General features: G+C 36.4%; 5 protein-coding genes and 8 long non-coding RNA genes across 13 annotated transcripts; 8 read left to right on the forward strand and 5 right to left on the reverse strand.

Moving 5' to 3' along the window:
• The first annotated feature begins 24942 nt into the window (after positions 1-24942).
• On the forward strand, positions 24943-26147 carry LOC123311537 (uncharacterized protein K02A2.6-like). Its single transcript, XM_044895568.1, has one exon. The coding sequence runs from the start codon at positions 24943-24945 to the stop codon at positions 25963-25965; it is 1023 nt and encodes a 340-aa protein (XP_044751503.1). The 3' UTR covers positions 25966-26147.
• Positions 26148-51577: 25430 nt separating this feature from the next.
• Positions 51578-230370, reverse strand: LOC123311814 (ATPase family AAA domain-containing protein 3A homolog). The gene is made up of 9 exons (XM_044895918.1): positions 230061-230370; positions 229736-230003; positions 229477-229683; positions 172701-172889; positions 169773-170004; positions 119425-119548; positions 52402-52693; positions 52144-52342; positions 51578-52087 (listed from the first exon to the last, which is right to left on the reverse strand). Exons 1-9 carry the CDS (start codon positions 230257-230259, stop codon positions 51953-51955), a joined length of 1845 nt encoding a protein of 614 aa, XP_044751853.1. The 5' UTR covers positions 230260-230370; the 3' UTR covers positions 51578-51952.
• On the forward strand, positions 83994-85333 carry LOC123311840. The gene is made up of 3 exons (XR_006537533.1): positions 83994-84047; positions 84874-85008; positions 85070-85333. It is a non-coding gene; the product is annotated as an uncharacterized LOC123311840 (long non-coding RNA).
• On the forward strand, positions 124664-124907 carry LOC123311827. The gene is made up of 2 exons (XR_006537519.1): positions 124664-124725; positions 124782-124907. It is a non-coding gene; the product is annotated as an uncharacterized LOC123311827 (long non-coding RNA).
• On the forward strand, positions 143397-145216 carry LOC123311821. The gene is made up of 2 exons (XM_044895930.1): positions 143397-144603; positions 144666-145216. The coding sequence occupies exon 1, from the start codon at positions 143445-143447 to the stop codon at positions 144381-144383; it is 939 nt and encodes a 312-aa protein (XP_044751865.1). The 5' UTR covers positions 143397-143444; the 3' UTR covers positions 144384-144603; positions 144666-145216.
• On the forward strand, positions 145914-147617 carry LOC123311819. The gene is made up of 2 exons (XM_044895927.1): positions 145914-147504; positions 147566-147617. Exon 1 carries the CDS (start codon positions 146133-146135, stop codon positions 147282-147284), a length of 1152 nt encoding a protein of 383 aa, XP_044751862.1. The 5' UTR covers positions 145914-146132; the 3' UTR covers positions 147285-147504; positions 147566-147617.
• On the reverse strand, positions 183267-183728 carry LOC123311829. The gene is made up of 2 exons (XR_006537522.1): positions 183521-183728; positions 183267-183343 (listed from the first exon to the last, which is right to left on the reverse strand). It is a non-coding gene; the product is annotated as an uncharacterized LOC123311829 (long non-coding RNA).
• LOC123311832 lies at positions 183739-184200 on the forward strand. Its single transcript, XR_006537526.1, has 2 exons — positions 183739-183946; positions 184124-184200. It is a non-coding gene; the product is annotated as an uncharacterized LOC123311832 (long non-coding RNA).
• Positions 189987-190212, reverse strand: LOC123311843. Its single transcript, XR_006537536.1, has 2 exons — positions 190109-190212; positions 189987-190053 (listed from the first exon to the last, which is right to left on the reverse strand). It is a non-coding gene; the product is annotated as an uncharacterized LOC123311843 (long non-coding RNA).
• Positions 192825-193050, reverse strand: LOC123311837. Its single transcript, XR_006537530.1, has 2 exons — positions 192947-193050; positions 192825-192891 (listed from the first exon to the last, which is right to left on the reverse strand). It is a non-coding gene; the product is annotated as an uncharacterized LOC123311837 (long non-coding RNA).
• LOC123311838 lies at positions 195663-195888 on the reverse strand. The gene is made up of 2 exons (XR_006537531.1): positions 195785-195888; positions 195663-195729 (listed from the first exon to the last, which is right to left on the reverse strand). It is a non-coding gene; the product is annotated as an uncharacterized LOC123311838 (long non-coding RNA).
• LOC123311842 lies at positions 198515-198740 on the forward strand. The gene is made up of 2 exons (XR_006537535.1): positions 198515-198618; positions 198674-198740. It is a non-coding gene; the product is annotated as an uncharacterized LOC123311842 (long non-coding RNA).
• On the forward strand, positions 202121-203586 carry LOC123311822. Its single transcript, XM_044895931.1, has 2 exons — positions 202121-202812; positions 202942-203586. The coding sequence occupies exons 1-2, from the start codon at positions 202540-202542 to the stop codon at positions 203359-203361; spliced, it is 693 nt and encodes a 230-aa protein (XP_044751866.1). The 5' UTR covers positions 202121-202539; the 3' UTR covers positions 203362-203586.
• Positions 230371-235088: the final 4718 nt, after the last annotated feature.

Here is a 235088-nt window from a genome sequence, read left to right on the forward strand (position 1 = left end):
AAAAAAGCAATACTTCATTGACATTTGACTGTTTAGAATATGAAAATTAATGAATACCATGGAGCATGGAGTGTAAAGCAGATACACCCGAATGCAAATATTGACACCAAAAATTCAGAGTAGTTGGTCCTTCATAGGCCAATTTCTTTTAGACTCCGTTCGAAAGTTGCGGAGAAAGACATTTTACATTAGGTCTATGTTTGTCCACTTTTTTCATCCCCCCAGGCCCCCAGATTGTAAAAAACTAGGCAAAATGGATCAGATCGTATTAACAATGTCCACTTTTGTATACCCGGAGAACCACAGAATTCGATCATAGTGTTGAGTTGGTACCACTAACGGCGGTTTTCAATAAACCTATCTATCCATTTTTTACTGAAGATAGAAAAACCATCTGATTTCATTTCTATGATCTATCTGTAGATATATTTTAGAATGGTTACCAATGGTTACTAATCATCAGTAAGTGAAACGATGGATAGATAGGTTTTTTGAAAAAGGTCGTAAATGAAAGCCTTGAGAAGTTGGCAACTCCAGAAACGAATTTTGAAACCATAAAGCAAAAGAAAGTTCGTTTGTCCATCTTTTTTGTGTTTGCCTAGGCACCATTTAAGAATTATGAAGAAAGGAATTTATATCTTTCATTTTCGGAGCAGCACGCCCAAATTGCAGAAATGTATTTTAAACGTTGAAATTGATCAATTGTCCAAGGTTAGTCCACTTTCGACCATAAAATTATTTTAATTGTCCACAAAAACAACCGTAAAAATCAAACGTCGACCATCGTAGGTGCACTTTTTTTTTTACCTCAGCGAGAATATTTTGGAACGATTCAACATCATGTTGGTCTACGACGGTCGTCCACGTTTTTTCAATTTGTCATTGTTGAAGGGATATTGGAAAATAAGTTATTTCAGTGCCTTTTCTTGATCAAACAACACAAAATTTTTAGTTTTGAAATTCGAATTTTGTGTTACCAACTTCCAAAACTTTTAATGATTGATTTTTTTTGGTTCTGTGGATGGAAAAATGAAAAATGAAATATGTAAATCGGTGGACTATTGTTGGATAAATGGTCTATACCATTCGAAACAATTTTTTTGCAATTTGATGATCACGATCAGAGATTGCTCAAAAAAATTTATTTTTTCTAATTTTGAGATATAAAAGGACACTTTTCAAAACTCACTGACGTTTTAAAACGTTTTACTTTTCGCAACCAGTTACGCAAAGTAAAATATTTCGCAACTGATGATGAAACGATACTTGCTTTCATAGTATAAGTGAAAAATTGAATAATTTCCGTCAATAGACGATTTTGGGAATCTGCGGGAGACGCTTTTGAAGACGTTTTTGGTACATTTAATTTCAAATAATAGCAACATCCTATTCAAAATTAGAAAAAATGTTGTGTGAAACACGTTGGAAAACACTATTTTTCGTATTTCGCGTTCTCTACGCTCATTTCGAAAAATAATGCTTTTCCTAACTGGTTGCACAAATAACTATTTATTATGATGCATACATTGCCATGAAGAGAACTTTCATTTCAAAACTGAAAAATATTCAATGACCATTGCAATTCATCTCTGGGAAAAAAACACTTTGTCTTTATTGGATGTGATTTTCTGGAAAGGGAATGAAGGTCATCTTTTCTTTAAATCATGTCTTTAATACGATGCCATTTATTTCTCATCCAAATCAGTATTACACTTAGGCACTGTTTGTTTTATTTGATTAAATTTTATTTTTGACTGTGCATGAAAGTTAAATGCATCAACCAATTTAATATTCCAAGGAAATGAGCAGTAAACAACACGGTAACACATTAGAGTTTTCGAATTTGTGTGGATTAAGTCTATCGTGCAGCTATACCCGCATGGACATAGGAAAATCTATTGTTCATTGCTGGACGTCCAGCAATAACACGCTCTGTCCATTAATTGACGCATGGATGAATGGTTCGGTCCAGCTAAAAACGCAACGATATAATATATATTTATGGCGAAGGGTGTATTGCTGGACCAATATTTTCTGGCAAATATCCGTTCTTTGCTGGACATCGTTTTTATATGTCTTCGCGTGAAATTCTGGACAAGTTGCATGAATTCTTGCCAGAGTCAACTCGTTAAAAAAAAATTTCTTTATAGTGCATGCTACAAATCTGTGATATGCATATTGTTAAATTCGATGCCTTTTCTATTTCGATAGTTCTTTTTTCACTTATTTGTTGAAGTTTGTTTCAAATAGGCTCTATTTAACCAAAAGTTCGAAGAAATCTTAGTCAACATGGAAACATGGAAATTTCGTTTTGTCCACGAAAATGCTTGGGAAAGCTCATCTCTCAATTCCTCAAAAAGTTGTTGTTATTTTACTTGTATTTTGTCGAAATTTTTTGTGAAAAATAATCGTCGTGTGTACAGGCTGTAATCGATCATTTTTTGAATCTGAATAATTTTCACCTCTTTTAATGTACAGGGTGGGCAAAATTCGTTATCTACTGAAGGGAGCTCGAGAACTAGAGTAGCTAGAAGAAAACCGACGACACTTTTTTCTCCACTAATCCAAAACTGAAAACAGATCCAGCCTAACGTTTATAGATTTTGAGTTATGAACGAAAATTGAGAAATTGTCATTTTCAATGAAGCTGAATAACTCGCTTATTTGAACTCGTATTCGAAATCCGTTTTAACATTCTACAGGCACTTTTTTATGAGGAATTCGAATATGATATTATTAAATTTTTTGATCCAGTCAATTTGGAGATACGACAGGGATTTTTGACTTTTCAAATGTAAACTATAGTTAAAAGTTCTTTCGTCTTGCTGCAATTTTTTTGTTGATTTCAAAAATGTATGATATGTCGCTATTCACATGAATATAACATAAGAAAAAAAATTTAATACTTTTTCCTGCTTTTCGATTCACTGTTGATTTTTCAGTAGGCTGGCGTAACCATAGCGACCGTTGAAAATGCATTATGGTTCGTGAACTCCACATAATTCTATGTTAACTCAACCTTCTGTGATAGGAATCACTAACTGCCGAATAATTATTTCTTTTATATATCGATATCGAGATCGATATCCTTTAAAAGAGAGTTAAAGATTTTCGTTTGATTATTGAAGGAGAAAATTTATTCAATTATCGTTTTTCTATTCATGAAAGAGACTTAGAAAGTCAGTAATATAAATCAAATACGATAGTTAACTATAATTATAATTTTCACAGAAGTAAGATGATGAAAAATAGGTACTTCTGTCAACGGTAGTGTTCGAATTGCGAACCATTGTTAGATATGCATGCCAAACATCGCGAGAACAAACGATGACGAATTAATAATCGAAATATTTATTCAGCAATCCGTGATTCCAATCATAATGGCTCAGGTTCACAAAAGATAATGCATATTCAACGGTTGTTGGGGTAAGCCAGCCTACTTATAATTCAACAGTGAATCAAAAAGCAGGAAAAACATTGAATTTTTTTCTCGTGTAACATTCATGGAAAATGCGACATATGATACATTTTTGAAATCAGCAGAAAAATTGCAGCAAGATGAAAGAACTTTCAACTATAGTTTACTTTTGTAAAATCAAAAATTCTCGTCGTATCTCGAAAATGACTGGATCTAAAAATTAAATAATATCATATTCGGATTCCTCATATAAAAAAGTGCCTGTAGAATGTGACAACGGATTTCGAATATGAGTTCAAACAAGCGTGCTAGTCAGCTTCATTGAAATTGACAATTTCTCAATTTTCGTTCATAACTCAAAATCTTTGAACATTAGGCTGGAGCTGTTTTCAGATTAGAATTGTCAGGATAAAAGAGAATGTGCCGTCCGTTTTCTTCTAGCTGCTTTAGTTCTCGAGATCCCTTCAGTAGATAACGAATTTTGCCCAACCTGTACTTTCTGCTCGTACCTGTGCGCTTAGACATAAACTAGATTTAAAAATTTTTTTACTTCCCCTCAAGAGATATGGAAAATAAGTTATTTCTGTGAATTTTCCTGATCAGGAAACCAAAATTGCGGAAAAGTATTTCAAATAAATTAGATAGTACTATCGTATGCAGAGGAGGATTTAGATATTCGACACCCAGGGGCAAACAAATCCAGATTTTTCGCGACATTGTTTCGAGTTATCTTCAGCTCCTTCCTTTTTCCCCACTCATTTTGTTTCTTCAAGATTATTCATCTATGAAGTTTTTCTGCTGTTCGATGTACCTCTTTCAATGAATACTTGACTCAATAGTTTTTCTTTTCATTGTTATTATTTGTTTCTTGTATTATTATCAACATTCTGAAAACTATGGATAACATTTGGTTTTACTTATAAATTTTCCCGAATTGGTGATTTATATACATATTTTGATATGCTTTTGCCGAAACTATGGCAGATATAAAAAAAAATAGTTTTCCAATGTTCAAAACATTTTCTATGAAAAAAACTCATCCTCCGAAACATTGCTACCAATATTTCGAATTGTAATTCAGCGATGTATATGGAATTGAATACGGGTGTTGTGAGTTTCACGCTTACACTTGATAGGCCTCATTCACAAACAAATTTCTGATCTATAATTGTAATGAAAATTTTTTGATCATCACTTCTGTTGCGAGTTAGTACCTGATAGGTCATAGGTACTCCTCAATTTTCATGATTCTAAAGTTACACTTCTGTTTAAACTTCCTAAAATGTCCTGTTTTCATTGCTCAATCAAAATCTCAATATATAAAACAAAGTCGCTATTCTGTGGGTTACACCATTTATAACTCAAGATTGGATGAAGTGTTTGTTATGAAAGATGATTTGTTGGATTCTTCTACGGGATTAATATAATATACATTAAAACACAATCATTAAAAATTCGATTGAATGAAAATAAAGGAAATAATTATCCCTCTTGCGAATAACGCCAGTAGGTGACGCTACGTTAAATAGCGTTTTCGTGAAAGTATTATATTGGATATTAATTATTAAGATAGGAGCTTGTTTGACAGTTGGTGAAAACGGGCGTCAGACTTTTTCATAGCAAATATCCTACTCATTAGAGAACTGCTCTTGTTTTTTCAATATCTCCGATAGTTTTACAGAGTCCACATCCCTTTATTCAACCGAATTATTTATAACTGTTGTTATTTTTCAGTCCTGGTTGATTTTCCTCAAGAATAATATGATCAAGAATCGGATAACACCTTGATCATCATTTTCTGAGCCCGAAATCTTCAATTAGAGAAAATAGAACTTGAGTTGTAGGCTTATGGTATGGAAATGGGTAATAGATGAGAGCGTAATTTCGATTACATTTTGCGGCGCTCATACGCTAAAATTATTGATGATACGAAAAAATATGTAGGAGTATATTGTTGTGAATCTACTCTAGTTTAATTTTTCATATAATTGTTATCATCGTCAAATGAGTCAAAAAAACGAGATATTTAAAAAAAATTGATTTTTGCTGTCATTTCGTCAAAATGGCGGCCAAAGCGAGAAGGATGGGAAGTTGATATTCGGAGAAAGCATATCACAATATACAGGGTGTCCCAAAACTAGTGAATCAAACGTCACACCACGATAGAGTAGATCAAATACTATCGAATGACACCAATATTAGTTGAGCGAAAATATACCGTTTCCAAAAAAACCTAACCTGAAATTGCCGATTTTCGGACTAATTTTCTAGTCACAAGGCCAATTTGTGATTAGGGACAGCATTTTTCGCCCATATTATTACCCCAATAGAGGGGGTTTATTCAGAGTAATAAAAATTATGTAGAAAAAACAAGAGTTTTAATTTACATTTATTTAGGTTTTCGATTAACTCCTTGAAATAATTTTAATTAGGTATAATGAAACAATAATCTAGGATTAATATAATTTAAAATCGCTATCTTTTTTCCCAAACTGGCCCTGTGATTGAAAAAAATTTTGTTCGAAAATCGGCGGTATTTTCATAAACTTCTGATTATTTTGGAAACGGTACATTTTCGCTGAACTAATATTGGTATCATTCGATAGAGTTTGGTCTACTCTATAGTGGTGTGACGGTTGATTCACTAGTTTTGGGACACTCTGTACAAAATCGCCAATTTCCAAAACTTTCGACTAATATTCCCGGGTAACCATCTCAACGCTCAATTTCAAGATCAAGCACCTAACGCCTTTTTAGAATAATTTGATTTGACACACATTTTGTGACTTACCCAAATTTCTTTCGTTTCTCTTTTGAAATAAATCATCGAATCAAAATTGATTATCTGATATTTTATTGTTGGGACATAAACTCATAATAATAATTTTTTTTTTCAATTTTCAGTTCGAATTGCTAGTAAATCTTATTGTTCAGTTTCAATCATAACTCTTTGTTCGTGAAAGCATGCTCATTAAAAATATCAATCAATGTTTTTTAATAAATGTATCTTTCAACTAATAATGAAACCACTAATACCATGGAGAAGTTTTTATTAAAGAGCACATGAAAAAGGACATATAGAACAAAAAATGCTTTTTTGATTATGAAAAATAAAAAGGGATAGAAAGCTGAAGATTTCCTCGAACTAGATAGTTTAAATAGATCTCCTTTTTTTAATACTATTGTAAATGAATGTTTTCACAGCTGACGGAGACCTTGAACTCAACACTTCATTCGTTTCTATTACATAAGAACATTCTCTTAGACTAGGATATGATCCTTCTTGCAGGTGACGAGCAACTGTTTCTTCTAACACTTCCTGTTCTTCTATGCTGTATCTTTCTTTCTTTGCTGAAATAATGTGTAGTTGATCATGATCTACTGTATAAAGTTATTACTCATCTTTTCTGCAAACCTCAAATTCTGTGATCAATAATTGTATCATTGAAATAGGAATCTTTGGAAACTGCAATGCAACATTCGAAAGAAAGATTTTTGACAAGTGATTTAGGAATTAAATGTTGAATATGATTGACGGATTCGAAATTATCCGAGTTATGTGTACATTTATATTTATGTTAATATCTTTGAATACTTCTATGTTCATGTTCGGTTGTTGAGAATCGTGCGTTAATTGAAGAAAAATCATGCATTAGTAGGGGTTGTTAATGGACGATTTCGTGTACGTTGAGATGACTTGATCGGCGGAAAATAAATATAAGTTGAGATTCGTGTTTTCTTTGGGGTAATTGAACTGCATGAGTATTGGTCATATTATACAATGACTTGAATTTTTGTGGAGAAAATCTCCATTTCAATATAATATTATTATTGACACATTGAAGAAAATATACTCACGTTTCAAGTTTTCACGCATCATCTTATTTTTCTTCTGGTCTGCTTTGATTTTCTGAATAATTAAATGAGGCGTACGCCTATTCATCGCAACTCTGTTTTTGTAGTAAAACTCCTGTACTTTAGATTTCGAGATTTCCTCATTGTGATCTATTTCAGGACTGAAGGTCTCTTGAAGAAGTTGTATTTCTCTTTTACTCCATGGTACACGTCTAGATTTTTTACCTAAAATCAGGTTTATTTCCGCTTGGGAGAGATTTTCTTCTTCGTTTTCTGAGTCACTGCAACTGGATAGTTCATAGTTAGATTCCTCTTCAACATTCGACGTTGTACGTTCTGAATTTGAAAGTCTGTTATTTTCTGCCATATTTTCTGAATTACAAGACGTCGACGGTAAATGATGGGGATATGATTACTTTCGGCGAACCAAATTTCAAACTTAATTGTACTTCTTTAAGACTACTGAGATCATCCGATTTACACAAGAGTTCATTATTCCCAGTCATTCTTTCAGTCCTTCGAATCACATAAGAATTATTTTTCTTAACGCGAAATAATGTATACATTTTGCAGCTTTCACTCCCTTCGACGACGAAATCAAACTGAATTCACATTCAAGGAAATGAACAGCAAACAACATGGCAATACAGCAAAATGTTATGATTTGGGTGGGGGAAAACTATCGTCCAGCTATACACGCCTAGACATATAATAATATGCTGTTCATTGCTGGACGTCCAGCAATAACACGCTCTGTCGTATATATATATATATATATATGTATATATATATATATATATATATATATGTATATATATATATATATATATATATATATATATATATATATATGTATATATATATATATATATGAACCCGTACTTCGTTGTTACCTCCGTTAAGTTCATTGGGCGACCTGACCTCCGGGTGAAGGAGTTTTTTAATTGGAATAATTTTTGCTTATATATGTAGAGGGGAAGGTAAATAACAGGGGTACCTAAAGAGGGGAAAAGATTTTCATTGAAAAATTTTTCTTTAAACGAATCAGACCTTACTACCTCCGCATATATTTCTTATTAGTAGTGCGCTCTCACCTCCCGCAACGTTGTCAGATTTCAGGAGGACAGAAAGTAGGGCAGCTTGAATTCTACTCATATACAGCTGCTCTTCCGATTCATTCACACATACTGAAACCTGTAAATAGTTCGAGAACGATACTGATATTAATAAACTTCATACGCTAATAATTGATTGATAAGGATTCGGAGTAAATGAATTTGGACAGAAATTATTATCTTTTCTTCATGAATATCAACAGTTTTGAATAAGTATGCTATGTCTACGATACTTCGTCCGATAGGGGAGTTTAATACCGTATAGGTCCTAAAATGAATGATACATGACAATGAAATTTTTCGTTACATATGAGATTAATTCCAAAGACAATTTTACCGAATTCGTTCTGGTATGAAATAGTTATCTAAATTTTGGGCATTATATTCACGACATGAGGAACTCCATTGAAATGTTTTTCCCGAATGAATCAACAAAGATATACGTTTTACTTTCAGCTTCTATACTTCATTCACTTTCATTTTAGCACAGGATTGGCCATGGAAATTGAATACCTTTCACTCTGTATGGTACGAAAATGTTGGGTTAAGACGCTTGTCAAAACATTTTTGAGTTTTGAATAAATGCTACGTAGTCCGTTCTACGTGAGACTCTCAGTAATTACGTATTTCATCACAATGTCAAATCACTTCGGAAAATATTGCGTCGAAAATATGTAACGAACATAATTGACATTTATACAAACTGATTGAAGACATACCAAATCTATTTATTTACATGGAAAATAAAAGTAATCAGTAGCTTGAGGAGAGTTACTGTTGTTTATTTTCTTTGGCTGAAGGCTGAAGACGTTACATCAGTTGTAGAATTCAAAAAAATCAACCCGAAGATGAAATGCATTTGATGCAGTGTTAGCATTGAATTGAATTCTCATAGGTGGTAGGGAATGGGTATCTCTTGAAGAAATGAACGGATAATTACGAGAATGTTGAATTCCTCAACAAAAATCATCTTGCGTGAATGGTAGTCAAAATAATTAAAAGAAGTTTGAAGCAACAGGAGCTTCACCTTCAAACAAAACAACTGCCTAGTATTCATGTCTGTTTATTTTCAATACATTGATATAATAATAATAATTATACAGGGTGTGGCGTAATGAATGGATAATATGGAGCCTGCGGGTAGAGTACTCTATGGCGGTTCAAATAAATATATTTTACGTTTGGCAAAAGTGCCTTGGTTTTCGAGATATTGGGGATTTTCGATGAATCACCCCAAATAATAATAATAACTGGATATTGACATTTTTCATCATGGCGGTTCAAAAGAAACTCCTTGATTTAATGGCATTTCTTAATTGCTCGAGGAGTCTTTTGAAATTTTTCAGTACACAGGGTGTTTCACAAGTAAACGGACAAACGAAAACCGTGAATAGAGGGCATTGAGCTTAGTTCAAAAACACCTCATATGTGTGTCTAAGGCATTCCGTTTCCGATATAGAGAGGAGTTTATTCAAATTTCCCTAATTTTTGTTCGGCCATAACTCCAAATATATTAGTTGGATTCGGCTGAAAATTCATTATCCGCTTAAACTTCTAAGTTTCAATAAAACAGAACATTAAAAGTTGACGAACACAGGACCGGACTCATTGAGGATATATTCAAATTTAAACTCATGCAAAACACTCGGTTTGTAGTTTTTCTCGTCATAATTTTGAATTTTTCAGGTATCTTCATTGATTTTCTCAAAATCAATGAAACTTTGGTATGCCTTTTCAGATTATTTCTAATGAATAATTGTTTGATCGTGAAATGTCTGGAAAAACCAGCGCTGCATATTGACTTTTACTTCACATTAATTAATGGGATGAATATGATCGCCAATCAACTGAGGAAATCTAAAAATGGAATTGGAAATGTTCAACTGAATTTTTTCGTTCTCAATATATGTCTTGCATTTGTTTTTGATATTTATAGCATATCTGGTTATTCAGATAAGTCATTAACAGTGATAATAAGCTTTATTATTGATAATGAACAAAAATAGAAAAAACTACGCTATCATGATCATGAAAATAATAATTATAATTCGATATCTTCCGAATGAATCGCTTTTTATGGACAACGTGGAACTGAAGTAATTTTTCGAACTGATTTTCACCTATCGATTGAAATTTATTTTGGGAGGATTTTGCATCTCTTCATAAACTTTTTAGGGTTTTCACTCCCAATCTCTGAAACAAAATCAATTAAAAATGAAATCAACGATTTGCTCTTGCGTAAATTCTTGCACTAATTTGTCAGGAGCAAATTAACTAGAAAAAATTGTTGCCTGACAATGAACTCAAAATAAATAACGTTGAAATTATAATTCTTCGTAACGTTTCGGAGTCTATATCAGACTCCTTCATCAGACGGAAAAATCTACTTTTGAAAATCTTCTGAATTGTCTCTGTTTCTGTGTGTTGACAATTAATGTCAGACAAAAAGCGACAATTCAGAAGATTTTCAAAAGTAGATTTTTCCGTCTGATGAAGGAGTCTGATATAGACTCCGAAACGTTACGAAGAATTATAATTTCAACGTTATTTATTTTGAGTTCATTGTCAGGCAACAATTTTTTCTAGTTAATTTGCTCCTGACAAATTAGTGCAAGAATTTACGCAGGAGCAAATCGTTGATTTCATTTTTAATTGATTTTGTTTCAGAGAATGGGAGTGAAAACCCTAAAAAGTTTATGAAGAGATGATTTTCACCTCATTTGGTCTTTTAGTGAAGGTAATGATTGGCACTTCGAATAAGTGTGATAAATGCACTTTCGAATTCTTCACTGATTCCGTTATAGTCATTATTGGATCTATGGAAATCTATGGATTGTTCTGGTCTTATTACAATTTGTTATTGAAACATTGATGATATTCATGCATCAGCAAAAGTATTCACCAGTATTTCAGGTCATTTCATTAGAAGAGTAGGACCCCAACATTGGACTGCTAGATCTCCAGATCTGACACCCCGCGATTTCTTTCTTTGCTTTTATTCACACAACTAGTTGTCCATAGAAAAATAGATTCATTCTGAATATCAAGTTTTAAATTTTAGTTTCAAGATAGCGTAGTTTTTCCATCCATATTTGGATATTATCAATTTTGAAACATTTTATCCTTGTGAAAGAGTATTTTGAAGACCGAATATGGTATAATTGTTGAACACATTCAACAGAATATTCTTCGAAAAAAAATCAATTAAGGATTTCTAAATACATTTTCATGAAGTGCTCTATTCCTTAGAGGCGTCTGACCAAAACAATTATTTCTAGAACATGATCAACAGGTGGGGCAACCCAAAGATCAATTCATTTTGAGACAATAATAATGCAGATAACAAAAAAGTTGAAATTATGATTAAAAAACTACATACACGGTGTTTTTATGAGTTTGAAGTTAAGTAAAGCCTCACTGAGCCCGGTCCAGATTTTTGTCGAATTTTAATGCTCTGTTTCAATGAAATTAACAACTCAAGGCTAATTATAAATTTTCAGTCGACTTGATCAGAATTTCAGGAGTTATAGCCAAACGGAAATTCGAGAAATTTCAAAAAACCCCGAAGAAACTTATATATAGGGTGCCCCAAAACTATTGAATCAAACGTCACACCACGATAGAGTAGATCAAATACTATCGAATGACACCAACATTAGTTGAGCGAAAATGTACCGTTTCTAAAAAAACCTAACCTAACGTTGCCGATTTTCGAACTATTTTTTCAGTCACAAGGCCAATTTGTTATTAAGGATAGCGTTTTTCTCCCATATTATCACCCCTGTTTATTCTGAGTATTAAAAATCATGTAGAAAAAACAATTGTTTTAATTTACATTTACTTAGGTTATGGTTATCGATTAACTACTTAAAATAATTTCAATTAGGGGAGATGAAACAATAATATTACTTCAATATAATTTAAAATCGATATCCTTTTTCACAAACTGGCCCTGTTATTAAGAAAAATAGTTCGAAAATCGGCAACTTTATGTATTTTAATAAAATTCTGATTATTTTGGAAACTGTACATTTTCGTCGAACTAATGTTGGTGTCATTCGATAATATTTGGTTTACTCTATCGTGGTGTGACGTTTGATTCACTTGTTTTGGAACACCTTGTATATGGTATGATTCTGAACTCAGCTCAATGCCCTCTATTCACGGTTTTCATTTGTCTGTTTACTCGTGAAACACCCTGTATACTTCTTGTACTCTGAAAATTTTAAAACGAATGCCCTCACCGTCATATGAAAATTCAAATTCTTCTTGTTGTAAGAACCGTTCATCCTTTCACCCAACGCCGACCCTAGTTACATGGCCCGTTGAAAACGAAATCGGCATCTGTTTACTGCAAAACACGTGTTAACGCTGATATAAGGGTTCAAAATTTTCTACCTGATTCGGGCTTTTTAGGAACGAATTGCTCAAGATGCCGAGTTCGAATAACATTTCGTTTTGCGTGTTATATTGGATAAAATTGAATTTATTGCATGGATGATTCGAGAATTATTGATGTCCAGAATGCTCCAGAATGATGAAAATTTTCAGATTTCATTGAAATTCTTGCGAAAATTATCTCGTATATTTTCAAGTTGAGATTTTAATTCATTCAGAACTTTGAAGTTCGGCAAATAATGATGTAAATGATATAGATAACAGTCAATCACATTTTCTTCAGCGCAGTTGTTGTTTTGAAGAAAAAGCAGTAGATTCTCGCAAAATCCGAAACTCTACATGAATAGGCCCAGTTGTTCAGTTCGGGATTAAAGTTTATCCTAAATTGATTTTGACATTTCAGTTCAGTTCTGTCAGGTTAATCTAGGATCATCTTAAATCTCGGCCTTATCCTGAACTGAACAACCAGGCCTTATAGTAATAGCAACGTAGCATTAATTAACTCGGTATATTATTGGAATAATATTAAATTTTTATAGCGGAGAATAGTGGTTTTCAGCCTCGGTATTCACGAATTTCATTTTATTATGTTTTTTTTTTCATGTGAATCGGCCCGAAACCTTGGATCCCTTACAGATATCCTGTATATAGATACATTTTATCTATGTACCTATTCATTTTGGATAGTAGAAGTTTAATCAATATGTGTTATTTTCGAAGACCAAAACAAAAATTTTAATTGCACCTGATTTGTTAATTATAAGAATCATCATTTATTTTGAATAATAAAACTTCATGCGAAAATACTTAAATTAACTTTTGTCTTTCTCCTTTCATCATGCGTCCATCATAGTGTCCGCTGTTCATCATAGCTTTTGGGAATTACCAATCAATCATATGTATCCGAGTATGTATCTATATTATTACCTTCATTTTGTAGATTCATCATGTCTTGACAAAAATATGGTTGCAATTTCAAAATATGTTGACTCGAGGCCTTCAAAAGACTCCAATTTTGTTTATTTTTTCCCTTACATCCTGTATGATCTATCGAAAAATGCAAATCTGTTTTGGATAATTCTTCATGAAATCTTACTTGTTTCGATATAATTTGTAATTTTCTTTATGATACATCACTAAAAAATTTAAATAAATAAATAAATAAATAAATAAATAATGTGCTTTATTTCAGGTAAAGTGTACACATGACATTGAACACTTGAAGTGAAACAGGGTCATTTTCTGCTTTATAGTCTGTGTTCCATAAAGTCTTCCACACAGTAGGGTTCGATTTCAAGTAGGAGTTTGAAGATGAATTTCTTGAACTGTTGTAGAGTCCATTCTCCTCTTAGTTTGTGAGCTAGGTTGATGCATTTAACTTTCATGCACAGTCAAAAATAAAATTTAATCAAATAAAACAAACAGTGCCTAAGTGTAATACTGATTTGGATGAGAAATAAATGGCATCGTATTAAAGACATGATTTAAAGAAAAGATGACCTTCATTCCCTTTCCAGAAAATCACATCCAATAAAGACAAAGTGTTTTTTTCCCAGAGATGAATTGCAATGGTCATTGAATATTTTTCAGTTTTGAAATGAAAGTTCTCTTCATGGCAATGTATGCATCATAATAAATAGTTATTTGTGCAACCAGTTAGGAAAAGCATTATTTTTCGAAATGAGCGTAGAGAACGCGAAATACGAAAAATAGTGTTTTCCAACGTGTTTCACACAACATTTTTTCTAATTTTGAATAGGATGTTGCTATTATTTGAAATTAAATGTACCAAAAACGTCTTCAAAAGCGTCTCCCGCAGATTCCCAAAATCGTCTATTGACGGAAATTATTCAATTTTTCACTTATACTATGAAAGCAAGTATCGTTTCATCATCAGTTGCGAAATATTTTACTTTGCGTAACTGGTTGCGAAAAGTAAAACGTTTTAAAACGTCAGTGAGTTTTGAAAAGTGTCCTTTTATATCTCAAAATTAGAAAAAATAAATTTTTTTGAGCAATCTCTGATCGTGATCATCAAATTGCAAAAAAATTGTTTCGAATGGTATAGACCATTTATCCAACAATAGTCCACCGATTTACATATTTCATTTTTCATTTTTCCATCCACAGAACCAAAAAAAATCAATCATTAAAAGTTTTGGAAGTTGGTAACACAAAATTCGAATTTCAAAACTAAAAATTTTGTGTTGTTTGATCAAGAAAAGGCACTGAAATAACTTATTTTCCAATATCCCTTCAACAATGACAAATTGAAAAAACGTGGACGACCGTCGTAGACCAACATGATCCTGAATTTATCGTTCCAAAATATTCTCGCTGAGGTAAAAAAAAAAGTGCACCTACGATGGTCGACGTTTGATTTTTACGGTTGTTTTTGTGGACAATTAAAATAATTTTATGGTCGAAAGTGGACTAACCTTGGACAATTGATCAATTTCAACGTTTAAAATACATTTCTGCAATTTGGGCGTGCTGCTCCGAAAATGAAAGATATAAATTCCTTTCTTCATAATTCTTAAATGGTGCCTAGGCAAACACAAAAAAGATGGACAAACGAACTTTCTTTTGCTTTATGGTTTCAAAATTCGTTTCTGGAGTTGCCAACTTCTCAAGGCTTTCATTTACGACCTTTTTCAAAAAACCTATCTATCCATCGTTTCACTTACTGATGATTAGTAACCATTGGTAACCATTCTAAAATATATCTACAGATAGATCATAGAAATGAAATCAGATGGTTTTTCTATCTTCAGTAAAAAATGGATAGATAGGTTTATTGATAACCGCCGTTAGTGGTACCAACTCAACACTATGATCGAATTCTGTGGTTCTCCGGGTATACAAAAGTGGACATTGTTAATACGATCTGATCCATTTTGCCTAGTTTTTTACAATCTGGGGGCCTGGGGGGATGAAAAAAGTGGACAAACATAGACCTAATGTAAAATGTCTATCTCCGCAACTTTCGAACGGAGTCTAAAAGAAATTGGCCTATGAAGGACCAACTACTCTGAATTTTTGGTGTCAATATTTGCATTCGGGTGTATCTGCTTTACACTCCATGCTCCATGGTATTCATTAATTTTCATATTCTAAACAGTCAAATGTCAATGAAGTATTGCTTTTTTATGACTCTCCTGGTTTCCTGGATCAATTGATAAATTGCTGTTTCTGTACTTTTATCCTGCATGAAACAATGTTGGTTATCATTAAATATTCGGAATATTGTGGACCTTAACTTGATGAATGCAAATTTTGTCATGATAAGTAAGGCTTCAGGTTAGCATTGTTTTTTCCTCAAGTGGTCTTCAAAACTAAAAGGAACTATTGGGGGGAAGTAAGGAAGGTTTAAAAAGATCTTCATATCTGAGCCCATATGTTAGAAATCAAGTTATTACTTTCACAATGTTATGGAGATTATGACAATTTATTAATGTCATATGCTACAGGATACACTCCCAATTACAGGAAAACAAAAGAAAAAAAAATGGGGAATACAGTTACATATTGAAATGGTACACAAAGTAATATAATACACAACAAATAAACACAAAATTCAGGTGTGCACATATATTCACCCTATCCGTAGTGGATACGGTACCGAACCTAGAGAGCAAGAGATTATTGTCATAGCCTATGATGAGGAAGAGGTATGCAGAAGGATATACAAATGATTCAATTCCTCCCAATGTATTGATGGAAACTTTCGATATGGTTTCAACTGATAATTCGCTTAAAGATCCACCTATATCAGAAACTGAAGAAAAATTTTCACCAAACGCTGAATATGAGACGGATCACTCCAAAGTTCCGAATCATAGTGTTTGTGAATCAACCACATCTGATGTCTTGAGTAATGCTCGTCAAAGGCGGAGTTGTGGAAGACCAAGCAATCTTCAAAATTATACAACATAAAAGGAAAGAAAGAAATGTTAGGAATCAAGTTATTCACTTCACGATGTTATGGGAATAATGATAATTTATTAATGTCATCAGTTATTGTACAAGGTGCGGCATGGAGGGCGGACGTTTTTCAGATGGGCATAACTTTCCCCCACTGAGGACGAGATAAGTGGGAAAGGTGCCGTTAGACTCGTGTGTTCCTAGCATTTATGAAAATCCACACATGAAAATCCACAACACTTACACGAAAGACCGCTGCACAGCTCAAAAGTTACGGTTTGGTGCGCTGTATCGCAAACTCACATCATTGGCCCTTACTTCTTCGAAGACGTTAATGGTCGTGCTGTTACCGTGAACTCAGAGCGGTACGTCGAAATGATCAACAACTTCTTTATCCCCGAATTACGACGGCAACGTGTTCCAATCCGACGTGTGTGGTTCCAACAGGATGGGGCGACCGCCCACACAGCCAGAGCGCCTCCAGCACTGCATCACCGATTTCGGCCACCACATGCCTGATGTGATTTTCCACACTTGACTGTCTCAAATGCTATTTCCTTGAGAATCTGATTCCGTCAATAAATGTGTTTTTGAGTAAAAATTAACGCTTTTATTATTTTTTTAAAACCATCCATCCTCCGTGCCGCACCCTGTATAAATAAATAATCATAACACCATAGCTACGAGCAGAAAAAGCATTTGAAGATGTTAAAGAATTATGCAGATGTAATCACGTTGCTTATAATCTATAAGGAATGCTCAAAAAAACCGTATACGCGACGAATTATAGCAGGAAATTTTGACAAACTACAGAAAACATAGCACAGGTGCCCAGAAAAATAAAAAGATGTCCCAAGAATATTTTCTATACTCACGGAGAAAACGCATTTTTCATGTTGACTAAAGTCTTCTTAAACTTTTGGTTCATCATCATTCTTCGAATAAATTTCAATAAACATATCTAAAAGAAGCATAAATATACCCTTGGAGTATGAAAGACATTGAATTACTCAATATGTATATTCGTTGATAAAAATGTAGGTCACAGATGTGGAGCATCTACAGTGAAATGAATTTTTATTCTCGGATCGCTAATTTCCCTCATTTTGCAAATAAGGAGGTGCATCTGGCAACAATGCATGTAACTTGTCCAGCAAGTCACGTTAAGACATATAAAAACGACGTCCAGCAAAGAACGGATAGTCATCAGAAAATATCGGTCCAGCAATACACCTTACGGCGTAAATATATATACATATATATATATATAGCGGACGATAGCTGTCGTTATGGCTGTGCGACACATGAAACTATCCATAGTTATCCATATATATATATATATATATATATATATATATATATATATATATATATATATATATATATATATATATATATATATATATATATATATATATATATATATATATATATATATATATATATATATGGATAACTATGGATAGTTTCATGTGTCGCACAGCCATATATATATATATATATATATATATATATATATATACACCTTGCGTGCACTTTGGGGAACTGAAAAGTTTATACGGTATATACCGGTATATACTTTTATGGATATAATGGTTATTTCGAGGAACAGACGAAAATCGCTGAAACTTGTAATATTCCTGTATTTGAAGTATATAATATCAATGAATGTCTAACTAAATGAAATATTGCAACTGAAAGTTCAAAAAGTGTGTTTAACAGATTTCAGTATACCAATTTTTAGGCGAGTATTATAGTAAAATGGATTATTATCCATCGAAATCATCTTTTGAAATTCAGTAAAAAGCCTGATGTTCAATTCTAATCACGGAGGCTGTTGGGTATATTATTCCCTAGTAGATTTGTCCTGAAATTCCTCTGCATGGGGTTGTTTCAATATCCAGAGAGTTATTTCAAGTGCACCGAATTATTGTTTAAGTAGTTTTTTGTTTTAAATTTTTTTCTGAAGGTTCTTGCTTTCAATTGTGTTGCCGACCAAAAAGTTAATTAGTAGGTATATTACATAACAAGAGTTGAAAGGAGCATATTAGTTGCCATACAACTCGAGTACTATACTCTTTCTACGAACGCATTCATTCTCATGAAACTAAGAATTCCATTAATTGAATATATCTTTAATCAATCAATTGAATAACTACAAAACATCATACAACTATAATAAGTACCTATAGTTTAGTTCACATTTCAATTGTAATAATTATTATTAATTGATACTGTGCAATTATTGATAACAAGAGAGGGCGAGTTGGTTGTCTGATTTTTTGTATTTACAAAAATAATATCATTGTTTTCACTTGTATTAGGCACATGTAATTTTTGATGAGGTGGCAGTCATGTTTTTCATAGAATTGTCTACATAACTCTAGGACACTGCTGATGACCGCCAACCGCTGTCTCTTCAATGCTATCATATCGCTACCAGCATCTACTAAAATTGTGGCAGAAGAACGCCTAACTGAAGCAATGGCCTTTGTGGCTTGGGATTCTCTAAGCACAGATATTCTGCCACTTGTTTTGGCATGTTACATGGCAGAGTCTGAACATGCTGTCCTGCAGGACGTAGATCTAGTTTTTACAAACCGGATGAAAGGACTCGGAAACGGCAAATGAACTTTGCGTTTTGGTTTTTGAATCTTCAAATATGAATTATCAGACATTTTTCCGTAACCTGCACGTCTTAAGGCTTCAAGTTGTGTAACACCTGCTTTCTACAAGCAACACTTATACCGATAATTAAAACTACCTGGAATCAAAAAGTATCAATATTTGCCTGTTTATTTACTATATATATACTATATAATCCGTGTGTATCTACCTTCGTAAGCAAATATCTGCTATCTGGAGCGTTTTAGAGAAAGACATATGATTTTCTTTTTAGTAAAGCCAACAATTTAGGATAAGTCGCAATATTAATGTTACCATGGTTTATGTTGATTGTTGACCTTAGCATTGAATAACTTGAAGAAAACTGACGATAGCTTCATTGTTTTGAACAGATCAAAATATGCTACCATACCATTTTCCGAAAATGAATTGATTTCGTGTTTCTGCTTCCAATCCATGAGTTTTTGATAAACTGTTTCCTATCTTTCACAGGATTTTCCGGGTAATAAATTAATTGAAGCATTTTTCGCCTTCTCCACTACATCGGGTGGTGTGCACAATTCAACTTCGCTGCTACTGGACATTTTTGACAACAATTTCGTCATCTTCAAAGGATCTTGTCAAATCCAAAAACTGGTAACAATTTGAGATACAATTACTGTTTAGTTTGTGACACCCTGTGCGCGGTTTGTACATTGCATGTGAACGCCTTTATATTATAAACATGTGTAATATGACTTCTGTGCGGAAGATAACGCATATTGAATTAATTGCGCTGTACGACATCGAATGTAACACATTAGATTAAGCCAAGAGATTGTAATTACGAATATATATTTTAAAACCAAGAAATTTCAATTATCTGTATATCCAACGGCGCAAACAGTTTTGGTGACCCTGACGTGATTTGAAATCAGTGGAAAAACATCGAAATTCAAGAATAACGACAGATTTCTGGAGGATCCACCTTGGGAAATCGCGAGCCACATTGCTGCAATTCATCGTTTCCGAAGCAGAGGGAAGTGCATTGTTTATTCCTTTGTAATTTTTCCTTCACATGATTCAGTTTGCGTAATTCATTACATTCTATTTTTCAACTAACAACTAACTCAAATTATTGACCGATTTAATTCAAATACTATATCATTTCAGGTGAAGTTGACCTCTGAAAACTGCATAACAGTTATTTGAAAATCCAGTAACGGTTAATCTCGATTAATAACCATTTGAAGTCGCTTCGTTGCTGCAGAACCGTTTTCGTTATCAGCCCAGCTGCGTTATCAGGAATAACCGTAACGTATTCATTGTTTTGATTATTTGATTCCGTTGTTTTTTTGTTCCATCATTATTTGAGTGAAACGTTTTCTGCGTCGACAAGATGAGTGATTTAAAGGACTTAATAAAACAAAGAGGCAGTTTAAGAGCACGTATAACACTTTTTGAAAAATATTTAACGCCTTTAATGAATCGCAAGGATTTATCAGATTTGATTTTAAATGAGGTCAATATCAGATTGAATAAAATGCGTGAATTGTCGTGTAGTTTTGAAGATATTCAATCAAAAATAGAACTGTTGGATGAAGATATATCTAAACAAATGGAAGAGCGTGAAATCACTGAGAATATTTGTTTTAAGTTAATGGCTCAAGCTCAATCACTATTAGATTCTTTTCAAAATAATGCTATCGATGAATCTTCATCTAACATAAGTAATAAGTCGAATAATTACAATAGTCTTAAATTACCACCTTTGAAAATTCCACCCTTTAATGGTGATCAAAACAAATGGATATCATTTAGAGATACATTTACGTCATTAATTCACGATAATAACAGTATTGACAATGTCAGTAAATTCCATTATCTCTTATCCTTCTTAGAAGGTTCAGCATCGTCTATACTCAGTTCTATTACAGTATCACATGATAATTATGCTGTTGCTTGGGATTTACTGAGCCAACGTTATAACAATAAACGTCTTCTTATTAATGAACACTTAAGGTGTCTCTTTGCTATTGAACCACTACAGCGAGAAACTGACAGTGGATTGCGGTATATTATGGATTCATTAAATAAAAATTTGAGTGCTTTAAAGTCTTTGGGAGAACCTACTGATCAGTGGGATACTATAATCATTTATTTTGCATCTTCAAGGTTAGACACCGTAACCTCGAGAAAATGGGAGGAGTTTAGGAGTGATATAGACTCAGTTACTTTAGAAGAATTTTATTCATTTCTTCGTCAGAGATCTGTTGTCTTAGAAACTATGAATGCTTGTAAATCTGTTAAGAACAATGAGAAACGTCATAGCTTACCAAAAATAAATAACAAATCCTTCATTGCGTCCTCACATGATCTTTCACCTTCTAAAGGGTGTCTTATATGTAAACTAGAACATAAAATTCATGAGTGCTCTAAATTTAAATCATTGCCTATAGAAGAGCGAATCGCTAAAATCTCTTCATTAAAACTGTGCACTAACTGTCTTCGAGGCGGCCACCAATCCTATCAATGTAAGTTGGGCGGTTGTAGAATATGCCATCGAAGACATAATACATTGTTACATAAGCAATTACCTTTACAACAATCAATACAACAAATAAAAAATGAACAATCTGCAGTTAATACTAATAACAATAGTTTAAATACAAGTGAAAATTCGAATTTTTCAAATCCTGCAGTCGAGTCCACGGTAGCAAGCTCATCTGGCACTTCTATTGCTATGTCTGCTGTCTCCACCAATCAAGCTCTTCTTTCCACGGCGTTGGTCAGGGTGACAAACAAGGACAAAACATCTATTCTCAGGGCTTTGCTGGACTGCGGCAGTCAATCATCTTTTATTAGCTATAAGGCTCAACAAAATTTAGGTATCTACAAAATAAAAAAATATCATCAATATATTTCTGGTTTGGGAAATATGCTACTAAATGTCAATGAACATTGCAACATAAATATACAATCGCTTCACAACAACTTTAATATGAACATAAATTGCTTTATTCTACCTAAAATTACTGATAATGTGCCCCATTGTACTTTGCGTATCGAGAATCTAGGAGTCCCTAGCTCTTTGCACCTAGCCGATCCAGGGTTTCATCAACCTTCAGTAATAGATTTACTGTTAGGTGCTGATATCTTTTGGGATCTGCTTAAGCCAAATAGGCTTATCCTGGGACATCAAGGTCCTATATTACAGGAAACCTACCTGGGTTGGATAGTAGCTGGCCCCATGAGGGGGAATACTCACGATAAAGACAAAAATACTAAAATATATTGCCACTTCTCAAAGGAAATAAGTAAACAATTAGCAAAATTTTGGGAACTGGAGGAAATTCCTAGAGATAATAAAAATCTCAAAAACAACTACTGCGAGAACTTATTCAGTCGAACTACTCATCGTGAACATGATGGTAGATTTTGTGTTCGAATACCACTAAAAGAGAGCTCATCAGTTCTAGGTGATTCATATAAAATTGCCGAAAAAAGGTTAATGCAATTGGAAGAAAAATTTAAGCGCAAACCTGTTTTCAAAGAGGAGTATCGTAAATTTATTAGAGAATATGAACAATTGGGACACATGACTGAAATTCCTAAACCTATATTTGGTTGCTACCTTCCACATCATGCAGTATTGAAGGAAACTAGTGAAACAACAAAACTACGAGTTGTTTTTGATGCTTCTGCAAAAACCTCTACGGGTATATCGTTGAACGATATACAATATATCGGACCAGTAGTACAAAACGACTTGTTCTCAATTTTACTGAGGTATAGACAGCACAAGTTTGTGGTGTCAGCTGATGTGGAAAAAATGTACCGTCAGATCCTCGTTGAGCCCGAGCAACGAATACTACAATTAATTTTGTGGCACGATGATCCGACCCAGACCATTAGGGTATTTCGTTTGAATACAGTAACCTATGGTACTGCATCAGCACCATTTTTGAGTACGAGATGTCTTCACCAACTTGGATTGGATTGTAGTGATGAAGTAGTCTCAAAATGTATAAAGGACGATTTTTACATCGATGATTTACTTTCTGGTACTGATGACCCAGCTGAGTTGATCCATATAGTTCAATCAATCACTGAAATTTTAAGATCGGCTGGTCTTCCGTTACGAAGGTGGCGTACAAACTGCCCATCTATCTTTCAATTCCAGTCAAATATCTCTACACCTAAGGACTTAGATGTTTCTTCACCATCCAGTGTCTTGGGATTGAAATGGGATCCATTAAATGACATTCTGCAATTTTCAGTTGAAAACATCAACTTAAACAAAAATGTAACTAAACGTACTATTTTGTCCAATTCTGCTAAACTCTTTGATCCATTGGGTTTGCTAAGCCCTTGTACTATCGTGCCGAAGATAATACTACAAAAATTATGGCAATCCAAACTGGGATGGGACGACCCAGTAGATGATAAATTAGAATCAGAGTGGCGGAATTTTACAATTAATTTGAACACAGTATCAAAGGTCGGAATTGGTAGACATATACTCATCAATCAGCCCGTTATTATAGAATTACATTCATTCTCAGATGCTTCACAGGCAGCATATGCTGCAGCTATTTACCTCAGGTCGATAGATAGCTCAGGCAACATTTTCGTCAAATTAGTCTGCGCCAAAACCAGAGTCGCTCCAGTAAAACCTACGACAATACCACGCCTTGAGCTGTGCGGGGCATTACTGTCAGCACGACTGAGCTCAAAGGTTGCGAAATCACTCCGTTGTGATATAACTTCTTCCTATCATTGGACTGATTCAACGATTGTTTTAGGTTGGTTGTCCTCTGAAGCTTGTAACTTGCAACCCTTTGTCGCCAACCGTGTCAGTGAAGTACAAGAATTGACTGCATCTGGTACTTGGAGGCATGTGCCAGGCGATAAAAATCCAGCGGATATGGCCTCTAGAGGTGTAAATCCTAAGTGTATGCAGTCAGCTACACTTTGGTGGGAAGGTCCACCATTTTTATTTGAGGATCCTTGTAGCTGGCCTCAAACAATGAACACAAAAAATATTCTCGATTTACCCGAGAAGAAAACTACTGCTAAATGTTTACACGCTACGACTACACTCAATTCTACTATTCATGTTAACTCTTTGATAAACTTCGATAAATATTCAAGATTTTCAACTTTACAGAGGTCTGTAGCCTACGTTTTACGTTTCATCTCAAATTCGCGCAATAAAGTCGATAAATTTTCAAGTTCATTGTCCACTGTTGAGTTACATTCTTCACTCCAATTGTTGATAAAACTGCACCAGAGAGATTGCTTCTTAAATGAAATCAGAATTTTAAGTAATAAGCAGAACTTACCCTCTTATTCTCGTATGTTGTCGCTCAGTCCGTTCCTTGATGAGAATGGCATACTTCGTGTTGGTGGCCGCATACAGAAGTCGAAGGTTAGCTATGATAGAAAACATCCTGCTTTGTTAGATATAAATCATAACTTCACAAAATTGCTATTTCCTATCATCACATCAAACTTATGCATTGTGGACCTCAGCTTTTGTTGAGTGATTTAAGAAATGAATTTTGGCCTTTAAGAGGTAGAATCTTAGCTAGAAGCACCATAAATAATTGCAAGATATGTAGAATAATGAAAGCTAAATGTTTAAATCCACTAATGGGCAACTTACCTGCTTCTAGAGTCATCCCAAGTTCTCCATTTCAGGTTAGCGGTGTCGATTTTGGCGGTCCATTTTACATCACAGACCGAAAGGGTCGCGGTTGCAAAATAACAAAATGTTATTTATGTCTATTTGTATGTTTTGCCACTAAGGCTTTACATTTAGAGGTAGCAAGCGACCTTACGTCTGATGTTTTCATTTTATGCTTGCGACGGTTTATATCTCGAAGAGGAAAGCCTCTTCAATTGTTATGTGATAATGGCACAAATTTTGTCGGCGCAGGCAACGAAATCGCGAGATTCTTAAAAACAAATAACGAAGAAATCTCAGGTTTTGCAGCAAATGAGGGCATTAATTTCAAGTTTTCACCAGCATACTCCCCTCACTTCGGTGGGCTTTGGGAAGCGGGCATTAAATCCGCCAAATACCATATCACTAGAATCTTAGGAGACAAACATTTGACATTTGAAGAACTAACAACATTATTTACGCAAATTGAAGCAATCCTTAATTCCAGACCATTGACCCCACTTTCTTCTGATCCTACAGACCTTAATCCTTTAACTCCAGCACATTTCCTCATAGGCAGGCCACTCACTTCATTGCCAGTAGAAAATCTCTTACAAGCAAATCCTAACAGGCTCAGCAGATTTCAGAACCTCGAGAGCATGCGTCAACATTTTTGGCATCGTTGGAAGAATGAATATCTCAGCGAATTACAACAAAGGTCCAAATGGCGCATCAAGCAAGAAGGGCTAAAGGAAGGCGATCTGGTTGTCATCAAGGAAGCCAACGTTCCTCCTTTGAAATGGCGTATGGCCCGAGTTTCGAAGTTGTTTCCCGGATCGGATGGAGTTTCAAGAGTGGCTGAGCTTTACACATCCAAGGGTATCATCCGAAGAGCTGTGCACAATCTTTGCTCCCTGCCGGTACCACCAACAGCGGAAGTTCCTCGAAGTCCAAAGGGATTCGAGGGGGGGGAAGATGTTTAGTTTGTGACACCCTGTGCGCGGTTTGTACATTGCATGTGAACGCCTTTATATTATAAACATGTGTAATATGACTTCTGTGCGGAAGATAACGCATATTGAATTAATTGCGCTGTACGACATCGAATGTAACACATTAGATTAAGCCAAGAGATTGTAATTACGAATATATATTTTAAAACCAAGAAATTTCAATTATCTGTATATCCAACGGCGCAAACAATTACGAAACGTCAAAATATTATGGATGCTATTCGCTTCCGTGATAACTACTTTGAACCAATCTTATTGGCTATTCGCCGTGCGATTCAATTCACAGATTTCGCCGTACGTTGCACAGTGCTTAAAATAAGCAGTTACATAGTTGGTGATATAATAGAATTTCCCCAAAGGTGTAGATTAAAGTTTATTCTGTATATACCGGTATATACTATCATGGATGTAATGGTACCTAAAAATGGTCGTTTTTTTCAATTTTGTGAAAAGTTTATGGATATAATGATAATAATTGTTTTTCCAATTTTTTTTAGGCTTCCAGACTTTGAAAAATTTCACTATTGAGGATCTTAGATTTTCCCTGGATTTCATGTAGATCTGAAAAGTTTGAAAAATTTCTTGAAGGGCTCTGCTGTATTGTTTTTCAGTGGATCGCGATTTTCTCTAACCTTGTTATCGCTGTCTCGAGATTCTTGAACTTGTTACTTTTACAAGGGATAACCTCGACCTCTAAGTGAAAGCAGTGAACCGAATTTTTCTCTGCTGTTTCTTGATATAACTTCCGAATTTGAAATGAATATCATGTTAATTTTTTAAAGTATCGAATTTAAAACATTGACAGGTTTAAATTATCGGCCCTCCATTTTTATACTGAAGGAAGGCAGTTGTTTCTATCGGTGTTTCGTGATGTCACTCTCGTATGTGAAATGAATCTCAGTTTTTTTGAGCTATCAAATTTTTTACATTAGACAGGTGTCAACGCGCGGCCGCCCCAAAGTTGATACTGTAAAGAGAAGTTCTTTCTGCTTGGATTTCTTGAATCACTGTCGAATTTGAAATTAATGTTATGTTCATCTTCCGAGATATCGAATCTTTTGCATTGACAGATGTCAACAATCATGAATGCGACGAACAGGTTCAGGGGTTTCTAGATATAACTTCTGAATTCGAAATTAAACACATGGATCCCATTGTACAGAAAATTATGATTGAAGTCATTCAGGAAGGCAAACTATGTAACCGAGATATCATATTTTTCATTTGTTTTGTGAAAATAAATGGAATTGAAATGTTCAGATATTGGATACTGGTTTATCCGTACCATAAAAAGGAGGTCGGTTCGTCCATTATTGAAAAAGGTATATAATAATGTCGTTATACGTAAATCTGAAAGCCATATATTCAGTCGTCTCGTCATTATTTCTTAGAAACCTCGGAAATTCCGTGAAAAATGCCAAAAACTTAAACAAACTTAGTTTTTAGTTAAGGTTCTATTATTTTAAAAAAGCAATCATTATTTGTGCATCCAGCATCCAGCTGGCAAAAGCATTCGCTTCGCTCTTTGCTCAAGTTTTAAAAAGATGTCACTTTATATGTCAAAATTAGAAAAAATATAACAGTATTTTGTATCATGATGAAATCCTTTTAACTTTTACTGTTCGATCGACATACTTCTTGCTCAAAACAAACATTAATCAACGAGTATGTATCAACAAACTCTGCGTAAACACTGTAAACGGGAAATCTGGAACTCGAGATATCCCCAAGTAACCCCGGATCACAGGGTTTATGGTCACACAGATGAGAACCCTACCGCATCGGAAGACGTAGATGCTGATTTCTTATGAACTCTAGTGATATCAAATTTTACAATAAATTATCATTGAATTAATTCAGAAATGCAGAATATACAGGGCGATTCATTGAGGAATGCGCATTGGAACAGAGTAAATAGCACCGTGGTCCCTGGTTTTTCTAAATAACCTAATTTTATAGGTCCATCGTCCTTTCTTATTTATTGATTTTCCCCATTCATTTAATTAATCATAACTTATGGACCACCATAAATATTTTCCTAATATTTGGTCCGTAACTTCTTTGTCCACAGTTGAGTCTACAAAATAATAACGTCTTATTCCAGGTTCGACTGTAAAGAAATTAATGAGTAGATTTCGAGTCGAAACAGAACCATATATATCACAATTTCGAAATTTTATTAACGCAATTGGAAAGATCAGGAAAAAATGAGTAGACTAGAAAAAACAAGCACTACAAAGGTCTTTCGATTTCCGCATGTAACCTTTTTAACTTGAATCAGATTAAATGTTCATTGATGGGATAGCAGGAAATTGAAAAACGATCGGATTGTCTTCTCCAAATTGTCCTTTCAGAGTTTTTTAATGAAAACATCAACTATTCTTTATTCTCCGAAATACTGGATCCCAATTTTATTGAAAAACTAATGGAAGTAAGTCTATGATAATAATAAATTGTTCCCAAATACTGACTCCCTGACTCGTTTTTACCAAGGTTGGGATCCAGGAACTAGGAGAATATAAATATGTTGATATTCTAGCGGAAATAGATCCATAATTAAATAATTTTTTTGAAGTTTTGTGCTACCCAATTTTTTAAACACATTTCGAGATAAAGTTGTATGTGGAAACAACACATACGCTCAGTTTTACTTGGGTACTTATTTTTTTGGTATCTATGAATTTATAAATGAAATTACAACGAATTGTTATTTCAGCTGTGCATTGTAACCTCAGTTTCCTAACAGCCTTCTAAGGTGATTTTTTCATGAAACTTCGAATAATGACTGATAGAATTTGACAGCAGTTTTCGGATCTATATATGTTGCATCTTTCCAACCACTTTTTTTCCAGAACTTCCAAACGCACCTTACAGTTCAAGCACATTCTCGATTGAAAAAAGCGTTGCGTGTTGCTTCAAAGAATATGATGAAATGAGCCGTCATGGATGTATGTGAACTTTTTTGATTTTCTAAAACTTGTTTTTTTGTGAAATGTGCTATCGATTTTTGTTCCCAAGACATTTAAAAAAATATTCTCATGTCTTATACAGACAACGCATCAATAATCTTATTAAAATAAAACGGTTCAATCTCGCGAGTAGATTTGTTTTTAAATGACTAAATCACCATTGTTTCTTCTTTCAGATTTTGAACTACAAAGCAGAGTTTCAAATTTGTGAATGATCTCAATATGCGATTGAGATTATATTTACTGCAGTAATAAGTTAATGCAAAGGTTTCTGTCCGATAAAACATGATTTCTGGATAGCAGCGGCAACATTGAGAATTTTACAGCTGCGTAGTGTGTATCGATCGCATGGTCGATTGAAGCACGTGTTCAAATATTTTCCAGATGGCATGGAATGTTTTCATGCAGCCGACAAAAGTACAGGCTGTCCCAAATTCGTTGACCAATGATGGGCTCTCGAAAACTAGCCTAGCATTCGCCTTTACTAGAAGAGCCACAAATGGCACGTTTCCGAGTTCTTTTCAATAGAAATGAGTAATATCAGAACAAATTGACACTTTGACGCTTTCGAAAAGTTCACACTGTCTAGATTCTACTGTAGTTTCCGAATTTTAAAGGATGATTCTATTCGATGTGCATAGAATTTGATGCAAAAAAATCAAAGTATCGAATTCGAAGCACAGATAACTCCAATTATTGTCAAAGTGTAGAATTTGTTTAGTTCATTTCATTATCATTAATATCATTCAAAAATGATAATGAATATAGCGCTGTTCTACCGGAAGAACCGAAATTTCGTAAATTATTTTTCAACCCAATGAACAATTTTCTGCTGGTGTGATTCCTTTCGGGATGCTTTTCGAAATATAAATTCTGTGCAATTTTTATCATTCAGAAATGAAGTACCATTCATAGTTTTCGAAAAAATTCCTTCATTTTTCAATTTCTTTCCGCACCTTATTGATATCTATGAAATTAAAGTCATGTGTTTTAGTTACGTTCAGACGAAAACAGTAAACAAATATACAGGGTGTCCCACGACGGTGAAGGTATATTCCCTATATTGCAAAAATCGAGAGTAGAAGAGAATTGTAGTTTTGGGGTTTCAAATTAACTATGACTCTGTTTGTCCCTCTATAGTGACATCGGTTTTCAAGCAATTATATATGTTTATTGTATATTCATTTGTTCCTCTGGAGGGACAGTTCATAAAAAAAAACAAGAGATGTCAGATTTATAAATCGAATAAACTCTTCTCCTGAAATCTGGCTTCATATAAATGGCGGAATAATTTTGAACACATTTTTTCAATAAGGTCATAAGGTGCAAGTGGTGCAGCTCTTTCTGATATTATGGTTACCATGAGGCTTTTGTTGTCAGTCACGTGACATCATATTCAAAATCAATAAGAGGACAAAATGTTCATTTTAGCATTTCTATGTTGCTTCTGAGTACACGATTTTAACAATCCAGTACGTGCGGTCTAAAACGAACGAATTTAAAAACTACAGGTAGATATTTTCTGAAAATTTTAAGGTTCTCACTCCCAATCTCTAGAACAAAATCAATTAAAAAATTGAAATAACCGTAAATTCTTGCACTCATTTGTCAGGAGCTAATTATGCAAAAAACATTGTTGCCTGACAATGATCTGAAAAAAGGAACTTTAAAATTATAATTATGTATAAGAGCAAATCCGATATTTCGATTTTTTTTTTCATTTTGTTTCGGAGATTTTGAGTGAAAACCCTAAAAAGTTTCAGAAAATGGAGAATCGTTCCAGATTCAAATTTCAATCGATATCTACAGGTAGATACTTGAATATACTTAGTTCAAGAAGATTATGACAAACGTTTGAAACGAGCATTTACCAAATTATTAAAATTTAGAGCCATCCTGCATTATTAGAACAGTCCTAAATTTTCGCGGTGATGAGTAAAACAAGACAATATTTCAACAATTATTCATATGGAAAACGTAGTCAAAAATACTTCAAAGTTATACCGGGTGGCCCAACCCAGACGCGGCGCTCATTTTGAGGGAGTAAATAAAGATATTTTGAAAATCTTTTCGTGTGGTGTGTATAGGGTGTTCAAAAGCACAATTTAAAATTATTGTCATATACAGGGATATATACAAGGTCTTTGAAAACAAAGATATAGACCAAAGTTGCACTTCTTTTAATGTGACACTCTGTATTTGAACTCAAAAATGAAATGGCAAGCTCAAATTATGATAATTCTCTTCAGATCCCTTTGTACCTTAGAAGGACCATTTACAAGATAATGCGAAAATAGTTTATTTGTTTTGAATTAAAAATCGAAAATTGTTCAGAAACTATCACGTTCAGACGTAGTAACATTTTATGAAAATAGTTTCGAAATTAATTTTTACGTTCAACGAGATATACAGGGTGTTTCATGAGTCGTTGGTCATAGCTCAATGGTGAATGCAGGTCATCCAGGCCTTTCAGAAAACTTGCATGTTTTGTATCCTAAGGCTATTAGTTTCGAAGATACGGGGTGATTCATGAACATTGGCCTAAATTTGCGATAGCCATAACTCTGGAATGCAGGGTCCAATTTCGATCAAACATTATGGGTTTGTTCACTTCAGAAAGCTCTTCCAAACGGTTTATGGAATATTAATATTTTCAGGGCAGTACTCAGAATATCATGATTTTTCATTCAAGCTCCGAAATCTATATTTTTCACATCCCTTACAGAAATTTAGTTATTACCATGAAAAACTACATAACCCATTCTAAGGAATTCAGTTTTCACTTTGCATGGCACACTTGTCACAAGGGAATAGGAATAGGTCGAATTCATATTTTATATAATTTTTTCGAAATGCGGTCCTGTTTTTATTCCTTCGGTGATAATTTTCATTGTCCTTTGCCGAGATTCTGAATTATTTTAAATTCTGTTCAAATCTTCTTCATTTCAAACCCTACTGAGTGTGCGTGAAAAAGTGACAGACACTTCTAACTTCACGGGAGCATTTGCTGCAGAGGATAGAAGAAGCCTGTGCAGAAGTTAAACAAAATCCCGATATGATAATGAGAGCAATGAATAATCTGATTTCAAAAGCTAGGAAATGTGTCGAGATGGAAGAACTCCATTTTAAACATCTCTTATGATAGTACATTTTTCATTGTTGAAGAATAAATTTTATGTGTTTTATGAAGCAAATATACTTACGGATTATATTTTCCAAGATGGTTTACATCATTTGTATGTAAATTCAATATGTAATTTCAAAAAAATTTACAGCTCGACCTTGCATACTTTTAAACACTTTTTTACGAACACTCAGTATGTGCTGGGTGTTTAAAATGAAAAAGGAATTGAACAGAATTTGAAATAATTCAGAATCACGGCAAAAGACAATAAATACTATTAGACGGAATCAAAACAGGACCGCGTTTCGAAAAAATGACATAAAATATGAATTCGTACGGCTCCTATTCCCTTGTAACAAGTGTGCCATACAAAGTGAAAATTGGATTTCTTAGAATAAATTATGTAGTTTTTCAGGGCAATAACGAAATTCCTGTGAGGTATGTAAAAAATATAGATTTTGGGGCTTGAATGAAAATTCACGATATTCTGAGTACTGCCCTGAAAATATTGATATTTCATGCGCCGTTTGAAAGAGCATTCTGAAATGAACAAACCCATAAAATTTGATCAAAATCGGATCTTGCCGTCCAGAGTTATGGATATCGCAAATTTAGGCCAATATTCATGAATCACCCCGTATCTCCGAAACTAATAGCCTTAGAATACAAAAAAAGCAAGTTTTCTGAAAGACCTAGATGACCTGCATTTACCATTAGGCTATGGCCAACGACTCATGAAACGCCCTGTAGAAATACCGGATGTGGGTGTGCCATTTGAAATAAAAAAGTTTTCGACGATTATTTGTAGTTGATGTTTGAGAATTAATTATGATCACTCTGTATATTCCAGAGTAGCAATTTTCTTTTATATGTAGGGGTAGCTAACTTGTCTACTCGAAAATATTCTGTCTGTATCGCTGGCTTAACTAGTTTCTTCATTAATTGTTATTAAAAAAAATTCCATATTTTCGATTTTTCGCCATTATCTCGTAAAGGGTGCTTCTAAGGTAAAATATATGAAGAAACTCATAATTACTTGAGCTTACCATTCCATTTTTGAGGTCAAATATAGGGTGTTACATTTAAAAAAGGGCTACTTTGGTCTATATCTTTGTTTTCGAACACCCTGTAATTATGACAATAATTTTAAATTGCGCTTTGGGACATCCTACACACACCACATGAAAGAATTTTCAAAATATCTTCATTTACTTCCTCAAAATGAAGGCCACGTCTGTGTTGGGCTACCCGGTATAGAAGTGCCTGTAGTTCTCAAATTAATCGTTTTAGATCACGAAATGTTATAGTTTTATGGAATCGTTTTCTGGGAAGCAACATAGAAATTCCAAAGCTCATTGGGTAACATGAAATCAAGAACTGCTTTAATTCACAACACCAATATTACAATATGTAATTCTCTACTACTATCGAGTTCCTAGATATTCCCTGTCTTATTCGTCGTGGACACCTAGTGTAGATATACCTATTTTCGATATCCGCAATTTTTTCCAATTCAAAGATGTCAATCCCAGTATGTAATTGCATTCAAAAAATTGATACATCGAATTTGGGACAGCCTGTACGGAATAGAGTAGGTTTTTATTGCCGTTTTTTATATATTCGGGCGGAATACGATGTTTCTCTCGATTTTCACTATCATCGATAAGGAATGAAATGATGGTTTCTACAATCTCATACCGAGCTCGAGTCACACGAACACTCACACCTGGATGAAAGCGTTGAATAATTGGATATCCAATTCGAAATTTTAAAAATAGCTTTTTTCCACTAACAGAGAAGTACCTATGGAACCATTACCTCTGGTTTCAAGTTCGATGAACGAGCTTATTTTCGAACCCCTTTCAGTCGTTCCGAACTAATGAACGTGTTTTAAAACAATTTCCGAAATCGATAAATTTGCGGAAAACCTGCAAAGAAGTCTAAAGTATTCCTTTATGCAATTTTTCAACGTACCTACACGATGTTCGTTATGGGTACCGGTAGATACAATCTTAAAACACTCTTCACCTAATAATATATTCCAATTTCCGATATTTGCAAAACAAACGTCCAAAAAATTCCTACCCAAATGGTCAAATTTAGATATGTCTTCGTAAATTCCAAAAAATTCATCGAGAATATCGAGAAACCCAACTTAAAAATGTCAGCATGCATTTTGATTACTTTTCTGAAAAAATTTAATTAACCATTGCGGAACAGCCTGTATAACCCAAGAATATGAATATTTCGATATGACCCAACCTGTATATTTATGAATTAATATTCATGTATTTTTACGTTGAATGTAATCATAATTCAATTCTGCTTTTGATATGATTTCTCACAGCATGAAACAAATATGCATTTTGTGAAGACCCAATTCAATTCCTTCAGTATCCAAATCTAGAGAATCCCTAGGAAAAATAAGGCATTTGAATATCTTCTTCAGATGACCACCTGCGAACTTTCTCTTGAATAAAAACAGCCGCAATCTTGACGCATGTGTTTTTGTTTTACGACATAACTGCGCTTGCTTTGAAAAGCCGCTTCCAACGTTGCGCGATGTAGACCGTTGGGTGTAGGGAGCTGTTTAAAATCTATGCCAAGGAACTCGATGGTTTTCATAAATGAAGAGATGTATCAAATAAAGAAAATCGTGAATAATTCGAAAATTACTAATTATATGGAACTCACTGCAAAAGGACGAATTGGGCCCTAATTGATGGCCTATTGAAGTTGAAAATTTCAAACATTTTCGCTAACTTCATGTTGCATCAAAAATATGGCTAGGCCATTCTTCGAAAACGTAGAAGCGCCATATGCAAGAATTACGCAGGAGCAAAACGTTGATTTCATTTTTAATTGATTTTGTTTCAGAGATTGGGAGTGAAAACCCTAAAAAGTTTATGAAGAAATGCACAAATTCAGTCGGTCCTATTGCCAACTCCGGTTATTTTGATGCTACGAATTCGGTTAAATGGGCAAGCTAGTAGCATTTAATGGCCTCTCGATGCCAAAAAAAAAAAATTGTCAGTCACGTTATCGAAATATTACATAAAATGATATTTTCTTGAATGGAACACCCTTCATTTCGATTCGTAATAACATTCTCAACAACAAAGCTCCTATCACCTTTTCACCTAAAGTTGAACATGAGCGACTTACCTATGTGGAAATATTAATTTCATTCACTAGTACAAAAACTTTCTTTGTTCGGGCGAAAAGATGAATAAAACCTCCTGATTTTCCAAAATACCGGAAAAATATTGTTATTGGTATAAGTACCAAAATTGGGTCTTTATCTTTGAACAATTATGAGATTTATTAGTCGAAACAAAGACATTTTTGATTTAGTGAATAAAATGAATAATTTCACATAAGTCGCTCATTTTCAACTTCAACAGGAGGAAATGTGATAAGAGCTTTGTTGTTGAGAATGTTATTACGAATCGAATTGCATGACAAAATATAGGGTGTTCCATTGAAAAAAAAATTGTCGAGAAGGCCATTAAAAATGCTACTCAATTGCCAATTTATCCGAATTCGTAGCATCAATATTAACGGTGTAACGACTCAGTTTGGAACACCCTGTATAATATTTCAAAAATACATAATCGTCAATTTATACTAAATATGCCAACACCAGTTTTATATGAATATGGATTCATTGAAAAAGCAGTCTATATTGCAGGATATGGTTCATACCGTCATAGAACACCCTGTAAAAGTTCGGAACTGAATAAAATTCCTACTTAAAGTCGGAATTATTTTTGAAATATTATGTGGCTCTCTTCTACGCCTCCGTAGAATACATATTTGCATTCGTGAAACAATTATTTTCCAACTTATGAAATCGTCAAACTGCTGTAGAGTAGCACGAAAAACTTATCGTTTCGAAGAAATAGAAGGGTTTTTTTTCGATCGGATACAGATTTTGTAATGACAAATCTTATATCTCACAGTTTTCTCAGAAAAGAGCTTACTGCTTTGTGCTCGCAACATCGAATTATTCTCACAGAGTGCTCAGTAATTATTGCGAAAAATCGGTGCTCTGTGCTTGAGACTCGGAAGCACTTTTTTTCAATGCTCCACATAGCTCTGAATCCTAATATTTTCTTTTGTTCTAGATTTATAATAGAAAATTGGAAAAACATATATGATATTCCATTTTGAAGTTAATTATACGTTTTATCTTTCCGTTACGAACGATTGCCATGAAATTCTGAAATCCTTCAATACTAGCGTAATTTGATGAGATTATGCCTTTTTTATTGAAATCGTCTCCTCCTAGATTTCAAGAAAAAACTTTCAATTTTTTCAATTGTAAAATCAATAGTAATACTTTTTTGTATTCAACATTCGACTTATTAATATTATTATTATATATTACTATGGGATTCAAAAGTTATATCAAAAACGGTTGTAGAAAAAACTTCCACTTATCCGCATTCAATTGGGGGTCGAAGGTTGACATCTGTCAATTCTAAATTCCAAAATGTCTAAATTCCGAATTCAAAAGTTTTATCAATGAACCTCAACAGACAAACTTTCCGTTCACTGTATTCACTTGGGGGCCGATTGTTGACACCTGTCAATGCGAAACATTCGATAACTCAAAAAATAAATCATTTAAAATTCCGAGGATATAGGTATATCAAGAAACCGCAACAGGAAAAACTGCATTCAGTTGGTACTCCATGTCTCAAAAAATTACTTTCAACTTCAGAAGTTATATTAAGAGACTCTAGCAAAGAAACTTTCGTTGACCCATTCACTAGCAGACCAAAAATTCTGAATTGACACCTGTAAATGCTTAAAATTTGATATAACATATTTTCTGCTGTGTCGAATTATCAACTTTGAAAAATATCTGCTCCGAAACCTCTCAAGTCCTAAGTAAATGCGGCGAACAGAGGAGTGAAAAAAAAAACAGGTTTTTTCATATAACTTTAGAATTTGAAGTGGGTCCTCCTTACAGCTTTCGCACTATCAAATGTTCAACTATGACAGGTGTTGCTTATTATAACTCGAATTTGCGGTTGATTTTATGGAAACTTTTTCAGATATCGAAATTTGACAAATCTCAATAGTTTACTCCCTAGAGGTGTAAGTGAATGTGTTAAAAAATTTCCTTGTTTTGTTTTTTTATGTACGAAAATTTGTATTGAATACCCATCTCCATTTTCACCACTGTCCTTTAATGTAAGCTTTTTCAAAAGTTCAAAAGTTCAATTCGAAACATTATTACAACAATGCCGATAATTTATATAATTTTAATAGTTAATATCCATTGTTCCTCGAAATGACCTCTAGGTGCAATTTCTTTAGTTCCTCAAACTACCCGTTTTGTACTTGAAAGTTCCCCAAACTGCACGCTAGAAGAAGTTCCTCAAACTGACCTGAGCATACACGATAGTTCCCCGAAGTACACGCTATTGTTCCCCGAACTGACCGCGACGCATACATATATATATATATATATATATATATATATATATATATATATATATATATATATATATATATATATATATATATATATATATATATATATATATATATATATATATATATATATATATATATATATATATATATATATATATATATATATATAGCGGACGATAGCTGTCGTTATAGCTGTGCGACACATGAAACTATCCAGCACATCACCGCGGGGGATGTCAGAAGTTCGCAGGCACGGAGTACAAAAATAGACATGATGCTGTTGCCAAGATTCTTCACCAAGAATTGGCACTAAAACACCAACTTCTAAGTTCGAAAAAGGTTCCTTATTACAATTACCATCCGGATGCTGTGTTGGAAAATGAACATCACAAGCTCTACTGGGATCGCACGGTTCTGACAGACCGGAAAATAACCCACAATAGACCAGACCTCATATTGCTCAATAAGGATGAGGACAGAGCACTATTCATCGATGTGGCGATTCCAAATAATAACAATCTTCTAGATAGCCACACTGAAAAAATTTCAAAATACAGAGATCTCGAGGAACAAACCAGAAGACAGTGGAAGCTGAAAGATATCAAGACCATCCCTATTGTAATTTCATCTACAGGTCTGATACCGAAGAAACTACTGGAGAACTTGAGGAGACTTCAGTTGGACGAAAATATCTATAGAGTCATGCAGAAGGCGGTACTGCTCGGAACGGCGAGAACTGTACGCAAGTACATGGGGAATGCAGAGGAACACCGTCTGCGCCGACAGGAAGTACGGGTGGAGTAGGAATGCAACCTACAGCAGGGAGGCGAGGAGCGACCCGGTCCCGACCACCACCACGAGCCCGAAAACCTGGAAAGGGCTCCAACAGAGCTTAATCCATTTGATATCTGAGATATCTGGGATAAGTGAATTTTCCTCTGGAGAGGAGTGTGAAAGCCGCAAGGCTAAAGTCAATAATAATAATAATTATTTTAACATCAAAACAGTACATGTCACGTCAGAAAATACATATTTTTCAAATTTCATTTTGGAAAAATTCTTCCAGAGAGTATATGGTATTTTTAAGTAGTATATTTTTCAAAATATTTTTGAATTTCTTTTCGTTAAGCTGCTTTATGGCATCAGGAAGTTTATTGTAAATCGAACTTGACGCCATCCGTAAAAGTTGTTATCCAAGAGGAGCTGCTCTTGACTTGTGTGATGACCCACCTGAAGCACCCTCAACCAACAACCAAGAGGAAAGACCGAGAACAAGTAAGTTGGAGCGGAAATTCATAAAGAATCTTCTCATGTATAGTGGAATACCTCCTGAAAATAGACCTAGGATACCTAAGTTCAGAGGTTCAAAGAATTTGATGAAGAAAGTTGACGACCTTAATAGGATATTGGACCAAAAAATCAACCGTGACCAAACTATTGAAGAACTCGCGGATTGTGTCTATGCGGCTGCCTTAACTGTGTGCGCTGAGATGGGTGTGGAGATCCAGGAGGTGCAAAAGAGCAAGGAAAGTCGGGGACCACCACCTTGGAAAGATCGTCTGGAAAGAAAAATAAACGAGATGAGAAAGAAGATTGGTATTTTACAAACTTACCTGAGCGCTGAGTCACCATCTGCGCGTATTTTAAAATTAACTCACCGGATCGCGTCGGATGCTGGAGTCAAGGCCAGAGATGAAAACTTCAAGCAGCAGATGATACTCGTTTCCGAAAATCTAAAACAAAAATTAAAAATATTAGGTAATCGAATAAGACGCTATAATGAAAGGGTTAAAAGGTATAAAAATAACAAATTATACTACCAAAACCAGCAAAAATTTTTCAGAAGCTTAGAGGAGGGACCAACTGAAGTAGGAGAGCCACCAGGGGAAGAAGCCATGCATCTTTTCTGGAAGGGAATGTGGGAGGTAGAGAAGACGTACGATAGCCAAGCTTCATGGATCAAGGAGGCGGAAAAGGAATCTTCCAGATATTCCAGTGAAAATGTAGAAATCACCGTTGAGGATATAAAATCGGTACTCAGAAAAACTAACAATTGGTCAGCTCCGGGAGTGGATGGAGTACGGAATTACTGGTGGAAACACTTCACAGCTACTCACCAACATTTAGTTAAACTCTTCCAGCAAACCTTGAAAGATCCTACAATAATACCCCATTATTTCACGCAAGGAACTACTATTATGATACCAAAAGGGGAAATAACCCAAGACCCAGAAAAATACAGACCGATCACCTGCCTTTCCACGGTCTATAAATTACTTACAGGAGTTTTAACAAGACACAATTTGCGACACGTTAACAAAAATAACATACTTGCTAAGGAACTTGCCTTTGATTCTGTGCCGCACACCTGGCTGATTAAAGTTCTAGAGATATACGGGGTCCCTGAAATACCTGATGAGCACTTGGCGTACGAACCTGGTCGTCAACACTAAAAACCAGCACTACAAAACAGGAACAATAAATATAAAAAGTGGCATATTTCAGGGGGACACTCTAAAGCCATATTTTGGCGATTAAGCGTCTTAATCGATGTCTTAAAGCGTCTTTAAGCGTGATGTCATTAATTTTGTTGTCGCAAAAATAGAATATCGCTGATGGTTGAGTCATCTGTCGTTGTCATTAGACAGCGAATCGAATTGTGAATTTTTCAATTTCTGTTCTTTGGCTATTATTTGAAAATTATTTATTTATTCTAAATGATAATGCAGAAACTGCATTATTGGCAATAAAAACACTCTTCCCTAGTAGGAATTCGAATCAAATTCGATATAAACAACATATTCTCTGTCCGCTTAAGACGACACAGGTCAGAGACAAGATGACTCTATGACATAGGCGCTCTCCACAGACCGCCAGGTTTCGCTTAAAGCGTCTTAAAGACTGACGTCATGACTTATTCGCTCGAATAGCACCGCGTAAAGACGCTTCACGCGTCTTTATCGCGAAAATATGGCTTTAGCCCCCTCTGGTTCTGCCTGGCGATGAACCTCCTCAGTCAGCTCATAAACAGACAGAAATATGGATATATTGTGGAGAGATCTCGGAACATCAAAATAAGCCACCAAATGTATATCGATGATGTTAAATTATATGCTAATGAAGAAAAAATGAAAAAACTTTTAAAAATAGTCGCGACCTTCACGAAGACCATAGGGATTGAAATTGGGGTGGATAAGTGCGCGGTGGTTCACGTAGGAAGGGGGCAAATACGGGATGGCGAGGGATCCGCAGTCATGGAGGACGTAACAATACCTAGGCTCAGCGCGCAAGGTCATTATAAATACCTAGGAATACAACAAGCCTTGGACATAAAGATGGCCGAAATGAAGAACATTTTTCGGGAAAAATACTTCTCGAGAGTAAAAAAAATACATCAATAAAAAGGAGTCACTAACTTACCTTAGGGCTCGATACCTATACCCAGAAACGGAAGGCAAACTCGTTACCATCCAAGATCAGGTGGTCCCAACGAGATCCTACATAAAAAACATAACGGCAAGAAACATACCAACTGATAGATGCCGTAGATGCTTGCAGGCGCCGGAATCTATACAACACGTCGTGTCCTCGTGTTCCGTCTTGGCGCCGACAGACTACATGGAGAGACATAATGCCATGGCTAGGATTTTCCATCGTGCCATTGCCGAAGAAACTGGATTGGTGAAAAGAACAAAAAAGCCATATGAGTATCGTCCGAGCACAGTTTTGGAAAACGACGCTTATAAACTTTATTGGAATATGGTCATAACAACGGACAAACCAATACCGCATAATAGGCCCGATATAGTGCTTTTCGACAAGGGGCAAAGATCTGCAAAAATCATGGATGTCACGGTTTCAGCTGATGATAATATATCAAAAGCATTCACGGAGAAGCTTACGAAGTATCAAGACCTTGCCTTCGAATTGAAGAACACTTACGCTCTCAGGTCGGTGGTGATACTCCCACTCATAATTTCCACCAATGGACTGGTCGAGGCACACTTGGAGGATTACACTGTCATGCTGGGTCTACAAAAAGAATTAATAAGTACTGCACAGAAACAGGTTATTCTTGCAACCACAAGGATAGTGCGAAAGTTCCTTACTACCTCCTGAGTGCACCTTGTCCGAAAACGGACCGGTGTACTCGGTGAACCGTTATGTTTTTTATGTAGGATCTCGTTGGGACCACCTGATCTTGGATGGTAACGAGTTTGCCTTCCGTTTCTGGGTATAGGTATCGAGCCCTAAGGTAAGTTAGTGACTCCTTTTTATTGATGTATTTTTTTTACTCTCGAGAAGTATTTTTCCCGAAAAATGTTCTTGATTTCGGCCATCTTTATGTCCAAGGCTTGTTGTATTCCTAGGTATTTATAATGACCTTGCGCGCTGAGCCTAGGTATTGTTACGTCCTCCATGACTGCGGATCCCTCGCCATCCCGTATTTGCCCCCTTCCTACGTGAACCACCGCGCACTTATCCACCCCAATTTCAATCCCTATGGTCTTCGTGAAGGTCGCGACTATTTTTAAAAGTTTTTTCATTTTTTCTTCATTAGCATATAATTAACATCATCGATATACATTTGGTGGCTTATTTTGATGTTCCGAGATCTCTCCACAATATATCCATATTTCTGTCTGTTTATGAGCTGACTGAGAATGTTCATCGCCAGGCAGAACCACTTTTTATATTTATTGTTCCTGTTTTGTAGTGCTGGTTTTTAGTGTTGACGACCAGTTTCGTACGCCAAGTCTTCATCAGGTATTTCAGGGACCCCGTATATCTCTAGAACTTTAATCAGCCAGGTGTGCGGCACAGAATCAAAGGCCTTTTTGTAGTCCACCCAGGCTACTGATATACTCCTTTGTTTCTTTTTTACCTGTTTAGCGATGACATAATCTGTTATTAGAAACTCCTTACATCCTCGGATGTCCCCACGACATCCACTCTGTTCCTTAGCAAGTATGTTATTTTTGTTAACGTGTCGCAAATTGTGTCTTGTTAAAACTCCTGTAAGTAATTTATAGACCGTGGAAAGGCAGGTGATCGGTCTGTATTTTTCTGGGTCTTGGGTTATTTCCCCTTTTGGTATCATAATAGTAGTTCCTTGCGTGAAATAATGGGGTATTATTGTAGGATCTTTCAAGGTTTGCTGGAAGAGTTCAACTAAATGTTGGTGAGTAGCTGTGAAGTGTTTCCACCAGTAATTCCGTACTCCATCCACTCCCGGAGCTGACCAATTGTTAGTTTTTCTGAGCACCGATTTTATATCCTCAACGGTGATTTCTACACTTTCACTGGAATATCTGGAAGATTCCTTTTCCGCCTCCTTGATCTATGAAGCTTGGCTATCGTACGTCTTCTCTACCTCCCACATTCCCTTCCAGAAAAGATGCATGGCTTCTTCCCCTGGTGGCTCTCCTACTTCAGATGGTCCCTCCTCCAAGCTTCTGAAAAATTTTTGCTGGTTTTGGTAGTATAATTTGTTATTTTTATACCTTTTAACCCTTTCATTATAGCGTCTTATTCGATTACCTAATATTTTTAATTTTTGTTTTAGATTTTCGGAAACGAGTATCATCTGCTGCTTGAAGTTTTCATCTCTGGCCTTGACTCCAGCATCCGACGCGATCCGGTGAGTTAATTTTAAAATACGCGCAGATGGTGACTCAGCGCTCAGGTAAGTTTGTAAAATACCAATCTTCTTTCTCATCTCGTTTATTTTTCTTTCCAGACGATCTTTCCAAGGTGGTGGTCCCCGACTTTCCTTGCTCTTTTGCAGCGCCTGGATCTCCACACCCATCTCAGCGCACACAGTTAAGGCAGCCGCATAGACACAATCCGCGAGTTCTTCAATAGTTTGGTCACGGTTGATTTTTTGGTCCAATATCCTATTAAGGTCGTCAACTTTCTTCATCAAATTCTTTGAACCTCTCAACTTAGGTATCCTAGGTCTATTTTCAGGAGGTATTCCACTATACATGAGAAGATACTTTATGAATTTCCGCTCCAACTTACTTGTTTTCGGTCTTTCCTCTTGGTTGTTGGTTGAGGGTGCTTCAGGTGGGTCATCACACAAGTCAAGAGCAGCTCCTCTTGGATAACAACTTTTACGGATGGCGTCAAGTTTGATTTACAATAAACTTCCTGATGCCATAAAGCAGCTTAACGAAAAGAAATTCAAAAATAATTTGAAAAATATGCTACTTAAAAATACCATATACTCTCTGGAAGAATTTTTCCAAAATGAAATTTGAAAAATATGTATTTTCTGACGTGACATGTACTGTTTTGATGTTAAAATAATTATTATTATTATTGACTTTAGCCTTGCGGCTTTCACACTCCTCTCCAGAGGAAAATTCACTTATCCCAGATATCTCAGATATCAAATGGATTAAGCTCTGTTGGAGCCCTTTCCAGGTTTTCGGGCTCGTGGTGGTGGTCGGGACCGGGTCGCTCCTCGCCTCCCTGCTGTAGGTTGGATTCCTACTCCACCCGTACTTCCTGTCGGCGCAGACGGTGTTCCTCTGCATTCCCCATGTACTTGCGTACAGTTCTCGCCGTTCCGAGCAATACCGCCTTCTGCATGACTCTATAGATATTTTCGTCCAACCGAAGTCTCCTCAAGTTCTCCAGTAGTTTCTTCGGTATCAGGCCTGTAGATGAAATTACAATAGGGATGGTCTTGATATCTTTCAGCTTCCACTGTCTTCTGGTTTGTTCCTCGAGATCTCTGTATTTTGAAATTTTTTCAGTGTGGCTATCTAGAAGATTGTTATTATTTGGAATCGCCACATCGATGAATAGTGCTCTGTCCTCATCCTTATTGAGCAATATGAGGTCTGGTCTATTGTGGGTTATTTTCCGGTCTGTCAGAACCGTGCGATCCCATTAGAGCTTGTGCTGTTCATTTTCCAACACAGCATCCGGATGGTAATTGTTATAAGGAACCTTTTTCGAACTTAGAAGTTGGTGTTTTAGTGCCAATTCTTGGTGAAGAATCTTGGCAACAGCATCATGTCTATTTTTGTACTCCGTGCCCGCGAACTTCTGACATCCCCCGCGGTGATGTGCTGGATAGTTTCATGTGTCGCACAGCTATAACGACAGCTATCGTCCGCCACTGAGGCATCCTTGGCGATATATTTCATGTAATTTCTTGTTGGAATCACCTGATCCTGGATGGCAAGCATGAAGCCCTCTGTCTCAGGAAACAACCTTCCGGAAGTCAACCAGTAGTTCGACGCAGATATGTCGACGTAATCATGGTTGACCTCGTTCTGGTGCCTTCCATGCAAAGGTTTGCCAATCAGTTTTTGCATTTTACTTTCTGCAGAGCGTTCGACGGAAGTGATCCTTTTGTAGCTTTAAAGGTGTAGAACTATCAGCAACACAAACTACTCGATGGAGTTCTGACGAAGCAGCCTTGCTCAGGAAATATTTTCGAAGTCCTTCAATTTCCTGGGACATACGATTGGACAAATCAACAATTTCTCTACCCCCAAGATGTCGTGGCAGCTCTGTCCGTTCTATTGAGCTTTTGGGGTGATGTTTATTGTGTTTAGTCAGCATCGTCCATATTTTTCTCTGTAAGGCTGCTAAATCGGTGGTCGTCCAAGAGATGATACCGAATGAATAGCTCAGCGCCGAGCAAGCGTAGGTGTTAATCGCTTTTATGAGATTCTTGCTGTTAAGACCAGTTCTCATTATCCTTCTCAATCTTCGGGTGAACTCCACCGTTAATTCTTTCTCCATCTGGGTTTGATTGATTTTTCTTGCCTGTTTTATGCCTAGATACTTGTATGTGTCTCCTTCCTTCAATGCTTCAATTTCTGCACCTTCCTTGAGTTTGAACGTACCATATTCTATTTGCCCTCTCGTTATGTCCAGCAGTCGACATTTTTCTAATCCAAACTTCATTTTGATGTCTTCAGAAAATCCTTCCACCATTTTCAGCATCTGTTGCATTTGTTTTTTGGTAGATGCGAAGAGTTTCAAATCGTCCATGTAAAGTAGATGATTCAGTTTCATCATAGTTCTACTGCCGCTCTTGATAGAAAATCCGTAGTCCGTAGAATTCAATCTATGAGACAAGGGATTCAGGGCCATGCCGAACCACAGAGGGCTCAGCGAGTCTCCTTGGAAAATTCCGCGTCTTATTGGAATAGGTCCTGTTGTAATGGAGCAATCTGCTGCTTTCATTTGAAGACTAGTACGCCAGGTTGACATGGCGTTTTTCAGGAACTCAACAATATTGGTATCCACCTTGAAAATCTTCAAGATCGTCAAGAGCCATTCGTGGGGTATAGAATCGAATGCTTTTTTGTAGTCTATGTACGCAGCGTAAATATTCCTCCGCTTGGAGAACGCTTGATTGCAGATAACTGAATCAATTATTAGCTGTTCTTTGCACCCTCGGCTGTCTTTGGTGCATCCTTTCTGTTGCATGGCGATGATGTTATTCCTTTCGCAATGGTTGTGAATTCGATTTGAAATGCACGATGTGATTAATTTGTACATCGTTGGAAGACATGTGATTGGTCGGTATTTGGATGGGTCTTCTGTATTCCTTTGGTCTTTAGGTAACAGGTACGTTGTGCCATGTGTAAGGAATATTGGCATTCTTTCAGGATTTTCAATGACATCATTTATTGCGGAGGTCAATTTGTCATGCATGAATCAAAGTTTCTTGATCCAGAAGTTCTGTAATCCATCAGGCCCAGGTGCTTCCCAGTTGTGTAGTCCTCTGATAGCTGATTTTACTTCTTCAATTGTGATCTTGTCATGCTGCATCGGCTCATATTTTATAGCTTCAGATTTTTCATCTTCAATCCATCCGGTATCTCCATTGAACTGAGGTTTCGTTGATAATTGTTCGGTCCAGAATTGTTCTATGGCTTCCTTTGGTGGTAACTTTCCATTATCTACATCAGACGATGTGAGTGACCGGTAGAAAGTATCTTCCGACTTTTCGAATGAATTATTGTCTCTTTTTCGGCTATAATTGCTTTTATTATTATCATTATTATTTGTGTGAACTTCTGCTCTTCCAGCAGCCATCTCACTCTATTGGAGAGCAAATTAGCATACGAGTGTCTGTCAGGTCTGATGTCATTACAAGTCTGGGTCAGTATCTTATATCTTATCTTAATATATATATAATTCTTCTGTTCGTGGCTTTGTCACACAACTCCTCCTAAACGGCTGGGCCGATTTTGATGAAATTTTTTGTGTATATTCCAGTGAACTCGAGGATGGTTTAGAATCACAATTTAGTCCACTGGAAAATATTTTTCTTGGAAATTTTATACTTTAAAGGGGAAAATTTTATATTTTTGTTAATTAATTCGAAAACTACTGGACCGATTTCAGAAATTTTTTCACTCTCAGAATGCTTCATCATTCCCGAGTGGCATATGCTATATTTTTCACTGAAAAAAATTCAGACATCTACAAAAATTCCAAAAATGTACGAAAATTTGCAATTTTCAAGCTATTGTTGCGTACGCTGCGAAAACCTGATGACTTACATTGATACAATGTATGACAAAAATGTGGCTCTTCAACAGTTCTACAAAAAAGTCCGCGAGAGCATATGTCTATCTCTCAAGGTTAACTGAAAAAAACCCTTTAAATGTAATAAAATTTTTACCAAAATATTGCCTTATTTCAGAGGAGGTTTTTATGAATACGGTATCGATCCTGATTCAAATAAATAAGCTATTCATCACAATTATTTAATAAAGACGTCAGTGAGAAACCGGCTACAGACTAGGGCTCGGAATTTTCGGGATGAGTCAATTCGAATATTCGTTTCATGCTTTTTTCGAATATTCGAATTTTTCGAATTATTCAAATTATTCTAATATTATTCGAATTTAGTAGAGCCCTCTACACAAATACCCGCTTCCCGTACGGAAAGATATCAGTTTTTTTTTTTGTCTAATATCGCATCGCATTGATTTCCTATTTTATTGGAAAAAAGTGGAGAGATAGAGGACCTAATTTAATATTTGGGGTGTTTTATCCTTTTTTCATGAAGCTGTTTAGCTGTGAGGTGTACGTGATAATAGTTCTCTTTAGGGCAGTCCAACGATCTGTCACGGTTAGCTGATTGCCTGCTGAGCCTTGTGGACCGACGTAAACAAACCGATTTCTAAGTCTTCACAGAGGCTTGGAATCAATACCATCGCAGATATTTTATTGATTTTCAAACGATATAGGCATATTTTAGTTGTTTTGTGTGGTAGATTACGAGTGTGAATTCCTGTTATCCTTTGTTTTGCGACCTGCACGTCCCCAGCGGCCATATTTAATTGTTTTGTTGGAGTGGCCTATTGTGCCCCAATGTTAACTGGTACAAATTGAAGGTTTTTCCATACTTCGGCATTTCTTCTTCAAACGAATCTTGGGTCTGTTCTGAAATCTGCATTCGTTTTATTGCTCTTTGTTTGCACATTTCACTAAATACAAACGTGCGTCGCCGTCGGGCTAGGGGCAATAAAAATGTGTCATTGCAAAGAGGGTTTTTGCCGGAACTCAGCCAAATTGCCGATATTTGGACATAAATATGTTATACTCTGTTCAAATATAAGAGAATGCAAACAAACAAACCAAATCGGTTTATTTTGCTTAAACCTGATATTATGTCTTTTCTTACAGTACCTACGTTATATTCACCGAAAAATGCCACGTCTTCGTGGAAGATCCAGAAATATTGAGTCTTTTCATGTAAATAAAAATGTACATACCTTTTTCAATGTAATTAAATTATTTGTATATTTTGTATCTACTTTAATTTCGCCTAATATATCTCCTACTTGAAAAAATACCAATGGTTAGTTAATACAGCTTTATGTATCTCTGAGGCGAAACAAAGTTCGCCGGGCCAGCTAGTATTCCTATAAGAGTTTTCCGTTACTTGTTCCAAATCCACAGCTATAAAATGAACACGCATTAACAGGATATTCTCCTCTTCAGTCCATCGTGTTCTTCCATCCCGTCGTCGAGTTTTCATAGCGGGCCGTGCAACGGCTTCGATGATTTCGCTGGCCTTTGATGAGCGTCAGAAAACACCCGGCGAGATTGTTGTCGTCTATTAGGAAATCTCATGTTGTACTCCCGTCAAGCTTTTGAGCTGCCATCACAAAAACCGTACACAAAAATAATATCTGCATATTCTTTGTTAGAAAACTGCATGTTTAACAGAAGGACTAAACCAGCAGAGCAATTGTCAAACAGTAAGTGTTCTGTCACCAGGTGACATGCATCTCATTTATTTCTAGGCTTACCGTAATTTATGAAATTTAATTGGTTGCATACAGAAATATAAATCAAAGTCCAAAAACTCGGAGACGAAGCCTCATCGGCCAAAATTTTTTTTTACGTTTAATCAAGAATAACAGTCTCTTTATGTCCCTTAATTTTTCGCCTCGAGTTTTGAATCACCCTGTAGATAAAGACATCGACACATGGAGAGAGAGTTATCGAAATATGACAATTACAATTATATTACAGTTATCTTCTTGGGCTAAAGTTTGAATACGTTACATCAGTTGTATATTTCAAAAATATTAACCCGAAGATGAAATGCATATGATGCAGTGGTTGGGAATGGGTGTCTCCCGAAGGAATTAACAGATAATTACAAGAATGCTAAATTCTTCATCAATTTAAGTAAAAGGAAGTTTCAAGTCAAGATCAAAGGATAATGAAAAGAAAGAAATAATATTTTGACCAGCATCTTATCTAATACAGTATTATTGCGAGCAGTTATTGAGAGGATTCATTTTGAAGGCAGCAAAAAATAGTTAGAGCATTATTAGATTCTGGTTCACAAAGATCTTATATTTTATCTAGAAGTGCAGAAGAAGTAAAATTGACAATGAAACTATATTACAGGAAGTTTTTGCAGGGAAGCAATCTCAACCAGAAACTCATACATAAGTTATTCGAAGTTACAATAAAAAATATTGATAACACACATGAATTTAAACTCAATATATTGAATCAAGATGAAATCTGCAATTATATATCTCGTTTTATTGATTCATCTAGTATAAAATATTTGAAGCAAAGAAATATTGTGATTCACGATAGTAATATGTCAAATGCTCCAAATGAAATCGAACTATTACTAGGAGAAGATATATTTGGTCATTTATTAACTGGCAGAAAACATCACCTTGATGGTGGCCTTTTAGCGATCGAAACATATTTGGGGTGGACATTTATTGGACAGTACGACACAAAAAAACGGAATGGATTTACGAACTGTCAATACCAAACTTATGGGACTTAGAATTACTTGGTATAAAAGATTCAGTACAAGTAAAATCAAATGAAATTCTAGAAGAGCAAGCTTATTTGATTCATTTCTATGATGCAATTACTATAAATGACGAAAAAAGATGTGAAATTAAATTACCTTGCTAGCAAGATCACTTAAATATTTTAAAAAATTAATGGAAACAACAATTCCGAAGGAATTGTTTCCATTAATTTTTCATTCTTCCTATGTGTCCGGTTAGCGCTTGAACTGGAGTGTTGTACACTGTACAGTTCTCCTTTTTGTATTAAATATTTTAGATAATAAGGAAATGGCACTTAGTAGATTAGAGTCTAATACAAAAAGATTGCTGAGTTTAAAAAAATATGATGATTATTCAAGGGTATTCGATGAATGGGAAGAATTGGGAATTATTGAGAAAGTGACAGACGAGAAAGAAATGTGACAAGAAAATTCACTTCAATATTTTTCGCAACATGTAGTCATTAAAGAATCAAATGCAACCACTAAAATTCGCCCAGTTTTCCATGCATCAGCTAGAGACAAAGGGGGAATTCATTAATGGTTGCTTGGGAAAGCTTCCGAATTTTCTGGAATTAATCCCATCATTGCTTTTGAAATTTCGCATAAATGCAATTGGCATAGTTTCTGATATAGAAAAAACGTTTTTAAAGATAAGTATATGCCCAGAAGATAGAGATTTTTCAAGATTCTGGTGGAGAAACTATTCAGAAAAGGAAACTAAAATATACAAGCATTGCAGAGTAGTGTTTGGTGTCAAGTGCAGTCCATTCATTTTGCCAGCTACGATTAGTTATCATGCATTTGGATAATGTTGCAGTACAGTTGAAAGAGATGGCGGAAAAACTGAAAAATTCATTCTACGTAGATAACTGCGTCACAAGTGTAACGAATGAATCAGAATGCGCAAAATTTATCAAAGAAGCAACATTTATCATGCTGTCCGCAAAGTTCAACTTACGAGGATGAATACACAATTCACAAAAATCTAAGGAAATGTCTGATCAAGTGAACATTGTTGGAGTACTAGGACTATTTTGGAATGTACAGAAAGATACATTATTTTGTAATATCCATAGCATACCTGATTCTCAAATTGTATTGACTAAACGAAGTTTGTTATCAGTGGCACAATAAATCTTTGATTCAATTGGTTTCTTGTGTCCTTTAATATTGATCCCAAATTATTATTATAGGAAACTTGTCAACTTAAGGTTAGCTGGGATCAAGAATTGCCATCTGAAATATCTAAAAAATTTCAATACTGAGACAACTAGATTTATTAGTTCATTATAAAATTCCAAAGACACTTTGTAGAAATTCACATTTAGAAAATTCTTCAAACTAGACCATCCACGTATTTTGCGACGCTAGTAAATCAGCAATGCAAGTTGCATATTTCTGAGAACTATTATTAATGGAGTGATTTCAGTCAGAATTATTGAAAATACGGTACATCATTTTTGATTATTAATGTTGAAATATATTTTTTGGAGAGATGTCAATATATAAAATAAGTCACTTTGAGAAAACTAATAGTTGTTCAATTCCAAGTTTTCAAAAGGTAAATAAGTATATAGAGATATATCAGGTACAATAACCTGCTGACAAGTTTCTATAAAATTATGTAAATGTTCACATTCTGTAACTTTAAATTCCCGAATTTCGGAAAGGAAATGTATCTCGGAATTGAAATGGCACTATCAAACAAAACAATGAATGTGTACTGCAAAAAAATATATTTGAAAAGTGGAATATTTACGTCACATAGGAAGACCGTGCAATTCATGATTATAATAACATTCAAAACTTATTCAAAATATTCCATACGTACAAACATTCGAATAGTCTCTCTCATGAAGAATACAAAAAGCTGGAGAAACAGCTATAACAATAACAAATGCTTTTTCTACCAGTAATGTTTAAAAGGTTGAACATATCGGATTACTCAACGATCAGTATACATTTATACAAATCTTCTGATCATATTTTAGTGACTAGTTTCTGGTTCTCATTTAAACGAAATCAATCAAGTCTCTTTTCAAATACATAAGAAATTTTGTTTTTGTTTTTCTGCAATACCACACTAGATATGTTTCAGCTATCTCTTTCAACTTGAATCCTCTCGTTCTTCTTATTTTCTTTTGGAACCACAGTTACATATGAATCCTCTTTCTCGGACTGATATATACTTTTGGATTCCTTCCTCTCTTGTTCAGATTGCCATTTTACCTGAATATAACAAAGAATTTAAATATTATGAAAATAGGAGCACGTAGAGAACTGACCTTCTGTCTGTGTTGTTTCACACTATATTCGCATTTCTCAATTACCATTTTTTCTGTCAAAATTCCGTCTTCTGAAGAATAAGCAGCCGCTTGCCATGCAACACCAAGTTTCGCGATTTCTCTACCAGACATACCTTCCGTCATTTCGGCCATTTTGCTGCATAACGCACTGTAGTCGAAATTGTCGAGTTTCAATCTTCTGAAAAATTAACGTGGTCATGACAGTTGATAGCTGTCAATTTTAAATGGAAAAATTACCTTTTACCCTCAGCTGCTGGTTGCAGCACGAATTTTTCGAAATAAAGTCTCATCAATCTTTCACGTTCCTCCAAACCAGGTAAGTCAAACTCTATCATTTCATCCAAACGATCATTAACAGCCCAATCGAACTGTTCTGGAGTATTGGATGCCAGTACCAACATAAATTTCTGACTCTGCTCGCCAGTCCTATACAAAAATGCATTGAGCGTGGCTCTGAGATCTTCGGAAATGTTTTCAGATGATCTTTTTCGGAGGAAGGCATCAGCTTCATCAACAAAAAGTAAAAGTCCTAAAAAATAATACATTTTTTACTTCTATTGAACTTGACAATCAATCAATATTTAACAATTATGCGAGTTTCAGCGAATGAAATCTCTATTCGGATATATTATATAGGGGTGTCCAACATGTCGATCCCTAACCAGTTTCATAATCCAATTTAACACGTTGACTGTCCCATGCATCACATATGATGCATAAAGATTTTCGCCAGGAGTCCATGAGTCGTATGTGATTCATTGATTCATTTAACGTTCAAGATAAATATGGTTACTTTTCATGAACGCTGCAGTGTGGTCGGTTAATATGGGCTGAACGTCTTGTAGAAATATGTATTGATAACCTCAATCATAATTAATCATACATGATTCAAGAAACGTCAGATCTGTTTATTGTTTCAATGGCACAATTTTTATTTTGTTTTTATGATATGTTGAAATCAGAATATTACAATATTTTTATATTTTGTATGTGTTTACTCGAAGGCGCCGACAGCCCTATACAAACACACCATCGACAACCAGCATTCTTTTGACTTCAGCAGAACAGAAATATTAGAAAAAGAAAAAAATCAAAAACCAAAAAAATTCTTCGAAATTATTCATATTAAACAAGATGTCAATTCCATCAATGACAGAACGGACATAAGCAATCTGAGTTGCATATATTCGACAATCATTGATAAGGCCAAAAAGACGAAAATAATTTTGAGTCCAACATAAGTAAAGAAGAAGAAAAGACAGGAACATAACCTCATCTAATTTGTTCCGATGAATCATAATTTTACTGTTTGTTTTTGTCATTTCATTGTCATGTAATTTTTACAGATTTGAAAACGGCCACAGCCCGAAACGTAATACATATATGTATCGATTTAAATGTTTTTTATCAACCCTTCAAAATCGAGTGAACACATACAAAGTGAACAAACTCGAGGCGAAAAATTGAGGACATATAGAGACTGCTATTCTTGATTAAACGTAAAAAAAATTTTTTGCCTATGAGGCTTCGTTTCCGAGTTTTTGGACATTAATGTTTGTGTATGCAACCAATTAAATTCCATAAATTACAGTAAGCCTAGAAATAAATGAGATTAATGTCACCTGGTGACAGAACACTTATTGTTTGCCAAAAGTTGCTTTGCTGGTTTAGTTCTTCTGTTAAACATGCAGTTTTCTAACGAAGAATATGCAGATATTATTTTTGGGTACGGTTTTCGTGATGGCAACGCATTAAAAGCTTGTCGGGAGTACAACATGAGATTTCCTAATATACGACGGAATAATTTCCGGATTATCGAGTACTAATGCACTACTCTACTAATGTAGATTATCTAGTACTAATGTACTAGACGCATTGCTGCCCGTCTAATGTGTCCCAAAGTTTTGCTTGGAGAATCTTGAAAACCGAAGTTTTACATCCATTTCATAAACAAAAAGTACACAATTTGCACCCAGGATATCACATTCACAGACTCGTCTTTTGTCAATGGCTTCTTCAGCAGCATGAACAAAATGAAAATTTCTTAAGGAAGACTCTTTGGTTGGACGAAGCTACTTTTATTCGAGATGGCATAAATAACTTCCATAATGAACATGTATGGTATCTAGAAAATTCTCACGCTTTTTCAAAGTTGAGGTTTTCAACAAAGATTCTCCATTCATGTATGAGACGAAGTCTTTAACGGAAAATTACTACCAATCCAAGTCCTGCCTGATCATTTGAAAACCGATGCGTACTTGCAGTTTTTGGAAAACAGTCTCGATAAATTGCTAAAAGATTTTCCTGTGGATTTGGTATACAATCGTATGTGGTAACAGCACGATGGAGCACGAAATGTTGTCGCCTGGTTAAACCAAAATTTCGATGGTAGATGGATTGGTCGGCGTGGTCAGGTGCTATGGCCAGCGGGATCCCCTGATTTGAATCCTTTGGATTATTTTGTATAGGGACATTTGAAACAACCAGTTTACGCAGTGGAAATTAATGATAAAGAACAATTAATGGAACGAATTATTAATGCAGTCGAATCCACTCGGAATAGGCAAAACATGCAATTCGTGTACAATTCCCTTATTCTGCGTTGCCAAGCATGTATCGATGCTAATGGTGGCATTTTCGAACATTTGATTCAATTTCTTTATCAGCTATTAATGTTTAAAATTGATGACATGCAGAAATTTTGAACACTTATATCTCGGAAACAAGGCAATATCCAACTTTTTTTCATCAAGAATAGCAGCCTGTATACGTTCCTCAATTTTTCGCCTCGAGTTCTGTATCGCCCTGTATATTGCATATTGATTCGCTATCTCTTTATTGGCCGATCTCTTTATTGTTCATAATGACTGATTCGCGTATAAAAAAGTGTAAGCTCACAAGAGGCATTTGCATTTCCGAAATGACTACATTGAAAAGTTTGGCCATTGACGCGAAAATTGATAAAACCAAACATTCGCTCTTTAAAATTCGTTACGGACAAATTGATATTATAAGAGACGATTTCAACAAACAGCATCATAGCATTATTACTAGTTATTCATCGGACATGGCGGCGGAGGAACTAATAAGGTCTGAATTTCAGAATAATTTTTTTCTGGTGAAAACCATTTTTTCCGAACTTTTTGATTTCGGAAAAATCGGCTTGTAACTCGAGTCTATTTTCAGGTTCACAAGCTCCTAATATTAGGCTCCCAGAAATTAATATCGGTAAGTTCAGTGAAGATTTTACTAAATTTCCTACATTTCTGGACTTACTTGACGCGCTTGTTCATAATTATCATACCTTATCAGAAATAGAAAGGTTCAATTATTTGATATCCCCCTTTATCTTTGGTGCGCACGCTTCCTATGATTAGGGAAAACTATAAGATCGCGTATGATTCGATAGTGCAGCGTTATTCTAAGAAACGCTTGCGAGCCCAGGCTCATTAGAAAATTTACCAAAGATAAAGCGAATTCATTGTGTCAACTACTTGACACTTTAAATGAACATTTAGCCGAATTGAAACATAAGAAATTTTCAGTTGACGAATGGGACTTCATTTTGGTTCAGATATTATTAATTAAAACGTTTGGATAATCCTTTGGTAACCAGATTCGAGCTCGAACATGGATCGAATGTTGCTTGTGTAAAGAATCGCATCACCCTTCCGCATGCCCTGATTTTTTGAGGAAAACCCCAAAAGAGCTCCATTCCTTTTGCAAGGATTCTCGGCTTTGTTTTAACTGTTTAAGCTCCGTCTCACACTTCTACATCTTGGTTTTAACCTAAAGTCATCTACTGATTCTTCTGCTGATTCTACGACCAACCCCGCGGGTACACCCTCTTATACTATAGTTTCTGCCGCCGAGGTTGTGAAAAGGTCTACCGGCATTTTGTTAGCTACCGCGTTAGTATGTACAGGTGTGTGTGATAGTCATGTAGGCCAGGCGCCGTAGACAAAAAAAGTGCCATAAAACCGCAAAAATTGCAGGAAGCTGAATTTTTGGTATATTGTTAGGACATATTTATGTAAGTAGTATTATATCAATTTTGCAACTTCGAAATACACTTTTTGACCTTAGATTGTTGCAAATTTAATAAACTTTCAAAAAGGAGAGAGTGATTTTTCGAGAAAAACTAACTTTTCACAAGTTATAAGCAGAAAACTGAAACAAGTTTCGAGGATTTTTGGCAACCAAAAATTTTCCTAGTGTATTTCGAAGTTACAAAATTGGTTTAATACTACTCACATATCTCCTAAAAACATACCAAAAATTCAGCTTCCTGCAATTTTTTCGGACCCAAAAATACCTGGCGCCTGGTCTAATGGGAATTTTCGTACCCTGCGGGCCTTGATAGATAGCGGGTCAATGATGTCCTTTATTTCGAGGCGGGCCTCTACTCTGCTGAGTCTACCGAAACATAAAGATTCAAAGTTTAAATTCTTTGGTGACAAGTTCACATCTCGGATGTCTTACTCTTTCCATACGTCCCTTAAATCAAGTAGAACCAATTTTGACTACCGATGCTTTTAATTTGGATAAATTAAGTGATGAACTGCCGCGGAATAGTTTCTTTAAATGCTTTTCGACATTTATTACACTTGAAATTAACTGATTCGCATTTTTTCGAGCCTGGTAATATCGACTTATTGTTAGGCGCTGATATTTTCTCCAAAATTATTCTTGGAGAGGTTATTCAAGGGGGTTCAGACGGGCTTGACGCTATCAACATGACCTTTAGTTGCATTGTAATGGGTGAAATAACACCACAGCTAAACCCCTCGCTTTCAACTTTATTCGCACTCGCTCGTGATCAGACATTAAACCAAGATTTACACAGGCTGTGGAAATTGGAGAGTGTGCCTAAATCCTTCGGGAGTTCATGTTGTGGGGAAGACATGTATGAAAACATGTACAGGGTGACTCAAAATCGCGACGACGAGGGAAGATATTGCCTCGCTCGGGTCTTCCTACATTTCCTGGGAGTAGAGACATAGCCATTTCGCGTTTCATAAAATAAGAAAATCCCATAACGCGACATCCCAACTGTATGCACTCTATCGAGACTTTATGCGCGATTATTTGGACTCCGGTCATGTGGAAGGAACTGGATGTGACAGTATTCCCGCACAATCTTATTATTTACCGCATCATGGTGTTGTAAAGTGTGAAGGCACTGACAGAAAAATTAGTATTCAATGCCTCTAGTAAATGTCCTGTTCCCACGCAGTCATCATTGAATGACCACCTCTTCATCGGTTGAAAACTACAGAACGACATCCTGTCCATCCTCTTGCGCTTCAGAGTACATGAGTATGTCATTTGTGCCGACATAATACAGATGTATCGGATGATTTGGAAAAGCTCTGAGCACCGGGATTATCAAAGAATTATTTGGAGATTTTCCCGAGAGGAAAACATTCAAGATTTCAGATTGCGCACTGTTACTTACGGTTTATCAAGCGCCCCTTTTTTGGCACTTCGCACCGAGATACATGCGTGGTCAGATTCCCAAATTGTTTTATGCTGGATTCAAGGCAAGTCGCATAGATGGTCCGTTTTTGTGGACAATAGAGTTGCACTGATCAATCAATCTAAAATTCTTCTCGCTAGGTGGTCTTATATCGATACTAAACATAATCCTACAGGCGCCGGATCGAGAGGGTTGCTGCCATCTGACTCAGACTAAATTGTGGTTCAACGGACCACCAGATCTTCGTTCAAAAACAGAGTTGTCTAACGACCCTTTCTCGCCCTACTCAAAACAAATTTCCGATGAAGAGGACAAAGACGAACCTTCATCTCTCCTAGTTACGCAGCAGCCAAATAAATAGATTTACAGCCTTACTGAAAAGTTTTCGTCGATCTCAAAAGTTATTCGCATAGTGTGCTTCATTTTACGTTTTAAGCACAATTTGAGTCACTCTAAATCCCAGAGAAAATTTGGTTGGCTGTCTTCCTCGGAATTAACTGATTAACATTAGTCAGGAGCACTCAAGGTGTCGAAATTTATAAAGAGATTCGGTCAAAAATGTTCACCAAACCCGTTCGGCGCCTTAATACGTTTATCGATGAATCAGGAATTTTACGAGTTGTAGGTAGACTCGGACATTCGTCGCTCTCTTTTGACGCCAAACATCCTATGCTCTTGCCTTGTAAAAGGCCTCTTACCACTCTAATAATACGGCATTGACATGTGAAATATCTTCATGCGGGTCAGAGAACGCTGATGTTTTTGCTCGTTCAACGGTTTTGGATTCTATCCGCAAAGAGAGCAATTTATTCTTGCATTTCTAAATGTACTCAATGTTTTAGATCGAGTCCCGCCCTTGTCAACCTGCAGTGACGGATCTCTCAAGTTCCGAATCTCCCATTTGAAAGCATTTTCGCACGTCGGAGTGGACTACGCTGGTCCCTATTCGGTCTCTATGAGTAGACATAGCGGAGTTTAAGACCACGGAAGCATGTATATGTTTGTAAGTATGTTGTAGAACTAAAGCTGTTCATTTAGAGTTAGCCTCGGATTTATCTTCCACTATATTTCTAGCAGCCTTACAACGATTTATCGCTAGACGAGGTCGTTGTAATCACATATACAGCGATTGCGGCTCTAACTTTGTGCCGCCTACCGCGAAAATATTCAGTGGCATTTTGATCCACCTTCGGCTCCTCACATGGGCGGACTTTGGGAGGCTGGGGTGAAGTCAGTGAAGACGCATTTGAAACGGGTATTAGGAGAACACATCCTTTCCTATGAAGAGTTTACCACCGTTCTTTGTTTGATCGAGTCCATTTTGAACTCTCGCTCCCATTGTTCGATATCATCCGATCTTGAGGATGTAGACGCCTTAACGCCAGGGCATTACTTGACCTGTACCTGATATGACATGATCAATAGCTTGAGTCAGTCGTTGGTAACTATTGCAACGGTTGCAGCAAGAGTTCTGGACCCGTTGGTCCAAAGAATATCTCCACACCTTGCAACAGCGTTCCAAGTGGTCGAAAAGTACCGATACACCCAAACTTGATACGGTCGTTCTGATAAAGGATGATAACAATCCTCCGTGTCGCTGGTCCGTAGGCCGAATAATTAGATTCTTCCCAGGCACTGACAATGTGCCTCGTGTTGCATCTGTTAAAACCACCAAGGGTGTAGTGAATAGACCCCTAGTAAAACTGTGTCCTTTACCGTCCTCGTAAGGCGGTAACCAATTCTCACACTTATTTTATGTCACAATTATATGTGTGTGTTTGCGAGTATTTGTTTTCTCTTCCTCCGCTCTCCTTTTTTTAAATTTTTTTACAATTTCATTCCGGCGCGAGGAGGAAGTTGTGTCCGCAGCACGCAATTGCGTACACCTGTAATGTGGGTTGCTGAAATATAGAAGTCTTCCTGAAATTTGGTGATGCGCCCTTTTATGTGATGAGAATGATAACCGCTTTTTCGGCTCATAAAAAGTAGCGGCATAGGAATTATACACATATAATATTCAATCCGCATCGAGAACACGCAACGTTGATTATAATTCGAATTTTTCGTATTCCCCATTGACCTTTAGTGAAAAGTTCTTTTACATCCCTGTATATTGCTTTGTTGTTTTTGGTGGCGCCTTCCCGACAAAGTCGACACATGAAAAACTTGATTGACCGCGCCGACACACATGCTCTTTCCTGGAGTTAATTATTCATTTCGTCATTTTGCTGGCTTCGTTGAAAATACGAGTATATTGTTGTATACAAAAAAATCCCATTATTGTTACTAAAAATAACATTGCTGAATAAGCAATATTAAAATAATATAAAAGAGACTTCCTCAAACTGCGACGCAGTTCCGCCCAGACCGTCATACAGAACGTTAGTTCCGCCCAGACCGTCATACAGAACGTTAGTTCCGCCCAGACTGTCGTATAGAACGTTAGTTCCGCATAAGTAATCATACCACACGTATAGTAGCTCTATGTTCTGTTTTAACTAAATAAGTACCAGTTAAGTGTAAAAGTGACCTGTAACCATAACCAGTAAATAAATCAAGTAAAGTTAAGTGCACAGTTTCAATTCCAACGACCATTCGACGAGTTTTGGTGTCTTCTCTAAAAAGCCACCTGGTGTCAGAAGAACCTTTTTAAAAACCCAAAAGTTCGCAGCAGGAATACGACACGAATTTTTGGTGTCAGAAGTGGGATGAATCAAAAAGAAAGTCTGTCGTATAGAACGTTAGTTCCGCATAAGTAATCATACCACACGTATAGTAGCTCTATGTTCTGTTTTAACTAAATAAGTACCAGTTAAGTGTAAAAGTGACCTGTAACCATAACCAGTAAATAAATCAAGTAAAGTTAAGTGCACAGTTTCAATTCCAACGACCATTCGACGAGTTTTGGTGTCTTCTCTAAAAAGCCACCTGGTGTCAGAAGAACCTTTTTAAAAACCCAGAAGTTCGCAGCAGGAATACGACACGAATATTTGGTGTTAGAAGTGGGATAGTCAAAAAGAAAGTTGATCAGGGATTAACCACAAAGTTGATCACCCAGAGGTACCCAACAACCCCAAGAGGGACAACAAAACAAAAACAACCCCAGAGGGACAAGAAATAATCAGCCCACAAAGGGACAACAAGGGATCGCCGGTAGGGATCACCTCAACGCAACAAGGGGTCACCAGAAAAAGGGACCACCACAATTCAACAAGGGATCGCCAGAAAGGGATCACCAAAGAATCAATCCAAGGGTAACCTAGAGCCAGAGCCAAAGCCAGAGCCAGAGGGATCAACACCAATCAACCAGAACTTCCGGACGCAAAGTCAGAGGAGCACCTCGACGGAAGGCCCCACCCAAGCACCGCAACCAAAAGTGAGTCAAATTTTTGAAACTTTGTAAAGTATATAAAAACTGCACAAAATGTCTTTCAAAGGAGAAAAACCAGGCACCGCGAATGATAATCTAAGTGACGACGAACCATTTGAAGAATTACCATTAACTGTTCTATTCAAATTCATAAAAACATTCAATGGCGACCGGACGGAACTCAACACTTTTATAACAAATGTAAATTCAGCATTTTCATTGGCTCAACCAAATCAAATTCCAAGTCTTTTTCTATTCGTAGTATCACAATTATCCACAAATATCATAAATGAAATCGATATTGATGAAATAAGTGATTGGACAACCCTAAAAACCAAATTGAAAACGTATTACAGTCAAACAAAGCATGTCGCACAAAGCCATGAGGAACTAGAAACACTTCGTCAATATTCGAATGAGGGAATTACCGATTTCTTCAAAAGAGTCGAAAAAATCAAAAATGAATGTATCCAAGCTGAATATCTATCTTCCGAACCAGACGAATTTACCGCGATTAAGAAATCAATTCAAAGAACTGCATTGAGAAGATTTATCATTCATTGCAAACCGGAAATATCTCAAATGTTAAGAGCTCGAGATATCGACAATTTGAACGAAGCTTATAATATGGCCCTTCAAGAAGAAAAAATTCTCAATTATACAAAAAATAAATCGAATAGTTCAACCGGACTTTACTGTTCTTATTGTAAAATGAAAAACCATAACACACAAAATTGTCGCAAAAAACCAAGGTCTAATAATTCCAACCATCAATCGAGTCGAAACTCTTATCGTAACAACAACAATTCTCAGCCAGGAACCTCCAATAATACTCATAATGCAAATTCCAATCATAATCCTAATCAATTCAGCCCAAATTTCAAGAGAATCTTTTGTACGTATTGTAAAATACCTGGACACGTTTATGAAAACTGTAGAAAGAGACAAAATCGAAATAATTATACTCAAAATCCCAAAGTCAATAAAGTAGAAAAGGATTCTTTAAACTCGAAAGGTCAAACTCTGTCGAATGTCCCAGAGTTGGACCATGGCCAGTATATGGAGGCATTCGAATAAATCATTACGGAGCAGAACTGCAAATAATTTCATTCATTTCTAATAGACAGTGGAGCAGCAATGTCTTTAGTGAAACACGATTCATTAATTCCTAATATCACAAAATTAAATCGTGAAAATGTTGTTTCATTCAACGGAATAAATCCAAACCAACCAATTTTATCCTTAGGCACAGTCGACCTCGAACTTAAATTCGAAAATTTCACTTTTCCCATAATGACTCAAGTAGTTGTAAGTCATGAAGTTCGTTTTGAAAATTATGATGGAATTTTAGGTGTTGACTTTTTACAGAAAAACAACGCAGTACTTGATTATAATAAGAAAGCTTTAATCATCAATGACATAATTATTCCCTTTGAAAACAAGAGTCCTCAGAAAATAATCTTACAACCACGCAGTGAAACGATCGTTGAAGTTAACCTAATTAATAATTTATCTGAAGGTGTGATTAAAAACCGCGAAATCGACGATGGTATACTCATTCCGAACGCACTCGTGAAGAACAATAAACAAAAGGCTTATCTACCCATTCTGAATCTGAGAGACAGTACCGTAACGATTGACGCTGACAAATTGAAATTCGAATTAGAAGAAATAATTCCTGATGTAATGATTAATTTCACCGAGCAAATGACTTCGAATGAAAGGAAGCACTTGTTATTTGAAAACCTACGTACCGATCATTTGAATTCAGAAGAAAAACAATCCTTATTGCAAATTTGTAATCATTATTCAGACTTATTCCATCTACCTGGAGATTTTCTTACCTCAACAAAAACTTTGAAACATAAAATTCCTACGACAACTCAAGTTCCAATTTCCACAAAAATTTATAGATATCCCAAAATTCACGAAGAAGAAGTGAAAACGGAAATAAATAAAATGCTTGAACAAGACATAATTCAAAATTCACATTCAGCCTACTCCAGCCCAGTTTGGGTTGTACCCAAAAAAGCAGACGCTTCAGGAATCAAAAAGTGGAGATTAGTGATAGATTATCGGAAACTCAATGAAATAACTGTTGGAGATAATTATCCATTACCCAATATTGAAACAATATTGGATCAGTTAGGAAACTCAATTTATTTTTCAACATTAGATCTAGCCTCAGGTTTTCATCAAATCGAAATGGACGAAAAAGATAAAGAAAAAACTGCATTCAGTACTTCTTCAGGACATTTTGAATTCAACAGAATGCCATTTGGATTAAAATCAGCGCCCAATACTTTTGCACGACTAATGAATATTGTTCTATCGGGACTCCAAGGAATTGTTTGTTTTTGTTATTTAGATGACATTGTTGTATATGGCTCTTCTTTACAAGACCATAACGAAAAATTAAGGAAAGTATTTGATCAATTGAGAATACATAATTTGAAACTGCAACCAGACAAATGTGAATTCTTGAAAAAAGAAATTACTTATCTTGGTCATATCATAACGGATAAAGGTGTAAAACCAGACCCAAAAAAAGTCGAAGCTATTAAGAATTTAAAGGAACCAACCAACGCAAAAATGATTAAAAGTTTCTTAGGATTTGTTGGATATTATCGAAAATTCATTAAAGATTTTTCAGCAATTGCGAAACCTCTTACATCATTATTGAGGAAAGATCAAAAATTTGATTGGGGAGAATCACAACAGAAAGCTTTTTCTGAACTGAAGAACATAATAACAACCGATTCATTATTAATTTACCCAGATTTTTCTAAACCATTTATTTTAACAACAGACGCATCAAATGAAGCTATAGGCTCAGTTCTTTCGCAAGGAAAACATGGAAAAGATTTACCAATTGCCTATTATTCAAGAACATTATCAAATACGGAAAAAAATTATTCAACCACTGAAAAAGAACTATTAGCAATCGTTGACTCTTGCAAACATTTCAGACCATATTTATTTGGAACCAGTAATATTCAAATCTATACGGACCATAAACCTTTAATTTATCTAAAAAATTGTTCGGATCCTTCAGGACGATTAGCACGATGGCAAATATTATTAATGGATTACAATTTCGAAATAAAATACAAAAAGGGTAAAGAAAATAAAAACGCCGACTTTTTAAGTAGAATTCCAGATTATAATGTGAACTCTATTGAGGAGAGGTGTGATGAAACAGAAAATTTCACATTCAATGATTTTAAACGTTTTCATCAGATGAACTTGAATATTCCAGAACCGAAAATGATAAAGAAACCTCTAAATAGAATTCGTAATTTAGTAATTCCATTTTCAACAGACAAATCAGAAAGAAATGAATACTCCGATTACGTGTACAAACATTTTTCGAATATAATTCCTCAAAATAATCGAATTGCAGAAGTAAGTCTCAAAAAACTACCTGAACAAATAATCTATGTGATATTTATCATAGATGACGTCACAGAATCCACAACATACGAAACATTATTTGAAACCCTATATAACTTGAAAGCCTTATTAAAATTCAACAATTGTTCTAAGTTTGTAATAACTGATATTCCCAAGAATAATGACTTGATCAGAAAAGATACTTTCAACAGCCTTCTATTCTACTTATTCCGTGATTTCAAATATAACATATTAGAAGAAGATAGAATGCCAATAACAGACAAAAATATGATCAAACAAATATTATTTGACTATCATGATTCACCATTATCAGGACATCAAGGATTTGAAAGAACGTATCATAAAATCAAGGAAAATTTTTATTGGGATAATATGAAAGAAGATATAAGAAATTATATCAGAAATTGTCAAACATGTCAATTATCGAAAACCGATTTTAGAAATAATAAAAGCCCAATGCAAATAACGACAACCTCATCAAAATTTTGTGAACAAATTGCAATGGACATAGTTGGTCCTCTACCAGTAACTCAAAACGGCAACAGATTTATTCTCACTCTTCAAGATGATTTAACGAAATATATTCAATTATATGCAATGTCTAATCATGATGCAAAAAACGTAGCAATTCACTTTTTAAAATTCTGTACTAATTTTGGCTTCCCAGAAAAAATATTATCAGATCAAGGAGTTGAATTCACATCCAAGACATTGAAAGAATTGAATAGAATGCTAGGGATTGAACACAAATTAACCACCCCATATCACCCACAAACAAACGGATCACTTGAGAGAACTCATTTAACGTTAAAAGATTATTTGAGATGTTACGTAAACAAGGATCAAAATAATTGGGATGAATTTCTTAACTTAGCAGCATATTCCTATAACACGAACATACATAAAAGCACAGGAGTAACACCCTATGAATTAGTATTTGGACAAAAATCAAGAATACCTAACTCCATTCGAAAACCTTCTGAAAAACCTCATTACTCAGATTTAGCGAATTCAATTGCGAAAAAATTGAAAATTGCCAGAGATGCAGCAAAGGAAAACATAATAAAGTCGAAAGAAAAATCAAAAACTTATTATGACAGAACGCATAATCGTACGTACACATTCAATAAAAGTGATCTAGTAATAATTCAAGATTCCAGAGCAAAACAAACCAGTCAAAAATTATCCAAACATTTCAAAGGACCTTTCAAAATAATTCAAATTCATGATAATGAAACCGCCACTATTGAAATCGATAAAAACAAATTAAAAACTTATCACTTCAATCAACTGAAACCCTTTAATATATTTTCAGAAGACGAAAATTCCCAAAATGGACATAATCAAGATATTACCATTAACGACCCTTCTATTGATGACCCAGGGCCTAGCAACCGAATATAAAGTAACTCCAATTCCTTCATCCTCAGGAATCATATTTCATAACTTAGGCTTAGCAAAAATATCTAATGAACATTCCACTCTTTTATCCTATATTAATCTTACACATATAGAGGAGAAAGTACAAGTAATTAAAGATTTCTATTCAATAACACTCAGTACGTGTCACATCGCAATTAACGATCAATTGGCTAATGAATGTTTTAATCAAATGAAATATATTCAAAAAAAGTTGGAAACTATTCAAAAATCATTCAATATAATTACTCATAAAATCAATGTTATATCTAGAAGAAAACGAAGAGGATTAATGAATGCCGTTGGCACGGGAATTAAATGGTTATTTGGAAACCCAGACAGTGACGATGCACAATTTTATTCTGATTCCATAAACTCGTTAATTAATAATGAAAAACAAACCGAAGTTTTAATGCAACAGCAAGTTAATGTTATTTCCGATACCATAACTAATTTCAATAATTCACTCACTAGAATGAATGAAAATATTAATATTCTAAATAAAAATTTGAAAAGTTTCAATAAATTTCAACAAGATATGATAACTATTAAAAACAGTTTTGAAGTTGAAATAGGATTATCCAACCACATTATTTTACTTATCGAGATGACAGATGAGTTAACTAATCAGTTGAATGAATATGTGAATGATATTTCTCTTATTTCAAATAATATCATCAGTTACAATATTTTACCACCAGAAACTCTTTATTCCGAATTGCATAAAATTTCTACGAAGCAAGACCTCCCATTGCCATTGAGCGTTGAAAATATTTTCATCTTTTACAAATTGCTAGAAATGAAATCATTCATTAACAAAGGATTATTAGTATTATCGTTCAATGTTCCGATTGTTACTAAAGGAAAATATGAAATTTATGAAATATTATCAGCACCAGTACCTCATCATGAAGATCCAATGTTATTTTCATATATTGAACCAAGTACACCTTATATCGTGATTTCGAAAGAAAAAACCAATTACTTTAATTTGAATACTTTAGATAAATGTTTCGAAACACTTCCAAATAATTATTTGTGCAGACATTTATATACTATGAGGAAGACAAACAACAATAATCAATGTGAAATAATATTATTTAATGAAAGAGTTGATGTAATTCCGAAAACTTGCAAAATCCATAATTTCATTGCAGAACTAGAAATTTGGCATAAATTAAGAAATAATCAATGGTTTTATAGTTTATCTTATCCAACACAACTATCAATTGTGTGCGATGATAAATCCACAAGAGTTGAACAAATCTCTCAAATAGGCTTATTTGAATTAAATCCAAAGTATAAAGCATTTACAAAAACAGTAATTCTAGAAGTTCAAGGACAAATTGGCATAAGTGAACTGATGAATATTTTGCCATTCACAGATATTAATGAAGACGATTGTTGTAAAAACTTAAAGAAAAATCTCACACTAGAAGCAGTGAAACTAGAACCATTAAAATTGAGCAATTTAGATCTTAGAGAATTGAAATATGCCAAACATAAATTATCAGAATTCGATGAACAACTACAGAACCAATTGAATAAACCATTTATAATTAAACACACGAATTGGTTCACAACCATATTGTTGATAATTGCTTTTATAATAATTTCAATTATAATTTACAAATGTTTGAAATGCTTCAAATTCATCGACTTATTCAGAAAATGTTGCAAATAAGATAGCAGCAATGAAAGATGCCTTCCTTGTCTCCAAATATTTAATAATTGTAGTCAAAAACCCACTCATGAATTCAGTGTTTCATTTAAAAACGATAAATTTGAATCAACTGAATCCGATTTAAATGATGAGAGTCAATCACTAAAATCATTAAGAAGATCACAAAGACTCAAGAACATAAAAATATCAAGAAATTAATTCAGTACTTGACTCTATGAATATTTTGTATTGTATAAATTCAATCTTCATTATTTACAAATTTTTGTTAAATTAAGAAAGCACAAAAATTTTAAATACCCCCAGAGGTGTTGTATACAAAAAAATCCCATTATTGTTACTAAAAATAACATTGCTGAATAAGCAATATTAAAATAATATAAAAGAGACTTCCTCAAACTGCGAAGCAGTTCCGCCCAGACCGTCATACAGAACGTTAGTTCCGCCCAGACCGTCATACAGAACGTTAGTTCCGCCCAGACTGTCGTATAGAACGTTAGTTCCGCATAAGTAATCATACCACACGTATAGTAGCTCTATGTTCTGTTTTAACTAAATAAGAACCAGTTAAGTGTAAAAGTGACCTGTAACCATAACCAGTAAATAAATCAAGTAAAGTTAAGTGCACAGTTTCAATTCCAACGACCATTCGACGAGTTTTGGTGTCTTCTCTAAAAAGCCACCTGGTGTCAGAAGAACCTTTTTAAAAACCCAAAAGTTCGCAGCAGGAATACGACAATATATTATATTGCTTTGTATCTGGAGTGAATTTTGAAATACGATTTTTTCGGATATAAAGTGGAATAAAGCTTAACTTGATTCCCGAATATAGTGGGAAATCAAATAGCAATTTTGCGGAGAGCTGTATATACCGGGTGTCCCAGAGCTTTTAGGCCAGCAGATATCTCAGTTACCTGCGGAAAAAAAAATTGAAAAAAATACTTGTCGTAGGAGACCATACGCTCTTTCATGCAGCATAGCAAAATCCACCCCCTGACAAACAACCCCTGAGGAACAACCCCTAACTTTTGTTTTTCAAATGGCACCCCCATGTTTGTTTGGCTTCAACTGACAGCTCTTTTTAATTCTCAATCAATGATATATCATAATATGTAGTTGTAAAGATAGTCACTCGATAAAATTGAATTCGTTAGTGGGTACTGTTAATTGGACTGATCGAATTAGTCCACATTGTAGAGACAAGAAAAAGTGGATGTTGAAAAAAAAGAGTCAATAAAATGTTAGAACTTTTTGTGCTTTGTTTTATTCCTACGGTATCTGGATGACAAATTGGTATCAGTCGTGATATTGTTGTTGTATATCAAAATGCCTTTTACCTTCACTCCCAACGAATACGTTGATATGCTGTTAATTTTTGGTGAATGCCGAAAGAATAAACGTGCTGCGGAGAGGCTGTATGAGCAGCGCTTTCCTGATCGTCGACAACCAGGTCGCAATACGTTTTCGTATGTAGAAAATACCATGCAATTGAAAAACAGTTATGTACCTATGATTATTCATTTTTTTCTAGTTTTCTGCTCTGTTTTTTTGTTTCAGATATTATTTTGAAATGGAAAGAGGATAAAGAAATTTTCATGTCAATGGAAAGGAAGCCCTTCAGTATTGAAAGCTTATTCTGTAAACAAATTTGACATCACTACACTACTCGCGGGGAGACAGGGTTTTTTTACTGAGGTTTTTCCCTAAGCTCTTGTATCATACTCCAAATTGTATGGTACCCCGTTACACTAACCTTTGCTGAAACTCATACATATGCTATATTGTTTGATAACTAAAATGTATTGCTGGCATTCAAAAGAATATATATATATATATATATATATATATATATATATATATATATATATATATATATATATATATATATATATATATACCATGCGAAGAGGATCATTTCCCGGAAAAACAGATCAAGCACATCCTACTCCTGTGCGAACTGAGGAAAATTGCATAAATGTGTTGGCCTACGCCGAAGCACATCCTCATATTTCGGTTCGTGCATTGGCGGTGGAGGTTGGGATCAGTAAGTCGTCTGTGCAACGAACAGTACAGATATCATCCCTTTAAAATACATTTACACCAAGGACTCAGACCTACAGATTTCGAAAGACGACTGGCATTTATTGCTCACATGCAAGTGTTCATCCACGACAATCCCAACTTCCTCAATCAAATCTTGTGGAGTGACGAATCCCGCTTCCATAATAATGGTACTGTTAACCGACATAACATGCACTATTGGTCACAGGACAACCCTCACTGGATTAGAGAAACCAATTTCCAAACAATGTGGGGTGTGAACGTGTGGTGTGGTTTACATAATGGACGACTCATCGGCCCTCATTTTTTCCAAGACACTTTGACGGGCCACCGATATCTACATTTCTTGGAAAATGGCATGCCTGCACTACTAGACGATATTCCAATTGAAGAATGACAACAAATGTGGTGGCAACAAGATGGTGCTCCTGCACATAACCATAACATAGTTACGACATTCCTCCATAATACTTTTCAAGACCGTTGGATTGGAAATGGTGGACCTGTGCGATGGCCTGCACGTTCTCCAGATCTCACGCCACTGGACTTTTTCCTATGGGGATATTTGAAACGAGTTGTCTTCGAAACTCCACCAACAAATATTGAAGATTTAACCCAGAAAATTTCAGAGGCTTGTAATACCGTTACTCCGGAAATGATTCGAGCTTCCTGTACTCGCGCGCTGATTCGGCGACTTGAAGCATGTGTGGCAAGTGCTGGCCAACATTTTGAACATTTTCTTTTTATAATGTTGCAGTAACAATACAGCTGAGCGTATAAATTCGTATTTCATTTGTATTTTTATTTTCCATAATTCTGCATGCCATTCTAGCTACCATGATACATCATTGAATGAGAAATGAAAAAAACTGTAAGTTGAAGCACAACAAACATGGGGGTGCCATTTGAAAAACAAAAGTTAGGGGTGGTTTCTCGGGGGTTGTTTGTCAGGGGGTGGATTTTGCTATGCTGCATGAAAGAGCGTATGGTCTCCTACGACAAGTATTTTTTTCAATTTTTTTTTTCCGCAGGTAACTGAGATATTTGCTGGCCTAAAAGCTCTGGGAGACCCGGTATATATTTGTGATCATTGTTCATTGCCAGGTGAGAGAAAGTTTAAACGCAGTGTGTCGACCCTGTCAATCTTTAGATGCAATTTTAATTTTCTACAGACTCCAGAAGGATTGTTATACGTTGGTTCAAGTAGCCCTATGTCGACACCACCAAGACAATTGATTGTAGGAGAATAGTATCTCGAGGATTTGAGGATCTTGTCATCCGCCGACGCCATTTTGCATCCATATCTTGATGTCTTTCGGGAATGCCTTCCCGCACATGATTTTAATTCAATTAATCATTTGTATTAATTGTTCATATCTGTTAGGTAAGGAATAAAATTGGGAATGGTGGAAATTCTTTCATTTCTTTGGGAAAATCATAGATACAAAAAGAATTCAGGCCTGGCCTCCTCTTTAAATAATAAGAACGTAACAAAGTGGTTCCGATACGGTTCATCTTGATTTTCTCATGATTTGGGGGAATTTTTGTTTACGAAATCCATTGTACTTTTAAGATTACATGAATGACAGAAAAATTTCACAACCGAGTTACTTACTAGATCTACTCAATATTCAGAAGCTAATAAAATTTTATATCTGTTAGTTAGGTTGGAAGATTATTGTATTGGAAAGGAGGTTCCACGGGGACATCGAGATTGGACGCCCAGAATCATTCATTTCATTCTCTCACTGACCATCCTGCGGCAATCCTTCTGGACATTATCATCAAATAAAATAGAGGTGAGACATTTTTTCCTTCTGTGCCACAAACTTATTAATTTCCTGAACCATCCCACACTTATTCGGCTAGAACATTTTGATTTTTAGTATTAATTTTGTCAAAAAATGTCGAATTTTGATTTCGAATTATTGGAGCGAGCTTGGATCGTTTATGAGTTAAACATAAGAGGTTTCACAGTATCAAAGGAAAATAAATCAGATCTCGCTAAACACCTTAATGCTTGTATAATTCGTAAAGGTTTGGAAGTAGATGAGTTACCTGAAGGACTTATTTTAGATGTCGATACTGAGGTACAAATTTGTAGAGAAATTTTGGGTACCCTATCAAAGAAAATTAAATGTATTTTCACTGAAAAATTGGTTCCATACTTAGAGGTTTCATTCTGGCATTTGCAAGGGAGGTTGAACAGTTTAAAAGCAACTGATGAAAGTGAAATTACTTAAATCGATGAATTGAAAGATAAATCTAGCATAACATCTTCGGAATTCAATGAATTAAGATCCATTTTATTGAATGAATCCTTGTCTAGCGGAAATGATATCGGTGAGAGCGATATCACTTCACCAAAAAATTTTGTCATCAATAATCAGGACTATATTCCAATATAGGGGTACATATAGGAATAGTTTAGATGTTCTAATGTTTATAAGAAAAGTTAATCAATATTGCAAGTCACATAAAGTAACTGAGCCTAAACTCCTAGAGAATTTTGAATATTTAGTCGAAGATAATGCAGCGGTATGGTTTAGACATATTGAAACTAAAATTTCATTTGTGATCGCTTAAAGGAAGAATTTTTGCCATTACATTATGAGAAACATATAAAAGAACTGATTAAAAACTGCAAACAGAAAGATTTCGAAGGTATTGGTACCTATATAGCGCGAATTAGCGAACTTATGGATTTTTTGCCACAACCGTACCCAGACCAAAAACGGATTGCTAGAATTCGCGAAAATTTGTTAAAAAAATACCGCGATAAGATAGTCTTGGAAACCATTTCTTCCGAAGAGCAGCTAGTTAAACTAGTTAACAAGATCGATTCTCACTCGAATTATAATAATGAACATATTACATTCCAAGATATAGTTTCACCAGTTTTCCAATCGGAGTACACAAAAAATGAAATAGCTCCATCTTCGAGATTCGAGGTGTTTTCAGTTAAGCAAAATAATGACTCTCGTTCACGAAAAGGTAGGCACTCCAAACACTATTATAGTAAACATAGTTCAAGAGATAGTTCTGAAAATAATAGTAATAAATAATAGATTCAAAAATTGTTTTGAAAATGAAGCTAACGTCAAATCTAGAGATTCTTCGGCTTGTCATTCAAGAGGTAATTCTAGTAATCGCTCGGACTCTTCCAATTTTAGAGATAGTACAAAAAACAAAAATAGTAAACATTCGAGTGGTGGTAAACGATGTTTTAAATGCAATTCACTCAAACATATCGCAAGAAACTGTCCTTCCAAGATTATCAAATGCTTCAGATGCAATAGAGTAGGCTATACAAAGAGAACTTGTCCAGATTGCTCATCATCAAAAAACTTCAAAAGAGCTTAAGTCCTGGTCGTGGCTTGGGCAGACATAAATTTGAACTGACCATTTCTCCTAATTCTAACATAAAAAAACCTAGCAAAGAAGGTATATCTTTGGTTCTGGATTACATTTTGTCTCAAGTAAATGATGATCAATGTCCCTACATTACTGTCGAAATTTTCGGACAAAAATTCAAAGCATTGTTAGATAGTGGAGCAAACAATATTTTCATGAATAGTGATGGTTGGCAAATCTTAAGTTCGTTAGGTTTGAGATTAGAAGAATCAAAAATCAATAATTGCGTAGTAGCGAACAATGAAAGTGCGGATTGCATCGGTAAAGTTTGTGTGCCAATTTCATTGCAGCACAAAACCGTTGTTTTTGACATCTATATCGTTCCTGCATTACGGCATACTTTAGTTCTAGGCACTAATTTTTGGGTTGAAATGGGAATAATTCCCGATCTACGAAAGCAAGAATGGTTTTTTTCAAGAAAAGGTTCTGACGAAGCTGCGAGTTCTATTTCAAATTGTCATTTGAAAACTGCTTCAGACCTACTTCCAGAGAAACGGAAAAAACTCAACTCTATTGTTGATAAATATTTTGATGATATTTCAGATATCAAATTAGGTTGTACGGATGCAATAGAGCACGTAATTGAAGTTAAACGCGATGCAAAACCTGTTAAACAAAGATATTATCGTGTAAGTCGTGTAATGCAACAAAAGATTAACGAAGAATTAGACCGTATGCTCGAACTTGGCGTGATAGAACCTAGTAAATTAGAATGGTCGTCGCCAATATTAATGGTCAAAAAGAAAGACGGGACATACAGATTTGTAACTGATTTCCGACAGCTCAATAAAGTATCCAAAAAGCCTAATTATCCATTACCTTTTGTTCATGAAATTTTAGATTCCTTAGGAGACGCGAAATATCTGTCCTCTCTCGACATCCAAAACGCATTTTGGCAAGTCCCACTGGAGCAAGAATCAAAGCGATATACAGCCTTTACTGTGCCTGGCAGAGGTCATTTTCAGTACAAGCGACTAGCAATGGGCTTACATGGCTCAGCGCAAACATTCCAAAATTTAGTAGATAAACTATTTGGCGATTTAAAACCATATGTTTTCGTTTACCTAGATGACCTTATCATAGTGGCACCCGACTTTGAAACACATATTAGAATTTTAGAAGAGGTTTTCAATCGACTAAAACAGCACAACTTGACCCTTAAAAGAGAGAAATGTGTATTTTACAGAACGGAACTAGAATATTTAGGATTTATTGTGAACAGAAACGGACTTTCTGCTAACCCCAAAAAGGTATCCGCCATTTTAGAAATGCCCAAACCGAAATGTCCTAAAGACATAAAGCGGGTCATAGGCATGCTATCTTATTACCGTAGATTTGTTCCAGACTTTTCATCCATTGTAGCCCCTCTTACTAGGCTCACAAAAAAAAATGTTAAATGGAATTGGTCAGCGGAATGTGAGGAAGCCTTCAATAAAATTAAAAATACGCTCGCTTCGCCCCCACTACTCTCATGTCCAAATTTAGAATATCCCTTCATAATCCAAACCGACGCATCGACATTAGGATTAGGATGTGTTCTGTATCAGACTTACGAAGGTAGAGATCATGTAATTTGTTATTTGTCTAGGTCTCTCACCAGAAATGAATCGAAATTCGGTTCGACGCAATTGGAGATTCTCGCTGTCATTTGGGCAGTAGAAAAGTTGAGAGGTTATATAGAAGGCCAAAAATTTACTGTTGTTACGGATAACTTTGCTTTAAAGTGGATAAACGATCTAAAAGATCCGAAGGGCCGGCTGGGAAGATGGTGTTTGAAATTGCAAGCCTATGATTTCGACATAGTTCATAGAAAAGGCAAATTGAATGTTGTCCCTGATTGCTTACCAAGAGCACCTGAGAAATCCATCTCCTCAGTTAGTTCTGGGAGCTGTGATGACCCATGGTATAACAGGTTGTTCAATAATATCCTCGAAAATCCTTTGCGTTATCAGAAATACCGAATAATAGATGATAAAATCTATATTCACATTCCTGAAAAATATAGACACCTTTCATTAGAGACAGATGAGAGGAAGGAAGTAGTTCCGAAACATATAATAGAAGATCTGCACTTCTAAAGAAATATCATGACAATATTGACACCGGAGCACATTTAGGTGTTTACAAGACTTATGACCGCCTCAATCGGAAATACTTCTGGCCACATCTAAAAGCCGACGTTTGTAGATATTTGAGAAAATGCGCAACATGCAGTAGTCAGAAACCTTTGCAGAAAGCGCCGGCAGGGGAAATGGGGAAAAGACCAGATATTCAATCGTGTTGGCAAATGATTTCAAGCGACATTTTTGGTCCTTTGGTACACAATTTGGAAGAAGTAATGAATTTAAACAATTTTTAGAGAGATACGGTGTTAAGCCTTTGTTGAATGCTTATTATCATGCGCAAAATAACCCTACAGAGAGAGTTAATAGGGTATTGAAAACACTGATTAGTTCCTACATTGATGATCAGCAATCAAATTGGTGTCGCAATCTGCAACATTTAGCATGTGCTTTAAGAACGGCGAAACATGAAACCACAAAATGTACCCCATATTTCGCAAATTTCGGTCGCGAAATGATAATAAATGGTGAAGAATATTCTGAAATGAGGAGAAAACCAGGTGGGGAGCGTCAGATAAGTTTAGATTGGAAATGTGATATCTTGCGGTCTCTTCATAAAATTATTAAACAAAATATTGAGAAGGCAGCAAACAGGTCTAAAAATAGATACGATCTTCGCAGAATACCTGTTTCATACAGCGTGGGTGATCTTGTATGGATAAAAAATTCACAGGACCTCATAAAATTAAAAATAAGCTTGGTTGCAATGTTTATAAACTAGTTGATAAAAATGGTAAATCCATAGGTGAATACCATGTGAAGGATCTGAAACCAGATTATACCTGTAGTGATCATGATAACGGTTAACCTTTGAAAGATTGTAATGTTTAAAATTTTTTTAAAATTTGATGCGTATGAATATCTTCAGATCTCAGTTTTTTTTTCGTTTTAAATATGAAAAATATTTCCATTTTTAAAATAAAATTCTCACCTTTTCCTTTTGTTCCACATACAATACCTATTTTGTGGCATTGGATGAACAGATGGCTCAGTCGAATTGTCGGGATGGTGCATTTCTTTGATAGTTTGGATGAACACTTCGTATTTTCACCTTTTGGAGGGATGGTGTGTTACATCCCTGTATATTGGTTTGTTGTTTTTGGTGGCGCCTTCCCGACAAAGTCGACACATGAAAAACTTGATTGACCGCGCCGACACACATGCTCTTTCCTGGAGTTAATTATTCATTTCATCATTGTGCTGGCTTCGTTGAAAATACGAGTATATATTATATTGCTTTGTATCTGGAGTGAATTTTGAAATACGATTTTTTCGGATATAAACTGGAAAAAGCTTAACTTGATTCCCAAATATAGTGGGAAATCAAATCGCAATTTTGCGGAGAGCTGTATATATATTTGTGATCATTGTTCATTGCCAGGTGAGAGAAAGTTTAAACGCAGTGTGTCGACCCTGTCAATCTTTAGATGCAATTTTAATTTTCTACAGACTCCAGAAGGATTGTTATACGTTGGTTCAAGTAGCCCTATGTCGACACCACCAAGACAATTGATTGTAGGAGAATAGTATCTCGAGGATTTGAGGATCTTGTCATCCGCCGACGCCATTTTGCATCCATATCTTGATGTCTTTCGGGAATGCCTTCCCGCACATGATTGTTCATATCTGTTAGGTAAGGAATAAAATTGTGAATGGTGGAAATTCTTTCATTTCTTTGGGAAAATCGTAGATACAAAAAGAATTCAGGCCTGGCCTCCTCTTTGAATAATAAGAACGTAACAGTTCACATTTTAATAACCATTGAAAGGTGCAATAACTGATAGAGACAGTATTTAGGCTAAGTTAGTTTTGATTGAAGCGGCAGTTACGTGCCCCCGACTGGTGTGCCTTCATCGAGGGATCCCTCCAGACCTGCGAGCAAAAGGAAAGCCCCCAACATCTTCGGCAATTGGCAGAGGTAAGACTTTTACACTAAGTTTCTTACTGACAGGATTTCTGTAAATTGTGTCTACAATTTTGTCGCAACATCCTCTATACTGAATAAATATAGTCCACACTTGCTCACCGTATATAATATAGTAAAGCGCTACAAAGGGGTTTGATCTCACGGCGCCCTAAAGGTCTATTTACCCCCTAAAAGAGCTGTTCTCACCAAGCCTTGCACATCTCGCCTAAGATAAGTTTGACTTACTCTAATTACTCCCAGAACTCCTGTTCATTCTACTAAACTGAAAAATGTGGAACAATAATCCACTTGGTATGTTTCCAACAAATTGTATTCTGAAATTTTTTATCATATTAAACGATTAATTGATTAAAATGGATTTCCAGATTTGAAGGAATCTTTGAAGCCATAATATTTCAATATTCTGATTTCAAACATATCATAAAAACAATAGAAAATTTGTGCCATTCAAACAACAGATCTTTTCTCATTTTTTTTTTCGCCCTTTTCAAAGGCCCTAGGGGTGTAAAAGCATGGTGATTTGGCTCTTGAAAGATATTTGAACGATATTGATAGGATTTGTAGGTACCTATGACGTTATGAAATCCTGAAAGTTTCAAATCTCTAACTCACTTGTTTTTCGAGAAAGATCAGATTATGTGAAAATGACAAAAAAAATATCTCAGGAACCCGTAGACAGATTGTTCCAAATTTTGGATATGTTTATAGGACTGACGGTGGCTTCTAGAAAAAATATTAAGAGTTTCATCAATTCAAAGGATTCGTGAAAAATTAGATTTTTATTTTTCATTGAAATTTTTAACCATGATACAATACTGGCACAATTATGAAACAATTTTTTTTGGAAACCCCGTCCCTTTCTCTATGAAAGCATATTTTCAAATCTCAAAAAAGGTACGCCATAGTCGAAAAAAATAAAATCATGTTTCTTTCTTCAGAGAGCAGAAGCGTGCGCGACCTTAGCGCCACTTGTGGTTTGAGCGCAAAAACAACAACTGTCATAAGCGCATTCAATTTTTCATGAGATAAGGTATATTGCACACTTATTGAGTGAATAAAATGTATTCATCTAAGACCGTTAATGAAAAGTGTAGTGTTTGCTCCAAATTATTGAAGAAAACTCCTGATACTCCTAAACGGTTGTTATCGTATGAGTATATTTGCGAGTTTTCTATCGGATTCCGTTGTGATTTTTCCGCTGGTGATATAATCTGTGGAAATTGTCGTTTGGGGTTGTATAAAGAAAGGAAAATTGATTCTGGTGTGAGTCGACCGTGTTCTGAAGATGAATCTGAATCTACTGTCAGGGAAATCTTAGAAAGAACGGATTCCAGTTTGTCACAGATGACATTTTCACAATCGAGTGCTGATGATCCATCTTTTGAAGCGAAAATCTCGTCTTCAAATCAAATCAAATCAATTTATTTCCCTCAAAAAATCTTACAGGGTATGTCAAAAAAGATAAATAATTGTATGACTTGATACATACAAAAGTAAGGTTTCAAGTTCCAAGATATACATATACATGTATAAGACAATCAGACAAATAACACACATAGACATACAATGTGACAGACTAGAACCGATGAGACATGAACTCATCCATTGAGTAGAAAGCATTCTCGGCAAGAAGGGACTTGACCATCCTCTTGAAAGCCTCACAACGAAGGGAGGTAACCTGAGCTGGAAGTTTATTATACATTCTAGTGGACCTACCTGTTGGACAGGGAGCTATTATCACAGAGCACTAATGCATGTAGATTATGGTGATTGTTCTATTTTCCATGGAGATGATAATATATCAATTTAGCGTCGATTGTGACGGACGGAATAAAGTTTGATAAAAAATAGATAAGAGTTTTCCTTCGAAGAGTAGAGAACATTACAAATGGCGACGAGGTGAAAAAAACGTGGTGGTGAATTGTGGAAAGGTGGCAGTTTCTTCCAATAGATTGTACTGAGAACGCACAAGAGTTTTCAAGCCATGGAGAGTTATAAGTCTCCGTTTTCTCCATTTTCCGTGCGAAATGCAACTTCCGTGAATGAATGGGATCGTTGGAGGCAAACTCTGGAGTTCTACTTCACGGCCGAGAAAATTACTGATGCCAAAGTAAAACAAGCAAAATTACTGTTGCTAGGTGGTCCAGAAATTCAGGATTTATTTTTTTCGTTGCCAACGGTGACTGAATATCCAGAAAACTATGTTGCATATTCTTACACAGTGGAATGTCTTGAAGCCAAGATTAAGCCAAAGAGTACCAAATGGTATGAACGAGACATATTGAACCATATTCGTCAAGAAAATGGCGAGTCCATTACTACCTTCCTAACACGGGTTTGTAAGCAAGCAAAGAATTGTTCGTTCCGAGATTCCTCGGCTCTCGATGAAGCCATTCACATGCAGATTATTGAAGGTTGCCTTTCTATGGAACTTCGTAACCGTTTACTAGAAAAGGAGTATATGACGCTAGATCAAGTCGAAAAGCTAGCCAGAACCTTGGAAAGTGTTACTCAGCAGTCCAATGCTATAACAGGACATTTTGTCTCTCCATCTCAAAATTCTTCCTCAGTTTGCCGCACTGCTCATACAAATTCACAAAAGAAGAGGGGTAAGACGGAGTCTGATAATTGTATTTAGTTGGTATGACATTCGACCTGATTACGGATCATAAACCGTTACAAACCATTTTTGGTTCGAAGTCAAAACCGTGTGCAAGACTAGAACGGTGGCTTTTGCGAATTCAAGGTTACAAATACAGAATTATACAAGTACCAGGCAAGAACAATATTGCGGATCCATTGTCACGCTTAGTTCCACCCACAAATATCGTAACAGAAAATGATATGTACGAGAAGAATTTAGTAATGGTTTTCATCAATTGGATGTATTTACCCTTTTTTGTTTACTTTGTATACTTTTATTTGATTTTGAAGGGTTTACAAAAAACAAAAAACAATCAAATCGTTCACCTATATATTTCGTTTCGGGCTGTGCCCTTTTTCAAATTTATAAAATTACATGACAAAAACAAATAACAGATTTATGATTCATTGGAACAAGTAGTTGAGGTTATGTTCCAATCTTTTCTTCTTCTTATGTTGGACTCAAGTTCTTCTCTTCTTTTTGGCGTTGTCAATGATTGTCGAGTATATGGAACTCCCTTGGTTTTCGATTCTTTTCTTTGTCCAATATTTCTGTTTTCCCGAAGTCAAAAGAATGCTGGTTTTCGATGGTGTGTTTGTATAGGGCTGTCGGCGCCTTAGAGTACTCATGTCCCTTCAGTCTGTCCTTTAACTTCTGTTGTGTTTGTTCCACATAAACGCCTGCACAGTCATTACATGGGTGATCCTCCACCAAGATCAGCAGAAGATTTTTGACGCAGAGATGATATTCCTTCCAATGCAATTGAAAAACAAGTTATGTACCTCTGATTATTTATTTCTTCAGTCATCATCAAGTCTTGGAATAAGTTTGGATGAAGGCTTTATTATTCACTTCCTTTTCTCGTTTTCTGCTCTGTTTCTTTGTTTCAGATATTATTTCGAAATGGAAGTAGGATGAAGAAATTTTTATGTCAATGGAAAGGAAGCCCTGCAGTATTAAAAGCTTGTTCTGTAAACAAATTTGTCATCACTACACTACTCACGGGGAGACAGGGTTTTTTTACTGAGGTTTTTCCCTAAGCTCTTGTATCATACTCCGAATTGTATGGTACCCCGTTACACTAACCTTTGCTAAAACTCATACATCTGCTATATTGTTTGATAACTAAAAATGTATTGCTGACATTCAAAAGAATATATATATGTACATGGTATCCTATATACAACGTGTGAACATTCCTCCTTGGGGGTTGGTGCTTTTAGTCTAGAATATACCTGTTTTATTTGTAAGTGTGGTCTATGTGCTATTTTGATGCTACTGTACGGTCGAAGTATATTTTCGATTTTTTCGGATAATTGTGGAATATATGGTATTAGTAAGTATGTTGTTGGTTCCTTCTTTGTTGTCATATCAAGTGTGTTGTATAATTTATGTGTTCGCTGTTTCAATATCCTTTTGATCTTATTTATCGGGTAGAATTGTTGGTTTATATGTTGGTGATGTTAGCTTTATTGCTCTGTCTATGTAGTTCGTTATAATTGCCCTTCTTTGCCTTTCACTGTGTGCTGAGTTGTAATCCAATATCCTGTCTGTGTTGGTTGGTTTCCTGTATAATTTGGTTTCCAATTTATTGTTATTCCTGATAATGGTGATATCGAGGAAATTGATTGAATTGTTTTTCTCCTTTTCTATGGTGAATTGTATTTTATTGTTGTTACTGCAACTAATTAATGTTTTCCTTAATTTCCGAATCGCTTGCTCGCTGTTTTAAAACTGGAATGGTCTTCATAAAATACCGAAACACGATATTAACAAGCAGTGGAATACCTTCTTGGGACTGTTTATGAATGAATTACAGAATGCATGTCCGCTGAAGAGAATACCTGTTATTAAGCCAAAGCATATTAGACCAGAGAACGAATATATAAAAAACTGCAAGATAAAACTTGACATCCTACATCTATACAAAACAAAGAACTCTGCTTTCAATGAGGCCTATAAAGAAGTGAAGAAAGAATATGACAACCTACTAAGAAATGAAAAACGGAAATTATTTAAGAAGCAAATTGTAAAGTCAGACAACAAAACTAAAAGTTTGTGGAACATAGTCAGAACCATCAAAGGCCAAGGTACAAGAACTTCCCCCATTTTGGAAAATCCTAAGGAGATGGCAGAGTGATTTAATTCTTACTTTTCAACATCGGCTAAAAACATAATAAAACAAAAAATATCACAAGTTTCTTCCAATATTCCACCAAATCCTAATACATTTCGATTCGAAAAAGTAAACGAGAAGTAAATTCTAGGTATGATAGATTTGTTGAAAAATAAAAGCAGCTCTGGAATAGATGGTGTGCCAGTGAACGTGATCAAAAGATGTAAAGAACAACTTGCCCGTCCCTTGACATACCTGATCAATAACTCGCTGGAACTGGGTGAATTTCCTGAACATTTAAAACAAGCACTTGTGAAACCATTGTTGAAGAAGGGTTGTGAAGATGCACCAGAAAATTACAGGCCAATAAGCCTACTTCCATCTTTCTCAAAAATATTTGAACTCGTGGTGAGCAAACAACGTATGGCTTTCCTTATTGATCAGGATATTCTGTCCTCCTCACAACATGGATTCATAAAAGGAAAAATTACCCAGACTGCAATATACGAGTTCATTAGGAAAACCTTGGGGGCCCTGGAGGGTTCGGAAATTGTGATGGCTGTCTTTCTTGATCTTTCGAAGGCTTTCGATACTCTCAACCACGAACACATACTGCAAAAGATGAATTCCTATGGAATAAGAGATATCCCACTTAAATGGATCAGATCATATCTCTCTTCTCGAACACAACAAATCTTAATCAACAACGAAGAAACCCAAGCCGTCTCAGATCCACTTCCAGTTGATTTGGGTGTACCACAAGGAAGCATTTCGGGTCCATTTATTTTCTTTGTCTTCATTAATGATCTTTTTGCTGAGACAGCCTCAATCACCGATTGCTCATTGATAAATTATGCTGATGACACCAATATTTTATTGAAAGCAAAAAGTTTTGGTGCTCTAAAATGCCTGATTGAATCTACCATCACAAAAGTAAATGAGTGGTTTCTTAAAAATCAGTTATGTTTGAACACTCAGAAGACAAGTGTTGTAATGTTTCACACCAATCACGCAAATGTTGAAATTCCTCAGTGCATTGAGACAGTTGATTATAAGCTCCCCCAGGAAAGAAATTGTAACTTTTTGGGCTTGACCATAGATGAAAGTCTCAACTGGCGTGATGTCACCAACTTATGTGGAAAACTCAGTTCTATATGTTATTCCTTGTGTGTCCTGAGTAGATACCTTGATTCAACATCCATGAGGACAATCTATCAAGCGGTATTCGAATCAAAGATTTTCTATGGGGCCTCTTCGGGAATGGAGGAGATCTTGAAACTCCAAAAGAGAGCTATTCGCATCATATACAGACTGGAAATCAGAGAATCATGTAGAGGAAAATTCCATGGAAACAATTTACTAACAGCATTCGCCATTTACATTCAGGAATGTCTGTTATTTGTCTATAAGAATAGAGACTACTACGAAGGGAAAACCATTACCAAATACGACACAAGAACAACTGAATTGAAATACCCAAAACATAGGCCATTTCTTTACACCCGCTTCATTGTTGCTTCATATATATATATATATATATATATATATATATATATATATATATATATATATATATATATATATATACATATACATATATATATATATATATATATACCCCCCTTAAAATATACTGATAATGTCCGACGACGAATGTCGAAGGAAGAATAAGAGTATAGAACCTATGCTCTGTGAACTCTGTGCTCCAATGTTACCTGCTCTCTCTTTGGCACAGGCCGAATAGACAATTACTTGAACTATCTTGTCGGGCGATACGCTTTGTACCTGACCCTGTGTTAGAGCACCTCCACGTGCTAGATACCGACCGCCATCTTACTATGTAAATAAAAAGTATCAACCACGTGTTTTATTAAATCTAACATCAGAAGTGGGATTAAATTTCTTCTTTCGAGAAAAGGAATTGAGGATCCTATTTTGTGAGTGAAAATCGTTTGTGTTTTGTGAGAATCTACAAGAATAAGAAAAAATGGACCAGCAAAATCTCAACAAAGCTCCCGAAGAAAGTGAAGCCATTTCGGTAATGCGGATAATGGAGAACCAGGCCCAACTTCAAATGAAGATGATGGAGTTGCTAGCCAACATGTTTAGTTTAAGGAACGACACCGACCACGTGGTGACCGCATAATTATCGTTAGCCCAGTTTGACCCCGACGATACATCCTTTTCAACCAAGGAGTGGATTGAGGAAGTTGATCAAATTAAATTCGTAAACAGGTACGTCTGATACTGTTGTGGGCAAGCCCTGAAAGGCCGTGCAGCCAAAATTTATCAAAATTGGAAACCGATTGTTAGAAATTGGTCAACATTTTCTAGGAATTTAGAGATAGCGTTCCCTGAGAAAGGAACTCCGGCCACGAGGCTTAAAGCTAGCATGTTGATAAGTAGTGCAAATTTTAGTTCGTTAGTAGAGTATGCTCATGCCAAGTTGAATTCGATCAGGAAACTTTGTGAAAAGTTTCCGTGGGAAATAGTGTTGAGCTTGATAGCACATGATATCACTAATGTAGAAGTTAAGAATAGAGTATTATTGCAAGAACCTAAGAATAAAATGCAGCAGCTGAAATTGCCTTCTTCATAGGATTCCGACGCTCCATATTAGTCTCAGATAATAGTAGAAAACTAGAAAAATGAAGCAGCTACTGAAAACAGAATCAGACGAAACCTTTCATGGGAATTGTAGGAACTGTGGAAAATTTAGGCATAGAAAGTTAGATTATTGTGAAGAAACGTTGTTTTAATTCTAATCCAGAAAATTCCAGTCTTGAATGTAATTTCTGCGATAGAAAGGGACATACTGAAGATTTTTATTTTGTTAAGAAAAAGAGAGAAACAAGTTCAGTCAAACTTTAGTTACCCAGTGTTCGTAACAATCAATTAGCACATTAGATTTGAATCTAGACTTGTCAGGATTGGACGAGCGATTAGTAAAGTATTGAATAAATCGAATATTGTCAAATAACAAAAATTTTCAAACATGTCGACTAACTTAATCGGAACATACCTAGTGAAAATAAGATACTGGCGCTTTGTTATGTTTCAGGAAAATCAAAACCAATTGCAAAAGTTTAATCTGTTTTGTACGTGAATTCTTATGAAGATTTACACAAGACAAGCGCTCTCAAAAATGTAAAATGTTCCCGTTGAGCAATCCAGGAGTATAGTATAACGCTGGCAGGTCTCGAACATCACATCAGGTTAGGTTACCGATTGATGTTAATTAGAAAATTTCCATGAAGGTGACATCTATCGAATGAAGAAAAACTGAAGCCAACATTTATTGGACCTTTCGAAATGCAAGCAGTCCTACCAAACGATCTATATGCCTTGAGAAGAGTAGGAATCCAGAATAGAACCAATGAGATCTTGGCCTAAAAAAAAGCAAATAGTGATGAGTGAGTGCTAGTTTCAATGATGCGCCATGATGAAGTGAAATATTCTCATGTCCATCAGATTTTATGTTCTATACTGTTCCTTATGAGATTCTTATTGTTATGTTATGATCCATTTTATTGTCTCATGTTCATTTTATGTTGAATGTTTTCCAAAGCACTTGAAATTCCATGATAAGTTTTCGGTACTTTAAATACGAAGATGTAAAATTGACAAGTAAGGCCCAGACGGGATGTCGCTAGTGAGGCTAACTCTGTGCAATTGAGAAGTAAGGTCCGGACGGGAGTCCCTAGTTGAGGCTAACCTCTGTGCAATTTCACAGTTGTGATATTGACAAGTAAGGCCTAGACGGGAGGTCGCTAGTGAGGCTAACCTCTGTGCAATTGACAAGTAAGGTCCGGACGGGAGTCCCTAGTAGAGGCTAACTTCTGTGTAATTTTATAGTAGTGATATTGACAAGTAAGGCCCAGACGGGATGTCGCTAGTGAGGCTAACTCTGTGCAATTGACAAGTAAGGTCCGGACGGGAGTCCCTAGTTGAGGATAACCTCTGTTCAATTTCACAGTTGTGATATTGACAAGTAAGGCCTAGACGGGAGGTCGCTAGTGAGGCTAACTTCTGTGCAATTGACAAGTAAGGCCCGGACGGGAGTCCCTAGTAGAGGCTAACTTATGTGCAATGTCACAAACCTAATTTAACAGTTTATATGTTGTAAATGACAATTTTATCAACTTTTGAAATTCCAAGTGTTTTGCTGACCTGATCTGTAAACAGTAAGCGGTGGTGGTTTTTTTCTCGCTTGGCTCTTTTTTCCACCTATAATAATGCCGCAGCGCGAGCCAGCGCATCAAACAGAGCCATGTACACAAAGATTCAACTGTTTTATGTTTACAAGCACCCTTTAACAATGTTGTTTGATATTAAGATATTGTTTATGCCTAGTAAGTGAAACGAGGACGTTTCAGTGGTCAGTATGGCCGTGTTAGCAAATGTTAATTTGACCCCCCTTAAAATATACTGATAATGTCCGACGACGAATGTCGAAGGAAGAATAAGAGTATAGAACCTATGCTCTGTGAACTCTGTGCTTCAATGTTACCTGCTCTCTCTTTGGCACAGGCCGAATAGACAATTACTTGAACTATCTTGTCGGGCGATACGCTTTGTACCTGACCCTGTGTTAGAGCACCTCCACGTGCTAGATAACCGACCGCCATCTTACTATGTGAATAAAAAGTATTGGATGTAGGTACATGGGCTGGTCTGAAAGTTTTTCTGCTTCTTGAAGGATTGAAGTTGGTTTTTTCAGATGCCTCAGGTGAAATTCAATTTTGTGGGTGGAGTTCAATGAAATTTTCGAAATGTTTTTGGCAGTTATTTCGAAAATCGGAACTGTGTCATCGTAGATGGATTCTTCAATAATAATTCGGCAGGTGGAACTTAGAAGGTTGATTGCCTGGATTGATTTCCTGAATAAAATTCCATGGCAGTCTTCTAGTACTGTTTTGTTCTTTTTGAAGAGGGTCAGGAGCTGGTGATTCTTCAGCGGGTGGATGATGTTGAAGTCGTTGTTCACTAGTGTTGTTTGGCATCGACCTGGGGTTGACAGAATGCATGCTTCCTTGGTAGGCTGTTGAAGGCAAAGCACCATCGAACTTCCCAATGTTGATTTGCATATTTCATTGGTCCAATATTCCTCGTTGTTGATTTTGATGGAATACGTCCTTGGCGGGATCACAGCAATATCTTGGGTATTGGGTACAGGGTAGATTCGGGAATATGAAGCAATTACTCGTTTGAGAATTGGGATTTTGAGAAGGAATGTGATAGTTTCCTCCGTTCCAATGACAGACATTTTTGCATATTCGATTATTTTGAAAAGATGAACATGATCAATTGGTGATAGTTGCTGTGTCTTATAAATTTTTTCAAGATATGTCCCGATGGAATAAAGTTCTTCAACTTTAATGACTTCTAAATTTGGAATTTCTCTCATTGCAAAACTTATAGTCCTTTCTAGCATTAATAAAGTGTTCAAGAGTGCTTGGGACTGAAGCATTTGGTATTCTACAATGATTCGAAATCCTTCGGTAGATTCAATATTCTGGAATAATGCTTTAGTATGAATAATATTTTCGTTTTAGAGCCAAATCTTCTGAATATCTTTTTGACAAATGATTAGCAAAAGAAGTTAATTTATTTATCCTTTCGATTTCGGAAGATTTGCTGTTGTGAAGGCTTTCTAAATTTTCGTTAATAGTTTTCAGATCATCATCGTCTAGGTTACCTGTAATGAATTTAATACCTTTTCCGATGAAATTAGCCAAACCTCTTCTAACTTTTCTATTGACAAATTTTCGTAAGATTTGTTCGATTTGATCCAAATTCAAACTCAATTGGTGAAAAAGTCGACGGGGTAATTCATCGAATGTTTGGTCTTTCTGAAGGTCATTAAAATTATCGTTCAACTGATCGAAATTGTCTTGCAAATTGGTAATATTTATGAAGAAAAGAAAATTATGGTAATGATCAAGAATTTTGGCATGACTCAAAGGTTCTTCAAAGTATCCATTACTTTTTATTTCGTGGACCTGAAGGGCCTGGTTTGTTTGGGTCTGAATCAGGAGGATCAGCAGTATCCTGAAAAGAACAAACGTTTTTTCTTAGTTTTTTGACTTTTTGTATGTGCGCTGTTGTTTCTCTTGATTTTGTAGTTAGACCACTTATTTTGTTTTGTTGTTGCTGTTCAACAATAATTTTTTCGAAGGGTGGATCCGTTTTTCTCGGTCTGTTTCGTTCGACGTAAACTTCTGCTTGCTCTAAATTTGGAGGGTCATTTCGCTTTTCGTTCAGCTTGTTTAATGTTTTCTGAGCTTTGTTTTTATTTCGTTCGTAAATATGGTTTAAAAAATGGCAAAATTTCCTGTTTTCGTTTTTCGTTATACTGCTCATAAATAGTCATATTCAAATCAAATTCTGGTAATTTGTCGTATGGACCATAAAGTAAATGAAAAGGTGAATAACCAGTCGCTGAATGTATCGATTGATTATAAATTAATGTTGCTGTAATCATGAGATTAGCTGGATTTTCATTTGGGTTTTTCAATTTGAGAATTCTGAGTTTTTCCAAAATTGTTGAATGGAATCGTTCAATTGGAGAATTTGAGCTCGGATTGTTCACTGTTGTAAAATGTAGATTGATTTTGTTCAATTTACAATACTCTGTGAAAGTCTTGTTCTGAAATTCTCGTCCTTCGTCGCAAACAATCTTTTGTGGAATATTGTGATGTGAAAAATAATGACGTAATTTATTGAGAATTGTTAAAGCAGTGCCGTCTTTTAAAAGGTATGATTGCGCGTATTTTGAAAATAAATCAATTATTGTTGAAAACTTCGAATTTTGAAAAGAAAATGTATCAATGTGGATTACTTCGAAAGGTCGCTTAGCTAGGAGGGGACCTGAAAATTTCAATTTATAAGGGTTTCTCTCGTATTTTGATTTAAGGCATAATTCGCATTTATTTATGATTTCTGTGATTTTATTCCTCATTTTTGGCCAATAGTATTTTTTCGATAATTGATTAAATGTTTCTGAAATACCATTATGGTTTTTATCATGATATTCTGAAATGATTTCGACTTGATTCTCTTCACAAGGTACATCTAATAAAAGGGTGTTGCTTATATAAAGTTTCACGGAGTAATTGAAGGATTCTTTGCAAAATCTGATGAAAGGGAGTCGTAATTTATTATCTCTGAAAAATATTCCGTAAGATTCATTCGGTCTGAAAATTTCTTTGAAAAAAGTTGAAAAATCATTTTCCATGAAATTTTGTCTTATTGTTATGTTGTAAGTATTTTTCTGAAAATTTTTTGTGAATTTTAAATTGTATTGTTCGCCAATATTTAGAATAATTCTATTCGGATATATATTCACAGAAGATTCCGTGATTGGAATAACTTTTCCATTGTCGTCTTGAGTTGAATGAATGGTGGCATTAGAATCATTATTATTTGCTTCATGTTGATGATTGGGATCATCGTTATTTTGACGATTGTCTGGGGGGTTCAAAATATTTTCAAGTTCTTCATCACTAAGTACCGGAAGATCATTAATATTAGGTAAAATTGAGGAAACTTCTATATTTAGGTCATTTTCTGATAATAAAGAGTCTTCATTTTCTCTGTTATTGATTTCAATTCGCGATAGGGCATCCGCAACTTTATTTTTTTTTCCTTTTTTATAAATTATGTTGAAATCAAATTCATCAAGTTTCAATTTCCATCTTATGAGCCTGGAATTAGGTTCTTTTATTTTATAAAGCCAAACAAGGGGATTATGATCAGTTTCTATTATGAAATTTTGTCCGTAGAGGTATGGTCGAAAATGTTTTGTTGAATCTAAAATTGAGAGGAGTTCTTTTTCTATGGTTGAATAATTTTTTTCGGCTGAATTTAGGGTTCTTGAATAATAGGCAACTGGGCGGTTGTCTTGTGATAATACACTTCCAATTGCAACATTTGAAGCATCTGTTGTTAATTTAAATGTTTTTTCAAAATCTGGATAAGCTAATATCGGAGCATTTGTCAATAATTCTTTATATAATAGAAAAGCATTTACATAGTCGGGATCATCAATTTTAATTTTCGCTCCTTTCTTAAGGCATTTGGTCATGGGAGAAACTATGTGAGCAAAATTTTGAATGAATCGTCTGTAATAACCTATTAATCCTAAAAATGATTTGATTTCCTTCACTGTGCGTGGAATAGGGTACTTTTCAACAGCTTTCAGTTTAGAGGGATTCGGAGATATTCCGTCAGGAGTTATTAAGTGTCCTAAGAATTCGACATTTTTACTCAAAAATTCACATTTGTCAAGTTCAATTTTGAGGTTGAATTCTCTAATTTTTTCAAAAATTGATTTCAAATGGCAAATATGTTCTTGTAACGATTTTGAAAATACGACAATGTCATCCATGTAAACGAAACAAAACTTATGAAGATATTCTTTAAGTACATTGTCCATTACGCGTTGAAATGTACTGGGTCCATTTTTCAATCCGTAGGGCATACGAAGATATTCGTAGTGACCATTATTCACGGTGAATGCAGTTTTTTCTATTGATTCCTCGTCCATTTCGATTTGGTGAAAGGCTTTTGCCATATCGAGTGTCGAAAAATAGCAACTTTTTCCTAAATTATCCAAAATTTCTTCTATTCGCGGAAGCGGATATTTATCCTCAATGGTTTTTTCATTTAAACGGCGATAATCAATGACCATACGATATTTCTTTTGGCCGGAAGCATCTTTCTTTTTGTCTACAATCCAAACTGGAGCACTGTAGGGTGAAATAGATGGACGAATGATATTATCATCTAAAAGTTTTTGAATTTGTTCTTGAATAATCTTTTTCATGCTGTGAGGGTGTCTGAAAGATTTAACGTGAACGGGTTCTTCATCTTTCGTTCTTATTTTATGCTTGACAGTATTGCTAAAAGAGAGATCGCAGTTTTCGTTATAGAAAATATTTTTGAATTTACTACAAAGTTTCAAAATTTCTCGTTTTTCTTCAGAATTCATGTGTTGCGTACGAATATTTTTTGAAAGTTTTAATTTAGAATTTTCAATTTGAGGAGCACATATTTCTGTTTCAGATATTGATTTCACGGGTATTCTTTCCGAAAAGTTAATCTCTAAATTCCCGTTAATTGATTCTGAAATAGGAATTAGGCAAATACCATTTTTTGCTCGTGCTATACATTCTGGTGTTGAGAATTTTTTAAAATTAATTTCGGGTAGTAAAACGTCACCATTTTCTAGGGATACTGGAATTTTTACAAATGTTCTTGCTATAGTTTCATTTGGTTTAAGTTTATTCGTGGAGTACTCGAGGTTAAAAGGTATTTTCAAATTTTTCATTTCCAAAATGTGGTTTTGATAGTCAATCTTTGCACCTAATTTTTGCAAATCGGATGTTCCTAATAAAGCATCGAAATTTTTATGCCAGTCGACAATATGTAAATGAATATTGTCGAGGATTCCTAATTCGTAAAACAGTGGAATATTGATGTTATCATCAGCGTTAATTGTATTTCCTAATCCGGACACACTGAATTTTTCTTTGAACAAAAATTGGAAAAATTTCTCAAATGCTGGTTTTCTATTAATGACTGAATTTGTGGCACCCGAGTCTATTAAAATTTTCAAATTTATTTTTGGAAGATAAATGTAAGGAAGTTTTGATTTTATTTTCAAGGAATTGAGATCTAAGTTCCTGGGGTTTCTGGAGGAGCTTCTTGAGAATTTTCATCCATTTCGTAATAATAATTCTCATCTTCTTCGGAAAAATTCATAACATTTTCTTCAGAATGTTCGGGTTCGTAAGATTCAGCTTCATGATCGATTACATCATCGGGTTTGAATTGTACGTTGAATAATTGTTTTTATGGGAATTTCGAATTTCTGGTAGAAATCGACATAGGCGTCGGTTTTGTATTTCTGGTCGAAATTGACATTGGTGTCGGTTCTGGATTCGATTTATAGATACTTGACCCTGGTTTAGTACCAAAAACTTCTTGATTTGTGAAAAATTTCTGATTATTTCTCAAAGGTTGATTATTTGGAAAAACAATGTTTGGTAAGTTTTGATTAGAGTTGCTATTGGAAAATCTTGTTGGTAAATTTTGATTGAAAGCGTTATTGAAAAATCTTGTTGGTAAATTTTGATTGAAACTGTTATTAGAAAATCTAGGTAAATGATCATTATAATTTTGATTCTGTTTGAAATGAGGTTGTGCCAAAGGCTTCTTGGTTTCTTGGGATTTACGAAGAAATTCGGAATATTCCCATTCTTGTTTCCTGTTGTCATAAAATTTACATTTATTGATGCATTCTTCTAAGCTCTTCAACTCGAAATTGCTTATATAGGATCTATAAGGTTCGAGTAATCCTGCTTGGAATGTTTTTAGTGGCAATTTCTCTGCTTCGCATTTTTTATAAGTTAATAGATTTTGGTCTTGTATATTCAAAGAGAGGTGTTGTAAGAGATCACTCAGAGTTTTTGAAATTCGGCAATAATAATCTAAATAATTTTCGTGTCTTTTTTGGACGCATTGTGAAACCGCAGCAATTAATAGTTCTTCGTTCCTTTGATCTCCGTATCTCTGAAGGAGAGCACGTCTGATCGAAGGCCAATCCGTCGCATTTTGGAAAGAGATGAAGTCTCGTGCTTCATTTAAGATTTTCGAACGGATCGAAAAATTCAAGCAAAATTCGAGATCGGTTGTTAGTCTGCCACGTAAATGTAAGACTAAATTATCTACCTCGTTTATGAAAATTGATAAATTTTTACCCGGTGAAAATTCTGGAATAGAATTAAGTAATAATTGGATGTCTTGTCTAGACATAGGGTCGGCTACTGTTGGGAGTGTTAGAAGAGTTTTGATTCATTTCGTTATTGAAATTTCTAATAGGATACGGCCGAAATCGATTATTCCTAAGTAAGCGTTCTTGAATATTATGAGAATTCAAAGATTCTAAAATTTCTGGCTCTTCAGCAATTATCTCTAATTGATGAGATGAGTCTGTCATCGAAATAAAGAATACTGGTGATATAGGAAATGTGGTGGAAAATAGGACTTACACCAAGATTTGCATCCTAGGGTGGAACGTCCTTCCTTCTGGTCGAAGTGGGTTGGTGAAGTTTGGAATTTCGCACTAAGAGTTGAAACTCAACGGGGTTCCTCGAACAGTTTGTGTTCACTAGTGGAAACTATTTTCAGTTAGTTCGTTTCTTGAAAAAACCGAAAACCGTTGCGAAATCCTGTTCGCAGCGCCAATTATGATTTTCGATCCGCAAACTCTGTTTTTAAAAAGAATTTTATTCTTTCATTTATAAATCACAATTTTGAAAAACTAAATGACTTTATAATTGGACAGAGCGGAAAGGAGTTACAAACAGAATGAATTCTAAAATGGAACTAACTAGAATGTGTCTCTTTTCACATGGAAACCTTGGATTCTGGAAGAATCCGAGTCATCACTTTCTTCTCGCACTAACACTTTCCGCGAAGACGAAGCTGGCGTCAGCGTTCCAGTACGAGGAGCATCTCGTAATAATATATATATATATATATATATATATATATATATATATATATATATATATATATATATATATATATATATATATATATATATATATAATACCATTGTCGCTTTCCCAATAAATACCAAGAATCTACTTACATAACCGACAAATATTTCCCTCTATATCTATCTATCTATCTATATATATATATATATATATATATATATATATATATAGATAGATAGATATAGAGGGAAATATTTGTCGGTTATGTAAGTAGATTCTTGGTATTTATTGGGAAAGCGACAATGGTATTATATATATATATATATATATATATATATATATATATATATATATATATATATATATATATATATATATATATATATATATATATATATATATATATATATATAATGAGGATAAATTCAGATGCATACCACCCGACGATATGAATATCGACAAGTGTTACGATCTGAATTGAGCTAGCCAGTTTGTCATCGTCAAGGCCCCCAAATGGAGTACGCTCCACCGAAGAAAAGCAGATGCTGACCATGGTTTCGGCCTCATTTGGCCTCATCAGAGCAACATAGCATTTTTCCACGGTGGAGAACGTTTGGAATTGATGGAACTTTATTCAATGTTGTTATGTTCTAGTGGGTATTATTTATTTACCCATAGCGCCATCCAACATGAAACGGTATCCGATTCAATCCCCCCCAGATAGAAACCAAGACGAAGACAATAGCATATGTCCCATATTTTCCCTAATTCAGTACGCCGGTTCGCCTTGCGAACGTCGGACGTATGATGGGAAGTCTGAGACGCGCTCGGTTCTCGACAGAATACGATGCCGGCGATACAATAATGAAGAAAGTGATCACGCCTAAACAGGGAGGCAATGAATTAAATAATGAGGATAAATTCAGATGCATACCACCCGACGATATGAATATCGACAAGTGTTACGATCTGAATTGAGCTAGCCAGTTTGTTTAGGCGTGATCACTTTCTTCATTATTGTATCGCCGGCATCGTATTCTGTCGAGAACCGAGCGCGTCTCAGACTTCCCATCATACGTCCGACGTTCGCAAGGCGAACCGGCGTACTGAATTAGGGAAAATATGGGACATATGCTATTGTCTTCGTCTTGGTTTCTATCTGGGGGGGATTGAATCGGATACCGTTTCATGTTGGATGGCGCTGTGGGTAAATAAATAATACCCACTAGAACATAACAACATTGAATAAAGTTCCATCAATTCCAAACGTTCTCCACCGTGGAAAAATGCTATGTTGCTCTGATGAGGCCAAATGAGGCCGAAACCATGGTCAGCATCTGCTTTTCTTCGGTGGAGCGTACTCCATTTGGGGGCCTTGACGATGACAAACTGGCTAGCTCAATTCAGATCGTAACACTTGTCGATATTCATATCGTCGGGTGGTATGCATCTGAATTTATCCTCATTATTTAATTCATTGCCTCCCTGTTTAGGCGTGATCACTTTCTTCATTATATATATATATATATATATATATATATATATATATATATATATATATATATATATATATATATATATATATATATATAGAGGGAAATATTTGTCGGTTATGTAAGTAGATTCTTGGTATTTATTGGGAAAGCGACAATGGTAAGTAAAACTCTTTTTCCTTCAGCTTAAGCTTTCGAGACTTTATTTATCTCTTCTTCAGAAGCACTATAAAACATAGAAGAGTTAGTATTTGTAGGCTATAGTAATTGAAAAATGTAATTACTTACAGGATTTGAGGTTGTACCTGGGTTGTTTTCATTGTAATTACAAATCAGGATGATCATAATTGCATATTATATCTTAAGATTGATAAAATTCAGGTAAGAAATCCTTGAACGTCGGTGTTTCATTAGAGGTTAGATCTTAGATTCGATAGGTTATGAGTGACATGAGACCACAGACGTACAGAGAAATCATTAGTGACCTGATGACAAGTCGACTCTTCTTCTTTGTGTTAGGTAGTTGTTAGAAATGTCTTACATTAAACAATGACAAATAACAATCTGAGTGGATTTTTTGTTCTCTTTTTGTTAGAATTAGTTCAGAGCATTTTTTTGATTTTATTTTTATTTTTTTATTATTAGGTGACAACAGGTATATTAAAAGGCCGTGGGGAAACTACTAGGGTCTTCTATCCGTATCTGTATCTGTATCTATCTGTATGGGGTTTCTGTTTCTAGACATCTTGTCTATCTCGACCAGGTTCGCATAAATTGCGCTGAGATTATCAATGTCTCTTTTGTGGTTGATTGCGTTTGGTTCTTGGGTTATCCTGATCATCTCTATAAATTTTCTCTTCCAACTGTTAGTTTCTGTATCTAGGATCTCTAAGTCCGAAAATTTCATGTGGTGTCCAGTCGTGTTTTCGTGTTGAGCTAGTGCGCAGGCTTGGGCAGGAAATGGCTCTCTGCGTTGCTCAAGTTACGTCTCAGACCTTGTCGTCTCAGGATACCTGTGCCACAAGATAATCTAGTCGTAGCCGCAACCAAAGTTGCACTGACAGCGTTACCAGTGCAGCTTTTGAACACCTTCTAACGCAGCTTCTACAAAAAGATGGATCAGTCGAACAGGACAAAATTCGTATCCGGAGGTAAAATACCCTCCCATTCGGATCTCCGGGGGAGGGTGCCTGAGCGAGTGAATCATCGAACAAACACCAATGAAAAGCACATAGCTTTTGCAGCATGGAACGTCAGAACCTTGCTAGACAACCCCTAGGCCGACCGACCAGAGAGGCGTACTGCCCTAATCGATAAGGAACTGCAACGAACATCCATTGCAATAGTTGCTTTAAGCGAAACACGCTTTTCGGACGAAGGTAGCTTGGTAGAACAAGCGTATAATTTTTTCTGGAAAGGCTTGCCGGAAGGCGAAATCAGACAACATGGCGTAGGCTTTGCCATTAGAAACGACCTGGCCGCCAAACTTACCGAAAATCCAGTTGGTATCTCAGAACGTTTAATGACCCTACGTTTTCCTGCAGCGAATAACACGTTTGTGAACATCATTGCAGTATACGCACCCACTTTGAACTCCTCTGACAACTTAAAGGACACTTTTTACGAAACACTCGTTGCTACATTAAGTAAAATCCCAAAACGGGAACGAATTATTCTCCTTGGAGACTTCAACGCTAGAGTGGGCAGAGGTCAAGACTCAGAACTATGGCCGGGAATAATAGGGAAACACGGCACAGACAGCATCAATTCGAATGGAGAACGTCTGCTGGCTCTTTGTGCAGAACACAATCTGTGTATAACGAACACCTATTTTATTACGAGACCCAATTCAAGGGGGACCTGGCGCCACCCGCGCTCAGGACATTGGCATACCCTCGACTATGTGATCGTGAGAAGGAAAGATCTGAAAGAGGTGTTGGTCACTAAACCCAGAGCAGATCTGGAGTGCTGGACTGATCATAGGCTGGTAATCTCGAGAATGAAAATCTCAATGCGCCCAAAATACCAACGCAAGCCGAAGTATCTAAGAGAGCGCCTTCAAATATCCAAACTACAAAACCCTTCTACAAAGGACAGATTCACAGCTGCCGTCAAAGATAGCCTAACACCATCGGATTATAACGACGACATTGAGACTCATTGGCTCCGTTTCAAGTCATCCCTTACAAATACAGCGAAAGAAATACTGGGCACAGAACGCTCCCGAAAATCCCCAGACTGGTTTGCCGACAGCGAAACTCATATCGCACCCCTTTTGGACGCAAAACACAAAGCGATGAAAACCGCAATTAACAAGCCTGGCGATGTTGCAGCCCAAATAGGTTTCATAAACATAAAACGCGAGGTCCGTCAAGAAATAAGAAAAATCAAGGACAGCTGGTGGAAAGAAAAAGCTAGGGAAATACAAGCTTACGCCGATAACCATGACTACAGGCGTTTTTTCGAAGCTATTAAAACTGTTTACGGTCCAAGCAGAAAAGTTAGCTTTCCTATAAGAGATGCTCATGGAGCTATTCTAACTGATGATAGAAAAATTCTCGAAAGATGGAAGGAGCATTACTCACAGGTCTTGAATCAAAATAACGACTCGGATTTATCCATTTTAGACCTGCTTCCCGCGTATAGTCCGATGACATCGCTTGATGACGAAATTTCAATGTCGGAAATCATAAGCGCGATTAAAAATATGAAAAATGATAATTCACCTGGTCTAGACAGCATTCCGGCGGAGATATTCAAAGCCTTGGATGAGGACATTGTCAATAGTCTCCTAATACTATTCCGCAAGATCTGGGAACAGGGAGATGTGCCACAAGACTTCAGAGACGCTTTAGTTATCAACCTCTATAAGAACAAAGGCGATACGTCGAATTGCAACAATTACAGGGGCATATCGTTGCTTAATGTGGCCGGTAAAATTCTCTCGAAGATTATGGCTAATCGTCTGGTTCCACTCTTAGAGAAGATTTACCTGAATCCCAGTGCGGCTTTCGACCAAATCGAGGTACGGTGGACCTAATTTTTACACTGCGACAGCTACAAGAAAAGGCCCGTGAACAACAATCAAGGATTTATACAGCCTTCATCGATTTAAGCAAGGCATTCGACTCGGTGAATCGGAGAGCGCTCTGGAAAATCATGGCACGTCTAGGAGTACCCGAAAAAGTCCTAGCAGTGTGTAAAAGCCTTCATACCAACAACACCGCTAGAATACAGCATAATGGCTCTACAACCGACCATTTCTCAACCAACTCTGGAATAAAACAAGGCTGCGTATTAGCGCCTTTACTGTTCAATATTTTCGCCATAGCTGTATCGATAATTGCTGACATGAGCATGCCCGTAAGAGGTGTTGGGATAAGATTCAGATTTGATGGAGGCCTGTTTAACCTGAAGCGCCTCAGAGCAAAAACCCGTACCAAGTTTATCACGGAACTTCAATATGCAGACGACTGTTCACTCATCGCTAGCAGCTCAGAGGATCTACAGATAATGATGGACACCTATAAACATATATACGAAGCTTTAGGCCTTAGACTCAATATTGACAAGACCAAAATCCTGGTAAGTCCGCCAGAAAGCCTTCAAACAGATATCAGCCTGGACAATGAAACTCTAGAACAGGTCGAGCAGTTCAAATACTTGGGAAGCTTCATAAATACTAGGGCTAACCTTGACACGGAAATACACAACCGTATCAATTCGGCATCACGGGCATTCTGGAAGCTGAAGGACAGAGTGTTCCAAAATCACGACCTCAATCTGAAGACCAAGACAGCTGTTTACAGAGCAGTGGTCCTCCCAACGCTTCTTTACGGAAGCGAAAGCTGGACTCCCTACAGGCGACATATTAAACAGCTTGAACAGACGCAGCAACGTCATCTGAGACAGATAATGCACATCAGATGGTTCCACAAAGTTTCGAATGCAGAAGTCTTGCAGCGCGCGAGTTGTACAACAATTGAGACTCAAGTAACGAGGGCCCGACTCAGATGGAGCGGCCACATTCTGAGGATGCAAGACACAAGACTCCCCAAAATAGCTCTATACGGCGAACTCACTGAGGGAGCCCGGAAACCAGGAGGCCAGTATAAGCGGTTTAAGGATACACTACATCAATCCCTAAAATCAGTTAATGCTAATCATAACTGGGAACAACTAGCGTTAGACAGGTCACAGTGGAGGTCTTTGGTCCACAGTTATAATGGAGAATCGAGAAGAATACAGCGGCGGCCAGATCTGGTTGGAGACTATCCATGCCCTGAGTGTGGAAGGATCTGCAGGTCACGGTTGGGTCTCTTTAGTCACAGGAGGGCACACAGTCGCAACTAGCACTAAGAAGTTACAAGTCTGTTCAAATTATTTTTTTTTTTTCCTTTTTTTTTCCTTCTTCTTTTTGTAGATTTATTCCCGGTAACGGGATACAGCAATGAATGAAGGCTTGGATGTTCCTTCTAGAATCACTCTTGTGTGATGTGATCCTTTTACTCATCGTTCTCTTTGTTTCTCCGATGTATACTCCGCTGCAATTGTTGCACGGTATCTTGTAGACAACGTTGGGTCTTCTCTCTTTGGGTGTTGTATCTTTGAGTTTACTGTACAGGTATTTAGATGTTTTTACATTTTATTTTGCTATGAAGGTATTGTCGTCGCTCAATAGCTTTGTTATCTTGTGTGTTAATCCTTCTATATGGGGTAGTATTATTATCTTCTTTCTGTGTTGGTTTTCTTCTCTTGGTGGTTCTCTTGGTGGTCGCTCGTTATTTGTATTCTCCATTTGTTGTTCATGCATGTGATGGTTGGGGGTGTTGAAGACTAATCTTCTTACCAAGGATCTGGGGTAACCATTCTGTTTCATCAACTCTGCCAAGGTTTTCAGGTTTTTGTCAAGGTATGTCGGGTGTGAGATCGTTGTGATTCTGGTCTTCAAGTTTAGGATAAGGTTAATCTTCATTTTCATCGGGTGGTATGAGGTGTAATGTATATATCTGCCTGAAGCTGTTGTCTTTCTGTGCCAATCAGTTTTAATTGTTTCATCTTCTCTGATCACTTTTGTGTCCAAGAATGGAACACAGTTATTGGATTCTTCTTCAATGGTAAATTGAATCTTTGGATGGAAACTGTTGAAAACATTAAGGATCTCATCTTGTTTTCCTTCGGGTATCATGAGGATGAGGTCGTCGACGTATTTTTTGCAAAAAGGTATTATGAACGTCAACTGGGGTATACACTCATCTAGAAGTTCGTCTATGACATAGTCAGCTATTATTCGTGATAACTTTGAGCCCATTGGTGTACCTATGCACTGCCTGTAGAATTTTCCATCAAATGCAAAATATATTGAACTAAACACCAACTCGATCAGCTCCATAAATTCTTTCTTTGGAATTTGACACTGTTGTTTTATTCTTTGCCAGTTATATTCGATGGCCTTTTTTGTTGTTTCGATAGTAATATTGGTGAAAAGTGATACGACGTCTAGGCTTACAATCCTATAACCTGGTGGTACTTTGAAATTGTTAATAGACTGTGTGAAGTCGAATGAGTCCTTAATGTAGTATGTATTGTTGAAATTGTATGCTCTATAGAGAATATCTTTCAGGAATTGTGATATCCTGGTTGTTGGGCTGCCAATCGATGAAATAATTGGTCTCAGGGATAGCTCAGGTTTGTGAATTTTGACTAAGCCATAATATTTCGGGCATAAGCCGTCGTAGGTCATCAACTCTTTTGCTTCTTCAGGGGTGATGTAGTTCTTTTGTTTCAACTCGCTGACTTTCTTGTTTAATTTTTGTTCAATTGTACTTGTAGGATCTTTAGAAATTTGCTGGTAGTACTTTTGGTCTCCGAGTTGTTGGTTTGCTAGGTTTATGTATTTTTCTTTCTCCATCAGTACGGTAACTCCACCCTTGTCTGATTGAGTGACTATGATGTCTGGGTGTTCTCTAAGAAAGCGTTTTGTTGAATTTTCCAATCGAGTAATGTAGGGTAATCCTGTGGATTTCGATTGTTGTAGGTGGTTTGTGATAACGTTGGTTACTTTGGCTCTTATGATGTTGCACTCGTTATTGTTCCTGCTGGTGTTGTAGGTTTCTACTGTTGCTAGAAGTTCGATAATTGGTATGTCCCTGATTTGTGGTACAAGTGAGAACTTCGGACCCAAAGACAAAAAGATTTTTACTTCACTGGGTAGTTGGAGTCCGGTGAGATTCTTCAACCATTTATCTTGTGTCACAATGGTCTTTCTCTGTGTACTTTCTAGGCTTTCAAATTTTCTCCTGTTGGCTTCCTTTTTGCGATGGAATGCTCTATTAACTTTACTAGTGGTTTTTCTCTTGAATTCGTTCCAAGTGTGTTCAGATAAAATGTCTGAAATTGAATTATCCAGTATAGATTGTCTACTATCCAAGAATCTCAAGTTTTTTATAGTAATATCGATCTGAAATGTGAGTATTTTACGTCCTAACTTGTTGTTGAATTCTTTGACCTGTTGTCCGGTTCGGGCATCCTTGAATTCTATCATAGAGTCCAGTCTTTTGATGCAACCTTGTAGGTGTGTGGGGGTGATCATCTGTTCTCTGCAGCGTAAAAGAAAGATCCTCCTGTTTTTCAAATTAGAAATTTTGTGTAGGTTGTTGTTATATTCCTTTAGGTTCACTACTAGCTGTTGACCGTGGATATTCCTCATGTCTTCAAAGAAACCCATTCTGTAGTTAGATATAGAGGGAAATATTTGTCGGTTATGTAAGTAGATTCTTGGTATTTATTGGGAAAGCGACAATGGTAAGTAAAACTCTTTTTCCTTCAGCTTAAGCTTTCGAGACTTTATTTATCTCTTCTTCAGAAGCACTATAAAACATAGAGGAGTTAGTATTTGTAGGCTATAGTAATTGAAAAATGTAATTACTTACAGGATTTGAGGTTGTACCTGGGTTGTTTTCATTGTAATTACAAATCAGGATGATCATAATTGCATATTATATCTTAAGATTGATAAAATTCAGGTAAGAAATCCTTGAACGTCGGTGTTTCATTAGAGGTTAGATCTTAGATTCGATAGGTTATGAGTGACATGAGACCACAGACGTACAGAGAAATCATTGGTGACCTGATGACAAGTCGACTCTTCTTCTTTGTGTTAGGTAGTTGTTAGAAATGTCTTACATTAAACAATGACAAATAACAATCTGAGTGGATTTTTTGTTCTCTTTTTGTTAGAATTAGTTCAGAGCATTTTTTTGATTTTATTTTTATTTTTTTATTATTAGGTGACAACAGGTATATTAAAAGGCCGTGGGGAAACTACTAGGGTCTTCTATCCGTATCTGTATCTGTATCTATCTGTATGGGGTTTCTGTTTCTAGACATCTTGTCTATCTCGACCAGGTTCGCATAAATTGCGCTGAGATTATCAATGTCTCTTTTGTGGTTGATTGCGTTTGGTTCTTGGGTTATCCTGATCATCTCTATAAATTTTCTCTTCCAACTGTTAGTTTCTGTATCTAGGATCTCTAAGTCCGAAAATTTCATGTGGTGTCCAGTCGTGTTTTCGTGTTGAGCTAGTGCGCAGGCTTGGATGTTCCTTCTAGAATCACCAATATATATATATATATATATATATATATATATATATATATATATATATATATATATATATATATATATATATATATATATATATATATATATATATATATATATATATATATATATATATATATATATATATATATATATATATATATATATATATATATATATATATATATATATATATATATATATGAGGACCCTAATATCAAAGGCGGCAATCTCCACCGTGTTCCTATTTGAGTAAAGCCCAAAAAACGGCTACGTCCATATTGTTTCATATTTTAACTGCGTGCGTAGTTTCTAACGGAATAAAATACTAAACTCCATTGAATAATGAAGTTATTATGCCTAATTTCTTTTTCATTTTCGAAAAAATGAGAAAAAATGAATGGAGAATGCCGTGTTTGATACTGACTATTGGATTTTGCCGGATTTGATACCAAAGTTTCTACTGAAATCAGTTGGGATCTGAATATCAAGTGTTTTGAAAAAGATTCACGAATAGAATAATAACAATATTGAAATAATTCCAAGAGAACATGTAATCAAAAATATTTTTATTAACATAACATATTTATTATACATATACAGAGGGTATTTCTTCGATAAATTCACAGGTTTCTCCTTCTGCTGCTGATTATTCCATGTCTGGCAATGCGTTTTCTTCTTTCTAACCTGCTTGCCCTGACTCGAGAGTTCCATTAGAAAAGATTTTTGCATAAAAATCTAGTTCTTCAATTGATCTCCAGGTAGCCCCAAAGTGTGTTGCAAGAAGTTTGTCAACAATGTCAACATCTTTAAGTTTCAACATATTGACTTGTTTCAGACCACTTTTTATGATGACTGGTTCAATCATGTGGAGGGTTTTTCCTTTTCTAAGTACACTTTTGAAGGTTTGCAAAAACGAACGGAATTGACGCTCGGAATTCAGATGAATTACGAACGTCACGAGACACATGTGCTGATTGGCCAGAACGGACATTGCCGGCTTTGATTCTAAGCGGGTCTTGGAGATTGCCGGGTTTGATTCTCAGACGGAGTTTCAAAGTGGTTTTTTAATGGGATATAGCCTTTCTTGACACGCGCGAACCATATGTTCAGATGTAGCGCGAAAAATTGAGAAATATTATGTATTTAACTCAATTTCAACAAAAAGTGGAGATTGCCGACTTTGATACCAGGGTCCTCATATATATATATATTGGCATAGAATGAAGAGTTTTTCTTAAATTCTCCCTACAAAAGTAGTCGTTATACCCTTATTCACAAATTAAATCCATAATTTCAAAGACTATTAAATATTGAAACTTCTATATATATATATATATATATAGTAGGTGACCAAATAACATAGGTCCATATCATACCGTCCTTGATCGGCATAATACAGGCAATGTCAAAAAAATTTCCAGAACACACAGCAAAGACTGGTTTGCATTCAACATGATATGGTCTTCAAAAATGAAGTGCGAAATGAACTTCCAACAGGCGTTATTAAACGAACAATAGCAAACATTCCCTCAAAACGGACCCCCTAAACCCTAAGAGAACATGGTTTGTATGAACGTTATTAAAAATATGGTCCATAATAGACTTCCAAAAAGCTTATTTCTAAGAGAATAGTAAACACAGTATATATCAATTTAAGGTCCATATTTGGTACATATGGATATAGGCCAGAAGCGGACGTCCCTTGGACCTGCATTGTATAAGTTCCATGGATATATCCATTGTACATCCATTCGTAGACATACTATCGATAACCAATAATAGATAGTTATTTCTGGTAAAATATTAATGAATACTAACATTTAATAGAATTTTTGTCTTATCTCGATTTTTTCGAGAGTTTAGGAGTATATCTTCTGATTGTCTATGATGGACGGAGAAAAATTTTTATTAAGTTATTACGTTTTATGAAATAATCGTGCTTCTGTCTCATAATAAATTGATATAATAACTGCAACAATGATATCTGTGACAAATCTACGAAACATGAATCGTTGTTAAAAATAATTTATGAATTAGAAGACGTCTATTGGAGGAGAATAATCAGTTGCTGAAATATAAAATTTCTGTGCTGGAAAAGGATATGAAAGAGAGGAAATATGTAAGATGTGAAAATGCTGCTAAAATACGACGTGAAAAAGATATCGCAACAGATAACGATATAATTAAAATATCTGTTAAAAATTGAGCGAAGTCCCCTCCGACCTTTCTCTAGTCGACGCTTTCGACCAGCTCCGGTAGCCAGTATAGTACCCCGATTCTGCGATGCGCTATTTGAAGCGAAAAAACTACATATTACACATTTTCTTATTGATTCTCGTTGTTCACTCTGTTGAATCGACTTCTCAATGTTCTCACTTAGATTGTTGTAAAACTTCTTTTAACTGTTCACCTCATTCAAGTAATTTTCTTTCTAGTCTTCTCATTCAATTCTAGTGCTAAATTGTTCTACACAAAAGGTGATGTACACTCAGTATTCTCAAAGTTATTAATTTAACTTATTTCAACTAATTCAACTATTGTTCAATAATCAATCAATCAGCGATTAGTGTTTATCTCGTAGTACTCTCGTTTTGCACATCTCATAATTTATCAATTTTATCTTCTGCTTTTCTGATAGACGTTCTAATCGTGCTCACTTGCAAGCAGTGCGTCTCTGTAAATGTTGAATTCAGTGATAAATTTTAACACCCTTCAAGACCAACGTAATGTATATTAATTATACTGTTCTTACTCTTTTCAGATTGATTATGATTGTTCTTCTCATTCGATTAATTAATTTTGATCTTCTCATTTGTAATATTCTAGAACATCTCAGATTGATTAATTCTGCTGTTCTCATTCAACTTGTACGATTCATGCACTGCTCATACTTACATCATAATTATTGGTCAACTCACATTTAATGTATTTATCTCTCCTTCTTGACCAGACTTAGACAATGTAGTTCCACCTCTTGGCCTATTTCACTGTAACAACTCTGTCTTCTCAAAAATTCATTATTCTAACCTTCTGTTTTTCTGATGGAATAAAGAGGCTCTCGCAATCCATTTTCATTGATTGCTCTGTCACTGTAAACGCTGTGTTAATTTTGAATTTATTAAACTTGTCTAAGTCTAACCTGAAGTGACTTCTCATTTGAACTGCTCTGGATTATCTCTGTATTTTAGTTGAATAATGAATCTCTTAGTCTATAGATGTTGTTAATATTTGTTTTTTATTACTGTATTAGCTTCAGGCAGGTGACTTGTTTATTTTATGATTGTGAACAATATACAATAAATGTTTTCATATCATCTCCAACTCAATTATCTTGTCATACAGTCCAATACTCTATTTTGACAAAATCATAACACACTCGATTTTGAACAATATCCAAAAATAATTCGGTGCTCACGTCTCCCCGGAGTACTTCAGTCGATCATGTTCTTCCTATGAATATGCAACTACCCATCTCGGGCGCACCAGTCACAGGTCCGAAGAGAACAGTGAATAAACAAAGCATGGAGACAGGAACTACTTCAACAGAAAATGTAAATTCGAACTCGATTGAAGCGGAATATGTTGAATGGAAACAGGTTAATTCTAGAAAATCTAAGAGAAACTCTCGTCTAGCATTCGTGGTTGGATCAAGTACTGATGCTGATTTGGTCGAAGGAATTGAAAAGGTTAAGGCCTATCATGTATCGAGATTGGAACAGACTACAACAGCAGGAGATATTCAGAAATTCTTAGGTAGGAACTGATGTCAAATGCGAAACATTACAGTCAAGGTACCCCGACATATATGCCTCATTTAAGGTAATTATTGCAAGTAGTGAATCAGAAAAAATTCGGGTTCCAACGAATTGGCTTAATAACGCGAGTGTCCATCATTTTTTTTCGGTTTCCGAAAAAGATGGAACCAGAACCAGCGAGACAATAAAAAAGTTGAGGATTGTTCATGTTAATGTTCAATCTCTCAACAATAAGATTGACTGTCTGGAGTTCCTTTTAGACTGTCAACGTCCTTTGGTGATGAGCATCGCAGAGCATTGGTGCAACAAGGAAAAGTTGACAACTATGGCTGTGGATGGGTACCTTCATTCTGTCGTCAAAATTACTTGCACGGTGGTACTGCGATCTATGTGAAAACTGGGTTTCCAGTGATTGATATCGGTATTTCGGGCGCGTTGCAGCTGTCACAGTGTAAAAATAAGGTCCACAGTACCTCGATTTGGTCGAAAGCCGCACTGGGATTCAGGTAATAGCTTTTCTAACGGCCATTTTCAATTTCAATAGACCTATAGTCCATTCAAGAATGATTGACATCTCGGGTGTCTATGGAAAATCGAATTTAAGTTGGTAATAGCTCATAAGTTGACATTTTGTTTTGCGGAATTCAGGTTGGTATTGTGAATAAACAGTGATCTATAGTCCTATTATGTGTGAATCTATGCACTGACCGACGATAATTTGAATTTTATACTGCTATTTATGTTCAATTTTGAATGCTTATTAATATACTCTGAATTCAAATATTTCTTCTTTTCAAATACTTGTCTAGGTTATATTTGCATATTCCTGTTCTGTGAGTGAAACTACAGAAATTATTGAAGATATTTTGTGATCAGATATTAAACTACGTCTGGATTTTCAAGACTTACTGGGATGTCAATCATTCTTGAATTGACTATATCTATCCATTGTTTCACTTACTGAAGATAGAAAAACCATCTGATTTCGTTTCTATGATCTATCTGTAGGTATATTTTAGAATGGTTACCAATCGTCAATAAGTGAAACGATGGATAGATAGGTTTATTGAAAACGGCCGTAAGAGTGGAAACAAACGATTTGCCATAATCTTCCAGAGAATTTTACCGGCCACACTGAGCAACGATATGCCCCTGTAATTGTTGCAATTTGACGTATGGCCTTTGTTTTTATAGAGGTTGATAACTAAAACGTCTCTGAAGTCTTGTGGCACTTCTCCTTGTTCCCAGATCTTGCGGAATAGTTTCAGGAGACTATTGACCATGTCTTCATCCAGGGCTTTGAATATCTCCGCTGGACCGCCGTCTTGACCTGGTGACTTATCCTTATTCATATTTTTTATATCACTTATGATTTCCGACATTGAGATTTCGTCATCAAGCGATGTCATCGGACTATACACGGGGAGCAGGTCTAAAATGGATAAATCCTAGTCGTTATTTTGATTCAAGATCTGTGAGTAACGCTCTTTCCATCTTTCGAGAATTTTTCTATCATCAGTTAGGATAGCTATTTATTTGGTACTAGCTGACCCGGCAACCTAGTTTTGCCATTTAAATTATTTCTAGGGTAGATAATAATAACTAACTCATCGTGATTGCTCGATTGGTCGTAAGAAAAAGGAATGCCTTTTTTTCTGTTCTGTACAATTTTTTTTGGGAATATTTTGTTATATAAACCTTGCCCTAACAATAATAAACACAACAAAAAAGAATTCTCCAATTTGGTGCGATCGTTTGAACAATAAAGCATTTTGAAGTAAACCATAGATCCTCTTTTATTAATATATAGATATAGATTCTGAATCGTGTTCTGGTATTCTGAATCGTGTTCTGACTGCCAACACCCAGTACAAGGAAGTGAAATCAGTCTTGGCCAAACCATGGATAGACGACAAGATTCTTAGAATGGTTAGACAGAAGAGAACCCTGTGGCAAAGATATATAGAAATGGATCGACGCTTTCGGCATCCATTCAGAAAACCAAGAAGCGATATGAATCAGACATTTCCAAGTCAAAAAATAAGAAAAAATTCTTTAAATATGTGAGGTCGCTTCTGAACACCAAGGTGGCTAGCCCGAAAGTTAGAAACTCGAAAGGTTTAATATCCAATTGTGAAACCGAAACCGCAGAAGTTATGGCTGAGAACTTCTCGAGTTTTTATACGGTTGAACCCTCTGGCCCTATACCGGCCATAGATGTCAGTCGGAATAATGAAGAGATAAACCATGTCTTGTTTGGTGAGGAAGCTGTCTTGGAACAGATTGATCTCCTCAATTTCACATCAGCACCAGGCATGGATGGTATAACAGCTAATCTATTAAAAAAATGTTCTCGATCGCTCTGTCGTCCACTCTCCATAATGTTCACGAATTCTTTCATGGCTCACAAGATTCCGTAGGATTGGCTTAAGGCTTCGGTTACAGCAATCTTCAGGAGTGGCGATAAGTTATCACCTGAAAATTACCGTCCAATCAGTCTGACTTCGATTGTGTGTAAACTATGTGAGAAAATCATTAGGTGTCAGTTGATTCAGTTTCTTCTGAACATGAACATGAAGTTATCCCACAGAACCAACATGGATTTGTACCGGGAAGATCTGTCATCACAAACGTATTGCAGTGCGTGGACGATTGGACGAGGTCAATAGACCGTGGTGACCCAATAGATATAATCTATTTGGATTTTGCCAAAGCTTTCGACAAGGTACCTCTTCGACGTCTATTGGCAAAACTTGAACATTTTGGGGTGAGGGGGAATCTTCTATTGTGGATTGAAGCTTTCTTGAGTGATAGACAATATAGCGTGAGAGTATCAGACAGCCAATCAAGTTTTAATCCTGTCAAAGTGGAGTGCCGCAGGGTTCGGTTCTTGGCCCTATCTTGTTTGTTATTTATACTGCGGATATTCCTAGAATGCTGAAGGCCACTTGCTCACAATATGCTGATGACAACCCGATGGGAAGATCAAATGTAATACAGGAAGATCTAAACAGAATAACTGATTGGTGCAGGGACTGGCTCATACCCATCAATTTGAAGAAATGTGTCGTGATGCATATGGAAAAAAAATAATCCCAGATGTGAATATAAGTTGGATGGACATGTTTTAGAGACCGTTTCGAGTCATCAGGACTTAGGCGTTGTTGTGAGTGACGACTTGAGTTGGTCGGAACACGTTATGCACATAACAAAAAAGTGCAGACGGATGATTTACCTTATGAGGAGGGTTTTCAGTGGATGTGATGTGGACGTTTGCTGTAGATTGTACTTGTGATGCCACTTCTCGAATTTTCTGGACCAGTGTAGCACCCTAGTCTTAGGCGAGATATTGATCTTCTCGAATCGATTCAGAGATCAGCTACACGTATTCCGTACGGAAGAGTTCGTCCCAGTTACAGTGAGCGTCTACGCATATTTGGCTTGAGCACCTTTGAAGACCGACGTACGAGAGGGGACCTCATAATCACGTACAGACTGATTCGTGGGTTCCTCAATTCTGGAAGTGCTGCATCATTCGTTTTGAACGCTAACAACCTCAGAGGTCACGAATTTAAACTGAAAAAGGAGAGCTTCCGAACTACACCTCGACAGGGATTCCTCTCAAACAGAATTTTCGCCATGTGGAACGGGCTGCCAAGCGAGGTAGTTTGTGCTCGTAGTGTGAACGTGTTCAAAAACAAATATGATCGTTACATGTTGTTAAAAATTGAGCGAAGCCCCCCTCCGACTTCTCTCTAGTCGACGCTCCTGACCAGCTCTGGTGGACACGTATGGTACTCCGATTCGGCGGTGCGCTGGTTGAACGACGCAGCGGCCCCACTTTCCGTGTTTTTCAGAAGTGAAAAACCTACACATTTACATATTTTTCTTAAGATTCTCTTTGTTAGCACCGTAGTAGTAACCTCTCTCTGCTATCATTGTGATTTTGTAACACCTCATTTTTACGTTCACCTCTTCTAGTTCTCAATTTTCAAGTCTTCTCGCACAATCCTGGTGCTAAATTGTTCTTCTCATAAGGTAAAGTACTCTCAGACTGCTCAAAATTATGAATTACACCATTTTCATGATAATTTCATTGTAATTTATTTATTTATTTATTTATTGAATATAAACGGCAAAGCCAATTTACAATTACTATAAAATTTTTCAAGCTCATCAAACAAAGAGCAAAAAAAATAATCTAAACTTAACAGAATTATTGCTTTTCAAATAGAAACGAGATTGTGATAACACCTTTATGTATCTTCAAAATATCTCTTTAGGCTGAAAATAGATATCTGAAATAAATCAACCTCTATTGAATTTGCCTCCTTTATGGCTCGTTCAATAGGATTGTTCATTCCATAATTTGTCGGGGAGAAATCTATAACAAACACCATTTTTCCGTCTTAAAATTACATTAGTGGTATTTAACCTTATCTTCGACAATAAATATTTACAGTCAATGAAATTATGAAGCAATTTGTAAACAAACATAATATCAAAATTCTTCTAATGGCCAGTGTTCTCATTGATAGGGAATTATATAAAAAATCATAATTAATGGATTCTTTACAGATGCCCATTTTGTAGGCAATCCATTTTAAAAACTTACGCTGAACACGTTCAATAGTGTTCTCGTGTACTTCATAATGGGGTGACCAAACTATAGATGAATATTCCAAAATGCTCCGGACATTTGTGAAATAAACTGTTCTAATAGCTGAGATACTGTGAAAATCTTTAAGTTTTCTTTTAATAAATCCTAACATCTTTAGAGCTTTCTGGGTAATAATAAAGATATGTTGAGTAAAATCCAACTTATGATCAATGTGTATACCTAAATCTTTTAATAGTAAACTTGAACTTAATTTGACGTCAAATAATGAATAATTATATTGTATGGGAGAATTAATCCTGAAAAATCTCATCACATTGCATTTATCGATATTAAAACTCATTTCATTGTCAGTACACCATCTAGCAATATTGTTGAGATCCTCTTGCAATAAGATACAATCATTTATGGTCTTTATAATCTTAAATAACTTTAGATCGTCCACAAACAATAAAAAGTAGCAATTCCTAATGTATTTTCCTATATCATTTATGAAACATAAAAACAGTAGAGTTGATAGTGGAAAGCCCTGACCAACCCCGGAAAGGACCGTAGTCAACCCGGAGATAATATTATCTCCAAGTTTGACCCTAAAAGTACACTCAAGCAATCGATCCGCTAGCCAATCCAATAACGGAGGGCCTACACCTAAGCCTTTTAATTTCTCAATTAATAGCCAATGAGGTACTACATCAAAAGCTTTTTTGAAATCAGTATAGACGCTATCGACTTGAAATTTTTCCAACATTGCTTTTGATATTATATCAATGTATGAAACCAAGTTTGTTGTAACAGATCTCTTACTGATGAAACCATGCTGCTCTGCTATGAAGACACTCGAAAAATGAGGTGAAATCTTGAGATATAATAACCTGTCAAATAATTTCGGAATATAGGAGCACTTCAAAATAGGCCTATAATTTTTCACATTTTTTACATCGCCAGATTTATGTATTGGGATGACAAAATTGTTCTTCCAGACTTTTGGATAAATTCCTTTACGCAGCGAAACATTGAACAAGTTGCATAAAGGTTCAGACAATACACCAGCACAACGTTTTAAAAATATTGAAGCAATATTGTCCATGCCTGAGTCATTTGACTCCCGCAATGCCATTAACTCATGCAATACTTCGCCCTGTGAAAATAAAATATTGCCTATGTCGACTTGATGATCTGGAGTTATATTAACAAAGTTTCTTGGCTCACTTACCCTGTATACTTCAGAGAAGAAAGATCCGAAAAATTCAGCTATTTTTTTTGGATCATCTGAAATTTCACCTTCAAAATACATAGTATTGGGAAAACCCTTGTTTACCTTAGAATCATTGACAAATCTCCAAAAGAACTTAGGATCGCTCTCAATAGAATCTTCGATTGAACTTATGTACTCACGATAACAACTCTCAGATTCAATCTTACATTGGTTTCTTAGTTCAGCGAATTCAAGGTAATCAATTCTGCTATTAGACTTCTTGAATAATTTGTGTGCAGCTTTTTTGGAATAAATGAGACCTTTTAGACGTGGCGAGAACCAATTTGGGAAGTTATATTTCTTTGTTATTCTTCTAGGGACATATAATTCAATTCCTGAATTTAGAACCGAGTAGAAGTTTGAAACGGATTTCTGAACATCATCATCGAGAATAATTTCGTTCCAATTTACTCTCGACAAATAATCCAACAAATCATTATAATTGGCTTTTTTAAAGTCTAGAAATGAGTAACTTTGATCAATCATTTTCAAGTTACCGGAGTCGATGTGAAAACATAGTGCGGGATGGTGTCCATCGCATGGAACCAATATGTCAGTCGCTGATGAAACAACCATGTTCTGAAGTGAGGAAAATACAAGATCCAGTAACACATTGTTCATATTTGGAATTTCGTTAAATTGTACCATATTCAGTAAAGCGGTAGATTGCGCGATAACCGTTTGAGTTTTTGTTATTTTCATCGGGTTTTTATCTGGCTCACTTTTCCAACAAATTTCCGGCAAATTAAAGTCTCCACAGCATACCAGATCTGCATGAGAATAACGATCGGATAGATCTTCTAAGTTTTCACAGTATTTCTCATAACATGATTTGTCGCTCTTTGGAGGAAAATATACATTAGATAATATGATATGTTTGGTACCAATATGAAGCAACACAAAAACAGCCTCTATATCATCGCATGCGGTTAAAAAAAGGCTTGAAGACAAAGTACTCCTTACTGCTATCAGCACGCCCCCGCCTCTAGATGCGAAACTTGTTGATGCATCTCTGTCCTTACGGTATATATCAAAATCATTCATACCCAATTCTGAATTTAAGATATCCGCAGATAGCCAAGTTTCAGTGAAAAATAAAATATCATAATCTGAACTGATTACAGCCAATGAAAGACTCGTTAACTTCGTACGCAAGCCTCTTACATTTTGGTAATAGCAATTTAAATGATTGTTGAGCAGTGAGCTCGAATCAGTATCATCGCAAGTATACAAACCGTCATAAAGGCAAACATCACACTCAACGTCATAGTCCAGATCCAAGTCAACACCACTCGAGGAATCCCCAGAACTTCCTCTAATATGAGACCCATAATGGTATCAGTAATATCCCCTCAGGCCAGGCTTCTGGATCAAGTCCCCTTTCCTTTTCTATGTTTCTGCTTCCCACCTTGAAAGATCTCTTGCTGCCTCTCGACTTCAAATCGAAACAAAGAAGGTCACTGTTTGGCCATCTCTGCTCCGCATATGAGAGAACATCGGATGCAGAAGTCTCCCCAGAAAGTCCTCCGATCCAAATCCAATTTCTTGCTGATGGTGCAGGTTTGATGTGGAGATCAGGTTTTCCCCTACCATGGATTGCCGGAACCTGTACAGTTGGCCTCCTCGGATGGGTAGGTTCAGACCGCTTCATCATTTCCACGGTTTGAGCTGAGTTGACCACCCTGAATTTCTCGGATTGCCCAGAACGACCAGCATCTTGAGCTGAGTCGACCACCCTTAATTTCTCAGATGGACCAGGCTGGCCAGCGTCTCGTTTCTCATCACATGTTTTTGACTTGGTTTTTCTGCCAATTGGTGGAGGAAGTTTGGTTTCATTATTCGGAATTCCCTTTGATCTTTGAAACTCCGGTTTACTAAATTCGTCAGATGACATTAAACGAATAAGATCTTTATTGCTGTCCTTTAATGTGGTAACTTCATTTTTGAGAACGTTGAACTCAACTTGATTTTAATGAAATTAGTCCACGTGCAAGAGATTCAGAATCTAGAAATAGATTCCTAATCCTTGCTAGCACTGCTCAACTGAAACGTCCACTCAAGACAAATCGAACCATTGTCGTCTCAGAACTATATATTTTATTATATTTCATAATTTATATAGATTTTCAGACTTCTCTAGAACTTCTCACATGAAAATGGGTATGTAGCACCAGGATTGAAACTTCTCAAGTCCATCTCAATAAAAATGATTACTGATTCATTGTCTGCTCATAATATTCCTTATTATTAGAATCAGTTTAATCATTTTTAAGACAACTCTTATGATCACCTCGATGTACATATGACTAATTACTGTTGTTGAGTTTCAGATGAATGAATCCTCATATTCTCCAGGGTGGACCCTGGATGTAGCTGTTTTCTTCAGAACAGGATGTGAACACCTCAACTGTAGTTAAGCGATCAATGATATTGCTCGATACACCTCGACCTAGGCTCCACCCTGGAAAGTCTGCTCGAATACTCATGACTATTCATTTGGTATGGTCTACTCTTTATAATATGTACTCTCATTGGTTCTTTTCTATATTCATTCATCGGACTCAACATACATGTTAGTTTTCTCAGCCTTCAGCACATCTCAAAATCTACGATTAGAGATTTATTTAACTCAGTACTCTCATGACTTCTCTTAATTTATCAATTGTTTCTTCTGTTTTTCTGATGAACGTTCTAATCGTGCTTACTTGTAAGCAGTTCGTCTCTGTAAATGTTGAATTCATTGATAAATTTTTGCACTCTTCAAGATCATCTCAATGTATATGAATTATACTATGTTCTTCTCAGATTAATTATGATTGTCCTTTTCATTTAATTAATTATTATTGAACTTCTCATTTAATTAGAATTTATTGCCCTTTTCATATTATTTTTAATATTCTAGTGCTTCTCAAATTCATTAATTATGTGCTTCTCATTTAACTTGTGCGACTCTTGTTCTGCTCATACTCACATTAACATTATTGATCAACTCAAATTTAATGTATCGATTTCTCGTTGATGATCAGACTTAGACATTGCAGTTTCACCTCTGGCCTATTTCTCTGTATTCTCGAGTCTTCTCTTTAAAATTCAGTATTCTAACCTTCGCGTTTTCTGATAGAATAAAGGGGCTCTCGCAATCAATTTTCAATTGATTGCTCTATCACTGTGTAACCGTTGTGTTGATATTGAATTTATTGAACTCCTCAACGTCTAAGTCTGACATCAAGTGACTTCTCATTTGAACTGCTCTGGACCATCTCTTGTTTTTAGTTGGATATTGTCTCTCTGAGTTTATAGATGTGGTTAATATTAGTTGCTTCACTGTATTAGCTTCATGCAGGTGACATATTCATTTTATGATTGTGAACAATACTCAATAAATGTTTTTATACCATCTCCAACTCAATTATCTTTTCATACAGTCCACTACTCTTTAATTACAAAATCATAACACCCTCGATTTTGAACACATGTCGAACCAGAGTTTTTAGGGTGTGTTTAGTGCGCGGGTTTGCTTATTTTCTCCCATTTTCGTTTGTCAATTTGACTTTTATTCTTGTTTATTTTGTTAATCATTCTTCTTTTGAAATATTTTATATTCTGAGCGGCTATACGTTTTGCCTTCGCTCTTAATTATAATAAATAATAATAATAATAATAATGTCTGGCCTGCCTGGCAGCTACTGGTAGATGGCCTGCCCGGTAGTCATCGTAACGACGTAGACGGTGCAGCCAGCTACGCCTCCTGACCGCAGTCCCATTCCTTTTTCCTCTCTCTTTCACATCCTTTATAGGGGTGCTCGTTCTGCTCTCATTTCCCTACCCCTCACCCAAACCGAGAAAGGGGAGCACAAACCCGTGGCAATGGTGATAACGAGAAGAGAGAAACAAGTCGCTGCCTGAGGATCGTCAGGGCATATCTGGAGCTGGCGCTGGACATGACAGCATGCGGGACGTCGGTGGCAGGATGTTGAAGAAGCGGGCTCCTGCTGCAAAAGAAGCAACAGCTCCAAAGCAACAACAGCAACCAACGAGTCCAATTTAATTGCCGACGCGAACCGCTGAAGGTGCTGCGCAGGATATTCAGCCAGTGCTCACCCAAGTGGGGTTAGTTAGAAAGCGCATGAAGTGGACCACGTCCATGAATGAAACTATTGTGCGCATATATAACTCCAACACGGAACTAGGGCAGAACACGAACAACTATAGGAAAAGGCTCCATGAGGAATTCTGCAACGCCTACCCAAATCTCAATGTCACTGAACAACGAGTGGCAGACCAGTACCGCGTAACTAATGCCAACGGCCAAAATCGACGCAATTAAACGAGAACTTCAGCGTCTGCTAGCAATAGAGCAATAGAGAATGAATAACACCAACACCTCTGATGAAATTCACATGCCTGGGCAACAACACCCAGAAGACATTGATACTGAAATTCCATTTTGCAACGCAAGTGAGCCTGAACACCAGGACGATAGGGCAGAGCTCCACCGACAAGTTGACTCTGACATGAGGAGATACTTCGCCGAACTGGAAGGGACATCGAATAGCACCTCCCTGACCCGATTCCATACATCCAAGAAACTGTCACTTATAATCGACATCTTGAATAAGGACCTTCTACCTGAGTACCTACAGAACGGAAGTTCATTGGAATATCTGCATCTAGTTTTTTACTGTGCAGTGCTAACATCGAAAATCATAGGGGCAAAAATTTCCCGAACGAACAACGATGGTCCAAAATTACACAAATTACACGCGCCAGCATGGCAGAAACGTCTTCAACAAAAAACAGAAAGGCTAAGAAGAGACATTGGACGACTGACGGAGTACTTGAACGGGAATCGAGGAAGAAAAGTTGTGAAAGCTGCCGAAGAGATCATGGATAGAAACAGGACACACACAGAACGAGGGACGGAGAATGCTACAGCTCACCATTGCCTCGAAAAAGAGACAATAATTCATTCGAAAAGTCGGAAGAAACTTTCTACCGGTCACTCACATCGTCTGATGGAGAAAATGGAAAGTTACCACCAAAGGAAGCCATTGAACAATTCTGGACCAAACAATTATCAACAAAACCTCAATTCAACGGAGATACCAGATGGATTGAAGATGAAAAATCTTAAGCTGTAAAATATGAGCTCATGCTGCATGACATGATCACAATTGAAGAAGTAAAATCAGCTATCAGAGGACTACACAACTGGAAAGCACCTGGGCCTGATGGATTACAGAACTTCTGGATCAAGAAACTTTGGATCATGCATGACAAATTGACCTCCGCAATAAATGATGTCATTGAAAATCCTGAAAGAATGCCAGTGTTCCTTACACATGGCACAACAGAACTGTTACCTAAAGACCAAAGGAATACAGAAGACCCATCCAAGTACCGACCAATCACATGTCTTCCAACGATGTACAAATTTATCACATCGTGCATTTCAAACCGAATTCACAACCATTGCGAAAGTAATAACATCATCGCCATGCAACAGAAAGGATGCACCAAAGACAGCCGAGGGTGCAAAGAACAACTAATAATAGATTCAGTTATCTGCAATCAAGCGTTCTCCAAGCGGAGGAATCTTTACGCTGCGTACGTGGACTACAAAAAAGCTTTCGATTCTATACCTCACGAATGGCTCTTGACGATCTTGAAGATTTACAAGGTGGATCCCAATATTGTTAAGTTCCTGAAAAACGCCATGTCAACCTGGCGTACTAGTCTTCAAATGAAAGCAGCAGATTGCTCCATTACAACAGGACCTATTCCAATAAGACGCGGAATTTTCCAAGGAGACCCGCTCAGCCCTGAGTGGTTCTGCATGGCTCTGAATCCCTTGTCTCATAGATTGAATTCTACGGACTACGGATTTTCCATCAAGAGCGGCAGTAGAATTATGATGAAACTGAATCATCTCCTTTACATGGACGATTCGAAACTCTTCGCATCTACCAAAAAACAAATGCAACTGATGCTGAAAATGGTGGAAGGATTCTCGGAAGACATCAAAATGAAGTTTGGACTAGAAAAATGTCGACTGCTAAACATAACGAGAGGGAAAATAGAATATGGTACGTTCAAACTCAAGGAAGGTGCAGAAATTGAAGCATTAAAGGAAGGAGACACATACAAGTATCTAGGCATAAAACAGGCAAGAAAAATCAATCAGACCCAGATGAAGAAAGAATTAAAGGAGGAGTTCACCCGAAGCTTGAGAAGGATAATGAGAACTGGTCTTAACAGCAAGAATCTGAAAGTGTCCTTTAACTTGTCAGAGTAGTTCAAAGTGGGTGCGTATACTGCAATCATGTTCACAAACGTGTTATTTGCTGCAGGAAAGCGTAGGATCATTAAACGTTCTGAGATGCCAATTGGATTTTCGGTTAGTTTGGCGGCGACGTCGTTTCTAATGGCAAATCCTACGCCATGTTGTCCATTTCGCCTTCCGGCAAGCCCTTCCAGAAAAAGGTATACTCTTGTTTTACCAAGCCACCTTCGTCCGAAAAGCGTGTCTCGCTTAGGCAACTATTGCAATCGATGTTCGTTGCAGTTCCTTATCGATTAGGGCAGTACGCCTCTCCGGTCGGCCGGCCTTGGGGTTGTCTAGCAAGGTTCTGACGTTCCATGCTGCAAAAGCTATGTGCTTTTCCCGGAGATCCGAATGGGAGTGTATTTTACCTCCGGATACAAATTTTGTCCTGTTCGACTGATTCATTTTTAGGAGCTGCGTTAGAAGGTGATTTAAAGCTGCACTGGTAACGCTGTTAGTGCAACTTTGGTTGCGGTTAAGACTAGATTATCTTGTGGCACAGGTATCCTGAGACGACAAGGTCTAAGACGTAACTTAAGCAACGCAGAGAGCCATTTCCTGCTCAAGCCAATTTTTGCCAATTGTTATTCAATAAAAAACCGAATCATATTGAATGATGTGATAGTTCATATCGATTTATGAGAGTTGTGAGAAGAGAGTTGGAACCTTACACCTTTTAGCATTCTAAACCCCAGGTTTCACAAAGTTTCATGATAATGTATATGAGTCCATTCAATGATTCTCAATTGCTACTTCTTAAATATATTCTGGAATGAAAAGGATTCAGTGATTTCATATTGGAAATCGAATGACAATCAAAGTTTTGTGAAACCCGCCGTCAGTTCCGTCATATTTTATAGTTGAATAAAACTTGGAAGGAAGAATCTTATTATTATTATAGTTTATTGTTAGATTTCAAATTAAACACGAATACTCGAAACTGAAAAACAGGTCATAATTACTTGATTCATTCAGAGACAAATCAAAGATACACCGCGCTTGTTCGGACATAAAATTATGTACAATACAAAATGAGAATAGTTCCAACAAATACCTTTTCTAGAAGAGTTAGCCCAATCAAAAACTTTATGAATAGCAGTTACTCCGTCTCTGCCCATTGGAGCTATGTCACCACCAGTCAAAATAGCATAGTCCATACCAGAATGCTTCGCCAATTTCTGAAAAAACAATTGAGTTAAGCCATATATCTATTATACCAATATTGATAACACGCGTTCTAGACTACGACAAAAAATGTTGGGAGGAATCCACTTGTACGCATGCGCGAATTAGAAGTTCGAAAATGACAATCAAGATATTGGTTAGGTTGTTTTCATATTTGACGTTGAATGATTGAATGAATTCGAATGATGATTTATTTCAAATTGTTGTACAAATTTTGAGAAGAATTTTATGTGAGGAGAAAGTTAATGAATATTAAATTCATTGAGAATGTATCCGTTTTTTTCAACTTCAAGAGAGATTAAACCAAATAAGTGCATAAAAACATTTAATGTAATATGTAGTTATATTATATATAAAAATACAGAGTGCTCATTAAAAGTGCCGTGCTTCAATAGAAGCAATATAATAATCAACTTGGCAATAAGAATATTTAGATGAGAAACTGGTAGATATTAACTACAGTTGAGCTTTATAGATATAGATGTCGATTTAGATGTTTCATTATTTCAGTGCTGAAAAAAACAATCATAAATTGAACTAGAATTATAACGAACAGGAAAATCTCGTTCCAGTCTCCTATATAAATAGTTTTTCTAAGAGTCAACAACGTTTTTTCCAACACTCATTAATCAAGATCAGAAAGGACAATGTGAGAAAATTTCAACAGTTAATGTCAAATGTTGAACAGCATGATATTTTGACACAGTCTAGTTGGCTGGTTAATTACACTGATGTTTCCATACCAGACTATGTTACCAAGATTTTGTCGTTAGGTCCAAAATTTGCATTGCCTTATACTAGTAGGGACTTTCCTATGATAGATATTTTGAGTGATGTTGAATCGTTCATTAATTTTCAGACTCAATGGCTTTCGGATGTAAAGAATAGTGTAAGGCTGTCGTTGTGTAACATAATCCATAATTTTTATAGAAGATTGGACACTTGTAAGATCAGGGATGGATTGAGCAGGACATTGTTGTTTTGGTATGATAAAACTAGGTTGTTCCTTAAGAACCATTCTGATATTTATGTGTTAAATTCGGATAAAGGTAATAAGACGGTCATCCTTTCAAAGGTGGAATATGATGAAAAACTAAGGCAGTTATTGTCTGACACATCTACTTATAAGTTGTTGAGAAGCGATCCAACTAAAAAGATACAGGTTAGTGGCAACAAGTTGATAAGTGAATTACATACTGGTGGTTTTATAAATGATAGAGAGGCCAAAAGCATGAAACAGTATAATTCTTTACCACCTAAAATATATGGTTTAGTTAAAATACATAAAAGTAACAGACCCTTGAGACCGGTTATTTCTTGCTGTAATTCACCTACGTTCAATATTTCAAAATTTTTAGTCAGTGTTTTGGATGGAATTAGATGTAAGTTCACCTATTCCCTGAAAAACTCGTTCACTTTGGTTTCAAATTTACGAGATATCGTAATTCCCGACGATTACGTGTTGGTTAGCTTTGATGTGGTTTCGTTATTTACAAACATTCCTCAAGGTTTAATTTTTGACCTCGTTGATGAACATTGGGAGGATTTGAAAACCCATACTCAGATTCCAATAACGACAGTTAAAAATATTATTCAGTTTATTTTCGTGAACAGCTATTGTACTTATGATGGTTTATTTTACTCCCAGATTAGAGGTTCTGCTATGGGAAACCCAACCTCCCCAATTTTGGCTGAGATGGTCATGAATAAGGTGATCTCGTTTGTTTTGTCGAAGATTGACTTCTTGATTCCGTTTGTGTTTTTTTATGTAGATGACATTATTTTATCCATTCCAAAGGATAAGGTTCCACAAGTCCTGCAAGTTTTCAATAGTTTCCATAGCAGCCTCCAATTTACATATGAGTTAGAGAGTGATAACCGAATCCCGTTTCTGGATGTTCTTCTAATTAGAGAGGGCAACAAGATTATCACTGACATTTATAGAAAACCGATATCATCAGGTAGAGTCTTACATTATGACTCAGCGCACTCGAGAATTCAGAAAGTTATGATAATAAAATCGATAAAGCACAAAATTCAGAATTTATCGGACGAGTTGTTTCACAAGAAAAATTTCGATGAGCAAACTTTATTTCTGATGAGGAATGGTTACCCGAAAAGTTTGATACATAAAATTTTTTATTCTTCTAATGTTGAACCTCCACCGCACACGTTGAATAATGTTGACGAGTCCCATAATAATGTCAGAGTCTGTAAGTTGATTTATGTACCGAGGTTGTCCGAACAACTCAAACGATTAATGAAAGATAGTACAAATCGTGTTATTTATTACTACAACAAAACTGTTCGGTCTATTTTTTCAAAGCTTAAGGATAGGGATCCGAAGGAGAGATGTTCTGGGGTGGTTTATAAGATCAACTGTAGGGATTGTAGCGTGTGTTATGTCGGGCAAACAGGGCAATATTTGGGCAACAGATCTGCCCAACATGAAAGGGATTGCAAGAATAAAAAAGAATCCACAGCATTATCTGCTCATGCTTCATCATCCAACCACAATTTTGATTTTCAGAACGTTGAAATTTTGGGTCGGGAGAACAACTGGTTTAAACGTTGCTTTAAGGAGATGTTTTATATAAAAAAGTTCCCAAACACAGTTAATGCACGTACGGACGTTAGTACGTTGAGTGTGGCATATTCCAACTTGATTCCAAAATGTTGAAAGCCCAGTTAAATATTTGGTCGTTTCGTTACGCCACTGTGCAAGTGTCATGTTGTCTCTCGTGTTTCCGTTGTGTTTGTAGATCGTTTTTCTTCCATTCATTTGAATTCTGCGTTTGATGTGTCGTGACCCAAAAAGCAAACATACATCGATGCCTAGATCCGGTAGAACTCGTTTTCCCGTTTTATTTTCATTTTTATGACGATTTTCTGTACATGAAAATATTGAAATTTTTTAATATTCTGACAGTGAGTATTTTTCCTTTTTTCCTTGGCCTGTCTTGCTATACAGTTGTCTTGCTCAGTCTGCTTTGATGTTTAATGTTGTTTTCGGTGTTTTTATATTTTTTTATATTCTATTCTGTATTTGTAATGTATTAGATCGATAATTTTAGTAATTTATATGAATATTATGCCATCATATTTTTATATTATCTATGTCACTATTTATAACATAATTTTCCATTTTTTAGCCTGAAGAAGGCACAATAAAGTGCCGAAACGTCGTGAAAGAATAGTTTCTTGTGTTTGTTCCTTGGACCGATATTTCCCAACTAGAATTATAACCTCAACTCCCAACTGAATTTCAAGACAATAACAGACTTATCTATATACAATGCAGATAATATACGATAGTCAACAACCTATAAAAATATATTCACAGAACTACAATTTTGTTGATTCAACATCACTTTTGTTAATCACCGCACTCCGCAGGTTTTCTGTGGAAAACACATAATATTTCACTATTGTTATGAATCCGAGCGTCTAGTGCTGCAAAATGATGAAGTTTCATGATTTTTGACTTCTAATTATTAGAAATCAACGATGAAATACAAATTACTAAGTAATGCAAACCTGATTCACATATTGTTAGGTTAAGGTCGAAAATATTCGAATGGTTGTGAAGTAAAATCATTTCATTCCTGTCAGTTCATAAAACGATGTATTCTCAGAAAGAGACAGAGCTAATCCGGTATTTTTATTCTTAATATTTCTGCACATGGCAGAAGTCGATTCCGGCCACGGGCTGACTTCAATTTTCGAAGACCCATTATCGATATAGAATATATTAGATATATGAGTTAAGCCGACACATGTTGGCTGCTTTTCAGTCAGGTGCGCGAAACCCCGGAGCTTGACGCACTGGAGCTTCACGCTCTTGCTTTGACAAGAACTCCTAATATTACTGGAACGGTCAAAATTCGGTGCGGTACGCTAATGACTAGAAAGTCCCTGTTTTCTCGAACGATGTATATATATATATATATATAGTCCCTGTTTTCTCGAACGATATATATATATATATATATCGTTCGAAAAAACAGGGACTTTCTAGTCATTAGCGTACCGCACCGAATTTTGACCGTTTCAGTAATATTAGGAGTTCTTGTCAAAGCAAGAGCGACACCGACCACGTGGTGACCGCATAATTATCGTTAGCCCAGTTTGACCCCGACGATACATCCTTTTCAACCAAGGAGTGGATTGAGGAAGTTGATCGAATTAAATTCGAAACAGGTACGTCTGATACTGTTGTAGTATTAAAAGCTGGGCAAGCCCTGAAAGGCCATGCAGCCAAAATTTATCAAAATTGGAAATCGATTGTTAAAAATTGGTCAACATTTTCTAGGAATTTAGAGACAGCGTTCCCTGATAAAGGAACTCCACGAGGCTTAAAGCTAGCATGTTGATAAGTAGTGCAAATTTTAGTTCGTTAGTAGAGTATGCTCATGCCAAGTTGAATTCGATCAGGAAACTTTGTGAAAAGTTTCCGTGGGAAATAGTGTTGAGCTTGATAGCACATGATATCACAAATGTAGAAGTTAAGAATAGATTATTAGTGCAAGAATCTAAGAATGAAATGCAGCAGCTGAAATTGCCTTCTTCATAGAATTCCGACGCTCCATATTAGTCTCAGATAATAGTAGAAAACTAGAAAAGTGAAGCAGCTACTGAAAACAGAATCAGACAAAACCTTTCATGGGAATTGTAAGAACTGTGGAAAATTTAGGCATAGAAAGTTAGATTATTGTAAAGAAACGTTGTTTTAATTCTAATCCAGAAAATTCCAGTCTTGAATGTAATTTCTGTGATAGAAAGGGACATACTGAAGATTTTTATTTTGTTAAGAAAAAGAGAGAAACAAGTTCAGTCAAACTTTAGTTACCCAGTGTTCGTAACAATCAATTAGCACATTAGATTTGAATCTAGACTTGTCAGGATTGGACGAGCGATTAGTAAAGTATTGAATAAATCGAATATTGTCAAATATCAAAAATTTTCAAGCAAGTCGACTAACTTAGTCGGAACATACCTAGTGAAAATAAGATACTGGCGCTTTGTTATGTTTCAGGAAAATCAAAACCAATTGCAAAAGTTTGATCTGTTTTGTACGTGAATTCTTATGAAGATTTACACAAGACAAGCGCTCTCAAGAATGTAAAATGTTCCCGTTGAGCAATCCAGGAGTATAGTATAACGCTGGCAGGTCTCGAACATCAGGTTAGGTTACCGATTGATGTTAATCAGAAAATTTCCATGAAGGTGACATCTATCGAATGAAGAAAAACTGAAGCCAACATTTATTGGACCTTTCGAAGTGCAAGCAGTCCTACCAAACGATCTATATGCCTTGAGAAGAGTAGGAGTCCAGAATAGAACCAATGAGATCTTGGCCTAAAAAAAGCAAATAGTGATGAGTGAGTGCTAGTTTCAATGAGGCGCCATGATGAAGTGAAATATTCTCATGTCCATCAGATTTTGTTCTATACTGTTCCTTATGAGATTCTTATTGTTATGTTATGATCCATTGTATTGTCTCATGTTCATTTTATGTTGAATGTTTTCCAAAGCGCTTGAAATTCCATGATAAGTTTTCGGTACTTTAAATACGAATATGTAAAATTGACAAGTAAGGCCCAGACGGGATGTCGCTAGTGAGGCTAACTCTGTGCAATTGACAAGTAAGGTCCGGACGGGAGTCCCTAGTTGAGACTAACCTCTGTGCAATTTTACAGTTGTGATATTGACAAGTAAGGCCTAGACGGGATATATATATATATATATATATATATATATATATATATATATATATATATATATATATATATATATATATATATATATATATATATATATATATATATATATATATATATATATATATATATATATATATATATATATATATATATATATATGTTAGATTTAATAAAACACGTGGTTGGTACTTTTTATTCACAAAGTAAGATGGCGGTCGGTTATCTAGCACGTGGAGGTGCTCTAACAAAGGGTCAGGTACAAAGCGTACCGCCCGACAAGGTAGTTCAAGTAATTGTGTGTTCGGCCTGTGCAAAAGAGAGAGCAGGTAACATTGGAGCACAGAGTTCACAGAGCATAGGTTCTATACTCTTATTCTTCCTTCGACATTCGTCGTCGGACATTGTCAGTATATTTTAAGGGGGGTCAAATTAACATTTGCTAACACGGCCATACTGACCACTGAAACGTCCTCGTTTCACTTAGTAGGCATAAACAATATCTTAATATCAAACAACATTGTTAAAGGGAGCTTGTAAACATAAAACAGTTGAATCTTTGTGTACATGGCTCTGTTTGATGCGCTGGCTCGCGCTGCGGCATTATTATAGGTGGAAAAAAGAGCCAAGCGATAAAAAAACCACCACCGCTTACTGTTTACAGATCAGGTCAGCAAAACACTTGGAATTTCAAAAGTTGATACAATTGTCATTTACAACATATAAACTGTTAAATTAGGTTTGTAACATTGCACAGAAGTTAGCCTCACTAGCGACATCTCGTCTAGGCCTTACTTGTCAATATCACAACTGTGAAATTGCACAGAGGTTAGCCTCAACTAGGGACTCCCGTCCGGACCTTACTTGTCCATTGCACAGAGGTTAGCCTCACTAGCGACATCCCGTCTGGGCCTTACTTGTCAATATCACTACTGTAAAATTGCACAGAGGTTAGCCTCACTAGCGACCTCCCGTCTAGGCCTTACTTGTCAATATCACTACTGTGAAATTGCACAGAGGTTAGCCTCAACTAGGGACTCCCGTCCGGGCCTTACTTGTCAATTTTACATATTCGTATTTAAAGTACCGAAAACTTATCATGGAATTTCAAGTGCTTTGGAAAACATTCAACATAAAATGAACATGAGATAATACAATGGATCATAACATAACATAACAATAAGAATCTCATAAGGAACAGTATATAACATAAAATCTGATGGACATGAGAATATTTCACTTCATCATGGCGCATCATCGAAACTAGCACTCACTCATCACTATTTGCTTTTTTTTAGGCCAAGGTCTCATTGGTTCTTGGCCGGATATAGTTCTATTCTGGACTCCTACTCTTCTCAAGGCATATAGATCGTCTGGTAGGACTGCTTGCACTTCGAAAGGTCCAATAAATGTTGGCTTCAGTTTTTCTTCATTCGATAGATGTCACCTTCATGGAAATTTTCTGATTAACATCAATCGGTAACCTAACCTGATGTTCGAGACCTGCCAGCGTTATACTATACTCCTGGATTGCTCAACGGGAACATTTTACATTCTTGAGAGCGCTTGTCTTGTGTAAATCTTCATAAGAATTCACGTACAAAACAGATCAAACTTTTGCAATTGGTTTTTATTTTCCTGAAACATAACAAAGCGCCAGTATCTTATTTTCACTAGGTATGTTCCGACTAAGTTAGTCGACATGCTTGAAAATTTTTGTTATTTGACAATATTCGATTTATTCAATACTCTACTAATCGCTCGTCCAATCCTGACAAGTCTAGATTCAAATCTAATGTGCTAATTGATTGTTACGAACACTGGGTAACTGAAGTTTGACTGAACTTGTTTCTCTCTTTTTCTTAACAAAATAAAAATCTTCAGTATGTCCCTTTCTATCACCGAAATTACATTTAAGACTGGAATTTTCTGGATTAGAATTAAAACAACGTTTCTTTACAATAATCTAACTTTCTATGCCTAAATTTTCCACAGTTCCTACAATTCCCATGAAAGGTTTTGTCTGATTATGTTTTCAGTAGCTGCTTCATTTTTCTAGTTTTCTACTATTATCTGAGACTAATATGGAGCGTCGGAATCCTATGAAGAAGGCAATTTCAGCTGCTGCATTTCATTCGTAGGTTCTTGCACTAATAAATAATCTATTCTTAACTTCTACATTAGTGATATCATGTGCTATCAAGCTCAACACTATTTCCCACGGAAACTTTTCACAAAGTTTCCTGATCGAATTCAACTTAGCATGAGCATACTCTACTAACGAACTAAAATTTGCACTACTTATCAACATGCTAGCTTCAAGCCTCGTGGCCGGAGTTCCTTCCTCAGGGAACGCTATCTCTAAATTCCTAGAAAATGTTGACCAATTTCTAACAATCGGTTTCCAATTTTGATAAATTTTGGCTGCACGGCCTGTCAGGGCTTGCCCAGCTTTTAATACTACAACAGTATCAGACGTACCTGTTTCGAATTTAATTTGATCAACTTCCTCAATCCACTCCTTGGTTGAAAAGGATGTATCGTCGGGGTCAAACTGGGCTAACGATAATTATGCGGTCACCACGTGGTCGGTGTCGTTCCTTAAATTAAACATTTTGGCTAGCAACTCCATCATCTTCATTTGAAGTTGGGCCTGGTTCTCCATTATCCGCATTACCGAAATGGCTTCACTTTCTTCGGGAGCTTTGTTGAGATTTTGCTGGTCCATTTTTTCTTATTCTTGTAGATTCCCACAAAACACAAACGATTACGTACTTTGGTCGTTTCAGATCTCAGATATCTTTATTAATAAAGAAGTTGATATACGCACATTATTGCGTCCTTTCATGGTCCTACCATTAGTGCGTCCGGTGTATATTTTGTTTTCATATGCAGTACAATGCTGCGTCCGGATTTTATTCAATCTTTCACCATTAGCATGTTGTTGCGTCCAGTGTAGTTGCCACATATGTTTTAGAATCTGGTACAGTAGGATTATTCGATCTCGATGACGTGATCGTATTATAACATTGGCTCCACCTCTATATTTATGATGGCTCTCATCCTTAGTTTGTGGACTGCTCACTTGGGGAATCGTATTTCAGAATGTTTCAAACACTCTTTAAGTGTCTTTTTGTCAAGAAGAGCTGTGATGATTATTTAATAATTTTAAAAACGTTATATATTTCATTTTCGTTTTTTTAATAACGAATGAATGTGAGAGAGTGGTGCTCTGGAGATAACTTAAATTAGGAATGCATTAACTGCAGAGTTGTTAGTTTATCCTACGTTTATCCTATGAACAATTTGGCAGTCTGGAGAGTCAACTACTCTCTCAGGGTAGTTAAATGGACGGCGAATGAAATTCTCGAGTTCGATAGAAGAGTTTGAATATGAATCGTAGCGCAGGCTGCAGGATGCAGATCCTAGCTCTTCGATATACAAGGACTCTCTTTGCTTATAGAAGGACGAAACCATTGAGCATATCCTCAGTGACTGCCCAGCGGCAGACAAGGTTCGCTCAGGCTGGTTCAAGGGGAACTCATGAATTACTCCTCCTCTGTTATCACCTCTTCCCTTGGGAAGATGGCACTGGAAGTAGAAGTTTAGCTCTTTGAGCTTGTTTGTGTGCCACAATAGACCGCTTTGGTCGCAGTACTCGCGGTAGCAGGTCTGGGGGATTCGACAGATGCGCCGAACAAACTGTAACTGTAACTCTTCGATACAAAAGATATACTTTCCTCGAATGCAGGAAGACAGGGGTTTCAAAGTTTGCAATACCAACATTATACACAAAAGTTGGAAATGGAATAAGATTATTGAGAGGTCAAGACCCACTCAAGGGAATAGTAGCTCATCATAAAATCAAAGTCAAAGAGCTGGAGTGCTTTGGAGAAGCTAATATCCGACATATGAATCGATCTTAAGCTAGTAAGAAAATCTATCACGCCAGAAAAACAAAAGATATTAGAAAGCCAGATTAGACAAGCAAAACTGAAGTTTTCATTCGAATATTATATGAGTAAGCATATACTTTATATATTTCAAGAGATTGAAAGACCATGACTTGCTGTAAAAATCATCTTCTGCTTTTCTGGAGTCGGCTGAGCTGATGTCGGAAACGGGAGGATTTGTTCATCAAGATGGAGTGATACTAGATACTAGAATACTAGGTAGTATAAGAAGAATATAATGCAAGTGGTCACCTAAACATCTTGCAGGGCTAGCCGTGATCGACGAAAACTCTTATGCACATCTTGTCCGCTTGCAGAATTCATACTTTATCAGGGTATATAGAGAGACACAATGCGAATTCCTTACTTCCATCTGAGAGAAGTTTATGGCATAGACAAATAACCAAAGCTCTCATTTGTACATCCAAAGACCAAATCAGTTTTTGAGAATGATAAAGCTCGCATATATTGCAATTAGGCTTTGGCTTATGCCAAGTTGTTGAAGAAGCGTGTATATACACGCAAGGGCTCGATAAAGTTCTGTCAGAATTTCTTGTGTCGTATTCCCTTCGCTGCCAAAAATGATGTGGTAGTGAACGAAGAACAGAAAAGTGAAAAATACAAAGGATCAATGTTCGAACAGGGGGCTTCATACCCAGGGCACAAAGTTTGAATGGTAATTCTGATTGAAGAATCGAAGTTTTACATTTGTTCCTCATGTTAATCATTTACTTGGTACGAGGCCAAGAATGTATGAATTCATCGTGCGTAATAGCAGATATTTTCTGATCCGGAAACCATGATTTTGCTGTTCAATACATTTGTGACGAGCAAACTGGAGTTTGGATGCATTGCTTGGAACCCAATATACGATTGCCATACACATCACAATGACATATATTCCGAGAGCTGGCGACGAAAATCGGCAAAAGATTTGTAATGAATCATAATTAAATATGAGTTAGTTTTGATGGTGTATATGAATCAGCACCCACGCTAAAAGGTCAGGTAGTGGAACATCTGACGGCGACGCTCTTTGATTTATATAAAATTACAATATCCGTACTTTGGGGTGACTGCTGACTGCCTCTCTTCTATTGATATGTGGTCTGAATATTTTATTCACAAATAATATATTATATTTGAGCGGTAAATGCAGTTTAAGCCAATACAATTCTTCTGAAACAACATCGTCAAGGCAGCAACTTATGTGGTGTACTGACACACCGCGTTTCACCAAAATGAGATCTGACCACTTTTTCAAGTTTTCTGTTCTATTAACTAGTGACAATTTTCAATCATTACAAAATACTTGTAGAGTGTGTTGTAATTTCATATACCTACATCAAAGCGCGTCGCCGCTAGGTGTTCCACTACCTGACCTTGAGAGTGGGTGCTGACTTATGTACATATCATATTAAATTATACGCCAGTACAAAACTTTTGCCGAATTTCGTTGCCAGCTCTCGGACTAATGGAGGCTGTTCAGAGAAGTTTTTTCGAGTAAGATCATGCTGTTTTGTTGAATAAATTCGGTGCAGTTAAGCTTGATGTCAGGAAGGCCTTTGTTTGTTTGAGCTTCCTTCCTGGACCCTTGAATGGCACATCTACTCGCTAGAGTGGGATTTCATGTAGGACGCCCAAGTTCTAGACCCGTACGCTTGTTCAACCTTACTACGCCCAGAACAAATATATTGTTTCTGTCATCTGTGTACAATATGATTTGTTTTAAATTCAATCAGATCTAGCATCTCTGTGATATACACTTTGACAAACAGTCCTTATCAATTAATATATTACAGGTACACTACATATATACAAAAGTTTACATAATTTGTAGAACTTTTTAATTTTTGTGATGAAGTCACTTCTAATCCCACAGCACTCAGAATACAAAAGGTCATGGCAAAAGGAGTAATCAACCCCACAATATCGCTCAATAAGCCAGACAGATAATTCACCGAAGGAGAACAGGAACGATCTTTCAGTTTTCCCAAAACAACCTTCACAGGTAGTAAACCCATAACTAGAATCGATACAGCAATATAGACCAAAAAGAAGGAAGATTGGGATATTCAAAAGACGATGTTTGGAGTGGGCAATGAACACCTTCAATGTATATAGATCACCAGAAGTGTAAAGAAAAATCCTAGAAGAGATTCGTCTTCATCTTCTGAAGATAACCAGAAGCTGCTTAGAATGAGTCATATACACAGAAAATGGAGAAGGACAAAAGTTTCCTTCACACCAAAATGGGGACACACAATCTTCAAGAACAATTAATTCAACATCGTTTCTATTGAAGACGATGAAGAAAGTAGTAGATAACAACATAAGAACATAGAATCTGGAGAATACACCAATTCACAAAGGCCAGATGGCCTACAGGACGACCGATCAACAAAAACTGCTCTGTATGACCGTAGTGACTCTATAGCTAGGTTCCTGGTCCCTCGGGAACTAAAGGAAATGAAGAGGCAAATACACTTGTTTCTAGCAACAAGGGAAGTTGACGTTTATTCATCCAGTGGAATAAAAAATTTTTAATTCACAAGTGAAATGAGATGACATAAACATAAGCGGATAAAGCGATACCTTTCATGTCAATTTATAAATCCGATAATTCTCTGGAAAGTGTTATCGTTTGATTTCTAATTGAAGTGGAATAAAATTCACGTGAGTTATAATTTGTTTTCATTCGAAAAAATAAAAACGACAATATCAGTTAAAAGAACACCATAAGGGCACTATAATCGGACCTGCTATTGCTCTAGAGACAGAATCCAATTCTTCACCTAACAGACTTTCGGGATGACCTTGGAGCCTAGGAAGCTAATTCATTTCAGTTGTGCAAATACAACTTGGTTTACTTGTATACACAGTTGCCAGATTTCGGACGCAACATTATGCGTCGTGTGAAAGATGTATATTGACTGTATATCAGTTTTCATCATTTGAAGCGCCCTCGAAGCGGAATTTGCGTGAACTAAAAATATACTTTATGTTTCATGAGACGCACTTTACTGCGTCTGGAGATATGTTTTTCAACATGGAATAACTCTCTTATCAAAAGATGAATGAAATCTATAATTGTTCCAAAGATAGCTCTCGACTTTCTTCACGATTTGCGACCACCCCTGTCGTTGAATCCCTCGAAATACCAGAGAAAACTTTGAAAAACAATGCTGCGTCCGGTATACGGACGCAGTATTATTCAGGACGCAATAGTGTATGGTCCAAAGACAATGTATGGACGCAACATAGTATGCTGGATAAAGCATATATATATATATATATATATATATGAGAGTTCACTTCATAGCCAAGGATCTTCAACAAATATATGTTAGCAAATGTTAATTTTGACCCCCTTTATAATATAATGATAATGTCCGATGATGAATGTCAAAGGAAGAATAAGAGTATAGAACCCATGCTCTGTGCACCCTGTGCTTCTATGTAACCTGCTTTCTCTACGCATAGGTCTAAGACAGAATTACCCGAGCTTCCTTGCCAAGTGGTAAGCTTTCTACCTGATCCTTTGTTAGAGCACCGCCACGTGCGAGATAACCGTCCGCCATTTTTATTTTGGGAATAAAAGCTTTCGCCCACGATACAAATTGAGTTTTTATTTCTTACATCAGAAGTGCGATTAAATTTCTTCTTTCGAAAGAAGAAATTGAGGACCCTATTGTGTGAGTGAAAATCGTTTGGGTTTTGTGAGAATCTACAAGAGTAAGCCAAAATGGATCAGCAAAATCTCAACAACGCTCCCCAAGAAAGTGAAGCCATTTCGGTAATGCGGATAATGGAGAACCAGGCCCAACTTCAAATGAAGATGATGGAGCTGCTAGCCAACATGTCTAGTTCAAGGAACGACACTGACCACGTGGTGACCGCACAATTGTCGTTAGCCCAGTTTGACCCCGACGATACACCCTTTTCTACCAAGGAGTGGATTGAGGAAGTAGATCGAATTAAACTCGAAACAGGTATGTCTGATACTGTTGTAGTACTGAAAGCTGGGTAAGCCCTGAAAGGCCGTGCAGCCAAATTTTATCAAAATTGGAAACCGATTCTTAGAAATTGGTCAACATTTTCTAGGGATTTAGAGATAGCGTTCCCTGAGAAAGGAACTCCGGCTACGAGGCTTACAGAGAGCATGTTGATAAGTAGCGCAAATTTCAGTTCATTAGTAGAGTATGCTCATGTCAAGTTGAATTCGATCAGGAAATTTTATAATAAAGGCGAATTTTGGCGCTAGTGGTTAACTATGGTTAGGTTGAAGTTACTTGGGTAACCACATTTTGGCGATGATAACCATGTAACTATGACGTTTCAATGACGTCACAGGAAGTTAACCACGTAACTACACGTAACCTTCCTCTTGAGTAGGGTTAAAGCATTGAACTCTATGGAGTTCCCATAGAGTTCAATGGGTTAAAGAGTATGGTATGTAGTTCTATCTCCTTTCAATGAGTGAAATGGAATGAATTTTAGTGCCATAGATTCTTAGCAGAGACGCACAGAACACAAATAATAGACTTCTATGAACTTCCCTTCTATGAAGTAAACAGCGATAGTTTAATTTTTTTTGCCATTGGTGGATCCATCACAACACATACATATAACAAATTATAAAATACTACTACTGGAATCTATAATGCGTATTGAATTATTAAAAAAGAAAGAGGTAAGCAAAAAACAGCATTTGGGGAGGCACCAGTATACACCAGGTAGGTTAAACTAGTTAAAGAATATTTTCTTATTATTCTTCTTGTACATCTTCTTCAAGAAGGGTCTTCACCCTCCAAAATTTTATTTTTATCGAAAACTAACCAAACAAAACGTACAGCTGTCACTTAACAGCTGATGACATAAATGTCATAAGTAACTATGACGTCAGAGATAACCATAACCATAGTAAGCTGTGGTTACAGCGCCAAAATTCGCCTTAAGTTTCCCTGGGAAATAGTTTTGAGCTTGGTAACACATGATATTACTAATACCGAAGTAAAGAATAGAGTAGTATTACAAGAACCTAAGAACGAGATGGAGCTGCTGAAATTGCTTTCTTCATATGATTCCGACGCTCCACTAGTCTCAGATAATAGTAGAAAAAGATCAAATCAAATGAAAGTAGAGACAGAAAGTAGATTCAATGGTCAATGTAGAAAATGTGGTTATTCAGGACACAAAGCAGTTGACTGCAGATCGACAAAAAGACGTGCACAAAACCCTCCTTATGAGAGACAAGTTTTACTTTGTAATTTTTGCAAAAGAAAAGGACATCTTGAAAAATTTTGTTTCGCTAAACGAGAAAATGCGAATTCGCCTAACAAAACGTTGATCGCTAAAAGTTCTTCAAAGATTAGCCAATATCCAGAAGGGGAACTCAAACATAACGATAATTTCGTACAAATCTCATATTTAATAGATACTGGCTCAGATATAAGTCTGGTCAAAGAAAGTATTGCTAAGAAATTGAATTGCGACATCGTTCTCAAACAGAAATTCATCTCAGGAATAGGAAATGTTTTATGTAAAACTATAGGAACAACTTACATTCTATTTTACAAACGCGGACTTGCCATAGAAATTGAATTTAATGTTGTTAGTGATCACATAATCCCTCTCACAAATATTGATGCGTTAATAGGAATGGATATTCTCAGAGAAAAAGATATTCAACTAAAGGTTGATAAAAACTGCGTCGACTTTGAAACTACATTCAGACCCTTCAAAGTCCTCTCAATCGATAGTAAAGCCGAGTCAAGAATAGATTTGTCAGGATTGGACGAACAACTTAAGATTAAAATCATGAAAATTATAAACGAGTCAGTTCAATCAAAACCTGAAGCAGTCACCACAGGTAGATTGAAAATTCAATTGAAGGATGATAATCCTATTGCTTTTCGTGCTAGAAATTTATCCTATCAGGAACGACTGAAAGTTAAAGAAATAATCAAAAAACAACTAGAATCTGGCATCATTAGGCCTAGCGAATCAAATTATGCAAGTCCCATTGTTCTAGTTAGGAAACGTAATGGTGAGATACGATTGTGCGTAGACTATAGAGAATTGAACAAAAAGGTCCTTCGAATTAATTATCCTTTGCCGAGAATTCAAAATCAAATAGACCTATTAGCAAACGCCAAATATTATTCGAAGCTCGATATGAAGTCAGGTTTCCACCAAATTGAAATCGAAGAAAGTTCAAAAACCATCACAGCCTTCATAACCCCTGATGGACTTTATGAGTATAATAGAATGCCCTTTGGTTTTATTAATTCGCCACCATGTTACCAATCAGCTATTGATAAAGCTCTAGGAGACTATAAAGACATAATTGCTTTAGTTTATGTCGATGATGTTCTTTGCCCCTGTGAAAATATTGAAGAAGGTCTCGACAATCTGAAGAAAATTATAACTCGATTATCTCAATGCGGATTTACTTTAAATTATGAAAAATGTGAATTCTTCAAAACATCGATAGAATTTCTAGGCGTAGTAATAGAAAAAGGAACTGTAAAACCTAGTCCGAGTAAAATAGAATCTCTCAAAAATACCCCTCAACCAGTAGATGTGAAAGGTGTACGACAATTTTTGGGTCTTGCTAGTTATTTTAGAAGGTTTATAAAAAATTTTGCCACACTCACCGCTCCAATTTCTTCTCTACTAAGAAAAAGCTCTGAGTTTAAATGGACTGAGCAATGTGAAAATATCCGCTGAGAAGTTATAACACGACTCACGCAAAAACCAATACTTAGGATCTTCAATCCCGATTGGGAAACTGAAATTCATACAGATGCTAGCGCTGTTGGAATTGGAGGAATTTTAATGCAAACAGATTTGGAGAAAAAAACACATCCGGTAGCCTATTTTAGTCGAAAAACCACTCTTGTAGAATCTAAGTATCACTCGTATGATCTTGAAACGCTGGCCATTGTAGAGGCCACTAGCTATTTTCGAAATTACTTGTATGGCATTAAATTTAAAATTTTTACCGATTGTAATTCCGTAAGAGCCACAGCCCTAAAGAAGGAATTGCTTCCAAGAGTAGCTCGTTGGTGGATTCGGTTGCAGGACTTTGATTTTGAGATAGAATATCGTCCTGGTGAAAAAATGAAGCATGTTGATTATCTTAGTAGAAATCTTCCCTGTGAGAACAACATACTGGCGCTCTGTAATGTTACAGGTTCTCCGCAATCTATCAGAGAATGGCAAAAGGCAGACCCTTTCTGCATAGGACTACTAGATGGAAGTTTACATGAAGAGGGATTCTCAGTACAAGACGGAACCGTTTATTGGAGGGCAAGGAGAACTGATCCAGCCAGATGTTTTGTTCCAAAGTTGGCGAGACTGGAGATCATGAAGCTGTACCATGACGAGTCTTCCCATATAGGATTTGAGAAGATGATTGCCAAAATGAAAGAAGATTTGATTTGGCCAGGACTGAGTAAGACCGTTCGCAAATATGTACAAAGCTGCCGGTCCTGCACAGTTGGCAAATCTCATACTGGCAAAAGAGCTGGCTTTTGTCAACTTACTGATGTCCCAATTGAAAGATTGGATACGTGGCACATAGATCACGCAGGACCATTAGTGAAATCTTTTGGATGCACCCAGATCTTAGTGATTGTCGATGATTTCACACGATTCATCAAACTATGCCCGTTGAAGCAGAGAACTACAGAAGAAAGTATAAAAGGTCTACAGAAGGCATTTGCAGAATTGGGAAAACCGAAGAGAATAATAGCAGACAGAGGAACTGCATTCATATCATCCAAATTCAAGCAATTTCTTGAGACAGAAGGTGTAAAATTGCATTTCATCGCCACAGGACTACCACGAGGAAACGGAAAAGTCGAACGAGTTATGAGAACTGTTTTCAATGCATTGAGGTGCATTCTTAACGAAAAGGAAGAGAAATTATGGTTCCAAGCCCTACCGAAAGTCGAAGATGACTTGAATAATACAGTTAATAAATCGACAGGGTATGCCCCAGCTGTTTTGATGAAAAACGCGAATAAACGATTAACAGCTACCATAAACCTATTAAGCGATATAGTAGTAAAGCCAATAGAAGTCAATAAAGGAGCTCTTAGGGAGAAGCTCAATGTTGCAACCAAGCATACAAAGAAGAAATTCGATTAAACCCGAAAAGCTAGTTACCCGTTTGAAGTTAACCAAAAAGTTGTAATGGAAGTGACACAACTATCTAATGGAGGAAAGTTGAAGCCAAAATTTATTGGCCCTTTTGAAATCAAGGCTGTCTTACCGAATGATCGATATGTACTGAAAAGGATAGGCGGCCAGAACAGAACGGCCACGGCAGGCCAGGAATAATTAAGAATTTGGCCTGAAGATCCTTGTGAATTGTGAAATTTTCAATGTGACAGTGTATCTAACAAAAACTGTGAAAATGTTAACTGTTTAATGTTTGTATCTATCATTGCACTACAAAATCTAATACTGTTTTATACGATTTGAGTTGAATTAATATGCTCCGAACTTGATAGCCTTGAAATATTAGCTTCTTTGAATGGTTTTAATGTCATTGCGAAGACCAGGGAGGTTCGCTTATTTTTGTTTTCTGGTGTAACAGGTGTTACAGTTTATTGTTTTTAGTTTTGCTTTTATTTTATCTGAACCGTAGTATTGACACGCATGCCCGTGACTTAGGCGAAGTCCTGTGTGGTATACCTCTGAGCAATGCTATGGTAGATCATGATAATTTACACTTTATTGTTTTTGGTTTCGCTTTTATTTTATCTGAACTGTAGTATTGACACGCATGCCCGTGACTTAGGCGAAGTCCTGTGTGGTATACCTCTGAGCAATGCTATAGTCTGATAATAGTTTCTTTTGGTTAGCAAGGTTTGATTTTCTTTTATTCTTGGCTATTCAGTTCTAATTTACATTCAACTTATGAGCATGTAAGCGGTGGTGGTTTTTTTCTCGCTTGGCTCTTTTTTCCACCTATAATAATGCCGCAGCGCGAGCCAGCGCATCAAACAGAGCCATGTACACAAGATTAAACTGTTTTATGTTTACAAGTTCTCTTTAACAATGTTGTTTGTTATTAAGATAAGTGAAACGAGGACGTTTCAATGGTCAGTATGGCCGTGTTAGCAAATGTTAATTTTGACCCCCTTTATAATATAATGATAATGTCCGATGATGAATGTCAAAGGAAGAATAAGAGTATAGAACCCATGCTCTGTGCACCCTGTGCTTCTATGTAACCTGCTTTCTCTACGCATAGGTCTAAGACAGAATTACCCGAGCTTCCTTGCCAAGTGGTAAGCTTTCTACCTGATCCTTTGTTAGAGCACCGCCACGTGCGAGATAACCGTCCGCCATTTTTATTTTGGGAATAAAAGCTTTCGCCCACGATACAAATTGAGTTTTTATTTCTTACATATATATAATTATATAATTATATATATATATATATATAATTGTAGAATTTTAAGGGTAAAACGACTCGTTTTTTTGGGAGGGATCTTAAGTGAGACTCTTCATTCTTCGCCAAGCTTTCGAATTCAATTTAATTCTTCTTCGGGGCCTCTGGAATACATTGAAAATTTATTTTTTTTCTACATTAAATTATTTTTATCTGTTTACTTACTGAATTTGAGGTTATGTTAAAGAAATCTGCCTAGCTATAAACATTTTCAGTAATCATCATTGAGTTACAATTTTTTGAATGCAACTACTATTTATAAAAACACTTATGAAACACAATGTTAGAAAAATTTAAAAACTAATCCGATTGTTGATATCTGTCAAGGTATAAAATTCCAAAATCCGTTCAATTTGTTAGTTTGACAGTCTGCCATTCTATGGTGTTATTCGTCGACTGGACCATCGAAGAATATTTCGTTTTCCCTTTCTTTCGATTTTTCCAACAAATAACGATAAATGGAACTTAACTTATTTGTATCCGTTTTCTTATTAATTGTATTCTCTTTTTTATTGATTTCAATCATTTCTAAAACCAATCTTTTTCGATAATTTTTTTCTGTTTTCAGTACTTTCACGTCTTCAAAGTTTACCCTATGGTCAAGATTAAATGCGTGGGATGCTAGTGCGCATCGTTCTGGATGTTTAGTGATATCCGATTTGTGTAATGCCATTCTCCTTTTAATCCACTGTGATGTCTGTCCTATATAAGTTTGTTCACAATTTTCACACTTCACCTCATAAACCACATTGCTTTTGACGGCCGTTTCGATCGGGTCCTTCAGTCTTGAATATAAGTTTTTCACGGTCTTTTGATTGTGTACTGCAATTTTGACGTTTTCACCTTGAAATATTCTTTTCAGTTTTCCAGTTAAACCATTTATATTTGGATATGATGCATAATGGATTTCCTCTGTTGTTTCAGTATTTCTTGTCTGTTGTTGGTCTGTTATGTTACTTGAAAACAACAATTTTGTTAATAAACCTCTTGGATAACCATTCTGTTTGAAAATTTCCATAAGATTGTTTATTCCTTCTCTGATGTATGATTCATGACAAATTCTCTCGACTCTAGTTTTCATGTGTTTTATTACATTTATTTTTGTATTTATGTTGTGGTTTGAATAATAATGTAGCATTTTGTTAGAATGAGTTTCTTTTCTGTACCATTTCAACTTAATAGTCGTATCATCTCTGTGTACCCTTGTATCTAAGAAGGGTACACATTGTTCACTATCCTCTTTCTCTATGGTAAATTGCAAATTTTTCGAGTGAGAGTTGAAATATTTTAATATATTCGCTATTTCATTTTTCGGTATAGCCATGAATAAGTCGTCCACAAATTTCTTCAGTAATAATATTTTGAATGGTATTTTTTTTCACACATGATTCAATTAGGTGATCCATAACATACTGTGCTAAAATTGGGCTAAGTTTAGAACCCATCGCGCATCCGAATATCTGCTTGAAAAATTCTCCCTTATAAGTACAATAGTTGTTTTCCAACAAAAACGATACAATTTCCAGGAAGAGCTCCATATTAATCTGTGTATGATTTTTTATTTTATTCCATTTTTCTTTTATGACCTTGATAACATCATGTTTGTCTATATTACCAAATAGATTTACTACGTCAAGCGAGATTAATGTATAGTCAGCAGGAATTGTGAAGTTGTTTACTGTTGTTGCGAAATGAAAAGTATCTCTGACGTAGTATTCATTTTCTTCGTCATAACTCACCTTCAATATATCTGCAATGAATTTTGATAATGTATTTAGTGGGCTGTTAATACTCGATATAATCGGTCTTATGGGAAAATCATTTTTATGCACTTTCGGATTTCCGTAAATTCTTGGAGCAACTGAATTGTATGTTTTCATTTCTTTTGCTTTTTCTTTCGTTATATAGTTCGAATTTTTGAGTTTCTCTATGTATTTGTTGCATTTTGTCTGTATCGTAAGTGTAGGGTCTCTCGGTAGTTTTTTAAAATCTGTGGAATGTAAGATATTTCTAATTTTCTGATCATAAACTCTATCTTCCATTATGACTGTAACTGAACCCTTGTCACTATTTAGTACAATTAATTCGCTGTTTTCCTTTAAAAACTTTTTTGTGTCATTATACCAATATTGGGTGAGAGAAGTGTTATTTGTGGGTCTATGAATGTAGTTTGTTAACATGTTGGTAACTTTTGCTCTTTTTATATCCTTTCTTTCATTTGGTATGGCCTCTAGTATGTATTCTGTATCGGCTATTATGTGGTCAATATTTACATCTTTTTTGGTGGCGGGAATACTGAACTTAGATCCTAGGGAGAGAAGATTCTTTACTGTGTCCGGTATTTCTTTATTGGTTAGATTTTTGATCCATTTATGTTGTGTCTTTATAGTTGGAATACTGTTTGCTTTTAGGTTGTTTATTTTTCTCATATTCAGTTCCTTGATAGTGTGAAACTTCCTATTAAACGATATTCTCAGTCGGTGTTGATATTGCCTTAACATGTCTTCTGGCAAATGATGTAATTTGTTCTTAATGTTCTTATTGGCTGACTCTAGTTTGTTAATTTTGTGGTTGACTTGGCACAGTTCCAGGTTTAAAATTTTTCTTTTGGTTTTGTCATTGAAATCTCGAATTTTTTTATTCAATCTTAGGTTATCGTATTCGAACAATCCCATTATACTTCTAACATTATCAGTTATGTGGTTTGGTGTGAGTCCTTGTCGTTTACACTCCAATAGAAATATCCTTCTGTTTAAAGCTGAGGCTAATTTTCGGTTGTTAGTACTCCACGATTTAAGTTCCTTTGTTGTTTCAGAACCATAGCTGAGTGTGATGTCTTCATAAAAACCCATTGTATTTACTTGAATTTAAATTATAAGAGTCTTTTAAATTATAATTGTAGAATTTTAAGGGTAAAACGACTCGTTTTTTTGGGAGGGATCTTAAGTGAGACTCTTCATTCTTCGCCAAGCTTTCGAATTCAATTTAATTCTTCTTCGGGGCCTCTGGAATACATTGAAAATTTATTTTTTTTCTACATTAAATTATTTTTATCTGTTTACTTACTGAATTTGAGGTTATGTTAAAGAAATCTGCCTAGCTATAAACATTTTCAGTAATCATCATTGAGTTACAATTTTTTGAATGCAAATACTATTTATAAAAACACTTATGAAACACAATGTTAGAAAAATTTAAAAACTAATCCGATTGTTGATATCTGTCAAGGTATAAAATTCCAAAATCCGTTCAATTTGTTAGTTTGACAGTCTGCCATTCTATGGTGTTATTCGTCGACTGGACCATCGAAGAATATTTCGTTTTCCCTTTCTTTCGATTTTTCCAACAAATAACGATAAATGGAACTTAACTTATTTGTATCCGTTTTCTTATTAATTGTATTCTCTTTTTTATTGATTTCAATCATTTCTAAAACCAATCTTTTTCGATAATTTTTTTCTGTTTTCAGTACTTTCACGTCTTCAAAGTTTACCCTATGGTCAAGATTAAATGCGTGGGATGCTAGTGCGCATCGTTCTGGATGTTTAGTGATATCCGATTTGTGTAATGCCATTCTCCTTTTAATCCACTGTGATGTCTGTCCTATATAAGTTTGTTCACAATTTTCACACTTCACCTCATAAACCACATTGCTTTTGACGGCCGTTTCGATCGGGTCCTTCAGTCTTGAATATAAGTTTTTCACGGTCTTTTGATTGTGTACTGCAATTTTGACGTTTTCACCTTGAAATATTCTTTTCAGTTTTCCAGTTAAACCATTTATATTTGGATATGATGCATAATGGATTTCCTCTGTTGTTTCAGTATTTCTTGTCTGTTGTTGGTCTGTTATGTTACTTGAAAACAACAATTTTGTTAATAAACCTCTTGGATAACCATTCTGTTTGAAAATTTCCATAAGATTGTTTATTCCTTCTCTGATGTATGATTCATGACAAATTCTCTCGACTCTAGTTTTCATCTGTTTTATTACATTTATTTTTGTATTTATGTTGTGGTTTGAATAATAATGTAGCATTTTGTTAGAATGAGTTTCTTTTCTGTACCATTTCAACTTAATAGTCGTATCATCTCTGTGTACCCTTGTATCTAAGAAGGGTACACATTGTTCACTATCCTCTTTCTCTATGGTAAATTGCAAATTTTTCGAGTGAGAGTTGAAATATTTTAATATATTCGCTATTTCATTTTTCGGTATAGCCATGAATAAGTCGTCCACAAATTTCTTCAGTAATAATATTTTGAATGGTATTTTTTTCACACATGATTCAATTAGGTGATCCATAACATACTGTGCTAAAATTGGGCTAAGTTTAGAACCCATCGCGCATCCGAATATCTGCTTGAAAAATTCTCCCTTATAAGTACAATAGTTGTTTTCCAACAAAAACGATACAATTTCCAGGAAGAGCTCCATATTAATCTGTGTATGATTTTTTATTTTATTCCATTTTTCTTTTATGACCTTGATAACATCATGTTTGTCTATATTACCAAATAGATTTACTACGTCAAGCGAGATTAATGTATAGTCAGCAGGAATTGTGAAGTTGTTTACTGTTGTTGCGAAATGAAAAGTATCTCTGACGTAGTATTCATTTTCTTCGTCATAACTCACCTTCAATATATCTGCAATGAATTTTGATAATGTATTTAGTGGGCTGTTAGTGTGAAAAAAATACCATTCAAAATATTATTACTGAAGAAATTTGTGGACGACTTATTCATGGCTATACCGAAAAATGAAATAGCGAATATATTAAAATATTTCAACTCTCACTCGAAAAATTTGCAATTTACCATAGAGAAAGAGGATAGTGAACAATGTGTACCCTTCTTAGATACAAGGGTACACAGAGATGATACGACTATTAAGTTGAAATGGTACAGAAAAGAAACTCATTCTAACAAAATGCTACATTATTATTCAAACCACAACATAAATACAAAAATAAATGTAATAAAACAGATGAAAACTAGAGTCGAGAGAATTTGTCATGAATCATACATCAGAGAAGGAATAAACAATCTTATGGAAATTTTCAAACAGAATGGTTATCCAAGAGGTTTATTAACAAAATTGTTGTTTTCAAGTAACATAACAGACCAACAACAGACAAGAAATACTGAAACAACAGAGGAAATCCATTATGCATCATATCCAAATATAAATGGTTTAACTGGAAAACTGAAAAGAATATTTCAAGGTGAAAACGTCAAAATTGCAGTACACAATCAAAAGACCGTGAAAAACTTATATTCAAGACTGAAGGACCCGATCGAAACGGCCGTCAAAAGCAATGTGGTTTATGAGGTGAAGTGTGAAAATTGTGAACAAACTTATATAGGACAGACATCACAGTGGATTAAAAGGAGAATGGCATTACACAAATCGGATATCACTAAACATCCAGAACGATGCGCACTAGCATCCCACGCATTTAATCTTGACCATAGGGTAAACTTTGAAGACGTGAAAGTACTGAAAACAGAAAAAAATTATCGAAAAAGATTGGTTTTAGAAATGATTGAAATCAATAAAAAAGAGAATACAATTAATAAGAAAACGGATACAAATAAGTTAAGTTCCATTTATCGTTATTTGTTGGAAAAATCGAAAGAAAGGGAAAACGAAATATTCTTCGATGGTCCAGTCGACGAATAACACCATAGAATGGCAGACTGTCAAACTAACAAATTGAACGGATTTTGGAATTTTATACCTTGACAGATATCAACAATCGGATTAGTTTTTAAATTTTTCTAACATTGTGTTTCATAAGTGTTTTTATAAATAGTAGTTGCATTCAAAAAATTGTAACTCAATGATGATTACTGAAAATGTTTATAGCTAGGCAGATTTCTTTAACATAACCTCAAATTCAGTAAGTAAACAGATAAAAATAATTTAATGTAGAAAAAAAAATAAATTTTCAATGTATTCCAGAGGCCCCGAAGAAGAATTAAATTGAATTCGAAAGCTTGGCGAAGAATGAAGAGTCTCACTTAAGATCCCTCCCAAAAAAACGAGTCGTTTTACCCTTAAAATTCTACAATTATAATTTAAAAGACTCTTATAATTTAAATTCAAGTAAATACAATGGGTTTTTATGAAGACATCACACTCAGCTATGGTTCTGAAACAACAAAGGAACTTAAATCGTGGAGTACTAACAACCGAAAATTAGCCTCAGCTTTAAACAGAAGGATATTTCTATTGGAGTGTAAACGACAAGGACTCACACCAAACCACATAACTGATAATGTTAGAAGTATAATGGGATTGTTCGAATACGATAACCTAAGATTGAATAAAAAAATTCGAGATTTCAATGACAAAACCAAAAGAAAAATTTTAAACCTGGAACTGTGCCAAGTCAACCACAAAATTAACAAACTAGAGTCAGCCAATAAGAACATTAAGAACAAATTACATCATTTGCCAGAAGACATGTTAAGGCAATATCAACACCGACTGAGAATATCGTTTAATAGGAAGTTTCACACTATCAAGGAACTGAATATGAGAAAAATAAACAACCTAAAAGCAAACAGTATTCCAACTATAAAGACACAACATAAATGGATCAAAAATCTAACCAATAAAGAAATACCGGACACAGTAAAGAATCTTCTCTCCCTAGGATCTAAGTTCAGTATTCCCGCCACCAAAAAAGATGTAAATATTGACCACATAATAGCCGATACAGAATACATACTAGAGGCCATACCAAATGAAAGAAAGGATATAAAAAGAGCAAAAGTTACCAACATGTTAACAAACTACATTCATAGACCCACAAATAACACTTCTCTCACCCAATATTGGTATAATGACACAAAAAAGTTTTTAAAGGAAAACAGCGAATTAATTGTACTAAATAGTGACAAGGGTTCAGTTACAGTCATAATGGAAGATAGAGTTTATGATCAGAAAATTAGAAATATCTTACATTCCACAGATTTTAAAAAACTACCGAGAGACCCTACACTTACGATACAGACAAAATGCAACAAATACATAGAGAAACTCAAAAATTCGAACTATATAACGAAAGAAAAAGCAAAAGAAATGAAAACATACAATTCAGTTGCTCCAAGAATTTACGGAAATCCGAAAGTGCATAAAAATGATTTTCCCATAAGACCGATTATATCGAGTATTAACAGCCCACTAAATACCTTATCAAAATTCATTGCAGATATATTGAAGGTGAGTTATGACGAAGAAAATGAATACTACGTCAGAGATACTTTTCATTTCGCAACAACAGTAAACAACTTCACAATTCCTGCTGACTATACATTAATCTCGCTTGACGTAGTAAATCTATTTGGTAATATAGACAAACATGATGTTATCAAGGTCATAAAAGAAAAATGGAATAAAATAAAAAATCATACACAGATTAATATGGAGCTCTTCCTGGAAATTGTATCGTTTTTGTTGGAAAACAACTATTGTACTTATAAGGGAGAATTTTTCAAGCAGATATTCGGATGCGCGATGGGTTCTAAACTTAGCCCAATTTTAGCACAGTATGTTATGGATCACCTAATTGAATCATGTGTGAAAAAAATACCATTCAAAATATTATTACTGAAGAAATTTGTGGACGACTTATTCATGGCTATACCGAAAAATGAAATAGCGAATATATTAAAATATTTCAACTCTCACTCGAAAAATTTGCAATTTACCATAGAGAAAGAGGATAGTGAACAATGTGTACCCTTCTTAGATACAAGGGTACACAGAGATGATACGACTATTAAGTTGAAATGGTACAGAAAAGAAACTCATTCTAACAAAATGCTACATTATTATTCAAACCACAACATAAATACAAAAATAAATGTAATAAAACAGATGAAAACTAGAGTCGAGAGAATTTGTCATGAATCATACATCAGAGAAGGAATAAACAATCTTATGGAAATTTTCAAACAGAATGGTTATCCAAGAGGTTTATTAACAAAATTGTTGTTTTCAAGTAACATAACAGACCAACAACAGACAAGAAATACTGAAACAACAGAGGAAATCCATTATGCATCATATCCAAATATAAATGGTTTAACTGGAAAACTGAAAAGAATATTTCAAGGTGAAAACGTCAAAATTGCAGTACACAATCAAAAGACCGTGAAAAACTTATATTCAAGACTGAAGGACCCGATCGAAACGGCCGTCAAAAGCAATGTGGTTTATGAGGTGAAGTGTGAAAATTGTGAACAAACTTATATAGGACAGACATCACAGTGGATTAAAAGGAGAATGGCATTACACAAATCGGATATCACTAAACATCCAGAACGATGCGCACTAGCATCCCACGCATTTAATCTTGACCATAGGGTAAACTTTGAAGACGTGAAAGTACTGAAAACAGAAAAAAATTATCGAAAAAGATTGGTTTTAGAAATGATTGAAATCAATAAAAAAGAGAATACAATTAATAAGAAAACGGATACAAATAAGTTAAGTTCCATTTATCGTTATTTGTTGGAAAAATCGAAAGAAAGGGAAAACGAAATATTCTTCGATGGTCCAGTCGACGAATAACACCATAGAATGGCAGACTGTCAAACTAACAAATTGAACGGATTTTGGAATTTTATACCTTGACAGATATCAACAATCGGATTAGTTTTTAAATTTTTCTAACATTGTGTTTCATAAGTGTTTTTATAAATAGTAGTTGCATTCAAAAAATTGTAACTCAATGATGATTACTGAAAATGTTTATAGCTAGGCAGATTTCTTTAACATAACCTCAAATTCAGTAAGTAAACAGATAAAAATAATTTAATGTAGAAAAAAAATAAATTTTCAATGTATTCCAGAGGCCCCGAAGAAGAATTAAATTGAATTCGAAAGCTTGGCGAAGAATGAAGAGTCTCACTTAAGATCCCTCCCAAAAAAACGAGTCGTTTTACCCTTAAAATTCTACAATTATAATTTAAAAGACTCTTATAATTTAAATTCAAATATATATATATATATATATGTATTTACATCTCCGAACATTATGGCTTCAGACCATAGACCAACCATTATGGCGTCACCTAGAAAGAGACGACCTATGTCGGTTTTGATTCGTGTATATTCAACCAAAACGACCAATTATACTCCCTGTCTACGAAGAATAGCGTACGATGAAAAATGAATATACGAATTTTCAACATCTGGCGTATGTTATGGCTTCAGTATAAGTTCATAACATTGTGGCGTCAAATATACGCTTTTTGTACAAGAAGATAACATTACGGACTCATGTAAATGGCGTTTAATTCCCTCACAGCGTTGCCAGAGAGATTGCTATTCCGACAATTATGAGTTAGATTTTACAGCTTCGTTTCCAGTTCGAATTGAATATTCACGTGTCTAGTTGAGTTCGTTATCCATCTGGTCAGGATCGCGATCTTATCCATTATAAAAATGGATCAGAAAGAATCCTCTAGTACTTCAGTATAAAAATCTATGGTTACTGGAATATAGAATCGAATTTTTGAACTTTTTCTACTTTGTTATCCAAAATAATTAATTGTGTGAAAACTACTCGACCTGAAATATTCAACTGATATTTTTTCGAAAGCCGGTGCTGATCATTTTATGAAAAAATTATCTACTTAAAATACCTATAAAGTTTGCATAATACAACTATTCTGGAGTGTAAATGGAAAAAGCTGCTAGATAAATGATTTCGATAAAAAGCAAACAAAATCTGAGTTTAAATTCAGTTCTGAATTAGTAGGAATATTCTCGGTATGAGATAAGCATATTTCTGCTGATTTATTTTCTTAAAAGTCCATTTTCACAGTTTTCGTGTCGTATGTATGAATGTACCGGATATGAAAAACACTGTATGTAAAAACTCGAAAGTGCGTTTTTATGAAGATTCAAGATTAAAAAGATTTCTTTGAGGATATTCATGATTTGTCCACATCCAAAATTCGTTCTGATTTTTTCAAAGCCATAAGTTTTTGAAATATGAAGTGTGCTTTTTATTTGTGCTCGATATACTAACGGCCGTTTTCAATAAACGTATATCCATTGTTTCAGCTACTGAAGATAGACAATACATCTGATTTCGTTTCTTTGATTCTATCTGTAGATATTTTTTAGAATGGTTACCAATGGTTACTAATCGTCAGTAAGTGAAACGATGGATAAATAGTTTTATCGAAAACGGTCGTTAGTTTCCTACAACTAGTATACGATAGTTCAATCAGAGGAAAGACCCATCTCATGGAATTTGACTGTTTCGTCTGAAAGATTTAGTGGAAAATACCTTTACTTAGCACGCTCAGAGAAAATACTGACAAAATTTTATACAGTTTTGTTTTTCAATTATAGATATTGATATATCGCAACAGCTATCTCGTTTCGATAGTGAGTGAGTTCCATCTTTGGTTCCTTGTTTTTCAGTATTATGAGTTGAATATTGAAATGTATTATTTTGAATACTTACTGAGTTTATTTATTTAATTTTGAACCACTGGTGCCGATATCGCTGCTGTTTGTTGTTTATTTTCATATGCTTTCGATACAGTTCTCTCTAAAAATTTCACACTTTCTTTATTCAAGATCGCTTATGCATAACTTAAATTTCGATTTCTTGATGAACCCACATTTTTGTTTATGAATATTTAGTGGCTAGTAGGTACTGCTGATGACAGTTTTGTTCCAATTTCTACTCTATTCAACTGTCTACCAAGTGAGATGTCGGAAATACTCGAATTGTATATGGAATTGAATCGAAACAATTATAACCTCTCGTTGTCAACCAAATCACATTAGGTTATTTCAGTGAGAATTCAATATACCGAAACGTATCTGATCAATGTTTTCATTGTGATGGCAATATAATATACCTATGCAAGCTTCAACCCATGAACCCAGAAATTCATGCACCGTGTGAATATTTTTATCTGCACAAGAAAATTTACTATTTTTCAATTTTGCGTGCCATGTTTACTGTGCTGTCACGATTCAAACTACTGTTGACTTAATATTCAAAATATGTGTAATGAATATTAACACAACAAGAAGTATCGGAAATTTGTTTTAACTGCAGGGACATCTGTCCCTGGAGAAACAATGTTAACTAAAACAAAGAGAATATGCTCAGTCAACAGCCCGATAAGAAAATATACTGAATAATAAGAAAGAAGTTTCAATGAGTAAACTAAATTCTGAAAGTCGAATGGGAAAACTGTACCTAACCATGAATAGTTATTCATATTCTCAACCTGCGATATCAACATCAACTGCTTATTCCCTGCGTTTCTTGGAACAGTGAGAAGATTCTCATGAAATCCGCAGTATTCATTCCCGAGATATATGAGCATTTGTTGGAGGTCTCTTTTTTTCTCTTTAGAAATTTCACACTGAAAATTTATTTTTGGTAGATCAGAATGTCAGGGAAGGTTTGCTAGGCTGGCGTTTTTCTTTGAATCATCTGTTTTAACTGTTTTCATCCACAAACGATTATCGATATCTCCAAATGCTAGTGAGGTTGGTAGGTATTATATGTGGTTTCTTCTCCTTATTCGGATCCATATTGCTTTTGTGATTTGAAGTTTGATTGTATCTAAAGAGTTTCGCGAGGGCTGCAAATTCAACGAAATCAAATTCTGGCATAGCTTCCACCATGAAGGGGTTGTTTATTCAATTTTGGACGGTTTTTGTTAAAAATGATAGTCATAATAAAGTAAGCACTATATATACAGGGTGTCTCAGATGTCGACGGCAAGCTGTAACCGGGAGATCGATTCATCGACCATCTGACTCTTCTTGAAAAAATACTAGATCATTCCTTGAATAGTGGACGATTTGATTCTCTGCAAAAAATAGTATCCAAGACATTTTTCTTAGTTATTTGAGAATAATTCTTGTGTGCCCAAGGCCTTCTTTGGGGCTTATTGTAGTTTGAGTTGAACAGAAAGAAGTATTTTACGATGTGGGAGCGAGACTGAGAATGACGCAATTAAATTAGACTCGAGTACGCGCGCGAGTACAAATGTTTGCGGTCCCGGAACCATCAACCCAGTGTAGCTTTTGTCGAACAACAGCATCAGGAAAATCCGTGATTCGCAGAGAAAAATTTATGGACAGATGAGTCCACATTGGAAAATATGGTTACCTGAGCACGCATAACTTGCACGAGTGGCAGTTAGAAAGTATCTTGATGAGGTATACTCTAGCGATTGGTTACTATCTCGTTCACCAGATTCAAATCTGCAAGATTTATCTTATTGGGAGCGGAGAAAGTAAAGGTTTATTTAGCCAATCGAAAATATCTGAGTTACTGCACAGATAAATGGAGGCAGCTGAATTTGTTAACAATGGAAGAAACAAACGTTTGATAACACGATCTTATAGAGGAGTTTATACCACGGGAATTCCTCGCCATCCGTATAAGGCGTAAAGGGGAAAAGACTACCAGAATGTGGGGTCTTTCCAGAACATTTAAACGATCAGTAGAAGTTACGAATATTACAATAGTTTCCACTTTCGTCGAAAAGACGAACGTCTTTTTTCAATTTCACCAGGATACGAATTGTAGCCAATGGCGAGACTTTTGGAGAAATTGTTTCATGTGGAATTTCATAGAAGAGATAATTCCACATCGGAAAGTTAATAACATGAATGAATATTTGTTCTTCAATAAAAAAAAAATTTTTTCCGTTCGACGAATAAAAAAATTTCTCAATTTTCTAGGTGACGAACTGATTGAATTGAATTATAATGAATACCCCATACAAATTAGCAGTTTCTGACGTGAGATATTCATTTTTTCTTTTTGAACTGATCACTAGAACGGTGTAGACCCCTCTTAAGGAGATATCAAGCTTGCATTGCAGCTGAGGAAAACAATTCGTTATATCTGTTATAAACCTTATTATCTAAATGAAACATATTAAATGAATTTTATAATAGTGTCATCATCGGTCTCGCTCCCACATCGTGAAGTGATTCTTCCTGCCTCAGTCAAACACGAATCAACCTTGAAGAAGCCTGTTTTTTTGCAGAATATGAAATTTTACACCATTTAAAGAATAATAATTCAGAAAATCTCATACCGTTTTTGATTTACCAAACTCGCACAGTATGTATTTTATTTTTAGTGTCATTTTCTTCCATGCTGGACGAGCTGGCTCTAAATTTAAGGCCATAGTAGAATCATTATTCAGTATTACTCAACACGAAAAAAAAATAAGAGAATTGAAGACTCTCATCAGGAGTGCAAAAACGCCACAAGTATTCCAATATGACAGAGTGTTCCATTACAATAAAAGCCTTCATTCTTATCAATTATCATCAATAATATCAATATTGATCAAACTTACTATTTTTCATCAAATTAAGTGAAGAGATGTTGAAAACGGTTGACCGAGTTTTCCATATACGCTAAAAACCCTAGCTTTACCTACTATTTTTCATTACCAAATAATAATACTGATATAGAGTAAGATTAAGATTGAATATCGAATTATAATAAGGGCTTTTAGAGAATATTGATACAATCTTAACTGAAATTCGACTGTAAAAATTTTCAAATTGTTGACTTTTGATGTAATTTAGCAGATAATCGAGTTTGTGACGATATCTCAACGTTTATTCTCATGAGCTGTAAATAAAAACTTCCTAAGGTTCAGAATATGTTGGTTTTTATACTGACTCAAAATTTTTATGAACAAACACTAGGTATAACCTACTTTTCTTCTGTTATCCTTGACTTCATATTATTGTTCAAATAATGAACTGAATCTTCATTTGGGATTTTTTTCAATATTTACCCACAAAATGATAATACTTTTGCAGTATGCTGATAGACTACTATGCTAATAAATAATTTTATATCATTCGAGGTCGGGATCAAATGTGGGAAAATTATCATGGAGTTGTGTTTCACTAAAACCAACTAAACCAACTAGGTATTTGTTATATTGAACTCATTTCATTGCAACATTGTTTAGGAATATCTTCCTGAGCTCTATGTCGTTGGTAAAATTCTTTTATTTCGAAGGTCTTCTTACTAACTTCGACGACATTTGAACTGCAAGTTCATTATGAAATGAAAAGAACAGGTTTTTTGTTTTTTATGGAAAGTTGTTTTTTCCATCAGATTAAAATTTTTTATATGAAGCGAAAAACAATTTTATTAATTTTGGAAATAAGTTTGCAATTCAAGCATTTCATTTTTTTTTCAGTTAATGTAAAGAAGTTACATGATTCTTTGAATCATCAGAACGCCTAAAAAAATTTCTGGAAGCCATTATATTTTGGCCTATCACATGGTTTCGGCTTGAGATAGCATTTGGGCTGAATCAACATATCAGTTATTCTTCAGTATTCAACTAGAATATGCGTTTGACTGATAAAAAATTGAACCACGAATTTTCATCTCTGATTAGAATATTAACATCCATATATGACGTTTTCCTTCATAGAAGCTTTGAAAGACCACAAGATGAGTACTTAACTCTGACGCGCAATAAGAATTCTGCATCCCCACGAAATTCAACCGCTGGATGAGAATTCTCTCTATTCACTATAGATAAAAACGGGAAGGAGATGTTGCCACATCTCTGAGTCCATAAAGTACAAGGTGTAGTTTACAATATATAGGACATGTATATTACAGTCACGCCCCCGGTGGCAATGTCTCAAACTAAAATATACAATATTTACCATTCTCCGACCATTAGGGCTTCACGAGAAGAAATTTTCATTTCGTAATAGTGATGTCATCTTTACAATTTAAGCAGATATCTGTATTCAAGGTTCTTCCACATCACTCAGTGCTTCGAATCACGTAAACCAGAGTCAAATCGGTAGCTTCATTGAGCGGAAAACGTGAATTACATTATGGCTTCACATATACTGAAGTCATAATTCGCCTGAAGCCACAATGAATGGTCTTTGCATGTTACATGAAGCCATAATGATAGGAGGATATATATATATATATATATATATATATATATATATATATATATATATATATATAATTAGAGTTATTGACGCAATTAAGGAGAATATTGGTGTTTTTTTCCTCTGTATTCTTCGCCGAGCTTTCGCATTTGTTTAATGCTTCTTCAGGGCTTCTAAAAAGTATAATCATGCTTAATATCAATTTTCACATATTTGTTTTTCTCAAATTTTCACTCACCGAATGTGAGGTTTATTTGTAAACTTTCATCAAACCTTCAACATTCTTTGTTAATAAGGGTATGTTACTTTTTGTTGTTTTGTGGTCCGTTGTTTACCACTGAATATTGTTTCCATTGCAGTCTCCTGCTTTCTGGTTCCTTATTTATCTAGATGGCCATCCTGAAATTCTTCATGCATGGACATTTTCAATAAATAACTGTATATATTGCTCAATTTATTAGTATCCGTCTTCTTGTTCATTACATTTTCGTTTTTATGTATCTGTATCATTTCGTGTATTGTCCTTTTATGATAATTTTTCTGTGATTTCAATATTTTTACGTTTTCAAAGTCTATACAATGGTCTAAATTATGTGCATGTGTTGCCAGTGCACATCTTTCATGTTGTTTTTTTATGTCCGATTTGTGCAATGCCATTCTACTCTTGACCCATTGGGATGATTGTCCAATATATTTTTTATTACATGTTCCACACTACACTTGGTGTACGACATTACTCTTTACGGGTATAGGGATGGGGTCCTTTATTTTACTATAAAGATTTCCAACAGTTTTGGTATTATAAACTGCAATTTTCACATTTTCATGTTTAAATACATTCTTCAACTTGTTCGTGAGGCCATTAATATTTGGGTTCGATGTTAAATGAGGTCCATCAGATATAACATTCTCTCTTGCTCCTGTATCCGTATTCGATGTTTCTTGTGTTGCATATACAAGTTTATTTACCATTCCAGCTGGATATCCATTTTGTTTGAGAAGTTCCGTTAATTTTCTCTCACATTCTTGTTTGAAAGATTCATGGCATATTTTATTGATTCTGTTTTTCATTTGCGTTATGATATTTTTTTTTTTATATTTATGTTGTGGCCAGATTTGAAGTGAATGATTTTGTTAGAGTGTGTTTCTTTTTTATGCCATTTTAATTTCACTTTGTTGTTTTGTCTTACGACTTTTGTGTCCAAAAATGGTACTGATTGTTCATAATCCTCTTCTTCTAGGGTGAATTGAAGATTTTTGCTAGTGTTGAAACACTTCAGTGTGGTTTCTATATGTGAAAATGGAACTATCATGAAGATATCGTCGACAAATTTCTTCAAAATCTCTACTTCATATGGCAACTTTACTATGATTGAATCTATTAAATGGTCCACGACGTATTGTACTAGTATTGGTGATAACTTCGAGCCCATTGCACACCCAAAAACCTGTAGATAGAATTTTGCCCGGAACATACAATAATTATTTTCCAGTATAAAAGTGGTTATTTCCATAAACAGTTCCATATCCATACTTGTGTGATCTTTTATGTCATCCCATTTTAGTTTTAATAGTCATTCATATTATTTCATCCTTATCTAAATTGCCAAAGAGGTTTACTCCAGAGATATTAGTCTGTGGTCATCCGGTATGTCATAATCGTTAATTTCAATTTCAATTTTTTCAGCAAATTGTCAGTATTGTATACCGTCTTCAAGATATCCGCTATAAATTTTGCTAGGGATTTTGTTGGGCTATTTATTCCATTAGTGATTGGGTAGAAAAAAATTTTGTCCCGCAAATAGTTACTAACGAAGTTCTGTTGGGAACAAAAAAAGAAATATGGAATTCTTGAAAAGGAGTGTGTTATCTCCGCATTTTCGGGATGGCATTATCCCATTATATGTTAGGCTATGAGCAACAATTTTTGTGATTCAAATAGTTACCAACGATGGACTCTACAACTGAATTTTATTTATTTTTGGGTGTCCGGTGGGTTAGCACCCAGCGTAATACTGTAATTTTCTTTCATTACTTTTGGAATAAAAACGAAAATTTTAGTTTTACAAAAAGTTACTAACGAGTAACTAACGGAAGGAAAAAAATTATCTTCATTTTCAAAAAAGTCGGTGCTCACTTTGCATAGCAAAAAAATGTAGAATTTTCGAAAGTGTGGGTGCTGACTTCGCATTGTGTGGGTGTCATTTTCCAATTATAGGTTAGTTTACAAGAAATTAAATTTGTGTTACAAATAGTTACTAACCTTGGATTTTCCAACTGTACTATTTATTCGCGAAAAATCGAACAGTGGGTGTCCGTGAAGTTAACACCCAGCGGAATGCGGTGTTTTTTTAGCACTATCTCTGAGGTGCAAACAAAAATTTTTATGTTGCAAATAGTTACTAATGAGTTGAGAACGAATGCAAGAAAATTATCTTCATTTTCGAAAAAGTGGGTGCTAACTTCGCATTTTGGAGGTGTAATTTTCCCATCATAGGTTAGGTTACAAACAAAAATTTTCGTGTTACAAATAGTTACTAACGATGAACTTTCCAACTGTACATTATTTTTCGCGAAAAATCGAACAGTGGGTGCCCGTGAAGTTAGCACCCAGCGGAATGCGGTGTTTTTCTACTAGAACCTTTGAGGTACAAATGAAAATTTCGGTGTTACAAATAGTTAGTAACGAGTTACTAACGAAGGCAAACAAAATTTTTTTCTTTTCGAAAACGTGGGTGCTAACTTCAAGGACATGAGTTAGTAAAGTAGAATGTTATTATTTAAATTTATTGTACGGCCCCACCTAATTTAATTAGGCGTCAATGTGCGCTAAATGCCATTGGGAGCAATAGTATGACGTAGATGGAGGCACATCCGAGCGAACCGGGTATTTTCGATTTACTATCACACCTTCTTTCCAAGGACGGCTCCGTCAGGGTATGCAGAATTTTCGAGGAATAGGAAATAATTATAATAACTTATTATTCTTTAACACTTATTCTGAATGATCAATTTCGATATTCAAATCTCGAATAATTCGCTCGTATAATGTAGTAAAACTTATATCGATCAACATGACGCCCCGGTCGCCGGAATTATTTTATTTTATTTCGTTCTCTTTCTTTACGCTAAGCACGCTGATGAAGCCAGCCGCACCAGCCTAGCGAATACTTTTTCCTATTTTTAAATGAATAACCACTTATATATCCATGGGAGATAATTCCCCAACATAAGGGTTATGTAGCATTCCTCGAACTGGACCAAACTGGATCAAAATCGTAGATGTGTTTCAGTGAACTTGATTGATGCTCCACATTCCGAAAAGTGTACACGGGGTCCGATTGCTCTTGTCAAGAATAATTTTCTAGTATTTTATTCAATGAATATTCCTCTTATTCTCTTATTTATTTCTAGTATTTTATCTAGTGAATATTTCTCTTATTCTGTGTATGTGCAAATCGAGGTGACTGGGGTGAGAATTGAGAAATTTTCTTTTCATTTGTAACGGCATGTGAAGCGATATATTCATTCTATAGATCAGACTTCGGCCACGGATAGTTCTCTCACCATGGAACATTTTCATCAGATGATGAGCCGAATTGGTGAAGTTGCTGCTAGAGTACATCGTATGGAGGAACGTCAGAGCGTGATCCTCACGCCTCTTGCACAAAATCTATTAATGAACATGCAGAATTGCCTTAGAGTCATCAACAGTGTCTTTCGGCTCTTCGGTCCGATGTTTCGATTTTACAAGTGTCTCAGGGTGGGCTGCTGGGGGATCTCAAATCTACATCCGAGAGAATACTTTCTCTGGAGTGCCAGTTGAGTCTTGCCCCATTTGCTACTGCGTGGATGTTCCAGTGATAATCGATCGCATAGAGAAATCGCACAATATTTTGGTGCTCAATCTAACAGAGAGCCCGGAGGATGAGAGTAACATTAAAGCCGTTATCACGTACATCCCACAGCGAGTGACTTTATAACAGAGTGCAAACGTATACCAGGCAAGAGGTCTGACAAACCAATGTGGTTGAAGGTTTCTTTTTTCCAATAGTGAGATCGTCGGGAAGATTCTCCGTCATGAAAAGTCTCTGCATGGAAGCGCGCAGTTACGCGAGGTGGTTGTTCGGAGTGGCATGACGAGGAAACAATTGGACGAACTGGATGAGGTCCGAAACGATCTGAGGAAAATACGTGAGCAGGGGAAGGTACATTTGACTATAAGATATCTAAGAGAAAATCCAACTATAGTCAAGGATGAAAAATGCAAGAAATCTTCCTCTTCAAAAATCCACCCACGCTAACCTGATGGCACGTAATGTACACCAATGCTCAGTCTTTATTGTCCAAGTTTAGTGAACTTCTGTCCATTGTTCACACCCAAAAACCTTCGATTTTATCAATAACGGAGACTTGGCCATCTTCATCAGTTCCCAATTCTATTTGTCACATTCTTGAATACACCATTTTTCGCCAGGATAGTATTCGTACGGTGGGATACGGAGGAGTATGTGTCTATCTGAACAATTCTATTGTCAACGCATTCAAAATCTCCACTTTCCATAAAGACTGGTCAGGTATTGGCAATATCTTTATTAACATCTCCAATTCCATTATCTTTACACTGGCATGCATTTATTGGCCTAGACCTAGTACAGATGACATGGCACTCGTTCAGTTTCTGAGAGAAATTTCTAGCTCACGGCGCAAAGTTTTAGGAGCTGGAGATTCTAACTGCCCTGATATTAAGTGGCCAATGACGACTCTCCCACCTGCTAATTCTCCAACTTTTCCTTTTGCTGAATTACTATTGAATTCGGGACTTCAGCAGCTGGTTTTCCAATCAACTAGATACAGACATGGTCAAACACCTTCAACTTCAGATCTTATCATCACTTCTGATTCAGCGCTTTTGTCGGATATACAATATCTGCCTCCTCTCGGTACGTCTTACCATGTTCTGGTGACGACACAGTTGCAATTTGTAGAGATTGTGTAGAAATGTAGGATGTGGATGAAATGTGGAACCGGTTTCCCAGAATCGTAGATGATGTAGTTGCCAATAATACAAAATGGTTCACTTCCAAGCAAAAACCTATTGAAGCCTTGGATTTGTGGGGATATTTTTAGGGCAATCAAGATCAAAAAAGGTCTATGGCAGCGTTATATTCGAAGTGGCAACATAGCAGATTATCGGAATCACCGACGTTACTCCAATTACGTGTCATCTTTAATTTCATCCTCAAAACAACAGTTTGAGCATAATCTCGCCACATCCAAGAATTGAAAAAGGTTTTTCAAGTATGTGCGCAGCAATCTTAACAGCAAAATTTCTTTCCCAATGGTTCGTGATGGGAACGGTAATCTTTGTTCAAATACAGTCGAGTCAGCTAATGTTCTCGCGGATTCACGGATTCATTTGCCTCTCACTTCTCGAAGGAGACAACTTCCACTATACCTCAAGTTAACTCCCCTCGCTGTCCTTTCGATTAGGACGATGTAGTTTTCTCTGAAGAACTTGTGAAAAACACCTAGCCGCTTTGGATGTTTCTTCTGCTCCAGGTGGCTATGGGATCGCGCCACTTTTACTTTCACGTTGTCCCAAAGGTTTCGTAAGGCCTCTATGCCTTATGTTTAAAAGATCTTTCCAAACAGCCACATTAAGATCTGACTGGCGATCAGCAATTGTTACACCAATTCACAATAGAGGAGATAAGAACTTTCCTCCAATTATCGGCCCATAAGTTTGCTCTCAACAGTTGCCAAGTGTTCGAACGTATGGTGGCAAATCAAATTTTGGAGTTTGATGATTCTAACCACTTAATCCCGAAAGAACAACACGGTTTCATTCCAGGCCGGTCAACTCTCACTAATCTCCTCTCTGCGGTAAATGATTGGAGTAAAGCGCTCGACGAGGGAATTCCGATAGACGTCATATATCCAGACTTCTCGAAAGCCTTCGATCGTGTGCCTCACAAACGATTGCTCAAAAAAATTAGAACACCTTGGGATACGTGGCCTCCTGTTACTGTGGATTGAATCTTTTCTGAGTCAAAGAACTTTTAAGGTTAAGGTTGGCAGAGATTAATCGTCGACAGGGATGGAAGTGCTGAGTGGTGTGCCGCAGGGATCGGTTCTTGGACCAATCCTTTTTCTCCTGTATACGGCCGATTTTTCTAGTTTTATTGGGCCCGAGTGTCTGTTGTATGCTGACGACACTAAAATATACGGAGTACCATCATTAAATATCAATCAGCTGCAGCTCGATCTTGACTCTATCGTTCAGTGGACAAGGGACTGGTTGTTTCCACTCAACATTGGCAAGTGTTGTGTCTTGCACATGGGCAGGAGAAACCCTCATATAACGTACACACGCAAGACTGTTAACACGATTGAGTTGCGAAGGGATTTAGGGTTGATTGTCACTCCCAACCTGGACTGGTCACAGCGTATTTCATCTGTTTGTGCTAAAGCTAAAAGAATATCTTACATGCTCCAAAGATCCTTCAGTTTCTGAAGCGTCCAGACAATGAAATTGCTATACGAGAGCTACGTGAGACCACTACTTCTACGCCGCTCCCGCTTGGTGGGTGGCTCTCCAGAGTGATAGAGGTCTACTGGAGTCCATCCAGAGGTGGTGTACTAGGATTCCGTTCTCTTCCCATAATCGACCCGTCTATGCTACTATGAGGAACGTCATGCAAGAAGCGACTTAATAGTAACATTCCGTGCCATAAATAATATAGTAACATTCCGTGCCATAAATAATAAATTTGGAGTTGATCTGCGTCATCCATTCGAATTCAATAGGAATAATCTCGAAGGACATCCCCATAAGCTGGCCGAGGAACTTTTTCGGACTACACGTCAGAACTTTCTATCGAACGGGGTCTTCGATCAGTGGAATGGTTTTCCCAGACCTGTGATTGAGTCCAGTAGTGTGAACGCCTTCAAGTACCGTTATGATAAGTGGAAACAGAGTGCTTTGTGAAGTGTGCTTTCACCACTAATACTAATATACTGTAGAAAACTTAGGGATTCTCTCGTTATTTTTACGGTACGTTTTCTTTTACATATTTTTAGATGTGCAACTTATTTTTATACACTTGTGAGTATATAGGTTTTTAACCTCTACTCTTCAACATTAGATAATAATAATAATAATAATGTAATGTCTGGCCTGCTTGGCAGCTATCTGTTAGATGGCCTGCCGGGTAGCTATCGTAACGACATAGACGGTGCAGCCAGCCACGCCTGCTGTCCGCAGTCCCATTCCTTTTTACTCTCTCTTTCACATCCTTTATAGGGGTGCTCTTTCTGCTCTCATTTCTCTACCCCTCACCTAAACCGAGAAAGGGGAGCACAAAACCATGGAAATGGTGATAACGAGAAGTCTCGGAAACAAGTCGCTGCCTGGGGATCGTGAGGGCATGTCTGGAGTCGGCGCTGGACATGACGTCGGTGGCAGGATGTTGAGGAAGCGGGCTCCTGCTGCAAAAGAAGCTACAGCTCCAAAGCAACAACAGCAACTAACGAGTTCAATTCAATTGCCGACTCGAACCGTTGAAGGTGCTGCGCAAAATATTCAGCCAGTGTTCACCCAAGCGGGGTTAGTTAGAAAGCGCATGAAGTGGACGTCCATGAATGAAACTATTGAGCGCATATATAACTCCATCACGGGACTAGGGCAGAACACTATAGGAAAAGGCTCCATGGGGAATTCTGCAACGCCTACCCAAATCTCAATGTCACTGAACAACGTGTGGCCGACCAGTAATTCTGAGAAATTAACTAATACCAACGGCCCTAATCGACGCAATTAAACGAGAACTTCAGCGTCCGCTAGCAATAGAGAATGACACCAACACCTCTGATAAAATTCACATCCCTGGGCAACAACACCTAGAAGACATTGATACTGAAAGTCCATCTTGCAACGCAAGTGAGCCTGAACACCAGGACGATAGGGAAGAGCTCCACCGACAAGTTGACTCTGACATGAGGAGATACTTCGCCGAACTGGAAGGGACAGATCCTCTTCATCGAATAGCACCACCCCGACCACATCCAAGAAACTGTCACTTATAATCGACATCTTGAATAAGGACGTTTTACCCGAGTACCTACAGAACGGAAGTTCATTGGAATATCTGCATCTAGTTTTTTACTGTGCAGCGCTAACGACAGCGAAAACCATAGGGGCAAAAATTCGATGGTCCAAATTTACACAAATTACACGCGCCAGCATGGCAGAAACGTCTTCAACAAAAAACAGAAAGGCTAAGAAGAGACATTGGACGACTGACGGAGTACTTGAACGGGAATCGAGGAAGAAAGGTTGTGAAAGCTGCCAAAGAGATCATGGATACAAACAGGATGCTACAGCTCACCATTGCCTCGACACTCTGAAGCAAAAATTAAGTCTGTATGCAGAACGCCTGAGGAGATATAAAAGCAAATATAGCCGAAAAAGAGACAATAATTCATTCGAAAAGTAGGAAGAAACTTTCTTCCGGCCACTCACATCGTCTGATGGAGAAAATGGAAAGTTACCACCAAAGGAAGCCATTGAACAATTCTAGATCGAACAATTACACTGATCGACAAAATTATAGCTTTGTTCTCCCACCTAAGGAAAATATATATATTTTGAATCTTCGTAGCCAAGGTATAAACGCACGATAAATAAAAAGTGGAAGTTAGCTCTTGTTGTTTTTTAATAATTATATTCATGATTTTCAACAAAAACAATGCATTATAATATTTGCAATGGTGTAAAAGATTCCGATCGCTTAGATCTTTTGTCTTTTCTGCTGTAGGACGACTCCAGTATTTCTCTAACGATGGACCAACAATAATCATCAAGCATAGAGGGTTCCCCTTTGCCTTGGTAGCGTTTTTCGAATGACGCGATGTCTTGATGGAATCGCTCTCCATGCTCGTCACTTACGGCTCCCATATTTTGTGGAAAGAAATTAATATGTGGTTGCAAAAAGTGTATTTTTAAGCCCGTTTGCAACAGCCGAGAATTCTCTAGAGAATTTGCTCGAAAATTCATGCGCCGTGAATTATATACCGTTGCATACGCACTTTCGGTAGAATTCTCTGTTCAGTTGCATACAAAATAATCTCTGCCGTTTTCTTGCGAGAATTTTGTAGAGAATTCTCCAGAGAATTCTCGGCTGTTGCAAACGGGCTTTAAGGACATGTTGCATCCCATTTTTTGATGAGCCTGTAACATCGTTTTGACGATATTTACATATTGCGGAGATTTGTGATGGCCAAGAAAATTTTTGGTCACTTCTACAAAGGACAACCAGGCTTCTTTTTCAAAGTCATTCAATGCTGCCAGAAACCGAACTTGTTTCAATAGTTTGTTTATTTTATAAAGTATCGTAGGGTACAGAAGTGCGAACATGGACAATTCACGCATGTCATTTATTTTGATAACGGGAGCTAAACAAACGTAAGTACTATTATTTTTGTAATAAGGTGAGGAATACCTAACAAAAAAAAATATAAATCTCTTAGGTGGGACATGTTGCATCCCATTTTTTGATGAGCCTGTAACATCGTTTTGACGATATTTACATAGTGCGGAGATTTGTGATTGCCAAGAAAATTTTTGGTCACTTCTACAAAGGACAACCAGGCTTCTTTTTCAAAGTCATTCAATGCTGCCAGAAACTGAACTTGTTTCAATAGTTTGTTTATTTTATAAAGTATCGTAGGGTACAGAAGTGCGAACATGGACAATTCACGCATGTCTTTTATTTTGATAACGGGAGCTAAACAAACGTAAGTACTATTATTTTTGTAATAAGGTGAGGAATACCTAACAAAAAAAATATAAATCTCTTAGGTGGGAGAACCCTTGTTGAATAGTGTTATCAACGAAACCTCATTTCAATGGATGGATTGAAAATGAAAAATCTGAAACTATAAAATATGAGCCGATGCTGCATGACATGATCCCAATTGAAGAAGTAAAAACAGCTATCAGAGGACTACACAACTGGAAAGCACCTGGCCCTGATGGATTACAGAACTTCTGGATCAAGAAACTTTGGATCATGCATGACAAATTGACCTCCGCAATAAATTATGTCATTGAAAATCCTGAAAGAATGCCAGTATTCCTTACACATGGCACAACATACCTGTTACCTAAAGACCGAAGGAATACAGAAGACCCTTCCAAGTTTCTCGTATTCCTCAACTTGTCCTTTGAAATTCGTGAAACATCACCACAGCAAAATAACAATTTTCAGATGACAAAACTAACTGAATCGTTAATTTTCATCCGTTAATCACTATTAGTAAAGTACCTTACTTTCCAAATAACCTCCGATCAAACCAGATACAAATTGAACAATGAACTAAAGTAACTAAATTATTCGATTCGAATCTCCACCGCGCGTTCGATTGTGAAAAAGTTCAACATAATACGGGCTTGTTTTGCGAAGTTATCTTCGCGGACCGTAAAAAAATATCCGATCGAAGTTTCACCATTGATACGTCCGTTCTAACGGCGGTGATCCGGATTTTGAGTGTTGCACACGACACACTGTTGTGGTCGGAACTAGCAAAATAGTAGCATATGAAAACAATATATAGTTGTCAATCTAATAATTAATAATTTATCAATTTGTCATAATATTTTGAAATCAGTAATGTCTATATTTGACCCTCTTGGTATTATCTCTTACCTTGTAGTAAAAGGGAAGTTTTTGATGCAGCACATTTGGCAAGCCGGGGTTAGCTGGGACGAAGAAATTGCCCATAGTTTTGGAGAAAGATGGAAAAAATTATTGGTTCAAATCAGTAAAGTATCAGAAGTTCGGATACCAAGATGTTATAGCCTATTGATACCTCAGGCAGAGATGATTGAACTGCACACTTTCACTGACAGCAGCAAAGAAGCTTTTGCAGCTGTAACTTATCTGAGAATTAAGTCTGAAGAAAAAATTGAGATTTCGTTAGTTAGTTCTAAAACAAGAGTAGCTCCATTAAAACCCATATCAATACCAAGGCTAGAACTTCAGGGTGCAGTTTTAGGTTGCAGATTATCAACAACCATTTCAAAATCTTTAGAGATTCCTATACATAGAACGTACTTCTGGACAGATTCAACTTGTGTTTTGGGATGGATAAGAAGTGATGGAAAAAAGTTTAAACAATTTGTGGCTCGACGTATAGGGGAGATAGAGAAAAAAGTTGTTCCAAAGATTGGAATTAGATCCCATCAGAACAAAATCCTGCTGACTTAGCTACAAGAGAAAACTCCACCCAAAATTTAGACCTCTGGCTACAGGGATCTAGTTTCTTGAAATCATCTGAAGACACTTCATGGTTCATGGTGTAAAAATTGATATTGAAATCGAAAATTCATCAGTTATGAATGAAAAATGCTCACCTTCCAGATGCATAGTAATCAAACAACCTATTGAAACGACAGTTCTTCCAGATGTTCAAAGATTTTCGAAATTTAATCGTTTAATAAAGAGTACAGCAACAGTTCTCAGGGCAGTGGAAATTTTTAGATGTTCGATCTCAAAAATTAATTCGGCAAATATATCAAAGGAGAAAAATATTACGAATGAAGATATGAAAAAAGCTTTGGAATTATTCATCAAGAAATCACAGTTCGATTGTTTTGGGAAAGAAATTGAGGACTTGAAAAAAGGGAAGAAAATTGATAAGAAAAGTGTACTAAATTCGCTCTCCGTACAAGTAAAACATGATTTGTTACTCCTGCAAGGGCGGACCAATTTATCATCAGAGATGAATGAAAATACCAAAGAACCGATTATTTTATCTGCAAAACACAGATTCACTCGCTTATTGATACAACATTATCATGAAAAATATACCCATCAAGGAATCGAAACCATCTTGAATGAACTGCGACAGAAATACTGGATTTTAAATGCAAGATCAGCATTGAAATCAGTTCTGAAGACGTGTAATAAATGCAAACGAGAAAGATCTAAACCTGCGCCACCGTTGATGGGACAAATTCCAGACGTTAGATTAACAAAAGGGAACAGAGCTTTCGTGAATACTGGAATGGACTATTTCGGTCCAATCATGGTCAAGATTGGAAGGCGAACTGAAAAACGTTGGGGTGTGTTATTTACATGTCTTGCCGTGCGAGCCATTTTTCTGGAGTTAGCACACACCATGACAAGTAGTTCTAGTATACAAGCTATCATGAGGTTCACGGCGAGAAGAGGAACTCCGGAAATGGTAATCTGCGATAATGGAACTAACTTGAAAGGTGCTTCTCGAGAATTGAAAAAAGAACTGGAGAAATTGAATATAAATGAGATAGAAGAAATATCATTATCGAAAGGTTTATCACGTTCAAGTTCAATCCACCTGCTGCGCCTCACATGGGTGGCGTGTGGGAAAGATTAGTTGGATCAGTAAAAAGAGTTATAGGCAAAATTTTATATCAGCAAAATTTAAGAGAAGAAACTTTGCTCACATTCCTCGCAGAAGCTGAATATATTGTGAACTCAAGACCCTTGACGAGAGTATCTTCAGATCCAGACGATTTGGAATCAATTACACCAAATCATTTCCTTTTTGGATCTTCTGATGGTTTAGGACCCCCACTACCACAGATGATGGATGGAAGAATAATTCGAAAGGAATGGAAAAAATCACGAGCCCTGACAGAGTCATTTTGGAATCGTTGGGTTAAAGAATATCTGCCAACTCTTACGAAAAGAAGCAAATGGACAAACGATCAAAAACCAATTGAAATCGGAGATATAGTATCGATAGTACATGATTTAATGCCTCGATTCAATTAGAAATTAAGAAAGGTTATCAGAACACATCATGGCATCGACAACAGGATAAGAGTTGTAGATGTGAAGACGGCCACCCAGGAATATCGTTGACCAGTACATAAAATTTGTCGTTTGAAAATTCAATGATAATTTTATGCTGGGCTGGAGAAATGTTGTGGTCGGAACTAGGAAAATAGTAGCATATGAAAACAATATACAGTTATCAGTCTAATAATTTATCAATTTGTCATAATATTTTGAAATAATAAAACGATAAGTTCAGTAAAAGTATTTTGATCTGAACACCGACCAATCACATGTCTTCCAACGATGTACAAATTAATCACATCGTGCATTTCAAACCATTGCGAAAGGAATAACATCATCGCCATGCAACAGAAAGGATGCACCAAAGACAGCCGAGGGTGCAAAGAACAACTAATAATAGATTCAGTTATCTGCAATCAAGCGTTCTCCAAGCGGAGGAATCTTTACGCTGCGTACATAGACTACAAAAAAGTATTCGATTCTATACCTCACGAATGGCTCTTGACGATCTTAAAGATTTACAAGGTGGATCCCAATATTGTTGAGTTCCTGAAAAACGCCATGTCAACCTGGCGTACTAGTCTTCAGATGAAAGCAGCAGATTGCTCCATTACAACTTACGATAGGACCTATTCCAATAAGACGCGGAATTTTCCAAGGAGATTCGCTGAGCCCTCTGTGATTCTGCATGGCCCTGAATCCCTTGTCTTATAGATTGAATTTTACGAACTACGGATTTTCCATCAAGAGCGGCAGTAGAACTATGAAGAAACTCTCCTTTACATGGACGATTTGAAACTCTACGCATCTACCAAAAAACAAATGCAACAGACGCTTAAAATGGTGGAAGGATTCTCGGAAGACATCAAAATAAAATTTGGACTAAAAAAATGTCGACTGCTGAACATGAAGAGAGGGAAAATAGAAGATGGTACGTTCAAACTCAAGGAAGGTGCAGAAATTGAAGCATTAAAGGAAACAGACACATACAAGCCAGATGAACAAAGAATTAACGGAGGGGTTCACCCGAAGATTGAGAAGGATAATGAGAACTGGTCTTAACAGCAAGAATCTGATAAAAGCGATTAATACCTACGCTTGCTCGGCGCTGAGCTACTCATTTGGTATCATCTCTTAGACCACTACCGATTTAGCAGCCCTAGAGAGAAAAATAAGGACGATGCTGACAAACCATAATAAACACCACCCCAAAAGCTGAATAGAACGGAAAGAGCTGCCACGACACCTCTGGGGTAGAGGAATTGTTGACTTGTCCAACCGCATGCCCCAGGAAATTGAAGGACTTCGAAGATATTTCCTGAACAAGGCTGCTTCGTTAGAACTCCATAGAGTAGTTTGTGTTGCTGATACTTCTACACCGTTAAAGCTACAGCAGGACCACTTGGAAACCGTCGAACACTCTGCAGAAAGTAAAATGCAGAAACTGATTGGCAAACCTTTGCATGGAAGGCACCAAAACAAGGTCAATCATGATTACGTCGACATATCTGCGTCGAACTACTGGTTGACTTCCGGAAGGTTGTTTGTCGAAACAGAGGGCTTCAATCTCGCCATCAAGGACCAGGTGATCCCAACAAGGAACTATATGAAATATATTTCCAAGGATGCTTCAGTGGAGGACGATAGCTGTCATTATGGCTGTGCAACACATGAAACTATCCAGCACATCACCGGGGGATGTCAGACGTTCTCGGGCACGTAGTACAAAAGTAGACACGATGCTGTTGCCAAGATTCTTCACCAAGAATTGGCACTAAAACACCAACTTCTAAGTTCGAAAAAGGTTCCTTATTACAATTACCATCCGGATGCTGTATTGCAAAATGAACATCACAAGCTCTACTGGGATCGCACGGTTCTCACAGACCGAAAAATAACCCACAATAGACCAGACCTCATATTGCTCAATAAGGATGAGGACAGAGCACTATTCATCGATGTGGCGATTCCAAATAATAACAATCTTCTAGATAGGCATACTGAAAAAATTTCAAAATACAGAGATCTTGTTGAACAAATCAGGAGACAGTGGAAGCTGAAATATATCAAGGCCATCCCTATTGCCATTTCATCTACAGGCCTGATACCAAAGAAACTACTAGATAACTTGAGGAAACTTCAGTGAGGCGAAAATATCTATAGTCATGCAGAAGGCGGTACTCCTGGGAACGGCGAGAACTGTACACAAGTACATGGGGAATGCAGAGAAACACCGTCTGCTCCGACAGGAAGTACTGGTGGAGCAGGAATCCAACCGACGCCAGGGAGCCGAGGAGCCGGACCCGACCATCACCACGAGCCTGAAAACCTGGAAAGGGCTCCAACAGAGCTTAATCCTTTTGATATCTGAGATATCTGGGATAAGTGAATTTTCCTCTGGAGAGAAGTGTGAAAGCCGCAAGGCTAAAGTCATAACTCAAAATTGTGATTCGTATTGATGTTGATGTTTTGTGTTGTAATATAATTTTTATCGGTTTTTACTGAAAGACTCTGAAGAAGAATAAAAATATTATTCAAAAGCTTGGCGAAAACAAGGAAGTTTAGTACATTCTTGTTCCAAAAACCAGCCTATAAAGAAAATCAGACTATATGTATAGAGTGGGGCATGAATCTGGAATAAAATTAATATTTCTTCAACCAAGAACTCAAAATGAAAACACTGAAACCCTTCAATTATTTTCATTACCTTCATTTTCTGTCAATTAATAGTTTCTCAACCAATAACTTAACATCAAGATGCAGAAACATGTTAATTGAGTTCTGATTGGAATCATTTTTGGGAAATTGAATTGAATATTTTTCTTCAACTCCTTAGCCGCAACTCCATCCAACTTATCATTAGAAACTCAAAGCCTCTTGACAAAAAATATATCAATGTTTAATTTAAAAAAAAAACAAAGATTAGAAACCCAAAAACCTCTTGACAAAAAATAATATCAATATTTAATTTTAGAAAAACAAAATTATGGTGGGATTCCGCGTTTTCATTTTCACTCATTGGTTAAAGAAATAATAGATGCCCCTGTATATTCTGGGTCTGGCCGGCCCATACCTTAAAGGTACGAGCCGTCACAGCTCCTTTCTATATCTTCTTGCGATGTACGAGAATCGTGTGAACATGTGCATTTGAAACTATGTGCCACTGAACGAAATGATATTTTTATCTATTTGAAGTTTATTCAAATAGATTTTATTTGTTTATTCTGTTTAGTCGAATCAGTAAGAACATATCTCGACGTACTTTGGCAAACATTGTTTTACCCGTTCCTGGAGGGCCATGCATCAATATGTTCCTATACATCCCTCTGTTTTGTTTTGTATTTTTGGTAGCTATAGCAATGTCCCGAAGTCTCTCCTCAAGTTTTGGGGCCAAAACGATTCCACTTAAAGCATCTTGCTCCTTTTGCAGTTTCAATTCTTTAACCTTCTGCAACTGTCGCCATGGATCCTTAAAAACATCCAGAAGTGTAAATCTGAAAAAACATTTTAACATTCAATAAATGTTTTGTGATACATAAGTAATTTTTCATGGTGAAAAGATAAAAAGTTTTGTGGGAAATATTCATTTATTTGTATGAATCACTGGCTTCTGCATTATTCTTTTCTTTCGATTCGCTCTTTCACACAGAAAGGGATCACATGAATATATACGAAAAGATTGACATATTCCAGCATTTCGATGTTAAACTATCATAATGTATACAGGGTGCCCTGAGGAGGCATGCCGTATACGCTTCGTTGGATAGTTACGTTTCTTCAAAGATGAAGACTTTATTATGGATTTATTAAATTTTTTCGAAGTAGGACCACGATGAACCAATGAAATTTTGCTAAAGTATGTTTCGAATAGAGATGCAACTGAAACTCATTTTCAAGCTCATCTCCCCATAGCTAGAGAAAGTGGAAATCGACAGTCCTTTTATATTTTCTACCATGCAGTTTCACAGGCTTCGAACATCATCGTAAAAATTATGCATTGAAAAGAAAATTCCATTCCATTGCTCGATGACGAAATTTCAATGTCGGAAATCATAAATGCGATAAAAAATATAAAAAATAATAAGTCACCAGGTCTAGACGGCGTTCCAGGAGAGATTTTCAAAGCCCTGGATGAAGACATTCTCAATAGTATCCTAACACTATTCCGTAAGATTTGGAAACAAGCAGATGTGCCACAAGACATCAGAGGCGCTTTAGTTATCAGCATCTATAAGAACAAAGGCGATACGTCAAATTGCAACAATTACTGGGACACATCGTTGCTTAGTGTGCCCGGAAAAATTCTCTCGAAGATTATGGCCAATCGATTCCACTCTTAGAAAAGTTATTACCTGAATCCCATTGCGGCTTTCGATCCAATCGAGGTACGGTGGACCTAATTTTTACACTGCGACAGCTACAAGGGAAGGCCCGTGAACAATAATTAAGGATCTATACAGCCAATACGGATTTAAGGATGTATCGGTGAATCGGAGAACGGTATGGAAAATCATGGGACGCCTTGGAGTACCCGAAAAATTCTTAGCAGTGTGTAAAAGCCAGCATGGCTCTATAACCGACCATTTCTCAACCAAGTGTGGAATAAATCAAGGCTGCGTGTTAGCGCCTTTACTGTTAAATATTTTCGCCATAGCTGTCTCGATAATTGCTGATATGAGTATGCGTGTAAGAGGTGTTGGAATGAGATTCAGATTTGATGGAGGCCTATTTAACCTGAAGCGCCTCAGAGCAAAAACCAGTATAAAGTTTATCACGGAACTTCAATATGCAGACGACTGCGCACTTATAATGTTGAACACCTATAAACATATATACGAAGCTTTATGCCTTAGACTCGATATTGACAAAACCAAAATCCTGGTAAGTCCGCTAGAAAATCTTCAAACAGATATCAGCCTGGAGGATTAAACTCTAGAACAGGTCGAGCAGTTCAAATACTACGGCTAACCTGGACACGGAAATACATAACCGTAACAATTCAGCATCACGGACATTTTGGAAGCTAAAGGACAGAGAGTTTCTCCAGTGTTCCTCCCAACGCTACTTTACGGAAGCGAACGCTGGACTCCCTACAGGCACGACACGAGTTGTTTAACAATTGAGTCTAAAGTAACGAGGGCCCGACTCAGATGAAGCGGCCACATTCTAAGGATGCAAGACAGAAGGCCCCCCAAAATAGCTCTGTACGGCCAATTCACAGAGGGAGTTCGGAAACCAGGAGGCCAGTATAAGCGGTTCAAGGATATACCGCATATATACCCACAGAAGACCTTTGTGAAATACCACCCACAGGACCAGAGTATCCTCAGACTCAGTTAGGTAAGTTAACGAGATGGCGTGAAACTGTATTGGGGACGCTACAGGAGGAATTGTCACAGAGTGAAACAATGCAAAAAATCGCAATCGAAAAAATAAACAAAATATTATTCTCAAGTTGTCAATCTGTGGTCTATCAGTTTTCGCATTATGACGTGGTCCTACATCACGTCAAAATAATCTGTAGCCACCCTAAATTGAACAGAGTGCTTTGAGAATTCGTTACTCCACATGCAGAAATCACAACCAAATCTAGCAGATCAACTTGCGTAAAATCTACAGAAGCGTATGGCAGCATGAATCCAAAACCTCTGAGTCTGCCGATAGCTCTATCGAGATGATTTCGTAAAGCCACAATTTTTTCGTCTCTAGAACTTCTGCTTTGGTTGGTTTAACTAGTGCGTTCGCGTTTCGGGGTTTGAAAAAAGTATTATCAATTTTTTGCAAAAAATTAGCGATATTTTAAAAAAGGATTTCCCGATGCATTGGTAGTTCTGTTTTTACATTTTGGCACAACACTTAACATTGTCGCATTTGGTTTAGACATTTCAAATAATAAGTACCCAATCTCTTTGTGGACGATACGAGAGCGTGCCACGAGTGTTGTATTGACCCATGAAGTCACACAGGCCCGCGAAACTAGAGCCGCTTACATTTCCGTATCTCGGGCACTAATTGACGTATCGAAATAATTTTTTCACACAATATTTGTTCATTTTCTATAGAGAATCTAAAGATCAACATTAGTAAACAGTCTTCATTGTGAGGCCCGATAACTGGACATACGAATTCAATATTACCTTCGCGACAAGAATCAGGTACGACATTACTTTCAACGCTTATTCATACATACCTTGATGTCTCTCTAACTAAGGAAGGTTTTCCGAGCCTAGATTCAATATATCTGGTGGTTACGCCGGTGGCACCTTTAGCAGAATAAACTCCTAATGCAATTAAGGAAAATCCTCCGGCTGCTACAAGAACCTTATTCCAATCGGTTAACAAAACTTGAGCTCCGGACCCTAGAACTGAGCCAGCAGTTCTGAAAAAAAAATTGTAACAGCATGTTGTATAGGCATTTCAAAGAAGTATATAATATATACCCAAAAGACAATGAAAATTCTTATTCTAATCGAGCCTTCACATAATTGTATCATCTTGAATCTCAGAATGTAATTGCGATATAGTTCTCAAATGTCTTTTAACGGAAATATGGGAGTCTGAAAATAAGAATTTCCCAAGTCGGCAGCCGCGGAACTATGAGCATAGGCGTTGCTCTTACATTCTGCTTTATGTTTATGTTAGTTTGGGTGACAAATACAAGTATAATATTATATATGAAAGTATATTGCTTGCACTCAATCGATTATGATTGTTTTAATCGAGAAGAGCATGAATTACCTGTGAAATTTGAGGATGTATTCATGAAATAATCTTCAACAAAGCCCAGTTCCAAACATAGAAAGTGCTTCAAAATGAGTGCTTTGCCTTCTAGAAATTTTCCTGATGGTACCACTACAAAGGAACAACTTGAATGTTCTAGTAGTAGAGTGAACATTGGGGCGAATAAATCTTTATAAAGGAAATAATTGATAGCAAAGAATCTATTGGTGAAGAATTGGAACAAAAACTGTTTCTCAAGATGAAAACGAAGCCCCACAATGTCTTTTTCACTTTCTTCGGGCTTATCTGGATCAAAATAGGATTCAATAGTTATTTAATCAATCGTTTATTAATGACGGCGATTAATGATTGTTTCATGCAAACTTGTAGCCTATTAAAAAACAAAACAAACTAGTTTTTCACGAATTTTCTGAATGCAATGTGAACCGAGATATAACTCATCCATGTTGAGTATGAATTCGCAAAGTACTGAATTTTGAACCTTCAACGTCAAATAGCAGGAGATCGAAGACAAATTCGAAACAAATTTATAGGGCCTTTCTTGAAGTACTTGAAAAGAGCTCAAAAATTAACTCTACTAGAAATAAATTGTGCAAATATTGACGGATCATGATTGTCAATTGTTATTTTCAAAATAACAATATTAAAATACCCCCATCATTAACACCAGAATTGAAATTTGACCAAATCCTTTTACACTTCTTAGCACTTGAGTGCTTCCAAAGTTATATGTACATGAGTTTGAAACATGTGACTAGTTTGGAGAGCAGAGAAATCAAGTGGGAAGGAATTTTCAGAGCTTTAAAAAGAATTTACTCAAAAAATAGTTCAAATATGAGTTGCGAACCCCGAAAATTAACCGAGATATCCCAAAAACAAACAAAAAATTCGAAGCCATTTTCATAATATATTTATTAATTCAATTCAATTTTATTCATCATAAAGAAAATGTACACTTGAAAATACAAAATTTACAAATTCAATTACAGAACTTGTATACTTGTATACTGTCAAGTTCTGCAAGAACCCATGATGAACACTCTCCATAGAATACAAACAAAACATCTTCGAAAAAATAATAATGGTCAAGAATCATAATTCAACGATAGAAAAACAACAACATATCTGTCATGCAGAAAGGACATCCTCGAATCTACCCGAGTTCAATCTTATATATGTTCGGAGTCGACTCTCACATACTCCACTCCTTTATCCAAATGATGCCTTCAATTCATAAATAATAAAACTTGGGACCATAGTACAAATGGTATAGTATAACAAGATTCCCATTTAGTGTTAAAAAATTTGATGGCAGTGTCCGATGAAAAACTACAAGATAATCTTTTACTTTTCTTCATTTCAAGAATACTTTCATTTCTTGTAACAACTTGGCTTTTAGTAAAAATTCCACTCTAATCATTCTCCTGTCATAAAAACTCCACCACAGATATTACATCGAATATACTCAGTCTAAAAAATATTCCATATTAATATGTGGAACTTCTTCATTGATCAGACAGTAGGCCTCATGTAACTCATATTCTGATAAAAAATTTGGCCTAATAACTTGTCTTCCACTTCTCGAACTTCTGATATTAAATTCTTCTCTCCTTTCTTCGTTCTATTCTTCATCCTCTTTATTTTGTACAGTTTTGGTTTCTTCTTCTTCATTCTTCGTTGCTTCATCTTCCTTCTTCTTTTCTTCGTCTTCTTTATTGTTTCAGTTCATCAAATCTGATATCCTTTGTAGATGTCACTGTATCAGTCAACGGGTCCCACACTTTGTATACATGTTTGGTATAGCCCAGTAGTCTCACCTCCTTCGCTCTTGGATCCAGTTTATCAGGTCTGGGAAAAATTACCATCCATCCTTTACATCCAAATGGTTTTCAATCTGCTAAGCTTTAAATCACTGCCATACACTTTAGCTGGAATTCTATAATTGGTAGCGCTTGTAGGGCTCCGATTAATCAAAAAGGTAGCTGTCAGATTAGCATGGCCCCAGAGCTTTCTAAGAAGATTTGATTCATCAAAGGGTACGAGCTTTTTCTAAAATTGTTCTATTCATACGATCACACTTACCATTCATTTGAGGACTGTATGGCATTGAGTATGTGATATACCTTTGTTTCTAAAAAATTTCTTAAAATAATCAGACGAATATTCTCCTCCATTATCGCATCTAATTCGTTTCACTTTTATACCCTTTTCTGTCCTCAATGCATTTTGTATTCTATAGTTTCTTGAAACTTTTTGGGGTTTTCACTCCCAATCTCTGAAACAAAATCAATTTTTTTAAAATTGATTTTCGTCTGATGAAGGTGTCTGATATAGATTCCGAAACGTTACAATATAAAATTATAATTTCAACGTTCTTTATTTTCAGTTCATTGTCAGACAACAATTTTTTCTAGTTGATTTGCACCTGACAAATTAGTGCAAGATTTTACGCAGGAGCAAATCGTTTATTTCATTTTTTAATTTTTATTTTGTTTCAGAGATTGGGAGTGAAAACTCTAAAAAGTTTCAGGAAATGCAGAATCCTCCCAGAATAAATTTCAGACAAGTACCTGGATATAATAAATAAACGCAAAACTTCAATGGAAATGATCGACGCTTTGGAACGAGTTTTCGAGAAAAAAAATTATTTAATAAGTTGTTTCTACGGAAAAAATTATTTACATTGAAATGCAGCAAAGATGAAGACCTACAATCTTTTATGATGAAGTTTGATACCTTGATAACTAAGCTAGAAACTACAGAAACAACTTTAGAAGAAGCTGACAAACTGACTCATATTTTATTGTCGCTGCCCGACTTTCATGACACTGTAATTACAACATTGGAAACACTGAGTGATGAAAAAGAACTATCTATGTTATTTGCTAGGCTCGACTACACTTTATAGAAAATCGATTTTTAGTCCGCCTACACTTTAGCGGAAGTCGATTTTTGTAATTCTTTTATTTTATTATGTATATTTTGACGAGCTGAGTTCAAAAAAAGTGGTTTCAACTTTAGGAAACCTATGCTCAAAAGTTACGCCACTTCGAAGGTTCAATGTTAAGTCTGTTCTGAATGACATTTGACATTAAATAATGTGAACCTCATCTACGATGTCCAAAACTCTGGTGTATTCACTGATTCGATTTTGTTTTTAATTTCGTGGGGATATGGGATCAGTTTCGTTTTTTCCACTGTAGGTAGCGCTGTTTAGAAGTTGACAAAGCATTGTCAATTGATATTTGAAAATAATTTGAATACTCTCCTACGACTTACGAATATGTTGTATTTATAAGCGATTATAGTGTGTGTGAAAATGTATTAGTTTCGAGAAAGGGGTGTAGAACATTCATTTATTCAACATGTCGTTCAGTAAGTTCAGTTTTCTGTATGGAGAATCAGAACTACAGCTAAGAATTCGGTGTAATTTGAGGCAGAACCAAATCAGATGAACGGACATTCGGGAAGGATATAGCTGAGTTTTATGGCAACTTCAGCAATATTTCAAAAAAACCGTATTGGAAATACGTAATGTGAATTGTGGGCATGTATTGAGAAACAGAAATACATAAATCTATTCTAGTCTGTTCTTCAAAGATTCTTCATGAGTAAATATAGTGAAAATTCCCTTTCCGTCAACTGAATATATTGAACATTTGACCAATCAACTGTGTTTTATTAAAATCATATTGAATTACCCCCCTCATGAATTCAATTTGTGAAACGAAAATTATCTTGAATAAGAATAGTAAATACTCCTTCGAACACTCATTCGATAGTGTTGAAATATTGACAGAATTGTTTTTGCAACGAAAATTAAACTGTAAGTGACAAATATTCCTTAACAGCTGACAAAATGGGCCAGTTCATATTTTGAATTCGTTGATCGCAAAGATATTACATATGTTATATCTTTGGTTGATCGATGTTCGATATCAACGCAAAACAAAATAAAACGAGACAGTATCATTCGACTTCCTTTGGTAAAACAAGGATAGACCGAAGCAAATGACATAGTGGCGCCGGCACGAAACTGATCCCATATCCCCGATTTTCTAAAATGTTGATGCATGCAAAAAGTGACAAGTGCACACACCAGTATTTTAGACATCTTAACCAACCCCTTCCAACTTATATAGGCAGAAATGCAACCGCTTTAGTTCGCACTTCAGTCGGTGCGATTACTTTGGGGCGCTAGAGTCGAGTCGTGTTACTATAGAAATCAAAAATAATATCTTTGATAGAAATCCTACATAGATTTTCAATGCATGAAATACTGTTCTGATGACAGATTTATTTTGGCGAAGTTTTTCCAAGAAATGTTCTTATTTCTACAATAATTTGTTTGACTAGTTTCTTGCTTTACTGGTAAGTGATTGGTTTTTTGATAATTATGTTTGTGTAATCATGAAGCTTGGAATTTGTCTGCTCACCGATGGCTTGAGAAAGTATAAGTTTTTCAAAGAAAAATTGTATTTTAACACGTTTAAAGTTGACTCGGTTTAAGGCCAGCGGTTCGATGAGACCGCTGTCTCCAAAATCACTCCAACTCAATTGTGGCTATTCTTTAAACCTGAGGCCGCTTGGCCACAAGGAGTGCTTTTTGGGTTGTCGAAAAAGTTGGAAAATATGATTCTATATCATATTCGTTCAAAAAAATAATACCATTGAGTTTGAATACGACCGAGTTGAATACCCAAAGTTCATACAAAACCAAGCGTTATTCTTATGAAAATCCTACTAATTTGAGATGAAGTACAATTTTGCAACTGAGTACCTACTTATTTATGGATGTATTTTCAGTATTTGAAAACTCAACATTCCTTCAACAAATTTTTCTCGAAAATGGTTTACCAGAAGAAACAGAGAGTTTACCGGTGAGAAGACTTCGAATATTCAGTCAACAGGAGCAATTACAAGAATACCTATATTTCATTTCTGGTTTAATGTCTGGTTATGTCGTTATATTCCTAACCAATATCATTTTCTGCAGAACAACTCCTTAGAGATATGGTTTAAGGGTCAATAAAAATTCCGCTCCTTCCTAAACTTCTCTTATTTTATTTTCCAATAATTTGTACTTGAATAATTTTACAATCACGATTCATTTTTCAATCAACAAATTTGTCATCAATTTATCGGTACCTAATGTAGTATCTTTAGTTTTGTTGCAAATGAATGAAATAGTTTCATTTGTGAATTACAATTAAGACGACGCAAAGTCTACTGGGGTTCAAAATTTCAAATCGAATGAATAGGTTTTGGCCTGCCACCTACGACCGATGCCGCAGAGCAGTAGTTCCGATTTCCGTCGGTGCGATTTTGGAGCAGCGCTGTTGTAGTGCCTAGAAATCATAGATTACAAACAGTGTCAATAAATTTAGTACGGGAGTCGGACTTCTTCTCGTTTGGTATTTCTATGTCTTAACCTCATCGAATGAATTTTTAAATTTACAATTCAATTCTGTGATATGTTTGCAATTAAGATCGATAATATTTCACAACTGGACATACAGTTGAAAATTCTTCACTCACTTAGTAGACGACGAATCCGAAGCTCAATGGGGCTTCCATTGATTAACCAATTCCCGAGCCAATTCCTATCACTGCATTCACGTTACTTTTTCGATACAACACTACCGTACAATTCTTTTCACTTTCTTCATGAACGAAAATAATCGTGAATTCAATAATTCTTCATAATTCAAGTATTTTTCACCGGTAAATTTGCTCTATTCATTCAAAATTGTGTTCGAACTTCTTAATTAGTTTTGACAAATTGCCAATAAAGTGTCAGAAGTTTTTTGAATTTCTTCCCCGTTTTTTCAATTTCCTACTGAATAACCACTGGTATATATATGGGAGATGATTAGATAGATAGATAGATAGTATTTATTCATCTCTTAGTATTCACGAATACAAGAAAAAATGTCAAATAAACAATATAAACAATATAAACCCTACACAACCATGTGTTTGTTTACCTTACAAATTCCAAGAATTCATTAACATTGTATGGTTCACAAGTAATTACAAACTTAAACAACTTTTTCAAAAACATTTTCTCAACTTCGATAGTATGAAATTTTACAGGCAGGGAATTAAGCAACCTAATACACATATACTGTGCATTATTTTGTGTCAGTGTTAGACTATGTATTGGGTATATATATTTCACAATCTGTCTGGTCCTAGTGTTCACATTTCTAAATTCTTCGAAAATATCTGGGTGCTGTATGAGAAATTTAATGCTGTTATATACGTAAAGACCCATAAGGGTAAGAATATTATTCATCCGGAAAACACCTCTACAAGTCTGTCTGTACTTCATACCTAGCATAGTTCTCAATGCAATTTTTTGTTTAACGAATAAAGAATCAGAAAATGAACTATTTCCCCAGCAGACAATACCATATGATAATATTGATTGAATATTTGCAAAATATGCAGTTCTCAAAGTTGATACATCAACCGACCTTTTTAATACATTAATGGAATAGATAGCAGAGTTAAGTCTTCTTTCTAGAGACTCAACATGAACCTTCCACTTTACATTGCAGTCCATGTGAACCCCAAGAAATTTGGTGCAGTTGCATACCGTAACACATACACCATCCAGCTTTATTTCACAAGGTAATTCATAGCTAGCTCTATCTGTATGAAAAATAACACACTCTGTTTTACTTGCATTCAAGCTTAAATCATTGCTAAGGCACCAGTTCTTCACGCTAATGAAGACATCATTCAATTCAATTGTCACCCTACTCAAATCTTTCAAAATTTAGACTATATTAGTATCATCTACAAATATAAATATATTAAGTGATTGATCAATGTAAAATGGAAGATCATTAATATAGATTAAAAACAAGAGAGGGCCTAATACACTGCCCTGTGGTACTCCACAAATAATATCTCCCTCATCAGAGATAAATGTTTCAGAGTCTATTACGATTCGAACCTTTTGTTTTCTATCCTTCAAATAACTTTTTATAAGATCAAGTTGTTTACCTCTTATTCCGCATGTTTCCAATTTTTTTATTAGTTTTTCATGATTAACACAATCAAAGGCCTTCGACAAATCTAAAAAAAGACCAACAGGAATATTTCCCTTCTCTATTGCATTCAAGACAGTATTTGTGAGTTCAAAAATAGCAGTAGTCGTATTTTTTTTGTGCATAAATCCATGTTGACATGAGGAGAATACTTGATGTTTCCTGAGGAAGGCTATTAAACGCATCGCAAGAATCTTTTCAAAAATCTTTGAGAATGTTGTCAGCAAATTTATAGGCCTATAGTTTGAGACATCATCAATATCACCAGATTTAAACAAAGGTGTCACCAATGAAATTTTCAAGCTGCATGGAAAGGTTCCAGCAACAAAGGATCTATATATTAAATACCTCAGTGGTTCTTCAATCAGATGTATAACCTCTTTAATGACAACACCGGGTATTTCATCATATCCGGAAGAAAACGAATTCTTTAATTGCTTAACTGCTTTAAATATTTCAGCTTTTTCTATTTCGAAAACAAAAAAGGATTTATCCACACATCTAGTCTTAGTTGTCGATTGCTCAGTTCCAGGTTGGGTGTTAATATTCGCAGCAATATTAATAAAATGGTTGTTGAATTGTTTTACTACATCTTTAGGGTTACCTCTTGGTACAATTTTCTGCGAAACTTTATTCTTTCCAGTTAATGAGTTTATCAAAGACCATGTTGTCTTCGTTTTACAACTTGAATTCCGAATTTTCTCACCAAGATAAGTTTGTTTCAAATATACCAACTGTTTATCATACATATTTTTCATCCACCTATATTGGTATAAATATTCACGCTTGAATTGTGAGATCACATAGAGAAGATCTAGCTTCTGCTTAAGATCTAGCAATAGCGGATCCTTATAACATGTGGAAATTAAATTTCTTTTGAATTTACACCCATCATCAGTTTTAACAGTAACATAGGGAAAAGAACATTGAAACATTTCATTAAACTTGTCATAAAAGAATTTCCACATAGCATCTGTATCACTTTCCTCAAAATCATACAAATGAGACCAATTGAAAACTGACAATTTCTCCATGAAATTTGATAAATTTTTCTTGCTGAAATTTCTTATTTTCTTCTTAGAAGGAATCGAATGAAGCTTACTGCAAGTTTCAAGGGAAAAAATCTGTCCCAAGTGATCTGATAGATGAGGCTGAACTACCTGAACTGAACCTCCCTCTATATTAGTACAAACATTATCTAGATATGTAGCAGAGTGACAAGTTATTCTTGTAGGTTCCCTAACAAGAATATTTATATTGAAACCTTCCATAATTGTGACTAATAACTTACAATTTTTATCATTCTCATTTAGTAAATCGATATTGAAATCACCCACAATAACAATTTCATTATTTCCTATAATCTGGAGAATCACAATTAATCTCTCAAAAAATAGTTCAATATCAGCAGTAGGAGGTGTATCTGGTCTATAGATACACAAAATAAACAATTTCAAACCCTTCTTCAAACAACATTCAATTGCACAGCATTCAATAACCCCAGATACAGAAAGGTTGGAAATGTCCAACCTATTTTTACATACATGCTTGTTTCTTGAATAAATCACGACACCACCATGTTTTTTTTCCGCCCTACAGAAACTAGAGATCTGTCTATAACCATCAATGTAATAGCCCTTCAATTGTTCATCACTTTGCCAATGTTCTGTTATTGCCAAAAAATCCATTTCTGCTCCACTGTTGAAATCCAAGAGTCTATCGAAAGATGTGCTCAGGCACTGTATATTTATGTGAAATACCTTAATCATATCCAATGTTTTCGCATGTTCAGATTGCTTATTTATATGCATGAGATTGTAGCTTGCACTATGCTGTTTATTTGCTGATGTTGGGTTATTCTGTATGGGTCTTGGGTTTTCGAAATAAGTTTCGAAATGAAAATTCTCTCACTACAACACCTTCTGGCCATACTGCAGGATTGCATACTGAATTATACAGTTCTTCTGTGCAAACTCCAACGCTAAATGCTGAATTATTTCCTTGTGTGCTCAGTTTTTTCACATCTATTTCTTCGTCTTTGTTGATTCCTTGAAGATAATCTTTGATTTGCTGTTCAGATATATTGTTCCCTTGTATTCTCCCTACGTAGATCCATCTGCGTTTTGCTGCTCCCTTCATTAACGAATTATTTGTTATTTTAGTACCTGTGCATATTATATTTCTTCTATTCTTGTTTCTAGAATTAATAATCGTTTTCCATTCATTATCTTTATGCATTGAAATTTGCTCTTTGTTTTGGCTGATTTGACTTATTTCTGACGTATTTGTTTGGTTAGGTCTGGAAGGTGATACTGGTGGTAGTCCCAGTGTTCCTGGAGCTGTCATCGCTGTCCGAGTCGCTGTCTTTTCTGCGTATGTAATCTCTTCTGTTGTTATGTTCTGTCCTTGTTTGAGTTGTTTATTATCTCGCCTTTGTTCACTTTGTTGTTGATTGCCGATCTTTTCTCCTTTGTTTACGGTTTTAACCTTGATCAAATTTTTGTTTTTTATGATTTCCTGTTCTTGTATTTTTATCTTATCCATGAGTAGAGTATTATTTTCCATAAGTATTTTGTTCTTTTCTTGTGATTCCCTTAGTAACTCTCTGAGGTATGTTACTTCAATATTCAAAATATTGTTATCCTTTTGTAATTCTCCAATTTCTCTCGCCATTTTGTGGATATTGGCTTCTTCGTGCTTGCAAGTTGTAGATTTCTGATTTGCAGCCTGTTCCATACATTTGGGGTGGAAATTTTCTAAGCACTTGTAGCACTTGATCGGTTCCACAACCTTTCTTCTGCATTGGATGCATTTAATAATAATAATAATAATAATAATAATAATGTTTATTCATCTATAAACATGGTTTACGTTACAGAGATCATACCAGATATAGTATAATCTGTGTGTAACTATATATGTAAGGTGTATCGTTCCAAAATAATTGAAGAACACAATTTTCAGTCTTAGGAACACTTTATTTACAATTTATTCACGCAGCAACGTTTCGAGAAAAATTCTTCTCTTCTTCAGGCTGAAATTACAAGAATGGTATGAACAAAATAGATCTAAATACCAGGACAATCCAGAAACTAAATTCAAGAACAGAGCAACAAAACAATGCAACTACAGTTTACGAACAACAATAGTGGAACAACAAAGACTAAGAACAATGACAAAAAACTATCAGAGGAAAAATCCACCAACTCACCTTATGAATAATGAATTAAAAATCGTCTGAAAAATTCAAACTCGTAAAATCATTCGAAAAAAGCAGGTTCATCTCGGGGTCTCAAATTAACGTGACGTACAGGTAGGTATGGACGCATTGATATGAATGAAACAAGAACATCGCACATACGCGGTCGGAATGCGTGCACTCGAGAAAAACTATTTATTTATTTCCTTTATCAAATTCGAATACGTATTCGAATTTGATAAAGGAAATAAATAAATAGTTTTTCTCGAGTGCACGCATTCCGACCGCGTATGTGCGATGTTCTTGTTTCATTCATATCAATGCGTCCATACCTACCTGTACGTCACGTTAATTTGAGACCCCGAGATGAACCTGCTTTTTTCGAATGATTTTACGAGTTTGAATTTTTCAGACGATTTTTAATTCATTATTCATAAGGTGAGTTGGTGGATTTTTCCTCTGATAGTTTTTTGTCATTGTTCTTAGTCTTTGTTGTTCCACTATTGTTGTTCGTAAACTGTAGTTGCATTGTTTTGTTGCTCTGTTCTTGAATTTAGTTTCTGGATTGTCCTGGTATTTAGATCTATTTTGTTCATACCATTCTTGTAATTTCAGCCTGAAGAAGAGAAGAATTTTTCTCGAAACGTTGCTGCGTGAATAAATTGTAAATAAAGTGTTCCTAAGACTGAAAATTGTGTTCTTGTGTGTAACTATTAATTATAACTTAATTTAATTCTACAATATATAATTTCAAACATAAATAAATCTTTCCTAACATTCACTTCACTGTGAAGGCACTCCTGGCTCTTATTCAAAAGTCCAAACCGGGTTTTACGTTGCTCAAATTGGTGAAATTATCCTGTCATAATCGGTGAGTAGTTTGTCCTAATCGGTGAGTATATTTGTCCTAATCGGTGAGAATGTTTCGTCATAATCGGTGAGTATTTGGTATTATAGTTGGATGTTCTGATGTATTTTGTTTCATTCATTGAATTTATTAATTAAATCATTTGCTTCTCTTATGTTCAACTGAACTAGCCATTCCCTGGTTGTCCTCTTAAATTTCTTATAATTTCTAATTTTTTTCAACTGAATTGGGATCACTGCATATACTTTAGAAACAAGGAATTGAGCTGATCTCTGTCCTATTCGCTTAAAACATTTTGAGGTATAGTAGGTTCTATCTTTATTTCTTGTTTGGTATTCATAATCTACGTTATTTAATGGTATCTTTCCCTTGAACACGCTTACGGCCATTTTTAGAATGAATAATTTCCTGATGTTGAGTATTTTGGATTTTTGGAATAGAGGCTCACTAGGGTATGTTATTCTTTTACTATATATGATTCTTAGTATCCATTTTTGAACTTTATTCAGACTTTCTAAATGACAATCGTAAATTCCGCCCCATCCCACTATCCCGTAACCAATTAGTGTTTCAACAAGAGCATTGTAGATCATTATCAAATACTTTTCTTGCATGCAGACTTTTTTTAAAGCTTTGAATTTATAAATTATTCCTCTCAATTTTCTGGTCAAGTTTTCCACATGTTTATCCCATCTCAAATGACAATCAATTATCACACCAAGGTAATTTGCACTTTTTGCTGCTGGTATACTTGTATTTGTGTCTATGTCGATGTTTCCATACTTTGGCAAGCCACTCTCATATGATGCAAACGGAACATATTTTGTTTTATCCACATTCAGAGTAAGTTTATTATACTGCAACCAATTTTTCACTAGTATAAAGTTGTTCTTCGTTTTACTCTTCAGTTCATCCCAGGAGTTTGCTTGAAATATGATCACGGTGTCGTCTGCAAAACCGATAATATTTCCGTTGCAGGGAACCTTAAACAAGTCGTTAATATATATTAGAAATAAGAGTGGCCCCAACACCGTACCCTGCGGAACACCGTAAGTGACACACTTCTCTTCGCTTCTTTTTCCATCGATCTCAACAACCTGTTTACGATTCGATAGGTAACTCTTTAATAAGTCATGAATCTTACCCCGGAATCCGCATCTATCAAGTTTATCCAACAGAATTTCATGTGAGACGGTATCAAATGCTTTAGCAAGATCTACGAAGATGCAAAGAGAAGGAATTTGTTTGTCTAGATATTCATAAATATTGGTTGTTAATTTTCTGATAGCATCCTCAGTAGATCTACCGCTCATGAATCCATACTGGTTTTCATGTATTATTTTATTTTCGAGAAGGAATTGCATCATGCGTTTGTATATTATTTTTTCCATTATTTTCGCAAAGTTGGATATCAATGAGATGGGTCTATAATTGACCATTTCAAGCTTATCGCCGTTCTTGTATAAGGGTTTGATAACTCCCAACTTCAATATGTCCGGAAAACATCCAGTGACGAAACAATGGTTTATGATATGTGTTAAGGGTTCCGAAATTTCCTTTTTTATTTCAATAAGGATCTCGGTCCTAATACCGTCGTGCCCAGGAGCTTTTCTTTCCTTTAACGTTTCCATTATCGTTTCTATTTCAAATCTGTCTGTGGGAGATAAAAAAAATGTTTTCCCTTGAATAGGGTTATTTTCCGCTGGGTGTTCAACATTTTCAATATTACTCGCATATACTTGCCCTATGGTACTATAGTGTTGGTTGAATGCATTGGCTATAATATTTTTGTTTTCAGTAATTTCTCCATGGATTCTAATGCATTTTATCGATGTTTCCTTCCTGGATTCACCGCAGACAGTCTTGACCTGGTCCCATACAATTTTGGATTCTGAGTTTTTAGTTTCAGCAATTTTTTTTATGTATTCCATTTTAGCAATTTTAATTCTCTTCTGTATTTCATTTTTCAATTTAGAATACTGATTTTTCAATATTTCGTTGTTGGGGTCATTTTTTAGTTTCAAATAGAGTTTATTTTTTTCATTTATCAATTTTATCAAAGAATCTGTGATCCATAATTTCCGTTGAATGTTTTTATTTTTTATTGTTTTCTTATGTGTGTTTTTTTCAATATAATTTGTAATGATCTGAATAAATGAATTGGTCATCATATTTGCGTCATTTCCTTGATAAATCTCACACCAATTTTCCCTCTCGAGATCACTCCTCAACTTTTTATAGTTAATATAGCTTTTTATTTTTGGTTTATCTCTTCCTTTTGATTTGTTTACTGAAACATTCAAGGATATCATCGTTGGGAAATGATCTGTTATTAAGTGGTGTATTATGCAAGCATTACATCTATCATATATATCATCTTGCGTACATGTTCTTTTTATAAATATGTGGTCTAGGCAGCTCTTACTGCTAGGGCGTGTAGGTTTATTTATAACCGATATAAAACCTGTTGAATACATGATATTCTTATAGTCTTCCACAAAATTTTCTTGGGACATAAGGTTAATATTTATATCTCCTATGAGTATATGCTGTTTTGCATTTATTTGTTCTAGATATCTACTGAGATTCAAATTGAACGTATGTACGCATGTTTTTGGAGACCTATATATCGCTGTTAATTTAATATTCTCCTTATTTGAACATTCAATATCTATATCCATGCATTTAATTTCCCCTAGCTCAATTATTTTATAGTGGAAAGATATACCATGCTTCACATATACCAAGACACCATCGTTTTGGTTGTAATCGCCTTCATTGTAGGCCATGCTATAACCAACAATTCCATACATATTTATATTTTGTATCTGGAAAGTCTCAGTGAGGACAATGATATCAAAAGTAGTCTGAACAGACTCCAGAAACAAAACAAATTCATCATAATTTGCTGAGATACTTCTTACATTCATATGAAATATACTGAGACTTTCCATGAAGCTATAATCTTTAATATGTTCTAAGTTAGTTATTATTTTTGTATCATACGCAAGGCTGTCGTAATCCTTAATGAAACGATTCATGATGAAAACCCACAAATGTGCAATTGTGTCGAAGTGAAAATAAACTATTTATTACTTATATGTTGTATCGTCTATTTAGAGGAGTTATATTGATATATATATATATTGGGATAAAGACATAGGTGTATGATAAATTATTTCCAATTAATTATCTTTTTCTGTTGTGGATCTATGCCTTAGCATATACTTCCTGTTGGGTGCTTCAGATGGTATCAACAATTTTACGAAACTGGTATTCTCTTTTTTTTTCGACGGCTCAGGCGCAGAGTTCATCAGTGCAGAACCCTCTACTCCTTTGCCACCACTGTACTCTGAGGATGCAGTATCCGATGTAGTAATTCGTCCTTCAGTCCTTTCTTCGCGTTCTAGGTCTGTCAGGTCATATACTCCTCGACCTATCACCAATTTATTACCTTTGATAAAGGTTCTCTCTGTCGAATCCTTTCTAGCTTTTAGCAAAAAGGACCTTAGTTTCTTGTTTTCCTGGCGTTGTTGAGGTGTCAAGTCATGAGCAACTGACACAGCAGTACCCCTCAGATTCTTAGTATGATCGAATATATATTTTTTTGTTTGATAAGAAACGAACTCTACCTTGATAGGACTATTTGGAAGATCCCCCAACTTGTAACAATCATTAATTTCTGATGTCTCAACTCGAGTTTTCAATAATCGGTTTAATTCAGTGCTGATATATTTCGATGTTAATTTAGAATTCGTTTCAAGACCAAAAATGATTATATTTTTCTTTTTCTGTAGGCGCTCCGTCTTCTCTAACCTGTTCTTCAACTTTTCATTCTCTGTTTCCAGTTCTTCGTTCCTCTTTTTCAATGATTGGATCTCTAACAATAACTTCGTTTCAGTGGCGGATATGTAATCCTTAACTTCCTCCTTACCGTCCCTTATCTCGTCTAAAATCTGTCTCAGTGTAATCTCCTCGACCTGTTGGTTGGTCATTTTAATCTTAATTGTGATGTTGTGAACAATTCCTCTATTGTATGGTTTATTTATTTTTGATTATGGTGTATGTATCCCAAATAGCGTAACCAAGTGAAAACTGAGCATGTATAATGAAAGGCTCAAAGGAATAAAACACAAAGGACACACGCTTCACTCCACTGAGACCGACCAGGGAGACTTTATTTTATAAACATAGACAGGAAGGTCCAGGTCAAGTCAAGGTGAACCCACGAAGGAAAATAAACAAAGGTGAGGAATGTGTCTATGAATCACGTGTTGCATGGAATTCCCCAAAATAATCGTTATCTGCACTCCTCATATGTTCACAGATGACGGCATGCAGAATTTGAACTCTTGGTTATCTTACAAGCGTAATACGTAAAAAAATTCAATAATTGTCTATAATCGATGATATTTCCCAACAATCAAGCACAACCCTCACTCACGGTTTCTCCCAACCGCTGCAGAGCCTTTTTCCACACAAAGAACAACAAAGAACTAACAAATCTCGACCGAAATTGGAGAACACCTACACCGTGGCGAATGTCTCACACATTTAAATTCATATTCTCTATTACTTTTAACAGAGTCACTTTCACTTGCGTCATCTTCGCCCGCCATTTTCGAAAATATTCCCCGAATTGATTCCCCAATATAAGGGTCCTGTAGCGTTCCTCGAACAACTGAAGAATAGAAGAATCATCACTTGGAAGACTGGACCTGGTCGAAAGACCCTCCCAGTCAAAAGCAAGATTTGGCTATTATTAATTTGAATACTGAAGGCATTTGTAACGACGAGGGTGATCCTCCACTAAGATCAGCAGAAGATTTTTGACGCAGAGATGATATTCCTCCCAATGCAATTGAAAACCAAGTTATGTACCTATGATTATTTATTTTTTTCTTCGGTCATCATCAAGTCTTGGAATAAGTTTGGATGAAGGCTTTATTATTCACTTTTTTTCTCGTTTTCTGCTCTGTTTCTTTGTTTCAGATATTATTTCGAAATGGAAAGAGGATAAAGAAATTTTTATGTCAATGGAAAGGAAGCCCTTCAGTATTAAAAGCTTATTCTGTAAACAAACTTGTCATCACTACACTTCTCACGGGGAGACAGGGTTTTTTTACTGAGGTTTTTCCCTAAGCTCTTGTATCATACTCCAAATTGTATGGTACCCCGTTACACAAACCTTTGCTAAAACTCATACATATGCTATATTGTTTGATAACTAAAAATGTATTGCTGACATTCAAAAGAATATATATATATATATATATATATATATATATATATATATATATATATATATTGTGAAAGTTTTGGCCAGAAAAGAGCAAAAATGAACAATGTCGATTTATGATTTATGTATACTGAAGAAGGCGGATGCGCCGAAACGTTTATACTATACAAAATAAAATTGTTTACAACTTTTTTGAAGACCTAGATGCCCAATCAATTCAAACTCAACATTATATATATATATATATATATATATATATATATATATATATATATATATTCTTTTGAATGTCAGCAATACATCAGCCATATATATATATATATATATATATATATATATTATTTAATAAGGGATGTCGATCAACACACTGATGAGGTATTTACTCTTTATTCATAATAGCCTAGCTTTCGGAAACGGTTGTTTCCTTCCTCAGGGCAGCTGTAAAATTATACCATGAAAAAACAGACAAACAAAAACATCATAGACCTCCTACCGAATACGAGCTCCAGTGTTATACGGCAATATAGTCATGAAATCAAAACTTAAAAATAATTTGAGCTTCTACAATTTCTTAATAAATCAATCACATGTACTGGAAGTGTCAAAAACAAAACAAGGTTAGAAACGTACAGAACATAGAGTCTTATTTTTATTATTAACCGTCAACTGGACCATCGAAGAATGGTCTGTTTCTTGTATACTCTAACAGATAAGCATAGATGGGACTTAAACCTTGCGTATCTGTTTTTTTATTAATTTGACTTCTTTGAGTTTTTATATTAATCATTTCTAAGATGCATCTTTTTCTATAGTTGGAATTTGTGTCTAGAATTTTAACGTTATCAAAGTCAATATTATGGGAAAGGCGGTTTGCATGGGTTGAGAGGGCACACCTTGGGTTATTAGTCCTTATGTCACTTTTGTGTAATGTTATTCGGTTTTTTAGCCATTGCGACGTTTGGCCTACATAAGTTTCATGGCAACTATCACATTCGATTTCATACACTACACTTGATCTCAGACTCACTGGCACTGGGTCTTTTAACCTGGAGTATAGGTCGGACACTCTCTTCTTGCATTGTGAAACTATTCTTAAATCTTTGCGGTCTCTGAAACAATCCTTGATTTTGTTTGTAAGGTTGTGAATATTGGGTAAACTACGATACACCACCTGCGTCTCTCCTATGTCTACATCCTGAGGTGGTTCTTCTCTATGTCTCGGTATATCTGATGTAGAGAACAGAAGTTTGTTCACCATTGTTTTCGGATAGGAATTCTCAAGTAACAATCCACACAATCTTCTAATACTAGAATCTCTAAATGTAATGTCACATATTCTGTTTATTCTGTTCTTTTGTTCTCTTATGAAATTTATTTTTATACCAATGGGGTGATCAGATAGAAAATGTATATATTTACCCGATGACGTACCCTTCTGGTACCAATCAAGTTTTATTGTATTGTCTACTCGACAAACTCTAGTGTCCAAAAATGGGACTGAATTATTATCATCTTCTCTCTCCACTGTGAATTTTAAGTTCTGGTCAAAACTGTTGAACACTTCTATAATTTCGTCAATTCCTAGCAACGGTAAGGCTATTATAAGATCATCTACATATTTCTTGAGGAACGTCAGTGTAAATGTCAACTTTGGTATGCTTATTGCCAGTAAATAGTCCATAACGTAGAGGGCCAGAATTGGGCTGAGTGGTGAACCCATAATACAGCCAAATGTCTGCAGGTAAAACTTTCCATCAAACACAAAGCAGCCAGAATCTAGAAGGAAGGAAATTATCTCCTTAAAGTCCTCTCGAGACATACCACAGCAAGGTTCAATTTTATCCCAGTTGAAATCAATAGCTGTTAGCACCAGTCCTTTGGATATATTCCCGAACAAGTTAACCACATCTAACGATATGACCACATGCTCCGGAGGTAGCTGTAACCCACTGACTTGGGTTGAAAAGTCAAAAGAGTCTTTCACATAATATGGGTTATTCTGGTCATAGGCTGCAGTCAAAATTTGTGCAACATATCTTGACAATTTAATTGTAGAACCCTGTATATCTGAAACAATTGGTCGCATTGGAAAGTTGTTCTTGTGGACTTTAGGGTTACCGTACATTCTCGGACTGATCGAGTTGTATGTTCTCATCGACCTCCCTTGTTCCTTGCTGATAATATTTCGTTTTTCAAGAGTTGTAATTATTGTGTTTGTTTTCTTTTGTATGGTCGCTGTTGGATCTTTAGGGACTTGTTTGAAACTGTCAGTGTTTATAATAGAATACATCCTGTCTAAATAATCTGTTTTTTCCATGAGAACTGTCACTGATCCTTTGTCGCTGTTTAATACCAAGAGATGATCGTTGGTTTTTAAAAATTCTTTTGTGGTTTTATATAATTGATCTGAATGGTTAGTAACATTTTTATTCCTGTGTAGAAAACTTGTTATGATGTTGGTTGTTTTCGCTCTCAAGGTGTCACGTATGTCCTCTTCCACCGTATCCAGAATGCCTTCCACGTCTGCTATCAAATTTTTGACTTTAACTTCTCTAGGATTGATTGGGACACTAAATTTTCCACCCAACGCGAGGACCGTCTTGACCTCTTCAGGGATCTCCATCGTTGATAAATTCTTAAACCATTTTTCTTTGACTCTATAGTCTGTCTTATAAGATTTCATCTGAAGATTCCTTATTTTATTTAGGTTTGTGGTCTTTATTTTGTTGAATATTCTCTTATAAGTGATCTGTTGACGTCTGTAAAACTCCAGCAAGGTCGTTGATGGTACAAGATGTTCCAATTTCTCCTCTATGTAGGCTTTTTCCTTTTGAACATGTGAAATCTTGAGGTGTGTATGTTCAACCTCTAAGGACAGTAATTTGTGTACCAGGTTTTTGTTGAAATCGGTGACTCTTCTATTAAATTTGTTTCCTACATAGAATTCAAACAAACTGAGTACACTTTTCACTCCTGCTCCTATGTGGTTAGGTGTCAATTTTAATCTCTTGCATTCTAATAAGAATATTTTTCGATTTAGTAGGCCTGCTATTTTTCGGTTGTTATTACTCCACTCTTTCATGAACTGAGATGTTTGAATGCCAAATGATGTTTCTATAGATTGGAAAAATCCCACCATAATTTAATACTTTAGATAATGATCGTTGAATGATATATTATTTAATAAGGGATGTCGATCAACACACTGATGAGGTATTTACTCTTTATTCATAATAGCCTAGCTTTCGGAAACGGTTGTTTCCTTCCTCAGGGCAGCTGTAAAATTATACCATGAAAAAACAGACAAACAAAAACATCATAGACCTCCTACCGAATACGAGCTCCAGTGTTATACGGCAATATAGTCATGAAATCAAAACTTAAAAATAATTTGAGCTTCTACAATTTCTTAATAAATCAATCACATGTACTGGAAGTGTCAAAAACAAAACAAGGTTAGAAACGTACAGAACATAGAGTCTTATTTTTATTATTAACCGTCAACTGGACCATCGAAGAATGGTCTGTTTCTTGTATACTCTAACAGATAAGCATAGATGGGACTTAAACCTTGCGTATCTGTTTTTTTATTAATTTGACTTCTTTGAGTTTTTATATTAATCATTTCTAAGATGCATCTTTTTCTATAGTTGGAATTTGTGTCTAGAATTTTAACGTTATCAAAGTCAATATTATGGGAAAGGCGGTTTGCATGGGTTGAGAGGGCACACCTTGGGTTATTAGTCCTTATGTCACTTTTGTGTAATGTTATTCGGTTTTTTAGCCATTGCGACGTTTGGCCTACATAAGTTTCATGGCAACTATCACATTCGATTTCATACACTACACTTGATCTCAGACTCACTGGCACTGGGTCTTTTAACCTGGAGTATAGGTCGGACACTCTCTTCTTGCATTGTGAAACTATTCTTAAATCTTTGCGGTCTCTGAAACAATCCTTGATTTTGTTTGTAAGGTTGTGAATATTGGGTAAACTACGATACACCACCTGCGTCTCTCCTATGTCTACATCCTGAGGTGGTTCTTCTCTATGTCTCGGTATATCTGATGTAGAGAACAGAAGTTTGTTCACCATTGTTTTCGGATAGGAATTCTCAAGTAACAATCCACACAATCTTCTAATACTAGAATCTCTAAATGTAATGTCACATATTCTGTTTATTCTGTTCTTTTGTTCTCTTATGAAATTTATTTTTATACCAATGGGGTGATCAGATAGAAAATGTATATATTTACCCGATGACGTACCCTTCTGGTACCAATCAAGTTTTATTGTATTGTCTACTCGACAAACTCTAGTGTCCAAAAATGGGACTGAATTATTATCATCTTCTCTCTCCACTGTGAATTTTAAGTTCTGGTCAAAACTGTTGAACACTTCTATAATTTCGTCAATTCCTAGCAACGGTAAGGCTATTATAAGATCATCTACATATTTCTTGAGGAACGCCAGTGTAAATGTCAACTTTGGTATGCTTATTGCCAGTAAATAGTCCATAACGTAGAGGGCCAGAATTGGGCTGAGTGGTGAACCCATAATACAGCCAAATGTCTGCAGGTAAAACTTTCCATCAAACACAAAGCAGCCAGAATCTAGAAGGAAGGAAATTATCTCCTTAAAGTCCTCTCGAGACATACCACAGCAAGGTTCAATTTTATCCCAGTTGAAATCAATAGCTGTTAGCACCAGTCCTTTGGATATATTCCCGAACAAGTTAACCACATCTAACGATATGACCACATGCTCCGGAGGTAGCTGTAACCCACTGACTTGGGTTGAAAAGTCAAAAGAGTCTTTCACATAATATGGGTTATTCTGGTCATAGGCTGCAGTCAAAATTTGTGCAACATATCTTGACAATTTAATTGTAGGACCCTGTATATCTGAAACAATTGGTCGCATTGGAAAGTTGTTCTTGTGGACTTTAGGGTTACCGTACATTCTCGGACTGATCGAGTTGTATGTTCTCATCGACCTCCCTTGTTCCTTGCTGATAATATTTCGTTTTTCAAGAGTTGTAATTATTGTGTTTGTTTTCTTTTGTATGGTCGCTGTTGGATCTTTAGGGACTTGTTTGAAACTGTCAGTGTTTATAATAGAATACATCCTGTCTAAATAATCTGTTTTTTCCATGAGAACTGTCACTGATCCTTTGTCGCTGTTTAATACCAAGAGATGATCGTTGGTTTTTAAAAATTCTTTTGTGGTTTTATATAATTGATCTGAATGGTTAGTAACATTTTTATTCCTGTGTAGAAAACTTGTTATGATGTTGGTTGTTTTCGCTCTCAAGGTGTCACGTATGTCCTCTTCCACCGTATCCAGAATGCCTTCCACGTCTGCTATCAAATTTTTGACTTTAACTTCTCTAGGATTGATTGGGACACTAAATTTTCCACCCAACGCGAGGACCGTCTTGACCTCTTCAGGGATCTCCATCGTTGATAAATTCTTAAACCATTTTTCTTTGACTCTATAGTCTGTCTTATAAGATTTCATCTGAAGATTCCTTATTTTATTTAGGTTTGTGGTCTTTATTTTGTTGAATATTCTCTTATAAGTGATCTGTTGACGTCTGTAAAACTCCAGCAAGGTCGTTGATGGTACAAGATGTTCCAATTTCTCCTCTATGTAGGCTTTTTCCTTTTGAACATGTGAAATCTTGAGGTGTGTATGTTCAACCTCTAAGGACAGTAATTTGTGTACCAGGTTTTTGTTGAAATCGGTGACTCTTCTATTAAATTTGTTTCCTACATAGAATTCAAACAAACTGAGTACACTTTTCACTCCTGCTCCTATGTGGTTAGGTGTCAATTTTAATCTCTTGCATTCTAATAAGAATATTTTTCGATTTAGTAGGCCTGCTATTTTTCGGTTGTTATTACTCCACTCTTTCATGAACTGAGATGTTTGAATGCCAAATGATGTTTCTATAGATTGGAAAAATCCCACCATAATTTAATACTTTAGATAATGATCGTTGAATGATATATTATTTAATAAGGGATGTCGATCAACACACTGATGAGGTATTTACTCTTTATTCATAATAGCCTAGCTTTCGGAAACGGTTGTTTCCTTCCTCAGGGCAGCTGTAAAATTATACCATGAAAAAACAGACAAACAAAAACATCATAGACCTCCTACCGAATACGAGCTCCAGTGTTATACGGCAATATAGTCATGAAATCAAAACTTAAAAATAATTTGAGCTTCTACAATTTCTTAATAAATCAATCACATGTACTGGAAGTGTCAAAAACAAAACAAGGTTAGAAACGTACAGAACATAGAGTCTTATTTTTATTATTAACCGTCAACTGGACCATCGAAGAATGGTCTGTTTCTTGTATACTCTAACAGATAAGCATAGATGGGACTTAAACCTTGCGTATCTGTTTTTTTATTAATTTGACTTCTTTGAGTTTTTATATTAATCATTTCTAAGATGCATCTTTTTCTATAGTTGGAATTTGTGTCTAGAATTTTAACGTTATCAAAGTCAATATTATGGGAAAGGCGGTTTGCATGGGTTGAGAGGGCACACCTTGGGTTATTAGTCCTTATGTCACTTTTGTGTGATGTTATTCGGTTTTTTAGCCATTGCGACGTTTGGCCTACATAAGTTTCATGGCAACTATCACATTCGATTTCATACACTACACTTGATCTCAGACTCACTCTTATGGACTATTTACTGGCAATAAGCATACCAAAGTTGACATTTACACTGGCGTTCTATATTCAACAAAATAAAGACCACAAACCTAAATAAAATAAGGAATCTTCAGATGAAATCTTATAAGACAGACTATAGAGTCAAAGAAAAATGGTTTAAGAATTTATCAACGATGGAGATCCCTGAAGAGGTCAAGACGGTCCTCGCGTTGGGTGGAAAATTTAGTGTCCCAATCAATCCTAGAGAAGTTAAAGTCAAAAATTTGATAGCAGACGTGGAAGGCATTCTGGATACGGTGGAAGAGGACATACGTGACACCTTGAGAGCGAAAACAACCAACATCATAACAAGTTTTCTACACAGGAATAAAAATGTTACTAACCATTCAGATCAATTATATAAAACCACAAAAGAATTTTTAAAAACCAACGATCATCTCTTGGTATTAAACAGCGACAAAGGATCAGTGACAGTTCTCATGGAAAAAACAGATTATTTAGACAGGATGTATTCTATTATAAACACTGACAGTTTCAAACAAGTCCCTAAAGATTCAACAGCGACCATACAAAAGAAAACAAACACAATAATTACAACTCTTGAAAAACGAAATATTATCAGCAAGGAACAAGGGAGGTCGATGAGAACATACAACTCGATCAGTCCGAGAATGTACGGTAACCCTAAAGTCCACAAGAATAACTTTCCAATGCGACCAATTGTTTCAGATATACAGGGTCCTACAATTAAATTGTCAAGATATGTTGCACAAATTTTGACTGCAGCCTATGACCAGAATAACCCATATTATGTGAAAGACTCTTTTGACTTTTCAACCCAAGTCAGTGGGTTACAGCTACCTCCGGAGCATGTGGTCATATCGTTAGATGTGGTTAACTTGTTCGGGAATATATCCAAAGGACTGGTGCTAACAGCTATTGATTTCAACTGGGATAAAATTGAACCTTGCTGTGGTATGTCTCGAGAGGACTTTAAGGAGATAATTTCCTTCCTTCTAGATTCTGGCTGCTTTGTGTTTGATGGAAAGTTTTACCTGCAGACATTTGGCTGTATTATGGGTTCACCACTCAGCCCAATTCTGGCCCTCTACGTTATGGACTATTTACTGGCAATAAGCATACCAAAGTTGACATTTACACTGGCGTTCCTCAAGAAATATGTAGATGATCTTATAATAGCCTTACCGTTGCTAGGAATTGACGAAATTATAGAAGTGTTCAACAGTTTTGACCAGAACTTAAAATTCACAGTGGAGAGAGAAGATGATAATAATTCAGTCCCATTTTTGGACACTAGAGTTTGTCGAGTAGACAATACAATAAAACTTGATTGGTACCAGAAGGGTACGTCATCGGGTAAATATATACATTTTCTATCTGATCACCCCATTGGTATAAAAATAAATTTCATAAGAGAACAAAAGAACAGAATAAACAGAATATGTGACATTACATTTAGAGATTCTAGTATTAGAAGATTGTGTGGATTGTTACTTGAGAATTCCTATCCGAAAACAATGGTGAACAAACTTCTGTTCTCTACATCAGATATACCGAGACATAGAGAAGAACCACCTCAGGATGTAGACATAGGAGAGACGCAGGTGGTGTATCGTAGTTTACCCAATATTCACAACCTTACAAACAAAATCAAGGATTGTTTCAGAGACCGCAAAGATTTAAGAATAGTTTCACAATGCAAGAAGAGAGTGTCCGACCTATACTCCAGGTTAAAAGACCCAGTGCCAGTGAGTCTGAGATCAAGTGTAGTGTATGAAATCGAATGTGATAGTTGCCATGAAACTTATGTAGGCCAAACGTCGCAATGGCTAAAAAACCGAATAACATTACACAAAAGTGACATAAGGACTAATAACCCAAGGTGTGCCCTCTCAACCCATGCAAACCGCCTTTCCCATAATATTGACTTTGATAACGTTAAAATTCTAGACACAAATTCCAACTATAGAAAAAGATGCATCTTAGAAATGATTAATATAAAAACTCAAAGAAGTCAAATTAATAAAAAAACAGATACGCAAGGTTTAAGTCCCATCTATGCTTATCTGTTAGAGTATACAAGAAACAGACCATTCTTCGATGGTCCAGTTGACGGTTAATAATAAAAATAAGACTCTATGTTCTGTACGTTTCTAACCTTGTTTTGTTTTTGACACTTCCAGTACATGTGATTGATTTATTAAGAAATTGTAGAAGCTCAAATTATTTTTAAGTTTTGATTTCATGACTATATTGCCGTATAACACTGGAGCTCGTATTCGGTAGGAGGTCTATGATGTTTTTGTTTGTCTGTTTTTTCATGGTATAATTTTACAGCTGCCCTGAGGAAGGAAACAACCGTTTCCGAAAGCTAGGCTATTATGAATAAAGAGTAAATACCTCATCAGTGTGTTGATCGACATCCCTTATTAAATAATATATCATTCAACGATCATTATCTAAAGTATTATATATATATATATATATTCCACTGACAATTTGTTTTTTCAGACCCTGAGGATGACACAAATTGGTGTCGAAATATAGGTATTCGCTAAAAAGGTCTTTCAATTACTATTTACCATACCCTTATTTTGCTGAATTATATATATATATATATATATATATATATATATATATATATATATATATATTTATATATATAATGAGTTTTGACATAAATCGAAGTAACAGAGACTAACTCGAATTCATGTTATCCATTGGTATATTTATGGAGAGTAGAGAGAAGGAGGACCTTACCTCAAGAATCGACTCCAAATCAATTCGTGTGTCAAGAGCACTTTTGCGATGAAGATATTGTAACGTTTTCTTCGCTTGATTAAAACGTCCAACTTATTAAAATTATTTATTTACACTTATTACACTTATAACTCACAAACTAACTATTACCTTGATGAACAGACGTGTTTACGGTTGCTCCTGTTATACTTTATTGCTTTAGTGTTTTGGTTTGCATTTTCTCTGTAAAGAGTAGTGTGGCAGAAACGGCAAGTAGAGGAAACTTTTATTTTTGATATTATCCTTATTTTTTACTTGGGTTATTATTTTTACTGGGTTAATTTTGGTTATTTTGATCGAGTTCGCGGGAGGTGATATACGTGGATTATCGGTACACGTGCTGCGTTTCCACATGCGATATCGTTATCGGAGAAGCAGATTTGATTTCTAGGTGTACGGGGTGTATTAGTTTTGAGTTCTGACTAACCCGATTGCTACTTGTTGTTGTACTGGTGAAATCCTATCCAACACTTTTATTTTTGTTTTCCGCGGCCCTCTGTTTGTCTGTTAGTCACCGGCTATAGGCCCGGCCGTTGTGAAAAGTATCCCTGTTTATCATCCTTTATCACCAGTACACGAGCAACCACTTCGGAATACATTCATTGCATCATGTCTTGCATCAGATGCAACACTGCAGTTAACGAAAGTTCTGATAAGTTAATCCGTTGTGATGGTTGCAACAGGTTCGTGCATGTGGCTTGCTCAGACTTGACAGGTGCAGAACTTAAATGTTTTGAACTGCGTCCCAACAGTAAGCGTAGAATTAAATATATATGTATTGAGTGTGAGCAGGGACTTCATCAGATCCCAAAAATTTTGAAGCTGATAAACGATTTGAGAGATGAAATACGCGAACTAAAACAGGCTCGAACCAATGACATCGGTGTTTCTATGTCTGTTGATCCTCCGCCCCAACAGATAATGACTAATGAAGAAGTAATTTGTGAGATGTTCGAAAGGACCAAACGTTCTCAGAATATAATCATTTATGGAAGTGTGGAGGAGGGTGAGAGCAGGCTGGAGCAGGTGAGACAGGACACGTCCTTGGTGAAGGCTGTGCTGGCGGAATGTGAGATTTCGGATGAGGACGTGAGGCCTCTTAGACTCGGGAAGTTTGATCCGACGAAGAACGTACGTTCTCGACCCATACGGATGCGTTTGTCCACCGCCGAGTATGTTCCACTTATTATGCGTAAGTTCAAAAGGATCAAAATCAAGGAAGAATTCGCACATTTGTCGGTTTCCCCCGATAGAACACGTCAGCAGATATCAGTTTTTAAAACTGTTAAATCGGAACTAGATCGCCGCCGGTCCGAGGGCGAGTCGAACTTGAGAATAAAATATGTGGGTGGCGTACCAACAATCGTTGGCTCGGCATCGGAAAACTGAAGCTTACCAACAGGTCTGCCCCAGCTGATCTTGCCTCTGGTCGTGCTCAAGATCAATCTCAGTTTATATCTTTGTATTATCAAAATACTAGGGGACTCAATACCAAAATACCACTGTTCTTCAAATCATTGTGTGAGTGTTCATATGAAGTATTTTGTGTTAGTGAAACATGGCTTGGTGAGTCTGTCCTTGATGGAGAGGTTTGTCCACCGGGCTACAGCATTGTTCGTGGTGATAGACAATTTTTAAAAGTTAATAGATCTCGTGGTGGTGGTGTCCTGCTTGCATTTGCAGACAGTGTAAAGTTTGAAGAACTCGATAGTAAGTTTCTGAGGGATCTCGTGCCACTTATAGATGTTGTGCTGTGCCGGTGTTCTGTTTCGTCTCCCTTCATTATTTGTGCGGTCTATGTACCACCTGACGTATCGGCTTTTCAACTCGAAACTTTCACATCAGCTCTGGAACTACGGTTTCTGAGTGAGACTCTTCTAATCGTGGGTGATTTTAACGTTCCAAATTTTAGACAGGGTGGCTGCGGCTGTCCCAAAGATATGATTTTGTGTCATTTCTGTGACATTCTGAGGCTAAGACAAGTAAATGAGGTGCGGAACGGAGATGGCAGGCTGCTGGACTTGGTGCTGGCTTCGGATACTCTCAATGTGTTTGTCGACCGCTGCGATGCTCCCTTTGTCCCTGAGGATCCATATCACCCTGCATTGAATGTTTTATTGAAGCATCCTACTCAGCAGAGTCAAATTAATTTTCAGAAGGAAGATCACATTTCTTATGACTTCAAAAAAGCTAATTTTGGGGGATTGTTATCGTCAATTGGTGAATTTGACTGGAGAGTGTTAGATGAGTTCGATCAGGTCGACAGTGCTTTGGATTGTTTCTATAACCAATTGTACCAATTTTTTGATGAATATGTGCCTCGTAGGAGGGTCACTTCTGGTGGCCGTCGTTATCCTGTGTGGTTTTCTTCGGAAATTAAACGTCATATTCAACTAAAGAGCTTTTATCGTTCGAAATGGCTGTCAACTCGAGACTCGAGATACCGGGATGAGTTCGGACGTCTACGATCATTAGTGAAAACGGAAATATCCTCAGCGTACAATCAATACCTAACCAACATACAGGCTAATCTTAGGTCCAGTCCATCTGACCTCTGGAAGTTCATTAACCAGAAACAGGGAACCACCAGGATTCCAGGAATAATGTATGATAACGGAACCTCCCACGAGCGTCCACAGAATATTGTTAATCTATTTGCAGAACATTTTTCCGGCATGGTACCTACGACGCCTGTTGAGGAGGAGAGTGAACTTGACGAATTCACTCAGTTACCACCAGTTCCGAAGCCTTTAATTTCTGAGGAAGATATCTACAATGCCATGTCCAAGTTTCCCCACAAGTCAACGGCCGGAGATGATGCTATACCGTCATTTATAGTGAAGGTCTGTAGTGAGGTGTTGGCCGTACCATTGCATCGTATAATAAACCTGAGTTTGAGGACCTCCACATTTCCTAACCGATGGAAGAGAGCTCGTGTGGTACCTATATTCAAGAAGGGAGACAAATCCCAAGTTAATAATTACAGACCAATTTCCATTTTGTCTAATTTCGCCAAGGTGTACGAGGAGTTACTTCACGGGCATATTTATTTCAATGTCAGCTCATATATATCCACTCGACAGCATGGATTTGTAAAGGGAAGATCTACTGTGACCAATTTGGCTACGATTTCTCAATATATCGCGGAATGTTTGGATGTTGGGGGTCAGGTTGATGTGGTATATACTGATTTGTCACGAGCTTTCGATTCGGTTGATCATGGTATTCTCCTGAAGAAGCTGTCATCTTTTGGTCTGAGTCCTGGATATGTGAGACTTCTGAGGTCATATTTGAAGGGAAGAGTCAATTATGTGTTTTACAACGGTTTTAAATCATTTGAGTATATTCTCTCTTGTGGCGTACCGCAGGGATCCAACTTGGGACCACTGTTGTTCATAATCTATATGAATGATCTTCTAACTTCCCTGAAGTGTCCAGTGTTAGCGTTCGCAGATGACTTCAAACTCTACCTAAGAATACTTAATGCTTTGGATCAATTACTCCTTCAATCAAGCCTGGAATATATGCACGAGTGGTGTTTGCGTAACAAGTTGATACTAAATATGGAAAAATGTTTCAGCATCACATTCACGAGGAAATCGCAACCACTTACTTTCGGCTATCATATGGCAGGACAGCTGATAAATGTAAAGGATCAGATTCATGATCTTGGAGTCTTATTCGACTCTACGCTCAGTTTCATTCCCCATATCGAAGAAATATGTACTAGGGCTAGCAGAACATTGGGATTTGTGCTCAGATCAACTGCAGAATTTGAAGATCTATCGATTCTCAGAAGCTTGTACTTTACATACGTGATCAGTAAACTAGAATATGCCAGTTTGATCTGGTTTCCCATCTACAATTGTCACCTTGTACCACTGGAGCGCATACATAGAAAGTTTTTCAAATATGTAACATTTAGGAGTACTGGAAGGTTTCCTGAGCGTGGGGCGGATTTGTCAATTATTATGAGTGAAATGAGGATATCATCCCTTCTTGCGAGGCGTGAGGAGCAATGTGCCAGGTTTGCTCAAAGACTTTTAAATTACAGAATAGACTGCCCATATTTGCTCTCCAAAATGAGTTTGAACGTTCCAAGATTGGTAACGAGATCTAGAGAGGTGTTTTATCTACCTACGGCTCGTACAAATATATTCGAACGGTGCCCTGTTTATAGTATATGTCGAAGTGCTGACAGACTGGAGTTGAATATGTTTAGTTAGTTTGAGGACTTGAGTTTGTGTTGAGTGGAATGTTGGAATTTCATATCGCGTGTATCGGTTTCGGGTCTTTTCCGAGCAAAGGCTGCATATGTTTATATATATTATAATTATAATTCCTTTCTTATATTTTTATGGTGTAAATTTTTGAACTGTAACACGTAACATATATTTCTTTGCCCTATAATTGGGATTTTCCTGTTGGGTAAAATAAAGCTTTATTATTATTATTATTATTATTATTATTACACTACTATTTATTTCCACTCTTGTTTATTTGCACTAGTCGCTTGCACTGTGAACTATATCTGTACTTGTACTTGCCTACCTGCTCCTCCGCTAGGCTTATACAGGGTCTTTCACGAGGAACCTCGCCCATATTTATACGGGAAACTACTGAACATATTTTCATGAAATTCAGCACTTATAAGTATTTCAAGATGCTGATGAAATCTAAAATATTTTCAAGGCTGTGGAGTGCTACTTCCATCAGACAGGCTACTGTAGGAATGGTGATGGGTGCAAGTTTCGCCACGGTCCTCGGAGAAATTCACTAAATCTGTTCTGGGACAGAACAGGCTTAAGGAGGGGACAGTGTAACCAGTCCGGCCCTGGCGGTCGGACCTTTCGAGAACCAGAGCGGTCCCGAGGTTCTCGAATAACCGAGAAGGTACCTGAATGTTTCCGGTGCCTATACAGGGTCTTTCACGAGGAACCTCACCCATATTTATACGGGAAACTACTGAACGTATTTTCATGAAATTCAGCACTTATAAGTATTTCACGATGATGATGAAATCTAAAATATTTTCAAGGCATGAGCACCTCCGGTTTTTCCGGAAATGACATCAACTTCCGTTTTTCAAATTAAAACACCATTTTTTTATTGCAGAAATAGATTCCTTAGAAAATTTCAAGTTATTTTGATGTAACATTTTTCAGTTTTGGTTGGAAAATTCTCTCTGAGCGGGAAAATTCGAAAAAAAAATCGAAAATAGAGCTCCGCTGAAACAAGAATAACCTCGAGGTTTTTGGATGGAAAATTTTCATTTTCGAGATTTTTCAAGATGTAAGATTGATGTATCCACTTTAAAAATCGAAATCGCGATTCATGATACAGGGGGTGAAAAAATCGCTTTCAAAGTTAGGGATGACAAAATCGTGAAAAATCAATTTTTTCAAATTAGAACCCCATTTTTTTATGGCAGATATTGAATCTACGTTAAAAAAATAATGTGAGTGTATGCATCACACCCTTGCCCTAAAGTGGATATTTTCTGAGTTATTCACAAAAAAAACTGTTTTTCGTCTTGAATTTTCAGCTATTCCTTTTCCCTTCACGCCAAAAAGATGAAATTTTCAGGAACTGTTACTTAAACCATGTTTTAGATTTTACTACCCTAATATGCAAGAGAAAAAAGTTACAGGTTGTTCCTAAATAGATGGCGAATTTTGATTCGAATTTGTATCGGAAACCTCTTTATTTCAACTAATCGGCCATCGGTTTTCTCTCCAGTGATAAATAAATAATTCCTTATGAACCATATGCAAAAACTTACCATGTTTTACATTCTTTTTTTTTAATGATAGATATCATTAATTGCATCTGCCAAATTCCTCTTTATTCAGTAGCATTTTGTGTTTACTATTAATTTGGTGATAATTCGTATTAAGTTATGAAATCGATCAATATGCCTAATTTTACCAAAGAAGATTATTTAAATCTCATTCTACTTCATGGAGAATGTAATAAAGTTGTAGATAGAACGATTCGACTGTTCATTGAGAGGTTTCCTGACCGACCCAGACCAACGAGAGATACCATTAACAGAACCATGACAAACTTGAGAAATGTCGGATCTTTCGTTAAGAAAACTATACACAGAGAAAAAAGTGTAGTAGAAGATGAGAACAACGAAATTACAATTCTTGCATATTTTCGTGTGAATCCTCAAAATTCTCTCAAAGATGCTGAGATTGATCTGGGATTATCTCAATCGAGTGTTTGGAGAATATTAAAAAAACATAAAATGCACCCATATAAATTCAATAGGGTACAGCATTTGAAGGAAACTGATTTCGTCAGGAGAACAGAGTTTTGCGAAGCTATGATGATTCGATTTCAAGAGAATGAAAACTTTTTGGACTGTATAATTTGGACAGATGAATCTAAATTCACAAAGAATGGTTCTTTCAATAGACATAACAGTCATTATTGGGATGAAGAGAACAACCACCACTTCAGACAATGGAACTTTCAAGAGACTTGGAGTTTCAATGTTTTTTGCGCCATCAAAAATAATGCAATGTTCACATTTATGATGGGACTTTAACTGGTAAGATAGAACACTACACATGTTTGCATTATTTAAAGAATGTTCTCCCTTAGGAGATAGATATTCTGACATATTGACCCAAATAATTGAGCCGTTAGTACAGAACCATAATGACTTATGGTATCAACAAGATGGCGCGCCTCCACACAATTCACTCAATGTGTCAAATATCCTCTACAGGCTATTTGGCCACCACGTTCTCCCGATTTAACTCCTTTAGACTATTATGTTTGGGGTAGGATAAAAAATATTGTCTACTGAACTCCCCTGACTGATAAAGAGGACTGCATAGAACGAGTCAGAAATGCGTTCAGGTTTGTTTAGATTTTTAGATTCATAGTTTTGAAACTCAATTTGGTTTTTAAACACTTTTGCAGATCTCTTCCTCTCGATGAAATAATAAGAGCAACGCACGAAGCATTCCTGAGACGTATAAATAAATGTCTAGAAATTAACGGTCAAAACTTTGAGCATCTTCTCTAGTTATAACTGCGAGAGTTTGCCATGGTTCTCCTAATAGTAACTTGAAGTCGGTTTCAAGAAGGGGTGAAAAATCTACAGCATGGTTCAAATAACAGTTCCTGAAAATTTCATCTTTTTGGCGTGAAGGGAAAAGAAATAGCTGAAAATTCGAGACGAAAAACAGTTTTTTGTGAATAACTCAGAAAATATCCATTTTAGGGCAAAGGTGTGATGCATACACTCACATTATTTTTTAACGTAGATTCAATATCTGCCATAAAAAAATGGGGTTCTAATTTGAAAAAATTGATTTTTCACGATTTTGTCATCCCTACCTTTGAAAGCGATTTTTTCACCCCCTGTATCATGAATCGCGATTTCGATTTTTAAAGTGGATACATCAATCTTACATCTTGAAAAATCCCAAAAATGAAAATTTTCCATCCAAAAACCTCGAAGTTATTCTTGTTTCAGCGGAGCTCTATTTTCGATTTTTTTTTCGAATTTTCCCGCTCAGAGAGAATTTTCCAACCAAAACTGAAAAATGTTACATCAAAATAACTTGATATTTTCTTAGGAATCTATTTCTGCAATAAAAAAATTGTGTTCTAATTTGAAAAACGGAAGTTGACGTCATTTCCGGAAAAACCGGAGGTGCTCATGCCTTGACAATATTTTAGATTTCATCAGCATCGTGAAATACTTATAAGTGCTGAATTTCATGAAAATACGTTCAGTAGTTTCCCGTATAAATATGGGTGAGGTTCCTCGTGAAAGACCCTGTATAGGCGCAGGAAACATTCAGGTACCTTCTCGGTTATTCGAGAACCTCGGGACCGCACTGGTTCTCGAAAGGTCCGACCGCAGGGGCCGGACTGGTTACACTGTCCCCTCCTTAAGCCTGTTCTGTCCCAGAACAGATTTAGTGAATTTCTCCGAGGACCGTGGCGAAACTTGCACCCATCACCATTCCTACAGTAGCCTGTCTAATGGAAGTAGCACTCCACAGTTTTTCCAGACTCCCTGGCCTGCTTTGGGTTGAAACTGCACACCAGGATCCGTATACCACCTCCAGCATGCTTCGCACAACTCGCCAATTCAGCTGGTCCAATCCACAACCGAGCTTGGGAACAGCTAATTTCCTAACTCCAAAGCGTTGAAGGTCTTCTTTCAAGCAATGCAGTGCCGTCCATAGATTCTGATAGGTTGGCTTCTGATAGGAATGTTGCTTGGTGACTAGGTAATAAATGAACCGACCTTCAGCCTTCAATTTCAAAGCTTGTCCGATTATTGGCTGCTGTCGCAATAGTTCTTCCTGACGTCCAAATTTATTTCTGAATACTCTTGCTATTCCTCTGCTCATACGAAGGTCCTTTGCTACACAATGAGCGAGAGAGTATTCCTCAGACACGGTAAAGAGATCTTGATGTACTTCCTGTGTAACGCCGAACCGTGCAACACGTGTCTCACCATAGCAATCCATAAACTTCTGGTAATCGCTGCTACCTTGCATCGGGGCTTCCACAAGACGTACTTCTTCTTTGTCCTGCGCGTTCGGGGCTAATCGGTTGAAATGGACAACCTTTGGTTTTCCTCTGGGGAGCTTCCTTATCCGGTAAACTACATCATTTATCCTCTTGATTATTTCATACGGTCCCTCCCACTGTCTCTACAGCTTTGGTGAAAAACCTTTCCTCCTTTGTGGATTATGTAGCCACACCAGATCTCCAGTGGTGAATCCACCTTCAATAGCCTTGATGTCGTAGCGCATTTTCATTCGGTCACTTGCTTGCTGCATTTGTTCGCGTACCTTGTCATGAATGTAATCCAGCTTGTTCATTAATTTACTAACGTAGTCCTCACCAGCTACGTCTTCTCCAGGCTTACATCCAAACTCTAAGTCGCAAGGCAGCCTCAATTCTCGGCCAAACATTATACTGGATGGAGTTTCCTTGGCAGATTCTTGAATCGAACATCTATATGCCATGGTGAATAGATGTAAATATTCATCCCAATCCCGCTGGTGATCAGAAACTACTTTGGCTAGATGTTTTCCCATGGTCCGATTCATTCGTTCGACCAAGCCGTCTGATTGTGGATGGAGAGGTGTAGTCCTTGTTTTGTGAATTCCCAATTTGCTGCATACTTCTTGGAATAACTTCGATTCAAAATTTCGGCCTTGATCACAATGCAGCTCCAGAGGTATTCCAAATCTGCAGAACAATTCTCTGACCAATTTATCAGCTACCGTACTTGCCTCTTGATTAGGAATACCGTAGGCTTCCACCCATTTCGTGAAATAGTCCATCGCTACCAAATGTACTTGTTTCCATGGTCTGTTTCGGGAAAGGGGCCAGCGATGTCGATTGCTACTCGTTCCATGGGGGATCCGACGTTATATTGCTTCATTGGTGCTTTTCCTCTACCATAAGGTCCGTTAGCAGCAGCGCAAACCTTGCATCTTCTACACCAATCTTTAACGTCCCTCTTACAATTTGGCCAATAAAATCGCTGCCTGACTTTTTCCAATGTCTTGGTTATCCCGAAATGTCCACCTGAAGTTCCGTTATGTAGTCTGGTCAGAATGTCTGTCACACGGCTCTTCGGCACAATCAATTAAAGTCTCTGCTCAGTTCCATCTTCATTTTCCCAACAACGTTTCAGAAGACCTCCATCAACCTTCAGCGTTTCCCATTGTGCCCAATACGACTTTATATTCTGGCTCAGTCTGGATACTTCTTTCCAAGTAGGTCGTCTACCGCTCTTCTTCCAACTCAGGATTACTTTCAAGTCGTTATCTTCCTCTTGTGCTCTTTGAATTTCCTCAGGTAGCCAGTCGTCTTCGATTACGGTGGTCCGCCTTAAATCGATCTTTTCTTCCAGACGCGAACAATGGCTGCAATTCTCGGGACAAGGTCTTCTTGATAACGCGTCTCCATTGCGATGGCTAGTCTCCGCTCTGTGTTCAGTGTCAAAGTCATACTCTTGCAGCCTCTCAATCCATCTAGCCACTTGTCCTTCCGGGTTCTTAAAACTCAGGAGCCATTTCAAAGCAGCATGGTCCGTTCTTAGTAAGAATTTCCTTCCGTACAAATATTTGTAGAAATGTTCTACGGACTTGATGACTGCTAAAAGTTCTCTCCTGGTCACGCAATAATTCCGTTCTGGTTTGGACAACACCTTGCTGAAGTACCCGATGACTCTTTCCTTTCCATCCTGGACTTGCGATAGGACGCCGCCAATGGCTGTATTACTGGCGTCGGTGTCGAGCACAAATTTACCTTCAGCCCTTGCATAACTCAGAACTGGAGCTGTGACCAGAGCCTTTTTCAATCGTTCGAAGGCTTCAGTGCAATCATCGGACCATATGTACTCCTGTCCATCTTCCGTCAATTTCGTCAGCGGCTTGGCAACGTTGGCAAAACCAGATACAAATCTTCTATAATAAGTGCAAAGGTCTAAGAAACTCCGGTATAGGCCATTCCTGCACTGCCTTGATCTTATCCGGGTCGACTTTCACACCTCCCCGTGAAACTACGTGTCCTAAATATTTCACTTCTGTTCGAAACAGATTACATTTTTTAGGACTCAGCTTTAGGTTGGCATCACGGAGTCGCTGGAAAACCTCGGATAGGTTGCGTAAGTGATCTTGGAATGATTTTCCCACTACTATCACATCATCCAGATACACCAGACAAGTTTTCCAGGAGAGCCCTCTCAATATTGTCTCCATCAGACGTTCAAATGTGGCAGGAGCATTGCATAGACCGAAAGGCATAACTTTAAACTGCCACAGACCCGTTCCAATACTGAAGGCAGTCTTTTCTTTGTCTTTTGGATCCAAGCCAACCTGCCAATATCCACTCTTCAGATCCAAGGTGGAAAACCAACGTGATCCCGAGAGTGTATCTAGGGTATCATCAATTCTCGGTAAGGGATAGCTGTCCTTTTTCGTGGCCTGATTGAGCTGCCTATAGTCTACGCAGAATCTAGTAGTTCCATCCTTCTTCTTCACTAATACTACGGGCGATGTCCAGGGGCTATCTGACGGTTCGATTACACCTTCTCTCGTCATGTCTTCTATAATCCTTTCAGCTTCTTCTCTTTTTGCCAGAGGAAGACGTCTAGGATGCTGTCGGATAGGTTGTGCATCACCAGTATTGATTTTATGCTGCACAACATCAGTCTTCCCTGCTTTTCCGTCCGTAGCAAAAACGTCGGAGAACGTTTGAACCAATTTTCTCACTTCGAGTAGTTGGTATCGGTCGAGCTCTTGACATTTTGAAGTGAGGAGGGACACCAGTTCTTCAGAATTGCTTTGCGATTTTGAGACTTCTGCAGTACTTATCCCACCCGAAATATGGTACACAGGTACACCACGTCCAATCAAGGTATCCTTCTTCAGGGTGACTGGAAACATGTTGACATTTAGCGATCCGATGGGAATGCTGTCTCTTACCCTTACCAAGGTCTTCCCAAGTAATAGTCCTTTAGCTAAGGTTGTATCATCAGAGGGCTCAATTACTCTCACGCAGCCACTCCTCGTTACATCGTCACATCTACCAGTCACTATGCCTTCAGTTCGCCCTGGCAACGTGACGTCCTCAGTCAGTCGAATCCGATATATCTTGTCCTCCAAATCATTGAATGGAATCTCTTCACTTCCTAGCCGAAGTACATCACTCTTCATATCCAATTGGCATCCAAGCTTCTTAACAAGGTCCAATCCCAGAATAACTTCTTCCGTGATTCCAGCTACCAGAACTTCGTGGCTAACTGTTGTGTTCCCCAATTCAATGGTGTAGATGATCGATCCATAAGTCGGTATTTCTTGTCCAGACGCAGTTCGAAGTTTGATCCTAACTGGGCGAATCTTGAATCCTTCAGCAATTTCTGGACGCACAATAGTTTTGGTCGAGCCAGTGTCTACCAGTATTTTCACATTTCGGTCATTTATCTTTCCGGGGATAACTATGCTTGATAAATCCTTAGACATTATTCCCCGGATTATCACTTCGGGGGCATTTTTGGCTTGGGTCGATTTATTTTTAGTTTCCCTGCTGTGACTCTTTTTCCAATTCTGGACAGTTTCGCTTGAAATGCCCACTTTTGTTGCAGTTCCAGCACACAGTATCCTTTTTCCTAGTTTGTGATATTCTGCGGATTTCTTCTCTGACAATGTCCTCAATAGATCGGTCTGATTCTTGGACTTGTCTAACACGAAGGTGTCCTCTATGCGACGCTTGCTTCGCTGCCTCAATTTCCAAAGCCTGGGCTAAGGCATCATCAATGGTTCTAGGGCGTGCTAGTCTCAGGGCTTGTTGTATTTCACTATCCTTTATCCCATCCACGAATGTCTGGATTGATAGCTGTTCCAGGAAGCTATCTGGAGCAGATGGATAAGCCAGCCTGACTAATCTCGCCACATCAGCTTCAAACTCCTGGAGATTTTCCCCTGTTTTCTGCACTCGGTTCTTTATTTGTGCATGGTATACTTGTTGTAAATGAGCATCACCATATCTCATCTGAAGTTTCGATGTACGAACTTCGTAACAGGCTTGTTGACTCTCCGGGATCGTCTGCAGAATGTTGAGTGCCTCTCCCCGTAGAGCGATAATTAATGCCGTGGCTTTTTCGTTGTCGTTCCCATTGTTCGCCAGCGCAGCAGCTTCAAACTGTTTTTGATATGTCGACCAGGGTATTTTTCCATCAAAAGTTGGAGGCTTGATCTTCATTCTACTACCTTCGCCGTCATTTTCCGCTTTCGCTGTGCTGTAGGGTGATGAAGCCAGAATATCTGTTCTGTTTGATATTCTTTTCAAGGAATCTATCAATTTGGCATGATGTTCAATTAATCCTGCCATTTCTTCAAATTTTCCATTAACTTCATCATAAACTTTGTCAAACTTTTTATCAACTTCGCCAAATTTTTCGTTCACTATATCAAACTTTTCGTCTACTTTATCAAATTTTCCATTTATGGTTTCCAGTTTCTCATCCAATTTATCTGTTAGTTGACTCACCACATCATTACAATTTTCCTTAATCTGGTCCATTTTTTCATTCAATTTACAAGAGTTCTCGTCCATTTTCTCATTCAATTTTCGAGAATTTTCTTCCAACTTACAAGAATTCTCGTCCATTTTCTCATTTAATTTTCTCAAAAAGTCCATTACCGCTTGAGTCTCCATCGCGTTCTGTAATCTTGTGGTCACTGGCATGAACAAATAACCGAAAATATTTATTTAATTCGAGCGATGTTGAACCCCACACCTGACACCAATGTAACGTTTTCTTCGCTTGATTAAAACGTCCAACTTATTAAAATTATTTATTTACACTTAATACACTTATAACTCACAAACTAACTATTACACTACTATTTATTATATTTCCACTCTTGTTTATTTGCACTAGTCGCTTGCACTGTGAACTATATCTGTACTTGTACTTGCCTACCTGCTCCTCCGCTGGGCTTATATAGGCGCCGGAAACATTCAGGTACCTTCTCGGTTATTCGAGAACCTCGGGACCGCTCTGGTTCTCGAAAGGTCCGACCGCAAGGGCCGGACTGGTTACAATATCAAAAAGATGATGGATTCATCATGAACGAAATCGAAATTGTCATCCCTCGTGAAAAGTTGACCCTTCTGAATAAGAATATCTAACCAATAAAGCTACATGGTTCAGAAGTAAATATTCTTGAAGAATTTTATTGGCATAACATAATATATGGTTTATATCGGTTCTCAGCTGAGTATTGGCAACAGAATCTACTCTAATACCTAAGTGATAAATCTGAGATTGCTTCCTTTTGCGTAATACTCCTCACTACGGATTTATATAATTTTGAAGATTACGGTAAACCAACTAACATAGCTGCTTTCAATAAACAATGATAAACAGAAGTAGGTGTCATATGTGTATTTCTGTAGTTGTGTTTGTCTTGATGCGCATACTCCAATAAGAGATGTAAAATTGTCGTTGTGAATAAAGTCAGTTAAGATACAGATGTTCAGTAATTTAGATGACCCTCGAATAATTTATAATAAAAGTATTTCAAGAATAGCACATGGCGCAGTCGGAAACAGCGTATAAATCAGCGAGAGAAATTCATAAAAATATTAATATGTCCCTAAAAATAAGTGTACCCGGAGAGATGGACTTCGATAAAAATCATTCATTCAGAGATTCCAATTTTATCTAACTGCATCCAGAGCAGGGGTAGAAGATGAAGAATTTAAGTGCGCCCTCATGTTAAATCAAATTGGTGACCGAGCTCTGAAAATATATAATACTTTCAAGTTCGAAAAACCTGGAACGCCAAGATATACAGTAAAGTGGTTACACAGTTTGAAGAATACTTCAGTCCATCAAGAAATGACACCTTCGAAAGGCATGTATTTTTATCAAGAGGTATGAAACCTGGTAAAGTGTCGATGAATATGTCACAAATCTAAGGGAATTGAGTGCCACATGAAACTTCGGTGATCTAACAGATTCCTTAATTAAAGACAAGTTAGTTCATGGAATCAGGGAAAAATCCGTGAAAGATCGACTCCTGCGAACAAAAAACTTAGATCTTGCAAAAGCCCTAGAAATTTGCAAGGCTGCCGAGACAACACAAAATCAATTGAACCAATTATGTAGAGATTTGGAAGAGCAACATTTAGAGGAAGAAATCAACGTGATTAAATCCAGGAACCGGAAAACGTACCAAAGGAATATGGCAACCAAGCAGGCGCAATATCAATATCGACCAGGAAGCAGACGCAATATGGATCAGAAGATCCAGCGATGGCAGCAGCCTACGTCATCATTGAATGTCACAAACCAACAGCCGTCAAACTCAAAACAAGGGCATGGAACTAGAAATCCAATCTCGCATCATCAAAAGAATCATTGTACGAAATGTGGTTACATACATCCACCAAATAAGTGTTGGGCTTATGGGAAGAAATGTACATTATGTAACAAATGTAATCATTTAGAAAGGGTATGTAAAACAAAAATTTACAATATTGGCCAGGAAAGTTTATTTATAGGTAAAATAGATAACGAACTTTCACAAATTAATTATATGAATGAATGGGATATTTCTCTCAACTTAAATGATAAAATTAATTTAAAATTTCAAATAGATACAGGCGCGAAAGCTAACTTAATTCCTTGGAGTATTTTCAAAAAACATTTTCAGAATATTCGGATTTTTCAATGTGAAAATAAATTCACAACATACACTGGAGAAAGTGAAACAATAAAAGTAAAAGGTTATGTAAATTTAGAATGTAAACACAAGAATAATAGTTATAAATTCTTATTTTTATTAATTATTTTTATTATATTATTGTATTAGTAAGGATCACGGATACCGGAAGAATGGCGAACAAGCATACTGATACTACTCTTTAAGAAAGGTGAAAAGAACGATCCTAACAACTACCGAGGAATTAACCTCCTGTGCACAACGTTAAAACTGACCACAAAAATTATTAGCAACAGAATTACCTCACTAACACAAATTTCGGAAGAACAACAAGGATTTAGGACCGGAAGATCTTGTAACGACGCAATATTTGTAATTAGACAAATCAATGAGAAATCAATTGAATATAACAGTGCAGCGTTCCTATGTTTAATAGATCTTGAGAAAGCGTTCGATAGAGTTCAATTACAGGACGTAGTGCACATACTCTACAATAGAAACATTCCATTGAAGATAATAAAACTTGTCGAAGACATCTACACTAGAAATAAAATAGAAACAAGAGTAAATTCAGAGTTAACGGAACCAATAGATGTAACAACTGGTATCCGACAGGGAGACTCATTGAGTCCCTTGTTATTTAACATCATATTAGACGAAATAATTAAGCAAGTTAAAACAAAAAGGGGTTATAGAATGGGTAACAGAGAGATACAAATATTGTGCTACGCCGATGATACTGTGCTAATAGCTGAGGATGAAGACCTGCAGAGACTACTGCACCAGTTTAATATAACCGTGAAAAAATTCAATATGAAAATATCAGCAGAAAAAACAAAATCAGAAGTAATCTCTAAAGAACCAATAAGATGCAAATTAGAAATCGATAGCCAGATGATAGAACAACTGATGGCGGTTAAATATTTGGGAATTAAGTGAGAGAACAGACAATGAAAGCCAACAGAATAGCAGGTTGTTTGAATGATACGATATGGAAGAATAAGCACATGAGAACAGAAACAAAATCTAGAATATACAAATCTGTTGTTAGACCAGTTATGACCTACACCGCCGAGACGAGACCACAAACAAACAGAACTCAAAGATGCCTGGAGATGCGAGATGAAAACACTGAGAAAGATTGCAGGAAAAACATTGTGGGATAGAGAAACAAATGAAAGCATAAGGGAGATCGGCCACCGAATGCGAAGTTGAGCGAAGCTGAGAGTTTTCAATGCTAAATGATGAGCTACGTCACTCGATTCGTAGCTTGTCGATTATATTAGGGAGATCGGCCACCGAATGCGAAGTTGCGCGAAGCTGAGCATTTTCAGTACTAATATAATTGACAAGCTACGAATCGAGAGCTCATCATTTAGCATTGAAAACTCTCAGCTTCGCCCAACTTCGCATTTGGTGGCCGATCTCCCTAAGCATTGAAAACTGTCAGCTTCGCTCAGCTTCGCATTCGGTGGCCGATCTCCTTAAGACGCATATGCGAGGTAATAGTAAAGATAGCCCGAGATAAGTCGCCGGGAGGACGCCCGCGAAAACGATGGAACGACGACTTATGACGACATTGCATTAAAGAAAAACAGGCAGAAATGTCTATATATAAAGAAGAGGAAGATTTATAAACAGTATAACGACAACATTTCCTGCGACGCGCGACGCCACTGATGGTGCATTTCGTGATAATGATAACACCATTTCTTTCTCGATGATTCATGTTGAACAGGTGTTGCACGGTATTGAATCTCGACATAAACAAGGGTTCTGGACCTGATAATATTCCGGTCTTGTTTTTGAAGAAATGCAAAGAATTCATTGCTCTACCGCTTCAGATATTATTCAATAGGTCCTTAAGTGATGGTGTTTTTCCGGATATTTGGAAGACTGGATTCATCAAACCTATTTTTAAGTCGGGATCCAAGGAGGACGTGTCCAATTACAGACCGATAACGATACTCAGCGTAATCCCTATTCTTCTTGTGTTATTACCATTCTTACAGTCCTCAAAATAATACTGATGCTTGGGAAGAAATAGAAGTAGTAATATGTAGAGACCATATACTGTCAGAATGTTGTTTTTTTTAAAGTGACCCCGACACGATTCTCTATGTCCAAATGATAGTGAAGATCTTATTGTACATATGCAATAGGTCATTCATATTTTTATTAATTCGTTATCAACATAATCAACATTCAAATAAATCGGTAGGCACAGGTAGATGTGCTTGGCTCCAAAGTTGGGCGATGTATGCCGTTCGAAAGAAATGTTTATTCAGTTCAGCCTTAAAGGGCGAGAATAACAATCAGTCAATTTTTTTTCCAAGTTAAGTGGATTGTAATAATCTTAACTGTCGTATGCTCTATTGAATGTTAACACACGAGCAGTGTTAATATCATCAAATTCTGTAAATCCATATATTCTACAAACATAGCATTCTAAGTTGTAACGCCTTTTTCTCCGTGGTATCTCGAGCGCCAGCTATTCTTTAAAGGGAAAATAGCAAACCTACCCTGGTAGCTCCAAGCCGAAGACAAGGTTCGGTGTTATCTGGGGTGTTAGCGATAACCAGTGAAAGTCAGAATCGGATTTCACAATTTTATTCGTTGTCTCGTGGTAAGAAATACAATCGGCACAATTATTATCGTTTCGGTCGAGTGAAAATCGTAATACCATAGAATAAGAGTCTACTTTACAACGCTAAGGAGGTTTCCCTCGGAATTATATACAAGTACACAAAATGGTGGATTCGCGGAATGAAACGGACGGAAAGAAAGAAAAAGGTGTATCCGATCTCAAACGTATCGCGGATGTTATAGACTCGGTCGCCAGCCAGAACCAAAGAATCCTGAGCGGGCAAGGTAATTGGGGCTCAGTTCCAAACTACGGGACTGTAAGAAACTTACAGCACCGATAAAGAGAAAGGGTACAAGCTGGGTGACCACGCGGGTTTAATCCAGAGATTTCCCCCAACACGGAGAAAGGAAACCGGGTAAAGGGTATACACCGGGTGACCACGTTAGTTTCCGTTAGACTCCGGCTAGAAACTTCCCCCAACGCAGAGGAAGGGTAAGGGGGTGCACAAACTGGTTACCACATTGGTTTCCGCTTCTGACGTGTTTGCAGGCCGGCCAGAAACTTCCCTCAACGCAGTGAAGGGGAAAAGGGTAAGGTTAGACAATGGGTTGAAACTGAGGTTCCCAAATAAAATACAGAAGGCTATCTTTTATTTTTTTATTTTTTTATTTATTTATTTACGGTACTACCATTTTACAAAGAAGAAAAAAAAAATATAAACAGATACAAAAAAAAATTCAATAATCATAACTGTAAGGCGCACAAATTACAAAACACCATAAAAATGAGACAAAAAATAGACTACAAACTCATCAAAGCAGATACATCCCTCCTCAACCTTGACAACGCGCCACTGAATATGTCGACCCCGAGGACATTCACTGTATTAGTGTTCCTCATCATCCTCGGCAGTGGAGAATGAAAACTATAATTTGTTCTCGATAAACCAGGCCTAAACAAATCAGCACGCCTAATCGGCCTTGGTGGAATATTGAGGTTGAACCGAGACAGCAACTCCGGAGAGTAGAGAAGTCCTCTATAGATCTTTGCCACAAAAAGCACGTCAGCCGAGAACCTTCTCGATCTTAAAGAAGGCAGCCCTAGCCGGTCACGCATATGACTCGCCGAGTACAGTCGAGAAGCAATGCCAAGCCTGAACGAAACATGCCTGAGGAATTTGTTCTGGACCCTCTCGAGGAAGAGTCCACCAGCCAAAGTATATGGGGACCATACAATAGAGGAAAATTCAAGAGTTGGTCTCACAAGTGCTATATACAGGTAACGAAGGGTCTCAACGCTCCTAAAATCTCTCGTGTTTCTTATAATAAAACCTAGAGTTTTGAGTGCTCTGGAAGAAATTGCCTGATAGTGCGGCTTGAACGATAATTCACTATCATAGGACTTACCTCTGAACTCGGTAACGGATGATGATTTTGGATGGTCTGTCTGGTTCTTGACGGCCCGTCGACACTAAAAACTGTACGGCGGATATTACTGTTCGGCGGCGAAGAAAAACTGCACACGCATTCAATTTGCTGCGAATCGTACCAATTCTTATTCAGGCGGCGGACTATGCGAAATTAATTGCGAACTTATCTCATTCAACGAATTATACCAATTTTACTCGGCGGCGAATCATACGAATTTCAGTACGAACTTATTTCGGTCAACGAATTATACCAATTCTACTCGGCGGCGAATCATACGGATTACTTGACCAGCGGGGGCACATCTGATTTTATATCTGCCGGGGGGGAGCGGTAACGGGATGTGCCTCAGATGTCAAAAATCGGTAATATTCGCGTCGATGAAGATCTGTTTATCGGTGCCGGCAGAAAAAACTCGGCTATCTCTCAATTTAGGAGGTTTTTCACGGTCCGACAACGTTTTTTAGAACTAAAAAACAGAATAAAAACGGTGCGGACTGTTTACAGTTCCGAACGATGTCGGAATCCTGGATTGAAAACCGAATTTCTTCTCAAGAATAAAAATCAAACAAAAATTATCCAAAATGAAAGAACTTCTCTGAGACGGGAGTGCATTTTTCATTAAAAAAATGTATCTTCGTCACAAAGTATGTGAACAATTGATCGAGGTTATAATTGGGAGAATCTGAAATGTCACTCACTGCTTGGATGTACCTTGGAGACTTCCGGAGTATTTCAAACGTTTTTTTTTCCTTTACGGTTAAATGCTGTGTTGAAATTGCATCCACTAAAGGCATAAAATCCTGGCAATACAGAGCACAAATTTGGACCCAATGATGCAAACAATTTGGTGACATCAATGAATGTCTGATTATGGCCGATACCAACATGCATCGAGATTTGGACGTTCTTCTCGATGAAATTCATATTTCCCAACATAATGATCAATATATCTGTATCACAACATCGCATTGTTACATGAACATCAGATTTCAAGTGACAGACATGGAAAACCATATATGTGTCTGCTTCTTCGTGACCTGGACACGTTAACAATGCATCCGATGATCGTTGAACTTCACCTTGTTCAACTTCATATTTGTGGCATTCCATATAGTTTACGAAAACTGTTTTATTCCCAATCCACGATGCCATGTGATCATTTAACCAATCGCCTAATAAAAATTCAACGAGCGCTTTTTTGAGATAAGTGCGAGGGAGGAGGATAATTAGAAACATAATAGTGAAGTCAGCCGATCGGCGAATGGTGGAAAATACGTCAGTCGAGCGCGTGAACTTGGGAGAAAAATTTGAAAATCAAGTGATTTCATCCCGAATGAAAACACCTCCATATGATTTCCTACATATATGGAAATATAAAAATGATCGTCAGCTGCGTGTCTAGCGGGGGAAAGACCGTCAGTCAGATCATTGAAAAATCCGCGCGTATGAGAGCGCTCATACATTTTTACTCTGACTGACGGTCTTTCCCCCGCTAGACACGCAGCTGACGGTCATTTTTATATTTCCATATATGTAAGAAATCATATGGAGGTGTTTTCATTCGGGATCAAATCACTTGAATTTCAAATTTTTTTCCCGAGTTCACGCGCTCGACTGACGTATTTTCCACCCTCCGCCGATCGGCTGACTTCACTATTATGTTTCTGATTAACATCAATATTACATATAGAAAATTTCAGCCCTGATAAAATCACAAAATTTTGCATTTTTTCCCAAGTTCCCGCCGCCTCCCACGCACTTATTTCAAAAAAGCGCTCGTTGAATTTTTATTAGACGATTGGTTAAATGATCACATGGCATCGTGGATTGGGAATATAGTTATTTTCCTATCAAGTGCGGAAAGTGATACTTGCCCGCACGAAACTGCCGTTGCCCGAACGATGCGAAGCAGAGTTCGGGTAAGCAGTTGAGTGCGGGCAAGACACTTTCCGCAAGAGTTAGGAACAATATTTTTTCTACAAGCGCTTGAAATATATAAATATATCCATTTCACGAAACAGATCATATATCTCATTTGATTAATTCATATATAATGACAGACGTAATTCTGCTTGTCATTACTATGGGTTTCTCATCGTTGACGTTCTATGCATAGAAACATGATAGAATTTAATTTACTCTATAATATTTGCGTGCGGGAAAAACCCCTGCTAATCCATTCCCGCACGCAAATGCGTGCGGGAAAGAAATAGCAGGCGTTTTTCCCGCACTCTTTGGGAAAGTGTCTCTTTGCAACTTGGAATGCGTGCGGGAAAAAGGTTGAACGCGCACGCTTGTAGAAAAAAACAGTTTTCGTAAACTATATGGAATGCCATAAATATGAAGTTGAACAAGGTAAAGTTCAACGATCATCGGATCCATTGTTAACGTGTCCAGGTCACGAAGAAGCAAACACATATATGGTTTTCCATGTCTATCACTCATAATCTGATGTTCATGTAACAATGCGATGTTGTGATACAGATATATTGATCATTATGTTGGGAAATATGAATTTCATCGAGAAGAAACGTCCAAATCTCGATGCATGTTGGTACCGGCAATAATTGCATCATTGGGTCCAAATTTGTGCTCTGTATTGTCAGGATTTCATGCCTTTAGTGGATGCAATTTCAACTCAGCATTTTACCGTAAAGGAAAAAACAAACGTTTGAAATTCTCCGGAAGTCTCCAACGTACATCCAAGCAGTGAGTGACATTTCAGAAATTCCCAATTGTAACCTCGATCAATTATTCACATACTATGTGAACAATGTTTAATGCTATGTTTGTAGAATATATGGATTTACAGAATTTGTTGATATTATTACTGCTCATGTGTCTCTCACGAATGGTCGGCACCTTGACGTTGGTGTGAGAGCTTAAGTAAATTGTGATGATTCTTGGAGCGATTTCGACGGAACACTGTTCTGGTAGGGTCTCCCATGTCGATAAAGTCCAAGTTGAGCGGTGAAAACTAAGACTGACCCCCAAGCCGTGGTGTAAGAAATCGTGCTCAGGGCTGAATGGCACCGGGTGGAGTGTGTCGCGAACGATTCCCTGGGGAAACCGGGTCGCATCCCCTTGTAAATAGACCTTCCCTCGGTATCGAAGCTCTGCCGAGGGCGACTTTTATTTCTTCGTCACTCGTGGGAACTATATGGATAGTGAAACGAAATTTAACAAAACCCCACAGGTTGCACTGCAACCTGACACCGAGGGCACCTCCTCTGGAGGGGCTCACGGTAAAAAACCAATGAAGGCACCGAAAGAGGCCCCTTCTGTAAATGAAGGGGGCTCATCCAAGGCCCAGGACGGGTGACAGATGCTCCACCCTCCCCCCTGCTGGGAGGAAGGAGATCTGCACTCCAGAGGAGAAATCCTCTAACCCGACTGACCAGTCGGAGATGGAGGTGGACTCAGCGAGGGCTCCCACCGAGCCCATGTCTCCCGTTGCCCTACAGGTATCTAAGGATGCCGGCGGACTGAGCGGGGTTCCACACCACCCAAATCACCAGTAGATCCTCAAGGATCTGCTGGTATGAAGTGACAGTCAGCTGACTGAGGACAAATATTGCTCCTCATGGCTGCTGACATATACGTCACGCAAATAAACTTGCAGCACTGCATAGCGGCAACCGATATTCTTCGGTTGCGGCTGGCAAAGCTGCACACATTTTTAACTCTGATTCAGGAGCCCTGGATTAGGGGAGGCGAGGTGAGGGGCCTTTCCTTCAAAGGTGGTAGGCTCTTCTGCTCGCCCAAGGATACGAATCCGAGGGCGTGTATACTTGCTTCCATTGATTTAGGGGCTCAATTACTAACAAATTTCTGTTTCAGTGATCTGGTAGCGGTTCAGATTCTAGACTGTAGAGGACCGCTGAAGAATCTAGTGGAGTGTTCGGCATACCTTCCCTACGACTCCCCGGACCCACCGCCATCAAGGGAATTGGAGGAGCTGGTCGAATTCTGTCAACGTTACTTCGAGTAGAAGGGAGGTGCTCGACATAACTTTGTGTAGCAGTTCCATCGCTGACTTCATCGAGAATTGGCGTGTTGCAACGGAAGTGATCTCTCTATCAGACCACCGACACATCTGCTTCACTATCAAAGGGAACAGAATTTCAAAGGATCCAGAAATTTTCAGGAATCCGAGAAGAACAGATTGGTCCAACTACTTGACAGACCTCTCTAACAACCTAGGACCGGAGAACCTTGTACCAAAGACCACGAGAGAATTGGACACTGCTGCTGACAAGCTGCAGGAGTGCATTATCTCGGCCTACCACAGCAGTTGACCTCAATTTCGAGACGAAGTGTTGGACACCTGAGCTGACTGATGCCAGACTTACTAGCAGGCATCTCTTTAACAGGGCAATGAGATCTGGCCTTGAAAATGACTGGGACGATTACAAATCGGCCCTGAAGAGATACAAAAGACTCATAAGGAAGTCCAAGCGCGAATCGTGGAGGCGCTTCTGTAGCGACATAGAGGGTGCACCTGAAGCCAATCGGCTGAGGAAGATACTCTCTGCAGGAGGCACAGTCACGATAGACTACTTAAAGCTTCCTACCGGGCATAAAACGTGCTCAGAGGAAGAAAGCTTAAGACATCTCCTAGAGGCGCATTTTCCGGGCTTCACAGAGAACAACAACACGCAGGATGAGCGCCAACGACATGCCTCACGAGAGGACTGGAAGTTGGCTTCACAAATGGTGACACAGTCTCGAATCGAATTCGAGCCCTACAAAGCAGCGGGCGAAGATGGCATAATTCCGGCACTCCTTATTAAGGGGCTGGATGTGTCGTCCTCCCCGCTGCTCCATATACTCCGAGCGAGTCTAGCTCTAGGACATATACCATTGCCCTGGAGAAAGGTGCGGGTTGTTTTCATACCCAAACCTGGCAAACCCACGCATACGAGAGCGAACGACTTTGGTCCAATAAGCCTTTCCTCGTTTCTAACCAAGACGTTGGAGAGATTGGTAGAAAGATATATCAGGGGTGGTGCGTTACAGACGTACCCATTACACCCCTGCCAGCATGCTTACCAAACAGGCAAATCCGTAGATTCTGCTCTTCACTCGGTGGTTAACTGCATTGAGGACGGACTTCATCACAAAGAATGGACACTGGCTGTATTCCTGGATATAGAGGGTGCATTCAACAACACTGCGTTTGGCGCGATGCAAGCTGCGTTGTCCAAACATGGCGTGGAACCGAGACTTTGTCGTTGGGCTAGGTCTCTGCTGAGGGATCGCAGCATAATTGCTCGGCTAGGCGGCTCGACAATCTGAGGCTCACCGGGAAGGGGATGTCCGCAGGGAGGTGTTTTATCACCTCTACTGTGGAATCTTGTCCTGAATGGGCTCCTGGTCGAGCTGACGAGGGCTGGGCTCGTTGTTGTGGCCTATGCGGATGACCTTGTCCTACTGATCAGAGGTAAGGTAATCAGTGTCATCTTCGATCTGATGCAGAATGCCCTGCGTATGATTGAACGATGGTGCTTAGAGAACGAACTCTCGGTCAACCCTGGTAAAACAGAGATGGTTCTTTTTACTAGGAGGAGAGTGCTCCACAACATCAAGCTTCCTAGCTTGTTTGGGATTGGGCTCACCCTATCCGAGCAAGTTCGATATCTCGGTGTGACACTGGACCACAAGTTATTGTGGAACAAACACATTGAGACTCAATCGAGCAAGGCTAATGTAATTTTTTGGTCTACTCGTAGAGTGCTTGGTAAAGGATGGGGCTTCAAACCACACATTATGCACTGGTTGTATACTGTAGTGGTGAGGCCTATCCTTACCTACGCATCACTGGTGTGGTGGACTTCCATGGGGAAGAATTCCAGCCGCGCCATTATGACTAGATGTCAGAGGAACGCATGTCTAACCATCACAGGCGCTCTGAGATTCACCCCTACGGCAGCTATGGAGTGTCTGCTGGGCCTACCACCTTTGGACACTGCAGTTACACAGGTGGCCATGAAGACAGCTCTTAGAGTTTGGGAACAGGGACAATGGCGCGATAGAGGACTATTCAGGGGGCATGCGAGGGCTCTCAAGATGGTGAGGGATGCCAACGCATCCCTTCTCCATAGAGGGGACCGCGCGGGCACCAGCTTCTACTTTGCCGAACCCTACAGGGTAATTGTCTCTGACAGAGACCTATGGTCTACATCAAACAGGCTTCTTGAGCCCGAAGGTCCCACTTGGTTCACCGATGGCTCTGTGATGCCCACAGGGACTGAAGTGGGAATTGTGGGACCTCGTTTCAATCTATCCATCCCCCTAGGGAAGGACTGTTCCATAGTGCAAGCGGAACTGTATGCTGTTCTAGCCTGCACACTGGAGAATATCCGCAGAGGGTACTCCGGAAAACACATCTATATTTGTTGTGACAGTCAGGGAACCCTGAAATCCCTTTCTGAGGAAAGGGTTAACTCACACCTAGTAAAGGAATGCAGAGAGGCTCTGCGGGAGCTAGGTTCTGATAACATTGTGAAAGTTATCTGGTGCCCGGCTCACGCAGGACTTCCAATGAACGAGAAGGCAGACAAACTTGCAAAGCAGGGAGCCCGCTCAGCTTTTGTAGGTCCGGGACCGGTGCTGCCTATCTGTCGTACATCTGTCAAGAACTTCTTTAATAGTTGGCTGGACAGGAAATTTTCCTCTGGATGGAGCATAAGAGGTGGTCTCAGACAGTCGAGGCTTCTCATTTAGAGACCATCCTCTGTGCCTGAGGTCAAAAAACTCTTAGCTCTTGAGAGGAAACAACTGAGTCTAGTGACTGGAGCAATGACTGGCAATTTGTTTAACAAACACTTAAAAAGAATGGAACTGACTAGCCGTTCCCTGTGCCGCTGGTGCAGGAGCACGGAGGAAACGGTTGAACACATTTTGTTCTTCTGTATCGACCTTGAGGACTTAAGGATGACACATCTAGGAAACAGAACACCCACAACTCCTATGGTGAGAGGGACACCTCTCTGTCGACTTGTGGCATTTTTGTCAGCATGTCACAGAGTTTAAGTCTCTCCAACTACAAGCGGACGAACAATGGGTCACGAGGCCTCAGTTCAGCCCGGTGGGGCACCGCACGTAGAAGAAGACTGCTCATGTTTTAACATTCAATAGAGCATACGGCAGTTAAGATGATTGCAATCCACTTAACTTGGAAAAAAATTGACGGATTGTTATTCCCGCGCTGTAAGGCTTAACTGAAGCAACATTTCTTTCGAACGGCATATATCGCCCACCTTTGGAGCCAAGCACATCTACCTGTGCCTACCGATTTATTTGAATGTTGATAACGAATTAATAAAAATATGAATGACCTATTCCATATCGTCGCTCAGATGTGAAAACCATGTATCTCAAAAAAGCACAATTTACAGGAAATGAAGAAAACTTCTCATATCCTTATCAATTATCTGTTTTAGTACGAATTTTGATGAGTGGTTTAATACTGTCTGTCACTAAATCGATATAAAAGGTTTTAGAATCGATGGAAAATGAATTAATAGTCAGAATTATACTCGTATCTCAAAATCAGTGAATTTTGAGATACGAGGTTTTGACATCTGGGCGACGATATGTGCAATAAGATCTATACTATCATTTGGACATAGAGAATCGTCTCGGGGTGACTTTAGAAAAAACAACATTCTGACAGTCTATGGTCTCTACATATAGATAGATAGATAGATAAATAACCTTTATTTGATCTAAGAATCACAGATTGTTGATCACGTCACAAAAGAGAAGAAAAAAAGAAGAAAAAAAAACACAATGACAAATAGAAAAATTCAATAACACCAGAAAAGAATTAAAGTCCTTCAAAGGATTTTTCACTAAGAAACTCGTTGAGATTGTAGTAGGCCTTTCTCAGTAAAAATTTTTTTTTTATATAGACTACTTCTATTTCTCCACAAGCACCAGTATTACTCTGAGGACTGTAAGAATGGTAATAACACAAGAAGAGGTTCCTACGAGATCTTTGGACGGCTGCAGTAAAGAAACGGTTTGATAATTTTCGATTCTGTTTCCATATTTGTGTTAAGTATAAAAGGAAGTACATATAATCAGGAAACATTTCAACAATTTCGGGAAAATTTTTTTTCGCTGTATACATGTAACAAAAAAGTTGTTCGATTTATGAAAAAATTTCTTCACAGAAGTTGTTCGAAAATTGTGATCATTCAGAAAATCAAATTCAATTTGGCAACCGAAAAAAAATCAGGAACATTGAAGGTTTTCCGCCATTTTGAAATTTTTTTTCGGAGTTCTTCATCTTTTCTGAATTGAGCACTCAAAAATACTCCGATGTGACCAGAAACCGTTACTTTGAGATTTATACATAACTGACCACACTCATTAGAATATTACTCAAATACGACGTTGAACACCCTATATCTCGCTTATGCGTCGAAAACGGGGTATATTTCATAAGGCAAAAGTGATTCTCCCGGTGTCATTTACCCACCTAAAATCAATTAATGCCAATCATAATTGGGAACAACTAGCGTTAGACAGGTCACAGTGGAGATCTATGGTGCACAGTTATAATGGAGACTCGAGAAGAATTCAGCGGCGGTCAGATCTGGTTGGTCTGGTCCATGCCCGGAGTGTGGAAAGATCTGTAGGTCACGTTTGGATCTCTTCAGTCACAGGGGGCACACAGTCGCAATTAGCCCCAAGAAATTATAAGTAGATTAATTCCCGGTAACGGGATACAGCAATGAATGAATGAATGACATATGTTTGTCCAGTTTATGATGAAACATCCTGTATGTATCTTTAACAACTCATATCCACATGCACGATTGAAATATGAATCATTGTTTCTATTTGACTGGGTATAGGCTTATGATTTGTACTGAAAATTGAGTTTTTTGCTACTCCTTTCACTGCTTTATAATTTCGGAGCACCAGTGCAGTGCATCGTTGAATTCGGGTCCGGATATCAGTCCCGAATTTAATGCATTCATTCATTCATTGCTGTATCCCGTTACCGGAAATAAATCTACAAAAAGACATAAAAATAAAGAACAGACTTTTAATTTCTTAGGGATAATTGGGAGTGCGTGCCTTTCTGTGACTGAAGAGACCAAACCGTGACCTACACATCCTTCCACACTCCGGGCATGAATAGTCACCAACCGAATTTAATGACGTCACTCGGGACTGTACACGAGTCCCGAGTCGGGACTCCAGTCACTGCCTCAAAGTATTGCCACAATGCCGACTTGAGTTTTACTGATTCTATATTTTTTGGCGAATAATGGTTTTTATTGTTTCCTAGTACATAATTGCATTTTCCTCACTCACTTTCGTTTGCGAAAATGCCTCGCACAGCAAGTATCGCGGCAGATGACCATACTACTCACTATTTTCGAAGAAAATAAGCATTTTTCGATTCATGGGATTCATATCCTGATCCTTCAAATACGCTCTGGCGAACTCTTGCAGATTTTCATGTGTATACATTACCTCACTGAAGGGAATTTTCAGTTGGTTTACACATAACCGATTTGGATTTAAAGACTTTGACTTGAAGAAGGACAACTCAACCTTTATTAAGAAGAGGGCAGACACCAGATGGAAGATTGTATCACCCAATGTACCCAAAATGCCAACTCTGAGAGCTGTAAAGTCAAGAATGCTTGCTAAACAGAGAGTGGACAAGAATCCCATTCAGAGTCTGTACAAGATGAAGTATTCTGAAAATTATTCTGATAGAAAACAGGATATTGGATAGCACCGTTTTTTTGTCCATTATTGTTCTTCTGAGCAGTATAGAACAATTATATTAAATTTTCTAATATTCTCAGTTATCAATCTGCAATATCTATTGATGCAACAGGTGGAGTAGTTGAGAAATTTCTTCGACCAAATGGGTATAGAAGTCATAGCATTCTACTATATGATATTTGTCTTTATAATTGAGTAAACAACAAAATTCTCTTCGTAGGGGATATGGTATCTGAAAGGCATGATACCTCCAGCATTAATTATTCTTTACAATGTAGGAGCAAATCAGGGGCACCAAACACTTTGTAGACAGGAACCTTAAAAAATCATATCTACTAAACAATAAGTCTCTACAAGTTGAAATAAGTGCCAATCGATTTCTCAAGCAATACAATAGATGCATTAACCCAGGGGTGCTCAAACTGTCGATCGCGACCGACCGGTCGATCGCATGTGATTTTTGAGTCGATCTCATAAAAAATAAGCCGATTCTCATCTACAGGGTGAGTCTTTGAATCATACAAATATTTCAAAGGTATAGATTCTTGAGGTCAAAAGAAACAATTTTTTCCTTACCATTTTTTCCGAATCGGCTCGGTTCGAAAGATACAGGTTGTTGAATAATCATAAAAAAATATTATTTTTAGTTCTATTTCACAAACGGTTTTATCAAATGAAATGAATTTTAGAATATAGGTTTTCATTTATTTGATGAATCTTTTTCGAAGACCAGATGTCACCCACGTCTTCCATTTTTCTCATTATAAGCATTTCGTAGCCTTAAAATACCAAAAATTCAAAGAACCCAACTCGTGAAACTAAGTTGGACGCTATCTAATGAATATTTGAACGTTTTGTATAATAAAAGTATTCTTCATATTTTCTCGTATAATGCGCCGTTTTCGTGTAATTTGATGTTCAAAAATCAAAAATTATCTCTGAAATTTGAAAATTGGGTACTTTTGCTGAATACAACTCTGTTCAAAAGATCCACAGAGGTGTACTCTCACAGATTTAGCTACTTATTCTGAAGGTTATATATTGTTTTTGTTTTTCCAGGGGTGGCACATCTCATTATAAAAACAAAAAATGGCTACCTATATCTTTATATCAGGGATGAATGGTATAGAAAAAAAGTGTTTCTTTGGACCTCAAGAATCTAGTATTAAATTATTTGTGCGAGTCAAAGACTCATTCTTTATGAATAACTTCCACTACATTAAATATAAGTAGTTGCAGTTTATCAAAGTCAATCGATGGGAGTCTGATAATATTGAAGTAGATCGCAGGCAATTCAAGTCTGAGCAACCCTGCATTAACCTATTCTAAAGTTAAACTTACTTTATACTTTCTAGCACTGTTACTCTATTTTCAGAAGCTTTCACCCTTATTTGTTCCAAAGTTAGATCCCTATTTTCTCTGTCAACCTTTGCTTTGGCTTTCAATTCAGCTTCAACACGTTTCATCTCATTTTTATGTCTCAACTCCATTTCATGCTCTATGGTGGCTTTACGCATTGCTTCTTGCTTAGCAACTGATTCTTCTTGCCTGAAATTCACAAAGTATGAAATTTATAGTTGATCAAAATATTTTTAATTACCTTTTTAGATTTTCTTCATTCATTCGTTGTTGTTGTGATAACTGATCATCATAGCGTTTTCTTGCCAACTGATCTTGATATTGGGCTCTTTGTTGATGTTGCCTTGTTTCTTCTTGAAGATATTTGCGTTTTTCTTCTGCTTCAGACTTTTTAGATTCAATTTGAAGTTGTGCAATGTGTGCTTCATATTCTTTAATTTTTGCATTTTGTTCAATTTGTTTAGTTGCTTCCTGAAGTTTAGATAATTCCAGAGCTTCTTTGGCATGTCCTTAAATTAAGGTGGCAGTTTATTGTTAAATGAAAAAATTCACACTAATATTCATACTTGATTGCTCTAATTCCCTAGCAGCCTGTGCCGCTCTTTCCAGGGCCGAAGAATCAAATCTGTAAGCTTCCATGGCTTTTTTTTCTGCTTTAGAGAGTCCCATCTCAGGAACAGGTTGAGAACCGGCACTTCCATCTCCAGATGAAGGGGGAACGCTATACCCCTGGTCACTTTTTCCATAACCGAAAATCCAAGACATAGTACTATTTTTTCGAATGAAAAGTGAAAGCACAGAAAGGCAGAAAGATGAAAAGATTTCGGAAGCTGGAGGCACAGATTAACTTTATGGACTTATGGTTGGCAATGATTATAGGAGTTTGGTTAGGTTAACTCATAAATCATAGCAAAGAGGAACCTCTTTGATCATAGACATAGAGACATGGACTGAGCAATGCCAGCATGAAATGGAGGACTTCCCTACATGTTTGCCAACCTAGAAAAAGGTCTAAAAGGTCTACCATCAGGGAATGATTGCTTTCTAACGAAACCTACTTCATTCTTTCCGCAATGATCAAATATATTTATGAAATTCTATCCAGCTTTCTAGAGTTTATTGTTAAAAAGAAAAAAATATTTTCATAACCTCGATTGCTGATTGGTTGAAATTTATGTTGGTATTACTACTTCTTGTGACAATTGACATGTTTCGTTGGCAAATGTCAAGAAGAAAAAAGTAATCTGTTAGGTTATGGGCAAAGTTTTGGTTATGTGCACAATCTTTGCTTGAACGCATTCTTGTTTTCTTGTATTTTGTAAGCTATACAGCAGACAATATTAATATTATATATATCAGTAAAAATGACATTTGCCAATGAAATATGTCGATTGTCACAAGAAGTAGTGATACCAACATAAATTTCAACCAATCAGCAATCGAGGTTATGAAAATCTTTTTTTCTTTTTAACAGTAAACTCTAGAAAGCTCGATAGAATTTCATAAATATATTTGATCATTGCGGAAAGAATGAAGTAGGTTTCGTTAGAAAGCAATCATTCCCTGATGGTAGACCTTTTAGACCTTTTTCTAGGTTGGCAAACATGTAGGGAAGTCCTCCATTGGCTATTTATTAGAAAGAGAGAAAAGCTCGTCGGGACATACCTTTCTCTTTTTTGTTCACATAGAGGTGAGTGTAGACCAATCAAAATTCTAGAAAAAGACAACTGCATTCCCGACGTGTTTTTCTCTCTGTCACTTTTTTTGACCGTATTTCATGCATAGATATAAAGGGAAGGCACAGTCCATGTCTCTATGTCTATGTCATAAATCCATTGAACTCTATGGTTTTCATAGAGTTCAATGCACAGAACACTAATAACAATATTACCATAGAGAAAGTCTCTGAATATTACAATGCATAGACATAGGCATAGACTTATACAAAGCAAAGATATTACCATTGAACTTTCTTTAGTTCAATGGATATTACACATCTGTAGTGTAATATCTTTGGTCGGCTGGTCCATTCTCTGTCTCCAGAATCTGTTTTCGTTGCTCGTTCTCGACTCAATTCAAATCAAAGTAGAGCGTACGCGTACAGCGGTACAGCGAACTGACACTGGGGGTCGCGATCCGAACCGAAGGGACTGGTACTCGTACCTGATTAAATTGTCAGTAAGGATCAGTTCCATTAGTCCGACCAGCCGGACCTGTTCCAAAGTATCAGTTCCGCGTACGCTTAGCCATCCCTAGCCAAATGTAAACATTGATGACATTAACCTATTTATCGTAATTTTGTATGAAAAGGCAATTCCTCAGAAAAAAAACTTGCACATTCAATAATGATTTATTAGCATTTTTTCATTGAATTATATTACAAGAATCCAAATAATCTGAGGCGATTGGAAAAATTAACCTGAGTTCATAAGTCAAAGACATGAATCTTGAACGAATCGAGTATTATGGTTTTTGTACTTACAATTATGTGAAAAGGTTGTACCTATTACAGTAGGTAATAGAAATAAATCACACTAAGAACCTCAGAATATGTTTATTTCTCAATGAATAAAATATTGAATTGACGCTGACAGTGAAAATCCATAACCAGAGGCAGTCTCTGCCATAACTGAAGAAACTGAATTATAGGATTTTCATTACAATGAGTTTCACGTTTAAGAGTTCTATATAATTAAAGTAGCTGTTGGAAATGTCCTCCTCTTTGCTCCAAACACTTCTCACATCTTCTTTTGAGAGATTAAAAGACATTATTCAATACAAAAGGATCATCGTTAATTAGATGAATTTTTTCAATGATCCTAGTCTTGAGTTCGTCCAGATTAGAAATAGGTGATTGTAAGATAGAATTCTTCAAATGAGGCCATAAGAAGAAATCACATGGTGTAAGATCACACGATCTTGGAGGAAATTCATTTTCAGTATTGAGGCTAATGAGTCGATCCTGAAAAATATTCCTTAGTATAGCCAATGTTTCTACAGCTGTGTGTGCTCTGGCTCCATCTTGTTGAAAATAACTATATGACCATTCTTCGAAATTTAATTCAGCTATAAAGGGCATGATAATATCCTCTTTATAGCGTTCTGCTGTTAAAGTTCCGTCAAAGAAAATAGGTCCAACAATTCTTCTCTGACTGATAGCACACCAAATACCAATTTTTTGAGAATGAAGTGGTGTCTCAATGTGAAAATTTTCCGGTTTTTGACTGCTCCACATTCTCATATTTTGGGAGTTGACATATCCAGAAAGATGAAACCAGGCTTCGTCGGAGAAGAAAACTTTATTCAGGTTATCGATGAATTCGTTTAGAAACCACTGACAGAAGGCCATTCTACGAGGGTAATCAACATCTTCAATCTTCTGATAACATGTCAATCTATAAGGATACAAATTGATGTCTCCTTTCAAAATTGTGTGACATGTACCAACAGAGACTCCAGCTAGTTGAGATAAAACCCGAACAGAGGTTCGTGGAGCTTCTGTCATCACATTCTGAACATTTTCGATTAACACGGGTGTTCTCTTCTTTGGTCGACCACTTCCTTTTTTTCTTTGAACGCTACCTTTTTCACGAAAAACGCTCACACATCGCGAAACAGTACTCTGGAAAGATTGGTAATCTACAGCAACGTTGGGATAGTCGATCCTGAAGTCGCTGAGACATTTCTCAACAGAATATTTCCACTCGCCTTCTATTTTCTCCCCATTTCTGAAGTAGGATTCAATAATGAATGCTTTTTGTACGTCGGTAAAAACCATCTTTATTATTTGCTGATAATTTTAATTTAACAACAATCCAAAACGCTAACTTGACAGCTAACCTGTAATAATAATAGAGCGCAAGCTAAGAACTACGTTTTGATACGCAATATCGATGTTTAAAATTCCATAGCCTACTTGACGACGAATTTTTTTGAACGCACGTTATTTGCGTGCGGGAAAAACCCCTGCTAATCCATTCCCGCACGCTTGTAGAAAAATAACTATTTTCTACAACCGTGCGCGTTCAACCTTTTTCCCGCACGCATTCCAAGTTGCAAAGAGTCACTTTCCCGCACGCAAATATTATAGAGTAAATTAAATTCTATCATGTTTCTATGCACAGAACGTCAACGATGAGAAACCCATAGTAACGACATGCAGAATTACGTCTGTCATTAAATATGAATTAATCAAATGAGATATGATCTGTTTCGTGAAATGGATACATTTATATATTTGAAGCGTTTGTAGAAAAAATATTGTTCCTAACTCTTGCGGAAAGTGTCTTGCCCGCACTTCGCACTTGATAGGAAAATAACTATTCCCACTGATTTGCTCCCAACCAGAATCAAAACATAGAAGTATTTCAATGATTTAAAAAAATTTGAAATTGAGTTAGGTTCTCAAACTGGGGGAAAAAATTCGTAAAACTTTCAGATAAAGTCAAACATAGGTACCTACTCTATTACAATATGAATAGAAAGGACAATTGAATTAATATTTATTGCTCCTTTCATCGTTGGTTACAAACGCTTGAATATAATTCAAAAGGATTCATTGGTACAGTTTAGATGATATGTTCAATATTTGCACATCTCACCACAAAACAAAAAATTTTTTCTTTCGTTGACAATTTTGCTATTCATTTTGTATTGTACTGAAGAAATAAGAAACGAATTGACCGAAATCTAATAATTTCAAGTACTGTTATCAACGAAATCATAACATTCAAATTTTGAATTTTACGTGCTCCATATATCTCATATCTCTTCCATATATCTCTAACCGCCCGTTATTCAGAAAATGGAAATACGCATGCGTCGTAACGTTAATAGCGCTTAACGTTATTACCGCATGACGTTACAGATAAAGATCACAGACTACTCTGTAATCTGTGATCACAGACTACTACTAAGGTTACTGTGGTCACAGATGCTTACATATCTCTCTATTCTCTCTAATCTCTAATCCCTTGTTGACTACTAAAAGTACTGAACAAATACGAAAATCCTATTTTGAGTGAAAGTGTGAATTTATTTTTTACATATATATGGGAATTATTGGTTACATGGATATTAGTGCTTTATGATGAAGGGTTTTCCCAAATTGAATTGAATTGATAAAATCAGCAAAGTACAGATGAAACGTCGACTAAGTTAAAAAAAAACAGTGTTTTCCTTCAGTCCTATAACCAATAATTCCCATAGGACATTATTATTATTTCTATTTTATTTTTTACATATATGCCCATACACTTTGATGTATATATCGACATTAGAATCATTTCTATTTTATTTTTTTCCTATCAAGTCCATACACTTTGATGTATATATGGACATTAGAATTATTTCTATTTCATTTTGTATTCATAAACCCATACACTTTGATGTATATTATATGGATATTAGAATTATTTCTATTTTATTTTTTACTTATAAACCCATACACTTTGATGTATATTATATGGACATTAGAATTATTTTTATTTTATTCTTTACATATAGGGCCATACACTGTGATGTATATATGATTTATTTATGAAGAAATATAGTTATATCATTGCCTACATATGTGTTTTTTTATTCAAGTAATC

This window comes from Coccinella septempunctata, chromosome 4 (assembly GCF_907165205.1).
Source record: "Coccinella septempunctata chromosome 4, icCocSept1.1, whole genome shotgun sequence".
Classification (NCBI taxonomy): domain Eukaryota; kingdom Metazoa; phylum Arthropoda; class Insecta; order Coleoptera; family Coccinellidae; genus Coccinella; species Coccinella septempunctata.

Coding starts and splice junctions, on each gene's coding strand:
- LOC123311821 (XM_044895930.1), top strand. CDS start 143,445: ATGGCTATACCGAAAAATGAAATAGCGAATATATTAAAATATTTCAAC.
- LOC123311814 (XM_044895918.1), bottom strand. CDS start 230,259: ATGTCTTGGATTTTCGGTTATGGAAAAAGTGACCAGGGGTATAGCGTT. Junction 230,004..230,060: donor TAGGGAATTAGAGCAATCAA/GTATGAATATTA, acceptor CCTTAATTTAAG/GACATGCCAAAGAAGCTCTG. Junction 229,684..229,735: donor AATGAAGAAAATCTAAAAAG/GTAATTAAAAAT, acceptor TGTGAATTTCAG/GCAAGAAGAATCAGTTGCTA.
- LOC123311537 (XM_044895568.1), top strand. CDS start 24,943: ATGAAAGCTAAATGTTTAAATCCACTAATGGGCAACTTACCTGCTTCT.
- LOC123311819 (XM_044895927.1), top strand. CDS start 146,133: ATGGAGCTCTTCCTGGAAATTGTATCGTTTTTGTTGGAAAACAACTAT.
- LOC123311822 (XM_044895931.1), top strand. CDS start 202,540: ATGAATGATCTTCTAACTTCCCTGAAGTGTCCAGTGTTAGCGTTCGCA. Junction 202,813..202,941: donor AGATTCATGATCTTGGAGTC/TTATTCGACTCT, acceptor AGAAGCTTGTAC/TTTACATACGTGATCAGTAA.